Raw genomic sequence first — 288358 nt, forward strand, 5'->3', positions numbered from 1 at the left:
AATTTAAATGCATTTAGTTTTATTATATTTCAGCTTATGTTAGAAATGTATTCATTATATTTACTATTGAGATATTTTCATTAAACTTTAATGTTGTAATTTTAGTCAAAATGTTATGTACTGATATATTGAAAAGGTTTGAATGTTTTAAAGTTGCATCATGAAGGCTTCTGTTGCTGGAATTTAACAGAGACTCAGCTGTTTAAAGTTTATATAGTTAATATATTCTCACCTTTAAGAAAGAAAAATCAGTGTGTATTCTACTACTTTGCAAATGGACTAAGCTATTGTTGTTATACTCCATTTAAGGTGCAGTGTTTCATACAGGTTTTTACAAAAGAATGTTTTAAGTCTGTAAACAATATGATTGTTAATATTTTTGTCACTTATTAAACTTAAAAAAATTAAAACCATGTTATTAGCAAATTGTTAAAGTTCTTTCCAGAGCTGTAATTTGTTTATGGATTGCTCCCTGGCCCCCACTGTAAATATATTAATTACATATTCAGGACTTTAGTAAGTAATATAACTATTTGACACCCAGTGTAGAAAAGTATATTCTTGAAAAGTTGATGATTTGCATATATTCAAAGAGAATCATGTGCATATATGAAAATAAACATTATATCATAGTGTACATTAATATAGTAAGGGTTAAATCCAAAAAAGGCTTGTGCCTGTATATATATATTTTTTTTCTTAGCAAGCTGAAAACCACCAATATTTCATGAGTCATGGTAAGGTATATAGAGATTGACAGGCAAACACTAACCCAAAGACCCCCACCCCTCAAAATAATCTCTCTCTCTCCAGGTGATGAATGTGAACTGAGAACTAGAGACCTTGGTGGCAAAAACTGGGTGGGTCCAAGGTGGGGAAAGGGCCTGTCAGGTGGCCATGATAGATAAAATACAATGCTATGCTCATTAGGCTGGGCAATATTGGTCAAACTATTTGGAGGCAAGACCTAAGGCAATGGGAAATTGGAGTCAGATAGTGAGTGAGGTAAGCTTTTGATAAGAACTATAATAAATGAAAGAAAACTGAGTTGCTAATTGTTCAGTTCATCTTAACTGAGACTGTGTGTACATCACACAAAACTTGATTCAGCCTGCACATCCTAAGGTCTCCGAGTGCCTTTTTTGAGCAGCATTTACCTGCCACAACACCAGTACCAATGAAAAGAACAAAAATGTTTGCATTTTTTCTTCACTAAAACAGGTTTTTGTGAAAGGAAATGATATACACGAAGTGCACAGGTTATTTAAAAATTAATTAAATTAACAATGTTTATTTAAAACAATATCTTGATATTTTCACATTGGTATTTACATATGCATTATACACATACAAAGGTTTTAATATTTGAAATAAGCCTACTAAAACCAGTGCTTCTTGCTGAATGCAGGCACACTTGTTTTATAAGTTTTATAAGAAGGTAATAGAACTTGCATCAGAATTGCTTGCTATCTGAAATAAAGCAAGTAAAACTCTTTATGCAATGGCAAAAGTCCAATAAAGATTTTAATTATTTGTACTAAAAATGGTTTTACACATGTATCCACTAATCAGGTAGAGATCACAGCTACCTTTCCCTAGATTTAAGGCCTTGGATTTACAATTCAGACTTAGAGTGAACTACGTATTTGTTTTCTTAATGAAATGTAAAGATATGTGTCTTCTTCTGCTTTTTCAGGAGGATCTAATTGAAGTTCATTCATTAGTAGGCAGCACAGTTCAAATACTGTCTGATCACATGGGTATTGTCTTGTCTGGCATTCCTCTTCACAAGCCTCAATATCCTGTATACTGCAAGGGCAGAAATTGTCTTCAGCACCATAGAGATGTGAAACAGTATATATGATAAAAGGTTTACCATGTTCCATAAGTGAGACACACAATTTAGTTCCTCCTAAAATAAATTATAAAAATAATTGTTAAACTTATACCTGATCAGTAGTCACTACTTACACATGCCATCTTAAATTATTTTCATGTCGATATTTTCTGGCAAGTGCATCATTCACATCTATGAGCAGTTTAGTTTTGTCATTCAACCAAGCAGTTATATTCATGGATGGAAATAATGGTCCTTACAATAAGAACACAGCTTAATAGAGGAGTATAGGCTCTATAAACAATGACAAACATTTGCAAGTAGCTCAGTATTTCTCAATATAAAACAGTAAATTTTTATGAGTTGCACACTGACTCCCTTCAAGTTATATAAAATGACTATGATATAAAGTACAATTTTTAATATTGACAAGTGGTTTAAATAAACAAACCTGTAGCAGTTTCATGAAGCAAAACTGAAGAAGTGACTTGTCTAGAAAATCATCTGTGTATTGGTCTTCTTCTTTCAGTTTCTGGAAAAGATTCATCCAGAATTAGATACTCTCCTTTCTTACAAAAGCCCAAAAGCTTTCTATTCTTTGGTTATGGTTACTTGAACCATACAGGAAACTTTGATTGTCTGCAAATTGATCAGTACTATTTCTTCTGAGAAACTCTTGCATTTGCTTCAATAAATGTTTTCTGTAACTCGATCTGCTCGTACTCTTTTTGGACATCCAAGTCGTATTTTTACAGCTTCAACAAAATATCCAGCAATGAAACTTGGCTTACTGTTGGTGGAGTTTACCTGAAGCCAGATAACATAACGAGAAAAGCCATCCGCACACTCATTAATGCATAGGCCGTAAGGCTTAAGTTTATCATAAGAGTCAAGGTACCACATAAAATTAGGCCCTAAACTATAGTACCTTCGCTGCCTGAGTCGTCTGATTGTTTGATACTTTACACCAACTGAGTCAAATATTTCTAACAGTAATCTAACTGTTTCACGTTTAACTACAAACCCTTGCTGAATACATTTTAAATGCATAAGCCTGTACCCAAGAAGCTGTCCAGAAGACTCAATTTCCTCTAGGATGTAACATGCTACATTGATGTAATCTGAATAATGCTTCCTTCTGTACAAATTATTAGTCTGCAAATATTTTTGGAGTGTTCAGAGACTTAAAATTATACCATGATGACCTCCAAGGACTGCCAAAATTTCCTTTTGTTGCAAGCCTAAATGGAAATATAGTTGTACTAAGCTTCCAAGGTGTGCCATTTTCCATTCATCCATCCATTTTTCAACCCATTGAATCCGAACACAGGGTCACGGGGGTCAGCTGGAGCCAATCGTAGCCAACACAGGGCTCAAGGCAGGAACCAATCCCAAGCAGGGCGCCAACCCACCGCAGGACACACACACCCACACACCAAGCACACACTATGGACAATTTAGAATCGACAATCCACCTAAACTGCATGTCTTTGGACTGTGGGAGGAAATTGGAGTACCCGAAGGAAACCAACACAGACACGGGGAGAACATGCAAACTCCACGCAGGGAGGACCTGGGAAGCGAACCCGGGTTTCCTAACTGCAAGGCAGCAGGTGCCATTTTCTTTTACTGTCAAACAGCAAATCCTATAATGAAATAAACAACTATGTCAAGAAACTGTATGCATAATAATATATACATAATTATGTTATACGTCACACAAATCATCTATCAAAATGTGTGATATGAATCCAAATACTTTCATGTAATATGGTAATGTTGGATTGTTCTAAAGGAATTTAAGAAAAAATACATTGTCCCAATTTTAAATTAGAGTTGGATAATTTTGATAAGACATTTGATTTTGTACAAGATAATGAACCTGCAGAAATGTGCAAAATAAAATGCAGTAGATGCAATCATTTTCATAACACACCAGTTTTTCTTGAACCACACATCTTCTAAACACAGTTATCCAGAGCAAAGTCATGGGGAAGCTGGAGTCTATACCGGTAAGCAGTAGGTGCAAGACTGGAACAATCCCCAGAAAGGGTGTAAGTCCAGACCAATAATAAGTATTTTTTTAAACTCCACCACAAATGGACCCTCTTTCTTTAAGGTATTGTTTTCAGCAAGTTGGAATTAAGGAAGATCAAAAGAATAATTGTTGACACTTGAAATTTGCCAATAATCAATAGTTTAAAGGAAAAGAAATTATCATCAATGACTACTGACAGTTAAAAACTGCATATCCACCAATTATATTTTTGGATAAAGAGGGAGAAACTATTTGAAACTTTAGAGAGCCAGTAACAATGATCCACGTGATTCGTGCTCCTACTACAGTTGAAAATGCTATCACTATTATGAAGCTACTTAATAATATATAATATTAAACAAATGCCATATGTGTATATATTATATACTAGCAAAATACCAGCGCTTCGCAGCGGAGAAGTAGTGTGTTAAAGAAGTAATGAAAAAAAAAGGAAACATTTTAAAAATAACGTAACATGATTGACAATGTAATTGTTTTGTCACTGTTATGAGTGTTGCTGTCATATATATATATATATATATATATATAAAGTATATATATATATATAAAGTATATATATATATATATATATATATATATATATATATATATATATATATATATATATACATAGTCATACACGTGTGAGTAGGAGGCAGCTAAAGGGCCTGAGTAAGTGAAATGAAACATCTGACCGGGGGGTGGCGGAGTGCGCTGACTGTCTTTCTCAGTTCCCTACAGACCTTTCCTGGGAAATCCTGCAAGGTTCCGGCGCCTCAGAAAACGTCACCTCCGAAGCCGCCACCTTTGCTGACGTCACTTCCAGGTCCGGCCATTTTGATGACATCAGTTCCTCTCCAGGCCTTTAAAGCCTCCATCTTGGGCTACTATAGTCAGTTCTAGTTTGGACTCTGTGAGATACACTTGAAGATTTATGATACAACAAACCCTTTTGCAGCTGGGAAAAACAATATATGGGTGGCTGCCCCAAACCTTTATGATGTCTTTGGTGTATTATTATTACAGTGGCGTAGCTGGCAGGATGAAGTCCCAGAAGAAAACGGGACACGAACATGAAATCAACCAGGTAGGAAAGTACCGGGGCCAAGTTTCTGCGGGGGGAGTGCGTTTCGGGGTCAGGAGGGACTCAGTGCAGGCTCCACTCCTCAAATACAGCACCGGGCATATAACTTACCAAAGGGAGAGTGTGAAGGGGACATACAGGCTATGGCTGGTTTCTGGGGATGCAACGAAAAGGGCTTATTATGCTCTCTCGGAGGAGAGAGCTGAGTAGCCAATTGGGGATGAGGTCCCAGATAAATATGGGCTATCCCCAGTCCAGCAGGCAAAAATAATACAAAACTGGGAATTTGATACAGAGAGATCAATCCAGACACAGGCTATGACCCTCTGGGAGCAGGTGGCCTTATGGCTAAGGCCATTTGAACTAACCACCTGCCAGATAGTACAGCAGGTAGCTTGCTTTATTTTTTTAAAGAGCCTCCCAAAAAACTTTGCCCAGCCAGACTGGGGTGATTTCCATTCTATGGAAGAGCTTATCAAGCTTGTAAAATCACCCATGCCAGTCTCGAAATCTGGGAGAGCAAAACCATCCTCTAGTGGATTTCCTAGAAATTACGTCCTACAAAATAAGTCTCTTCCACATAAATCGGAGCCTGTTTCTGAGTTCCCAAGGTGGGATGTAGGTGGAAGGGGGGAGACGGTTTGTGTGCTCTTGCCAACCGAACATTCGACGGTATCGAATATGGGACCCGTAGTCATTAATGGTTAAAAAGTCAGTGCCTTGTTTGATTCCGGCAGCAACATTTCCATTGTTGATTGCCGTTATGTCTTACCGCGACAAAGAATTAAAGAAAAGACCAGTATTAAATGTATTCATGGAGACACCCGGATGTACAATACTGCCCTATGTTTTGTAAGTCAGGGAGGATCGCTAAAAAGAATTCCCATGGTAGTTCACCCCAATCCTCCCTTTCCAGCGATTCTAGGGTGGGACTGGTCGGAAAATAAAATCGGTAAACTATTGACTACTCCCGATAAAAACTTAGGCCTTGTTATAGAGGAGGATAGCTCGTCTCAAGCTGTCTCCACGCCGTGTACACAGCTGGCGGAGAGAGATACGGAAGCCCACGAGGGGAACGGGGAGATTCCTTGACCGTCGCAGGCAAATATGTTATCAACCCACACCTTGACGAGTCGGGAGGAATCCCCTCCCCTTGAGGTCAGACCGGATCCTCTCTCCGACATTCACTTTCAGTTTAGACAAACACGGCTTCTTTTAAAGGGAGCAGTGGAATGATGACTCCCTAAAATTTGCAAAAAATGCAGTAGTCCTTGTCAACGGCCAACGCACACACCAGCCCATGCCACAAGGATCTCACTTTGTAATAGAAAATGATCTATTATATAGGGTCGCGGAACATGGGGCGGAGGTTCGGAAACTGTTGTTAATCCCACGAACCTACCGGTGGCAGGTTTGTGAATTAACTCACGCCCACCTCCTTGGAGGCCATTTATGCTCCGAAAAAAATTTAGAGTGGATCAAGCCGGGAATTAACGAGGAGGTTCGCCGTTTTTGTATTTCTTGTCCAGAATGTCAATTACGGCAAATTCCTAGGAGGGCCCGGGCTCCTCTCATTCCCCTTCCCTTGGTTGATGTCCCCTTTGAACGAATTGGGGTCGATATTGTAGGACCCTTAGAGCCCTCAGCCCGAGGACATAAATATATATTAGTCCTCGTGGATTATGTGACCCAATATCTGGAAGCTGTTCCCTTGCGCTCAGCTACATCTAAAGCAAACGCACAGGAACTAGTGGGAGTATTTGCGCGTGTCGGTATTCCTAAAGAAGTCCTAACAGACCAAGGAAAACCTTTTACCTTGGAGACGTTCAGGGAAACGGCCAAGTTACTGAAAATAAAGCACTTAAAGACCACGGTGTATCATCCTCAAACCGACGGTCTAGTGGAGAGGTTTAATCAGACTATCAAGCAGATGCTTCGCAAGGTGGTCAGCGGGGATGGGAGGAATTGGGATCAGCTTCTCCCCCTCGTTCTCTTTGCCTATCGGGAAGTCCCACAAGCCTCTACGGGGTTCTCTCCTTTTGAATTGTTATACAGACAACAACCCCGGGGTATATTGGATATTTCGAAAGAAGGTTGGGAAGGAGAGGCTTTTCCCTCTACAAATATTTTGGAATATATCGCTCAGTTACATGATAGATTTGGGAAAATTCGACCTATTTTAAAAAGTCATATGGAAGAGGCACAAGCAGCAGAGGCCCATTATTATGACTGTGGCATGACACTCCGAGAATTCCATCCGGGGGATCGTGTCATGGTATTAGTTCCCACCTCCCATTCTAAATTGCTCGCCCATTGGCAAGGCCCTTATTAAATTAAGGAGAGAAAAGGATTGGTCGACTATTTGGTGAAACAACCCAATCGTAGACCAAGTGAGCGGGTTTATCATGTGAACTTGCTGAAGCCGTGGAAGGAGAGGGAACCAGATCCCTCCTCCACTCAGCCCTGCTCATTCTTTGCTCAGATAGACACCCTTAATTTCGGTGAGGAATTAACTTACAGACAAAGACAGGAGCTGAAATCAGCTATCCTGTCCGTCTCAGAGGAGGTGAGTGAAAAACCCAGAAGGACCTCTCTGATTGCGCACAACATAGTGACTGAACCAGGTGTTATAGTCTGGGAGCACCCCTATAGACTTCCTGAGGCAAAGAAGGCAGAAGTGAAGCTGGAAATCAAGAGGATGCTGGAACTAGGAATTATTGGGGAAAGATATAGTCCCTGGTCCAGCCCAATTGTCTTGGTTAGTAAGCCTTATGGCACTTGGAGGTTTTGCAATGACTTCCGTCGGCTTAACCAGGTCTCCCTGTTCGATGCTTATCCCATGCCTCGCGTGGATGACTTCCTCGAGAGGCTTGGACAAGCTGAATTTTTGACCACGCTTGACATGACAAAGGGGTACTGGCAGATTCCTTTAAAGGACTCCACGAAGGTCAAGACCGCGTTTAGCACTCCTAGCGGACACTGGCAGTGTTGTCTTTCATTCGGGTTACATGGGGCTCCTGCGACTTTCCAGCATCTGGTGGATAAAGTGCTCCAACCCCATAATGGGTATAGTGCTGCCTATCTGGATGAAGTCGTCATCTATTCCAGCACATGGAAGGAACACGTACAGCAGGTCACTGTGGTATTGCGGACACTAAGAGAAGCTGGGCTTCGTATTAATCCCAAGAAATGTTTCTTTGGATTAAAAGAGGCTAAATATTTGGGCTAGGGTCTTGTATAAAAACTACATGTCCCATGACTCCCTGCTGGTCTTCGGGGCACCTCCATACTGCAGGGAGGGCTCCATCTGGCCTGGGGGTATTGGCCGGGATGACAAGCCGGCCACATCTCACAATACATATACATACATATCTACATATATACATATACAAATATATATATATATATATATATATATATATATATATATATATATATATATATATATATATACATACAGTACATATATACATATAAATTGTGGCATTTGGCCAGCTTGTCATCCCGGCCAATACCCCCAGGCCGCCAGATGGAGCCCTCCCTGCAGTATGGAGGTGCCCCGAAGACCAGCAGGAAGTCATGGACTATGTAGTTTTTATGCACGACCCTGCTGGATACCACAGGGGCTGCAAGAGGGAGCTGCAGGGAGGACCAAAGACTTAATTGTGCCCTATAACCCGGAAGTTCATCAAAGGAAGAGCGAAGGGTTTCCGAGGTGAAGAAAAGAACGTTTTACCTGACCCGGAAGTGATACAGGATCACATGGACTGGGGATTTGGAACACTTCCGGGTCAGGTAATATAAAAGGTCTGTGGGAGCTCCCAGACGGCGAGCTGAGCTGGGTGGAAGGGTGGCAATGTGTCTGGGTGTTGGAGGATTATTATTGTATTATTATTTTTGATTTATGAGTATAGTGGAGGAGAGGGTGTTTTGTGCACTGTGGCAATTTAATAAAGTCATTGTTTGGACTTTTACCTGGTGTCTGGAGTCGTGGACAGGGGTTCAAGGGGACGATACAGCCCTAATTTGTCACAATATATATACACACATACATCCACATATATATATATACATATACACACATATATATATACATATCTACATATTACACACATACATATACACACATACATACACACACATACATATATATATATATATATATATATATATACACACATATACAGTATACATATATATACATATACATATCTACATATATATACACATATATATATATCTACATATATATATATATATATATATATATATATATATATATATACCAATGTAATAGTTTTGTCACTGTTATGAGTGTTGCAGTCATCAAGGATTTGATTATCATTATTTCTTTCAATCAGGTTCGTATTTGGAGGATGTGTTGTGTTCAAGTTATATTCCGTGTTTGTCAACCGTGGTAAAGATAACAGGTTTCATTCATCAAAGTGTTCACTACGCATATCGGTACTCGTGAATCTAAAATGTTTAACAGGCATTCCCGGTATTAAGTTGTGGATTTGCCTGCGAATATTTAGCAGTAGCGTGTCTATGAACTTAATTTAACCTTTCCCAGTCCTGCAAAGTCAGTTCACATGAGCCGCTCGGAGTACATACATCGAAGCTTCTCAGCTGTGCTTGTGCTAAGAAAAGGAAACATTTTAAAAATAACGTAACATGACTGTCAATGTAATAGTTTTGTCACTGTTATGAGTGTTGCTGTCAGCAAGGATTTGATTATCATTATTTCTTTCAACCAGGTTTGTATTTGGAGGATGTGTCGTGTTCAAGTTATATTCCGTGTTTGTCAACCGTTGTAAAGATAACTGGTTTCATTCATCGAAGTGTTCACTACCCAAATCAGTACTCATGAATCTAAGATGTTTAACATGCATTCCCGGTATTAAGTTGTGGATTTGCCTGCAAATATTTAGAGGTAGCGTGTCTATGAACTTAATTTAACCTTTCCCTGTCCTGCAATTACAGCTCACATGAACCGCTTGGGTACATGCATGGAACCTTCTCAGCTGTGCTTGTGCTATCTCGTGCGATCTCGCGATGTCCATGGCTTTATTTAATGTTAGCTCAGACCTGGCATACCAGCAATTTAAACTCCAGTACAGCAATTTTAACTCTCAAAAGTCTCATTTAAACCCTGCATCTTCTCATTAAACTTGTATCTCGCGAATATCGTATTCGTCGTGAGCATGACAAATGCCAGCGGCAGCCTGTCTATGAACTTAATTTAAAATTTAGGTTTTCACCGTGCTTTGTTTCCAAAGTAGCTGCACTCATGAATATGCTTGTATGCCTCACTTCATATTCTTTTGCTGCCTTCTCAATTGCGTAATGCGTTTTTTGAACAAGTTTCATTCATCAAAGTGACCACTCGTACTGTGTTCACAGTCAGTTCACGTGAGCCGCTCTCTTGTGTGATCTTGCGATGTCCACAGCTTTATTTAATGTTAGCTAAGACCAGCTAAGCACTTAAAGGTTTCTTGCTACAGCAATTTTAACTCCGTTACAAAGTGATCCAAAGTCTTGTTTATACCTCGTGTCTTCTCATTAAACTTGTATCTCGTGAATATCGTATTTGTCGTAGGCATGACAAACGGCAATGGAAGCGTGTCTATAAACTTAATTTAAACTTACGGTTTACACCATGCTTTGTTTTCACAATAGCTGCACTTATGAATATGCCTGTATACGTCACTCGCTTCATATTCTTTTGCTGCCTTCTCAATTGTGTGATGCGTTTTGTGTTCAGCGCTCTTTGGAGCTGTTGCTTTTTGTCTGCGTACTGCATTCACAGTCAGTTCACGTGAGCCCCTCAGCTGCAAAGAGTTTCTATTGGATTGCCGCTGACGGACGGCCTTATATGGGGAGGAACTCAAATGAGGCGTGACGATGAGGGATGCAACTCCGCCTCACACGTCGACCGAGCTGCAGGCTATGGCCGGTATATATGTACATAAGTAGGTTCCAGTTATGACCGCTACGCGTAGAATTTCGAAATGAAACCTACCTAACTTTTGTAAGTAAGCTGTAAGGAATGGGCCTTCCAAATTTCAGCTTTCTACCTACACGGGAAGTTGGAGAATTAGTGATGAGTCAGTGAGTGAGTAAGTGAATGAGTCAGTCAGTGAGGGCTTTGCCTTTTATTAGTATAGATATATAACTATACATATACTGTATATATATATATACACTGTATATATATGCTATATATATACTATATATATACTATATATATATATATACTATACATATATATACACTATACACATATATATACAGTATATATACTAGACATTAAGCCCGTTACAATAACAGGCGCTAGAACAGTAGTGCATAAACATTAGTAGGAACAGTCTATATTAAATGGCAAGGGACCTTGACCTCATTCTGTTTCTTGTGTTCATTTTTTTTTGTCAAAAATATTTTTGCAAGAAGCCTAAAGTAAAATAATAAAAATGAAATAGAAACGTATATGACAATACAGTAAGTATAATTAATATTGCCTTAGTGTAAAAATGTTATATTTTTTACCTCATGAAATTTTTCTATAAAATTTCATTATAGACAACATTTCTTGTAAATATTCTGTCTGAGTTTGGCAAGAGTTTGCCTTGTTCAGGACCATCTACAACTTTGACAACAACATCTGGAAAACTTCTAACTCTTGATAATCCAACATATAACTGACCATGGCTGAATACTGGTTCTTGCAAGTAAATGTCAACTTTTTGTAAAGTTTGCTCTTCTGAGTCTTTCTCTTTTAGCGTTTTTCTGACGCTCATTTTCTTTTCTTCAATCGATCTATTTGCTCGTATTTTTCTTTGTCTTTCAGCCTTTCTTTTGTTGATGTTTACTTGTTGAGCTGACCGTTCTTCCAGGAGATGTTGCTTATATAGGATTTGATTGTCTGTGTCTTTTGTTCTACTTGACGTGTCCTTTTTTTTTTTGGGTGGCATGTTGTTAGTAGATATGTCCATAATATATTTTTTTTCTGTTTTATTACTTTATTTTACTCTGTAGCACTTTGAGATTGTTCATATAAAGTGCAATATAAAATAAATAAAATGTATTATTATTATTATTATTATTTTCTCTTATAGTAATACTGGCTTGTATGTGGCTGTAATATGCATCAGTGTATTGTGTGCCTTTAATTTTCTCTCGCAGTAATACTGGTTTGTATTTCCATAAAATGCCTGTAATTTTCTCTGACAGTAATACTGGCTTTGATGTCCTTAATATGACTTTAATTTTCTGTCACAACAGTGGTCAATCAGCAGAGTGTCCCCAGCAACTGACGTAATGTGTGATGTGCAGTTAATAATCGTGACTGTGTCGTCTCCTCAGCAAGTACTGTGCAGTTCTCCAGCAAGTATTTTAATCTGTGCTGGTGTGTAGCTGATTATTGTATGTGTGACACCTCCCCAGATATGGATTTTATGTGCGCGGCTGCGACTACCTAATCAGCACTCTCCCCAGCAATGATGTCTTTTATTTGCTTATCATGTGCTTCCGCGGCTAGGCTATTTACTGTGTGCCCAGCTTCCAGTGTATGTGCTTTATTTGCTTATCATGCGCTGCCGCGGCTAGGCCATTCACTGTGTGCTCAGCTTCCAGTGTGTGTGCATCCACAGTGCCATGCGCATGGGCGGGGCATGGTGCGATGTACGTCGTGTCCCCATGCATGCGCACTTCACCAGAAGACACACACACACGGACACCTGGATGCACACAGGGCTTTTATTAAAGAGGATATATATATATATATATATATATATATATATATATATATATATATATATATATAACTTTTTGGAATTAAGATATTGGCTTAGGACCATGCAATATCTCAAAATTCACAGTATTTATAAAAACGCAAGTGTTTAGATCAGTGTAAGTAACAAGTAACACTTCCCGCAAAGAGTGAACTTTTAATCCTCACAAGCTTTGTGTTCTAAAGCATTTACTCATTTTCTGAGTCAGCCAACCGAGACACAAGGGCGTACAAGTAAAATATGAAGGCCAACCTAGACCGAATGGCACCCCAAACCCTAACTGCCTGAATTGGGCAGAAACTATAGAGCTATATAGACAGAGCTATATACACAGCTACACAAACTGTCTCAAGTGTTATTGCTGTTATTGCTGCTTCATTGGGAATGTATTGTGCCAGATATTTAATCATGCCCAGTAGGTGCTGCAAAGCCTTCTTTTCTTCTGGGTTTGGCATATTGACAATTGCTTTCACTTTGTCATTATCTGGCAGTACTCCCTTGCTTGTCATTATGTGTCCAATAACTTTTACAACCTTATATTGTATCTTCTCTTCATTGAATTTAATACTTTTCTGCATCGCCTCGTGAAGGATCTCTGTATGCTTCTTTTCACCTATAGCTGCAATAATCATGTCATCTGCTATAATGTGCACACCAGGTATGTCTCCAAATGTTCCGCTGTTCTTCTGTTGGAAGACCTCACTTGCAGATTTAATTCCAAATGGGAGACATTTGAATCTGTACCGTCCCCATGGAGTGTTAATAGTGCAGAGCATTGATTACTCTCTATCCAACTTGATCTGCTTATATCCATCCTTTTCATCCAGAATGGTGAATATTTTTTTCCTGCCAGTTTGCTGTGGACTTTATTGAAAGTTGGTATGGAATAATGTTGCCTTTTGATTGCCTTGTTCACCTCACGTGGATCTAGACATATTCACAGTTTGCCATTTTTCTTTTCCGTAATCACCAGACCGCTAACCCATTTTGTCGGTTCTGTTACTGGTGTGATAACATTTTGCTGTTCTAGATGACATAGAGTTTCTTTCAGTTTATCCATAATAGCGAATGGAATTCTCCGACAGTCGTGTACAATTGGTGTCACCTCTGGATCAATACGAATGTGATGTTCACCGGGGAATTCACCCAGACCTTGAAATACATCAGGATATGTGCTCACTAACTCTTGTATGGTTGCTGGTGAGTGCACTTGTACCTTGTCAACTCGTTTGACTAGGTTTAATTGTTCACATGCTTCTTCACCTGTTGCATGATTTTGTATCACCTTTATCTCTTTTGTAAGAAACAAGTTTATCATTTTTGTCTCTATACTAATTCCTTACCACATTCTGAACAGTTTTCTGTTTGCTATGTGTCTGTGCTTTTTGTGCCCAAGTAAGCATGTGCACTTCATTTTCTAATTTCACTTTTGTCATTGTCATTTGTCTGCAAATGTCAACGGCTTTTCCTAAAGTCAGACCAGGCTCTCTGAGAAGTTTTCTTTCACATGCTTAGCTTTAACACTGAAGACAATTTTATCCCTTATCATATAATTCTCTGTAGGGCCAAATTCACAGATTTTGATCCGTTGCTGGAGTTTGTTAGCAAACCGGTCTATTTCCAGGGGCTCTTGCATATCGTAAGTCCAAAACTGATGTCTTTCAAATACCACATTTTTCTTTGGTGTGCAATAGTTTTTTAACGATTCCAAAATTGCCTCTACTGTAATCATTTCTGAATCTGCCTTGGCTATTTCAAGTGTATTGTAAACTTCCAACACTTCCTCTCCTAATGTATGCAACAACATGGCGATTTGCACTTCTTTAGTCTTCTTGTTTATTTCCACCGTGGTCATGTACAGCCTATATTTCTGTTCCCAACTATGCCAATTTTCAGTAACATTGCTGGTAAGGACTAGTGGCGGCGGAGGCTTAAACTGGTCCATTTCACTGGTGTGGACTTAAAAGCAAATGAAACAACTTACTGCTGGTGCTGCCTGTCGTAAGTTCTCCGGGTCTCTTTATCTTGCAACTGACAGCTCTCGCTCTGGTTCAGCTTGAAAAGTTTGCAAAGTTTTCTAGAGGACGAACTCTCTCCACTTCTGACACCATGTAATATTCTTTATTCGCTCTGGAAGCTTCCGTAAATGATTCAGTGCAAGGCAGATGGTTAACTCAGAAAGGCGTTTAATTTATTAACGCACACTAAACTGAAACCTTACAAAAGACACCCGTCTCCATTACTCTCCGTTACTAACCACTCCCCCTTATTTATTCATTGGTTATCTGGTTTATAAAACTTTATTCAAAACCTTAATTCACAATATACCACAATGATGATATCAATGGTCATCAGTCAGTCATTATCCAACCTGTTACATCCTAACACAGGGTCACGAGGGTCTGCTGGAGCCAGTCCCAGCCAGCACAGGCCACAAGGCAGGAACAAAACCCGGGCAGGGTGCCAGCCCTCCGCAGGGCACATACACGCTCACCCACACACCAAGCACACACTAAGGACAATTTAGGATCACCATTGCACCTAACCTTTATGCCTTTGGACCGTGGGAGGAAACTGGAGTATGGTTAATTCAAAATCTGGCAGTCCTGGCACCTGTTAAAATAAATATATTGCATTGGCCTTTTTCAAACTTGCTGTGTATATAAACATAGATGATTAAATTGAAAGTTTCAATCAGAATCTTACTTAAGAAATTAAAAAACCAAGCAATCACTTTAGAAAGACTGTGCCCCAAACTCATAGCCTGGATCAACTTGAAGTTATTTGACAGAGAAAGCACTGATGAAAATAAAATGAAAAATCAATGTACCGTGTATTTGCTTTAAGCTTTGTTGTTAAATCAGCTAGAAAGTTTTATGAAGCTAGTATTTATTTCTTAAATTTCTTAAAAAAGAATGGGAAATGAAATGCAATGATAATTCCTTTTTTTTAATTATTTCAGAATGTAGTTTTCTGAGCCAGATTCTATACAACTGTTACTCATAGTGACCTTCCCAATGTACCATATTTATTTGCTATACTGTACAACAGTGATTTAACTAGTAACTACATCATTCATTTGTTAACCCCAGTTGAGTAAGGTAATGAAAGAGAAACCATCACACCTTTTCCTACTTTTATCACTATGTGTTAAAATCAGACTGGTGTCCTATGAAAATCAGTACTAAATTAATTTGAAAAATCTGTGAGTTACACCCATTATTCCTAGGACTAATGACTGGTTTTCTTCAGTTGATGATGTCTTTTGCCTGAACAGCTTGTTTTATCAAGATGGTAAATCAGCTGAGAGCAATTTTTCTGCAACACTCATGAGTTTGACACGGTCTGCTGAGTGTGTTGCACAGTTAACTGCAAAGGGCTTACACAGTTAGTTTTGGGTGCCAAATGAAATAATCATCTTTAGGGAAATTTTGTACTTTTTTTAGATATGCATTTTAACACCTTATCTTTAGCAAATTAATTTGAATAATGATGTAGTAAACATTAGTCAGTCATTTTCCAACTCACTATATCCTAACACAGGGTCACGGGGGTCTGCTGGAGCCAAACCCAGCCAACACAGGGTGCAAGGCAGGAACTAGTCCCGGGCAGGGCACCAGCCCACCGTAGGACACACACACAGGACAATTTAGGATCGCCAATGCACCTAACCTGCATGTCTTTGGACTGTGGGGGGAAACTAAGGCACCCAGAGGAAACCCACGCAGACACAGGGAGAACATGCAAACTCCATGCAGGGAGGACCCAGGAAGCAAACCTAGGTCTCCTTACTGCGAGGCAGCAGCGCTACCACTGTGCCACCATGCACATAAACATTATCTTTTGCATTTTCATCACTTTACTTAGAACATTTTAGGTACCCAATAGAGGTATTATGTAGAAATCCTAGAGAAGTATGACTTGAAAAGCTCTTTTTTAGAACAGTAAGTAAAAAAAAAAAACTAAAAAAAAACTAATTCCTGTAAATAAAAACTCTGTAAGATTACTCTACCTTATGTTTGGTGGTTACACCCTCTTTGGTACTCATCATTATTACCCTGCAGGGAAAATTGCAGGAAAGCTGCACGCATCATTAAAATGACGGCTTTAATACACAAGGGAAACAGCTAATAGATACTGAAGGATCACTGCAAGGCAAAAACCAGTGTACACATTTTGGACCAGCAAAACAAGTGGGACAGGCAAAGCCAAAGTTAGAATAAGGTGAGTGTGAAAGCCCAAAAATAGAATAAATTAAATTTCGAAAAGAGAATAGCAAATACAGACATCTAGAACAAAACAGAAAGTCTAAATAATGGTGGCTACAGCATTAAAAAGAGATAGAGAATTTAAGTAAGCAACAAAATAAAACCTCAGTTGACTGTGATATCTTTTCAGTTATTTAGAAAGAGCAGGTGTATATAATGACATTTAATGGCATGTAAGAGATTTTTCATAAAATGTGTCATCTTGTAAAATTTAGCTCCCACCGTGTCTCGATTGTTCAGAAAGTCTTCTAGGACATATCTGGTAGTAGATTTTTTTTTTGTTAGTTTAGGTCATTGCCTGACCACAGTATGCTCCAAACAGAAAGAGGTCACAATTCACTTAGAGAATGGATGTCAATTTGTCAAAATTTAAAAAATGTTCTAACTTCGATCTCTTTTAAAGTTCTAGCTTGTTTAAACCTAACTAAATATTAATAGCCAGTAAATATTAAGTAGGAAGGGCCTATGTATCCTAAAAATGAATAATTAAAATCCACTTATAATCATTTAGAAAACAGAAATTCAAACGTCATGATTAGTTACAGGACCCAGGGCTGATATAAGTTTTGTGTGTTATGCAGGCAAATGATGTTTTAGCTCTGGACTTAGAATTAAAGCAACAGAGCAATTTTTTCAGCTTTGCAAGCTTAGGCTTCTCAGATTAGCTTTTTCTCTTTGTTCAATATTATCTCTTCCCTCTTTTGAGTTTTTGTTTACAAGAGTGATATTTTATATTTCAAAAGCAATTATGAAAAGTACACATTTATCAAAAACATACAGTGTGATACAGTCATACATAAAAATACAGAAGAACTGTAAGAGATGCAGAAAATTGCTGCAAGAGAGACAAAGACTTGATGAATGCAACAATATTTGAATAATGTGAACATAGTAAACACATTTTTGAGTTTTACATCTGCTACGTATCCACAATGACAAATAACCCACCTATTAATACTCTAAATTAATGTATGATGAAGGAAAGGTTAGCTTGAACAAAGCTGCATCTCACAAATAGCAAAATTATGTAGTGTTGACATGTTTAGTGGAGAAATAGCAGTTTAATTTTGCCTAAGGATGTTTTTCTTGTTTAGGACTCTGTTACTTTCAAATTGTATAATAAAAGTCATGTATGGCTCTTCTAAAAGTGAACATTTAAATGTTTATAGAGCTTGAAATTCATATGTAGAAATTTAAGTAGATCAAACTGATCTACTGATCTAATCTGGAATGTTATTTTTGGCAAATGTTATGAGGATAGTTTTACCCAGTATGTTTAATAGAATTAAAGTTCTATAGCAGTATATTGAAATGTATGCTGTACTGCAGAAAAAGCAATGCAGATAAATATATTGCTAGTAGAAAGAATAAAAAAATAATTTTACCATTATATAAATTTTCTAGTTACATTTTAAAGGATAAAAGGCAAAAACATTACACATTATCACTCATTATTGCTGTATTCAATAGTTCAATTAGTATACCAAATGCAATTTAATACTGCAACCGTACTTACCAAAGAAAATAAAATCATATTGGAATAAAGAGGTATTTTCTGCCTCTTTTAAACATCAAATATTTGGGTCATTCTTAGTTTTCTATTTCATCCAGCCATGAATCTGGGATAAAATGGGAGCCGACATCAAGAAGGTTGCATGCTATAGTGCTGGTTATTTCTAGCTTTGGGTACGCTGGTGCCAGTGGAAACAAAAGAAGAACACTCTTTGGATAGGTTACTAGGGCATGCTAAAACACATTAACATGGGGAAATTGAGAGATGTCAAATAATCTGAGAGCATATTTTTTGACTTTAACAGGAAACTACATTAACTGGAAGTGCTTCAAGCGAACCTAGGTACATAAGCACTCTAGGAGAAGTGTTGTACAATAATAGGGAACTACTGTCTCTACATGCTGCCTGGAAAGGATATTTTTAGACTATTATTTATTAATTTGGCTTTTAATGAAGGCTACATCAATATATCAAATCTCCTTTGTCCATATTCTTTTAAAATACTCTCACTTTTGTGTTGCAAGGATATAGCACAGCCATTTTTTGAAGCCCAACTAAAACCATCTATTAGAGCTATCAGCTGATTCCAGCAGTTCCATTAAAGTACTTGCTCAGTATCTATTTTCACAGTGCAGTGACACTCTTTCTCATTTCCTATATTTGCACAGTATCATACTGTACATCCACAATTCAAAAGACCGGACAATAATGGAACATTATCAAACATATTATTTTGACAAGCAGATAACCAAACACCAGAACGTAAATAATTATATATATTTTAATCAAGGCAGATGATGTGTTTTAGGGGGCATTCTGAAACTTATAATATACTTTTGAGTTCCTGAAGCATGCAAATAACCATCCAGTGGTTTAATTAGTAGTATGTGGAAAAAAGAGGGGGGCATTGATTTTATTCCATCCTTTCACTCATTTTCAATAAAAATGATGAAATCACAGCAACATTACTAAAGAAGACTCTGAATCCCCTTCCTGACATAGGAGGGATAAATCTAGACTGGGGTGGGCAATGCCATCCCAGGAGAGCCGCAGTGGCTACAGGTTTTCATTCCAACCCAATTTCTTAATTAGAAACTAATATTTGCCAATCTCAGACTTTTATTTAATTTTATGGCTTGGTAGTCTGCAATGTAAGGATCTTATATCATAGATTTTTTTCCTTGACAAGGATGTCATCCAAATGATTTGAAGCCTAAAACGTTTAATCACATTTTACTATTAAGTGTTTTATTAAATCAAACAGTGCATGATGAACACACAGAGATGTAAATGGAAACAACTTATATGGAGAACTGCTGGCTGCTTTGTCATTTACATCTTATTGCTAATAAGGAGCCATTAAACAGTGAATGCAGCTCTTTAAGATTGATAAAAGCAATTAAGGGTGGCGAACCTTGACAAGCAAGACTACTAAAATGAATCGTCAAAATGTCACTTAAGCAATAAGTGCTTCGTCAGCAATAATTGACTTCTCATTAAGACACTGAGATGGAACAAAAACCGGCAGCCACTGTGGCTCTTCAGGACCTACATTGCCCACCCCGATCTAGATTATTGCAGATGGAAAAGTTGAAACATAATTGCATTTTTCATAATATTGATTCAGTTCCTTGGACAGAAAAATAATTTAAATTAAGTTTTACACTTATTTTTGTTAAGTAAGGGATAAGTTTGAATTCACTTAAAATCATGTAAAATTTATAATGCCTACAAAAATACCATATAAATATGATATTAATATCATATAAATACCCAACACTGAACTCTATGTGGAAGAAACTGGACAAACACTGTGTCCAAGAATGAATTTACACAGGTTTCACATAAACATGGCAATGCAGAGGTTCCTGAAGAGACTCTCTTTAGAAGCGATGTAATTGCAAGAATGATTTTAAAGTGACAATGTGTATGGCAAACAACAAGACAATAGGAGAGAAAGGAATGGGAAGTTAAACCTATGCTAAAATTGAACACATTATAATGAGGCTTGAATGGATAAAAGAGTCTTATGACCAGATATGAGGACTGTTTACATCACTCTAATTGACCCAGGAGATCCGATTAGAGATCCACAGTGTTAGGAAACTCATCAGAAATTTGGACTGGACAAAAATTTGTTGGACAGTTATCCTATCAGAACAATCTGATCATGCATTATTGGCCACTCTTGCTAAATGAATCTTAGGATGGAGATGTGTGTTAATATTTAACACTAAAAATGTCTCACATAAGGGTTTTAAAATCATGTTTCTTTAATAGTGTGTATATAAAGACAAGTAATTCAGTTTCTGTATTACACCTTGCCTGTAGGAGGCAAAACTGCCCCAAAAGCTTGCATATTGTAATCTACTCAATCTATAATAATAAAAGGCAAAGCCCTCACTCACTCACTCACTCACTCACTCATCACTAATTCTCCAACTTCCCATGTAGGTAGAAGGCTGAAATTTGGCAGGCTCATTCCTTACAGCTTACTTACAAAAGTTGGGCAGGTTTCAATTCAAAATTTGTCATAACTGGAACGTATTTTCGTCCATATACTGTACTATAAAAGACTGCAGCTCGAAAGCTGTGGGAGGAGGAGTTTCGTATTAAAGCATTTAACCAATCACATTTCAGCCATCATTTGTTGCCAGGCAAAGAGGCTTTCACAATCTGTTGTGTAGGCACTCTAACACAGAATAAATGTCGATTAACCTGTTGCTCCAACCAATCAGATTTTGAGTTGGTGTCAGTCAGGCCCTCTAGCAGGCGTGTGACATTGGATAGAAGCCGATATGAGGAACTCTATGAGGCCACTGAACGCACCGCAAACGCTCCGAGCGAAGATCGTCGTGCTCACTACGGCCAACTCCATGGCAGGATTCTAGACAATATTATTTGCCAGACACAGACCAGATTTCAAGACCACGAAAACCTGATGTTTGTCACGCTCCTCGAGCCCCAGAAATTTCGGGAATACAAGAAAAATTTCACGCATGCAGCCTTCTCCAGTTTAACACAAGAACCACGGAGCGCTTTTTGATCTGTCTCGGCTAAAAACAGAACTGACTGTAATGTATGCCATGGATGATTTTTTAGGAAAATCTCCCACTGATCTCCTTGAATTCCTTCATCAGAAAAATCTGAATGAGAGCATGGAGCAGCTGTTCACATTGGTATATTTGGCGGTGAGCATTCCCGTGTACACTGCTTCTGTCAAGCGGACATTTTCAGCCCTAAAGCGAATTCAAACTTATGCCAGAAATACCATAGGGCGGGTTCGCCTTTCAGCATTAGCTTTGAATGCGATAGAAAGGGATGTTTTGATGGAACTGAAGCGCACGGATAATCCGTACGACAGAGTAATTAAACTGTTTTTGAAGAAAGAGAGGAGGATGGATTTTGTTTACAAATAATCCGAATTTTTGGTGAGTAAAATGTTGCGATTTTCCTAAATAATATTGCAAGTTTATGAGTTATTATTGATGTTTTTTATGTGATGTCGCGGCTGTGGCTGCAGTAGAAAGGAACTTGTTCACCCCGGTTTGTCTATTCAATAAAGTCATTTATTGTTGCTACAGGAGTTGTCTTACATATATATATATATATATATATATATATATATATATATATATATATATATATATATATATATATACTGTATATTTATATATATATATATATATATATATAGTGTATATATATATAATATAATATATATATACTGTATATATATATATAATATAATATATATATACTGTATATATATATATATATGTAATATATATATATCTCCCGATCTACATACTGTCAAATAAATGAACCGCACGCGTGGCACAACACGAGAGGCTCCGTCTCTAGCACTGACGCCCGAGGTTCGATTCCCGACAGGGGGTGCAGTTAGTGTGTACGCCTGATGAGCCCAGAATTAGGGCAAAACACGTGCCGTGTATTGTTTGCATTATTTGACAGTAAAACTATTTCAATATATTCAATATATATAAATCAGCAGTTCCCAATTCATTTTACCCTCGCACCCCCTTAGTTTGAGAAGAACTATGAAAAAATATCAGGTTAACGCAGAAAAACAGATCACCAATTGAAGCCTTATGAATAATGGATACTTTATTCGTCATCAATAATTATTTTGGTAAAGCCTTACTCAGTGTTATCCTCCTTCCATTTTAAAATTTTTTCGTGACTACCCATGATTAAATGAACGGTAAAAAAGTAAGAGTGAAGCGAGGGTAACTTATTGAGGCAGGCAGGCGACAGCTCAATAGCTCGCAGGCTCGATGTGGTGCGCATCAATTCGCTCTACAATGCGCGATCAGATTCGAAAAAATATATCTTTTCAAGTTCTATTTGGATATAAGTACGTTCTATTTAGTCACCAGAAATATCTTTGGTAGGGATGTAAGTTGAATTTAGTCTTTAAATTTCTATGGTGAAGAAAAATGTATGCATTGATGACTAAATTTAACTTACATTCCCACCAAACATATTTCTGTCGACTAAATAAAAATTACTTATATTTAAAATTTAAATAGAACTTGAACAGATACAATAGTTCATATTACCCACTTAGCACTAACTGCACATAAGAACAGGAGTCATCCGTTTTAACAAGCAGTGTATTGCACTGATACGAAATAGCCTGCCCATTTAATTATTTAGGAATGGATAGATAAATTAAAATTTTGTACAAATAATGTTTTCATTTTTCTTCCTCGATGGGTTCTGGCACCCCCAGCAACAGCTGCTCGCAACCCAAAGGGTATATATATATATATGTGTATGTATATGTATGTGTGTGTGTATATATAGATATAGATATATATATATATATACACTAGCAAAATACCACTAGAAATAGTGTTTTAAAGAAGTAATGAAAAAGAAAAGGAAACATTTTAAAAATAACATAACGTGATTGACAATGTAATTGTTATTGTTTTGTCACTGTTATGAGTGTTGCTGTTATATATATATATATATACACACACACATAGACACACACACACATACATCCATATATATATATATATACATATCTACATATATACACACATACATATACACACATATATAGATATATATACACACAGATACATATATATATACATACACACACACACACACACACACACATACATACATATATATATAGCAAAATCCCCCTACAGGAGGAGAAGTACTAATGTTAAAGAAGTTATGAAAAAGAAAAGGAAACATTTTAAAAATAACATAACCTTATAGTCAAAGATCTATCATCAAAGATTTGATTATCATTGTTTCTTTCAATCAGTGAAAATATACCAATAATTATTTGTTATTGTTGATCTCTTTGTATACCACGTTGTCAGTTCGGCTCTCCGGTTGTAATATGACCAAGCTGTGCGCTGAGCTTACTCTTGACCATGCAATGTACAGTTGGTCATGTGAAAAGCAATTTTGTCTCAAATCTCACAGCTTGGATTGCTGCTGTCATAATCGGTTTGAGTTTCATAGTTTGTTTCAATTACGACAGTATTTGCAGGACTTGTTGTGTTGAAGTGAAATTTGGCATCTGTCAAGCATTGTAAGCATACAATCGGTTTCATCGATAACTTCACATCCAGCTTTTGAGAGTTGAAACATTCATAAACATCAAAGTGTCCACTACTGAAATCATCACCTGTGAATCTAAGATGTTTAAGAGGCATTGGTGGTTGTCCAAAGGTTTAAAATATTTGGCCATTTCGGTACACTTGAAAGCGACAACCGAACAATTCAGCGGCAGCCATCAACTCACATGCAGAACCATAGGTGAAGGGCTTAAGCATTTCACTCTTATAGTGCTCCTGTGTAGTATAATTATCTCCTGTACCATCATCAGTCCACACCTTGAACCTGTCCCAGTCATTCAATACATAAGACACAATGTTCCTCCGGATATCAAGAGTGAGCCTGATATGGCCGTGCAATATGTAACAAAGAGAATGGAAAAGGCAGGTGCCATCTCTGGGCATGGAAACCACTCGGTAATTGACAGTTATTTGATCAATGGTGATCACCTCGATACAGGGCCATTTGAAGGAATTTGGGGGCCCCAAGCAAAATGGACATGGAGGCCCCCCGCACGCACGCGCATAGCAAAGGAACCACAGCATAGCCATACAGTTTAAATTCACTCACACTTTATATAAATAAAAAAGGTTTACAGTGCAAATACTGCTGTTGCATATACTGTGCATAAATAAAAAAATGTTTAGAGTGCAAATACTGCTGTTGCATATAAAGTGCATAAAATTTGAACATTTTTAACAATTCAAAAACACCACTGTACCATAAAATCAAATATACATTAAAAAAGTGCACAATAACTAAATCCAACATACTTAAAAACACACACACACATACATACTCACATTAACATTTTTCAGTTCTCTCAAACATGTGCAAATTATCTAAAACTGCTGTTTGCGAGCCTTGTTTTCTGCAAAGGCAATCACAATGTCCTCCATGTCCAAAGACTGGCGAACATCCCGCTCAATTGACATAAGTGTCAGTCCTGTGAGCCTTTCTTGGCCCACCGTGGACCTCATGTAATTTTCTCTTCTTTCTTTTTTGGCTTCCTGAAGCATAATTCCGCTTCATGACTGCCGAGGAAGTTTTGTATTTTGCCGGGAGCAGAGATCGCGTGGTTGGCTGGCTGCTGTCAGCGAGGGGGCCCCCTTGAGGGGGATCCCGATAATAGTGTCATTGCACTTTACTGCATTCACTATCAATGGGGCGCTCACACAGTTTGTCGCTGCATTTTATTCTTAACCAGTTGTTGTCTTGGGGCCCCAGGTCAGCTTGGGGCCCCAAGCAATTGCTTGGTTTGCCTGCCATGTCGCGACGGGCCTGCCTCGATAGATATGTTAATGGGGGTATAGTTGGAACGATAAAGGAAATGGGTACCTGAACAATGTAAAGTAAGTCTAAAACACCTACATAATAGCTATAATCGTAATAAACGAACAATAAAACAGAGGAGAAGCCGTGGATTAAAAAAAAAAGGCTGCAGTTATCAGCAGGGAGATGTGAATCCCGTGGCGAAGCAACGAAGGGAATACAGAGACCGGAGCGACGGACGGCCTTATATAGGCAGGCAGCCAACAATGTGGGAGGCGTTGACCCGGTGACACGGTGACCGAGCTGCAGGCTATGGACGTATATATGTATGTAAGTAGGATTCAGTTAGCGTTGGGAACCCGAGTACCAAATTTCTTGAAGATGGGCCCATAAGTAAGAAAGACCGCTGGAAAGTTCAATATGGCGGCTGACAGTGGCATCATATCACCGAAATAAGTATGTACATCGGTTTCGGTTAGCGCAGGGAAGCCGCCTTCCAAATTTCGTGAAGATGGGGCCATAAATAAGAAAGTTCAAAATGGCGGATGTTGTTGACCGTTATGACAATTACGTGTAAAATTTCAAAATGAAACCTGCTTAACTTTTGTAAGTAAGCTGTAAGGAATAAGCCTGCCAAATTTCAGCCTTCTACCTACATGGGAAGTTGGGGAATTAGTGATGAGTGATTGAGTGAGTGAGGGCTTTGCCTTTTATTAGTATAGATATATATATATATACAATATATATATATATATATATATATATATATATATATATATATATATATATATATATATATATATACACAGTGGTGTGAAAACTATTTGCCCCCTTCCTGATTTCTTATTCTTTTGCATGTTTGTCACACAAAATGTTTCTGATCATCAAACACATTTAACCATTAGTCAAATATAACACAAGTAAACACAAAATGCAGTTTTTAAATGGTGGTTTTATTATTTAGGGAGAAAAAAAAACAAACCTACATGGCCCTGTGTGAAAAAGTAATTGCCCCCTGAAGCTAATAACTGGTTGGGCCACCCTTAGCAGCAATAACTGCAATCAAGCGTTTGCGATAACTTGCAGTGGAGTCTTTACAGCTCTGGAGGAATTTTGGCCCACTCATCTTTGCAGAATTGTTGTAATTCAGCTTTATTTGAGGGTTTTCTAGCATGAAGCACCTTTTTAAGGTCGTGCCATAGCATCTCAATTGGATTCAGGTCAGGACTTTGACTAGGCCACTCCAAAGTCTTCATTTTGTTTTTCTTCAGCCATTCAGAGGTGGATTTGCTGGTGTGTTTTGGGTCATTGTCCTGTTGCAGCACCCAAGATCGCTTCAGCTTGAGTTGACGAACAGATGGCTGGACATTCTCTTTCAGGATTTATTGGTAGACAGTAGAATTCATGGTTCCATCAATCACAGCAAGCCTTCCAGGTCCTGAAGCAGCAAAACAAACCCAGACCATCACACTACCACCACCATATTTTACTGTTGGTATGATGTTCTTTTTCTGAAATGCTGTGTTCCTTTTACGCCAGATGTAACGGGACATTTGCCTTCCAAAAAGTTCAACTTTTGTCTCATCAGTCCACAAGGTATTTTCCCAAAAGTTTTGGCAATCATTGAGATGTTTTTAGCAAAATTGAGACGAGCCCTAATGTTCTTTTTGCTTAACAGTGGTTTGCGTCTTGGAAATCTGCCATGCAGGCCGTTTTGCCCAGTCTCTTTCTTATGGTGGAGTCGTGAACACTGACCTTAATTGAGGCAAGTGAGGCCTGCAGCTCTTTAGACGTTGTCCTGGGGTCTTTTGTGACCTCTCGGATGAGTCGTCTCTGCGCTCTTGGGGTCATTTTGGTCAGCTGGCCACTCCTGGGAAGGTTCACCACTGTTCCATGTTTTTGCCATTTGTGGATAATGGCTCTCACTGTGGTTCTCTGGAGTCCCAAAGCTTTAGAAATGGCTTTATAACCTTTACCAGACTGATAGATCTCAATTACTTCTGTTCTCATTTGTTCCTGAATTTCTTTGGATCTTGGCATGATGTCTAGCTTTTGAGGTGCTTTTGGTCTACTTCTCTGTGTCAGGCAGCTCCTATTGAAGTGATTTCTTGATTGAAACAGGTGTGGCAGTAATCAGGCCTGGGGTGGCTACGGAAATTGAACTCAGGTGTGATACACCACAGTTAGGTGATTTTTGAACAAGGGGGCAATTACTTTTTCACACAGGGCCATGTAGGTTTGGATTTTTTTTCTCCCTAAATAATAAAAACCATCATTTAAAAACTGCATTTTGTGTTTACTTGTGTTATATTTGACTAATGGTTAAATGTGTTTGATGATCAGAAACATTTTGTGTGACAAACATGCAAAAGAATAAGAAATCAGGAAGGGGGCAAATAGTTTTTCACACCACTGTATATATATATATATACACATATATAGATAGATATAGATATATATACAAAGATAGATATATAGATAGATATACAGTAATCCCTCGCTATATCGCGCTTTGACTTTTGCGGTTTCGCTCTATCGCGGATTTTATATGAAAGCATAACTAAATATATAAGCAGATTTTTCTGCTTGCGGGTTCTCACGGACAATGTGTCTTTTTACTTCCTGTACATGCTTCCTCAGTTGGTTTGCCCAGTTGATTTCATACAAGGGACGCTATTGGCGGATGACTGAGAAGCTAACCAATCAGAGCACGCAGTTAAGTTCACACACATTTACGGTATACTATTTTTGTTGCATTGTACGTATTTATTGCTGGTGGCATGTCTATCGTAATGGCTGTAACATGTGATAGCAGAGACACTCAATATCTTTAAAATAATATTTAGGTTTTACTGTATATAAACAGTGTGTTTATATACATAATTTCAATGAATCTTACCTAATATCTAAGAGAATACAAAGGGGTTATGCTGTATAACTCTGCGGGGAATATTTATAAACAGTGTGGGAGAGTTTATAAGGGCTTAAAATATATAAAAATAACCATAGAAACATATGATTTCTACTTCGATTTTCACCTATCGCTGGGGGTCTGGAGCATAACCCGCGATTGAGGAGGATTACTGTATAGATATTAGATATATATATATATATATATATATATATATATATATATATATATATATATATATATATATATATAATGTGTGTGTGTATGTGTATATATATATATATAGATATAGATATAGGTATAGATATAGATATATCCCCTCCTTGAGCCGTCACCTTATCGTGGTGGAGGGGTTTGCGTGTCCCAATGATCCCAGGAGCTATGTTGTCCGGGGCTTTATGCCTGGTAGGGCCACCAAGGCAAACTGGTCCTAGGTGAGGGATGAGACAAAGAACGGTTCTAAACCTCCAATGAAGAATAAAAACTGTGGACGACGTTTTCCCTTGCCTGGATGCGGGTCACCGGGGCCCCCCTCTGGAGCCAGGCCTGGGGGTGGGGCTCAATGGCGAGCGCCTAGTGGCGGGCCTGCACCCATGGGGCTCCGCCAAGCACAGCCGAAGAGGTACGTGGGTCCTCCTTCCCATGGGCTCACCACCTATGGGAGGGGCCAAGGAGGTTGGGTGCAGTGTGAGTTGGGTGGTGGCCGGAGGTGGAAACTCAGGCGGTCTGATCCTCGGTTACAGAAACAGGCTTTTGGGACGTGGAATGTCACCTCTCTGAAGGGAAGGAGCCTGAGCTAGTGCGAGGTTGAGAGGTTCGGCTAGATATAGTGGACTCACCTCGACACACAGCTTGGACTCTGGAACCAATCTCCTTGAGAGGGGCTGGACTCTCTACCACTCTGGAGTTGCCCCCGGTGAGAGGCGCCGAGCAGGTGTGGGCATACTTATTGCCCCCCGACTTGGAGCCTGTGCATTGGGGTTTACCCGGTGGACGAGAGGGTGGCCTCCCTCCGTGCCGGGTGGGGAAGGGTCCTGACTGTTGTTTGTGCGTATCGCCCGAACAGCAGTTTGGAGTATCCACCCTTTTTGGAGTCTCTGGAGGGGGTGCTAGAGGGCATACCTTCTGGGGATTCCCTCGTTTTGCTGGGAGACTTCAATGCTCCGTGGGCAATGACAGTGAGACCTGGAAGGCGTGATTGGGAGGAATGGCCCCGATCTGAACCCGGCGGTGTTTTGTTATTGGACTTCTGTGCTCGCCACGGATTGTCCATAACGAACACCATGTTCAAGCATAAGGGTGTTCATATGTGCACTTGGCACCAGGACACCCTAGGCCTCAGGTCGATGATCGACTTTGTGGTTGTGTCGTCGGACTTGCGGCCATATGTCTTGGACACTCTCGGGTGAAGAGAGGCGAGCTATCAACTGATCACCACCTGGTGGTGAGTTGGCTTCGATGGTGGGGAAGAAGACCTGGTAGGCCCAAGCGTGTTGTGAGGGTCTGCTGGGAGCGGCTGGCAGAGTCCCCTGTCAGAAGTAGCTTCAACTCCCACCTTTGGCAGAACTTGACCCGTCCGAGGGAGGTGGGGACATTGAGTCGAATGGGCCATGTTCCGTGCCTCTATTGTTGAGGCGGCTGACGGAGCTGTGGCCGTAAGGTGGTGGTGCCTGTCGTGGCGGCAATCCCAAACCCGTTGGTGGACACGGCGGTGAGGGATGCCGTCAAGCTGAAGAAGAGTCCTATAGGACCTTTTTGTCCTGTGGGTCTCTGGAGGCAGCTGATAGGTACCGGCAGGCCAAGCGGAATGCAGCGGTTGTTGCTGAGGCAAAACTTCGGGCATGGGAGGAGTTTGGAGGCCATGGAGAGCGACTTTGGACGGCCGAGGAGATTCTGGTCCACCGTCCAGTGTCTCAGGAGGGAAGCAGTGCAGTGTCAACACTGTATATGGTGGGGATGGTGTGCTGCTGACCTGACTCGGGCGTTGTGGGTGGTGGGGGAGTACTTGAAGACCTCCTCAATCCCACTAACATGCCTTCCAATGAGGAAGCAGAGCCTGGGGACTCTGAGGTGGGCTCTCCCATCTCTGGGACTGAAGTCACCGAGGTGGTCAAAAAGCTCCTTGGTGGCAGGGCCCCGGGGGTGGATGAGATACGCCCGGAGTTCATTAAGGCTCTGGATGTTGTAGGACTGTCTTGGTTGACACGTCTCTGCAACATCGCATGGACATCGGGACAGTGCCTCTGGATTGGCAGACCGGGGTGGTGGTCCCCTCTTTAAAAAGGGGGACTGGAGGGTGTGTTCCAACTATAGAGGGATCACACTCCTCAGCCTCCCTGGAAAAGTCTATTAGGGGGTTCTGGAGAGGAGGGTCCATCGGATAGTGAACCTCGGATTCAGGAGGAACAGTGTGGTTTTCGTCCCTGGCGGAACAGTGGACCAGCTCTACACCCTTAGCAGGATCCTGGAGGGTGCATGGGAGTTTGCCCAACCAGTCTACATGTGCTTTGTGGACTTGGAAAAGGCGTTCGACCGTGTCCCTCGGGGAATCCTGTGGGGGGCTCGGGAGTATGGGGTACGGACCCCTGATAAGAGCTGTTGGTCCCTGTACAACCGGTGTCAGAGCTTGGTCCGCATTGCGGCAGTAAGTCGAGCCCGTTTCCAGTGAGAGTTGGACTCCGCCAGGGCTGCCCTTTGTCACCGATTCTGTTCATAACTTTTATGGACAGAATTTCTAAGCGCAACCAGGGTGTTGAAGGGGTCGGTTTGGTGGACTCAGGATTGGGTCACTGCTTTTGCAGATGATGTTGATCTGTTTGCTTCATCAGGCCGTGATCTTCAGCTCTCTCTGGAGCAGTTCGCAGCTGAGTGTGAAGCGGCTGGGATGAGAATCAGCACCTCCAAATCCGAGAACATGGTCCTCAGCTGGAAAAGGGTGGAGTGCCCTCTCAGGGTTGGGGGGGAGATCCTGCCCCAAGTGGAGGAGTTTATGTATCTCGGGGTCTTGTTCAAGAGTGAGGGAAGAATGGATCGTGAGATTGACAGGCGGATCGGTAGCGGCATCCACAGTGATGCTGGCTCTGCATCGGTCTGTCGTGGTGAAAAAGAGCTGAGCCGTAAGGCAAAGCTCTCAATTTACCAGTCGATCTACGTTCCTACCCTCACCTATGGTCATGAGCTATGGGTAGTGACGAAAGAACGAGATTGCAAATACAAGCGGCTGAAATGAGTTTCCTTCGCGGGGTGTCTGGGCTTTCCCTTAAAGATAGGGTGAGGAGCTCAGTCATCCGGGAGGGGCTCAGAGTAGAGCCGCTGCTCCTCCCATCGAGAGGAGTCAGATGAGGTGGCTCGGGCATCTGATCAGGATGCCTCCTGGGCGCCTCCCTGGTGAGGTGTTCGGGCACGTCCAACGGGAGGAGGCCCCGGGGAAGACCCAGGACACGCTGGAGGGACTATGTCTCCCGGCTGGCCTGGGAACGCCTTTGGGATTCTCCTGAAAGAGCTGGAAGAAGTGGCCGGGGAGAGGGAAGTCTGGGCTTCTCTGCTTAAGCTGCTACCCCCGCGACCCGATCTTGGATAAGTGGAAGAGGATGGATGGATGGATATATATATATATATATATATATATATATATATATATATATATATAATGTGTGTGTGTGTGTGTATAGATAGATAGATAGATAGATAGATAGATAGATAGATAGATAGATAGATAGATAGATAGATAGATAGATAGATATAATGTGTATGTGTGTATGTATTTATATAGATATAGATATTAGATATATAGGTATATAGTGTCAGGGATAACAGGGGCAACGCCCCGGCCAGGACTCCTTGAGGGAATGGAAGAGGGTCAATTTCCACTCTGGATAACATGGGGGCTGCCTTCCTGGTTCCTTTAGGGGCCACGGGTAGAGGGCTTGGAAGCCCAACCCTGTAGGGACCCATGGTCACCGCCAGGGGGCGTCCCAATGCCTTGGGGACCCTGGACCTCAGCACTTCTGCCACACCAGGAAGTGCTGGGGGGAAGAAGAGAAGGGACACCCGGAGAGCTTCCGGGAGAACAGTCGGCATTTCCGCCACACTGGGGCGTGTCCAGGGAAAAATGCCAGGACACACCTGGAGCTCATCCGGGATGATATAAAAGGGGCCATCTCCCTTCATTCGAGGCTGGAGTCGGGTGGAGGCAGGACAAGGCAAGAGAAGAGAGAGTGGGGGCGGCCCGAAGAAAGGCATTGTGTGGCCAGGACTGTGTTTGGGGTTTGTGTGTGCTTTTGTAAATATTGTATAGTACTGTAAATAAACGTGTGGTGGTGATTTACAACATGTCCACCTGTCTGTGTCTGGGCCGCGTCCACAATAGATATATATATATATATATATATATATATATATATATATATATATATATATATATATATATATATATATATATATATATATATCTAGATATAGATATATATATATAATGTGTGTGTGTGTGTGTGTGTATGTATGTATGTATGTGTGTATATACTGTATATATATATATATATGTATATGTATATATGTATGTATATGTATATACAGTGGTGTGAAAAACTATTTGCCCCCTTCCTGATTTCTTATTCTTTTGCATGTTTGTCACACAAAATGTTTCTGATCATCAAACACATTTAACCATTAGTCAAATATAACACAAGTAAACACAAAATGCAGTTTTAAATGATGGTTTTATTATTTAGGGAGAAAAAAATCCAAACCTACATGGCCCTGTGTGAAAAGTAATTGCCCCCTTGTTAAAAAATAACCTAACTGTGGTGTATCACACCTGAGTTCAATTTCTGTAGCCACCCCCATGCCTGATTACTGCCACACCTGTTTCAATCAAGAAATCACTTAAATAGGAGCTGCCTGACACAGAGAAGTAGACCAAAAGCACCTCAAAAGCTAGACATCATGCCAAGATCCAAAGAAATTCAGGAACAAATGAGAACAGAAGTAATTAAGATCTATCAGTCTGGTAAAGGTTACAAAGCCATTTCAAAAGCTTTGGGACTCCAGCGAACCACAGTGAGAGCCATTATCCACAAATGGCAAAACATGGAACAGTAGTGAACCTTCCCAGGAATGGCGGCCGACCAAAATTACCCCAAGAGCGCAGAGGCGACTCATCCGAGAGGTCACAAAAGACCCCAGGACAACGTCTAAAGAACTGCAGGCCTCACTTGCCTCAATTAAGGTCAGTGTTCACGACTCCACCATAAGAAAGAGACTGGGCAAAACGACCTGCATGGCAGATTTCCAAGACGCAAACCACTGTTAAGCAAAAGAACATTAGGGTTCGTCTCAATTTTGCTAAGAAACATGTCAATGATTGCCAAGACTTTTGGGAAAATACCTTGTGGACTGATGAGACAAAAGTTGAACTTTTTGGAAGGCAAATGTCCGTTACATCTGGCGTAAAAGGAACACAGCATTTCAGAAAAAGAACATCATACCAACAGTAAAATATGGTGGTGGTAGTGTGATGGTCTGGGGTTGTTTTGCTGCTTCAGGACCTGGAAGGCTTGCTGCGATAGATGGAACCATGAATTCTACTGTCTACCAAAAAATCCTGAAGGAGAATGTCCGGCCATCTGTTCGTCAACTCAAGCTGAAGCGATCTTGGGTGCTGCAACAGGACAATGACCCAAAACACACCAGCAAATCCACCTCTGAATGGCTGAAGAAAAACAAAATGAAGACTTTGGAGTGGCCTAGTCAAAGTCCTGACCTGAATCCAATTGAGATGCTATGGCTTGACCTTAAAAAGGCGGGTTCATGCTAGAAAACCCTCAAATAAAGCTGAATTACAGCAATTCTGCAAAGATGAGTGGGCCAAAATTCCTCCAGAGCGCTGTAAAAGACTCATTGCAAGTTATCATAAACGCTTGATTGCAGTTATTGCTGCTAAAGGTGGCCCAACCAGTTATTAGGTTCAGGGGGAAATTACTTTTTCACACAGGGCCATGTAAGTTTGGATTTTTTTTTCCCTAAATAATAAAAACCATCATTTAAAAACTGCATTTTGTATTTACTTGTGTTATATTTGACTAATGGTTAAATGTGTTTGATGATCAGAAACATTTTGTGTGACAAACATGCAAAAGAATAAGAAATCAGGAAGGGGGCAAATAGTTTTTCACACCACTGTATGTATGACAGCAACACTCATAACAGTGACAAAACAATTACATTGACAATCATGTTACGTTATTTTCAAAATGTTTCCTTCTCTTTTTCATTACTTCTTTAACACACTATTTCTCCGCTGCAAAGCGCGGGTATTTTGCTAGTTAGCCAATAAAAGGTGTCATTTTGCTTCACTTCTGATTGCATCCAGAAGTGGCTAACACGGTATAACACTGCAATGGTGCGAGTCCTGTTCCATTCGCCCACTTCCCTTTTGGGAGCCTCTCCAACCCAACACTGTCAGTAACATAACCAGATGAACTGGCAAATGGGGACAAATCAGACTGAGCAAGGGGATGATGCAAAAGGTGCAAGTGTTTTTATTAAAAACAAATTCAAAACAATGTCCAATTGTGCTGTTTTCATAGTTCAATAAATAATCCATAAAAAGGTAAAGCAAATCCAAAAGTTTGTAACAAGGCTAAAAACATGAGGATAACCTGCAGCAGTCATTGGGGCCACACCAGCCAAGTACAGCTCCTCCTGTTTCTCCAACTTACCCAAAGCTTGCTCAGCTGAAGAGACTTCAGCTGCTGCAGTCCTCACACTACCGACCCCTGTCTTGGGTGCCTCTGCCAGTATCTGCCGGACCGCTTGAGGTCGGTTGGCCTCCCGTCTTTCTTCTCACACACACATGACTCCACCTCAATCCCACTCCTCTCATTCAGTGGACGCAATTTGTCCCTCATGCACCACTCCATGCGGGACTCCTGACCATGCTGAGCACTCTTATCAGCTATCTGGCTCGTCCTCTCACTTTCACTACCCCCAGTGCCACACTCTCACTTCCTGAGCCTTTCCTCCCTTTTTTCTTTTTTGTCCTCCTTTCCTCCCTTTTTCTCTTTTTTGTCCTCCTTTCCGCCCTCTGTGCCGGCCCGTACTTATAGGGCTCCGTGGTGCAGCAGCTCAATCACATACCACAGGAAGCCATTGAAGCAATTGAGAAAGATCGTACTCTCACGTGTAGGTGTGACTCACCCCAATTACCTCATCAACTACTCGTGGCTACACAATCATGCCCACGGAGACTGACATGGCTGAATGGATTTAAAAAGCCGTCATTCTTTCATAGCTGCAGACCCACTACACTACAATCACACTACAATTAGAATACCAAATTTATTATGCAAGAATCTGAACCATATCCCCTTCCCTGAAATGCATTAAATAAAAGTCTTCACAACAATGTTTGGTCTCCTTTCATTTGCTTTATCTTTTTCTGTGTGTCCTTGCCACTAATTTTCAAGCAACTGTAATCCGTTGTTACCATTACTTTGCTTACCACCATCTTATTTTGTCTATCTGCACCTTTTACATTTATATTCATAGTTATTTGGCTTTTATTTATTTTTAGACTATTTCCACCTTACCTTTACATGCTTAATTATGTAATTTACTTCATTGTGTTTACTTCTTTCATTCAGCTGAGTATACTTCCCATTGTTAACCCATTAGGTAAGGGCTCCTTTATTGACCAATTTTGTCAAGATAAATATTCTTTTGTCTTTTTCCTCATTACCTATCATTGCGTCTTTAAACTGCTGAAAATATCTCCCACTGTTTTTGTCTTCTTATATGTCACTGTTTTGTTTTCTTCTCCAACACACTCATGTTTTCAGTACTATCCATTGTTTGTCAATTACTGGAATAATTTATATTGAAATCTTTATCCTTTACATCATCAGTTACTTAGTTACTTTCTGGTAATCAAATAAACATATACATTTCTTTATTAATATTCTCCTAATAACAACAACAACAGCAATAATAATAATATTTTATTTATATAGTACCATTCCCATGCTCAAGGCACTTCACAGAGTCTCACAGAGTAAAATACTAAATTCAGAAAGTCTAGCAAATAACATGCTCAAAATTCTTTACATTGTAGGGGTTCTTTCAGTAAAATTTCAGTTCCTTTTTCATATTCCTTTTTAACCAAGCAACACTTACACTATACATTTTGACAACATTTTTTTACCAGTTCTTTTGTATTCTAACTGGTTCCAAATTTCCTGTTATTTTCTCTATAAACTTTATGAGCTCTTTCTACCTCCCTACTTGCCTATGCTCTGGTGATTCAATTTGTACATTTTCAATACTGTCAGATCTGTAATACTGTGATTCATTATGAACTGCTCTCCTTACTCAAGACATCTGTATTTTCATTGATCTCAGTACTGTTCCAAATACATATTTTGCTGTATCTGTTGTTCTCCCTGCTCTGCTTAAAGCTGCCTGAACTAGGTTGGCTGCATATTTTAAGTTAATGATTTATGAAGAATGTGGACCCCTTTCTGCCCTTTCTCTTTTTCTCTTTTTACCCTCTTACACTTTCAGGAAAGGAAGAATAGCATTGTTAATGTTCTACTACTTCTTTGGTCTGCTGGCTAACTGATAGCTTTAATATATACAGTATTATCATTGATATATTATCAATGTGCATCTACACAGGAAAAAGAGTTAAATGCTATTTCCACACTTAAAAGGAAAGAAAGTTAAAGACACAACATTTCAGCTGCATAGCCTTCATCAGGAGTGAAACTGAAAAGGAAAGAGCAGGGTGAATGAAGGAGGGAACAAGGCCAGGAGAATGGATAGTAGAAAAGGTGATAGTAGATGAGCCAAGGATGCCTTTAGAGAAGAAGAAGGGAGATAAAAAAGTGGGTCATTAAGAACCTGGAAAAGCATTTTATACCATGTTTCTTCTGTTTTTCTTTCAAAAGTGCATTTGAAGCTCTTTGAAAGAATACAAAAAGTGTGGCTGTGATCAAGGGGAATGAAGTGTGCCACAATGGACTTTGTAAGGTTGTTGTTTTTAACGGCTCAAACATGCATTCAAAGAATTAATTTACACAGGTTCCACATTAAGCATGGTAACAGAGATGTTCCTGTAGGAGATCACTTCAACAGCTATGGACACTGTGAGAAGGACTTTACAGTCACAGTGCTTATGGGAAACTTCAAAACACAGAGTGAAAAAAATGGGAAGTTAAAGTCATCCTAAAATGTAAAACATTACATGATTTAAGTAGAGACAAGAGTTTTATAACTAGATATGAGGAATGTTTACATCTCTCTGATTGACCCATACAACCTGACTACAGATTCGCATTGTATGGAAAAATTCATCAAAAACTTTTGACTATACATTGTTCTACTCTCTTGATAAATGAATCTTAGCCTGGAGAGGTCTGTTAATTTTTTACATCTAAGATATCTCACTTAATGTTTTCCATTGCCGTATCTGTCCCAGTGTCTATATAAGCACCAGGGAATTCCAGTCTCTGTATTAAATGTTGCTTGAAGAAGGGGCCTGAGTTGCCTCCAAAGCTTGCAAATTGTAATCTTTTTAGTTAGCCAATAAAAACTGTAATTTTGCTTGACTTCTCATTACATTCATAATGGCTAACACGGTACTACATCCTAGTACTACAAACATGCTACTTAAAACATTCTGCTAACTGACTCTGTGTTTTACTTTATTAGGTGACTGGATACTCTCTATATGAAATGCAATAAATAAGATTTTTAGACTGGAAAGAGGCACTTTCTTTATTATTGAATTTACCAGGGGGACCAGATACGCTGGGATTGTTGGAGACATATTTGTAAGTGACACAGCAGCGTGATAGCACGTGGCAGTTCAAAAGTGTGGACCAGCACCCAGAATAAAGGCTCACATCCACACACTTGTGCAGCTTAAACAGAATACAGTTATAGAGTTTTTAGTATACCAAGGAAGAAGCTCTAGAGAATGTAAGTGACGCAGGTAGCTTGAAATAGACAACTGTCTTGAAAAAGTCACTGAAAGCTAATAGAAAGAATGATACTGTATCTAGAAACGGTACAGTTGTGGTGGAAACATTAATTGTAAACCAGAGAGATGGATGAAAACCAGTAAAATCATTAATATATTCTTGTAGCTGGCTTTTGGTGTAAGAGGCAGAAGTAACAAGATCATCAAGATATCATTTGGACAGGTATGGTACAAAGCCTAGATAGAAAGAAAAGAAATGCTCTTCCACTCAGCTGATAAAGATGTTGGCATAGCTATGTCCTGTTTTAGTACCTATTGCAACCCTACTGAGCTAGAGAAAAACATTAATATCAAAAGAGAAGGCATTCAGGGTAATAATCAGTTCTGCCAATCTGATGAGGGTGTTCGTGGGAAGGTCCTGGACAGGATGTCTATTGAATGCTCGTCTGAGTGCAGTGAAACCTTTCATCTTGAGGAATGACTATGTACAGAGGGGTAATGCCCATGGTAAGGTATACTGTAGGAATCAGGATTGTGAAACCTAAGGCTGTCAAACAATTGGAAAGCATGGTTAGTATGTTTTTAAGTATGAAGGGAGACCTTCACCCAGTGGTTTCATAACACTGTTGAGAAAAGCTGAGATATGAGTAATGGGAGTGTTGCTAGCAGAAACAATACCATGTTCAGGATGACCTGGTTGGTGCATTTTGAGGAGAAGGTAAAACTGTGATCTTGGTAATACCTTATTAACTTATATATACTGGTACTGTAATTATCTAATTGCTTATGAATGAAAAGGACTGCAGCTTGGCTTATTAAAATACAAATGCTGCAACAGAATTTGGGCATTATGCATTATTCTGGAAACTAGTAAATAAAAGTAGAGAAGATGGATTTCATCAGAGACTTGCGAGTGTTAGGTTCTTGCCATTTACAAGTTGAGAGGACTGGAATTGGGAGTCCTAGAGAGGCCAGATAAACTACAGTAAGATGTGAGCTAGTTATGAATCCTCTGGAAATATGATCTATTTTGTGTCAGATGTTTTATGATGCAGCTAAAGAAATCATAAATAGAGAAAAGAAACGTTTTGTCTTTGCTTCCTCAAAGATTGCAAAAAATAAAGCAAAAATATTTCAGCTCATCTAGTAAAATAACTAATTAAACAATTTCCACATGAAAAAGAAATTCCTAATAACTCACTAACTCATTAATAATTCACTAATAAATGGAGCCTGATATTATGTGTCAGAGGCAATGGGGCTTGCTGATGAAGACTGGAAAAATCTCTTTCTAATCTAATAAGTCTTATAGTTTACAGTCATTGATATTGTATGCTCAGCAGGATGAGTTTAAGAAAAGTGTTTGCAAACTTTATGGTAACAGTGTAACTTCTTACTGTTATATATTCACACCAGTAACATACCAGTGCAAAGAAAGCCAGCATGATTTTCAAATAGTAAAACTGAATGAAACATTATTATCTTTTTTTGCCTGTCATTTAGCCATGAAGAAGCTAATTCATTTTTGCTTGTTATTTCTGGTTATTGTGTTGGAGACTACAATGTCAGTGAAGACATACTGTATGTTTATTTGGGTTCAGAGGTGACATAAGCTGTTCTGTTTTGTTACAGGATTTTTTTTATTAAATATTTGCTTACTGAGCATTAGCCTCACCATAGTGCATTAAAAATACAGGAAGTTAAGTTAGGTCAAGGCTAACAGCTGCTCAACTGTGTAAGCCATGAACAAACAAAATAAAAATTGCTCTTATACTTTAATATTGAGTAAGTCATTATTTTATTTTTTGTAAACTGCACACAGGGGATTCTCGTAATCCCTCACTTTTAAATCAAGTGGTGTCCAATACACTAATAACTGACCACAGTAGAACAGGAAACTATCAGGAGATACAAACAATGACCTGACCAAGCCTAAAATTGCCAATAAATTAAATAAAATAATGAAGGCAATACGTAAAATCATGTTTCAAAGAAACCAAAATATTATGGAAAGGAATAACAAATAAACTTAACCTGCAGATAATCCCTTATGTGATAAATTGCTGTTTGTTAAAGACACTTTGCATGGTTGCATGCCAATATCAACAGCAACTGAGTAATTTTCACTACAAGGAAAGATTAGTACCAAAATAAGAAAATAAATCATTTATATTAATTAAGAATATTTTTTGGTGTCAGTGTTCTTTTAACATTTACAGTAGGTGTCTTCTTAGAAGATAATTTACTGTATGTCCAGCTGAAATGTTTTAGACCAAAAACTACTTGCATGACTGTGTAAATAAATTCTAAATAAACAGTGAAGCCAATTCTAATGAAACTGCTAGGTGCTGATCTGTAGCTGGATTGGTGCCAATTTTGAGTCTTTCATATCCTTCCGGATAAAAGAATGGCATCAATTGTTAGGTGACAGCTGTAAATATTTGTTTAAATAAGCAAGCAGGTGATATATATTTGGCTGTACCTTTATCCTTTGTTCTAAAAAGACTAAAGACAATTGATGACTGACATGCACACAGCCTAGTTAATATACATTTTGTAGTAAGATGAGGACAAATTGAACAGCATAATGAAAATAAAACAAAAAATCACAAGTGAAAAATATGGGTTGTAGAAAACAAGTGTATACTGTATATATATATATATATATATATATATGTATATATATATATATATATATATTGCATAAGCCAAGGTAAACATCTGTTCTAAAAATATACATTTGTAGATAAAACATGCTTTGTTGACTTTTCATTCATATAGAATAATGGCTTAGAAGCGCACTTACCACTCATCTGTGCTAATAGTCTTTTCATGTGTAAGCATGCTGATATGTCCTAAGATTCTTATCCAGATATCTCCTTTACATTTTTCTTCTATTCATTATCTAAAGGGAGCACAGCATGCTAAAGTTTTTCTCATTCATTGCAATATATGAGGTCCTTCAGAACCATGAGTATAATGTTTACTTTATGGATAAAACTGTAAAATAAAGGAAATGACTTTAATAGGACTCCAAAATATTTTATCTGCACTGTCAAATATTGAAAGCGTTGATTGTATGAAATATACTTACAATGCATAAGTCAATGAATATGCTGAACCATAAGGCAGGAAAATACTGCTAAATTGCATATGTTGTAAAAATTACCATCAATGTAAATTAATATAAAATAACAAGTTCCTTCCATTTATGCCCAATCCTGCAGTAATATAGACCAGATTCCCACAACCCTTAATTTAAAGCAAAACAACGTGTGTCAATTAGCTGGGCATATGAAATTAAAAAATAGAACATTTTATACAAATAATTAAAAATACACAATGATACTTGCATATTTCTGTGGATATGCAAACATTTGTAAGCAACAAGTGGCATGTAGACTTATTATAAGCCCTTTTTAGTATGGGCATTCTAATATTATTGGCGAGTTTTTCTAGTATTTGGTTAGCATGATCTCATCTGTGAAAAGCAGGCAACCCCTGTTGTCACCTGCCATCCAGGAGTTTATTGACCTTGAGAGTGATAGACTGTTTGTATAGAAGGTTACCAAGTGAAGGTTAATTCCTGGCAAGGATTACAGTACCTGTATTTTGGACAAATTTTATACATATCTCAGTGTGTTCTCTTTCAATCTCTGTATCAGGATCTGGAATTTTTAATTTGTGTTATCTTTTGTTTTGTCTGTTTTTTTCTATAATTTGCATTTAATATTTTAGACCTAGTTAGTTTTTTATTTCCATTTCACATGAGTGGTGATAATATCGGTAAAAAGCATTGTTGAAAAACATAATTTCCTAGTCTAGTATGTTGCTGCAAGTATATATACCAATGCTGGAATGTAATATCACATGCTATTTTATTTAAAAAGAAGAATTTCAGTTTGCCCTTTATTTTCCTGGATGCCTTTGTTGTTATTGTCTGTTTAGCAGTTTTGAACAATTTTTTTTTTTGGTTATCATTGTCTAATTGTTTTGCTATTTTTTTTTTTGTTCTGAATTTGCACAACTGTTCATTTGGGTCTACAAATACTTCATGGCATGTGCTGCCTGCTGAGAGAAACAGGGCAATACTTTGCTCACAGTGTCTCAGTGTCAAATGGGCTTCAGTTAGCAGTGTATGGCCCCAAGGAGTAGTCACCTTATCCATGTAGTCTCCCGATAGCTACAACAAAGGTCTTCAATGAAGGAAAAAATAGTATAAACATAGAAAAAAAGTACTATGTTAAAATATAAAAACACAGCAGAAAAGCTAAAAAGGAACTTTCACAAAAGCTCAATGATAAAACAAAAAAGCAAGAACATTTGCCCCTACTGTGTCCCTTTAATCACATAACTACCATCCTTTTAATATTGCTAAGCAACAAATTAAGAAGGTTGAAGTCTGAGAGAAAATATATTTGTGGGGAAGGACCAAAAGCAGAGCCCAGTCCTTATCACAGCAATATACTAATTTATTTCTTACAAAAAATTCAACATCACACTGCCAGCATTAAGCAGTGTACCTCGATTCAGTGAATGCACAAATGTGGTATCAAGATAGTTTGGGCAAAAGCTTTTGAATTGGATATATCAAATCTGTTAGTCTTATTAAAATCACAGTTCATTACATTGCTACTAAACAATGCAATTTAAGTGCTTTGCCACCCAGTGGTGACTAATGCAATGACATGTTTTCTTTGCTGTAGTACGTTTCTTCTCCTGTAATTTCTGTCTCATCAACTCAGCTAGCCAAGCTGTCTCACCATAAATCGCAGGCACTTCAGCTATTGTTAGCTCCACTAATTTGTCCCACGCTAAGTTAAGATTATTCATGCATCTCTCATCTTGAGCCAATATGTCTTTTGTTGTAGTAGTGGGACACATTGCTTCCCCATCCAAAAGTCCTGGCTTCATTCCCAGAATAAAAACTGACAGCTGGATTGTTTCAGAATTGTCTCTGATTTTATATGCTGTGAGAGGAAAGGCAAAAAATCTTTTGCTTACTGAAAGAGCTGTATTGCTATATTTTTACAAGTCTGATTGTAGTCTCTGAAACAATGTTGTAGACCAGGAGAAATCTGCAAATGTTTCATTCTCTTCTTGGGACATATTTGCTCATAAATGTATAATGTTTTACCCTTAAGATTTTAGTCATCTCCTCCTGTTCTTCATTACTATTATCAGAGGTGACATTTCCAATAGATCTGCAGTGATGTTTTAAACTAGATAGCTAATCTAATCTAATAGCTTTTTCAGTTAGCAGAGCAGTTTGGCCTTTTCCTGTCTGCCATCTACTTAACACATTGTAATGTTCATCTAACACAATAAATTGAGTTATAATTTCAAAGATTGAAACTGATTTTAGTTGGAATGTGTGCACTTATAGACTAAGATGAATTCTAACATTTTAAAGAAATTGTACATATACAATATACAGAATGTGTATATAAGATTTGCATAGCACAATGTAGGAAGAAGTTTTGCAGATTATTTTAGAGGTGGGCTTTGCAGTCTTAGGGAGTGAGAGGTACTGTAAGCAGTTTCATTATTGTGGAGTGTTAACATACCTGAACTGCTTGGTTGCTCTGTCCAAATTATGAAACCCTTGTGATCCTTTCATCTGTCCCAAAGAAAATGTCATGAGTTTCATTATCACTTCGGTATTAAGGAGAGAATTTTCACAGAATAACAGGAAGGAGTATGATCTTGGCCTTAAGGAAGATGCCAGATGTATTTGTTCTTGCCTCAGTTTCAAACTCAGAGAAGAAACCTGGCTGCCATCCTGTTCCCACCAATCAGTTCATTTATAAATGGAATCCTTCAATGAGATGTCTGCCAACCAGAGGGGAAGCTGGAACAGACTCTGTGTCTGAGAGAAAAGAAAGCCACAGCTCAGCAATAATTTGACAGGAATGTTTCCATTGTTGTGTATATAATTAACCTGTCTCTTTCCTTCCCTTGTGATATTAATGTTGATATCAGGCAGGGCACAACAGGCCATTTTAATGTCCTGTACTCTTCAAAGCAAGGTGGTGATCAGTTACTTTTGGAATTCCCAAAATCACTATAGGTCCCTTTAATTGAGTGTGAACTCTTTGGAAGTCAGTGCACAAAAGTGTAGGAACACCTTAATTGCCAGATCTCTAAGGATACAGCCCAAAGTGCTCCTACATGATTTCCATGAACTCAGAGGTTATCCACATATTACAGTGGTTCTCAACCTGTGGGGCGGGCCCCCCTAGGGGGGTGTGAAGTAACAAAAAGGGGGGCGCGAAGATGTGAAAAAAAGAAAACAAGAATTGAAAATATGAAAAATACATCTATTGAAACCAAAACAAATGAACTTAAACTACATTCTGATATTAGAAAAATAAATATAGAGTTAAATAAATGTCGATAAAAGTTAAGTAGGTATAATAAAGTATGCATCTATGATATATCATTAATTAAAAAAGAACAAATTGGTATTAGTGGGTTCCTTTCAAAAAAACGTTAGGGAGGTGCGATTAAAACTGTTATGAAAACTCGGGTCACAAATACTTAAAGGTTGAGAAACACTGCCATAGTACAACCATAATTAATTATGTCCTTGGCCTTAAATTCAGTTTATGGTAGTTGAGAATGGGAAGTGAACGATGAGAAAAAACAAGAGAGGTCAGGTTGATAGGATTGGTGAACTTGCTGGGTTGAATGGCTTGTTCTTGTCGCAATTGTTCTAATATAAACCTCAGGATGTTGGGACTTGTTATCTTTTCTTTTGTTTTGTACTTTTCACATTTCATTAATTCTTTAATATCATCCTTCCTGTATAATTAAATCTTTTTTTATGCATTTTGAACCCCTCTGTCTTATTTGGGCTCAGGGATGGCTGCAAATAGGAAATAATCTGGGCAACTTGTGTGGTGCTCCACCTTCTTCTATCTAGTATTAAACTGCTACAATTCCCAGACATTTGTCTCTTCTCTATTAACAAGACAATGACATGACATTTTATCACTCTGATTGTACTCGACTCCACAAATTTAAAGTTAAGTTGGCCGTTTAAAAACTGATCAGTTTTCAAGAATGGAAAAGCAGTCCCTATTACATAGACCTTAGATACAAACAAAGTTTAAATAAAATACACATACTGCACTGAAAAACCTTGTACTTAATAGAAAACTAGTTAATAGTAGCAAGAGAGACACCATCTCTCTGTAACTTCAGACATAATTAATTTAGTTTTGTATTTTGTTGATTTTATCATGGCCTGCTTCACTTATTTGCCCTAGGAAGCATTACCTAGTGGATAGGATATGATAAAATAAACGGTATGCAAAATGTAACATGGTTTGATTTGAATGTGTATGTCTGAAAATGAAGTATTAATAATACTGAGAGTATGTTAAAAAGCACTTTTTACCACATAACAGATAATGGCTTTTTTAAATCAGTCAGTCAACTAAGCTTTATTTTATGTCATATTTTTCATAGAATACATATCATATGGCAATTTAAAAATCTATCTATCTATCTATCTATCTATCTATCTATCTATCTATCTATCTATCTATCTATCTATCTATCTATCTAATTCCTAATAAAATTGCAATTAAGAAAAGTAAGAGTCCGTAAGAAAAGATGAACTGAACCGTAACAGTAAACTGCAGTAGAAGAAATTACAATAAAGCTGAAAGAGGATCAATGTAGTTGTTTTTAAAAAACAAACAATACAGTTCCAAATAAAACAGATTTAAAATATGGGAGAGAAGAAGTATAAACAAATTGATTATCACAAACAGACCCAGGAGGAGACAGGTCAAGAGAATTCTACATGAATGTTTACTGAGAGGTGTAGAAGAAATGTTCAGAATTTTAAAGTCAGTATCTGATTTTTCGACATAATGTGCTTTAACTTCCTTAATGTTATGTTTAACCTTGAAAAAAAAAGGAAAAAGTGTTATTATGTATAACAGAAACATGTACATACCAAAAATTGAACATAAATAAAGTAGGAAAGGTATCTCTGTTGTTTACTGTCATCCTGATACAGATTTAGCATATGCCCTTTGTGTAATTTTGAACAGTTGCCAATGCACAGCCTGACATCACATTTGGTAAAGTGCACTAAAAAACACACTTCTACTTTTCCAAAGTACAATGTGCATTAGCAACTGTTCAGAATACTATTACTGTTTTTCTGTTGCTTCACATGAAGAATAATGTTAGTGCGTGATTTGCATGATTGACCTGCCCCTTGTCTTATTGTAGGCTACAAGAACGCAACATGACAGGATTTCCACATTCTCCCTGACATAAGCAATGACAGCTGTTGCATGTTGAACAGTGCTTAGAGGGCTAATGTCTTTCTTGCCCTTCCACTTGATCACAATCATTTTGTCTTTTACCACTTAGTTGCTGCACCCAGATACAGCTTTATGTGACTGACATCACCAGGCATATCACAGTGGTTCAGTTGTACAGTGTAATATGCATTAGTTTCACTATCTGTGTCTGATAACCAATTCATATTGTCACCACTTTTATTTGATTTAACTCAAAGCTCAATTTAAGTTTGTCCAAAAACTATTTTTATAGTTTTTCATTTCCATGTAACTATTTGCTTTAGTTGATGGTTTTGCCCCACTCATGAATTTTGATAAGTCACCATAGAAAGACAAAATACATAGAAATATTCATGATTTTTTTTAGCATGGTGTTATTTTATCCACTAAACGGCAACATAATACTGTCCCATGCATTATTCTGGCTTAACACTTTACATGAGATCATAACAGCTTAACTTTGAGCTTAAGCTTAATTTTGAGACACACTCAGCATTAATTCCATGCCCAAGACAGGCTTGGGGTTAATACAAAGGAGGTTAAGCCAAGTTATAGCTAATATATTAATTATATAGGTAATTGAAAGAACTGTGACAGCAGCATCTTTAAATTAGAATCATTTGATCAGTTAATGAAAAATAAAAAATTAATCAACATTTTGAACATACTGCCAGATAAAAATGGCTGTCTGGAATTTAGTAAGGTCAGAAATGCAATATTCTTTCCATATCTATATGGGTTTTTCTCTGTGTTCCCGTTTTACCACTTCATTCCAAAGAGGAGTGTGTGTTTGTGTGTTAGACCATCTGGTAACTGTAGATCTGTCTATTCTTGATGTGTGCATGAGAGTGCCCTGTAACACAATGCCCTATTTAGGTTTGGTGACCAATGCTGTTGGGATGGACACTGGTTTCCTTTTGATTCTCAATGTAATAAGTAAGTTAAACAATAGATTGTTTGTTTCCTTATTTGTACATATGTTTTGCAATTGTGTTTTTAATGTTTTTATGTTCTCCTTTTATGTTTTGTTTTTCATTTATGGCTACCCATAGAACATTGAATGTTCATTTCGTGAGAAGTACTGTTAAACAAATCAAACTCTTCAGCTTTAACAGTTGCTATTTAAAGCCATGTAAACACAGTAACACCTCACTTAAAATGATTTATATATTATATATATACCCTATTATAAAGTACAGTTAATCTGTAATCCTACTACACTTAAAATACAAACTCTAAAACACAATTAGAATCAAGAAGGAAACACCTCCAAATCTATATAATGTATTTCATGCTTAGCTAACACTCCAATTTATCTCCTCTTAACGGTAAAGCCATTCATGTCACACTGTAAACTTTTGTAAATAAATGCAATTGAAGCATACTGCTTCTTGTTTTGGTTTTGGATTGCTATTAGAGCATAACATCATCTGATTCACTTCTTCATGGAGTCAGTTGAATTGCTATACACAGTATATACTGTGCCAGAGCAGCCAAAGAGTAATCCATCAAACAATGTCATATTTCATTTCTATGTTTCTTATATGATGCTTTCAGGAAAAAAAAAATTCTTGAGTAAGAAAGCCCCCTTTTGGCAGCACACAGGTATATTACTATTTTCATATGACACTATGCACTTGATATCTGTCAACTTTTAAAGCAGCAGTGTGAATATAGTTTGAAGAGTATAAAGCACTTACACAAAACATGTATAAAGTAAAATGGGACCTCAATCTTTAACTCTTAGAGTGTATTTTTTCAGAAACTGAATAAATTAAAAAATACACTGATAAACCATAAAAAGTACGGCAGTGTTACTGCTTATACCCCTCACAGAGCACAGCAAATGAAATGGAAGGGGTAGAAATTCAAGATACTTGAATGAAACAACCATTGAGAAAAATAATATTGATTTTTTTAACACATATATGCACAGATGCTTATTCATAAATGTTTTAGGGTTTATTTTTGGTTCTTTAAATGTCAAAGTCAGTAAAGTTGTACTGTTTCCCTTTAGTTGATTCACACTGGCTCACCTTTACTGTGACGCTGACTGCTTTAGACACACTATTCTGCTGAAAAACCACCATCACAATGTGAGTGGCACAATGTGAGTGCAATGCACAGAGAAAGCTGACTAAGGCATCTTTTCGTCATTTGATCCCCAAATGAAAATGGTGTGAAAGATAGGGGGCGTCACCAGGCCTCCAGACTGCTAGCGAAATGGTTGCAAATGTGACTCAAACAGGCTTCTAGTTAGTGAATTAAATCATTGAAAGTTTAATCTAATTATATTGTAACAGATGCAGAAATTCTGATTTGGTGCAAGCACATTAACTTCTGATTGCCACAGATTTCCTTGTGTTCGCACTTTGGCTGCCTTTTCTCTTTTGCTTTAACACATGATCAGCACAAAATGCTGGGCGTCTGTCAAGAAGCATGCACAAACAGCTGCCTGCCTGCTATTTCTTTATGTACGGTCTGCGTTTTAATGTTCGGTCAGTTCAGGATGGGGAGCATGCACTGGTACAGCATGTTGCAACACCCAGCACACAACAAATCACCTCAGGATCCAGGTTGGCAACCCCCCAGGCAGACATGCAAACTAGTCCCACCGTCCACATATGACCATCTGTCTGCAGAAGCCAGGTGTTACATGGGCATCCCCTCTGCATAGTCCAGCTGCTCGGGACCTCAACAATGAGGATCCTGCGAGCCAGATCACCCTTGGGAAACACATCACATGACCGTTGTGCTGTAACTGACACTCCCTCACAAGGCAGGTAATGTGCCTCATTCAGGACTTTATGAGCAATTGATTGTTCGACACAAAGTCAAACCAGCTGTACCCAAGGATTCTTTGAACAGACACAGTACTGAAGGAATTCAGTCTTCGTCTCAGGACACTGGGTACCATCTATGTCTCTCAACCATATAGCAAAACAGGAAGCACTAGGACTATAAAGAATCTGACCAATGTCCTTTAGCAGAGATACTGGGAACACCACACACCCCTCTCCAGTGACCTTACAACCCCCATGCTCTCCTAATCTGTCTACTGACTTCATAGGAAGAGTCACCAGAGACATGAATGTTGCTGGCGAGGTAAGTGAAACTCTCGGCAATGTCAATATTCTCTCCGCAGACATACACACTATTGATAGATGTGCCCAAGAGCTCATTAAAGGGCTGGATCTTGGTTTTTATCCAGGACACTCATAAGCCCAGGCACTCAGACTCCTCACTCACTCTCTCAAGAGCACCAATCAGAGCTACCATTGACTCTGTGAAGATCACTGCATCGTCTGCAAAGTCAAGATCAGTGAATCTTTTTTCACCAACAAATTCCCCACAGCTGCTGAACTCCATGACCCTGCCCCCAGTCCTTCCAAGCATTGAACAGAGTAGGAGCAAAAACACACTGCTGACAAATCGCAGAATCAACTGGGAAAAATGCAGACATTCTGAATCCTCTCTGTACAGCACTCGTGGTACCAGAATACAGGCCAGCCATGATATCCAGCAACTTCGAGGGGATCCCACAAAGTCAGAGGATGTCCCAGAGGGCAGCTCAATCAGCTGAATCAAATGCTTTATGAAAAGCGACAAAGGCTGTAAAGAAACTCTGCCATTATTCGCATTTGATCTCAATGAGAACCCTTAGTGCCAGGATACGGTCGATGATAGACTACTTAGGCATAACACTAGACTGCTCTGGTCACTGATAGGTGACTAAGAGATCACCGATCCAATTGAGGATGACCCTAGTAACCCTAGGACCTTACCTGGAAGCGAGAGCAGTTTTGACCTCATGTAGTTGCCACAATCCAGGCGATCACCCTTCTCTTTCCTAATACGGATGACAAGTCTACTTTTTCCAATCAGTTGGGATGATGCCCTTCTTCCAAATGGAAGCAAAGATTGTTTGCAATGCTAAGAGGACTGCCTTACCACCAGCCTAGAGAAGTTCCTACTGTACACCATAGATCCCTAATCCAGCTGGTTCACCACTTGTGCAATCTCAGTGAGATTGGGTGGTTCACGGCGAAATGGAGGATCAGCCTAAAGAACTGTGAACTCAGAGGTGTCCAGCATTCTAGCCAGAGGCCAGCTTTAAACAGCTGCTGAAAGTAGCCAGCCCACCTGGTCAAAATTGCATTGTCATCCCTAAGGACTGTTCTATCACCCGCAGTGACTGCGACTCTCTAAGGAACCAATTCGGATGTGAGTAATGCTTCGATTCCCCTGTAAATAGGGCATGTATCACTAGAATATAGATGGCGTGTCATTTGTCGTAGATTTCTCTAATAAACTTATCTGTCCTCAGAGCCCTTGCAGCCGTCCTTAGTTCCAGGTACAGACCAGAGTTTCCATCAAGCCATGCACTGTGACTCCTCTGAAGAGTATCCAGGGTACCCTATAAGAAACATCCCTCTGGGAACACTGGTAACACCAACATAACCCTCAGCAACCTTTGGGGTCTTGTCACAGAAGGTCTTCCACATTACATTAGGATCAGCATTCAAACCCAAGTCTGTAAGTTCCTCACACAAACTGCATGCAAATTCATTGAAATCAGCCTGATATTGGAATCTGGCCAAGTCCTGCCTCATTCTTCTGGAAGGTGGTGGCCTACTGCACCTAAGCTGGACCTTCATAGTAGCAACAACAAGTTTGTGGTAAGAATTCACAAATTGGGAACTTCTGTAGATCCTGCAGTTCTGTAGGAGCTTCCAGCATCTGCCTGAGAGGATGAGATCAATCTTTTTCACCTCACTATCACGTTTTAAGGTTGCAGGTATGTTGTCATTTTACTGGACAGCTCTGTGATTGATGGTAGACATTAAACTTTGTTAAAATGGTATTGAAAAATACCACTTGTTTCATTTTGGCATGCGCACTGTATGTTCTGTTACCAATAGTTCATCTATTACTTGACACCCAAGAACTATGTACAAAGTCAAAAGACAAATACTTAGAATAAATTTATACTAATCCACTTTCATGCTATAGGTGGTGACTTTCTCTTAAACATTTCCTCTGGAATCTTTTTTCTGGAGAAAAAAGAGGAAAAAAACATTTCCACATGAAAGGATTTTTTGAGGAACTCAAATTTCACCTCTGTCATGAGAGATTAAAACTAATGGAGTGACATATTTAAAGTCCTATAAAAACTCACTTGCCTGTCATGATCACATCTTTAAACTGGGTGAGTAAGTCATTTTCACAGCAGGCATTATTACCTTATAAAACTAATTTTCCTGTGTATTACATGCATAGTTGATCATAGCAGATTTAAACATGATCAAATGTTTTTAAAAAACTTGTAGAAAGCATTCTGTGGTAATCTTTATCTACTGTGCCCCCTTGCAAAATAAGCACTGGGTAATTAAAATTGTGCACAGTGTCTTTAATAAGCCAATCAGGCAGCCTTCGATAGCATATACATATCTACTGTGCCCCTCCTTCCCTTTCACCAGAGGGGACACTCATTTTATTGTTGAGCCTTTGCTGTTGACATACGTGGCCTCTGTAAGCTGCTTGCAAAATGAACACTGGACAGCTAAAATTAAGTCTTCTTTATCAACTTCATATTTAATTTCTTCTCCATCCTTATTCATTGCAGGGTCGCTCATTTCCACAGCTGAGCCTTTGTTGTTGAAATACTATTCTGTTTACAATATTAACTCTGGTCAGCTAAAAATTAGCTAAACCTATTTAAAAAGACTCTAGAAAGTCTTTTGACCATTTTTCCTGCAATGTGTCCTTTTGTACTATCCTCTGGAAGGGTCACATTTCACCAGCTGGAGCAGAGCCCTCAGTCTACTACTTACAAATGACAGGACAGTTAAAATTCTTCAAAATGTATTTTAAAAGGATGTAGAAAGTCTTTTAAATCACTTTCACGTCTACTGTGGCCTTTTGTCCTATCCACTGGTGGGGCACTTTTCCACGGCTGGAGCAGAGCTATAAAAATGCATGCCCTCTGCATGATGCTTGCATGAAGAATACTGTAATTATAAAATAATCTAAAATTATTTTCTGTATCACTTTCATGTGTACAGTGCCCCTCTGTTCCATCCTTTCGAGGGGACACATTACTTTTGCTGTATAAATGTATGTCCAGTGTCTTCTGTTTTCAAAATGAACACTACACAGCTAAAGTCTATAACTTACTTATTTATGGAAAACATGCCACCTCAGCCCCAAAAGAAAGCATGAGCTGAAAGTGATTGGTGAGGATTTAGGTTGTTGGTTGGTCCACATTTACTGGGCATTTTTTGTTTATCTGCACTTGGATCACACATGACAGTGTGAAAAAAAATGTGTGGAAAGTCTTACTAACAAAAGAGCCTTACTGCACATATTTCCACAATATGTTAGAAAGGTAAGAGACTGAAAGATTAATAGTTTACACTATTATTTAGCATCTAAATCAAAGCTATTAGCTCTTCATTTTTTTCATTTAGGAACCACTGGCGCCTTGTCTGGAGCCCTTGACGTCACTGAATCCCAAAACATTGATGCAACTATCACAGACACAGTCACAGTTTCTAATAGAGTGATTTGTATTCTCCCTGTTCCTCACAGGCCACTGTAGAATTTTCTGTATAACACAGCACAGCACAGCACACACAAAAGTGTTTTCATCCTTCTCTTTCCTACTCTTTCATCCAAGCAAGTGCTGTTCTCTGTCTCCCGACTCCAACTTGCTTGGATGAGGTTACAATACAATACAATACAATACAATACAGTTTATTTTTGTATAGCCCAAAATCACACAGGAAGTGCCGCAATGGGCTTTAACAGGCCCTGCCTTTTGACAGCCCCCCAGCCTTGACTCTCTGAGAAGACAAGGAAAAACTCCCAATAAAACCTTGTAGGGAAAATGGAAGAAACCTCAGGAAAGGCAGTTCAAAGAGAGACCCCTTTCCAGGTAGGTTGGGCGTGCAGTGGGTGTCAAAAGTAGGGGGTCAATACAATACAATATACAGAACAGAACAATTCCTTAAGACAGCATAATAATAAAAATTTTAGAATTACGGTTTAACAGTAGATGATATGACATAATTAGGTTTGGATATTTTTAGAGTCCTGGAGACCTCATCCATCTAGCTGCCTCCCCATTTGGCCATGCCACGGCTGAAACGTTGCTCCGATGAAAGGACCCCTCTTTCCCATGATTCCTGTGATCCTCCATCAGGGATGACTTTACCATAGGCAGGCAAACAACTTGGCAGGTGGGCCGTGGCACCAATGGCCACATTTGGGTACCGAGAAAAGAAACAGAATAGGTGAGGGTTAGTATTCAAATATAATTATCATGTTACTTATGTTATAGTGCTAATGACTAACAACAGAGATGCAGTATGTACAGTTAATCAGCAGCTCTAGTCAGGATATGCTAAACTGAAGTAGTGAGTCTTCAGCCGGGATTTAAAGGCTGAGACTGAAGGGGCATCTCTTATGGAAGCAGGAAGACCATTCCACAGTTTAGGGGCCCTGTAACTAAAAGCTCGACCTCCCACTGTTATTTTATTAATCCTTGGAATCCTAAGCAGACCGGCATCTTGAGATCTTAATGTGCTCAGGTTTGTAAGTCATGATAAGTTCAGACAAGTAAGCGGACCTTGGCCATTTAATGCTTTATATGTTAAAAGGAGGATTTTGAAATCTGCCCTAAACTTAACTGGGAGCCAGTGTAAAGATTTAAGAACTGGGGTTATGTGTTCATATTTTCTTGTTCTTGTAATAAGTCTTGCAGCGCATTTTGGATTAACTGGAGGCTGTATAGAGAACAGTTTGAACAGCCAGTGAACACCGCATTGCAGTAGTCAATCCTACTAGAGATAAATGCATGAATTAATTTCTCACAATCCTGTTTATTTAGAAAGCGCTTAATTTCCTAATATTTTTAAGATGGAAAAACATGTTTTGGACGACTTTGTAATATGCTTTAAATGACATGCTAGAGTCAAAGATAACTCCTAGATTGCGGGCTGATTCAGTAAAATTAATTGGGATTCCAACTGAGTTAAATGACGACAAAATATTGCTGTGATCAGCGTCATTCCCTCCAACAATTAACATCTCTGTTTTATCTGTATTTAAAGACAAGTAGTTCTCATTCATCCATTCCTTTAATTCACTAACACAACTAATTAAAGACAACATCGGAGAAACTTCATTTGATTTAAATGAAAGGTATAACTGGGTGTCATCTGCATACAGTGAAAATTAACATTATGTTTCCTAATGAGAGATCCCAGTGGAAGCATGTAAAGTGAAAACAGTAAAGGTCCCAGTACTGAGCCCTGCGGACACCATATTGAACTTCTGTGTATAATGATGGAGTACTGTCTGCACATTTCTGTACATACTGGAATCGATTTGATAAATAAGAACTGAACCAAGCGAGCACGGGCCTGTAAGCCCAACATCGTTTTCTAGCCTGTGCAGTAAAATAGAATGGTCAATGGTGTCAAATGCTGCACTTAAGTCCAACAACATAATTACAGTGGAATTTCCTTCATCAGAGGATATCAGAATGTCATTTACAACCCGTGTTAGTGCCGTTTCTGTACTATGACCAGTGCGAAAGCCAGACTGGAATTTCTCAAATAAATTGTAATGCATAAGGTGTGACTGAAGCTGACTGGCACTACTTTCTCTAGTATTTTAGAGAGAAATGGTAAATTTGAAATAGGCCTATAGTTATTTAGTATGTGTGGGTCTAGGTCTGACTTTTTAAGTAAAGGTTTAATGACTGACACTTTTAGTGCATCAGGTACTGTGCCATGCAGTAATGAACTATTGATAATGTTAGAATAGGTGCTGCAAGAACATCCATTGCACTTTTACTAGTTTTGTTGGCACTGGATCTAGGGAACAAGTAGTGGGCTTCATTTTAGTAATTAAAGTTAAGACTTCCTGGTGAGTTACAGGATTAAAATTATTAAAGTGCTGAATGCAATGTGACAGGGTCTGCTAAGCTAGTATTTGGTTTGTACTGTGATGCTGAGATCTGGGATCTTATATTTTTAATTTTCTCATTGAAGAAGTTCATAAAGTCTGTACTGCTAATATCTGTTGGTATTTTGCACTGTTGATCTGAATTCCCATTTGTTAATTTAGCCACTGCTCTAAAAAGTACCCTAGGATTTTTATTATTGCTATCTATTAATGTAGAATAGTATTCTGAGCGAGCTTTAAAGAGGGCTTTTTATATTTATTACACTCTCTGTCCATGCAATTTGAAAGACATGTAGCTTTGTTGTTCTCCATCTGCTCCAGTTTTCGACACTCTAATTTAAGAGCTCGAGTATTTTCATTAAACCAGGGAGAGTTTCTATGTGCTTTGATCACTTTTGTTTTAGGGAGCCACTGTGTCCAGAGCATCTCTCAAGGTCACATTATAATGTGATATTAGCTGATCTAAATTGTTTTCCACGTTTACATTTGATGTTAACTGATCTAAATGGTTTTCCACAATTACACTCGACTTACTCAAGGTATCTATAAATTTTGAAGCAGAATTACAATCTAGATGTCGCACTGTCTTTGTTTTAATCTGAGTGCTGGCATGGGCAGAACTAAATCAAACGTAATTAAGAAGTGATCGGAAATAACTACATTTAATGGAGTAATATTTAAATTTTGAATTTCAACTTTGTAAGTTATAATTAAATCTAATGTATGGTTATGATTATGAGTTGGACCTTTGACAATCTGACAAAATCCTACTGAATTTAACAAATAAGTAAAACATTTGCTAAAAGTGTCAGTTTCCACATCAATGTGTACATTAAAATCCCCATCAGAACTACGTGATCATAATTTATAGCCAAATCAGACAGAAGGTTGCTAAATTCAGTCATGAACAATGAATATGGCCCTGGTGGTCTGTAGACTAGCACTATAATTGTGTTGGAATCTGTTTTAATATTTAAAATGAATGCCTCAAAGGATGTAAAGTTGCCTAAATTTTTAGGAGTGATTTGCATTTTGTTACAATGAATTATTCCAAGGCCTCCTCCTCGACCAGAATCTCTAGACTTATGAAGGAACGAGTATCCATCTGGTGACGCCTCAGCTAGGGAACAGTGTCACATTTACTAAGCCAGGTTTCAGTAAGAAGACACAGATCAGATTTTGTACTTAATATTATATCATTTACCAAAACAGCTTTAGTGCCAAGAGAGCGAATGTTCAATAAACAGCATTTAAAACTGCATGGTTCTTTCTGAACTGCTGATATATTTTTGTTTTAATTTGAATTAAATTTCTATTACAGATGCCCCTGGTGGAGTGTCTGGTTTTATCCCTTGGTCTAATTATACACCTTATTTTTGGTTATCAATTAATTTATGGTTTGTTTCAAGACTAAATTTACTGGATGCCCCACAACAGGGATTATGGGTAACAGCTTCAGGAAAATAACAGGTGGGATAAACAACAGCCTGTGATTTAAGATCACATGACTGCGGCCTGGATGGTGCTCTAATCAGTCAACCAGGCAGTTTTGCTGCCATATTTTGGGATAATACATAAGATCCCTCCAGTTAGGATGAAGACCATCTCTTCTGAAAAATCCAGGCCTTTCCCAAAAATCATCCCAATTGTTCACAAATGCTATGCTTTTATTTGCACACCAGGTTTCTAGCCAGCAGTGAAAGGAATGCAATCTGCTATAAATCACATCCCTCTATACAATCTTGGTAAGGGACCAGATACAATTAAATTCCGACATTTTGTTTTAGCTTTGGTGCATAGAGATGAAGTTCGCTTTAATACCTCAGATTGCTGTAAATAAATATCATTAGTGCCGACATGCAGCAATAAGGTAGATACTTCATCGTCGGCAACACGGTCCAATGCGCCTTTATGCCAGAAATCTTGGCCCCTGCAAGGCACTTAACATTAACTGCTGGTTTAACATAGTTTGGAATTCTAACATTCCGCACTATGGAATCGCCAATTATGAGCACTTTATTATTCTCAGTTTCCACAGGCTGGAGAGCTGAGAACCTGTTCTGGGTCCGAATTGGTGACCTGGGTGCTGGGGGACTAAATTTTGGATTCTTAGACCCCAGTCTTACTGTTACCCACTCGCCCTGTGGCTGAATTGGTGCTGCTGATTTCGGTCTCGCACTGACTACAGTGGGACCTGGAGAGACTGAAGCCGAATCAGATGTAGCCGAATTGTCTAAACAAACCGAGTCGATCCAATTTTCGGTTTGCCTAATCGCTATCAGATTCCTAACGCGGTCCTCCAATTCGCGTATTTTCCCGACCAACTCTAAATTAACTAAACATTTTTGGCAGGTGAAGCTATCTGCACTGTCGGCCGGAAAACCTGAGCTGTACATACTGCAGGACACACAACATATAAACGTGCCCTCGATGGGCAGAGAGCAGATAGAACTTACATTAAATGTTGAAGTCATCTTTGCCGTTTTTATAGGTGCTTCTGCGCTTTCCGTGTTGAGCTGAATCACCGTTGCTTTAAGTTTCCACCACCCGCTGAGCGATCGACTTTAATTTCTCACTGCCGGTTATTTCTACTGGTCAGCTGCGGCTTTACCTCAGGTGAACTTGCTCGGGTGCTTTCAAGGGCTACGTGCCTGTGGGAGACGCCGCCGCTCTCTGCTTCCGCTCGCTGATCCGCTCTCTGCTTCCGCTCGCTGATCCGCTCTCTGCTTCCGCTCACAGGTTGAGCAGATTCTTTTATTTGTGACCCAGGAGCACTTTCAGTGCTAGGGTGTAGCCAACTGGAAGCACTTCCGAGCCAAATGGAAGTTCCTGGAAGAAGGGATGACTAATCCCAGCAGCTCACAAGGCTGGCCTATGTAACCACAGACCCCAGCATGCTACGTAGGTGTTCATGTGGGAATCCTAAACCAGGGATGCTTCGATCTAGCATATCTGGATGCAAACCTTGTTGTCTCACTCTGGTTCTTCCATTGTATTGGACTCCTGGCTGGTTAAGGATTCCTGCTTCCACTCGGCTAGAAAGCTGTCTGCCCATTTTTCTTTATTATAACATCCTGGACGGACAAGGAATCATCATCCAACTCCTTTGTGATGCCTGTCCAACTACGATGGTACTCACAATGGAAAATTGGGGCGCCCAGAGATGCAGTCAATGCATAGAATGAGTTGAAATTGCAAAACAGGCAATGAACCAAACTAAGAAATCAAAAAGAAGCAAGAATTTCAAAAACTAGGAAGTTTGAAAATATGTAAACCAGCGCTCACAATGGAGCATGTGTAACAAGACACAAAAATGATTTAACAATCAAAGATGGCACTTAATAAAAATATCCTTTTCACACAGCACACTAAGTTACAGAAAATAATGATGCATAATACTCTCTGGTGTACTATACAGGTCTCAACATTTAAATCAAGGCTGAAGACTCCTAAGGCCGGAGTTAAACTTCACGCAACCCGACACATGCTGCAGCGGATGCTCCTGCTACACAAGCGTTGTAGTGTTTATACTTGCGCGCGTACTTTACATACATCTGGAGGAATCCACCAGGTGGCAGTGCGAGATATTATCACGGTGATAACATAATCGGCTTCTTTGTGTTGTGAATTGCCTAGAACACCTATTAAATACTGATGACACCTTACCGCAATATCTCTGAAAAGGATGTTTATTGATTAAATCCATCAATCCGGGGATGTGTCCATTCCAGCAAGAATTGGGCACGAGTGAGAAACAATCCCTGGACGAGGCCTCAGCTCATCGCAAGGTGAATACAAGCACACACATACACTAGCGTCATTTTAGCGGCACCAAATCCCCAAATCTGCATATCTTTTGAAGGAAACTGCAGCACAGTGTGGAATACAAGCAGGAAATACCAACAACATAACTCCCTGCGAGACAGCAGTGATACCGCTCCTCCACTGTGTCACCCCCATGTGTGTAATTATTAACAGTATTCATTATTTAAACAAAATTATATGTAAAATGTAACATACACACTTTAATGCATTTCATCATGAAAGTGATATCAAGTATAAATCTAAAGATTCTAAATATGTAGAGAGTTGGAATATCATACATTTAATTTGTTCTGTGTGGGATCTATAGCTGCTTGCCACTGTTGTCAGGTCCATGAAGCTCATAGCGATTAAAAACTGGGATGACGTTTACGATGGTCTACTTTAATGATAAAGTAAACTACGAGGTTAAAGTGGACATTTCAAGATTATGTTGCTGTTGTGAAGCTGCAAAAAAAAAAAGATGGCACAAAAGATGGTATGTGAGACTTTTAAAATGTATCGTGTCATTACGATTGGGAATATGTGATGTTTGGATATAAAAGCACCACGAATGCATCTGTATGTCGCCATTTAGCTTCACCACATCGAACAATTCATTAAAAACAGCGAAGCAAGCACATCAAACCCCCTAGGATCTGCATAGAGGCTTTCTGTCACATGTAGATAGAAAACAGAGACTCTGATGTCACATTCCAACTTTTAGCACACTGCGCCCCTGGGTTTTTGCTGGTACTGCAACTCGTACACGCGCCACGTTAATTTTTGAGGGCCTGCTCAAAGGACGTGTGAAATGAACGTTGGGAACGCGTGGCAGCCATGATGCGGCCGTGTACGCGTTCTGAGCGTCAAGTATAAACCAGCCCTTATTCTACCCTATGACACTCTTATTAGGAAGTTATTTAATCCATTCATACTATTTTAATAAATGTGGCTATTACTGAGGTTGGTTCTTAGTAATTATATACACTTCTTTTCCTTTTCCCTGTGTCATTAAGTAATATGTGGCTTCACTATTCACATTGTTCCATTAAAATGGGACTTTCAAAGGAATGCATTGTGATCAACAGACAACAGTATTAGAATTTCATCACTGACTACATACTGACTAGACATAAAATATTGTGGAACTCAAAATAACACCAAGGAGGTCATAAATGAATAAAAATGAAGGAATGAACACAGGCAGGAAAACACAAAGTACAAAATAAACAGAAAATAATAAAACACTCTGGACTTCTCTCACAGGCCTCATTTACTGGGGTGGCTCATCCATTTGTTCACTATAAAGTACCATACATACATCCATGTCACCTCTTAACTTAGAATTCTTTCAGTTTGCTCCTGGGACACCAATCTAGGACTCTCTATACCAACTCCTGGTGTCGCTGTACTACTGAATCTTCAGTTGGCCTTAAAGGGGCAGTCCTCCAAGGCAGGTCTTCAATTGCTTACCTTAACAAAGAAACCACACAGTCTCTTTGATTTGGTTTGCACTTACTCATTTTTGTTATACTTAAGATGGTCAGGCATCACTGCCAATTTCTTAGTTACCTGCTCCCTTGCATCTTGGATGAGAATTGCATGCTTCTACTCAAGCCATCTTTATTCAGACTTGCATTAGTGCCACTGCCTAATGCAGCTCCTTTGATGTTATGTCAATGACACTGCTCTCCCATCATAGGATACCACTTACTACCTCTGCCATCCTGCCAGTCAGTCCAGCATATGTATGGTTTTTAGAAGCTCACCACCCAGAGTCAACAGGAATTCAACACAAACTGCCTTTGCTAAATTGATTCTTGCTTTAATGATATTCTACTTTCTGTGTTTTCTACTTTCTGTGTTTTCTTCTTTCCGTGTTTTCTACAGCCGTCTGCATGTGGGAACATTGTCCAGAAGTGAAACTGTGCCTAATTTTCTTCTGTAGTATAATCTTCTTGTATAATAAAAGAATAATTTCTGTGTGTGTGTGCACTTCCAGCATAATACATATTTGTAAGCTGTTGAAAATAGTGTGTATGTATGTGTTGGTGCAATTCAGAGGAAGAATTATCAAATTAAACTTTGACTTCACAGGGAACAAGAATGGCTTACATAAGAAGCATCATAGGTGTATTGAAAATGTATACCGCCTAAAAACCTCCAACCAACAGTTATCCTGTGCCTAGAAACAGTATGTTGTTTCCTAAGAGCTGATTGGGACAACTTGACTTGAATAAAAATGCTGCCAAAACGCTTATTAGAATGAATAACTCATTGTAGTTTGTTCTGGATAAAGTTGTCACGTGGCATATTCCAAGTATTCCAAGTAGAGTTGCACCACTGATTTCTGATTTTGCAGCAATTAAAGGCCACATTATTACCCTTCTACCTCTTTGATGTTTGCATGCCATAATGAATTTGAACTACTTTAATAGCAAATGGGGAACCAAGAGACTATGTGAGAAATGTACACAACTGTTTTGTATAGAATTTGATAGTTTCATTACATTTTTAAGCACTGATTACAGTGGTTTTTTTAAAACTAAATAGGTGTTTGCCATACTACTAGCTCTGAATCAATAAACAGAGTTAATCAAGATTTTGTTTCCATATCTATGTCTATGACTATACTTTCCAAATACAAATACATTTTTGTAAAAATATAACTTGTGATCCTTAAAATACCTGAATTGAGGTTTACTAGAATGCCATAAGAAGGACCAGGGATTTACTTTCTACAACTAAAGTTTTTATTCTCTCTTCTGTTACTTGGCGTTACAAATTTAACTGAAATTTATTTCTTTAAATTGTCTGCTGTACAGGTTTTTACTGCACTTGTGAAGTTTTATGTGCAATTATTGGGTCTAAGCACTATCATGTAAATGTTTTGAATAATACTATTCCAAATGAAATGTGAATTTGTTGGATATTAAGGTGTACTTTCTAGATCATATCTCCCCAGTGTAATTAAATGTACTGCTTTCCTTCCTATATGTAAACCTTACATCTGTTTACATTAAATTTAAATTTACAACACATCTGACATATTCTGGACTCTGTCCAGGGCCATCTGCTGTGGGAAAAGAAATAATGGATTTTTTATGAATGATTCATTTAAGTTATGTTTTTGTTAGAAAGGGCAAGGGGATATAATTTGAAAAACAAAGATTATTATAATCTTTTTCCCATCCTACACTCTCATCCAATAAGATTCTGCCACACATTCTCAAAGATTCACATCCACCTCAGCGTATCCCCTTCACAGCACTAGTATATAATGGAGAAAAGCCTATATTAAAAGATTGCTTGGAACACCTTCAACATCCAATAAGAGGAAAACTGTATACTTTCTGAGAAAGATTAGACTTGCATTCTGTCTAAACATGAAAAGATGAGATTTTATTTGGGAGTTGCTCCAAACAAATTTCCTTGTAATTTGATAGACACATTGTTATGTGTTTTTCATTTAATAATAATATTTTATTTATGTGAGCTTCTCATATTTTGTGATATATTGACTGCAGGTGCATTAATTTATTGAAAAGTTTTTCAGTCAACTTGTGTCTGAATGACTAAACTGGCTGTTTGCCTTCTACATATTATTCACATTATGACAAATATCTTTAAATGTAAATCTATATGATTTTTTTTTCTTAACTCTCACTCAGCCATATTTTTATTTTTTCATTTTGAATTCCTTATAACTTCCTGCACCTTAATTTACACTGACAAGAAATTTGACCAGGGCAATAATGATGACAGAAATAACAATACAAGTTGTATTAAATTATATTACACAAATAAATGCCAATATATTTTAAGTGATGTTTCATGGCCTGTCTAGGCTGTTGACCTGATATGAGGATGTTTGGTCTGCTTATACCAGTGGACCATGAACTATTTAAAGGAGATACAATATGTCAAACTGGAGGTGCACAGTGGTTGCAGATGTTCATTACAGCCACATTCCTACTTAGAAAACAGTTATGGAACTGACTTTTTCATTTTTTCCTAATTTGTAGTTAATTCAATTGTTATTGTTTAAAACCTTAATTATGACTAATACTGTTAAATAACAGTCAAGTTGCTTTTTTATCAGCTTTGATGTTTTTTTTTGTTTGTTTCTCTTAAATAGTATTGTTAAACAAAGCTTTTGCTTATTTCTTACCAACTGTCATAATTTTAATTAGCCTGACTGATTTCTTTTAGTAGATTCCTTTTTGTTATTTGTTATTTAGAGGACAATTAATGATAAGATTTGTTATTTATGCCAGTGTTTTGTGACTTTCCCCTACTCTTTAATATTTTTAAACCTGCAGAACAAGCTCGAAGAAGGCAAGCACTAAAGGAGGATCAAGTCTGCTAGCAATTTAAGTACATAACAAATGATTAATTTCAAAATAAATGTACCAGTTGTTATACTGTAAACCAACCAATCATGTAACATATTACATAGACAACTAGACAGATAGTATTTTATGAATTAACAAGGGGAACTTCATTATGCTCCAGCAGTAACATAATACATAAAGCCATAGTGCAAACAATGGCAAACTATTAAATTATTAAATACATGCAAAACCTAAATACCTGAAATAAGGCATGATGGGATGCTATCTGCTTAATTATCACAATAACCATTTTTGAAATAGACATTTTCAAAAATATCTCCTTTATTTTGCCTGTTCCCTGTACATAACAACCTTAATTTCTTACTAATTATGTTTTGTTAGGTTTTATATTTTTCTTTCAATTATTTTTTTCTTGTTCTCCTGAAACCAAGATGCAATTTGTTGTAAAATTACTGCTTTGAAGAACATCCTCCTGTTCTCTGGAAAGTGTGTTGTGATAGTCCACACTGATTAATTCAGTTCAATTTCAAATTCATTCAATTTATTCTTATAAAGCTCACCTTCACTTATAAGCTTGGAACTCAACGTACTGTACTTTTAAAGATACAGTATTGCTAAAATTAAGCACAAATGTACAAGCAAACAAATACATACAAAACAAAATGCTGCATACAAAAGACACCATGAAATATACATACAGAAACGAAACATAACATTCTCAAGATTATAGAATGAAATTCAGGGTCATGGGCAGCAATACCTGTTCACGCATTTTTGGGAAAAAGGCAGGAGTCAGCCACTGATGGAGAGTCAGTTCATTGAAGAGGCCACTACCACACAATTACACAAAGAAATATGTAGGGTTAAATTATAATTTTTGTCATTATTGTTGTTTTTGTCAGAATTCCCTTAACGTTTTGTGCATTAGCTTATTTTTAACTCAGACGTTTTCACTATGTGCTTTTGGAATAATGTTATTCTGTTTTATGATCAATAATAGAAGAAAATAGTGAAACAGGGAAGTTTTCCTCATTATTAATCTGGCAAAAAAAGAGAATAGTTGTAAAAGATGCCATTGTTGCTCTAGGCCATCCTACCTTAGCATTTCATTTTAACCTGCATTTAAAAAGGCAGACCATGAAAATTAAAAAAACAAAAAAAGAAAGAAAAAAAGCCTTGAACTTTAGAGAACTTTGGAGACTTAGATTTAAGTCTGAATGAGTTTAAGGATACTTAAGTAAAGTGTAGCATGTTAGCTAAAATGGATTGTAATGTGTATCAATTTGAGTTTAGGAATTTTATTGTTATTGTATTATTTTGAACAGTTATTATTCTTATTATTTTCTGTTATTTATGTAATTATGTACAGTCCTTTTAAATGTGCCTCAATTCCATGTGTTTTGTAGGTGGAGCACCAGGAGGTAGTGCCATCACCATTGCTGGGTCCTCGTTCTGCCTTTATCTGGTGGCAAAAGCAAGAGATCCAGAGATATCCAGAAGTCAAAAAAGATCTGGGCCAGTGGGGTGTCAGTGCAGAGCTGTGACTGGAGTGGAGGTGGAAGGAAGTAATGAAGATGGAGGAAGAGAGTAAGAAATAGTATTGGGTGAAAGGTATTGTTTGAAGAAAGGTTAATGGCAAAAGAAAATATAAAGAAGAACTGAGAAGTGTATTAATTTATTTTCTAGTGATCAGGATGGTGGACAGGACTTAAGTAAAAGAAGAAATAATACTTTAAGATACTGTTGATTTTTGAATCTGGTCCAGTTTTGATATTAATCCAACTAAATTAACTAAGGATTTGATTACGGCATTGCAGGATAGTGAGGAAGCTAGACATCTAAGTAATGGAGTACTTTGAATTTTTTGTAAAGATAATAAACAGTGTGAGAAAGCTGTTGAGTTAAAAGCAGTTGGTGGAAGAAACATTATACCTAAGAAATGTAAAGGAGACAGTGGCTTATGGGAGTGATAATTGAAGTACCTATAGATGTAAATATTAACTAAATTAAAAATAATTTAGTGGGAGAAAAGATTTGAAATCTAAATGATTAAAAGCCTTTCATGATGGAGTTAAAATAGATACATTGTAAGTAATAAATAAGTTGGATTGAAAGAATCTGCTCGGTAGAGTTCATTTAGTAGGAGGTATGCTAATGGTAATTCTGACTTTACAATGGAATATAAGAAGTGTGATATCTAATGGATTTGAGTTTAAGAAATAGATTGATGAGTTACTTAAAAAATAGATGTAATATGCATACAGAAAACATGGTGAAAGTCTTCTTAATGTTTTAATATACAACAGGTAGAAAACAGGAGGAGTAGATATCTTGGGACAGTAAATAGAGTTTTGGAAGATGGGATGGAATAGAAGTAAATTAAAGTTGAATTTTGGGAACATAGTGCAATCAAGATAATAAATTATACCTTTGTGGAAACATAAAAATTTAATTTTAGAAGATGTAGGTGAAAATAGAAAAAAATAAGGTTACATTGTGTGTGGGGACTTTAAAGGTTATGGTACAATGTAGTAGCACAGATAAGAATGGAACCATATTGGAAGAATTCCTGAAAGGGAAATGTCTTGAATGTTTAAATGATGATAGAAATAGAAGAGTGTATAATAACTCTGTATAATGGTACTGTTTCAGCTATGGACTTTACTGTGGTGTCTGAAGTTCTAGCAATAATTTGCAAATGTGAAGTGCATAATACTACAACAATAGGGAGAGTAATGATTTACTTTATTATAAGTAAAATGGCAAATGCAGCAGAGGAATACTATGCATATTTCTAGATGGAATTTTAAAAAGACAAAAAAGAATTTATTTAAAGACATGTGTGAAAGTAGATTTACAGAGCATTTTGGTGTTGGAAGATATTTAATTCAGCTATATAATATGTGCAATGCAATGCAAAATATCTACAAAAGCAATTGCCAAATCAAAATATGGCAGCAGAAGAAAGTAGCCCCTTGGTGGATGTAAGAGTGTAAATACAGCCAAGAAGAAGAAAAATGGGGCATTTAGGAACGAAAGGCTATGATATTCATATTCCACTTTTTATTAAATAAAAAGGGCAAGCAGTTTAAGGAAAAAAGTGAGAGCACCAAAAATTGAATTTGAGAACATAATGTGATCATTGGGAAAAAAATGTAGGGAAAAAATGTAGGTTGGGGAACTATGAGGTATAATACAGAAAATGGGAAGATAGAAAGACTAATATATTACCAGTTGTGTTTGTTGAAATATATCTACCAGTAAATGACATTGAAAAAGCAGAATTATTACTACAAATGTAGTAATAAAGGTTAGATAGCTTAAAAATTAAAAAAAAAGAAACATGTTTAGTCCAAAGACATGCAGGTTAGGTGCATCGGTGATTCTCAATTGTCCCTAGTGTGTGCTTGGTGTGAGTGTGTGGGTGTGCGTGTGTGTGTGTGAACCCTGTGGTGGGCTGGCGCCGTACCCAGGGTTTGTTTCCTGCCTTGCTCCCTGTGTTGGCTGGGATTGGCTTCAGCAGACCCCCATGACCCTGTCATTAGGATATAGCAGGTTGGATAATGGATGGATGGATGGAAGAAACAAGTTGTAGATAAGCAATTCTGGCAAGCAGTTCTCAGACCGATGAGAATAATAAAGTTCATGGTAAAGTTATGGCTGTTGAATTTATATTGTCAGAACTTAAATCCACAATTAATAGTGCAGGACAGACTTTTCCTAGGGACAATGATATTCATTATAATATGTTTTCTCATTTATTAGAATCTAATCTTGTATTAATTTTGGAATTATTTAATATAATTTGAGTGGAAAGGAGACTTGCTTCATCATGGAAGGTAGTAGTTGTCATCCCTATTTAAAACCTAACAATAATCATTCAAAGCCTTCCAGTTATAGAACTACTTCATTGACTTACTTATGAATTAGTTACTTACAATATCTTACATATGTGTAAAATAATGGAACAAATAATAGATAGATAGATAGATAGATAGATAGATAGATAGATAGATAGATAGATAGATAGATAGATAGATAGATAGTTGAAAAAATATATTATTTCTTGAAGACTAGTAATAGAAATTGTCAAGCTGGAATCCAGTATTAAGTCTGGAATCTGATGTTTGTAAGGCTCAAGTTACTAAACAGTTAATTGTAGCAGTTGTCTTTGTTATACAAAAAGAATATGACCTGTTATGGACTAAAGGGTTTTTAATTAAACTTAAAAAGATGAGAATAGGTTTAAGAATGTTTCAATGAATCAGAGATTTGCTAGATGAAAGGAAGATAAAGATAAGAGTAGGATCAGGATTTTCCAAAGAGTATGTTATAAAGAATGGGATTCTACAGGAAAATGTATGCAGTCCTCCCTTGTTTTATATCATGATTGATGACACCTTTGTTAATATTAGCTTATATATTTCAAAATCTTTGTATGAAGATAATGGTGTTTTCTGGAAAAAACATATTTAAAATATATAAGTAGGAAAATACAGGATACTATAACTCAAGCATAAGTATCGAATCAGAAGTGGGGGGTCAGAAGTAGTGTAGAAGAAACTCAGGCTATGTATTTATTTTGGTGATATGTTATATGGTGAATGACTCAGAATTAGTAGCATATTTTCAGGGAATGTGAATGGACAAAAAACTAACATCGTAGAAATGTGAATATATTACTAGAAAAATGTAAGAGGCCTTTTAATGTTCTCAGGTGTTTAATTGCATGTTATTGGGGTGCATATAGGTTGTGTCTTAAACAGCTGTAAACTGTAAAAATTAGATCTGCAATTGATTCTGGATGTTTTGCATATGGGTCAGAATCACAGGCATTCTCAAAATTGAAATTCTTGGATAAAGTTCAAGCTCAAGCTCAAGGCTTTGAGAATTTGTAGTTGTGTTGAGAAATCATATCCAGTATAAGCAGTATTGAAATAGAAAAGTCTAGAAATTGGGAAGTTACCTTTGTATCTACTGTCACACACCTGTGCTTCGGAGGCTGGCATAGCTGGGACAGGGGCTAAATGAGTGGACTAACACTTCTTCTATCCCCCTTTATCAGTTCCTCTGAAGAGAATAGCCAGACCTACTCCTCCTGTTCCTGTTCCTCACCATGCCCCATGAAGACTTCATTTTCGGCAATTATCTCGTTATCCCACCTCTTCCTTCTTTTTGGCTATTTAAACCACCTGCATGACCCTTGTTTTTCAGTCTTTTGTTGGAGACTCAACTTGTGTTGACCACTTTATGGAATTACCACTATTTTTTTGTTGTGCTGCATCAATATATGGGGTGGATTCCCCCAAATTACTGGGTTCATGTAAAGGGGTATAACAATAGTCATCCCATCATAGCAACTTTAGAAGATTGTTGTAAGCATTACAGTAATAAAGTTGTTAGTTTTGGACGGGTGAGAAATGAATGCGCAAAAAGCTTGGGATTTTTAATTATGAGTTTGGTCCCAATGTACCTATTTGTGCTTTTTGTCTGTGGTAAGAAGACAGAATGTATATGTGTGGTATTGATGGCTAATCATTATGTACAACGCCAATATACTTTAGTATACATTCTCATATTAAGGATTTACATTAATAAAAGATTGTCAGACAACTTGTCAGTGTTCACCTCTGAATTTTTTGCAATTATTTTACCCATGGAATGGGTAGATATATTCCCAGCTTATATATTTTTATGCTCGGATTCATTATCTAACGTAAAAAGTCCATCCATTATCCAATCCTCTGTATCCTAACACAGGGTCACGGGAGTCTGCTGGAGCCAATCCCGGCCAACACAGGGTGCAAGGCAGGAACAAACCCAGCCCATTGCAGGGCACACACACCAAGCACACACTAGGGACAATTTAGGATCGCCAATGCACCTAACCTGCATGTTTTTGGAATGTGGGAGGAAACTGGAGCACCCGGAGGAAACCCACGCAGACACAGGGAGAACATGCAGTCTCCAGGCAGGGAGGACCTGGGAAGCGAACCCAGGTCTCCTAACTGAAGGCAGCAGTCCTACCCACTGCACCACCATGCTGCCCTTAGCGTAAAAAGTTTTAAATAAATTCCATATGTAGGCCAGATATTTTATTTGAGATTGAATAATATCTATGGGGCCTTGGCATAGGTGGTTATTTCTTATGGGACTGTACATATTCTCAGAAATGAAATAGCTGACAATTTAGCAAAGCAGTCAATTTAAAGTAAGAATATAAATGTATGGATACAATTGCATAAAGGAGAAGAAAAAGAGTTGAAAAAATAACTTTAATAACCTTGTCAACAAAGCTGGGACAAAAACAATGGAAGACATTTATATGAACTTCAGAAATATGGTGGGAAAGAATACATAGGAGGAAGTAATACAAGGTAAAAATGATTATCACATGAACACATCTTGGAGACACTGGTCTAAATAATATATTGTTCAGAATGAATAAGTATAATACAGGTATTTATAGAAAGTTTTTATAGATTTGTTTATAGAAAGTATTTATTAGTGGAAAGCACTGGATTCCATCAACAAAAAAAAGAAAAAAAAAACTTTTTGAAAAATTTAACTCCTATATAGGAGTCAATTTCCACAGAACTTATATTAGGGCAGTATTGTCAATTTAATATGACTATCTCTTTATTTGGGTTTTTGAAAAGCTTTAGATTTTTTTTTATATTATTTCAGTTTTTTTCTCTCCTTCTTTAGGGTTAGTGTACACCTTCTGAGTCTCTGCTCCACACTTCTTCTCAAGAGACAGTGGTAATGCACCTTACATGGGCCAGCCTACCACCAAAAAAAAGAGGAATATAACCCAGTCAGTGGTTCATTTAGATTGGTTGGAGTGTTTATGTGAGTATTGTTTCATTTCTTATTTTTGGCTAATGGACGTTTTTGCTTGTGTTATTGGGTTTTGCTAATGGATGGTGTAACAGTAACAGGCAGTAACACCTTTTTGTCCTTCTGTATGTTTTGGTTGTATTTTTCTATTTTGTTAGTAAGTATTCTTCATTTATATGTTTTGCTGCCCCTTTGTCTTCAAGACAGGGGTTTGCAATGATACCCTCCCTATATTTTGAGCTGTTGCACAAGTTTCACCCCTCGTTTGTCACAGCCATGCTGAAGTCTGGGACAAGCTGTTCGGGGTGAGTCTCTTCAAAGCTGGCTATTTAAAATCTTGGACCTCTTTATGGTTATTTTTGAAGACCTTGAATCCTTCTTATCATGTTTCTGAATCCATTATAAAAAATAATGAATCACTCACAAACAAAAAAAAATTAATAATGAGTTACATTTTTTACATTTATATTTTTTGCTTTGGCTTATTATAACAAATAGGTGATTGCTGAGAACTGCAAATCTGCTGCATCTTTATTGAATGTATTCCAGACCTTAAGGAGAATGAGATTTTTTTTAAATATTCAAGATCTGATTTTTTCTTGCCAAAAAACTATTTGTTTCTTTAAGAGTTTTTGAAAGATGAGAAAGGATAGAAAGATTGGAAGCACAGAAAGTCAAAATCCTGTTGCTAAGATGTGGTGTGCTATATTTTTTAGCTCTGACCCTGCTATAAAGTTACTTTTTACTTGATTTTTCACATTGGCACACATATTTCATCGGAGGGTCCTTTGTTGATGGGCTTTTGATAGAAACATTTTTAAAAAAAATTGTGAACACATCCTCTACAGGAAGGGGGAAAGCAGGCTCTTTTTCTTCAGAAGACTCAGATCATTCAACATACGTAACAAAATTATGTGTTTGTTCTAGCAGACAGTTGTTCTCTTTTTTGCTGCTGCTGGTTGGAGAGACAGTATGACACTAAGAGACTGAACAAGTTGGTGAAGAAGTCTAACTTGTTGCTGGACAGGACTGTGAACTCAGTGAGAATTTTGGTGGAAAAGTGTATGGGGAAGAAGGTACAGGCCATCTATGACATCTATCTATCTAAAAATAAACTTCATATTAGATTGTTTTAACAGTTCTTTGCTAAGTATTCAATCATTACAAGACACATTATTTGTTTTTGAGAGAAAAGGTTAAACTCAGATTTAAATGATTTTAGATATTTTATTTTAATATATTATTTTTATTGCAATCAAGTTTTTACAAAAAGAAAAATGGAGTTAAGAACAGATGGATCCCCACCCCTCAGAGAGAGAGCAAGCCAAACGGCGTAAAATTTAAGGCTTGTAAACATACTGTATCTAAATTAATAAATTCTCTGTGCTTCACAAACTTATTTTAAAATATTACTGATTAGATCCTGCCATGTTCTGAAAAAGTCTGTACGGATCCTCTAACTGAGTATTTGATTTTTTCCAATTTTAAATAATATAACACATCAGTTTCCCACTGACTTAAAAGAGGAGAGTTTGGGTTCTTCCAGTTTATCAGAATAAGTCTGCATGCCAAAAGTGTAGTGAATGCAATCACAATTTCTTTGTCTTTCTCCACTTTAAGCCCCTCTGGAAGAACCCCAAACACAGCTGTTAATGGGTTAGGAGGGATTGTGAGTCCAAGGCTGTCTGAGAGGTAATTAAAAATTTTTGTCCAGAATAATGTTAATTTGGTGCAGGCCCAGAACATGAGACCCAGTGAGGCCGTGACTTGGTTGCAGCGTTTGCAGGTTGGAAACATTTTGGAGAGTTTTAGACGAGACAAATGTGCTTGATATATAATTTTGAGTTGTATAATTGTATGATTTGCGCATATGGAGCTCGAGTGAATTCTCTGCATTGCTGCTTTCCACTCCTTTTCTGATATATTAATTGAGAGATCTTTTTCCCAGTGTCCTCTTGGAACTTTGAAAGGGAGGGATTGTAAAATGATTTTATATATTGTAGAGATGGAGTCTAAGTCCTTGAGATTAAGCAATATTTTTTCCAGCATGGATGAGGGTGCATGATGAGGAAAATCTGGAAGGTTCTGTTTAACAAAGTTCCTGATTTGAAGATAGTGAAAGAAATGTGTAGCTGGAATGTTAAATTTGGAATGTAATTGTTCATAGGATGCAAAGACGTTGTCTATATAAAGATCTCTAAGCAAGTTAATTCCAAATTTTTCCAGATATTAAAACTGCATATGTTTGTGAAGGTTGAAAGAGGTGGTTCTCTTGCAGGTGCCACAGATAGAAGCTTCTCCGTCTTAAAATGCTTTCTACATTGGTTCCAGATTCTAAGTGAGTGGAGCACAATTGGGTTATTAGTGTATATTGCCAATAACGTGTGTTTATTGGAGCACAGAGCAAGGAATACAAAGAAGTACTGCAGGATTTTACTTCTATTGCGGTCTGTGTATGTTCTTCTATTTGTGTCCAGGTTCTTATCGCCTGTATATTTGCTGCCCAGTAATAAAACTGGAAGTTAGGTAGAGCCATGCCGCCTTCTGCCTTTTGTCTTTGTAGGGTCGCTCTTTTGATGTGGATGTTTTGAATTCCAAATAAATGAGGTTATTGTTGAATCTAATTGCTTAAAGAATGATTTATTAATGTATATTGGATGTTTTGAAATAAAAAGGAGCTTAGGAAGAATATTCATCTTAACAGTGTTAATTCTTCCAGCTAGTGTGAGATGAAGGGTTGACCATCTATGCAAGTCTTGTTTAATTTTTTCCATGCAGAGTGAAATTTTGTTGATAAAGAGCTTTATGTTTACTTGTGATGTTTACCCTAGGTATTTAAACTGTTCTGCAATGATAAAAGGTAGGGTGTCTAATCTAATATTATATGCTTGAGAATTCACTGGAAAGAGTACACTTTTATTCAGATTAATTCTGAGACCAGAGATCTTTTGAAATTCTGTGAGTGCTGCTAAGACTGCAGGCACAGAATTTTCTGGGTCCGATATATACAGTACCATATCATCTGCATATAATGAGATTTTCTGTTCCAGTCCTTCTCTGCTAATCCCCTTTATCTGATCAGTATTTCGACAATGTATTGCCAGTGGTTCAATGGCAATTGCAAACAGCAGCGGTGACAAGGGGCATCCTTGTCTAGTGCCACGTTCTAGTTTAAAGTAGTCTGAGCAAATGTTATTGATGCAAACTGAAGCTTCTGGGTTAGTATACAGTAATTTAATCCATGCACAAATGTTGGGCCAAACCCAAACTTCTCCAATGTAGTAAAAGGTATTTCCATTCAATCATGTCGAATGCTTTTCTGCATCCAATGATAATAATATTTCTGGGGTGTTTGATTTAGTTGGTGAGTATATTACATTAAACAGGCGTCGAAGATTTGAAGATAAGTGTCGGCCCCTAATAAATCCAGTTTGGTCTTGTGATATTACCAAGGGGAGCACTTTCTCCATCCTTCTAGCTATGATTTTAGAGAGTATTTTAACGTCGTTATTCAGAAGTGAAATTGGTCTGTATGATGCACATTGTAATAAGTCCTTATTTTGTTTTGGAAAACAGTGATTAGTGCTTGGCGAAAGGTTTGTGGAAGAGATTGGTTATCTCTGGCTTCTGTAAATGTTGCTAATAGGAGGGTAGCTAGCTGAGCGGAGAATTTCTTGTAAAACTCTGCAGGGTAGCCATCAGGGCCTGCTGCTTTTCCACCTTGGAGTGACTTTATAGCATTTAGTAACTCTGATAATGCCAGAGGTTTAGCAAGTTCCTTCACACTAAAAGCGTCTATTTGTGGTATCTGTAATGCATTAGATTGTGTATTGTCTTCTTTAAACTCAGTAGTATATAGGGATTTATAGTAGTCTCTGAAAGTGTGCATTATATTTTTGTGTTCGATGATTTTATCTCCGTTCGTGTTAGTGATTACCGAGATTGCGTTGGCACTTCTTGCTTGTGAATTTGTTGAGCTAAAAGCTTATTAGCTTTCTCTCCATGTTCATATAATGATGTCTGGATTTGTAAATTAGTTGTTCAGTTTCTTTAGTTGTCAAGAGGTTTAATTCTGAATGTAGAGCCTGCCTCCTCCTATGTAGAGTCTCGCTTGGTAGTCTGGCATGTTCTTCATCTATTTTAGTAATTTCGCTTTTTATCTCTGCTACTTTCTTGGCTTCGGATTTATTTCTGTGGGAAAGATATGAGATAATCTGTCCTCTTAAGAAGGCCTTAAGAGTTTCCCAGAGTATTCCTGCAGAGATCTCGGGGATGTATTTGTCTCTAGAAAGAATTTGATTTGTTTGGATATAAATTCAGTACAATTCTCGTCAGCTAATAGAAGCGGGTTGAGGCACCATCTGTGGGGTGAGTGTATGGGGCTTAGTAATTTTAGCTCCAAAATCATAGGTGCATGGTCAGAAATAACAATAGCATCGTATTTGCAAGATTTAATCTTAGGCAAGAAGTTATTGTCTATAAAGAAGTAATCAATCCTTGAGTAGCAATGATGTACTGGTGAGTAGAAAGAATATGTTCTTGAATTTGGGTTTAAAAACCTCCAGGGATCTGATAAGTTGTGATCAGTTATAAACTTTGTAATTATCTTTGCGGTGTTAGATGCGTTCCCCTGTGGAGGAAGTCCTATCTAAAAGTGGATTTAGAACACAATTAAAGCCCCCAGCCATTATAACTTTATGAGTGTTCAGATTGGGAATGGATGCAAATAAATTTTGTATAAATTCCTTATCATCAACATTAGGTGCATAAACATTTATCAAAATCATTTTACAGTTAGATAAGTCTCCCATGACCATTACATATCTCCCTTCAGGATCCAATACTACATCTGATGTGGTACTGTAGAATTCCCACACCTCTAGTTTTCTTCGTAAAACTACAATGGAACATTTGGCCAGTCCAGTCTTTTTGCAGCCAGAACTGATCCTTGCTTAGTAAGTGGGTGAGAGAGTACTTTCTTTCTCTTTAATTCGTGATTCAGGCCTTTAACATTCCAGCTTACGAAGTTAACTGTCCCATCATGGAGACACTGATTCTGAGTTTTTGATGTCATTTTATAGTCTTAACTGGAAGTGAGACAGCTTGGTCTTAATTTCCTATTTCCCTAGAGTTGTTGCCATGCAGCTTATTATTACGTTGGTAGTTATAATTATAAAGATTAATAGGATAGATTAGGTATAGATCAAGCCTGCTCTCTTTCTCTCCCCCCCCTTAACCCCCCACCCTACCTTTTTGCCTCCCCAAGTGAGGCTAAAACCCACTTCACACAGTCCCAGTCCTCTGACATACCCAGAGACAGAGCACGTCCAAAGCAAAACAAGCCCCAATGCACCGTTTTAGGGTTAAAAGATAGAGATATCTATTACCAATATAGTCTTTAAAAAAAAAAAGAATTTTGCACTTAATATATATATAGTCTTCAGCAATTTTAGTGCATTAAGATGATACACCCAGATAATAAACCTGGGTGATTGTGTTAAAAATGTGTCCAGAATAAGTATAACAAGTCTTAATGCAGTAATAGCAATAACAATAAACCAAGGGTATGATATTGAACAGTCTCAGAAAAAAAAAAAAAAAAAAAAAAAAAGAAAAATAATTAAGCACAATAAAACATAAACAGATAGCGCCCTAGTAATACTAAGTAATAATGAGAATATATGAGAATATATGCTGATAAAAACCCGTATTTTAAAACAAATAGATCAGACAGTAGATTATTAAGCCTTGCTTTATCATTAACCGCCATGACTCACTATTATGTATCAGAATAGTCCCGGGATCAGCTTTCTTAATTCCTTTTCTGCTTCTTCCTTGCTAGCGAAGACATAGAATTGACCCTGCCATTCCACTTTTAGTTTTGCCGGATACAAGAGGCTGTATTTGACGCTGGCTTGCCGTAACCGCTGTTTAATGTTGTAGAAGGCTACGTGTTTAGTAGTTGTTGCTGGAGAGAAGTCAGGGAAGATACAAATGTGGTTATTTTCATATATGATATCTTCCTTGTTTTTGGGGAGTGAAATCACCTCTAGCTTAAATGATAATCGTTCAAAACAAAAACAGTGTTTGATCCGCATATGCGGTAAGCCGCTGCTATCTCAGATTCTGCTTTAAAGTCATCCCCGATTATTTTAGAAAAAAGTTCAGCTGCGAATTTCACAGGGTTTGAACTTTCTCGATTCTCAGGCAGACCTTCAAATCTGACATTATACGTTCTACTTCCATCTTCCAAAGCAGCCAGTCTGTCTCCAAGTTTTTTGCATTCGGAGCTGACATTTTCTGCTTTTTCTTCAGCACTGGTAGCTAAATATTCGGCTATTTCAATCCTAGTCGTGAATGTCTCCTTAAGATCCTCTAATTGATCAGTAAGCGTTTCAATTTTACCCAGCACCTGTCTCCACTTGCATTTCTTGTCGCAGCCTTTCATTTGCCTGTTGCAGCATCAGCCGCTGCGTTTCGTTTGCTTGTTGCAACTCCTGCCGCTGCGTTTAGTTTGCTTGTTGCAACTCCTGTTTCAATTCCAGCCCACCACAGGGCACGCACACACACACACTAGGGACAATTTTGAATTGCCAATGCACCTAACCTGCATGTCTTTGGACTGTGGGAGGGAACTGGAGCACCCGGAAGAAACCCACACAGACACAGGGAGAACATGCAAACATGCAGGGAGGACCCAGGAAGCGAACACAGGTCTCCTAACTGCGAGGCAGCAGCACTACTCACTGCGACACCATGCCATGATGAAGAATGTTTGTCCTTTAATTAAAACAATCAAGTTTAGTTGAAGTATGACCATAACAATACTTATTATATCCAGAAGCAAAGTAATATTTATCCTATAAAAACAGGCAAGAAATTAATCAATACTGGGATTATCCTAGGAAAAGAGTGTTGCGAGTCAAAACAGTTAAACAATTAGTAAACAATATAGAATATTTGAAGGATTCAGCGGGTTAGAAAATGGATGGATAATAGGTTTGAAGAATAAACAGAAATGGCGCATGCTCTGTGTCTATTTTTGCACTTACATTTACCAATTTTTGTAGGGTGTATCTATTGTTGCTTGGTAATAGCTCTTGCAGTGCACTCACAGAGTCTCTAGATTTGAACACATAAGTATAGTAATATAAACTGCTCAAAAAATTAAAGGAACACTTTGAAAACAGATCAGATCTCAATGGGAATAAAAATCATGCTGGATATCTATACTGACATGGACTGGGTAATGTGTTAGGAATTAAAGGATTCCACATTGTTTGATTGAAATAAAAATTATCAACCTATAAAGGGCTGAATTCAAAGACACCCTGAAAATAAAAGTGAAAAAATGATGCGGCAAACTAGTCCATTTTGCCGAAATTTCATTGCAGCATCTCAAAATCGTATTGTTATTTGTATGGCTTCCCCGTGCTTGTATGCATGCTTGACAACTTCAGTCATGCTGCTAATGAGACGAAGGATGGTGTCCTTGGGGATTTCCTCCCAGAACTAGACCAGGGCATTACTGAGCTCCTGGACAGTCTGAGGAGCAAGGTCCCGTTGTCAAGCCTGTAGAGGCCTGTGCATCCCTCTACGGATATGCCTCCCCAGACCATCACTGACGCACCACCAAACCAGTCATACTGAATAATGTTACAGGCAGATTAATGTTCTCCTCGGCTTCTCCAGACCCTTTCACGTCTGTCACATGTGCTCAGGGTGAAAAGCAAGTGGTGGACCTGCCAATTCTGGCATTCTATGGCAAATGTCAATCGAGCACCACAGTACTGGGCAGTGAGTACAGGGCCCATTAGTGGATGTCGGGCACTCAGGCCACCCTCATGAAGTCTGTTTCTGATTGTTTGGTCAGACACATTCATGCTAGTGGCCTGCTGGAGGTCATTTTGCAGGGCTTTGGCAGTGCTCATCCTGTTCCTCCTTGCCTAAAGGAGCAGATACTGGTCCTACTGATGAGTTAAGGACCTTCTTTGGCCGAGTCCAGTTCTCCTAGGGTAACTGCCTGTCTCCTGGAATCTCCTCCATGCCCTTGAGACTGTGTTGGGAGACACAGCAAACAGTATTGATGTGCAAGCCTGGAGAAGTTGGACTACTTGTGCAACCTCTGTAGGGTTCAAGTATCACCTCATGCTACCAGTAGTGACACTGACTGTAGCCAAGTGCAAAAGTAATGATAAAACAGTCAGAAAAGATGAGGAGGGAAAATGTCTGTGGCCTTCACCTGTAAAACCATTCTTGTTTTGGGGTTTGTCACACTGTTGCCCCTCTAGTACACCTCTATTAATTTCATTAACACCAAAGCAGCTGAAACTGATTAACAACACCCTCTGCTACTTAACTGACCAGATCAATATCCCAGAAGTTTCATTGACTTGATGCTATGCTCTGAATTACAAGTGTTCTTTTAATTTTTTTGAGCACTATATTTAAACAGAGAATTTAAGAAAGCATGCACGTAGCATTTTCTTTTCTGTAGTTATTGTACCTCTGTCTATTTGCTTGTTTTCCAGTCACTTACTGTATTTAACCTGCCTTTGTATATATTTTGGTGCTCTGTATCTAGTATGACAAGGTCCATGTTTTCCCATTGTATGCTGTATCAGACTCATACTAAACACTTTTTAGATCAATATCATTGTCCACAAGTTCAGAAATATTATTGATTATCGGACTGTAAGTAAGATGCTTCTTACGTTTTTCTCAGTTAGTTTGGAATAATAAAAAAGACCTTTAAGCTGTATAACTTGTTATAAACAATGGACCATGGTTGGAAGTGAAATCGAAAAGGAACAATGAAATTAGCTCAAATACAGAAAGTGATATTTGATTGTAAAATTATTTAGTTTCATTCAGTGACTAACTCTGTTAAGGTTGGTTGCTTTATTGTTGTGCATTAATATCACAACAGAATTTTAACTTTAATACGCCTATGTGGCAGTTATAAAAATACAAAAATAATTATACTATAATGAACACTAGAAGTTATTTAAAGGATATTCATTACAGAAAGCCAGCACTGGAATTAAAGTTTGTTTTCACTGGTCATTAACTGTATAAACTTTCATAGTTATTAATTTTAGTCTGTCTAAAATGTATTTTAAGCATTTGAATCTTTTTTTTTTTTCTCTCCTTAAGCATAGCAAAGGAATGCAGACAGAATTGTAAATAAGAAGGTTAAAAGACCTTCTTTATGAAATGTCAATATATAATCTACACAACACAGGATTTCCTACTAAGGCAAGCTGTGAGTTAGCAAGAATGCCAACCAAGAGATGCTGGAAGACAAAAATAGTCTTATTAATTCTGGCTTGTCTAAGCAAATATAATTAACTTGAAAAAAATATTCTGAGTTTTACTTTGATCAAAGCACATATATAGCTTCTTCTCAGATCATCATACAAAAAAGGCTAAAATTATTGTGCTTCTGTGGGTCCTTGTGATATTTGCTAACCTTTCTAACACATAGCTAACCTTTCTCTTAAATATACTTGAAACTTATTGTTCTTTTCTTAGGAAGTCTGCATTCTATCTGCTGTATCATTTTGTAATATTTGCAGATGTATGGTTTCAAACGGTTACTGACTTTTGCTATGAATGTTTGTTCATGGAGGGTATAATTATGTCTTTATTAACAAAATAAATCAGACAGAGAAGATTAATACAAAAAACAAGAAGCAAACCTTACAGACTCTACCTATCTTAACAGGTCTCAAATCCTTTTCGTTTATGTTGGTAACTTTCACATTTGCCCAGGCATAATTACCACAAATAAGCTTTTATCTCTTTCTCTAATATTCTGCAAATGCTTTTCTATACACTTTCCCCTTTCCTTACTAACTGGCAATCAATTTCTTTTCCTCTTACAGGTTCACTAGCATTCTAACTGTTAGAACTAAGGACCATGGCCCTGAATCTACAGTATACTAATAAAAGGCAAAGCCCTCACTCACTCACTCACTCACTCACTCACTCACTCACTCATCACTAATTCTCCAACTTCCAACTTCCTGGCTGAAGGCTGAAACTTGTCAGGCTTATTCCATACAGCTTACTTACAAAAGTTAAGCAGGTTTCATTTCGAAATTCGGTCATAACGGTCGACAACGTCTGCCATGTTGAACTTTCTTATTTATGGCCCCATCTTCACGAAGCACGGAGTGCTGAACTGACAACATGCTATATAAAGAGAACTATAACAATCGTAATAAATGAACAATAAAACAGTGGAGAACCCGTGGATTAAATAAAAAGGCAGCTTCCTTGGCGAAGCAAGGGAAAAGGATGGCCTTATATGTCGTTCGTTTATAAAACAGCGGAGAAGCTGTGTAAAGGCTGCTTCACAAAAAACCAGCGGAGCGCCTTATATGAGCAGGCAGTCAGCTAAAGAAGGGAATCAATAAATATCTATAATCGTAATAAACAAACAAAAAATGGCGTACAAGCCATGGATTAAATAAAGGAAATGGGTACCTGAGCAGTAAAGTAAGTCTCGAATAGCTACACAATAACTATAACAATTGTAATAAATGAAGAATAAAACAGTACAGAACCGCGAAGCAAGGAGAAACGACGGCCTTATATGCCGTTCGTTTATAAAGCAGCGGAGAAGCTGTGTGAAGTCAGCTACACAAAAAAACAGCAGAGCGCCACACTCTGAATGTATTCCTCGCAACACCGTTATACCCTCTGATCTCCCATTTCAATTCAAATACCTGAAGTTTCCAGTAAGGCTCTGCTTCGCGATGACAATTAGTAAGTCTCAGGGACAGACCCTACAAAAGGTTGCCATTGATTTGAGGCAACATTGCTTTTCTCCTGGACAACTATACGTTGCATTCTCAAAAGTAAGCTCAGTGTGCAGCTTGGTCATATTACAACCGGAGTGCTGAATTGACAACGTGGTATACAAAGAGATCCTTAACAGATAGTTATTGGTATATTTTCCCTCAGTTTAAAAAGGTTTTCTATTCTTTTTAATAAAAATTTAAAAGCAGTACTTCGTTGTTGTGAAGTGCGGGGATTTTGCTATATACAGTATATATATATATATATATATATATATATGTAGATAAGTGTATATATATATATTTTGATAAGAATGAGTCGGAGACATCATAAAGATTTGGGGCACCCTCCCGTATAATTGAATTGGCTGCGAAAGTAGTTTTAAATAGCACAATGTGCTTAGTTCAGAGTCCAGAACAGAACTGCCTGTACTGAGGCAAGATGGCAATTTTAAAGGGCTGGAAGGGAAATGACGTCATCTATGCCGGAACTGAGAGTGGTGTCCTTGTGCCCGGAAGTGACATCATCCTTGGGACCGGCAACAGGCGGGATTTCCCGGAAAGGTCTGCAAGGGACTGAGAGAGAAAGTCAGTACACTCCGCCACCCCCTGGCCTGGCGTAGAATTACTAGTGTTTAGGCCCTTCAGCTGGTTCCCATGCGCACGTGTGTGACAATATATATATATATGTATGTGTATGTATGTATGTAAGTGTATATATATATGTAGATATGTATATATATATATATGTGGATATGTATATATATATATATATGTGCCTATGTGTGTATATATATATATATATATATATATATATATATATATATATATATATATGTGTGTATATGTATGTGTATATATATATATGTATATACACTGTGTGCACAATTATTAGGCAAGTGAGTATTTTGACCATATCATCATTTTTAATGTGCATATTTCAACTCCAAGCTGTATTAACTTGAATGCTTATTGGATTTAAGCACGTCAGGTGATGTGTATATAAGGAGATCAACACCCTATATCAAGGTGTGCAGAATTATTAGGCAGCTAGTTTTCCTCAGGCAAAATGGGCCAAAAAAGAGATTTAACTGACTCTGAAAAGTCAAAAATTGTAAAAAGTCTTTCAGAGGGATGCAGCACTTTTGGAATTGCTAAGATAATGGTGTGTGATCACAGAACCATCAAACATTTTGTTGCAAATAGTCAACAGGGTCGCAAGAAACGTGTTGAGAACAAAAGACGCAAATTAGCTGCCAAAGCTTTGAGAAGAATCAAACGTGAAGCTACCAGGAACCCATTATCCTCCAGTACTTTCATATTCCAGAGCTGCAACCTACCTGGAGTGCCCAGAAGTACAAGGTGTTCAGTGCTCAAAGACATGGCCAAGGTAAGGAGGGCTGAAACCCAACCACCACTGAACAAGAAACATAAGTTGAAACGTCAAAACTGGGCCAAGAAATATCTGAAGACAGATTTTTTTCAAAGGTTTTATGGACCGATGAGATGAGAGTGACTCTTGATGGACCAGATGGATGGACCTGTGGATCAGTAATGGGCACAGAGCTCCACTCCAACGTGGAGGTGGGGTACTGGTATGAGCTGGTATTTTTAAAGATGAGCTAGTTGGACCTTTTTGCATTGAAGATGAACTCAAAATCAACTCCCAAACCTACTGCCAGTTTTTCGAAGACACTTTCTTCAAACCAGTGATACAGGAAAAAGACCATGATTTCTATGCAGGCCAATGCTCCATCACTTGCATCGAAGTTCTCCACTGCGTGGCCAGCCAGTAAAGGCCTTAAAGATGAAGGAATAATGACATGGCCCCCCTTCCTCATCTGACCTAAACCCTATCGAGAACTTGTGGGCACTTCTTAAACGCTAGATTTACGGGGGAGAAAAACAATACACCTCTCTGAAGTGTGTCTGGGAGGCTGTAGTCACTGCTCCACAAAAAGCTGATCGTCAACAGATCAAGAAACTGACAGACTCCATGAATGGAAAGGCGTATGACTGTTATTGGAAAGAAGGGTGGCTATATTGGTCATTGATTGATTGATTTATTTTTTTTGAAATGTCAGAGATGTTTATTTGTAAATTTTGAGGTGTTTGTTTATTATTCTCACTATAACAGATGAAAATAAACAAGTGAGATGGGAAAATTTTCATTTTTCCTTTAGTTGCATAATAAATCTGCACACTAATAGTTGCCTAATAATTGTGCACATATGTATTCCTCTGATGATGTTCACACTCACATTTCCGTTGTGAAACATTCAGGTTTCAGGTTTATTAACATTTTGGATTGACTGATAGCACTGTGTTTGTTCCATATTAAAATTAATCCTCAAAAATACAACTTGCCTAATAATTCTGCACTCCCTGTATGTATATGTGTGTGTATGTATGTGTGTATATGTATGCGTATTTAAAGTGTTGACTTTAAAATACTGCTTATGGTTTATAAAGCCTTAAATAATCTCGCTCCATCTTATATATCGGAATGCCTGACGTGTTATATTCCAAATCGTAACCTTAGATCTTCAAATGAGTGTCTCCTTATAATTTCAAAAGCTAAACTTAAAAGAAGTGGTGAGGCGGCCTTCTGCTGTTATGCACCCAAAATCTGGAATAGCCTGCCAATAGGAATTCGCCAGGCAAATACAGTAGAGCACTTTAAAACACTGCTGAAAACACATTACTTTAACATGGCCTTTTTATAACTTTACTTTAACTTAATACTGATACTCTGTATGTTCAATTCTTCATAATAACTATTCACAGTGGCTCCAAAATCCATACTGACCCCTACTCTCTCTTCTGTTTCTTTTTCCGGTTTCTTATTCTATTATTATTATTTATTTATTTATTTTATTATTTATTATTCTATTATTATTATTCTATTATTCTATTATTCTACTCAAAGCATCATGATGCACCAACATTGATGGACTGAAAGCCAGAAGTCTACGTGACCATCATCATCAGGTCCTTCCATGAAAACCCTAAATGACTTATGTTAGGTAGATTGCCCAGAGGGGACTGAGCGGTCTCTTGGTCTGGAACCCCTACAGATTTTATTTTTTTCTCCAGCCTTTGGAGTTTTTTGTTTTTCTGTCCACCCTGGCCATCGGACCTTACTCTTATTCTATGTTAATTAATGTTGACTTATGTTTATCTTTTATTGTGTCTTCTATTTCTCTATTCATTTTGTAAAGCACTTTGAGCTACATTTTTGTATGAATATGTGCTATATAAATAAATGTTGATTGATTGATTGATGTGTATATGTATATATATATAGATATGCATATATGTAGATATGTATATATGTATATGTATATATGTTTATATGTGTGTGTCTGTGTGTGTGTGTGTGTGTATATCTATACTAATAAAAGGCAAAGCCCTCACTGACTCACTGACTGACTCACTCACTCACTCACTGACTCACTTATCACTAATTCTCCAAGTTCCCGTGTAGGTAGAAGGCTGAAAGTTGGCAGGCTCATTCCTTACAGCTTACTTACAAAAGTTAAGCAGGTTTCATTTCGAAATTCTACACGTAACGGTCTTAACGGTCGATAACGGTCGACAACGTCCGCCATGTTGAACTCTCTTATTTATGGCCCCATCTTCACGAAATTTGGTAGACGGCTTCCCTGCGCTAACCAAAACCGATGTACGTACTTATTTCGGTTGTATGATGCCATTGTCGGCCGCCATATTGAATTTTCCACACGTCACTAATTCTGCAACTTCCCGTGTAGGTAGAAGGCTGAAATTTGTCAGGCCCATTCCTTACAGCTTACTTAAAAAAGTTAAGCAGGTTTCATTTCGAAATTCTACGCGTAACGGTCATAACGGTCGACAACGTCCGCCATATTGAACTTTCTTATTCATGGCCCTATCTTCACGAAATTTGGTAGGCGGCTTCCCTGCGCTAACCGAAACCAATGTACATACTTATTTCGGTGGTATGATGCCACTGTCAGCCGCCATATTGAACTTTCCAACGTCACTAATTCTCCAACTTCCCGTGTAGGTAGAAGGATGAAATTTGGCAGGCTCATTCCTTACAGCTTACTTACAACAATTAAGCAGGTTTCATTTCGAAATTGTCCGCGTAACGGTCATAACGGTCAACAACGTCCACCATGTTGAACTTTATTTACGGCCCCATCTTCTCGAAATTTGGTAGGTGGCTTCCCTTAGCTAACCGAAAACAATGTACGTGCTTATTTCGGTGGTATGACGCCACTGTCAGCCACCATATTGAATTTTCCAACATCACTAATTCTCCAAATTCCCGTATAGGTAGAAGGCTGAAATTTGCAAGGCTCATTCCTTACAGCTTACTTACAAAAGTTAGGCAGGTTTCATTTCGAAATTCTACGCGTAATGTTCATAACGGTCAACAACGTCCGCCATGTTGAACTTTCTTATTTATGGCCCCATCTTCTCGAAATTTGGTAGGCGGCTTCCCTCCACTAACTGAAACCAATGTACGTACTTATTTCGGTAGTATGATGCCACTGTCGGCCGCCATATTGAACTTTTCAACAGTCTTTGTTACTTATGGGCCCATCTTCAAGAAATTCTATCGATCAAAGAACTGTCACTTACCGAGTGGTTTCCATGCCCGGAGATACCACCTACCTTTTCCATTCTCTTTGTTACATATTGCACGGCCATATCAGGCTCACTCTTGATATCCGGAGGAACATTGTGTCTTATGTATTGAATGACTGGGACAGGTTCAAGGTGTGGACTGATGACGGTACAGGAGATAATTATACTACATAGGAGCACTAGAAGAGTGAAATGCTTAAGCCCTTCACCTATGGTTCTGCATGTGAGTTGATGGCTGCCGCTGAATTGTTCGGTTATCGCTTTCAAGTGTACCGAAATGGCCAAATATTTTACACCTTTCGACAACCGCCAATGCCTCTTAAACATCTTAGATTCACAGGTGACGATTTCAGTAGTGGACACAGTGTTTATGAATGTTTAAACTCTCAAAAGCTGGATGTGATTTTATCGATGAAACCGGTTGTGTGCTTACAACGCTTGACAGATGCCAAATGTCACTTCAACACAACCAATCCTGAAAATACTGTCGTAATTGAAACAAACCATGAAACTCAAACCGATTATGACAGCAGCAATCCAAGCTGTGAGATTTGAGACAAGATTACTGTTCTCATGGCCAACTGTAAGTTACATGCTCAAGAGTAAGCTCAGCACACAGCTTGGTCATGTTACAACCGGAGGGCCGAACTGACAACATGGTATACAAAGAGATCCTTAACAAATAATTATTGGCATATTGTCCCTCAGTTTAAAAAGGTTTAATTTTCTTCTTAATAAAAATTTTAATGCAGTACTTCGCCGCTGCGAAACACGGGTATTTTGCTAGTATATATATATATATAAAACAGCAACACTCATAACAGTGACAAAACAATTACATTGACAATCATGTTACATTATTTTTAAAATGTTTCCTTTTCTTTTTCATAACTTCTTTAACACGCTACTTCTCTGCTGCGAAGCGCAGGTATTTTGCTAGTATTATTATAAATTTAAAGAGTTAGACACCCAACACCCAAGTACCCTGAGTGTCATAATGCATTCTGTGGCAGGGGGCAATACTACCCCATCATACCATTTTATATTCAGAATGAATGGCATAATATACAAAGTATATTTAAATGACAAAACAAACAAACAAAAGAAACTAAATGAACATGAAATAAATTTAAGCCAGTGAAATAACCGTGACTTTACCAAGAAACTTTGAAACAAAAATAATCCCATTAGAATGTTTTTTAAATTAAATCATCAATCTTTGCAATCACGCAGCACCAGCATGTAAATTGTTGCAGTTATAAAAAACATAATGAAGAAAACCACGGAAACTTAAATGGTGTCCTGGAAAAAAAGTAAAAGTTGATGTTAAATAAAATGAAAAACCTTTCAATAAAATGTAACATGCAAACAATAATTCCATGAGATTCTCTTACATTAAAATCAGTTGAAAAGGGTAAACAGAAGTCTGAAAAAATATACTTAGCTCAGAATAAAAAGAATAATGATTAACAAATTGTAACACTGCAAGCAATTCTTCAGTGATCCCATCATTCAAAATTATGCTGAATTCTCACTACATTAATATAACATAATTACATCGCAAATGCTGATTTGGCCAATCGACCAAATTTAATTTAAATGTAACCTGTAATTTATTAAAAGTTAAAAATTTGTCTTTCATCTTTTCTGTTGCTAAATCTTTGCTATTCTCTTTTTCTTCTTGATGTCCTGTGCATCAGTTAACGCTAGTCCTACCTTGACCAAGCAGATATTCCTGGTCATGGACTGAAACATCTGAGTGGTTTGGCAACAACAGTGATTAATAAAGCAACAGATGTTATAATAACTGTCAGATGTCTGTTAGAGTGAGGTCCTAAAACAGCCACACTTTAACTTCACTTGCTCGGAAAGACTGTGGACACCGAAGTCTAGATGGGTTTTGCTAGTTTTTGGTTTTCTTTCAGACATTGTCCACTTGCTAGATATTTGGTGAAAATAAAGGCTGTCTGATAGGCATTTAAAAATTTTGGTCCAGAATAATGTTAATTTGGTGCAGGACCAAAACATGTGGCCTAGTGAGGCTGGATCTTGATTTTAGTGTTCACAGGTTTCCCTTGGAAATAATTTGGACAATTTTAAAGAAGATAGATGTGCTCGATATATAATTTTGAGTTGAATAATTGTATGCTTTGTGCATATGGAGCTTGAGTGAATTCTCTGTATTGCTACCTTCCACTCATTTTCTGAGATATTGAGTGAGAGATCCTTTTCCCACTGTCCTCTTGGATCTTTGAAAGTTAAATTTGGAATGTAATTGTCCGTAGGATACAAAGACGTTGTCTATGTACAGATCTCTAAGTGATTTAATCCCAAATGCTTTCCAGACATTAAAAACTGCATATGTTTGAGAGGGTGGAAAAAGGTGGTTCTTGTGCAGAAGTGCCACAGATAAAAGCTTCTTTATCTTAAAATTTTTCCTACATTGGTTCCATATTCTGAGTGAGTGCAAGAAAATTCTGTTGATAGAGAGCTTTATGCTTACTTGTGATGTTTACCCCTAGGTATTTAAACTGATCTGCAATGATAAAAGGGAAGGTATCCACTCTAATATTGTATACTTGAGACTTCACTGGAAAGAGCATACTTTTAGTTTTATTATAGTTTCCATAATTTTACATGGTGCAAAAGTAAGACTAATTTGTCTACAATTACTAGGATCCATTGTGTCTCCCTTCTTAAAAACTTACATTTGCAACTTCCCAGTCCCAGTCCCATACTCCTTTCTGCAGTGACTGGTAAAATACTGTATGCGTAATAAGGGTTCATAGATGACATCTTTCATTTCTTTCAGTACAAATGGTAAGATCCAATCAGGTCCAGGGGTTTTATTAGTCTTCAACATATTGAGGGTTTGAAGCACATCTGACCCTTCTATTTTAAAATCCATAAACTCAATTTGTTCTTTTTACCTCTGTATGAGGCATTCCACTTGTTTCTTCCTTTATAAACACTTGGGTGAAATATTTGTTTAGTTCATTTGCTATTTCTTTCCCGTTTTTAATGATTTCTTCATTCATTTTACGAAGGTCTCTTAAATTCTCTTTTATTGTCTTTTTACTGGAGTAGTACTGAAAAAATGCTTGCTGTTTGTTTTCGATTCTATAGAAATTTTATTTCAGTTTCTCTTTTGACATTTCAAATACTTTTTATACTTTAGTTTCCTATATCCCTCTGTGTCAGAATTATGTTTTTTTTTTGTGTTAATTATCTTGTACAGTGATCTTTTCAGCTTTACTTTTTAAATAATGTTCCTATGTATCCATTTGGTTGATTGTTTAATCTGTTTTATTGCTTTTAGGAATAAACTTATTTTAAGCCTAGATCAGAAGATTTCTAAAGGGATGCCAATTAGAGAAGCTCAACAGAATCTTTCACATCTTTGAGTGGTGGAAGGAGAACTGAACTATTGGAAAAAAACAAAATCAACCACTGGGAGACCATGCAATCTCTATGTAGTTGAAATCTTTAAATATTTTACCATTTAACAGTTTAATTAATTATGGAAACATATATTTGTTTTATTTATCTTACTGTTTCATTTTAATTGTTCTGTTATCGTTCTGTAATCTGTTATCGAAATAGGGACTTTAGAGAGATACAAACCCAGTATTCTGGGTGGTGCTCAAATAACACAGTTAGGAAAGCTGCAGTGCAATATGATTCTTTCAGTTTATTCATTTTATTCAGAATCTTGCATTCTACAGAATTGGTTTGAAATGATGATAAACATCTCCTGTTTTTAAAAGCCAGACAACCTACTGTGCATTCAAAATTGTTATCTTCTTTTTAGCTTATAAATTATATTTGTTCTGTGCTATATATTCACAATAATTTAAATCTCACTACCCGTCCTGGGTATGACATTTATCTGCATTCAGCCCTGCATGCAGGCCCTCCAACCTACAGGGAAAAACCTTGGGGTTGGTGGCAGAATTGGCACTCCAGCCACTATAAAAAACCTCACAATGTTCCATTCCATCTGAACTAGTGTGGTGCTGAGGTGTCACCCATTGCATGGCTGCACTTGGGTCCTAATCTGGGGATCCTGAGTTGATTTGTCATGTGGTGGGTGCGGCAATGCGCTGTATCAGTGCGTGCTCCTAACCTCTCTCTCTCTCTCTCTGTAAATCTTTGTAGTAAAAACAAAAACTTTGAAGTCTTCATGTAATTGAATTTCCACATCTAAATAAGGCCACCTGCAAATGTAAAAAAATGCTTTTATCAGTACACTATTATACCACCCACCCAGCATTTTCAGGTTATTGAAAGACTGCAAAATGTCATTTGTTTTAGCAATTAATAAATACAAGTACATTGCATAAGTTAGTCAATTTTACTGCAATCTATATAGCATTGACTTGTTCACCACACTGTTCTTTATGGAACTTATGTTACAATTAAAGTTACATACAGTATAGCAATAGTTAGTCTATTGTTAGTAGATGGGAGACATTTACTTTACATTTTCTTTCCCTGTCTCACTCTTTCTTTCTCTTACTCTCTACTCAGGTCTGGTTAATATTTCTTCCAGGACACAATAATGCCAGTCATTCTTTTATCTCTATAATTTTATTGATTTAACACCTACTAATATTATACAATCACAATATATAATATAATCATTTAATTATATTAGGTATTACATATCAGCTAATCTTAACATTTGTCAAAGCTATTAAAAAGACAACATAAACAGTTTTGATTCTAATGTGATTTCAGAGTATGCCCTAAAGTATGAATACTATTATATTCTGTAAAATAAAGGCAGCTTAGCCATTTATGACTTTATTGATCAATCTTGGACAGTTTTATGCTTATTTATTTTTTGCTGTTTGTTATAATCCTTTTTGCCATGGTTTGAACTAAGAACTTAGTGATAATCAAACACTTTGAATAGTCTAGCAAAAAAGCAGTCAATACTTCTTGATATAAATTAATTAACTTTCCTAAAAGCTGCTTATATTATGAAACCACCTTAAGTTTGCAATATTCTTAGCTGACAAAAACAGGTCATAGATAGTGGAAAATATAGAAAGTAAATTTCATAATATTTTCAAAGAAAGCACCACAACTATGGAGTAAGTTCAGCCATACTAAAGTTAGAGCTCTATAAGTTAAATGCTGTTCTTTGTGCCTATAATTAAAATTATAAGACTGATCTTCCAGGAAAAATATTTTTATTACTCCACAGCCACAGATTCAAACCACTAAAACAGTAAATAAGCAACATAATTGAAGAAATGGGATGCATGGTGTTTTGGTTGATGCTACTAATTTATATTACGTTAGACCTGAGTAATATTTTTATTTGACCTTAGACCGGAGTAATATTTTTAGGTTTTAGTTATTGACTGTGTGGAGTTTGCATGTACTTGCATGCTTGCTATGTATCTGTGAGGGATTTCTCCAGAAATGTTGAACAAACATGCAAGAACAGGATTTTCCATCCACATTCCAAACTCTTGTGTGCTAGGTCATTTGGTGCTTTTAAAATGTCTGTGCCCTGTGACTAACTTTCATCTTCGTCAGGGTTTGTTTCAGCCTTGTAGAACCCTAACCCACCATGAGGCTGTTATTCTCTACTGTAAGCCTAACCCTAAAATACATTAATTTCTATGTAGTCACAAATTATTTTAATTCTATATGCATTAAATGCGAACATTAATTTTATTTTAATTCTTTTCATTTTTATTACTATTTAATTTAATTTAATATTGTTTCTTTGTATCAGTATACTGCTGCTGGATTATGTGAATTCCCCTTGGGATTAATAAAGTATCTATCTATCTATCTATCTATCTATCTATCTAATGAGGTTATGTTCAAACTGTACATTGTAAGTTGGCATGCAATATTCAGAATAAAATTATAAAATTATTCCTTTTAATTATATTTGCCAACTGTTGAAGACAAAAGTGTGATAATGTAATGCTAAGAAAAATTGGGAGGAATGCTACTTTGCTATTTTATAAGTTACCACAATGTTTTTTTTAATAATGGATTACCAGAAATATTTTAAAAAAGCAAACATTTTTTGGAAATTGTTGGAAGAAATAAAAACATTGATGATTCAACTCTTAACAGTAGTTGCACTTTGAATTCTGAGGTGTATAGAAACATGTTATCTGGCTCAAGTTCCAGCAAATGTCTCTAAACCCATTGGACACCACTTCATCTTACAAGATAATGATCCCAAGCATACTACTAAAACAACACAGGATTTTTTCAAAGCTAAAAAATTTTAAATTCTTGAATGGCCAACACTTCCATATGCTGAAGAGAAAACCTAAGGGGGCAAGCCCCAAAACAAACAGGAGCTGAAAATGATTGCATTAGAGGCTTCATAGAGCCTCACCAGAGGATATCCTCAGCACATGGTGAAATCTATGAATCGCAGTCACTGCATTTATGGGATATGTGACAAAGTGCTAAATATGACTCCTTTAATATACCTACCATTACTGTGTCCCAAACATTATTGTGCCCTGAAATGCAGTGACCATGTTGAAAAGGTGTTGTCATTTGTACATGGTGTGACCAAAATGTATGCATATACCCTTAAATAACAGTCTACAATGTGCACTTTAATCATGTTTAAATTGTTTGATTTGTAATTTTAAACTGTGGAACAGCGGGGTAAACCGAGACAAAATGTAACTTTTCTCAAACATTGAAAAGGGCACTGTATGTATAATGTATTATAACATGGTTTCGAATATTTCATTCTAATTCTTCTAAGTTTAAGTTACAATGGTACAAAATAAATGATGACAAGATATTACACAAGTAATAGAGATAGGTAATCTGGGGAGTTGGAATGAAAAAAATCACAAGAAGGCAACTACTGTAGTTGAACCAGTTAAAGAGGAATGTGGTCATTGCATTTGATCTGCTACAGAACATCTGCAGCATCAGGGGACATTACCAAAATGTGAATCTGGAAGCAGGTTCCTGACAACATTTCTTAATCCAGATACATTTTGGATAGTCTGAATCAAAAGAAATGTGTGTAATATGCAGTTTTGATTTGAGTTGCACAAAGTTTTAAAAATGCTGTGAAAGAGTGTTTTTTATCTTAAAGATGACCTCCATATCTCTCAATTAAAGGCTTAGTTTTAACTGTGAAGTTTATTACTGAAATTAGCACTTGTCAATTATTTTATAAGTCGTTAAATAATCTTTTAGTGGAAGAAACTGTTTGGTGATCCACTACCAACCAATTTGTACCAACATCTTGAGACATGGAGGGTAATTTTTGCCCAGCATTCTCATGCTTATTTATTGACACTTTGACGACTTCATGACCTGAATAATTCACAGGCATATGTAAAAAAAAATTCTTCTGATTATTCTGAGTGATTTTTATATATTTTTGAGCATCTGACTTTTTATCTTTTTATCCATCTTGTAACACTTTTCATAAAACACATTTTTTCAATCAATTATATTTTAAGTGTTTTTGCACTATAATTGTTAAATATAAATATGTTATTTTAAACATAATTTCTTTGAAAGTAATATTTTCTAATATTAAAATGTATGTTTAAAAATAAATATTTTATTTGATAATAAGGTCACAGCAATGCCATAGCAGCATAGAGACATATCTGAACCTGTCGCACCCCCCAAATGCTACACTTCACTGGAGATAGGGAGTCACTGTGACTCAGTTAGTTGAAGGGTAGCAAGTCACTGTGACTCAGTCATTTGATCAGTCCACTTTTAAAATGATCAATGGAGAGCTTCTGTTCTTGTTATATTATTAATACATATTATGGCCACTGGAGGTTATGTGAACAGTCCTGATGTTTTTGCTATACTTGTGGAAAGCTTGTAGTAAAAAAACAGACACAGGATATAATAGATTTTGTGAATAAAGCTTGTTATGCCTACTTTGGAACAGAGTGTGTCTGTTCTATTTTGTTGAGAAAATAAGACAATTGAGAAAAGGAGTCATTTTGATTTTTTTAGGTAACAATTAAGATTTAAGTTATAAAGATACTGTGAAAAATTATTAGTCAAGTTTAAAGAAGTGGGTTGCAACTAGAGTCTCAAAGTTCACTTTTTTATTCGATTTTGAAATGTTTCCATGAAAATCTTGCATCTCTGAGCACTGAAAAGGAGGTTAAAATGTTCCATCAGGATATCAAAGATATAGAAAGAATATACCTGGAACACTGGGATGTCAGTATGATGGCAGACTACTGCTGGATGACCCATAGGGACAAACACCACAAAAAGTGAACAAACAACAGGCTACCAAACAAAGTTTTGGATCAAAAACTAAGAAGTGACATACACTAGAGAAATGTTAAGTCAATGTATATATACTGATGTTTTCCTTACATTTTTGTTAAAAAATATCAGATTAACTAAATATTTTCATATTAAATTGATTTAGAATGATACCGTATACATGAATAAATTGTGCAATTTGTAAAAATTTTTTTTTCAATTTTGTTCTTTATTGTGACAGGAGAGAAATATTTTATTATATTTTTATCATGTTCATGAATGCAGATAAAAATAACATTTCACAATTAAAAGAATTTTTTTATGAATTTAATTTTGCAGACCTGTATTTTGGTTGTTCAACAACACAACGTCAAATCAGTTTGTTCTTTTACCAGGATTTATTGAACTGAAAAAAAGAAGAGAATCTCCACACACTTAACCACACCATTTTGAGATGCAATGACTAGGCATATTCAAATACAGCTAATACAAAGCACATACAGTAAAACATTTTTTCAGGTCTCGAGACTCCTTACACTCACTGCAACTCCAAAATATTCCAGATAGTCTAAGCTCATCCTATTAATTTTAATATGTTCACGCAAAGGAAATGAAGATGAGTGGTATGGATTCTAGGTGGCTCAGCAACATAATGTATACCTGTGTTCTCTGATGCTTATGTGCGTAGAATAATGATGTTTATAAACAGGATGGATTGGACTAGAATGATATACAACAAGAAAGAATACAATACATTTTTTTTTGTATAGCCCAAAATCACACAAGAGGTGGCGCAATGGGCTTTAACAGGCCCCCAGCCTTGACTCAAGAAGACAAGGAAAACTCCCAAAAAAACCCTTGTAGGGAAAAAATGGAAGAAACCTTGGGAAAGGCAGTTCAAAGAGTGACCAGGTAGGTTGGGCGTGCAGTGGGTGTCAAAAAGAAGGGGGTCAATACAATAAAATACAATACAATACAATACACAGAACAATTACTTAATAAAGTATAAAAATAAAAATTCTACAAGTATAGAGCAGAATTTAACAGTAGATGATATCACATAATATGATTTGGATTTTTTTAGAGGTCTGGAGACCTCATCCATCAAGCTGCCTCCAGCATTTGGCCATTCCACAGCTGAAACAGCGCTGGGCCAGCCAATCTGAATACTGCTTATGAGTTCATTTTCATATAAAGGGTCTATATGCCAGTCATGTAATATGAAAAAAATTAAATGTCATAAGCAGATCATCAGAATTCTTTTATCTGTGGCAGGATTGCACATCATAAAAGCAATTGTCAAAACTACATTATTTTAATGAATGCTATTTTTTGAAGCACAATTGTCATTTATGATGTTAAAACCATAAAAGTAGCAACATTTCTGAAATGAACAATATAATTACACTTTAAATTAGCTTTTGGAATTGACAACACACATCACTTACGATTGAATTTTTATACAGTGTAATAACAGACTACATACAGGACAATGGTTTTCATTTTTTATCTATTATATATTACTACTAATAGTTGTTAAAGATGAACTGCTAGGGTGAGGTTGGTTTAATAATATACATAAGACAACTTACACTAGTTCCTTTCAAAACATAATCGTATAATCATCAATAAAGGAAGCACTGCCTGTTTTATGATTTTTTACAATTTCATAAGCACTAATAAGCATTGAGTTTTCAACCTGTTCATGTTTTAGGATTTATCATTTTTTTGAGATTCGCTTGCATCCTTAGTGTTTCACTTAGGTAATTCTTAGCTGCCCTTAGGGATAGGGTGAGAAGCACAGGCATCCACGATAGGCTAGGAGAAGTACTGACCCTCCTCATCAAGAGGAGCCAATTGAGGACATTGGAAATAGATGCCTGCTTGGACACCTCCCTGTGAAGATTTTACTGGCACAACCAGCTAGAAAGACAACCCAGGGAAGACCCAGAGCTTGTTGGGAAGATTATATTTACCAGATGGCCTGGGAACAACTTGGGATCCCATAGTATGAGTAGGCAAGTATGACTGGGAAAAGGAACGTATGGGCCTCACTGCTAAGACTGTTTTCCACATGACTCAGTACTTAATAAGTGATGAAAAATTAATATATGAGAGAATTTCTTAGTTGGAAATAATGAATATGAAAATCAAAATGAAACTTAAAATGTGAAATATGGTAAGCTGATGGAAGTGAAAACACTGCCATAAAGATAAAAGGGGTCAAGTTAAAAAGAACCAGTTCAAATACTATTTGAAAGAAACCAGTGATTGAATTTATACTATAGTTACATAAACCTAAAAACAAATGAAATGAATAATGCAATGTCTATTTTTTATTGTCATAACATCCATCCATTTTCAAACTCGCTGAATCCGAACACAGGGGTCTGCTGGAGCCAATCCCAGCCAACACAGGGCACAAGGCAGGAACCAATCCTGGGCAGGGTGCCAACCCACCACAGGACATACACAAAGCACACAACTAGGACCAATTTGAAATCGCCAATCCACCTAACCTGCATGTCTTTGGACTGTGGGAGGAAACCGGAGTGCCTGGAGGAAACCCACGCAGACACGGTGAGAACATGCAAACTCCACACAGGGAGGACCCGGGAAGTGAATAATGAGAAAATAATTTCTGTCATTGAATGGAAGCCTTACTAAAACATAATAATGCTGCTTTTATTACTGCTTTCCATATAATTTTATAATAATAAACAAAATCCCAAAGACCTAAGCCCAGTCCCTAATATAACAATATACATTAACTCTCAAGTCTCTACAAAAATATAGCTTATTAAATATATTCTGTATTGCTTTCATCAGAAAATATCAGTCCATCCTTAATCATAATCGTGAAAGGCATTTCTGTAGTGTCATCATGGCAAACAAAAGAGAAAACATTTTATCTAAATGGATTGACAATGTTTAAATAAGTCTGCAGCAGTTAGGCTGCATTTTTTCTATAATTTTACATTTTTGTCTACAATTCACAAGAAATGAACATTTAACAGTTTGAATCTGCAATATGGTGTATACAATGTGATATTTTAATTACAATTTTTTATAATGAATATATGTTATCCCTTTTGACAGTTTTTCTTCTACTACCTATTTAAAAGATGGAGATGTGTATTATTCAAACATGCTTATGTGTGATACATGCAGTAGGTTTGGTGTGTTGGTCAAATAGTATTCCTAGCACGTAAGCATTTATTCAATGCTAGTAAATATTTTGTGTCTTGTTGTCCCAAGAAAACCTTTCCTAATTACTGCCTGAAGTCATGTTATGAAAACAGCTTCACATCAGCAATCACATGTGACTATAGCAGTCTAATGAATTTTACATGTTACACTTCATGGGCCACATGTATAAATGGTGTGTACGCCAAAAATGTTGCGTACGCCAATTTCCACACTCACTTTGAGATGTATAAAAACTAAACTTGTCATAAAGCCAAGCACATTTTAATGGCAGCCTCACACTATGCGTAGGCAACTTTGTGCTCGGTTTTGTAAATGGGCAACAAATAGCATCAAAGCAGTGCTACTGTTTCTGTTCATGTGCCATTCTTTTTAAGATCCACATCATTGATAGAGGATAGTATATCTAATACACCAAAATTAATTGCATATCATTTACAAATTTAATTCACTTTTTTGTAATAATTCTATAGCAATATAATGGTGCACAGATTGGCCATACTATTCCAATTACCATAGCTGCTTTAGCATATTTAGTTGATATCGCAAATGGAAGAAGATGATAATGACTATCTTGTAAGTCGATGTTGATTTCCAAGAGCTATCCTGTTGAAGCTGTGTGCTGGCTTTACAAAGGCAGACTTTGAGAAATTATGCTCTACCTGTTCTTTTGCAAGTTCTGTCCACTCTTGGGTTTTTAGCCATATGACCTGTTCATTGTGAGCTTTCTGATGATCGGGTATTTCACAAACATCAGTGAGTTGCACCATGCCAGCTGTATAGAACAGTATTATCCACTTGTCATCAAGATATATAGGATTTCCTTACACTGTGGTTGAAATGGGACATATCAAAGCACAATTCACAGCAATGTCCTGTTTTCCAACTGAAATAGGAGCGGTAAACTGCATGCACATTCGAAATTATTTCAATAACTTAATTTTCAAATTATTCCCTTTTTATAATTCAAAGCAATTAAGATTGGGCCTTTCCTTTATGCTAAATTGGAATAAATGAAGAGAATATGACAAATCAGTGTTTAAACACTTTAAACCTGCCAAACAATTACTACTGTTTTTAAACTTCCCTTTTACAATACTGATACTTCTATATTATTAAACACAAAGTCAATGGCTTAAAACGTATACCCCAATTTTCTTCTGTTTTTTTTCCAGTTTTTTGTGGGCGGTCGCCACTGCAATTCTAATCATAATGTCAAGATGCATTCAAATACAAAGGCTTAAAACAACCCACTGGTGTTTTTTAGTGTGAACAATTTTAAGGAAGCACCTAAAGTGTAAGAGAGAATTCGGGGCTCGAAGCTTTTAAAAACCTCGAAAGTCTCTAATAAAGAAATACCATTAAATGTTTTTTTTTTCCATAAGGTGCAATTAAGCATTTAACTGTCTAAGGCATTACATTACTTTAACATGGCCTTTTTATAACTTCACTTTAACTTAATACTGATACTCTGTATGTTCAATTCATCACAATAACTATTCATAGTGGCTCTAAAATCCGTACTGACCCCAGCTCTCTCTTCTGTTTCTTTTTCCAGTTTCTTTGTGGTGGCGGCCTGCGCCACCACCACTCTGTAATCATATAATGATGCACAGAATGGCCAAACTATTCCAAATACCAAAGCTGCTTTAGCATTGTTACTCTCAGTGCACCACTCAGGGTATTTTAACCCACTGTATCTGAGTGTGGAATCACAGCTATACAGCAGCTGATCGGAAAGCTCTACCGCAAATTGTGTCAAAAGAGGGAGAAATATCGGGAAAGAGCTTCTGGCACACGCTGCCTCTGCCATGTGCTCGGTCTATTTGAACTTCTCCCATTCAGCAAATGCTTCAATGCTTTTCCAGTACGGACCTCGCAATTCAGAAACAGTTTCATCCTAAGAGTTATAAATGCACTCAATCAGTCCATCAAGTGCTCCCGGTAGAACTGTTTGTACTTATTAGTACAATTACCTCACTGTAAACTTGCACTACAGTTGTAATATTGCAGAACCTGAGCCACTTATGCTTTCATATTATATATTTTTCATTGTTTTTTAGCGTATTATTATTGTTTTACCATTTTATAGGAAAATAAGTTTATGGAGTGCCTCACAGTTAGGAGACCCGGGTTCACTTCCCGGTTCCTCCCTGCGTGGAGTTTGCATGTTCTCCCCATGTCTGCGTGGGTTTCCTCCGGGTTTCCTCCGGGTCCCACAGTCCAAAGACATGCCGGTTAAGTGGATTGGCGATTCTAAATTGTCCTTAGTGTGTGCTTGGCATGTGGGTGTGTGTGTGTGTGTGCGTGTGTGTGTGTGTGCCCTGCGGTCGGCTGGCGCCCTGCCCAGGGTTTGTTTCCTGCCTTGCGCCCTGTGTTGGCTGGGATTGGCTCCTGCTGACCCCCGTCACCCTGTATATAGCGGGTTAGATGATGGATGGATGACGTTTATGGAGGATCTGCATATTGAATCTCATTGTATCATACAATAATAATAAAGGAATTATTACTTTACTTACTTTACTTTCTTTTCTACTCTGTGTTTTATTTCTGACCTTGTTTTATCCTGCTTTTTTTTTAATGACACCTGGTCCGTAGTGATTATTTTCCCTTTTTCGAGTAATAATTTCCATTTATTTGTGCTCCTGCGATCTTTACTTTCTTTTTTTATAATTTCTAGTTTTCCTACTTTCATATTCTTTAACTTTCTCCATATGTGTATCTCGACAACTATTTATTTTTTTGAGCCTTTCAAATTCTACTTCTTTAATAATCTCTAACCTGATCTACGTTTGGATTGGAAGTGCTTTTTTTTCAATTCCACTTGTTCCAGGCTGATAATTACTTATCATTACTTTCATAATCTCTAACCTGCTCTGCATGTATATAGTGCAAACGTTCCGATTGGACGTGCTTTTTTTTTCAATTCCACTTGTTCCGGGCTGATAATTACTTTCCTTATTTTCTGAATTTGCACCTAGATTATTCTTTTTTGTCTCTCTAACGCTTTTGAGTCTCTTTTCTTTGCACTGTTTTCTTCTTTGCTTTGTTGTCTATGTTTCATTTATAACGTATTGTCCTTATAAGCTTTATATGCGCTGAGACCCCTGGATCTGTGTGAGCTCAAAGCCAAAATATGACTGTGTGTGTGGCTGGTTGTCCTTGCTGTTATTTATTTGTAAGTAGGGCGTGTCTTGCAAGAATCTCATGTTCTACATCATTGGGAGACGGTCCTGGGTCAATCTCTTGGCACAAAGTCTCATGTTTAAGAACCCCACGAGACACTCCGTGGCAAATCTCTCTAGTCTCATGGGTCTTTTAAATGTCTTCCATGATCTTAACGTGAAGATCACATATTGTCGCCCTACTGTTTCTCTCCAGGATTTTTTTTTATAATAGAGAGATGTATACCGAACTGGTGCCCCATTAAAGGATTGTTTCTGCCTCGCATTGTATGCTTGCTGGGACTGGTGCAACCTTGGATGGAATAATTATACATGTACTATGAAGATATTTCAATGTTCCTTTAAAGTTTTGAAGAATCGGCATTCTAAGCTTATAGATGGCTTGACATTTATTAAAGAGCTGATTGACTGGTGATTGGTTACTTGGAGAAAGAAAGGGAAGGAGAAGAACTGGAGTATATTTGAAAGAGACCATACTGCTGCAATAAATTTTATCAAGGGTCGCGTACAGCACAGGAAGCATCTTGCGGGAAACAAGATCAGTCTCTGGATGGGATGCCAGCTTGTGGTTACCACTGTGCCACCATACCCCTATATTTTATAAATGCTTTAATTCCTATCATCATGAAAATTATATCAAGTATACATCCTAATATTTAAATTGTTTACAGAGCTGTAATATCATGAATGTAATGTATTTTGTGTCCTTTCGACATAAGAGAAAGCCTGTTTAAGAAACACTGATTCACACACACATAGAAGACGAAGCATTTAATGCTCTACTTTACTTATGATGGGATTTGAGAAACTAGTAAATTAAATGATTTTAAGATGAAGTTTATGATGTTCTACTTTAATGACAAAATAAACTACTTCATTATACTGGGAATTTTGGCATTTTTTTCTACTGTGTCCCTATTTTTTTTTCTTTTTTCTGTATCCTAATATGTTTCCATATGACACTCAGACAGTGGGCTACAACTTGCGTTTTCACTGCATTTTTGATATCTCACCACTTCTTTTTATTTTGGGCACTGTGAGACTTTCTGAACTTGAATTTTTGAGTTTCTCCCCTACTCTATGTCACTCGATCAACTTTCTTTTGTTGTTTATACCACTGCTTAAACCAAATTCCTTCTTTTTCCTTGCTTCCACTTGGTATTCACTGAAGTTCTTTTTTCCTGTGCTTTTGCCATTGTCTTTTTACAGAACACTGAACCTAAGACGCTATTTATATTGATTTGCATATGCAAAGAAGCATAATTCTGGGAGGAGTTGGGGTTGAGCTGGCAGGCGCGTGCACGTGTGTTACATTTCACGCAGACCGCAATTTATGTAGCAGAAGAACATGGAAGTTGGCATACGCACAGATTTATGCATTTGGATTTGTTTGTGCATACTCACATTTCTGTTTTTGTCCGTACACACATTTCTATTTTTGTCCATATGCCATGCTTTAGTGTGAATTCTATGCATGGTGTTATACATGAGGGCCCAGGTCATTAGCACATTGTGATGGGTAGATCCATCTTGGGCATCCATGAAGAATATGAAAAAGTTTGGTGAAAGTACTCTTCCTGAGGAACTTCTTACTGCAGGAGGACTCTGACCCCATGGCTGCAATAATATCTAAAGGTAGTGTAATGGATCTATATGGCAAAAGTTCTAAAACAAAGGGACTTAAAAGTTCTGTAAAAAATGTATACCCCTGCATTGGACTAAAAATTTTATGGCTAGAATGGTGTTTGAAGCTGAGATGTAGAAAGTAGTGTTCATGTCACCCAAATATAGAAATACTGTAAGTACAAGAGACAATCAAATATTTATTACCTAAAAAAAGCAAAAATTAGTTTAACAATTAAGGGATAGTCTGTAAAGTCAGGCATAGAAATGCATAATCAGACAAGGCGCCAAATGCAGGGATTCCAGAAAAGAAGAAATATGGTCCCAGAAGAATGACCTGGACACAAATTCTTGCCATTGAGTTTTGGGCATGTTGATACGTGATAACTAGTTTTCAAGGCTATACAATCATCTTAAATATTACAGTCATAAAATGTAGAATATATAAATGAATTCATTCATTTTTATAGTGATAGCAAATGTGTCAACGCAGCTTGTATTCTAGGAATGTTTTTGTGAGTATAGAGTCTTGACCATCTAAGAGTACATAGAACTGACCATGCTTAGGGCATGTAGCTTAAATGTTAGGCTTGATTCAAAAAAATAACACTCTGACTACTCATTTTAATTAAATTGAAAGACTGAATGTCATAAACTGAAAAATCATCAGTAGTAATTTAGGATACCAAAACAAGAATCCCCAAAAATATAAATTCTGTCTTATTAAGGTTTTAATAGAAGAAAATGTTAATGGTGTCAACTCAGAATAACATCTGATGTACCAATACAAGCTTTAGAATGACAGGAGATTCAGCATGTATATGATCATTTAAACCACATGTTTTAAAAGTGGTATTTCTAATGATTAACTGTTCAAGTAAAGAACTTTGTAGAACTCTGCATAGGCACCTGTTTCATTGTCTAAAGAGGGTTATACTGAAATGAAATGTGCTGTTTTCTAACTGATAAAGTGCTTTTTCCAAATAGGTGTTCAAGTCCAGTAAGACTATATTGTGATTCACTGTATTAAAAACAGCACTACTTAAAGAAATAATGCATAAGTAAAGTTTGACAGAAGTGTTTCAAAATAAGGACTTATTATATTATGCATGACTGACGTAAAAGAGGTATGTAAACTAAATAGAACAATTCTACTTTACATTTATGATTTATTTTGTATAGTAATGTTAAATGAAATACAATATTTTTCCTTTCCATTCCAAACCTAAATCATAGCTATAGTAAATTACACTAATATCTCAAACCACTTAATCCAATTCAGCAGTAGTAAACAGAAACCAAGCAACAGCCCTGAATAATGTGTCACTCTATTGCTGGGCACATTTGTATATATGTTGTACAGTACATCCACACCCACACTGAGACAATTTGGAATAACTAATTAACATAATGTCAGTAGCAGATCAAGGATTTTAAACGTGGAGGCGCAAGCTCATTAGTGGGCCATGGGTTGTGGGATCCCCCTCTTTTTTGTTATGTTTGTGGGCCCTTTATTTGGGTGGGGCCCAAGGCAAGCACCCCCCACTACCATCACCATCCTGATCTTTCCACCAAAGGATAAGGTGCATATCTTAGGAAGTGTGGGAAAAAAAACTAGGTTACTGAATGGGAATCCAATGCTGACATGGGAGAGAATAGACAAATTTAACATCCAGCCTTGGAATTCAAACACAGGACAGTGTATCCATAAAGCAGCAGTTAATGGGCATGCTCTTCTGGATCATAGTTATTTTATAAAATTGATAAATCTTTAGAAAATCCTGTGTTTTCTTCCAAAGTCAGTGCGAACAAGATAATTTACAATATGTCAAGTATTCTGTCATCTATTGTCACACCCACTTAAGATAATTTCCGGATCACAGTAGACTTAAAGCTGAATTCATAATTATCATACATAAGTTAGATACCAGTCCTTGAAAGACAGACAGTCCATCACAGGATACAGAAGCACACACATTCACACACACACTCATAAAGGGCCAGTTTAAAGATGCCAATAACCCAACATCTTTGCCATGTGGGTGGAAAATTAGAGTATGCAGAGAACAAGATTAGGGTGACAAAAAACTCCTCACAGACTGAGATTATAACTGTGTCTCTTTTAAATGTGAAGCACATGTAACTGCCACTTTAAAGTATTGACCTATCACTGTAGCATACTGCAGTGTTAAATTCTAAGTTATATGTAATCAAAATTAAGATTTATCCATCCATTGTTCTTCATACTCTCTTAGTCCAATTTATGCTTAAATTTAGTTTAAAGCAGAAAGTTTCATGGTAATTCTGTTCTGAAAGGTTAGAAACCAATACTTCAGATTTTTCAGTCAAACATAGCTATAGTAACAAAATGTCATGTTGCATTGTTTTCATTAGTTTAACTTACCTATATACCAGAGGTAATTGAAATTCTTTAAATTTGCAGAGGCCTTACTTTAAAAAAAATGGAATCAATCGTTTCAGCCTATAGCAAGCCAGATACTTTGATTCTTCTTCTTCATATCACAAAGCTCCTGAATGGCTTATGTGTTCTGTGTATTACCTGGACTGCGGTAAGACCTGTCTTTGCTGCAGTGATAAAAGTTCATGAGTACATTCTAATTTGGGCAGCTATTCATTATGGAAGTTATTGTTATATTTAAATTATCTTTGCTGCAATAACACTAAATGCTACTTATTTGGCCACTGAAACGAAATCTAGTGCATTTTTTTTCTCCCAGCCACAAACATTTAAGTTACTGTCATAGTAGAAAATTAAAGAGACTTTGTCGAAGCTCAACTTCCTACAAATGCAATGACCCGATTATCAAAAGGAGATGGTGAAATGCAGTTGTATGATCGCGTTTTATTTTTTAGTACGGTAACTAATCAATTATTCATATATTTCCAGTAGCATAAATATATCAATTATTTATGATATACATAGCAATAATGGAAAAATTGCATGAGTTGAATGCCTGAATTAACGCAGACGAGCTCCAGCACTGATTATCGCTCATTAAAATTTCACGTTCTTACACAGCGCTTTTAAATCAAGATTAGGTCTCGTTGATTTAAGAACCGGTGTAACGACGACCACAGTGTGAGAAAATTTAAACTGTGAGCATCGTCAAGCTCCAGTCCTTATAAGAATATCGTTCTAAAAAATAAGACATTTCGTCGACTTTTGCTTTTATAAAAAGCTGTCAAAGTATATTGGATTTCAGACACCTGCTGCTCATATTACTTTTAAGAAATCGTATTTTGTGTTTTATTTCCACATCAGATTTCCTTTTGAAGTGCAGGGTTATGAAGTAAATCGCTGACTTCTGCGTGTGATTTAAATTCTTGAAAACTGATGGAGAGGATCCATTCAAAATACAAATAAATTATGAAGAAAGCATAAATGCATCTGTCGTTTTCTTTTTTACTCAAATGTACACCAATTTCAGTGAACATCAAGTAGTCCTGTTTTCTGTCTGAAGACTCTTAACTGAACATTTTCGTAGCTACTTTTAAATCAGCAGTATGCCAGACATCGGTGCCGGCATAGCGTGTAAAATAAATAAGTTGAAGTAAAGTTTTATTTTAAGCACTTAATTGTTAATAATCTGCACTAAGACGCATGTCAGATGTGTGCACATGCGATGCAAACCATAATGCTTTGTATGGGATGTTTTCCGGAGTCATTTCCCAGCCACACATATTTCTTCGATTGGCAGGCGATGGAGCCCGTGAAGCTATACAGTTTAACTACCTCGGCTATCTGCTTCCTTCCTACGGTAGCAGCATTAAGTTACCATTCTTGGGAAAAACGTTGCAGAAGAATATGATTTCAGCATGTGCACAATCCTATAGGCGCCTCTGCCAAGATTAACATGTTAGTGCGTATCAAGTTTCAAGGCGCGTTTTGCCAACAACGTTCGATCGGGTCGATGGGTTGGGGGGAGTTGTTACTGAAACGTTCCCTCTAGGTATTTGGGAAGATTGGCCATGCTGTCACATTCACGGATATCAATCCTTAAATGTTCTTTTGGTGTTAAATACAAATGTCAATGTGTACATTCCGATGCTCGTTCCATTGATTACCGCTGTCTATAGTCTATTCAAATTGGATGCTTGTATTGACAGAATCTACTCCGACTCTGTTACACTCAGTGAGAGAGAGAGAGAGCACCCGTCAGTGAGAAGGAAAGCGAGCGACCGCGCGCGCGCGCGATTGAGGGAGGGAGAGAGAGAGGGAGAGAGAGCGACTGAGCGAGCACTACGCTGTTTGAGATCCCAGATAGTCCTACTTTAAGTCTAGCTTCATACACGGTTCTGCAAAACAGCAACTTTAACTGCAGCCTGCTTAATATTATCACCTTAATGTCGACTTTGTTGGAAAACTTAATACTGATGCTATGGTTACGTTTATTACGGTAAGAAACTATTTTTATTGTGGAAAACGGCTTTGTAGGAACTAAGGACAGTTAAGAATTCTCAGAAATGCTGACAAGATAATTTACTGAAACGTGTCACATTTTCGAAGTGAGAATTAATTAGTTTAAATGATGTGTAAAAATGTGGAGTTTGTTTTCTGCTTAAAGAATTGATAGGTGCACTGAAGTGCATATTTGTATGGAATGTACTTAAAACAGGCGGTGAGGGTGGGCTGGACTGAGGGCTTACTTTCTGTACTACTGATCTGGCGCGTTCGGCTCACCTAATTTCAGGTAACGATGGACATCAGATATGTTTGGGATACCACATGGTCAGCAATTGTGAATAAAATTATACGAATACACATGTTTAAGCAACGCAAAAGTGAATAGATTTAATTTCTTTATCAAAACATATTCATTGTACTATCTTAACCAAGGAGTCGAAATCCACTAACGTCAATACGCTAAGCTGAATATTTCATTCTTTTAAAGTTTATTAATATGTACATTTTACATATGTAATTTATTTTTATTACACACACACACACACACACACACACACACATATTGCGTATTGTATTCATTCTGTGTACACGACGATTAAGTTATTGCTAACACAGTTTTGAGCCAGCATGCCCTACGTCCATCACGTCCTACTTTAGCCGATGTGATATCATCAAGCAGAAAATCGCTGCCTTGACCAGATGGGCTGATCAGCCCTAATACATTAAAATACTAATTTTGGTACATTTGTAGCGCCGATTCCAAATGCATTTATCTCTTTGGAGCATCACTAGATTCTTGCCTGTTAAGCAGGAAGCGAGGCATTCGGTGAATCCCTCCCTATACAGATAATCTCTAAATCTTTTAGAGGTGAAAGACAAACCCATTTCGTGTATCAACAGATGCAGCATTGCAACCATTTTCGACAGGAAAATCCGTAAAGCATATAGTTAAACATGTCATTCCTTTCTTTTTAGAATGTTTTTAGTTAGTATACAGATCACCCCGTAACAATTTATTCGGTCTTGTACTGACTTGCAGCACACGAAACTAATAAACCCCACAAGGCTAATACTGGAATAGTGCTAGGGCACTTGATCATTGCTGGATAAAGCAAGAATGCATTCCTCGATGCATGCGTGTAATTGTAATAGTATAATTCATATTTAAGAAAAGTTTAAAATAAATAAATAACACAATGTATCCGTCATTAGTTTCTTCGTGAAGGTTGCTAAACTATGATTTTTTTAAATGAGTAGCTCGTGTCCAATGCAAAGGAACACTATGTTTATATAGTATATTTTAACTTTTAAATTATTTTGAAGAAAAGTAGTTTTGTAACTACTAAAATGTACGTTTTAAATAGATGCAAATCTAACTATATGCAGATACCATGATGATTCACAATTTTACATTTTCTTTCTTTCTATAAAACAAATTATTTGTATTCTTCTTAAACTACCTGTATATTAAAAAAATAGCTTCACTTGAGCTCTGTAAAATTGTATTTCATAGAAAGGAAACTCTAAGTATGCATGCATTTTGGTTTTCAGTTTAAGTCTATAAGGTGTATCTTGTGCACCACACAGGCTAACTTAAACTAAATATATTGATTTAAAAAAATTGATTTCATAAAGATAAATAATATGAAATGAGTTAAATCAAAGTAATAGGTTTGTGTCTAGGAGCATAACCAATATTTTGAGAATGTCTGTGACATAAACCCTTATTTCTTTTACAGTTAACTTAAAGACATAAAATAAAAAAGTAATTATAATGCAAAGTTGTATAAAAGAGTAACAGTTCTTACAGGGACATTTTTTAACTGTACAAATTGTTTTTTAATTAAGATGTTGTTTGAGGTGAAGGCCTGTAGCCAGTTTGAACCTCTAAGATCAGGGTTGGTCAATCTGATGTGAAGAAATCCAGAAATGCCAAGGCCACTCATTATTAATGTTTACATAAAATTAAATTGTATTTTCAGTCTCAAATCTGAGAATTATTTTCAATATTGCATTGAGATATTTAGTTTTAAAGAAGAAGAAATTGATAGTCTGTAAAGGGTTAAAAACACTGATGTGAGAGTAAAACTGTAGTTTACATTTTCTTATTTCTTGCTATTAAGTGAAACTATTTGGTGGCTAATAGTGTAATTTCAAAGCAAACAACACTTCCCCTTTACTGCTAACCCATAATGTAAGCTATATTAATATTCGTAATGTAAAGAATACTACATTTCTTCCCTAACAGTAAGCGTTATAAAAAAGGCTGACTTTTTCAAGCAATTCCATAGGGGTGCTTTGAAACATTTATAGTATTGTTATATTTTAATATTGTTTATTCCTAGCAAGAAATTTCATTGTAAGTATTGTAAATTATATTTTCAGATTCTGAAAGTTTGAACAGACACTGGTTGTTTACATAAAATGTTTCTACAGTCTTTTATTGAGATATAGCTTAAGTGTCAGCTGTGTTTTAGCAACATTAATTATAATTTTCAATTATTATATTTTGCTAGACTAGCTGATAAATTCCTTACTGTGAAACTGCATGTTACATTTATGGGTATGATTTAATATACATGGGTTGTGATTTGCACATGTCTTTCCTATATTTTAAGGCAAATACTTATAATAACAGAATATGAATTTTATTTGTAAATCATTTCAATGTTCTGTGCCAGAAAATGGAACATGTGAAACAATTCAGGTCTGTAGTATTTTCATTATTTTTCTCTGATTTATTTAGTTATTCAGTTTCATTATGACAAGGGGTCAAGATAAAGACTTATCAAAAATCTATTAAAACTGCAGTAGAAGTGGTGGTCAAACTACAATGAATATATCATCCAGTCTGATAATAACTAGAACAGTCAGCTAAGGTTCTAGTTAAACCATTTTTATGGAAGGAAGTATTATTTTGTGTTTATTGAAGAGTTTTTTACTCATTTAAAAATTTAGTTTACATTTGCTGCAACTTTGTTTAATTTAAATAAAATGATTTATATATAATGCAATTAGTAGAAAACAAAGATATATAGTAAGAAAGGTAATTTTGATTTTGCATCTGTAAACCACTAACTTTACTTTGCATTTAGTAGGAGACTGTCTGTCGAGGCAGTCTATGATTACCTTACAACATGTAGCTGGCTGGAAAAGACATCTTTTTAATCTTTTAAAAAATCCCTGTGCTGTACAACAAAGCCTTATTAGGCCTACCCTGGATCATGATCTTTTCAATGTTAGGTAACTAATGTGGACAATGAAGACAAGGCAGCTGTGAGATATAGACATCCTTGTTAAGCTAAATTGCATCTGACTTGCCAGTACTGGGCTCACAGTATGTGAAAGAAGATTTATTATTCTCCCTGAGATTGCTTCACAACTCTTATGGACACATTTTTCTATACAACTCTCAAAATATATACAATGTTAAATTCTTTAAGCATTTTTTTTTAAGAGTGCCATATAAGTGTCTGCCTTAATACATATATCTTTAGAAGTGTGACTATCAACATACAGTATATAAAAGTTATGATTTATTCATAAAAGATAGTTGCTTTCTTGAAACAAATGTGAGAAAGAAAAAAAGTTACAATATATGTATATACAAAAAAGTTGTTAAATATTCTTGTATTGTCTTACATCATTGTTGTAACATACAGTGTAATAGAAACAGGAAACTAGGACGGATGTATACTGGATTCCACCTAGCTGCAGACCATTACTTACAGTTTTTGACTGGAAAGAGGAAATTAATTATCACCCTGCATAAGTTTTTTGTACATGGCTGAAAATTGTGGAAGGAGATGATTTATAACAGGTTGTTATTTGCTTTTTAATTTCTTTTTGCTTGTGTGCAGCTATAGTGTAAAATTCAATTGAATATCAAACTCTTAAGAGTAAGAACTTTGAAATCTAATACTGAGATATGCTTGATATCTGTGCTGTTTATGCCATTACATTTTCAGCTAATATTTATAAAGGTGACTTTATGGTTTTTGCACCTGTACTGGGATGAGTACATACAATTGTTAAAGAACTGAGTGGTTCATATTGAGTAGCTGAACATCTTAAAAAAAGCAAAATGAGTGGTATCCAAAAGCTGTGTATAAAAGGGTAGATAAGCTTCAGGGCCAAAGATCTTACGTGATACATAGGTTTAATTGACATGGCAGATGACTGCCAAAAAAGTACAGTATTTTAAAGCTAGACCCAGTTGCTGTGCATTAAGATTCCAATGAAACCCTGAAAATGATGACAATGACAAGTATGTAATATTGAAATACTATAAAATATTTATAGTCCGATCTAGATTTCGTACAAAATAAATTATATAATGTTATTTGATAATTAATGAATGTTTCAATTGGTTCAAGTATAAGCCATATTCTGTATAGTTTTACTGAGAATGTAAATTTGTGTGCTCATAAAAATAGGTATTAGTTGGTGGCTTCAGAATGGAAAAAGACACTTTAATAATCAGACTATTAAATCAGCACCTTCAAATTAATCTCTGCATATTACCTCAAGCATGCATTTGACATCATTAAAATCACCCCTGTGGTGACAGCAGAGACTTATGCCTTATTTTCAACAAGTTTATGTATGTTGTATGGAGCCAGTCCTAAAGTACATTATGACAGACCACATCTGACTGTGCCTTTACCACAAATATTCAAATAATGATTGATCTAAAATGTGTTTAAGGTGCTACTAAAACAGTAAAAAGCAATTACAGAAAGTACCATTTTGGACACTAGGTAATAAATACAGTACATTTCTTCACAGCACAGTAATTTCTCAATCCCTAGAAGTTTAGAAGTAGAGGATTTTTATTTTTTCTGGGATTTTTATGTATTTTAACTGTACAATTCAAATAACATACTGAAAATAAAAAAAGACTGAATAGATGAAATCATCATTTTATATTTAACAAATAAAATCTTGAATAGACTATATACTTTATATAAACACATGGATAGATAGATAGATAGATAGATAGATAGATAGATAGATAGATAGATAGATAGATAGATAGATAGTTTATACAATACAACTTTGTACACTGAACCTTAAAAGTCTCCTTCTTTATGAGGATTCATCAAACATTTTACCACAGATTATACAAACTGATAAATAAACGACTGAAAAAATGCCTAGGTGAAAAGTAATAGTTTAGGCATAGATCTGTATGGGGATCTTCCTGACAGGTGTGCTGTGTTTGTTCAGACCACTTTAACCAGCTTTTCTAGTACCAAAGAAGGAATAATTATTCAGATGTTAAGGTGTGAGTGGAATATTTTAAGCTTTGTCCCTGCTTTGACATATTGATTGACTGGTTCTCCTTCTTTACCAGTATACTAATGACATCTTTCACATATTCTACAACTCTGTGATGGCCAGTGCGCTTTTCTATGCTGTGATGTGCTGGTCAGAAATATCACTTCAAGAGACCCCTTGTGAATAAACAAACTTAAAATGGTAGGCTCAGTTATGGGACCCACAGGAGGTGATAGTAAAGAAGAGAATTAAAACAAAACTGAGAGCTATTATGAACAATGCTGCACATCTTCTCTCCGACACACTAAAACTGAGCACTTTCAGCCATTTAATTGTTCAGCAGAAGTGTATCAAGAAACACCACTTCAGTCCTTTTATACCAACAGCAATACACCTGTATAATGCTTCACTGTGACAGTGACTCGTGACTGCCAAATCAGAAGTTTTCTTTCTTTTTAAGTTTCTTTCTCTTTAGTTATTGTATATGTGGGCATATATATTTTAATCTATCTATCTACTCCAGCATATTCGGATTCAGCGGGTTAGAAAATGGATGGATGGATGGATATCTACCACAATAGTAAAATGATATTATATCAGTTGATAAAGTGCATTGATTTTTCAGTTAGGTATTCATAAACATTCTCTCTCTTCTCCTCCTTCTCCTCTCACTTTTTTCTTATAAATGACACTTTATCTCCCCATGCATCTAGTATTGAACCTGTTTAAATTATGTGATGGTTAGTGGGCTAAATAGCCTATGTAAGCAAGGAATTGGATGCAAGGAACCATGGAAATACATAAAGCTAGGTTTCAAAAAAGTTAATTAAAAAGTGCAGAAAATCAGAAGCTTAGCGCTACAGATCAAGTATTTTACTCACCTTCTCATACATTAGTGACACACCTAGGACAAGTGCAACTTATAATGCAAGGAAACAGAAAAATGTTGTTAGATAGTCAAATTAGATATAAGTTTTTATGTATTATTATTATCACTACTTTTATAGGAACTTCACAGAAAAGCTTTTCATAATGAATCCAGGAACTGTGCACTGCTTTTAACAAGTGTAATACTTTTAAAACTTGTAATATTTTCTGATGCTTCTGAATGTTGTAAGCTAATACCTACATCTAATAAATCTGATATTATATGTTTGCATCTGTCAGAGGCCCATTGGTTTTCAGTAATTTGTTCTTGTTCAGGAAACCTGCATCTTGTGACAAACTAATATTAAAATTAAAGATGCAGAAGTCTGATTTTAAAAAAAAAAGTGTATTTCTATTAATACAGCATTAGCATTATAGTGCAGCTGCACTACTTAATTCTGTCACTAACAAGGTGGCATAAAATGTTAACACAGTAAATCAGTACATTATTTCTGATAAACATGTGAATCATACATTTTTGATAATGCAAATTTCTCACATAGCTTTTCTAAGTTTGCAAAATTGTCCATACAAGTCTGTAAGATTTATGGTGGGGTGACCAGGTGAGGCAGGACCTTTCTAAACTCACATAAAAAGATAAATGCATGCTTTGGTAGGAACAATGCTCCACTAAGAAATGGTCATTTGCATACTCATGGAAAATGTCCCAAAAATACTTATGCCTTTGGACAGTGGGTAATTACATAACACCACACAACCACTAAATGGAAGAAATAATATCCTTTATTACATGGGAGCACAAAACTGCAAAGGGTAGAGGAAAGGTTATTTGGGGCCAGTCTGGTCCTTTTAATCTAATCTAGGGCTGACAGTTGCAGCACTACTTGGAGTTGGCAAAGGGAGCTTGAAGAGTATGGTCATAGAACTTCCACAAGGCTTTCCTGACTCTGAATATGGTTAACATATTTGGCTCAGAAATACTTTTAGGTAGAGTATTGAAGACATATTCTTGCCAGTTAATGGGTAAGCTTGGAGTCCAGAGCTGAATTAAGGCTGGAGTTGTGCATTACTGGTATCAGGAAGAAAGACCTAATGCTTACAGAGATAGGTATGGGAAATGAGAGCTATACAAGTAATTACCTAGGTAATTGAAATCTTTATATGTAAGATGCTGTAATTAGATTTAACATGTAACAGGATTCTTTTTCTTTTTATCTTAATTTCCTATTATAATAATATTTGTATTCACATGAATTGCCAGATGTAATATTATTTAAAAATTAAAGTAGATTATAAGGTTTGTGGATGATAATTGCTTTTGCTACACAATTCCCAGATATTTGGTTCTAGGCTTGTCCCCATCCAAATTTCAAAAAAGGCTTCAAAGAAAAAATTAAACAAATCAAGTTCATAATTACTATGAAACTTATTTCAGTATTAGGGTTTGACCCCATAATGGAGAGGAAAAAACATTTAACTAGCTTATGAACTAAGAAAGACAAACAGAGATTCTTGAATTATCAATATGGCTAATATTTGAGAAAAATCAAGTGGTAAAAGAGAAAGAAAAAAAAGAACAATTTTTGGAAAAATACAAAACATCAGACCAAACAATGAAGGAAAAGAAACAATAAAATGTGCAGTCAAGTGTTATAAAAGAAAGGACAATTTAGGTGTATAATAGTATGTTAGGAACCAGGGATAAAGCTGGAGAATACTTAAAAAATGCATTTTCTTTGAGCTGAATAGCAGTGTAATGAGTACAGTGACAAAAAAAAAACTTTCAGGAATTTTCCAACATTCTTCATTAATGACAGAGTTTTTCATTTTAGTATTTTTCTAACCATTTAGAGTGTTGTAGCACTAGAAATGTTTTTAGAATGTGTTTAAGTTTAAATGAATTGTTTATTTTAAGTTAAAAAAACATGTCTGCTAAGTCACTTTGGTTGCTGTGTATTAGCAGGTTCATTTTCTGTCTTCCCTGTTGCCATTTTATATACTCCTTTATTTATGCTGGTAATATGTATACTGTATATGTTTACTTTGTTAAGCTATGCATATTGTAATTTAGAGCCAAATTGCATTATTATACATTTAGAGGATAGTTACTTTACTGATTAAATTCTTAGCATATTTAAATATAAGGGTGAATTCTAGTTTTTAAGTAGACAATTAATGTAAAAGTATACATTTTTGTGATGTCACTAAACCATTTAGCTTTAGTTAAAGGTATATTACTCAGTAATTGGTATTCAAAAGTTTTAAAGGTAATTTTATATAAGAGTTCTCTGTTTCAGCTTCATTTATTGTGGCAATTGATCAAGTAAGTGTCAATTCACTCCCAGAAAAGATACTCCATCAGTAGGAAAGTAAAGTAAACTGCATCTGTTTTTCTGACAGTACATTTTGAACAAACTTAGATTAAGTGACATTTCTGCCATAAGATCAATAATTCAACAATAAACCATCTATATGAAAAAAACATGTCAGGCTAATAATTAAATAGTAAAATCCCAAAAAGCAGCTGGCTTTTTAAAGAAAAAGCAATCAATCATAAGACTGTTAGCAAAGATTTTTTATTGGCTCAGATAAGCTCCATGAGCATCTGGAAGTCACTAGTTCAACTCATCATTATTTACTTTTAAAGAACAGAACGCAAATCAATATTATACAAAATCCCACATAAAACTTTTTTTTTTTTTGAAAAAACAAGACCTTTTTTTTAAATTCAGTCAAGTCATATACAGCAACTTGGGCAATGTACACAGTTCTGCCATGTAAATATTAAAAATAATAGTTTAATGGTCAATAGGTTTCAGGATGTTCTCATTCCCTTTCTGAGCACAAACTGAAGAAATATAAACATTACATAAAGGAAGAAGAAAACCCACTTACCACTATCTCACTAAAAGCCAATAATATACTCATGTTCCTGATAAAGGACTCATTTTATAGAAAGCAGGTGAGATTAATAACCCTGTTAAGGCCAGCAGGTGCAATTGTTGTCAATGTTAAGAAGGAATTAGATTCCCCGTATTATTGCTAATGATATTATGATTTCATATTTTTCTTTAAGTATGCCAGTTAACATTAATGGAAAGATATATTTGCGTAAGAACAACACTGCCATATCTATTGTGGAATTTCTGTATGTGAATGAAGAGCACTTATAGAGCTTACTTTAGAAAATGTCTTTGCTTTAGTAATTATTTGTTGATTATTACATTTACCTATAGCATCAATTCCTTAAATAACTAGATTATTTATTATGTAATCTTTTACCTTTATTCAAATCTATGCAGAAAATTGTTCACTTAGCAGAAGCACACCGATAGCACTCCCACCTGACAGGTCCAGGTTAGTGGTTTAGATTCAGATTCTGGTTATTATCTCTATTGAGTTGTATATTTCCTTAATTTTTCATGGATTTTGCTCATTCCCCTTTTTTGCATAAACTTTCTCTACATAGTACTCAGACATGCGCATGTTACTGTGCATTACTTTCCACAGCATCTGATCTGTGTGAGTGATTTAGGGTTTGTTCCTTCTTTGTGTTGCTAGGCTATACTCTAACTCTCTACAACAACAGTAGTAGAATAAACATGCTCAGAAAACAGATGGATGAACAAACGCACGCATGAATTGTACATCCTAAGAAATTAGGCACCCGCAAATAAATATGTATTATATATTCTGCAGCTGCAGTTCTGTATATGCTTTATATTTTATGTCCCAACATAACACCACCCCACTGAGAAAGACAATATCTCAAATATATCTTTTGTATTTAGCTCTTTTAAGGGTGCAATTTTACATAAGAAACGGATAGGTCTACATTATCATATTTGGTACAGTTGTCACTGAAAATAATTATAGCATAATATACAAATCAAAAGCTGATGTTATTCCATAATCTCTATGTATACCAAATCTAACATCTGCCTGTCTGTCTGTCTGTCTCTATGTTTGTCTGCTTTTCACAAGAGAACTACTTAAAGAATTTAGATTGGGTTTTTTTCTATAATTTGCTTGAACATTCTGGTTTATTTTGCAACTTTTCTTATTGTGCTAATTATTATAGTTCTCTTTATTCACAGACAGAGGCAGTGGGCCAAGGGGAGGAGGAAGCATGACGTCTGGAGTAGGGAGCCAAGCGGGGCCCTCCTCACTCACATGCCAGCCTCTGTTCAAATCGCTCTACCTGTCGCCATGTGTTGGAGCATACCTTGCCTCTGCTTAGCTAGCGATACCTGTTTTTTTTTTTATTGATTGTTAAAGTTTGTCCTGTTTCACTACTATGCAGGCAGAGCCGCGGGAGACACCTAGTATTTAATAAAAGCAAAATGATTATGAGCAGTATGGTGGTGGAGCACTTAGCTCTGGTTTTTCACAGTTCCGAGTATCCCTATTTAATAACTCACCCAGCCAAAATGTATGGAGCTTAAATATTTTTTTATATTCTTGTGATGTTTCCCCAGCATATCCAATTTCCTGTCACATCCCAAAGACTTTAATATAATTATTAATGTTAAAATTTCAACACAAGTTTAAGTATGTGTTTGACTTTGCTCTAGAATGGAATGTCACCCCAGTCTACTTTCAGCAAAATTATTCTAGGCTAGTCTTCATCTCCTTTTAAAATTTTAACTGGATTAGACAGATTTAAAAAAAATTAAAATGATCTTACTTTTTCATTGCATAGCTCTTAAAATTCTTGATATAATAAAGAATTATGATGGAAATGACAAAGGCATTGAATGTGACTCTGTGTGTATGTGAGTATGGCCCTTGTGATGGACTTGCACACTGTCTAAGGTTGGTTCCTGGCTGATACTTAGTGGTGCTGCTGAGACAGGCTCTGGCACCCTCTACCCAACACCTAATTAACTGGATTTAATAATATATTGTTATTTGTAAACATTGTGTATATACCCTTTTAGTTATTCATAAATATTTACCATGCAAAGATAAGTATAAATTGATTTGGCTATAATAAATAGCTTATTTATGTTACATTATTATGCTATTATGCATATTAATTATGCTAATTATGTTACATAATTTTGTGATAAATTTCATTTAAAACTCTTTGAAAAAAGACCTGCTGTGTAAAGGATGTTATACACTGTACAGGCAGTGCTTGGCAGTCCACTTACTTCATAAGTGACCTCAAGCTTTTCCCCTTTCTGATTTTAATAGACCACATATAAATGCCAATGAATTTATCTGTAGTCATTTAGAGACACTGTCCTGGATATGCAAGCATTGCAAACATGAAACATAAAATCACAATAATCAATAAACATATAATCACAATAAGTCACTGATGTGAGTCTAGGGGAGTTTATATTATATTTGTAAAAGGAAGACCTGTGGGTCATTCCAGAAGATGTCTGACTCCATGTTCAGAATTGAAACAGTGTCTTCTGTTAATAAGTGCTTAAGAAACATGAAAACAAGGATAAATTTTAAAAATTGTATTCTTTTCAGTGGTTGTTTAATCAGAAATGGCGATGCTCCCTCTTTAGGGAAATGCGTAGTTCCATATTAAACTACTGTATAACATGTATTGAAAGAAAAACAAATATCAGCTGTAACAACTTGTAGTGAACATAACCATTCCTCACACTGGGAGGTCTCACATGACCAGCTCTCTAATCCAACATCTTTTGAAGGAGTGTATTAATTCCAGGTTAATTGAAAGTCGTGAAAACATAATAATTGAAAATTATCTCATTCTGTTTTTTACATTCACATACACAGGAAAGTGTATCATCTCATATATATTGCAAATTCCAGGATAGATCTGAGGTATAGGTGAGGAAGCACAAAATTACATAACTTCTACAACTGTATACAGTTAAGAAACAGGAAGTCATTCCAAAAGTATTATGCCTCTGGCACTGAAACAAGGAATAAATAAACAATACCATGAAAACAATCACTTAAAAAGTCATTATAGCTTCCTTAGATTCTTAGTGGTTCTTTTTATTTTGCAGTGATATAGAGTTTCTCCTGAGAACAAGACTTTATGTAAAACAATCTTTTATAAATTAAGACCATTTCTACAATTGATTATAACCTTACAATAGACTAAAGGATTCTTTGAAGAATAGGTAAAGATGCAAATATTTAAATTCATCTGTTCATTTACAGTATTTTCAAACATTTCCAAATCCTATTTTGGATTAGTCAGAAATTAAAGTCTGTGCAGACATTAATGGGTTTGGTTTAAAAATGATGTTGCACTCATTACACTAATGATACTAACTTAATCCTGAGTGAGTAAGTGAGTGAATGAATATTCCTGAGATAGACTTGAATTTTATTCACTGTAACTTCTTACTGAAATTTGGCAAGTGCTCTTTAATTCACTAAAACCACAATTTAAAATGATGAATTAAGAAATGACACATCAAAGCAAATGAATGTGCCACTCTTTTGATTTTTGAAATAACACTGGCAAACTTCCATCAAGAAAACCGCACAGTGAGTAACACAGCCCTTGGCCACTGTCAAAACAACTGTAAAAAGGCTTTTTCTATCTTGATATATGTCATCCTCTAAATTCTTGTAAAGAAGACATTTTAAGTTTTCATATTAGATAGATAGATAGATAGATAGATAGATAGATAGATAGATAGATAGATAGATAGATAGATACTTTATTAATCCCAAGGGGAAATTCACATAATCCAGCAGCAGTATACTGATACAAAGAAACAATATTAAATTAAATAGTAATAAGAATGAAAATGAAAAAATGAAAAAAATAAATAAAAATAAAATTAATGTTAGCATTTACTCCCCCGGGTGGAATTGAAGAGTCGCATAGTATGGGGGAGGAACGATCTCCTCAGTCTGTCAGTGGAGCAAGACAGTGACAAAAGTCTGTCACTGAAGCTACTCCTCTGCCTGGAGATGACACTGTTCAGTGGATGCAGTGGATTCTTCATGATTGACAGGAGTTTGCTTAATGCCCGTCGCTCTGCCACAGATGTTAAACTGTCCAACTTTACTCCTACAATACAGCCTGCCTTCTTAACAAGTTTGTCCAGGCGTGAGGCGTCTTTCATCTTTATGCTGCCACCCCTGCACACCACTGCGTAGAAGAGGGCACTCGCCACAACCGTCTGGTAGAACATCTGCAGCATCTTACTGCAGATGTTGAAGGATGCCAACCTTCTCAGAAAGTATAGTCTGCTCTGACCTTTCTTACATAGAGCATCAGTATTGGCAGTCCAGTCCAATTTGTCATCCAGCTGCACTCCCAGATATTTATAGGTCTGCACCCTCTGCACACAGTCACCTCTGATGATCACAGGGTCCATGAGGGGCCTAGGCCTCCTAAAATCCACCACCAGCTCCTTGGTCTTGCTGGTGTTAAGGTGTAAGTGGTTTGAGTCGCACCATTTAACAAAGTCTTTGATTAACTTTCTGTACTACTCCTCCTGCCCACACCTGATGCAGCCCACAATAGCAGTGTCATCAGCGAACTTTTGCACGTGGCAGGACCACGAGGCATATTGGAAGTCTGATGTATATAAATTGAACAGGACCGAGAAAGTACAGTCCCCTTGGCGCCTCTGTATTGCTGAATACAATGTCAGACCTGCAGTTCCCAAGACGCACATATTGAGGTCTGTCTGTAACATAGTCCACAATCCATGCCACCAGGTGTGAGTCTACTCCCATCTCAGTCAGCTTGTCTCTAAGGAGCAGAGGTTGGATGGTGTTGAAGGCGCTAGAGAAGTCCAAAAACATAATTCTTACAGCACCACTGCCTCGGTCCAGGTGGGAGAGGGATCGGTGTAGCATATAGATGATGACATCCTCCGCTCCCACCTTCTCCTGGTATGCGAACTGCAGAGGGTCGAGGGCATGGCGGACCTGTGGCCTCAGGTGGTGAAGCAGCAGCCGCTCCATGGTCTTCATCAGATGTGACGTCAGAGCAACAGGCCGGAAGTCATTCAGCTCACTAGGACGTGATACCTTTGGGACAGGGGTGATACAAGATTTTTTCCAAAGCCTTGGGACTCTCCCCTGTTCCAGGCTCGGGTTGAAGATACGCTGTAGAGGACTCCCCAGTTCCAACGCACATGCCTTCAGCAGTCGTGGCGATACACCATCTGGACCCGCTGCTTTGCTGGCACGAAGTCTTTTCAGCTCTCATAGGCTGCTGTAATTGTGGGTGGGGATGTCTCACCTATGCTGGTATCAGCAGAAGGATGGTTGGAGGATGCAGTACTCCGAGGTGAGTGGGTTACTGTGATCAAACCTATTAAAGAAGTTGTTCATTTGGTTTGCTCTCTCCACGTCTGTTTCGATGGCGGCACCCCGCTTCGAGCTGCAGCCAGTCATAATCTTCATCCCATCCCACACTTCCTTCATGCTGTTGTTCTGCAACTTCTGCTCCAGCTTTCTCCTGTACTGCTCTTTCGCCGCCCTGAGCTGGACTCGGAGTTCCTTCTGCACGCGCTTGAGTTCATGCTGATCACCACCTTTAAAAGCCCTTTTCTTCTGGTTCAAAAGGCCCTTGATGTCACTTGTAATCCATGGCTTGTTGTTAGTCTCTCAGAGCCTGCTCTGCCTCAGGGGACCACTTCCTGAATGAGCGTGTAGTTGTAGGTAGCGCCCTCACTCTTGGTTTGTATTGAGGCTGAAGCAGAACCAGGTTATGATCTGCTTTCTGTTTTGTCCAGCGTTACATGGTTAAACTCTCCAGCGATTAGCACAAGTGCCTCAGGGTGCTGCGTTTGTAACTTAGCAACTGCGGAATGGATGATGTCACTCGCCATCTCCGCTCGCTTGAGGGGATGTAAACAATAACAACAATCACGTGTCCAAACTCTCTGGGCAAGTAATAGGGGCGCAGACTTACGGCCAACAGTTCGATGTCCCTGCAGCAAGTGGAGATTTTAATGTTTACATGTCCTGAGTTGCACCACTTTGTATTGACATAGAGAGCGAGTCCTCCTCCTTTCTTCTTTCCGCAGGTACTTGCGTCGCTGTCAGCTCTAACTGTGCTAAACCCAGGTAGCTCCACGTTAGCATCTGGGATGGTAGTCGTTAGCCACGTTTCACTAAAACACAAACCAAGCAAACCATCTCTAAATAAATATCATTTTTGGAATACTGTCAATTATGGCTAATTAAAATATCAATGATTAGATTACTCTGCTTTTCGTAAAATAATTTGCAGTATCTCAATCAATCAATCCTAATGAGATTACATTTTCTGTCCATTTTTCCTTAAACTGTCATCATCCTCTGCATTATCAATTTCTGTTTTATTTGTGTTGTGTTGAAGTACCAACAAGTGAGCTTTACCAGGTGTCACTATCCCTAGCTTGCTCTAAATCCTCCAGGTCACTGAGCGATATAATCCCTCCAGTGTGTCCTGGGGCTGAAAGCCATGCCACACTTTTCCTTGATATATTAGTGTCAAAATCTCTCAATAGTACTGTAGATTACTGTGTTCAATGTCTCTAAAAAGGTCAAATGGCAGAATACTTATTTGGTGTGTAAAGTTAAAGAAAAGTCAAAGGTTTACCCTGTTGTTCACTGTAACAAACATCCACTTGTATGGAACCCATCCCAGGGCTTGTGAGTATCCCCATACCTGCCCAGTTCTTTTCCAATAGGGCAGCTTCACAGCTGGAAAGAGACTACACTTGATTGCTAAGTTTGGCAAATGCTATACATTGAAGTGAGTCTGATAATATCTAGCCAGTATTTTCAGACTACCACAATATTTCCAGCTCCTTCCCCATCAGAGAAGTAATGTGCCCTATTAGTTTCTATTCCAAGATTTACTATATTAATATCTATCCCACTCTTGCCTGTTTCCAAAATTTTATTGCACCTATTATTTTAATGCAGCTTTTTTTGGGCTGAGCCTGATCAAAGTACTTGGGTTACCTGGGCACAATGCAATAGCTAGAAAACACCATTTTCAGGCCTGGTTTGAACATTTGGCGTCCCTGTTCCCAGGGAGTTTCTCTTGGATTTAATTAGAACATTTATGAGGCTCAAATTATGTATTGTTCTTTGTATGCTACCCTTTCATTAGACCAATTTGTTCTGAATAAAACTCTGGGTAAACTCCATAGTTTGAAATATTTTTAAATATAAATAAAATTATCACAGTTCCTGTTTTTTTCCTAATATATGATAATTAGTATTTCTGGTGTAATGTTGTACTTTTTGTATCAGAATACATTTCTGTCAGATATTATTTATTTTAAGCACCTGCTGTTATTTAAAATATTTTTTATTCCACATTTAATTTAATGTACACAAGGCACAACTGTACCACATTACCTCATTGGTCTGTGACATGTTGCTACTGTAAAAAAGATTATGCAAAATGTTCCACCCTTGTTTGATCTAAACAATGGCGAAAACATGCTCAGCAGGAAAAGCTGTAATCTGCAACCACAATTAAGTGACTAGAAGCCCAGAACAAACAGTGGCACTTTTAAACACGACCAAGAGAAGCAGCTTTTTTGCGTTTTTTCTTTTTTTTAATAAAAGCATGGTGTTTTTTTCTTTATTAGTGGCATTTCTGCTTTAAGGGCAGTGGTGCAGAGTCCCATTAGAAGTTGTACAAACATAATAACTTTCCCTGTGTAATCTGACTTGTTATTAAAATAGTTATAGCAATCTTCAGCTTTGTCTTTTAGGCAATCATTTTTTTATCATATGCTTAATGTAATTACTTATCTAGAAAAAAATGTATTCTTATAGTATGAGAAATTGTCTCCATGCTAGGTGAAACAAGCCTGATTCTGGAAGAAACGCTGTTCTCTGTATCTGTGGTGTGTTTTTGCATGGTTGTCCTGAACATTCCTTGTTAGCAATGGGGCAGAAGGTGGTTGCCCATATTAAAATGAGGACTGTGTGTTGTTGTTGTTTTTATTTTTAACTGCATGTCTGTATTTCCAATACTTTCATTTGTCAAGGCCATGCAGCACATGCCAATGAAAAGGTACAAAACATCTAGGATCATTTGTTCTCTTAAAGAAAAAAAAAGAAAGCAGACCAATATCAAGATTTCATCCCTCACAATATATTATTATTACATCTTGATTTTCACCCACTACTAATGAGAAACATCATTAAGAAAGGCAGCATGTATTCCCTACCCTTCATAGGAAATAAGTGCAGAATCCTAGTGCAGAAATAACATGTAATGTATATATGTGCTGTATGTTAAAAATTATTTTTTCAAATGTTTGCCAGCCTTGTGCTGACCAGCAAACATCTTGTTGCATGGTTATTACTGTTGCTACCAGGCATGCATTGTGCAGTTCAAGTTGCTCAGAGTATTTAGTCAGCATATTCTTTTCATGTTATTGTGGCTTGTCATTTTTCACCTCAAAGTCATTTGGTTCCACACTTGAGGTGATCCAATTTCAAATTATGCAGTTTATAACCAATATAGTTTCCTAAACAGTGTGTGCTTGCAAGACTCTCCCTATATTTAGTATTTTATTACTATAATTTGTCAGATGATGACAATGCCAGAGCATATTACATTGGTCTGATGCCAGATGAATCAGAACAGGCATCAGCATCTCTTTTTTGTTTTCTCCTGAACTGAAAGGTCTATGAACTTGCATGTTTAGATGGTCATGAGCAAAACAAGTACATATATTATTTGATAGATTAAGTTTAGTTTATGTTAGAAAAGTCTTCACACGTATAAGAAAAACTCCTGAATTTCATTTCCAAAAATGCCACTGGTTGTTATTTTGAAAAAGGGTAAGGAAAGGCAGTATTACTGAAGGCCTAAAATAAGATACTCATAAGATCACTCATAAATTTGCTAAAATTTTACTTAAATACCTACCAGATTCTTTTTAAGTCATTTTCTTTTGATTGTTTTTTATATTATTACATTAGTGTAATATTATGATGATCTAGTTTTGTATCTCTTACTGTTTTCTAAGCTTCCCATTAAATTTCATGGCTAGAAATAGCACCTTGCCAAAGCAGGTCACCATGAAAGAAAAACAAAACAAGGGTGAATAATAAATATTAGTAATGATTTGCAACAGTTTTATTTAAAACTAATAACTGATATTCTTGAACATAAACAGTGAAGTTTAAAACTATTCTTTATTTCTTTTAAATATTACACATTTTACAGTCATGGGGTTATTTTTAGGTTTAAATTCTGCCATTCCTTTCAGCCTGATCCCTCCAATGTGTTAGGATCCTGTCACTAAAGTTTGTAACTTCTATAGTATTCCTCTCTTAAAAATAAGACTTGTGCTTTTTTTATATTATTGATTTTATTAAAATTACACAACATTCCATACAAATAAACCAATTTTTGCAAACATAAGATCGAAAACAAATCAACCCCCACCCCTGAAAAAGAGAGCTAAGCCAGCAACTTAACACTAGTAAAAATAAATAAGTAGATTAATTAATAAGTGAATGATGATAAATGGAGATGATAAAGGAAAAAGGGAGAGAATCTGCTTTCTCAGTGCTTTAAAAGCTTATTCTAAAATGTTTTTGATTAGATCCTGCTAGGTTTTGAAAAGTTCTGCTCAGATCCACTAAGTAAGAATTTGTTTTTCCAGTTTCAAATAGTATATAACATCAGTTACCCACTGACTTAGAATAGGAGAGATAGGATTCTTCCAGTTGAGCAAGGTAAGTCTACGTGCCAATAGTGTAGTAAAGGCAATTACAGTTCGTTTGTCTTTGTCCACTTTAAGCTCACCTGGGAGTACACCAAACACAGCTGTTAAAGGGTTAGGAGGGATTGTGACACCAAGGTTGTCTGATAGGCTGATATTTAAAGATTTTGGTCCAGAATGATGTTAGTTTGGTGCAGGTCCAGAACATGTGGCCCAGTGAGGCTGGAACTTGATTGCAACGTTCACAGGTTGGATCTTGCCCTGGAAACATTTTGGACAATTGTAAGTGAGAGAGATGTGATCAATATGCAATTGTAAGTTGAATAATTGTATGCTCTGCGCATATGGAGCTCGAGTGGATTCTCTGCATTGTTGCTTTCCATTCCTTTTCTGAAATATTGAGTGAGAGATCCTTTTCCCACTGTCCTTTTGGATCTTTGAAAGGAAGTACTGTAAAATGGTTTTATATATTACAGAAATGCTGTCTGAATCCTCAAGACTGATCGATATTTAAACTGATCTATGATGATAAAAGGGAAGGTGTCCAATCTAATATTGTTTGTTTGAGAATTCATTGTAAAGAGCACACTTTTAGTCAAATTATGGTAATTCTGAGACCAGAAATCTTCTGAAATTCTGTAAGTACTGTTAGGACTGCAGGCACAGTATTTTGTGGATCTGATATATACAGTACCATATCATCTGCATATAGGGATTTTTTTGTTCAAGTCCTTCTCTGATAATCCTCTTCTCATAAGCATTTCTGCAGTGAAGTGCCAGTGGCTCAATGGCGATTGCAAAAATCAGTGCTGACAAGAGGCAAAGTTGTCTGGTTCCACATTCTAGTTTAAAGTAGTCTGAACTAATGTTGTTAATACAAATTGAAGCTTCCGGATTGGTATACAGTACTTTGATCCACACACAAATGTTTGGGCCAAACCCAAATTTCTCCAGTGTAGTGAGGTAGTTTCGTTCAATCACATCAAATGTTTTTTCTAGATCCAACAATAATAATATCTCTGGGGTGTTTGACTTTTGGGGTGAATGTGGTATATTGAACAGGTGTCAAAGATTGGAAGCTATGTGTCGGCCTTGTGCTTTTAATATATGGTTATGAATTTACTCATTGATAAGTTTACAGATTAAAGTATTAGAAAACAAAATTAAACTGCCTAAAATTGACTTAACCAAATGCCAATTTTGAGATTTTTAGGTCTAGTAATAATTCTTCTTGTAACATACTGAAATACTGTAGTTGTTGTTGTCTAGAAGTAGAAACATTTGAATGGCCTATGAATAAATCATATACCATAAATAAACAAATATAATTAAGGTAAATGAATTATTATTTCAAACTTAAAATGGCATACTTTTTTTTTTACATTTTTTACCTGGAATGTCATATCTTACAGTGCAGTAATAAAAGTATTAAAATATACTGTGGTATCAAAATTAACATTTACATTTCTTGAATATTAAAAACCTGCGGTGGGCTGGTGCCCTGCCCGAAGTTTGTTTCCTGCCTTGCACCCTGTCTTAGTAGTGTTTGGCTCCAGCAGACCCCCGTGACCCTGCAGTTAGGATATAGCAGGTTGGATAATGGATGGATGGCTGGAATATTAAAACAGCATCAAATTATTGTCTGAAATAATTTCATCCAACTGTATCAGTAATATTAAAATTGTGTCCTGCAAGTATGGTAATTCATGTTTTCAAAAACATGTCTAACATGTCTAAGAGAAATATGTTTAGTTAAATATTAGAAACTGTTTTTATACTTCACAATTTAAAATTAAGGATAATTAAGCAGTACCGTGCTTATACAGTAATATAAAGTAGTCTGATCTTGTAATTTTAAGTTTCCAAGTATTTTTTCAGTCTGTATTCTTAAGTAATCTAGTCTACTGTTGAACAAAGAAATAACATCTATGCAAGTACTTGCAACGTGCTCATATTCTTCTGTCATTCTGTGTAAACTTATAAACACAAGTGAGGAGTACAAATGGCAAGTTGATTTATGTTTTCTATTATATAAAATAAAGTTTTGTATTTAATAGAATTCTTGTTTATCATGTCGGTGGAACATGCAATTATGAATTCCGCAGTCATCTGTACATGTTATAATCATGTGCAGAATTAATGTGGAGGCTAGCTCACCCTAATGGATGTACTAGGTACTAAAATAAATCTCAAATAAAGGATAATTTTTTTCGTCAAATTTTTTTTATGGCTTAAGCAATTCTCTCTTCTATATGTGTCACCTTTCCTTAAAACACAGAAACATTCTGTGCAACTTTAATTACAAATTAGTTTACTGCTTACCATTTGCTTGTATATTTTGTGTACAATATTTTCCTCATTTAACTAATAGCCATTTTCTCTTGTAAACAGATATGAGCTATTGTATAAGTGAGTATAAGTTATTGAAATGGCAGTTGACTCACACATGTGCCTGAGATTTATGTCTGAATGTTCTGCCTATGCAAACACAACAGTCTGAGCAAATCTCTAACACACTTTGTTTCAAAATATTTTTGTAAACAAAAATGTGATATTCATCTTTTTAATGAAGTAATGTTAAAAAACAGTTAACCCAGTCCCCTAGCAGTACAATGTTTTACACAATGTGCATTTGTTTTCTTAAATAGACATAAATAGACAAATTAAGAAGCATTTTCAGTCATTTTCATTTAAATATTTTTTATGATACTTGTGTACTTTTTCCAAATTTTGAAGTAGTATATGTGTTAATGTAGGTGAGATTTACTTTATATTGTAAGTTTATATTAAAAACAATTTATGATATTGTACTTGGGATATAATGTAAATATATAGCAGTAAAGTTGGCGTGACTCTAAAAACATGCATTTTTTATAACTTGTCTGCCTCCCATACCCTATTGAAATTTCATATTTTGTCCAAAGTGAAATGCTATTACTGCTACTGTATATTTATTTATATTAAATTAGAGTTTTCAGCTTTCATTTATTAATTTCAGGAGACTCAGTAAAGGACTTTGCTATAGTTTTTAATAATCCAATAATTTAGTTGTTATGTATTACTGCTAAAGTATAGTATTTGCCATACTAAATTAAGGGTGATTTTGTTTTAGTTAAAATATGGGGAGCTTAGTCTTTACACCTAGAGAAGCTACAACATGTAAAGCCTGTTTCGGAGAAAAGGACTAACACTATGGTAGATGATCAGTAATATTTTTAAAGTTGAAGTTCTTTCACATTATATATTAATTTTTTATTGTGAGCTACTTATCCCATTGAGTTTGTTTCAGCTTCTACATTTATTAGCAGGAACAGGATTAGCTCATTTGTATTTAAATATTGGCTTGAAACGTAGTAATTAAAAGGAAAGATAATAAGTTTCAAATATTAACCACAATATTTTTTGGTTTACTATTCATCTAAAAAATTATTTTTTACAACTTCTGCTGAAATGTTATGCACTGTTGTGTAACAGGCAACCAAACAAGCATTATACATATAACATTAACTATATTAACTTTGTGAACATTTTTTCGTAATTTGCTAGGAAATTAGTCAGTGAGTCAGTCGTTGTCCAACCCACTGTATCCTAACACAGGATAACAGGGGTCTTCTGGAGCTAATCCCAGCCAACACAGGGCGCAAGGCAGGAACAAATCCCGGGCAGTGTGCCAGACCACCGCAGGAAATTAGTTTTATTTTCTTTTAAGCATGTTTGCAAATAACTTTTTATCTTTCAATATTTAAAGAGATATTACTGTTTATCTATTGGCATCACATAGTCTGCTCCAGTATAAATTTGGGTATACAATGAGAATCCCTGTAATGAACAGGTACTCTGCTCACGACTGATGTCTATCTACCTTGTGCCAATGTAAGCAGGAGAGGATTCAGTTACCTGCAAAACTCTGCATAGAAAACAATGATTCAGAAGATGGAATAGTATGTTTTGTAATACAGTGTACCATTTGTTTATCATTGAAAGGACACAATAATACAAATATTTCAGCAATGTTTGTGTTGTAAACTTTTCCTACATACTGTACACGCAAAGGCATATGTCAGAGATTATATTACAGTTTATCTTTACTATTATTCCGCAGGTGTTGTTACCCTAGGTTCAAATCCCATGCCTGAGTGTTGTCTGTATGGGGTTTCCTCTCATATGTGCGGAGTAATTAGAAGTTTTTTTTTTTTTTTTAAATAGCAGTTCTAAACTAAAGGAGTAAACAGTGAGTGGACATGAACTCTCTCCTTGGCTTCCAGTATAAGCTGCAGCCTCCTGCAACCCAGAATTGGATTAAGCAGGTTTTGAAAAATGTATTATTGTTGCATTAAACCAGAGTTCTGAGTTTTGAATAGCTTAATTTTATGCTTACGGTATAGAGTTTGAATGTTTCATGTTTTACAGTTATAGTACTTCCTACCTTGCTGTTTTGCGGCAATACGCTGTGATCCCCACTGCATCTGTAAATTAAATTAAGGAGATCTAAGAATACATGTTAACACTAGAATTACCAGAGCCTACGATAAAACTCGTAATTCCGTCCCACCTTAAATTGCTTCTTAAATCCCTTCACACCTCTCCAAAAACAATGTATTTGTAGTAAGGTTGAAATTCCAAAAATGACCGGTACCATGAGTGGTGGACTCACCAGAAGTTTATTTTCTTCATGAAAACTCTTAAAAATGTTTGTTTTCCATTTTTTTGTGGTGAACTTCAGTTGAATCTGAGTTAAGTTGGAGAAAGTTTATAGACATCTATTGGTAGTATACTTTGTAAGTGAATTAGCTTGACTGAAATATATAAGTGACTGTTATTGACATATTCATTTGTATTGTAATGATTACAAATTATTTGACCCAGAGGCAATATTCAAATAGAGAGCACAGATAGGACAAGATTCACAAGTACTGAAGGGAAAATGTAATAACCAAGAGTATTTAATTAGACAAATTAAAGGGAAAAAAACATTTGCTGCTGTTCCCTAGGATGCAAAGTGAATGTTAAAATTCTTTCTATTAGAACAGAAACACTAATTGTTTCCAAAGCTGCAGTGATGATTGGTGGTCTTACACAGAAGCATTCAATGCAATCACGTTTTTAATAATAGATCAACTACTGTTTTAGGAAAAGGCTTTCTGCGTTGTAGGAAGAGAGTAAAACATCGCATTGGAATTTTTCCAAAAGTTACTTTTTTTCATTACTGATATGTAGTACATGCAACGGCCATTTTACAAGGAGCACATACTTCTACTCTTAACGTCAGTACCCTGCTCCTCCAAACAGACAACCACGTGACTGCATGTCTGTTTTTATACTATGTAGATATGGTTAGAAAGCTTAGCTGTCTGACCATAAACTGGAATGGACAAGATGTGTGAAACAAGAAGTTTAGACTGTGTTATAACTATTAGTGCCAGGCATGATGGTTACATCATCTCAGAAACAGCTTATCTGATGGGATTGTCCCTACATGCAGTCTGTTGATTTTACAATGTTGCACTAAGCAAAAAATATTCTTTTGGCAACAGTTCTGTCAGGAAAAAAAAGGAGAGAGGCCACAGGAGAATGGTCAGACTTGTTTGTGCTAGTACAACAGCCACAAACACTCAGATAGAAGCTCTTTACAAAAGTGGTTTGTAGAAGGATATTTCTAAATGCACAGCACATTGGATCTACATGCTGGTGTGTTATACAACTGCAGTAGGCTGTACTTGGTTTTACACCTTTCTGAATAAGAATAGGAAGGTAAGACTACAATGGACATATGATTGTTAAAAGCAGAAAATGATTGGAAAAATTATGTCTAGTTTTGAGAATGGTGATTTCTGTTGCAGCTTTAAGAAGGCACAGGATTGGAATTAGGTATAAACAGCATGAATGTATGTACTGTGGAAAGCATACCCCGGACACAGACAGACAGACAGCAGAATGTCCAAAACACATTCCTTTATTTCTTTTGAGCATCACAATGTCTTTTTCCAACAAGTCTCTTTCTTTCTCTTTCTTTTTATCTTTCTCTTCTTCTTCTGACCTCCACTCCCCTCATCACAAGCTCTGTCTCCTTCCTCCCAACTCCAGCTCTTCTACTAGAGGGAGGTGGCCCCTTTTATAATGACCCGGATGAGCTCCAGGTGCTCCACCTGACGACACTTCCTGGTGTGGCGGAAGTGTCAGGAGAGCACCTGGAAGCACTCCGGGTGCCCCTGGGATTTCTTCCGGCAGCACTTCCGCCACACCAGGATTTCATAACCGCCCGGGCACCCCCGATGGTGGCCACGTCTTCCCGCAGGGGTGAGCGTCCCAGCTCCGTTCCAGTGGCCCCCAAGCAGACCCGGGCGGCTGCCCTCTCGTGGCCCAGGGGAGGTATCGTCCATCTCGGAGACCATTCAGGCGCCCCAGCTGGGTAGGGTCCCCAGTCATCTGGGACACTGCCCCCTCACCAGCTGAAGCCCGTCCGGCAAAGTGGCCCATCCCGCGAGGGGTAGGTGTTTCCGATGGCGGGGTGCCAGCATACCATCGTCCACGGTCCGGTCCTGCAAAATAAGACACAACAGGTGCAGAGATGTTGTCCCGATGCAGCCTAATGGCGTCTTCCATCACGGCGTACGGACAACGTCTCCACAGATGACTGGCCCCATGGCACTTGTAACACCAGCGGACCCCCTGCCTTTCCGTTACCCTCTGGACCTGAAAACAGAATGGGAATGCCCATGCCTGTGTCTCCTCAGACAGGTTTGGGGCTGCTTTCCATCGTGGAGAGAGCTCTCTCACCACACGCTAGCTCTCTGGCTTATGTTTCCTTCTGTTGGGAGATCCCCACTTCTTTCTCTGGTACCTCCCGTTACTCTGGGGTGCTGCAACAGCCTGGGTCCCCTTATGAAACAAAGAGGGACCCCGTGCTGTTTGCACTCCTCTCGATCGAGTTACAAGTGCCGCAGCTTTCTGGCGTGGGGTGGTCTGGGTACTGACACATACAAGCCAGTCCCTTCCTCCCATCTCTTCTCCCACTGCTTGCTCAGTACTCGTCCCCAATCTACTGTCGGAGTCGCGGCTACTCAGTCACCGGAACCGCACGATACCGGGACACATTCGCTTGCTTCTCCCTTTCCAGTTACGGCGCAAGTCCCACTCACCAGTACGGCATCAACGCTCAGGCTGGAGAATTCCACGTGGTACTTTCCCCTCCACTGCTTTATGGTCGTCAGGGAAGCCTCCGTTTTCCTCTCCAGCCCGTCGATCACCTCTCACATTAAGTGCAGGACCTGAAAGAGTGACTGTACAGGCCGAAGGGCTTCCTCCAGCTCTCGTACAGCCGACAACAAAATCAAAACATCAGCAGACAGTGAACTTACAGTTCATTCAGTTCTCCCATCCGGTTGTGAGCCATGGAGCTCCTGCGCATGTTTCGTTGGGTCTTCGACCGTCCCAGGATTGACGTTCGTTAGTCCCGCCCTCGACCACTCACCGGCGGGTACACAACACACTCCGTCCAATCCTGTGCTTGTCTCTGGGAGGGACTTCCAGTCCTCCAACGCTGCCTTCACCCTATGAGAGGCCTTGATCGGGGAAGAGCTTTCCGGGTGGTTTCCACCCTGCAGCCCTTTCGCTGTCAGTAGTGACTCCTCCTCATCTCCCATTGTCGTGTCGCCATCACTCCAGGGATCGATGTGCTTTGGCCACAGACGTGGATTCGGACAGTCCCCTGCTAAAAAGCAAGACCAGGGGACAGCAGGGAAAGCCCCGCCAAGTGTATCGCTATCATGCGCAAGACTCACCTCCCGGATCCCGTCTTCTCGAGCATGTTGCGGCAGGGTGGCCTCTTCCGCTGCTTCGCCGACCCGAGCGTAGACGACGCTTGGTACAGGCGTTGCTATCTTCAGGGCGCATTTGCCCTTCTTCTTCTCCATTGAGCTGACCGTCCATTAGGCGTGGAGCTCGATAAGCGTTTTATCATGGTGAGGTGTTGGCCCAGGAATACATGCCACGGTGGAAGTGCACCTTCGTCCGCTGTGTGGGCTGCCTCCACAAAATTATTTTTAAAACGGGGTTCCCCCCTTTTAGCAGGGGGAGGGCCCCACGTTGGGTACCATTGTGGAAGCCGGACTGGACACAGACAGGCGGACACGTTCATGTCACCCACAACACGTTTATTCACCATTATGTACAGTGCCACACAACCCCAAAGTCCTGACCACAACACAGTGCCTCACTTCTTCAAGCCGCCTTCTTGCTTCCTCCTAAGACCTTTTCTCCTCTACTCTCTCGACTCCAGCCAATGTCTGAAGAGAGGCTGCCCCTTTTATATGCACCTGGATGTGCTCCAGGTGTCCTCCAGTGACCTTCCGCTGACACACCCCTGAAGCTTTGATTACCAGTCAATGGCTGATAACGTTGCACCACCGAAGGTGTAATAACAAATGTATGTCAATGTCGCAGGTAAACTTGGGTTGTTTTTCTGCAGTTATATTTTTGAATAACAGTGCATTTGTTCTGTTATATTTGTACCTTTTGTGAAAGTGTTTCTCTGATATTTGGAATTCAGGCTTCACACATTATATACTTCATGTCTACATTTTTTCAATTATTACTAACACATGAAAAAGTTTCTGTTTAAGCTGTGTTTACTGTACATAGATTGCTGTAGACACGAAACACACATGAAATGCAAATGTTCCAAATAACGATATAGTATTTATAAAAGGTGTCATTTTGCTTGACTTCTCACTCTATACAACTCTAAGCAACTAACACGGAGGTAAACAGACTTGAGTTGAGACAGCAGTGCGGGGTGGGGGGATGTGATAGTAGGTTGCGTGCTGTTTGCTGCTTATCAACACAAAGGACAAAAGACGCTGACGGAGAGGTGAGAAGCGTTTAAGGTGGGACGGAGCTACGAGTTTTTTCATAGGCTCTGGTAATTCTAGTGTTAACTGAGCTAATCATATTGACCATGGTCTTCGCCTTTCCTTGCAGTTGTAAATTAAGCTCATTCAACGTGTTGGTCAGATCGGAAAAAAAAGTCTAGCGGCCATTGATCATTATTAAGTTGCTTGTATTCTGCATGTTTAATGACAAAGAGAAACTCCTTTTCCTCCGGCCAGGGGTCTTGAAATCTCAGCAGGAATTTCTCCCTAACCATCTGCCTCAATGAAGACATCTTTTATCATCTCTCCATCTTGGAAGGACTTCTTATGCTTAATGATTGAGTGACTCACCCAGAATAATGCTTTGGTGTGTTTGCCTTTGCTTTTGAATTTGGCCGAATGAAAAATGAAGGCTGTCTAATTAACTGCGATTTTAGCTCACTTAGATCACTTTTTGGAAGAAAGTTAGTTTCATAGTTTTTATGAACAGTTCAAAAGTGCCTTTTCACATTTTCCTTCTTTGGAATAGCAATGATAGATTGACAGATCTTGACAAACGCACTTAGATTGTGACATTGTGAGAGAAAAAAGTCCTCTTCCAATTCCACATTCAGCCTATAACCAACAATTTTTTTTTAAATCCCTTTTTTAGTCGATAAATTGGAAGGCTAACTAGATCACTTAGATGGATTTTTGCAGTAGGTCGTGCGTTTCATCATGTGTGTGGGATGTCCAGTGTGTTAGAAGAAAAGAGATCTCAGACTGGCTGCCCCGTATGTCATTCAAGTGGCAAATGCCATAGGGAGGATATATGATAAACTAACATTTTAAAAAAAATGTTTTGAATGCAATGCGATCTATCTGCACTACCTTTTCGATCTACCAGTCGATTGTGATTGACGTATTGGGCACCCCTGACATAGATGTACCTAATAGGGCAACCACTAGATGCAAGTTTATAGTCAACAATTTATAGATTTTTTAGAAATTTAGTAAATAAAAGCTTTGAAATTGAAATTTAATTCTACAAAATCAAATGTATGCTTGTTTATGTAAGAAAATTAAACATATCATAAAAGAAGAAAGAGTACCTGATGGGGTTCCTCAGTTGTCAAATAATCCAAAAGTGGCAAAATACCCTGAAATTATTTATTCACTAATTCACAAATAACCTGACAAACAAACCATTTCGTTAAAGATATTTATTTGTAGTTATTTGCTAATTTTTCTGTACAGACAGAGAACCCTCACCTAGGTTATTGTGAGAAATAAATACCTGGAAAAAGGAGATTTAAAAAGATTTTGGCAGTATTGAAGTCAAATAATGTGCTGGGATCAGGAAACACAAAGCAAATTAATCTAGTGAACATGTATTTAGCTTTTGCTGACAGGCCATGTGTCCACATGTTAAACATCCTGTTAATACTAGAATTCCTGAAGCCTATGAAAAAAACTTGTAATCCCTGCCCACATTAAATCCATTCACACCTCTCCATCAGCATCTTTTGTTTTATAAATGTGTCAATCAGCAAAAGCAACAAGCAGCCTGCTGTCCAATCCTTCTCATCGCCAGAGCTCACCTCAGGCAAAAATCTTTCCCAGCTCAAGCCAAGGCTCCTTATCTGTGTGTGAGGTTCCTGGAGTTGTATAGGGTAAATAATACAGTATATCATTATTTGGAATACATGCATTTCGTGTGTGTTCCATGTCCACAAAGATCTGGGTAAGTGTAGTATGAAAGGAAATAAATATGAGGCAAGAAATGCTGAACACATACCTAAAGCAGAATTTTTTTTCCATTTTATACTAATAAAAACATGAAGTGTATAATGTGTGAAGACTTTAGTCCAAATATCAAATAAACACATGCACTTTTATTCAAGAATATAACTAACAAAAAAAGTATTCGATTTACATGTGGCTGTCAGTGAGTTAAAAACTCAAGCTCAAATGTCAGTTGACAGGGAGTTTACATGCCTTATAATCCAAAGGTTCCAGGTTTGAGACCGGGCGCTCCATGTTTTGAGTAGTGAGCTGCTGTTATTATTTCTACAATGTAATAAAAACATACATTTGATTTGAGTCTGTAACACCCGGTGTAAACTTTGGCCACTTGTAAAAGTTAGTGCTTGTTTTTTTTATTATTCACTTTTATTCTGTCAGTGACGTTCATGTGGTACAACAAACTTGATTCTCCCTCTCTGAGCTGATGGCATTTATCTCCATTCTTTTCACAAGAATTTGTTGTACCGGCAATCAAAGATATGATATTCCGTGACCACTATCAGACTGGACAAAGGCAGGACCGTAAGATCAGACAGATTCTTCACAACGCTTTTGCCACCTGCAGCTACAGTTACTTCTGTACTACAGTACCTCTTCTGTGGGATTGAACCAGACAGGCTAGCCTTCGCTTCCTACATGTGTCAGTGAGCTTTGGGCACTGATGACCTTGTCACTGGTTCACTGGTTGATCTTTCTTGGATTACTTTTGGTAGGTACTAACCATTACATAAAGGAAACACCCCACAATACCTGCAGTTTTGGAAATGCTCTGATTGGAGTAAATTTGCTTCATAATCCTCTTGTAATGTTATCTTAGAAATGACTTTTTGGAGCAGATTAAAAAACAATTGCAAGATCCAACCTGCGAACGCTGCAATCAAGTTCCAGCTTCACTGGGTCCCATGTTTTGGGCTTGCACCAAATTAACATCATTCTGGACCAAACTTTTTAAATGACTTTCAGACAGCCTTGGTGTCACAATCCCTCCTAACCCATTAACATCTGTGTTTGGTGTACTTCCACATGGGCTTAAAGTGGAGAAGGACAAACAAACTGTAATTGCCTTTACTACACTACTGGCATGCAGACTTATCATGCTCAAATGGAAGAATCCTAATTCTCCCCTTTTAAGTCATTGGGTAATTAATGTTATATACTATTTGAAATTGGAAAAATAAATTCTCACTTAGAGGATCTGTGCAGAAAGTTTTCAAAACCTGGCAGGATCTAATCAATAACATTTTAGAATAAGCTTTTAAAGCACTGAGGAAGCAGATTCTCTCCCTATTCCTTTTTTTTCTTTTTCTTGTCCATTCATCTATATTCACTTATTAATTAATTTATTTATTTTTACTAGGTTAAAGTTTTATTCTACTGCCCATGCTCTCTTTCTCAGGAGTGGGGGTTGATTTGTTTTCAGTCCTATTCTTGTAAAATTGATCTATTTGTATGGAATGTTGTGTGATTTTAATAAAATCAATAAAATTAAGAAAAAAACAATTGCAAATGGAAGTTTATGCAAACCTCTCAAAGCCATAATTTTACATTAGATTAAAGTCAGATTTTCTAATAGTGGTGTCTGTTGTTAAGGGATCTTTTATTAGGAAGAAAAATAAATACAGAGGCATGTACAGTATGTTTTCATATTAAAGTTTAGTGAAAAGCATCCCCCTACCTGGAGTTTTACAAAAGAGTTTTATATTTTTTACATAAATAACAAACTATATAACAAATAGACTGACTTACAATAATTTCAGAAGAAAAACTTAAAATATTTCCAAATGTCTACTATATGTCATGTATCGAGATCCTGATACTAAACAAATTAAGCATAATCACATTCGGTTAATTTTAGTAACCTTTTTTTAAGTAACATTCATTTATGATAAATTAACCTCAACAGGATGTTTAACATGCAAAAACAGCCTGTCAGCAAAATCTCTTTCTTTTTGATTAACTCTAAAATTCTAAAATGTGCAGGGTCTTACATATTTTATGGTCTTTTTAAAATTTCTAAGGGAAATAAAACCACTATGGGAGAATTTAGTTGTTATATTCTCATACTGTAATTGTCTACTTGCTATTGTTAAAAATGTATCTTAAAAACTTATTTTATGGCATCAGTCTCTTGTTTGTGAGTAGGCTAACTGTTAGTAAGTTTATTCTGTTCTCTGTTCTCTTCTCATTGTCCTCCATTAAAATACAATACAATACAATTTATTTTTGTATATCCCAAAATCACACAAGGAGTGCCGGAATGGGCTTTAATAGGCCATGCCTTTTGACAGCCCCCCAGCCTTGACTCTCTTAGAAGGCAATGAGAAGCTCCCAAAAAACCCTAGCAAGGAGAAAAATGGAAGAAACCTTGGGAAAGGCAGTTCAAAGAGAGATCCCTTTCCAGGTAGGTTGGGCATGCAGTAGGTGTCAAAAAAACAGGGGGTAAATACAATACAATACACAGAACAGAACACAAGTAATCCCCAATCTATATATATAATTCACTAAGGCAAGACACCCATGGAAAGCACGCCGGAAGGGGCGTGGATTCACTAAGCCGGCGACAAGTAAGACACCTATGTCGCACGCAGGAAGGAGCCACGCCCACCAACTCCAAGACCATTGGATACGACGACAACTCGCAGAGCCATGCCCACCAACTCAGATGCGACGACACAGAAAAAATGGCGTCATTTATATTTGTCTGTCGTAGAAGCCACATGCACCTCCGAAAAACGTTGACTGTTCATAGAGGCATGTTTCTCGCGGAGGTGAATAGCCATATGCAGCATGTAAAACGGTTTGCGAGGGTATCCCATGGGATCCTTAAAACAATCCTTTACAACTGAGGTTAAAACACAATGAAGTAAGCAGTCGCGAGTGGGCACATGACCAGGCAGTGTGTGTGCTTCGAGAGCATGGGTGGACACGACAGCACCATCTAAGAAGAATCATATTTGTCGCGGATGTGAATCGCTGTATGCAGCGTGTAAAACGCTGTATTGTATGTTGCCCTCTTCAGAGTTACATCTTTTCATTCACCTACAGTCGTATACACAATGAAGTAAGCAGTCTTTAAAAACCGCGTTTTTGGTTACGACGCACGACCGCGTGCACCATAGCAAACTGTTTTACACGCTACATACAGCAATTCGCATCCGCGACAAACATGCGTCTTCTTAGATGCTCCTGCACTTTATACACACCCCCCTCCCTCCTCGCTACTACCGTGGTCGGGTGTCTTGGTTGATTACATATAGAAAAGCAGCCAAAACCGCACAGAGCAATCAAAAGTCTACGTGAGTCACAGGTGCATCTGGACTGTGCAAAGACGACAACTACTCAAGTGGCGAGTTGGAGGTGGGCACATGAGCAGGCAGTGCATACTGAACGAGAAATCAGCAGACTAGCATGACGGATGGATCTGAATGGACGTCCTTCTCCTCTCCTCCCGTTCCACCCTCCGCTCCTGAGCGCCGTGCACCCCCATCCCTCCGTCTGGCTGGAGAAGGAGCGATGGCGGTCCGCCAGTTTTCAGTCACGGACGATTGTGTGTTGGTTCGTTCTGTACATTTTTACAATGTTGCTTTTCTTGCTGATTTATTACATTACCGATTTTTCAAATGTTAATTTTCTCCCTGTGCTTAAAAATCATTAAAAAACTGGCCTGATTATGTAGCGTATGGTACGCCGCGGGTTGGCTAATACAATATAATAGTGGAATTGAAATATTACAAGTACAGAGCAAAATTCAACAGTAGATGTTATTACATAATACTCTGCATCCTTTCCTTCTTGATCAAGTTATATATTTTGAAAATGAAACAGGTCCTTAGAATTGACATTAAAACTAACAACACATTAAAGGTTGGTCCATCTTTTTATTACACCACAGTTATTCACATTTGCTTTCACTATGAACCACTTTGCAGTGCTCATCAAATTATGAATGACCACTACATCAAAGGCAGATGGCATTTGTACTTAACAGAATATTTTATGGCTAGATATGTTTTTCAAAATTTATTTTCAAGAACCTAACTTGAAGAAACTAATACATAATTAGTTTATAATCCCTGACCCGGAAATGTTCCAATCCCCAGTCCATGTGTTCTCCTATCACTTCCAGGTCAGATCAAAAGTCCTTTTCTTCACCCCGGAAGCACATCATTCCCCTTCTCCATGTGACTCGGACGTACTTCTGGGGCGTAAGGCAAATAAACGTCGTTCCTCCCTGCAGCGTCTCCTACCGGCCCCCATGGTATCCAGCAGGGCTGTGCATAAAGACTCCAATGTCCATGATGCCCTGCTGGTCTTCGGGGCACCTCCATACTGCAGGGAGGACTCCACCTGGCGGCATGGGGGTATTGGCCGGGATGAACGGCCGGCCATATATCACAATAGATATATCTATCTATCTATCTATCTATCTATCTATCTATCTATCTATCTATCTATCTATCTATCTATCTATCTATCTATCTCATGTTAGTCTTAATGTATGACTTGCTCTTTGCTACTCTTGTTTCTTTTCACCTCTAATGTTGCTCTGTTTCCTTTATTGAATTTTGTTATCTAATATTTGTTAATCTAGTGGTTAAATGACTTGTCCTACATTTTCTTAGATGTTTCCTGGATTTCAGATTTGACCTGGTTACTTGCCTTCTCTGATTATTAATTTATCGCCTTAATTTTTTTCCCTCAATTTCTAAAACCTTAAATGTTTTGTGATTATCATTTTGCAAAATATCACTTTTAGACTCATACTTATACTTATGTCTGTTTATGGATTCATCAGGTGATTTTTAATGTACATAGACAATGATTGTTTTTTATTAATACAGTATATATTGCTTGCTTTTCCCTCATGGTGTACAAAATGAAAGTCGAGTTCTCTATTGTTCCTTTTTTACTTTACTGTTTTATTTTTAGTATTTACTAAATTTTGGATTTTAGTCAAATCTTTAATTTGAGTCATAAACAAAATTGACCCAGTATACCTCCCAACTGGTTATTAATTTGACTTGGTGGTATGTTATAGATTCCTAACTGGAGTGGGGTGCTTTACTACTTCCAACTTCTGTTTTTGTCTCTTTAAAGTAGTTATTCTGATTTCGGAGCTATGTGAAGTTTTTTTTTTTTTTATATAATTTTATTGTAATCATTCCATACAAATAAATCAATTTTTACAAAAAAAAAAGGATGAAAACAACTTAAGCAATGTGAAGTTAAATGGCATTTAAATGAATAATATATGAAGACAATATCATATGTAGCACACAAATTATGAGTTGTCCCTACTGAAGAGCTGAAACAGAAGAATGTATATTTTAAAAAATGCACTTAAATGAAAGAAAATCATTGTCCTGAACAGAATATGAGTTAAAGTGTATACAATAAATTGCATCAATTACCATTTTGTACAGGATTAGTAATGAATTTATATTCTGGGGAATGAGTCTCAGCTGGATAAATTGCCTTAGCAAATGTATGGGCCTCTCTGGCAGCATCTTAAATTGGTTTCAGTCTTACTTAACAGGCAGAAAATTCTTTGTTATTTGTGGTGATTGTACTTCAGAGATTTATGATATTGTATATGGTGCACCACAAATAATAATTCTGGGTCCACTGCTCTGTTCAATCCACATGCTTCCATTAGGTCAGATTATCCCAAAGCACATGGTGAGCTACCACAGATATTCAGATAACACTCAGCTTCATTTATCGATAGCACCCGATGACCCTGATGCTCTTGGCTCTCTGATTCAATGTCTTATCAGTATTTCTGATTGGACAAGTAGAAACATTCAAAAACTAAATAAGAAAAAAAAACAGAAATATTAGTGATTGGTAAACATGGAAATAGTGAGGATATTAAAAATAAACTTGATCCCTTATGTTTGAAAATTAATGAGGAGGTAAAGAGTTTTAACTTTGACCTTAACTTTAAATTACATATTAACAAGATTACTAGGACTGCATTTTTTACTTAAGAAATATAGCAAACTAGCCAACCGTACCATATGCCGCATAATCAGGCCGGTTTTTTAATGATTTTTAAGCACAGGGAGAAAATTAACATTTGAAAAATCGGTAATGTAATAAATCAGCAAGAAAAGCAACATTATAACAATGCACGGAACGAACCAACACACAATCGTCCGTGCGGCGCTCAGGCGCGGAGGGTAGAACAGGAGGAGAGGAGAAGGACGTCCACTCCGCTCCCTCCATCATGCTAGTCTACTGATTTCTCGTCCAGTATGCGCTGCCTGCTTATGTGCCCACCTCCAACTCGCCACTTGAGTCATTGTCGTCTTTGCACAGTCTAGATGCACCTGTGACTCACGTAGACTTTTCATTGCTCTGTGCGGTTTTGGCTGCCTTTCTATATATAATCAACCAAGACACCCGACCACGGTAGTAGCGAGGAGGGAGGGAGGTGTGTACAAAGTGCAGGAGCATCTAAGAAGACGCATGTTTGTCGCGGATGCGAATTGCTGTATGTAGCGTTTAAAACAGTTTGCTATGGTGCATGCGGTCGTGCGTCGTAACCGAAAACGCGGTTTTTAAAGACTGCTTACTTCATTGTGTATACGACTGTAGGTGAATGAAAAGATGTAACTCTGGAGAGGGCAACATACAATACAGCGTTTTACACGCTGCATACAACGATTCACATCCGCGAAAAATATGATTCTTCTTAGATGGTGCTGTCGCGTCCACCCATGCTCTCGAAGCACACACACTGCCTGGTCATGTGCCCGCTCGCAAGAGCAACTAACAGAGACCTGCCCACCAACTGTAAGACCATGGGATACCCCTCGCAAACTGCTCTATACGCCGCATACAGTGATTCACATCTGCGACAAACAAACTGTTTTATACACTGCATACAGCAATTCACATCCGCGACATGATTTTTCTTAGATGGTCCTGTCGCGTCCACCCTCGCACTCGAAGCATACACACTGCCTGGTCATGTGCCCAGTCGCCAGAGCAACTGACAGAGACCCGGCCACCAAGTCTAAGACCATGGGAAACCCCTCGGAAACTGTTTTACACGCTGCATACAACGATTCACATCTGCGACAAACAAACTGTTTTACACTCCGCATACAGCTATTTACATCCGTGACAGAAGTGGTGAGGAGGCATTTGCTCTTAATGCACCTTAAATCTGGAATACTATACCAATTTTAAAACTGGAGTTTTTTTTTTGTTTGTTTTTTCTGTACTCCAGCCATCTGAACTTACCTTTTTTGTTACTTATTCTTTAATATTATTGCCTAATCTTAATTTTTTTTCTTGTAACTTTCACTTTGGTGTCTTGTAAGACTCTTTGAGTTACATTGTTTGTATGAAGGTGTGCTATAAATGCTCAGCACTGGAAGTAATTTTGGGATTGTCTCTGAAGGAATTCCACAATGGGATATACAGTAAATGGCCACACTCAGTTAGCGACTCACTAAGACTGGAGTTTGAGCAAAGGGAGTGATAGAGAAGTAATGTTTACAGTATTGCCTGAGGCAATGAGGGTTTTTTTAAATTGAGTTAGAGGACTAGGCATACTCAGTTTGACCCAGTGGGTAAGATAGTTTCTTTTGTGTTTAATTTGTTTTTATTTGTCATCTCCCTTTGAAAATGCTTTTTAAATATAGACTTGGGTTTTGATCTCTTTACTTTGAATTGTGGTATCACACAGAGTTTTTCACATATCCATACAATCATGCAGATTGTTTATTTACATTGCATCTGCAGAAATAGCTGCCCTGTAATTTCGTTATACATGGTATAACGACTATAAAGGCTTCAAATCTAATCTAAAGTTTTTCTCATAACTACTCACCACTGAAACATGTTAATAAGTTATAGTTAAGTAGCATTTATTGAAAATGAACTGATGACATTTATTTTATAAATGGTACATTTGTATCTGAATTATTTACTTTTCCATCTAAATTATTTCCAGATATTATTTTGCAAAAAAAACTCCCCTTACCCCAAGGTACAAATCTGCTAATTTGTACTCATTGTTTCAACTCCGTTTTCAAAAAAGTTGTGCAAAATGTAAATAAAAGCAGAATCTGCTGATTTGTAAAACATGTAAACCCTACATTTAATACTATAAAGACGACATGACAAATGTTTGAAAGTGAGACATTTTTTGTTGTTTTGAAAAATATTTGCTCATTTTAAACTTGATGCCAGTAACACATTTCAAAAAAGATGGGACAGGGTATGGTATAGCATGTTTGGGGTGAGCAGAGAGGTGAGGAGGGAGGAGAGCTTACCTCAACGGCCAGACAGTGACGTCTGGAATGGGGCCATGAAGATTAGCTGTAGGAGCTCGTGTTTGTTGGTCTCCGCCGGCTGCGAGTAATGGTGAGCCGGGAAGAGAGTGATGGAGGTAGGTTGGAGAATACTGCTTTTTAAGTTCTGCACATTGTGACCTCGAATTTTAATGGATTTATTTTTTTTTGGATTGTCATTCTTTGGGTTCTCTGATATGATTCCAATACAGTTGAACGTAACACAAAGATTTATTTAAAGAAAACTTTACTAATGAAATTATCAAGTGTTTCACTTACAGGTCAGCCATTTATCAAATCTGTTTCCTTAATTTTAATTAGGAAGTATCCCAAATTTTACAAGTTAAACTGTAATATAAGGGAGTGTTTTGACATCCTTTTTTTTTTAATACAATATTCTACTTCTGTTAACACCTAGGTATGGCTTTCATTTGTTACAAACATCAATGCAACTTTCAGTAACAACTGACAACTATGTACATTAAATTCTTGTGTGCTGGTCTAAGTGTCCCAAAAGCTTAACATTTAGCATGTCTCTAGCCTTGGTGGTGGTGGTGGTTTCACTCTTGATAATCTTAGAGTCTCACTTGATTCTCTGCCTGATTCTGGCATTATGCTGGTTGATGTGGTCATTTCTTCTGTTTCAGTGCTTTTGAATGTTCTTGTGATGTTTTTATCTATGACTATCTTGTTGTTTTCTTCTTAGCACCGTACCATTGCTTGTTTCAATAATATTTGATCTAGAGTCTATTTGTTCCTTGCTGATATGTTTTTGCTGAACTCTCCTTTATTCTAGCCTCCATCTAGTTCTGGGAGTTCTGGTTCCTCTGTCATAGTATATTTTGTTTTCCTTCACTTTTTGCACTTCATCTTCCATTCCAGATTTTACCAGGTTCTGCTTCATTGAAAGGTTTGATTGTAGTTGGTGTCCCATGAGCAGCTGTGCTGGGGAAGCTCTGTGTTCAAAGGGTGTACTCTGATATATTAGAAGCGTTTTGTAACGAATCACAGCCACTCTTTAGATTTCTTCATTAGATGTTTGATAGTTTGAGTTGATCTTTCTACAAGTCCATTAGATTTGGGAAAGTTTCAACTTGATTTATGTACTAAGTCCCATTCCTTTGCAAAGTTCTTGAATTGAAGACTTGTAAATTGTGGTCCATTGTCGCTAAAGACTTCATTTGGCACTCCATGTCTGGAAAAAATAACTTTCAGACATTACTGCTTCACTGTTTGTAATATTCAATGCACACACTTTAGGATTTGCAGAAAAGTAAACTGTGACCATCAAACTTTCCCATGACAAATCATCAGCAACTTTTTATATGGCCTTTCTGGTACAGGATGAGGTGTTAATGGCTGACGGATTACTAGGTCTATTAAACATACTGAACATCTTCCCCTTCATTACTTGCATCTTGATTAATCTTGGGCCAATATATTACCTCTCGTGCCCTTTCTTGCATTTTTCAATGCCTAGATGTCATGAATTTTTTGTACCTCCTGCTTTCTTAATGATAATGGTATCACAATTTTCCAACCTTTATAGATAATCCCATCAACTATGTTCTTCCTGATAGTTCCAGTAATCACTTACTTGTGGGATGCAGTTATGCTTGTTTTCAGACCTCCTTGAATTACTACTTTCAGCGTCTGCATTACTTCATCTTTTTCTGTCTCTGTTCTAATAAGCTGTGTTTTGCTGTCTGACACTGGCATTTAGCACCATATCCACATATGCCTCCGATCTTTTCTTCATGTCAATACTTTACTGCTCTTGGCAGGGTGTCGGCTGTAAACATCCATCTGCCAGGAGTGAATGTTGCCTGCAGAGTATATCTCTGTAGCTTAATCATGCATTGTATCTGAAGTGGGCAGTCTAAGAGGTGGCTTTGCTTTATCTAAAAAAAAAAAAATGAGTGGTTTGTGGTCTGTTTCAACCATTACAGCTTGTCCAGACACAAACTGATGAAAGCGTTCACATGCAAAAGTGATACTTGATAGTTCCTTTATTTGTGTATATCTAGTCTCGGCTCCAGTAAGATCTAGATGCATATGCGACTGGCTGCCATGCTTCATGCTTTTGTAGTAGTACAGCTCCTAATCCAGATTGCAAGGCATCAGATGAAATTTTGATTGTTTTATGTGGATCATAGAACTTTGAAACCGGCTCTTTTATTAGTAGCTTCTTGACTTCATTCTAGGCCGTCTCTTGTTCTTAGTTCCAAGTCCATTCCACATTTTCTGTCAGTTGTGTAAGAGGTGCCAATATTTGACAGATTTGGAATAAATTTGGCAAGATAATTTGCCATTTCCCATAAATCTGTCTTGCTTGCACTGAGATCTTGGCATATTTTCAATAGCAGATACTTTTGATTTTATCTGGTTTTACTCCTTCAATGCTAAGAATCTCCTATAAATGTTAACTCCTACCATTTCCCTTTAACATTAAATTTGCTGTTCTTGTAGCATCCAACACTTCAGAGTTTCATGGTCTTCCTTTGAAGAACCCCATACAATTATCCATAGAGGTGTCAACTCCCATATGTTCAAAAACAATATGAATTGTTTTGTGATAGACCTCTGCAGATGCTATGCCGAAAGGCAATCTCAGAAATTGATATCTGCCAAACGGAGTGTTAAATGTGTAATTTAGAACTAGACTTGTCCAATTTTAGTTGCCAAAATCCTGAAGAAGCATCTAGTTTACTGAAATATTTTACATTTGCAAACTGTGCCATAATTTTCTTGTTGGAAGTTTGAAATGTTCCCTCTTGATAGCTCGCTTCAGGTCTCTGGGATCTGAACATTCATTGTTTCCATCTTTTCTACAATAACCAGAGAGCTCACCCATTCAGTAGGTTCATTTTCCTGATTACTTGCAAGCTCTCAATTGTCTAGTTTCTCCTTCAGGGCAAATGGAACCTTTCTGCAGGGGTGTATGGCAGGAGATATGCTTTTGTCTGATTATCTTGTGTTCCACATGAAGACAACCTAGTCCTATAAATCACTATTTTTGGAGCAGTGCTTCATATTAGTATTGCCCTCCATGTTAATAGTAAGCACTCTTCCAATCAAGTTAATTTTCTCACAAGCAGACAATCCTAAAATTGCCTGAATGTCTTTTGGCACAACCACAAATGACAGAGTATTTTTTCTTTGTCTTTGTACATAACACAAGCTACACATTGTCCTTTTAACAGGTATTTGCACTCCTTTATATCCAGTAATTTATTTGTTTCTTGCAGACATGGTCTGGGCTGCAGTTTTCTATACATTTTTGGGCATGAGGATCACTTTGTGCTCCAGTATCTAATTTAAATGAAATAATGGCATTGTTCATTTGAACTGGCAGAATCCATTCTTTCCTTCTCCCATTTACTTCAGTCAATGCCACTATATAATGCCACTATATAATTCCTCAACTTCAGTTTCTTCTACAGTGTGCACTGGGCTTGGTTTCACTTGTGATTTACAGCAGTGGGCAAAGTTGTGGTTCTTCCCACATTTTTTTACAAACATTATTGTATGCTGGACACTTTCTGGGAGCATGTGATCCTCGACATCCACATGCCTGTTTTGTGCTGTATATTTCCACTCACTTTCTTCTGTATTTAAATGCATTTTGTTCTTTCCTTCAGTACATGTGCTGCATTTTCCTCATTACACATTTCTTTTACTTGTACTTTGTTTTGACTGCCCTACAAATTCTTACTGCTTTTTCCAAATCCAGCTCTTGGTACCCTTTCTGAGTGTTATCTGGTATTCCACAGATCCTGTCTTTTATTAAAGATTCTGTTAACTGTCCAAATTCACACATTTTACTGTGTGCAACTCGGTAATGTACTGATCAATCGTTTCACCTTGCTTCTGTATACAAGGAAAGAACTTGTCTTTCGTGACATTCCATTTTGGAATGCAGTATCTTTCAGATTTATCCAGTATAACGTTTAACTTCATATGTTTTCCCTGATCAAACTGAAAGTTGTTAAATCTCTAGGGCTTCCTCCCCAATTATGTAACAAAATGGATGCTTTGATTTTGTCGCTTTTTTTCATCTGCACCGATTGCCGCTAAATATACTTTGAAGCATTTAAATCATTTCCAGTTCTCGGCAAGATTACCTGAAAGCTGAAGGCTAGGAGGTGGCTGTAGCTTCACCATTTTAATGACGTAGTCCTTTTTTTTTTTTCAAAAAATTCTTTGCACAACACGTATCTACTTCAACTGCACCGCTTCTGACACCATGTCATATTTGGGTTCTGATATACTGTATGATTCCAACACAGTTGAACGTAACAGATTTATTTATAGAAGATTTTACTAATGAAATTATCAAGTGTTTCACTTACAGGTCAGCCATTTATCAAATCTATTTCCTTAATTTTAATTAGGGAGTATCCCAAATTTACAAGTTAACAAACTCCTAAGGGAGTATTTAAAAATTACTTGACAAATTGTTTTAAATAAAAGCACTATCACTTTTTGGAATATTCCCTGGCTTTGAGATTTGTCCCCATTTGTCAGCTCATCTCGGTGACATTATCGACGGTGTTGGGTTCAGGACCCCCATCAGGATGTTAAAAGCCTAAAGAGAACCCACATCGTCGCACAGGGTATGTTTACCACTGTGTTCCGTCACCCCTTTTAACACTCTGTAAATATTTGGGACTAGAAGAGACCATCTGCTGTAGTTTTAAAAGTGTTTTTTTTTCATTATGCACATGTCAATGTATGACAGATCTGGACTGCAAGCAAGCCATTTTGGCACCTGGAAACTTTCACTAAGGAACCATGTTGTAATACATGCAAAATGTGGTTTAGCATTGTATGAGTTTTCCACTTAGTCAGTCTTTAAATGAGCTTGGGCCCAGAGAAGGAAGCAATGTTTCTGGAGCATATTTACATATGGTTTCTTAACATGGTTGGGCTTTAATTTGTGTTCAGAGAATGGTTTTCAGAAGTGTTCCTGAGCACATTATTTCCACTACAGAACTATTTTTAATGCAGAGCTGCCTGAGGGCCCAAAGATCATGTCCATGCAATATTGGTTGTCAGCCTTGTCCCTTACTTAGATTGAGGAATAGCATTCTTAAATTGTTGCATTATTTGTCTTTCGCAGAGTGGTGAATCCCTGCCCATCTTTACTTCGGAGAGTCGGCTTCTCTGGGAAGCTTCTATATCTATTCATGTTACTGACCTGTTGCCAGTTAACCTACTTAGTTGTGCAATGTTCTAGCAGGAGTTTATTTTGCATTGCACAACTTTTCCAGTCTTATTCCCCCAGTCCTAACTTTTTTGAAAAGTGGTGTCGCATCAAATTCAAAATGACCTCTTTTTATAAAACAGTTTCTCAGTATCAACATGTTTGTTCCATTTTCAATTAAATATGGGTTTAAATGATGGATTATTTTTAAAATTTAATCTTGCTTGACAAAATTGCACAATGACAAAATTCATAGTAGAATTCTTTTGGTTTTTTACCTTTTTTCCTGTCCTACTTAATCCAGGTTGCTGTAACATATCACATCTTAAATTGGACAAGTCCTGGGTGATTGTGGATAAGACACACGTAATCACTAATCAAACATTTCTGCATGTTAGAATTTAAAATCACATGAACAAGTACAGACATAGCAAAAAATATTTGTACCCCTCCACTTTCATGTCGACTTTATTAACATGCCGACTTTATTCTCAACATAGGTTGGGTGTTTTTTTTTTTGTTTTTTTTCCCCCTTCGTCAGGTTTTTTCCCTTCACTGTGGCCCATATGATTCCATAGGGCAATACCTCAAATAGCATTATAAATGCAAGTTGCAGAGAAGTATGGCAAGGTCCATATTAATGCAGTTTGCCTAAATGATTCAGTTGGTAAAGATGTCAAGTTGCACTTGTGGTGTTTTAATTTGGTCTTGAAGTAATAGTGCAACTATCAGTAATTTTTTTTTTTTTAAATCTTATGCAGTTTAATAAAGTTATTTAAAAAGTTCAACGTGTCGGACAGATTGTTAACATTAACAATGTGTAGTTGGTTTACAAAAAATATTTACTATTTTCTAAGACCTGTTCAGTGCAATATAACTTTTGATGAGCACCTCTGGATATTTTACTAAGTCTAAATGCCTCTTTGGGTGGTTGAAAATTTGTCAATTATACTGTAGTTTAAGTTTTTGCAAAATTTGTTCAATAAAGTACTCTATTGATTGCATCTGTCAAGCAATGCAATTTTCATTAGTGCCATCCCCTTAAACTTAACACTTTATGGGGCCATACAAATCTGTATTAATACTTGTGTGCGCATTAATGGTTTTTTTTTTTTTTTGTACAATGCTCATGACCGTGGAATAGGTTGTTAGCCAATCTATTGCAGTGGAAAATGTGATTAACCTCCACTCATGCATGGGGTAGAAATACTGTGATATAGAATTTTGGTCGTACCGCCCACTCCTAAAGAGTACCGTGCATTCTTCACAAATGTACTCAAGTAAAAAGTATGGTGCAGTAAAACTACTCTTAGAAGTACTTTTTTTTAAAAAAAGTTACTCAAGTGTAACTCATAACTACCCACCTCTGATACTCGGTATGTGTGTATAGATATAGAGACATGCCTGGACACCATATTTTTATACAAAGCACACTTAATTTCTTCAATATCACACAATACATAGTCCTGCACAACGCAGTGCTTCCCAGCACTAACCACTATCACTACAGGCCTTTCTCTCAACATCCGTGGGCCTCCTCTCTCCACGGGAGCCTCGCTCTGCTCGCACTCCTGACTCTAGCTCCCAGACTGTAGGAAGGCGGGCCCTTTTTATTCTCACCCAGATGTGCTCCAGGTGTTTCCTCCCTGGTGTGGCAGTGTCAGGAAAGCACTCCGGGTGTGCCTGGAGGGATCCTCCATCTTTCCAGGTGTGGAGGAAGTAGATAATTCCTGGGTCCTCTGAGATTTGGGGTGCCCCCTGGCGTTGGCCACAGGCCCCAATGGGCTTCAGCCTCCTTGCTCTTCTCCTGTGGTCCTCCTCTGATCCATCGCAGTTGCCCCCTTGTGGCCCGTAGGACATGCATGCCACCTCCTGGGTGTCCTGGCTGGGTAGCAGCCCCAGCCACTCGCATTCTAGCTCTAGCAGTGTGGGCACCCCTGATCTACAACAAAGTAATGCTAAATACAAAATATCATATGTACATTATATAGAAATATTAAGTATATCCAGAGATTTTAAAATCTAAGTGTGTAAGTATTAATAAACCAATTTTGAGGTTGTCTGCACTTGTGGTGGTTTTTTTAATGCCACTTTGCATTCCTTATAGTTGTCTCAAAACTGTTTTGATTTTCATTTGTGTACTTTTTTTCTGCTATGTCTTATTACACAGCAGCAATATGAGTTACCAAGATGGATAAACCTTAACATTCTTGTTTGTATAACCCTACAGGGACTATTTTCACCATCCTCTAAATTGGGGGGGTTAGGGGGTTGGGGTCCTCAATCAGTCTTGGAGGGCCACAGTGGCTGCAGGTTTTTGTTCTAACCCAGTTACTTAATAAGAAAGCAATTCTTGCCAATTTCATTGCTTTAACTGTCAGGTAATTCTCATTTCCTAGATTTTCTTCCCCTTTCTAAGGTTATCATCCAAATGATTTGAAGTCTAAAACAGATGAGTTATTCTCAGTCCTTCACTTTTTTTCTCCACTTTCCTTCCAAGCACTTAATTAAACCCAATAGTGCATGATAAATACACACTGGTGTAAATGGTAACAAGCTAATTGGCAAACTGCCACTCTGTCATTTACCTGTTATTGCTAATTAGGAGCAATTAAACCAAGAATACACCTGTTTAAGACTAAAATAAGCAATAAGTGTTAACTTAATGAGCGAGACAACTAAAGTGAAGCAGAACTGTTACTTGATAATGTTACTGCTTATTAAGCAATTCGGCTGAAGCAAAAACCTGCAGCCACTGTGGCCCTCCAGACCATGATCGAGGACCCCTGCTTTAAATCCATTCTGTGAAACAAATGCTAGATGAAAAGAATACAGGAGGTGAAACATTGTTGCAGACATTTGTCTGTAATTTTAGAAGCCATTTGGGACATTAAACTCTATATTTCTGTTTTAAGTTTCTAACTGCTTCCAAAATCAGGATTCAGTCAAATGCAACTTATGTGATTTGCTGTTATGGTTTAGCAATGGCTGATTGTGTAACTGTTCCTTTCTACTATAGAGGCAGAAGGTCTGCCAGAGGTTCTCATCTTGAAAGAAGGTTCTAGGAGTCGAAGGATAAGCAAACAGAATTAGCATTATTGCAATAAAACAATACCACAGACTCGACCCAATTAGGCCAAACCAAGTTGATCCCTGAACAGGACAAAAAAAATAGTTTATATAATTTCTTATTTTGAACTTGTTTGAAAAATTGCCTTTGCTTTCTATTCTGACTCATTACTCCAGCTGGCTTCTTGCGGGCCTTTCATAGCCACCAAGATTTTCTGCATTTTGTCATTAGTGTCATTCCTTGCTTCCTGGCCTTCAAACAGGTGTTCTCCTTGTTCCCTCTTTGTCCTTGGGTAGTTTCTGTACATTTCCTTCCTGCTCTATCTTAACCAATATTGGTGATTTTGCTTTGAGCTTAACTAAAAATGAAATGACTAATGCCTTTAACTGTTTGCTTGATATATCTAATTTTCCTAAGCTTAACGCTTATAGAAGCTGTTAATTTTATGTCGATTTATGGAAAATAAAAATTATCATAAATATCTAACACCCCCCCTCCCCCCCCATGCCCTTGAGGCTTATTCAAGCCTCATCACCTAACCTGAAATTACAAAAGAGAGGTTCAGAAGATGTGAACCAACATCCCCTAACGCAGACCCCTTACAGTTCATCTTCAACACCTGTACCTCTTTAATGGTGGAACAGAAGCCAAACATCTCCCCCATCAGAGGACTAAGACTCCTGGCCCTATTAAGTCAAAAATATGCATAATCAATCATGAGTACATATAGAATTGAATAACATATAAAGCTTATAGGGTAAAAGTATATACATGAAGCTTAGAAAAGAATACTAATAGTCCATAATGTGTCTTCCTCTTGGAGAAAATTATTTTGGCAACAATTTCTTCAACCCAGGTACTTTCCCCATGGGAGCGGTTACCAGCACATAACCCAGGGAAACAATTGTTGTAGGCTTAATTTTTTACAAAATTTCATCCAAAATAAAGGTGACATCTGGAGGTGTGGGCTGAGGTTCATAAATCTGTACATTCAGTTGCTTGACAACAATCCTGGTGATGAAAGATCTGATCACAGGCAAAGCAATACTAGGACGGCCAATAAAAGGACTCCTGCCTTAAGCAAGGACTTCCAGAATCCCAACCCATAGTTAGGTATGTCCCAGAAATTTTTATTTCTTGCAGTATTTTTGTAAACTTGTCTAAAGGATCCCTCAGAGGCCGTGTTTGGAAATGAATGTGCAGCATTCATCTCGGAGCATCTGACATACTCCTCCTTCTGCTAACAGCCAATCTAAGGCTTGCCTGTTTTGCAAGGTCATTCGGCAAGTGGTGTCTACTTGCTCACCTAAGGTGGTTAATGCCCTGTCGATTTATAGTTAATGAACCTTTGCTAGTTATAATACAAATAGTAAATCCATTCTAGATTTTTATTATCCAAATATTGATTCAAACCCTGCTTTGATCTCATTCTGTTCCTTATATTCTTGAGGGATCCCTGTTGGTTGTCCTGTTGCATCTAAATATACACTCTTGGATCAGGAGTATATGCTCTCTTTACCCTTCTATCTTCTTGCAGATACCCTATAGTAACTTCTTGTACTGCCATCACAATGGTGCATTTTCCTAACCAATTTGCTGGTAAAGTATCAAGGAGTCCAAATCTTGTGCAACATGGCCACCATCTATCTGCTAAAGGCCTATCCTGAACATTTACTGTCCTCATTACAACTGAGGGTTTCTCAAATTGCCATGTCTTCATATAGTTACCTTCAAACCTGACACTGTTCCTTTTCTTGCATGGTATTCATACTGTGAAGATTATCTTATATCGAGGTGGTTTGTTTTATGGTAGACCAAATCCCTGAATGCTTATTTAACCACTTGAGTCCCTCCTTTGTAAACTGAGCCCTGCAGCAAAATGCACTAATAAGGACAATTTATCACTAATATGCTGCCTACATGTTTGAGGAGTATGGAAATGAACTACAATTATTGCTGGCTTTGCTTTTGCACAAAATTAATATATATATTTTTTTTTTTGCTAGTTCTTTAGCTGTGTACACTCCCTATTGGTACCAGTCATTGTTCTGGGCTTCCTCCCATAACTCCAGATTTTTACTATCTTTAGTGTCCCATTCAATCACAATGGTCCTTTTTTTAGTTCTTTGAGGTTAATTACCTGTCCAATACTGGTGCCCTCTTCAGATACAAGTTTAGTGTCTAAGGGGTCCAGGCAATATCTGAATATTCTATTGTGGGCATGAGGTCAGACGGACCTTATCCTGGGCTTGTTTGGTCTTCGATATGCCTAATAGCATCAGTATCCCCAGGCCCAGCAGCACCAGAAGTGTCAACCACATGCAGTTGGTGTCATCAGCCGGTTTTCCAACATTCTGTGTCTCCTGTGGAATTGGACCAATTGACACTACTTTGGTTGGATGTACCCTGAAGACGGACTGCCCTCCACTTTGGGTGTCACCTGGGGTGGCCTCCAGTGATACATCAGGTGTCTCCTGATGCGGCTTCTCCTCCATCAGAAGCAGAGTTGTCATCTTTGTGGTCCATGAGATGCACTTGGGACTCGAGTGCAGTGATTTTTAGGTGATACCAAGTTGTGCTTTCTCTCTTGGGCTGCTGTGGCTGTAGCTCTAGCTCATGTTACCTTAAACAGGCCGTCTTGTCTGGCTTGGTCCCACCTTCTCGTGGTTTGAACCTGGCCCCAGGCCTGAAGGGGTGTTCAGGTTCTTCTGGAACAGGCTCTTTTCTTTTCCTGTGAATAGTTGGCTGCTTTACATAGTGCTGCATTTCAAGCTCAAGCTGCTCTAAAGGGGGACTGTTTTTGGGGTTCTCTCCAAATAGGTGTTGGCATTGGCCGGACAGTAAGCATTTCATGCGGTGTTAGATGCCTCACTCTGTTAATCTGTGATCGACACAACATTAAAGCAATTGGCAAAGCCAATTAAGACCAGTGCCTGCGCAGATCTTATCTATTTTCTAGGGTCCCATTTGCTCTTTCCACCATTCCCTATGATTGGGGGTGGTACACACCATAGACAATTACTAGACACCACATAACCAGCAGCATCGTACGTCAGCATTGCTGCCATATTGCAAGTGGCACTGCTGTGTAGTGAAGCAATGGATAAAGATGCCTCATGTGCTGCTAGGGCTTGTACAAACTGCTGTACACTCTAAACCAGATCCCAGTGGATTACATTTCATAGGTAAGGCTGGACACTTGTTTTGGTTTTACTTGGCCATTAGAAAATCCTATTTCTTAATCTTTAGCTAAGATGGCCTAGCTATGGATTATGTGCTCAAAATGAGCCTCAACAATGTTTAGGCTAAACTTATTTGGTCATTAACTATGTAGATTGTTAGTTGTTAACATTTCTATAACTTTGAAGGTTTCCCAAAGAAATCCACCTCAGAAAGCAGTGGGAGGTAGCCCTTAGACAAGATTTTGAGAAAGCTGTCCTGTGATGTGTGCTGTGCTAGTTTGGTTACAGATGCTGTACTGGCATCATGATCAAAGCTACCACTCCTCACATTAAAAACAAAGGAGGTTTGATACCTTTATGTAAAAATCCTCTTTCCAATAATGTGTATGCACACCATGAGTTATTTGTAGGATCCTCTCTGCGATGTGATCTTGTGCCATAAATATTCCTGCTTAACTTTCCCACAGTAATAAATCTGCAGTATATTTCCTGAATCTCAACCTTCCTGTATGCTGATCTGTAGCTCCTGCTACCTTTTCTCCCATTTTTCCTCAACAATCTGCAATTTTCTTATTTCTGTTCCACTCTCGTGCAAATATCTATTTACTTCCAGCACTGTGGGTTTTTTCCTTCTCTTGCTCTTCCTGACATGCAAGCTCCAAATTGTCCCATTCAATGTGTATACAGGCAGTCCAGTCCCCAGGTTACATGAGAGAGGGACTGTAGGTTTGTACTTAAGTTGAATTTGTATGCAAGTTGGAGCCAGTACATAAATTTAATAAATGCTATTGTTGACCGACTGTAACCAAGTGCTCTGCCAATGAATGGAGTTTCACCTCTATGACCTTTTTATTTCTACTTTGTTTTCAATGGTGATGGTTTTTCTCTTTACTGTATCACCATCACTTGCATCAGATTTGTGTTTCAGAGACATTGTTGAAGGGTGAAGACAAGACTAAGATGAGCTCTTCTGCACAGCACTGTACATGCTATCACAGCAAGAAGGCACCCCTCGTCCACATGCCTGATGTACTGACAAGAGACAACTTCCTGCTATGTAAGTAACAGTACAAGCAGGCTTGCTATTGAGAGTGAATGGGGGCATTGAGGGGCAGTTCATCACCAGCCCACCTCAGTCACCTCCATTACAGTATGCTGACTGTAGTGTCTGCCCACTGAGAATGAACACGGTGCAGTCAAAGGTGGGTAGTCAATTGCCCCATTCAATAGGCAGCCATCCGATGCACACTGCAATGCTCCCCCCACCCCATTCACCCTCGGTGGTCACAACAGGGTCACTGCTTGCAGCATTACCTGCATTACACTGAGAATGAACAGGGCAGCCATGTATGGTGGGCAGGCAGTGAAACCACTTGCCACCGGGAGCCATACCGAGGGACACTACACTGAATAGGCAGCAAAATCGCCCACTTCCATCCAGCCACTGCTTGCAGCGTCCCCAGGCCAAAGATGATGGAGCGGCAGTTACTGAAGTGCATGCATCGCTGCTGTGGCCCCACTTGTAAGTCGTAGATCGGATGTACTTAACCTGGGGACTAGCTGTATATGGGTGATTAGAACAAAACCTGCTTCCAATTGACCACACTATTTCTCTCCTTCAGATACATGTTGTAAAGACGTTTAAACCTATCCTGTCTTTTCTGCCCCATAGCCAATATCCCCGTAACAATAATTTTTCCACATGCATCTCCAGACTGTGTATAGGACCAAATCTATGGATCTAAACAATTTTTTAGGCTTTTTTTTTGAGCCAACTGAGAACTTTTGCATTTTTTTTTTACTCCCACAGGGTTAAATTCACTTTTACACACGTTTCCCTTGTCACTTTGTACTCTTGGTATCAATACAGCCCTTTATTTTTATATACAAAAGCTACTGTATATACAGTATATTTGTATACACATATATATCTCTCAAAACCCTTAATCCACAATCGTACTCACATTTTGCACCTTTTTGTGCTCACCCTGTTTTTGCCCTATGCTAGTTTTGTGCCACACACGCTTCACTCGCTGCGTTGCTGATTGTGCTCCACACACTCTTTGCACTTATGTGCCTTCCCTAACTTGTAATTCTTGTATTCCCTTATCTGTCCCTAACACTAGCACCCTCGCACCACCTGTCCCTGTGCAGCCCTTCTTGCTCTCCCTATGACAACTCTGGAAGTGGTAACCGGACAAGCTTTCTCCTATACCTCGCAGCCCCTGTCTCTATTCTGGGGCAGTAACTATAGATCTTTACTGGTACCTGAAGTCAGTTATTCCACTGAGGCACAGTTAGAAGGGGCAATTAGTGCTGCAGCGCCTCCCTCTTAATCTGTTTCAAGTGTGGCTTGCAGGCTGCCAGCCATTTGCCTCTTTTATGCTATAAAGCTCACGCTACACTAGAACAATCTTAGCCACAGTAGGAAGCAATACTTCAGGAATTCAACACAAACAATTTTAGTGAAATATTGTTAACCTTTCTAGGTGGCCACCATCTGTCTTTTGTAGAGCACCATCCTGGCTTCAGATCCCACAGCCTCCTTTTCCATCCTTGCGTCAGGGTTGCCAGTATTTGTCGAGGCAGAAGGTCTGCCAGAGGTTCTCACTTGTAAGGAAGTCTCTAGGAGTCGAAGGATAGGCAAACAGAACAATTTGCTTTATTGCAATAAAATGCAGACTCAAACCAAGTTGAGCCCTAAACGGGCCAGAAAATCAGTTTTTATAATCGTTTAGCATCTTGACTTCATTTGAAACAATGCCTTTTGCTTTCTTTTCTGACTCGCTACTCAGTAAGATTTTTCTTTGTTAAAGTAGGACATCTAGGCAGCATAAATTTTATGATCCTGTGCCTCAAATTAGATTTTCTGTATGATTTATATACTCCATTTTAGGGACAGTTCAGTATTTACCATGATCATAGAAATCCAGTGTGTTTCTGAATTGGAGTATACTACTTCCTTGAGATGGAAGTCCACTCTTGCATCTCAGACCATCCCATTTTAAATATAGTGTAGATGCTGGCAGTATCAGACTTCAGGAAGTGAATGTATATGAAAAAAATGTATTTAATCCTATTTTTGTAATTTCAACTTATTATATAGTGAACTTATTTGCAAGGTTATAGTAATAGGGTGTTATACCATGTTAGCCATTATGAAAGTAGAGAAAAGCCAAGCAAAATGACACCTTTTATTAGATAACTAAAGATTACAATATGCAAGCTTTTGAGGCAACTCGGGGCCCCTTCAGGCAAGGTGTAATTTGCAAGGTTGTAAACACTATAAAACTACTTGCCTTCTACTATCCATATATCCATTTTCTGAAATTACTATTTCCATTACAGGATAATGGAGTGCCAGATGCTAACCCAGCTGCATCAGTTGCAAGGCAGCATCCAGTCTTGTGTGGGATGTTATTCATTTGCAATGCACTCCCACACTCTTGCCCACAATTCGTCAGATTAGGACAATTAAGAGTCCCTTCACCTCTAACTTATAGGAATGCCAAATATCTGGAAACCCATAAGAATATATACACAGAATAAATATCTGAATAGCCTAAGAATTCAGCAAAATTTAGCCTTACCCGGAGACTGGACACAGTTGATGGACATGAAAAGACAGTTTTTTTCAGCACATCATTTAAACACGAATATGAGATTGTATCCTACTTGGTTCAGATACCACAAGCCAACTCCTCTTGCAACAGTTTACCTTACCTTGACACCTTCAAATGTTTTATCTTCCAGAAAAAAGGTATAGCTAAAGACAGATGCAGTGACTGAAAAGCAAGATGGTCACAACAGACCTATGGTAGCAGAGAGAACCTCAATGTCTCCTTAAGGGAGGAGAACCTTGGAGTTAATGTTGCCTAGATACTGGCCTTAGCTGTGCCACCAGGTGGAGAAAGTATGAAGATAAATCTGGGAACATATACATATATGTTCATTCAGGTGAGAATGGGCCGATACCTTGCAGTCATGCATTCAGAAAAACAATTTAAAGTAAGTTAAGGCTCTTTTGACCTGTGCAGAATCACAGATGGCAGTCAATCTGCAGCAGATTGTAAAACTAAGTAGGAGTATGGCACATACTGGACACTGAAGAGGGAGGGGGGGACCATCACCTGGTCTCAAATCTTGGTTCCTGCTGATTCATGTTAATGGGAGGACAAAGATCCACAGCAAATTAAATTAATCCATAGGGTTTGAACCATACAGGCATATGGTGCCAGTGTTACAGCCTGGAATGTGTTTATTGGCACCCTTTTGAGACTCTAAGAGATGGACAATGTGTTAATGACACTTTATTTGTATCTGTTGCAAAAAATATGCCTTGCTTCATGGTAGCAAGCTAGTCCAGTATGTCAAAGTAAAGGTTCCAGAAACATTAGATTCAGCTTCATACAACAAACTCCACATTTACTAGATCTCAGTCCAGTTGACCATCTGTTGAAATGACATTGATTAGTTTATACATGGTTGAGAGACACAGTAGTTAAGTTATACGTATGAGATGGAACGAAATGGATTTAAAATTGGCTAACACTCCCAGGATCACTGTTCACTAAGCTTGTTTAATAAATATCCTTAAATGTTTGGGCTGTACTGGGAGCTTGCATTTTACATATTCTTCATAACTATACTCTAGTATAGGCCATATCTTTTCCAGTCTGTAAAGGCAATACATGCTGTACTTTGTGCTCGTGTTTCATGAGCCAGTTCATTCTTCCGGTGTTCAGGAAACCTTTTAAAAGTGAAATTTGGTCTGTTTTCTTTCAAAATCATGTACCCTAGCAAAGTATTAGTGAAACTTGCAATGAACAATTTTATAACGAATTCAAAGTTGCTAAATGTAAAGACAAACATCTATTCATGTATAGTCTTAAAAGTAAATGTTCATATTCAATCTCCCTAAACCGTATTGTGCCAGAGTTACAGTTGATACATTGATGAAAAATGTATCCAGTAAAAATCAATTTATGCAGAGCATTTCTGATTACTATTTAGTGATTGTGCAGGAGAGTGGCAGATGCTAGAAAGTTCATTCAGCTTGCAGCCTTTGAGGTGGAAGGGGAAATAAATAAATAAGTGGTTGATTCATCAAACAATGTCACCACATCAAAAATTAATTGGCCCAATGACTACATATGTGATAGAACATTCTGTGCTCCAAGGCAGTATTGGGGCTGTCATCTGTTTGCATCTATGTATTCAAATATTCCTTTTTTTTATCAGAAGCACCTTGCCTTGAGTGTTTCATAAACAGTTTGGTTTTATTATTTATGCAGGTGATAATCATAGTAGAAAGGAAAGTTATAGTAACTAGATCTTGTTTCCAGTTAACTGGTGATTTTCCTAACTTTTTTGCAGATTTGCTTAAGTACCTCATTTCCAGATGCTTTAGTAAGCATAACATTTTAAAGGATTACATTTTATTTTATTTTTTTGCCTATGAACTAAACTTTACACTCTGTCAGAGTAGCAGGCAAATGTCACAGCCGTGGTGGGATTGTTCAGTTTGAAATCCACTTTAGCTCAATGCTCACAGAGGAATCTACCAGAAATTCTAATTTTCTAAAAGGCACAAAGTACAAGTCTGCAGATTGATGGCCATCACATCTAAGTGTTAAAAGCGTGGACATGTTTCTGTAATCCCTGTAATGACTGACATCATAGGAACTGGATTCTTGTCTATACTTACTGACATGTGATAGCCTGCAGAGCACTTTAATGCATCTAGTGCAAAGTCTGGACTGGGCTCCCATGCTGGTACTCCATATTAAACCATTGGCCTGCTGCCAACACATTGAATTACGGAGGTAGGTGAACATTGGGTACGCCTATTTATGACCAAAACTGCATTACAGCAGCTATGTAGGCCTATTAATTCATAACTAGGTAGTTGAAAACAAAAGTGCTTGCATAAAATCCATAACCAGTGTTTATAAATTTAAAAAATAAAGCTGATAGTGACAATGCAATGTTGACTGGACAAGCTACTTTTGCTTCATTTTAATGGACCATATGAATAATCTGGCTTGTTTGATGAGCTCACTGTAGATGTCTACATGATGGCCAATGTAAACTCTTTAAAAAGACACAGCATTTTACAAGTACTTTACAATTTTTTTGTGACTCACTGATTTTGAAAACTTCATTACAACAAATGATTTGATACCATCTGTAAAGCTATAATACACCTCCACAGATGTCTACTTGTTTCATGTACTATACCAATAAATAACATGTTCAAGCCAGAATGAAAAAATTAAGAACTTGGTGGTAGAGCTGTTAAGTCCTAGTATTGGTCAGTAGTGCAGAGAGCTAAGTGAAAGTTTTGGTGAAGGGCTGCTTGTGCTGTTCACGCACTGATCTAAAGTAAATTTCATGCCATTTATCATTGAATTTTTACCAATTCCTTTTCAGGAAGAGGTGCTTTGTTTGTTCCCCATTAGCACATGCCTGACCAATTTTTCAAACAACTGACAAGGATCTTCAAAAATTGGCTTGGGCATGCTCACAATCATGTCAGTTATCATTGGAGACCTGTCAGGGGGCAATGCCAAGTGTATGGTATGCAGTCGTGGTGGAGTTAACCCAGTGTTAATGATGCAGTCATATTTCTAAGTCAGTTACATGCTGGATTTTGTGGGGAAAATGAAAAATGCCATGAATACAGTGAAGAAGCATGTAAACTTCATTTGTGAGTTTCAGTCTGCAACTTTGCCTCTGCAGAACCCTGCTGTAGGAAATGTCCGCTACATCTCGCAAACTGTTGCTACTTTTTGATGTGTTCTGGCTTAGTAGCGTTTAAGTACTGAAGAGTGTGCAATCAACACAATTTTTGTTCTGTTTTATGCTCGCATCTTTGTGAATTTTGAGAATGACACCAAAGAAACGCCATGTTAAGATACATAGGCTTTCTGATTAAATTATCTGTTTAATGAAATCCATAGAGAAGAAAGTGGCACTTTCCACGGCTGCAGCAACAGTTCAAGATAATTGTGAGGATTTCCTGATACATGTGTTCATGGCAGGGCTGATAGAGAATTCTAGAGTGGTTTCAGAGATTTAGTTGCTGAAATCAATTCCTTTCTGCGAGAGCATTTTTCAGTTTCTGAAGATGGATAATCAGCTACTGAGTCCAAAATATAACTTCCCTGGATGAAACATCTTTTTAACTTGATCTGAGGAATATCAATCAGAGCAACACAGGGATGACTTTTGGATAAACAGTTTCCCCAATTCAAATGGATAAGACAGACTACAGTGGTGCTCATCACTATTTCCTTTCACCTATATGTGTGAATCATTGTTTTCTTCAAGGGACATTAATAAGGACTGGATCTGCAGAATACCTCCCACCCTTAAGGCGAGTTCTCTTAATGAACTGTGAGCAAAGTCAAATTGCTACAGTAAATCCTAACTAATGAAGTACAATTAATGGTAAGAATGATGTGTAAATAAGATGGATAAAATAAAACTGTTGTACAAAAGTTATATAATTTAAGGATAGCACCCAGTACAGGTCAAACCATGGATAGATAATTATTTTTTTATGCATCTTGATATTGTGGTATTATACTTGGCCTGGGTATGACGTTAAACTGCATTCAGCCCTGCAAGCAGTCCTCCAACTTGCAGGGAAATCATGAGGGTTGGTGGCAGGATTGGCACTCCAGCCACCGTGTTAAGAAAAACTTCACAAAGCTCAGATGACACAGGACTCATTTTTGCTCTCCACAGGAGTAGCTCTGCTGCAGCCACCCATAGGAATTCTGCTTGCATCATGAAGGGAATGGGGGAGCCCTATTCCCGGAAGAATTGAAACTGTTTGAGAGCCAATGGGGTCAGACCTGTTGGGAATGGTGTGGAAGCATTGCCCGCTACACGACAGCACTCGGCCAATTTTGAGGTGGCCCATACGGGTGGGCTCATGGAACATCTCTTCAGTAAGATATTCATCTTCCTCTGCTGTCAGAAGAGTTGCGTAAACTCCGTATTTCAGTGGTGGCACTCTCTGAGGTGCACAGACTGGGGACTGGCCAGATCTCTCTAGGTGGATAAACCTTTTATTGGTCTGGTCAGTCTGGTGTCTGATATCACTCGTTTCAACAAGCGTATTAGACTCGGATTACAGCACTCCCTGCGTGCCTTCTGTCTCAGTGTATGCTCCAACTGCAATGAATGATGTCTTGGTGAGGGAGAAACTTTATTTGCAGCTTCGCTTGGTGGTTGATGGGTGCCCATGAGGTGACACTCCTTGTCATGGGTGACTTCGATGCAGCCACGGGCACTGACAGGGCTGGCTATGAGGATTGTCTCAGTTCCCATAGGTCTGGTGACCATGGTGAAAGTGGCTCCATGTTCCTTGACTGCAGGGTCTACAGAATTGCCCAGGTCATGAATTCTGACCACAGACTTGTTGTTGCTACTCTTACGTTTCAACTTGTATCCAGTAGGTTACCACCTACTAGGAAAATGAGTGTGGACTTGGCCAGACTCCAAGACCAGGCTGTTTCTAATGAGTTTACACGCAGTTTGTGAGGAATTTGCTGATCTGGGTACAACTGCCGATCCTAATGTGATGTGGGGCATCTTCCATGACAAGACCCTGAAGTTGGCTGAGGGTTGTGTTGGTGTTACTGGTGTTCCCAGAAGGAGGTGTTTCATCTTGCAGAGCACCCTGGGTATCGTCGGAGTTACCGCGCATGGCTCAATGGCAACTCTGGTCTGTACCAGGAGCTGAGAGGGACAGCTTTGAGGGCTCTGAGGGTAGATAGGTGTTTTGTTAGAGGAACCTTTGAGCAAGTGACACACCATCTGTGGTCTAGTGACGTCCTGCTTGCGGAGGAATTGAAGCATTATGCACATCTAAATCTGTTCCTCGGAGTCTCAGTCAGGGCAGCTGATGGAACGGTCCTTATGGATGACACAGTGAGCAGTTGTTCAAAGCTGATAGTCTGGCTAGGATGTTGGATAGCTCTGGGTTCATGGTTGTTGAGGCTGATCCTCCAATTATTTGTGAACCATGCAATCTCACTGAGATTGCACAGGTGGTGAAGCAGCTGGGGGGAAGGCTGCAGGGATCTGGGGTGAACTTTTCCAGCCTGGTGGTAAGGCTGTCCTCCTGGCATTGCAAGCAATCTTTGCTTCAATTTGGGAGACTGGCATCATCCCAACTGACTGGAAAATGGGACTTGTCCCTATCTGGGAAGGGTGATCGCCTGGACTGCAGCAACTACAGGGGGATAACACTGTTCCCTGTGCTGCCAGGCAAGGTTCCTCCTAGGTTCATCAATAGGATCTGTGATCTCTTGCTCACTTGCCAGCAACCAGAACTGTCTGGCATCTTGGCACTGAGGGTTCTTATGGAGCACAAATATGAATATCGGCAGAGTTTTTTGCAGCTTTTTTTTTTTTCTTTCTGCAAATTGTTCAACTCGGTTGATTAGGCTGCCCTGTGAGACATCCTGAGGGTTCAAGGATCCCCTCATGGTTACTGAATATCTTGGCTGGCCTGTATCCTGGTACTGATTGCCTGCAGAGTAGAAGCAGAACCTCTGGTTTTCCCCCATTTGATTTTGGGGTTCGTCAGGGGTGTTTTCTTGCTCCTACTGTGTTCAATGCTTGTATGGACTGGGTGTTGGGCAAGGTCATGGGCTCCAGCCTCTGGGGCATCTGTTGGTGAAAGGATTCATGGATCTTGACTTTGCTGACGATGCTGGCCCTGGACACTGAGCGAGGAGTCAGAGTGTCTGGGCTTGTGTGTCCTGGATAAAAACCAAGATCCAGGCTTTTAATGACCTCTTGGGCACAGCCATCAGAAATGTGTTTTTGCAGAGAGAGAGAGAGAGAGAGTGTCAACCTTGTCAAAAGTTTAACTTCCCTTGGCAGTGCCATTCATGTCTCTGACTCTTCCTATGAAGTGAGTAGACGGGTTGGGAGAGTATGGGGGGTTGTGAGGTCACTGTAAAGGGGTGTGTGGCGCTCCCGATATTTATGCAAAAGGGCGAAGGTCCAACTCTAGAGTCCTGGTGCTTTCTGTCTTGGTATATGGTTGAGAGACATGGATGCTATCCAGTGACCTGAGATGAAGATGGGACTCCTTTGGTATGGAGTCTCTCTCTATGGGAAAGATCCTTGGGTACTGTTGGTTTGACTTTGTGTTGAATGAGCAGTTGCTCATGGAGTCCTGAATGCGGCACATTACCTGCATTGGGAGGGAGCGTCAGTTACGGCACTATGATTGTAAGATCCTCATTGTTGGGGACCCGCGTAGCTGGACCAGGCCAAGGGGTCGCCTACAACACCTGGCTGTGGCAGATAGAGGGTCATTTCTGGAGGGTAGAACTGGACTGTGTGTCTGCACATGGCTACAAACCAGAAGCCAAAGTTGTTTTGTTGTGTAGTGGGTGTGGTGATGCACTGTACCAGTACATGCTTTCTGACTTGACTTGCAGTATTTTTGTATAAATACCACATTTGCCGCCTCAATGAATAACTTAATCTTGATCTCCATGCATAATTTGAGGATAGACTGGAGTAGCAGTGGAACAGGTTTGAAAATGTTTCATGTGTAATGCAGGACCAGTACATAACTTTTTTGCAATTTTAATAGGGCATTAAACTCCATAGTGGGTTAATAGTTTTTAAAAAGAATCAAATGGAAAAAACAGCTGTACAAGGCATAAAAGGGTAGTAATTCCAAAGTGAAGCGTAGGGAGTATGCGAACATGAGGACAACTAAGAGAATATTAGGGAGGCTAAAAGATAGTTGGAGAGGAATATAGCAGGTGCAAGGAGACCCAATGCAATTCTTTCAGTATTTTAGTAGTAAAAGAGCAGTCAAGGAGTAGGTGAAGTTCATCAGGAATAGTAAAGGGGGAATTAAGATACAGATGCTCTAAACTTGCATTTTTCTGAGGTCTTCACAAGTGAGGAAGTTAACCTCCCAGTGGTTAAAGGGACTAAGGAGGTTCTGAGTGATTTAGAAATTGTAGAGGGAGAAGTACTACTCAGATTAAATATGATCAAATCAAACAAATTACCAGGACCAGATTATATTTACCTTTTGAGTTCTTAAGGAGGCTATCGAGTACATAAACGTGTGACACATTTTTAGGGAGTCACTGCGCACTGGGATATTTCAAAGGACTTGTAAATGGCAAATATTATTCTGTTATATAAAAAGAGTGACTGTGCAGATCGAATCGGCTATAGACCAGTAAGCTTAATATGCATCACAGGAAAAGTTTTAATAGAAGGATTTTAATAAGGGTAAGACTGAGCAGCACAAGGCAAGTATAGGGTTTTTTCTGAGCAGTCAGCAAAGGCTCAGAAGAGGGAGGTCATGTTCTGCTAACATATTGGAATTCTATGAGGAAGCAACAAAAGGATTTGATCAAAGTGAAGCATGTGTGTTATGTTGTGGGTCAGCTGCTTGCTCCCTCTTCCAGAATAGGAGTTTCTTGAACCGACACCATCAATAACATAACCGGATAAACTGATGAAGACAAAACCATACCCAGCAAGGTGATGGTGGTGAAAGTGCTTTTATTTATTAAAAAAAAAATTCAAAAAGTCCAATGCCCAGAAAATGGATAATAAATAAATAATCCATAAAAACAGCAAAGTGCTGGTGGAGATTAAAATCTGCATAAATAAATCTATTAAAACAAGGTTAAAAATTCAGATTTTTTTTTATTAAATTCTCATCCCTGGTGTTTCCTTTTTAAAACCAGTGCCTCTCCAGCTTACTCTAGTCGCACCTTGCAGCAAGGAGAGGTGTCCAACAGTCGCAGACATCCTTCAGAACTCGCCCATGTCCCCGCCGGCCAATCCACAGTGTTCCATGGACGGCCACCGGACCCTGTTTCTGAATCAAAATGCTGCCAATCCAGGCTCCACCTGGGGAAAAACATACTGTCCTCCCACTGTTGCCCATCACAGGCTCATCCCAGCAAAAGGATCCTCCCAAGCCGAACGATCACTCCTGCTTCTGGCGGTACAGCAGCAGTGATCCTCATGTCCTCTCCTGAGCGCTGGCCACTCACTACCTTCCCAGGCCATCATTGCCATCCGCCTGCTTCTCGCTAAGCACCGGCTTACTACTGCTCCTGCCTTTCTCTGTCCTTTTTAACCTCTGCTCTTTTTTTCTTTTCTCTTTCCTATGTTCCCTTTTATAGGCTGGGGAGCTGGTGCAAGTGTGATTGCCACCCTGGGCTGATAATAAGGCAGTCATAGGCATGAACAGCTGACCACCTTGCACCAACCTGGAGATGGGGTGTCTTCAGCGGACAACTCGCACCTACTCCCACTCCCCAGCTCGAGTGTTCATTATTTATGCATGAATTAAAAAAGGCCACCCTTTTTGAGCCGTGGACATGCTATACCATGATGTGATATTTATCTTGACCTCCAGAAAGCTTTTAATAGGGTACCACATGAGATGTTTGTTTGTTTATACAGCACTTTAAAACATCAAGGCTGATCAAAGTGTTGTCCAATAAAAACCCAACATGCAGGTGCTGGTCATAAAATTAGAATATCATGACAAAGTTGATTTATTTCAATAATTCCATTCAAAAAGTGAAACTTGTATATTAGATTCATTCATTATACACAGACTGATGTATTTCAAATGTTTATTTCTTTTAATTTTGATTATAACTGACAACTAATGAAAGTCCTAAATTCAGTATCTCAGAAAATTAGAATATCAATTAAGACTAATGCAAAAAAAAGGATTTTTAGAAATGTTGGCCAACTGAAAGGTATGAACATGAAAATTATGAGCATGTACAGCACTCAATATTTAGTTGGGGCTCCTTTGGCATGGATTACTGCAGCAATGCGGCGTGGCATGGAGTCGATCAGTCTGTGATTTTTAGCTCTTCTGAATTGTTGGGTCTGGCGTATTGCATCTTCCTCTTCACAATACCCCATAGATTTTCTATGGGGTTAAGGTCAGGCGAGTTTGCTGGCCAATCAAAAATGGTGATACCATGGTCCTTAAACCAGGTACTGGTAGTTTGGGCAGGTGCCAGGTCCTGTTGGAAAATGAAATCTGCATCTCCATAAAGTTCGTCCGCAGCAGGAACCATGAAGTGCTCTAAAACTTCCTGGTAGACGGCCGCGTTGACCTTGGACCTCAGAAAACACAATGGACCAACACCAGCAGATGACATGGCACCCCAAACCATTACTGACTGTGGAAACTTTACCTCAAGCAATGTGGATTCTGTGCCTCTCCTCTCTTCCTCCAGACTCTGGGACCTTGATTTCCAAAGGAAATGCAAAATTTACTTTCATCAGAGAAAATAACTTTGGACCACTCGGCAGCAGTCCAGTCCTTTTTGTCTTTAGGCCAGGCGCGATGCTTCTGACGCTGTCTCTTGTTCAAGGGTGGCTTGACACAAGGAATGCGACAGCTGAAACCCATGTCTTGCATACATCTGTGTGTGGTGGTTCTTGAAGCACTGCCTCCAGCTGCAGTCCATTCTTTGTGAATCTCCCCACAGTTTTGAATGGGGTTTGTTTCACAATCCTCTCCAGCGTGCGGTTATCCCTATTGCTTGTACACTTTTATTTTTTTTTTCTTCTTCTACCCCATCTTGTCCTTTCCTTTACATCTCTATTAATGTACTTGGACACAGAGCTCTGTGAACAGCCAGCCTCTTTAGCAATGACCTTTTGTGTCTTGCCCTCCTTGTGCAAGGTGTCAATGGTCGTCTTTTGGACAACTGTCAAGTCGGTAGTCTTCCCCATGATTGTGTAGCCTACAGAACTAGACTGAGAGACCGTTTAAAGGCTTTTGCAGGTGTTTTGAGTTAATTAGCTGATTAGAGTGTGGCACCAGCTGTCTTCAATATTGAACCTTTTCACAATATTCTAATTTTCTGAGATACTGAATTTGGGACTTTCATTAGTTGTCAGTTATAATCATCAAAATTAAAAGAAATAAACATTTGAAATACATCAGGCTGTGTGTAATGAATGAATCTAATATACATGTTTCACTTTTTGAATGGAATTACTGAAATAAATCAACTTTGTCATGATATTCTAATTTTATGACCAGCACCTGTATCAGACAAACAATAACCAAAGGGAAAAGAGACAAACGCACAAACACAAGGGCTGAAGCGATTCATAATAATAATAAAAACAAAAAAAAAATACACAGACAGTCAACATATCATACTGGGTTAAAGGCCAGGGAATAAAAGTGCATTTTTAAACAAGATTTAAAGGCAGCAAGTGAAGGAGCCTGCCTAACGTGCAACGGCAAATCGTTCCAGAGTTTTGGAGCTGCAACTGAAAAAGCCTGATCACCTCGGAGTTTGCATCATGCCTTAGGAACACTTTTTAAAAGCAGCTGGTCTGCTGCCCTGAGAGAGCGAGACGGTACATAAGGGTGCAGCATTTCCAACAAATTAAAATGGGACACAATGATTAAAGGATTTAAAAACAAATACAAGGATCTTAAAATGGATTCAGAAACGAACCGGAAGCCAAAATCAGAGTAACATGCTAATGCTTTCTTGTGCCAGTTAAATTGAGCAGCAGCATTTTGCACCAGCTGTAGCCGAGCAATGGAGGCCTGGCTAATTCCAAAAAGCGCATTACAGTAATCTAGACAAGAGGTTATAAGAGCATGTATCAGTGTTTCAAGGTTGTGTTTAGGCAAAACAGGCTTGATTTTTGACAGCTGCTTCAACTGGAACAAGCAAGATTTTACCACTGCGTTCACATGGCTGTCAAATTTTAAAGTGGAATCTATTTTCACGCCTAAATTTGGGATTATGGATTTCTCAAATTGAGCCACAGTGGAAGGGTTGATGCAGGGGTTTCCACTGGTGCCATTGGGTCTAAATAGCATGACTTCTGTCTTGTTCTCATTAAAATGTAGAAAATTTTAAAATTTAGAAAATGTTGAGCATCAAACTAAAAAGTGGGAGTTCAGGGTGCTGTTTGTAGATAAGTGCAGAATTAGCTCAGACACAGGAAGAAGAGGGTTATGCTGCAATGCACCTTATCAGAATTGGCTGATGCTAAGAGTGGTGTTCCACAGGGGTCAGTGCTAGGGCTGCTACTATTTCTTTATATATATCTATCTCATGCAAGTGAAATCTGCAGATGAAACTGAGATAGGTGGATTGGCCAGTAATTTGGAATCCATTATATCATTACAGAAGGACTTGGGCAGATTTATAGCCGATAAAATTTAATGTCCGTAAATGTAAGGTATTAACACAGGAAGCAAAAATGTTAGGTCTGAATACACAATGGGAGGTCTGAAAAATCAAAAGTACACCTTATGAGAAGGATTTAGGAATTGTAGTGGGCTTGACACTTATCAACTGCCAAATAGTGTTCAGAAGCCATTAAGAAGGCTAACAATGTTAGTGTACAGTATATAGCACAATGTGTGGCGTACAAATCCAAAGAAGGTTAACCTCCACCTTTTATAATGTACTGGTGAGGCCTCTTCTAGAGTATGATGTGCAGTTTTTGTCTCCAGGCTACAAAAAGGAAATGGCAGCGCTAGAAAAGGTCCATAGAAGACCAACTATGGTGATTCCAAGAAAGATTAAAAGAGCTGAGTCTTTTCAGTTAAAGCAAAAGATTAAGAGGTGACATGATTGAAGTGTTTAAAATTATGATCGGGATTAGTACAGTAGCTCAAAACTGTTATTTTGAAATTAGTTCATCAAAAACCAGGAGACACAGTTGAAAACTGTGACACCCAGTTAGTGGGAATTGGGGTCACCAGCCTAGACTCTAGGTGTCTAGTATACGGGACAAAGCGTGATCAGGATGATGGTATAAGACAGGGAGACTCGGACACAAAACGATTGGGTTTTTGCAAAAGTAAAGTGAAATTTTATTTACAGGTGCTGCAGAAAATAATATATAACTAGTCCAATACCACAAAGGAAACACAAACTAATTAAATAGAGCCCAAGAATGATGACTATATACAGTATTTACAGTGCTGACTGAAATTCCAAATGAAAAAGAAAAATGCACACAAATTAATGAAAACCCATATATACACAAAAATCAAAAATAAAGCTGCCTTCCTCCACAGTAATCCAAGTCAGGAAGTAGCTCATCTAAACAGTGTATGTAATACAGGGTTTACAAAGAAAAATACTCAAAATACAGAAAGAGTATATACAAAAATACACAATGCACCATTAACCACAACCCAATACACACCTCCACCAAAGCTAATCCAGATGTATTTACATAAGAAAAAATATTTACAAAAATCAATGCACAAGGATTAGTTCTTGGTAAATTCTTAAGACTGTTTTCTACTACAGTTGTGCTTGAAATTTTAGAATTTTCTGTATTTCTGCATAAATATGATCTAAAACATCAGATTTTCAGTCGAGTCCTAAAAGTAGATAAAGAGAAACCAGTTAAAGAAAATGAGACAAATATTATACTTGGTCATTTTATTTATTGAGGAAAATGATTGAATATTACATATGAGTGGCAAAAGTATGTGAACCTCTAGGATTAGCAGTTTGAAGGTCAGGTGTTTTCAATGAATGGGATGACAATCAGGTGTGAGTGGGCACCCTGTGTTAAAGAACAGGGATCTATCAAAGTCTGCTCTTCACAACACACGTTTGTGGAAGTGTATCATGGCACAAACAAAGGAGATTTCTGAGGACCTCAGAAGAGTTGTTGATGCTCATCAGGCTGGGAAAGGTTACAAAACCATCTCTAAAGTGTTTGGACTCCACCAATCCACAGTCAGACAGATTGTGTACAAATGAAGGAAATTCAAGAAATTGTTGGTCGACCACTCTTGGGGAGGGTAACAAAGATCATTCCAAGAGCAAGGCGTGTAATCGGTAAGGTCACAAAGGACCCCAGGGTAACTTCTAAGCAATTGAAGCCCACTCTCACATTGGCTAATGTTCATGAATCCACCATCAGGAGAACAATGAACAACAATGGTGTGCATGGCAGGGTTGCAAGGAGAAAGCCACTGCTCTCCAAGAAAAACATTGCTGCTCATCTGCAGTTTGTTAAAGATCACGTGGACAAACCAGAAGGCTTTTGGAAGAATGTTTTGTGGATGGATGAAACCAAAATAGAACTTTTTGGTTGAAATGAGAAGCATTGTCTGGAGAAAGGAAAAAACTGCATTCCAGCATAAGAACCTTATCCCATCTGTGAAACATGGTGGTGGTAGTATCATGGTTTGGGCATGTTTTGCTGCATCTGGGCTAGGACGGCTTGCCTTCATTAATGGAACAATTAATTCTGAATATCAGAGAATTCTAAAGGAAAATGTCAGGACATCTGTCCATGAACTGAATCTCAAAAGAAGGTGGGTCATGCAGCAAGACAACGACCCTAAGCACACAATTCGTTCTACCAAAGAATGGTTAAAGAAGAATATAGTTAACGTCTTGGAATGGCCAAGTCAAAGTCCTGACCTTCATTCAATCAAAATGTTGTGGAAGGACCTGAAGCGAGCAGTTAATGTGAGGAAACCCACCAACATCCCAAAGTTGAAGCTGTTCTGTATGGAGGAATGGGCTCAAATTCCTCCAAGCCGGTGTGCAGGAATAATCAAAACTTACCGGAAACATTTAGTTGCAGTTATTGCTGCAAAAGGGGGAGGGTCACACCAGATACTGAAAGCAAAGGTTCACATACTTTTGCCACTCACAAATATGTAATACTAGCAAAATACCTGTGCTTCGCAGTGGAGAAGTAGTGTATTAAAGAAGTTATGAAAAAGAAAAGGAAAAATTTTAAAAATAACGTAACATGATTGTTAATGTAATTGTTTTGTCATTGATATGAGTGTTGTTGTCATATCTATATATACAGGGTGGGCCATTTATATGGATACACCTTAATAAAATGGGAATGGTTGGTGATATTAACTTCCTGTTTGTGGCACATTAATATATGTGAGGGGGGGAAACTCTTCAAGATGGGTGGTGACCATGGTGGACATTTTGAAGTCGGCCATTTTGGATCCAACTTTTGTTTTTTCAATAGGAAGAGGGTCATGTGACACATCAAACTTATTGGGAATTTCACAAGAAAACAATGGTGTGCTTGGTTTTAATGTAACTTTATTCTTTCATTCTTTTCCTTGAGCAGACCCCCGTGACCCTGTGGTCGGATTCAACAGGTTGGGAAATGGATGGATATTCCAGCGCTGACTTTGTATATTCCGACGCTGACTTTATATAATCAAGTTTTGACTTTATATATTCGGGAATGACTTTATATATACAAGTTTTGACTTTATATAGTTAAATTTAGTCATCATTGCATAACTTTTTCTTCACCATAGAAATTTAAAGACTAAATTCAACTTCCATTCCTACCAAAGATATTTCTGGTGACTAAATAGAACCTACTTATATCCAAATTCGAGCTATTGAGCTATCGCCAGCCTGCCTGAATAAGTCACCCTCGCTTCGCTCTTACTTTTTTATCGTCCATTTAATCATGGCTAGTGGTGGAAAAATTATAAAATGGAAGGAGGATTACACTATGGCTTTACCAAAAACATCTGTTTTTCTGTGTTAACCTCATATTTTTTCATACTTCTTCTCAAACCAAGGGGGTGCGAGGGTAAAATGAATCGGGAAGCGCTGATCAATGTAATCGGTGTACCAGGAAATCATGCATTGACAGAAGTTCCCCTTTGCTTATAATGCAAAGTGTGATTAAATGCGTGATTTTTTTTTAACGCGTTATAGAGCACATGCATCAAAGCTTCTCAGCTGTGCTTGTGCTAAGAAAAGGAAACATTTTAAAAATAACGTAACACGATTGTCAATGTAACCTTTTGTAAGTAGTGCCTGGAGGATTCAGTGTGGAGAAACTGTAGCCAGTGTGTGTATTAACTTGTGTATTTTTCTGTGAGTATTTGGTGGCAGCGTCACAAAGTCGCTTCCGTAACACTGCGTTAGCTGCGGAGCTCAGCTCAGAGTGAAATGAGGTGAATGGGAGGGGAGATGATGACGTGACTCCCCCACTCGCCTTAACTGTCAATCCCCTACAAACTCAGTCTCTCGGAATTTGCATAAGCACAGCCTTTCACCTACAATTTTAACTTAGTTACAAAGTGATCAAAACTCTCGTTTATATCCAGCGTCCTCTCATTAAACTTGTATCCCGCATTACCCGTGGGCATGACAAACGCCTGCGGCAGCCTGTCTATGAGCTTAATTTAAACTTTAGGTTTACACCGTGCTTTGTTTCCAAAGTAGCAGCATTCATGAATATGGTTGTATATGTCACTCGCTCGCTTCTTATTGTTTCGCTGCCTTCTCAATTATATAATGCATTTTTTCTTCAGCGCTTTTTGGAGCACTTCCTGGTTTTCTACGTACTGCGTTGACAGTCAGTTCACGTGATTACGTGGGAGGCGTGATGATGTCACACGAAACTCTGCCCCCCACGGCTTTTGAGCTCAACTCCATTACAGTATATGGAGAAAACTAGCTTCCAGTTATGACCATTACGCGTAGAATTTCAAAATGAAACCTGCCCAACTTTTGTAAGGAAGCTGTAAGGAATGAACCTGCCAAATTTCAGCCTTCTACCTACACGGGAAGTTGGGGAATTAGTGATGAGTCAGTGAGTGAGTCAGTCAGCGAGTATGTGAGGGCTTTGCCTTTTATTAGTATGGATTCGATCATTTTTCTTAATAAATAATTTTGTCTCCTTTGTTTAATTGGTTTCTCTTTATCTACTTTTAGGACTTGAGTGAAAATCTGATGTTTTAGATCATATTTATGCAGAAATATAGAAAATTCTAAAGGGTTCTCAAACTTTCAAGCACAAGTGTAAGTACATTTCTCTCAGCAAAATCTAGCCAGAAGGAACCTTCCTCCCCTCTTAGTGGCTGGAAATTCCCTTTTGTATTCGGCGCCCTCACGGCAACCATTTAAGCCGTCGAACAACCTCCTTCCATGCGCAGGCGATGATGAGGACGCATCAATGAAGAATGGTGTCGCTCACTTCACACAATTTACTATAAAAGCAATTGTAGCTGGTGCACCCACACATAGTTGTGGCAGCCTTTGAGATGCGAATTGCGCTTTTCCAAAAAGTGAACACATGCCTTTTTTTTTTTTTTTTTCCTTTCTTTCTCCTTCCCCGTGCTACTGCACAGACAACTGCCAATACGGGATCCCATTTCTAAGCTGCAGCAAGCTGATACTACGACGCTCCACACTTTCCCTCACTCTTCTAGTGTTATGAGGTTGGGGGAGGCACACGCTCAAGTGGAGGACAGACAACTCCATCCTGACCGGTCAATGGCGGAGCCATCCCTCCACTTTACACGAGACTCACCGCAACGCTTCCCAGAAGGCGCTCATATTGTTAGCGAAGATGTCTCTCTGCGCTTTGTAAATGGACAAAAAAGCAAGCTTTTATTCATTATACTTTGTCTTTTTTTCCCAACAAATGCCTCTCTCATAACCCTGCAGAGGACACAAAACCAATTTTTTTTGCTGGTAATGCCAGTGAGGCACATTACCACAGAAACGTGTTAAGGGTAAATTTTGCACAAACATTACGAAGTTTTTCTTTGATCAGAAAACCATAGACAGTTGGAATAGGCTACTAACTAGTGTGATAGACAGTAGGGACTTTCAAAACAAATTTTTTTTTTTAAAGAAGAATTAAGTTGATAGGATTGGCGAGCTTTGTTGAGCTGAATGGCCTGTTCTCTTCTAGGTTGTTCTAATCATGTTGTGTATGTCCCCTTTGATGTGCTTCAGTTAAGTCTTTTGCTGTTTCCTGCGTATGTGCCCAGTGTACGGGTGTTTGTCCCGATTTTCTGCAATCCTGAATTAGGAAATTGGTTAATAAAATAGAAATAGGCTGATGCCTGTGTTTTCAGTCTGTGGACTTCCATGACTGGTGAAATTACTGGATTTTGTTTTGACATTATTTGTTCATACTTGGTATTCTATATATCTATACTAATAAAAGGCAAAGCCCTCACTCACTCACTCACTCACTCACTCACTGACTCATCACTAATTCTCCAACTTCCCGTGTGGGTGGAAGGCTAAAATTTGGCAGGTTCATTCCTTACAGCTTCCTTACAAAAGTTGGGCAGGTTTTATATCGAAATTCTACGCGTAATGGTCATAACTGGAAGCAGTTTTTCTCCATTTACTGTAATGGAGATGAGCTTCAACGCCGTGGGGGCGGAGTTTCGTGTGACATCATCACGCCTCCCGTAATCACGCAGTACATAGAAAACCAGGAAGACCTCAAAAAAGCGCTTAAGAAAACATGCATTATATAATTGAGAAGGCAGCGAAACAATAAGAAGCGAGCGAGTGACATATACAACCATATTCATGAGTTCTGCTACTTCGGAAACAAAGCACGATGTAAACCTACACTTTAAATTAAGTTCATAGACAGGCTGCCGCTGGCGTTTGTAATTTAGTGCCTGCCCATATAAGGCCGTCCGTCAGCGGCAATCCAATAGCAAACTGCCACGGGTAAATATTCACGGGTGAAGGACTGTGCTTATGGAGAGGAAGATGGGATGGTCAGGGTGGTGTTTGACACAAACTCAGCGAAACTGCGAGAGAAAGTTTTAAGTGCCAGGACTAAGGTAACATTAAATACAGCCATGGACATAGCACGAGATGGCACCAGCACAGCTGGGAACCTTCGATGCATGTACACCGAGCGGCTCACGTGAACTGGCGCGAGTGCACAGATAAAAGCAACAGTTCCAAAGCGCTGAACAAAACCGAATTACACAATTGAAAAGGCAGCAAAAATATGAAGCGTCTGATAAGCATATTCATAAATGCAGCTACTGTGGAAACAAAGCACACGGTGGAAAAGTCAATGTCCGCTAAAGGAAGACAGTGTAAAAAACCCGTGCATGCAGTGTGTCAGGTCTCAGATAAAGAAGAAGACGAGCTGTTTATTGATGCAGTAAGAAGCGAATCGATGAATGAAACCTGTCATCTTTACAGCGATTGACAAACACGGAATGTAACTTGAACACAACACATCCTACAAACACGAACCTGATTGAAAGAAATAATGATAATCAAATCCTTGATGACAGCAACACTCAGTAACACTCACAAAACAAATACTGTATATTGACAGTCATGTTACGTTATTTTTAAAATGTTCCCTTTTCTTTTTCTACCTTTTTTAACACACTACTTCTCCGCTGCGATACGCGGGTATATATATATGTATATTCTACATACTCGAATAATGGATACTTTATTCTCCATCAATGATTGTTTTGGTAAAGCCATACTCAGTGTATTCATTAGATGAACGGTAAAAAAGTAAGAGCGAGGGGAGGATGACTCATTGAGGCATGCAGGCTGTAGTCTTGCGTCAACTCTATCTGAATTGCGCGATCACATTTGAAAAAATATATCTTTTCAAGTTCTATTTAGTCCATATGTGTCAAACTCAAGGGCCGGGCCACATCCGGCCGGCGTGTAATTATATCCGCCCGAGATCATTTTATATACTGTATTATTGTTATTAAAGCCGGGTATATGAAGCGCTGGTAACACAATAAACTACAGATCCCATAATGCAGCGCTTCAGCTGCCTTGCCGAACACTTACCGCTTACTAGAGTTATTGCGCACTGAGTTTGCACGGCGCTTTGGTGACTTTGAAGAACAAAAAGTCCGTCTACATGCGGCTCGAACCTTGTGCATGTTTGGTAGCACATATCTGTGTGAGAAGCTCTTCTCAGTGATAAAGACTAACAAAACAGCACACAGGAGTCGCCTCACTGATGAGCACCTGCAATCCATCCTGAGAATCTCCACAACACAGAACCTCACACCAAACAGAAACGAACTTGTTGCCAAAAAAAGATGCCAGGCGTCCAGCTCTAAAATGACATATGAGCAAAGACAACTGAATGATTTGATTTGTTATTGCACGTAAGGCGGAGTCAACCATTTTAACAAACAGCGTATTGCACTGATCTGAAATAGCTGTGTGTGTATATATGTAGATATGTATGTATATGTATATATATGTTTATATATGTGTGTGTATGTATGTATATATATATATATATATATATATATGTGGATATGTATAGATATGTATATATATATATGTTTATGTGTGTGTGTGTAAATATATATATATATATATATATATGACAACAACACTCATCACTCACAACAGTGACAAAACAATTACATTGACAATCAGGTTACGTTATTTTCAAAATGTTTCCTTTTCTTTTCATTGCTTCTTTAACACACTACTTCTCCTCTGGCCTTGGTATTTTACTAGAATATATATATATATATTTTTTTTTTTTGCTTAAAGGTTGTCAGTAGAGTTTCTTCCACAGTCCCACAACTCTTTACATAATGAAGTGCTTTCTAGCTTCAGTTTTAAATTCACTACCCCTCACTTTCAACTTCCTGTATGTCCTCTAGTGTGTGATTCACCCTTCACCAGAAAGACTGTTGCTGGATCTACTTTATCAATGCCTTTAGGGATTTTAAATGCCTGGATTATGTCCCCATGAATTCTGCTCTGTTTGAGACTAAACTGATTTAATTCTCCGATTCTATCAGAGTAGGGCATGTCCTTAACTCCTTGGATGTACTTGGTTGCTATTCTCTGCATAGCTTCAAGTGCTGTTATGTTTTTCTTGTAATGTGGTGACCAGAAAACCCCAGACGCGGTCTTAAAAATGCATTGTATAGTTTGAGCATAATATCCCTTGACTTAAATTCAACAGTTTTTATGATATAACCTAACATTATTTGCCTTTAAATGTGTTTCTGTATGTTGCTTAGTCAATAAAAATGTCAGCATAAAACGCTAAATCCTTTTCAGAGGTTGCATCATGTATGACAGTGTCTCCCATCTTGTATTTTTAATTGATGTTGCTTTTTTGTCCGTGTGTAGCACTTTTCACTTTTCTACATTAAACTGCATTTTACAGGTGTTAACCAGTTCTGAAGGTTCAAGTCTTTTTGAGTTATTTCTTCTGCTTTACTCAGTATCTGCCATGCTGCCTATTGTAGTGTCATCTGCAAAGTTTATTAACAACACCAGAACCAATGTCATGAATATAAATCGGAAAAAGTAATTGTCCAGGGACAGACCTTTTGAGGGAATAAAATTATCCTTTTCTGGTTATACACTGCATAGTAAAATAAACACTTTTTAATTTAAGGTAATATTTCAAGAATTTCCTGTTTTGTAATAGTTATACCTTGGTTATCCAAGGGCAAAATTTGGCTATAGTCATAATCATGTATCAGTATTAGACATATTAGGTTTCTTTAATGGTACACTCCATACCACAGTATGTTTTGAAGCTTAATTGTTATTATATGCTGTTGTATAAATACAGCAAAGAGAGGCCATAACCATAAGTACACCTTCCTCAAAAACTCTGACCAAATAACTTTTTAAGATTAAAAGTACAAATAGGCACCATTTAACACTGAAAAGGACAGAAGGGTAAAGCCAAATTGTATTTTTTTTTTTTAAGAATTCTAAATCCATCGTTGTGTTTGTTTCTATAGTTTGACAAAAAAAATGTAATACTGGCAACATAAGAGATCTGGTGGTACATACTGTACACAATGTCATTTAGAATATGCTGGATAGTTTATTTTGCAAATTGTCAACATTCTTAGTTTGTTGAACAGAGTTAAATAGTTTTCTTGGTGTCTAGTGGCAAGTGTCAAATTCATAACAGATGAATCATTATATAATTGTGGTTTATGTATACATAAGGTAGAGAGGAGGATTCCTGTTGCCCAGTATGTGTTAAAAGGGGTTTTTACACCCTCTACTAGTGAAGCATGACCATGGGATAACTGTGAAAAATGAAGTGCAGGCCATTAACATTTTTCCATTTATATGGATCATTCTTTAAGTGTTCTTTAACTAGCTGATTACCCAGTGGCTTCGCTCATTGCATACAAGGGGAAAAAAATAAAATGTAGTATATAAATTATTAAACAGTAAAAACATTAATATGTAAGAAGTAAAGATACATTGAGCAGTACTGGAGTGCTTTCAGGTGAAGTACATTTTAAAGGTGCTATAACACAACAGGTAAATAGCACTAACAGAAACTTGAATGTATTTGGATCATCTCTCGGTAGCAAATCCCTTGTGAAAGGCGCTACACGACCGCTGTGCTATAGAAATTACATTTTCTATGCGATCCTGCAAATTCCTGCCTGACAACCTTGCACTACATGCCTTTGATTTAAGAGAAAAATTATTCTGAGAAATGTGGACGCTGCCCTTCCATGCTTAATGAGCAGAAGGTCCAAACAATTTCCAAGTCAAAAACTTAACATGGACTTCTTAGATGTAAGCCCTCCATCTTCTTAAAGAATTCATCACAAAAGCAGCCTTGACTGTAAGTACTCGTGAAGCTCAATTTACAAAGTTTTGGTTCGATGACGCCGATCACACTCATTCGCAATGATTTCCACTGTCCCAGGAGCCGATGGGGCACTCGAAGTGTCACAAACAGTGTGAAAAGAGAGTGCTTTGCCTGAAACTGTGAAGCTCTCGACCCAGCAGAGGAGCCCGACATTCCGCGCCTCTGAGCGTCCACTTTGTTCTCACGACCCCTCGCCGCTGAAGGCGGTGTCATCTTCACATTGTTTACAGCTCGGCGCAGTTAAAAAGTAGAAAGTCGCAAAGCTGTTTACCTCATCTCTTCTACTATCAAGTACTGCCAATTTAAAAAAAAAAAAAGTTTATAATGTGGCAGTTTCTGTGACAGTCATGTGGACGAATAAATAAAACTTCTCTGTCAGAGCATTTCTGGCAGTGGATGGCTCAGTGCTAAAGTCCAGAGAGGGGGGCTGGGAGAGGGCAACGCGGGGTGCACTTTTATGGGATAGATCAGCGTGTTTGTGTTTTACTTCTTTTCAATATCGGTAAAGTAACTCTCACTCAAATAACAATTTATAAAGAAGATATAAGAATGGCATCCACAAACAAAGTGATTAGTTCCTGTATTATAATGTTCTGTGGTCATACGTAATTTCCATTTCGCATGGTCATACGTAATTTCCATTTCAAACACGAAAAGAATTTTATATATGTATAGATTTAGCACTTTCATATACAGAATATAGCTCAAAGTGCTTTAAATGATGTCAGTTAGTTACAAGAAAAGAACATGCTAAATTAGACAAGAATAATAATGAGTAATCTTTATATAGATAGAGATGTATGTACATACGTACATACAGGAAAAAAAAATCTGCAGGGACTTCAAGGCCAAAAGACCACCAGCCCCACTGGACATTCTACATTGTTTTCAGGCTTTGTCCCAGGGGATTCAACAATAGTAAGTCTCGCGGGCTTCTGGGGCACCTGCATTCATTCCTGTATCACAGGTGACTGCACAGCGCCATTATCAGGTGGCATTTTAGAAACAAGACGACAAAGTAGAGAGGCAGAGATAAAGATAGTTCTATGCATGTACAACTAAACTATAGTTATGAAAAAGCCAAATTAAAAATGTAGGTTTTGAAGATTTTTGAAAAAAATGTAATGGTATTAGCCTGGAATATTTGTACCAGATTTTTGGTGCATAACAGCAAAAGGTTGCCTCACCCACTTTTTTTATGCCCTCACCCACTTTTTTTATGCTTTGAGAGAGAGTTTGGGAGCATGCACTGATGCAGGGAGTTGCTGCACCTACCACATGACAAACTGCCTCAGGATCCCAAATTAGGACCCAAGCACAGCCATGAAATGGGTGACACCTTAGCAAAACACTAGTTTGAAAGGATTGGAACAGTGTGTGGGTTTTTTTTTTTTAAAACCGTGGCTAGAATGTCAATCCTGCCAACAACAAAGTTCTTCCTGCAAGTTGGAGGATCTGCTGGCAGGGCTGGATGCAGGTTAGCATTGTACCCAGGATGGAGCAATTGCAGGTTAATGGTCTTGTTCAAGGGCCCAACAGCCTAGAATCAATTCTTGCACTTATGGGATTTGAACGGGCAACCTTCCGATTTCCAGCACTGATCTATAGCCTCAGAGCCACCACTCCATCCCTCTTTGGATAATAAGCAGATTACTATTAGATATGACTTGATATTTAGGGGGGCAGGTACTCCAAAATATAGAAAAACACAATTTTTTAAAGCTTTATATACCATTAGTACTATTTTAAAATCAGTTCTAAAGGACACAGGTAACCAATTTAAAAATGTCGAAAAATGGAAAGATGAACTTTTTTTTTGCTGATTAAGATTCTTGATTCAGCATTCTGCACTAACTGCAACTAATTGATGTCTTAAGCAATCCTGTCAGGACTGCATTACAATAATCTACTCAATTACAAAAACGTGAATTAATTTCTTAACATCTTGCTGTATTCTAAGAGTTAACTTTTAAAGTTTCCTTAGGTTAAAAAAAAGGAATCCTAGCAATATACAGTAGATAATGTTTGTTTAAAGTTCATAGGCTATGATTATGCCTAACTTCTTAATTCCAGCCTTGACTTTTAATGCTAAGAAATCAAGGATATTTGTAATGCATACATTATTTCTATTTTGCCAACCACTTAGATTTCAGTTTTTTGCCTTTATTTAGCTTGACAAAGTTACTACTCATCCATTCAGAAATACAAGTAAGACATTGAATCAGTGAGGCCAGAGCATCAGGGTTGGTTATCAGGTACTATACATAAGTAAAGCTGCAATATCATCTGCATAGCTATGATATCTCACCTTGTGCTTCAGTGTAATCTGTGGTGTAAAATACACTACTGTCAATTATGCTCAAACTAGCAGAATACCCGCGCTTCGCAGCGGAGAAGTAGTGTGTTAAAGAAGGTATGAAAAAGAAAAGGAAAAATTTTAAAAATAACGTAACATGATTGTTAATGTAATTGTTTTGTCATTGATATGAGTGTTGTTCTCATATCTATCTATCTATATATATATATATATATATATATATATATATATATATATATATATATATATACACGCGCTTGGCAGGAGAAGTAGTGTGTTAAAGAAGTTATGAAAAAGAAAAGGAAACATTTTAAAAATAATGTAACATGATTGTCAAAGTAATTGTTTTGTGTATTTGGCGGCAGCGTCACAAAGTTGTTTTCGGTAGCTGCATCAGAAAATGTACCACGACGTCTGACACGCCTCCTTTTACTGTTTTCTCACAGCTTGGATTGCTGCTGTCATATATACACACACACACACACACACACACACACACACACATACATACATACATACATACATACATACATACATACATACATATACACATATATATACACATACATATCTTCATATCTACATATCTATATACATATCTACATATACACATATATATATATATATATATACATACCTATCTACATCATATATACACACACACAAATTATATATATGTGTGTATGTATGTATGTATGTATATGTCGTCACGATCGTCATATGTATGTATGTGTGTGTGTATATATATGTATATATATATATATACACATACATACATATATATACACATACATATACTTGTGTGTATAGCTTTTATATATGTGTGTGTATAGCTTTGGTCACTGAGTGCAAGTGAGCTCAGCTCAGAGCGAAATTAGATGAATGGGAGGGGATATGATGACGTGACTCCCCCACCCGCCTTAACTGTCAATCCCCACAAACACAGTCTCTCGAATTTGCATAAGCACACCCCTTCACCTACAATTTTAACTTAGTTACAAAGTGATCAAAACTCTCGTTTATATCCTGCATCCTCTCATTAAACTTGTATCCCACATTACCTGTGGGCATGTGAAACCAGCAGCGTAGCCTGTCTATGAACTTAATTTAAAGTTTAGGTTTACACCTTGCTTTCTTTTCGAGGTAGCATCACTCATGAATATGGTAGTATATGTGACTCGCTCGCTTCTTATTGTTTCGCTGCCTTCTCAATTATATAATGCATGTTTTCTTAAGTGCTTTTGGAGGTCTTCCTGGTTTTCTCACTCGTTGACAGTCAGTTCACGTGATTACGTGGAGGCGTGATGATGTCACACGAAACTCCGCCCCCCACGTCATTCTAGCTCAACTCCATTACAGTTAATGGAGAAAAATACCTTCCAGTTATGACCATTAGGCGTAGAATTTCGAAATGAAACCTGTGCAACTTTTGTAAGTAAGCTGTAAGGAATGAGCCTGCCAAATTTCAGCCTTCTACCTACACGGGAAGTTGGAGAATTAGTGATGAGTGAGTGAGTGAGTGAGTGAGGGCTTTGCCTTTTATTAGTATAGATATACTACTGACTACTATTTTAAAACAAAAAATAGTAGTGAATGATTTCTAGCATGACTGATAACAAAGGAATAGAGAGCAGTAGTGTCATCACAGGGTCATGAAGTTACATATTGACTGTGCACCTCTAACTTGTGCAAATACTCTCCTTTCATACATACTATACACCAGCAATACAATGCAGAAAAATTAAGAGGTGGCATACAATATGAGTGGAGGCAACACTAACTTGGAATGTACAATATTATTATGATGGGCTGTCAAATAATTAATCAAAATCATCAAGGTGGAGCATCCTCAAATTAATCATCCAGTGACACTGCTCACAGCTCCGATTTTAAAAGGTTGCTACTTTATAAGAAATAAAACAAAGACATTCAGAGACTGATTGCGTTGATGTGCAATTTGTTATTCTTAGAAATTAATCACCGGGAGAGAATTGTTCAAAATGCATCCATTTATTTTTTTGAATCTGCTTTGCTCAATACAGTCTTAGTAGAGACATATGGAGCTGGAGCTAAACATGCTTAACCAACCAAACCACTTTGATACAGATGCTACACAATGAATGCTGCAGTTGTTCAGTTTCTTGTTGCTTCATATCAAACATATGTTTTACAGAACTGCTGCAATTCTCAAACTAGTAGCACAAGGGGATAAGATATTAATGAAAACATTTTCTTAGGAATGATTTCCTGTTAAACAGAACTATAGAATACAGACATTTCATTCAGAGTACTGGCTAATATGGCTGGAGAATAGTAAATTTTGATTTGTTTCTTTGATTGCATGACAATAATTGAATTGCATGAAAGCTTAGTGTATATTCAGCACTTTGAATTAAAAAAAAGGTTTTGTTTTAATGAGGTAGGGTAAAAATGCTTTTTAGCTGCTTATATTGGGTATGCTATTATATTTTAGTCTAAAAGTAGCTTTTTTTAATAACCCTTAAGGAGTGGAAAAAAAACTACAAAAAAATATTTTATAATTGTATGTGGAAAGACAGTTAACAGAGGGAGCAAACTTAATGAACATTTAAAAAAAATCACAAAGACTTAGCTGCCCTGTTCAGGCAGTTACTGAAATACTATAGCCCTTATCTGTCTTGGAGAAAGGATAGATAAGGAACCAAGTTGTCATTTATACCCTTAAACTCCATGTTCACTGGAGTAATATGAAGCGTACACTTTATACACATGAATGGGGGCTTCTTGGGGCAATCCAACAGGATGAGGTGCTCTGAAGGATGCCACAGTCTCTTACCTCCATATAATACTTCTCTGTATACCGAATTGTTCTTGCAAATTGCTGGATTACATATGAGCCCTAACAGGATTTCCATTGGCTATTTACAACAAAGGTTATTTAAGAGTGGTGCTCAGTAACATCTAAAGGCTCTACATCTAAACATACTCCTGAGACTGATTATGCAGCAGGACTTGTATAACCCTCTAATAACTGACAGTCCATTATACCTTTACTCTTATACACTTAGGTTAACTTACTGCTGTCTTGTAACACTCTATGGCTCATATTACAGATCAGACAGGCATGGAATTAAAAACAGTAATTGAAAGTAATTATACCAGTTTTACGTCTTTAGAGCTATCCTTTTTACTTGAATACCATTAGGCAGAGTATTGGGAACCTTTCATGGTTTCTATTAAAAAGTGGTATTACCTTCTGAAGTAAAAACCTACTTAAGATTCTTGGAAGTAAGTTATACCACATCTTTCAGTATGCCATGGGACTCTTGAGCAATATTTTTTTTCCCTAATTCTAAAAATTCAAAAATTATATTTATAGTAGCTTGCAATGAAACTTTTAAATTAAAACTAGTGGACAGACTGGAACAAGATGACTTTTATTTAAGCTGGGTTTAAAATGTATGTTGAGATAAATGGCTAGTTTCTGTACAGCTGGTTATTTTCTGAACAGATCTCATTCATAATTATTCAGAAACCAGTCTTAGACTGGAAATACTCCATTACTGGTCACACTCAAACACAACCATTCTTGTTTATACCAAGCCTACCTGAAGGGGCCAGAATCATGACTATCTTTGGGCTGCGAAACTAAAACATCTTAAAGACTGCAGAAACATTTGTGAAACATACAAATTCTATATGTTAGGGCTGGAAATTTTACCTAGGTCAATATATCTGTGATGCTTTTTTTTATGCTAAAGTTTGAAACTGAAACAAAGCATGATTCATGGGCATGTTAAATAAAAAATTTACATCATTTTGAAAAACAGAAGTACAGTACTTCTGTCTAAAATGTTGCTGTTTGCATTGACGCCAATTTAGCATGCCACCCTGACCAAAATAATAAATGTGAAAATGTAAGTTAAAAGCTGAAATAACCTTTTGTCATCTTGAATGAAAGCCAAGGATCTACTCAATTCTGAATGAAAATATTTTAATTGTCCAAACTTACAGTGTTTACATGATAGAAGCACATTTTGAAAGTCAGAATGTCTCATTTAATCTGTTGTGAATGTTTTATTTTAAAGCTTAACATAAATATACATGTTGGAGCTTCTTTATGGATGTGACACTGTAGTGAATATGCTGGTCTGAAGGTTGGCATTCAAAAAATGAATAGAGCTTTAAATAAATTAAGTTATGTTGGTCATCTTTGGGATGTGGAAGGAAAAAGAGGTAAGAAATGACAAAATGTGTAAATTCCAAACAGGCTGTGCTTAGTTTGAGAGGTGTAAGGCAATGACCATATTTACTGCTCAATATATTAGGTTTAATCACTTCAGGCTTCTATTAAAATAATTGGTGTAACCACAAGTGGGCACCACTGTACCTCAAACCACAGACACAGTAATACCCACACCAGGTTCAAATAAAAAATGTTATTTGTCATAAACACCTTGTTTTCCAGAACATTGACAAAATACATCAAACGCACAATTCTCCTTCCCCAAGAACCCACTGCCTCACGACATTGACTCATTTAAGTGAGGTGGCAGGCTCATTTTTAAAGTCGAACCAAGAACTGCTTCCAGTTTCCGTGTCCAAATTATCCAGAGCATTTCTGGGTCATGCAAAAACCAGGGGCCTATGTATAAACCGTGTAAACTGGTGGTACCCAATGTTTAAAGCAGTGCTGCTGTTTTTGTGTGGTTTCACTTTATTCTTTAGATTCACATCCCTGATGTGACTTTATCAAATACACTGAAAATAACCACCTATCATTTATAAATTTAAGGCATCTGATTGTAATCATCCTGTAACAATATAATGGTCCACAGAATGGCAAAACTATTCTAAATACCACAGCTGCTTTAGCATTGTTACTTTCAATGCATTGACGTATGTATATTACGTTATACAGATACATTTTTAACTTCATTTATTAATGTATACTGTTAGTAATTAAATGTGTGGGCACAGCGGTAGCGATGAGTTGGAGCCCCGTCCAGGGATTGCTCCTGTTCTCGCACTGTATGCTTGCTGGGACTGGCGCGACCTTGGATGGACAGATGGATGGAATAATGTACTATGAAGATATTACATTGTTCCTTAAACATTTTGAAGAATCTGCGTTCTAAGCTTACAGATGGCTTGACATTTATTACTGAACTTATGTAGTGATTTGTTACCATAAGAAAGAAAAGGACAGGAATTTGGGGTTAGTACATTTAAAAAAGACAGTACTGCTGCAATAAATTATCTCTTTGTAGGTCATGCATGTCCCAGGAAGCATCTTGCGGGAGCCAGGAACAATCTCTGGACATGGAACTAGCTCATTGCTACCACTGCGCCACCGTATCCCCTTGTTTAATACATGCTTTAATTTTATTCTACATGAGTATAATATCAAGTATACATTTTAGTATTTAAATTGTTGAATATCATGAATGTAATGTATCCTATGCCGTGTTGGAGTAAGATTTAAGAAGCATGTACTGATTCACATACATAGAACACATAGAAGAATACATTCAATATGAAGCATTTAACATATTACTTTAGTTAAGATAGGATCTGAGAAACTTTAGTAACTTAAACATTGATTTTAAGATTAAGTTTATTATGTTCTACCTTAATGACAAAATAAACTATGAGATTGAAGTGGACATTTTGACCTTTTTTCACTGTGACCCTATTTTATTTTTTTTTTTTACCCTAACACTCTTACATATGATACTCAGACAGTGGGCAATAACTCACCCTTTGAGGGCGACTTTGATACCTGACCACTTTTTTTATTTTGGGCACTGTGACTTTCTGAACTTGAACTTTTCAGTTACTCTGCACTCTGTATCACTCAATTGACTTCCTTTTGTTCTTTATACCACTACTTAAGTCAACAAATAGTATGTTTTTCCTTGCCTCAACTTTGCATTCACTGAAATTCTTTTTTTCACATGCTTTTTACATTGTCTTTTAACTGAACAGAAAGGGCTATTTATATTGATCTGCATATTAAAATATGCAAAATTCTGGAAGGGTTCGGGGTGGGGCGGCAGGCACATGCACAAGCGTTATTTTTCATGATGACTGCAGTTCATGTAGCAGAAGTGTGTAGAAGTTGGCTTATGCATAGTTTTGTGCATCTGAATTTTGTGCATACACACATTTTTAGTGTGGACTTTAGTATGCACACAGTTATGCATGAGGCCCCAGAGCAGTCCTCCCCTGGCAGCACCGTCTAGCAGTCTCCAAAGGCCCTGACAGGGCTGTGTTACCAGACTGCATCTCCTATCCCACACTATAGGTGTCCTATTTGGGTTTAGCCCTGAAGAACACTGCCACCGATTTGTCTGGTCCTTCCATTATGGTCTCTTGGTTAAGTATCAATGCTTCCTTTATCCTGGCCAGGATGCCTGTCCTTCCTTCTTGACACCTACACTGGTTAGGCATAAATCCTTACACCAGGATTGAATTTGGACAGAAAGACCCATTTTATGTATTTAAGGATTCCTAATGTATGCACAAGTTCTTCAAAAATTCTAGTCCAAATTTACAGTATGCTATTAGAGCTTTTGCTGTTATAAACACTGTAATGGTCTTTGGTGTTCATTAAATTTATTTATCTTGAGATTAAGATTAAAACAGGAGATGAAGTAGCCTAGACAGTGAGATTAGCCAACTAGTGAAGGTAAGGACCGACAAGATCATTTTAATTGTGTACCTAAACCAAAATGCTTTCCAAAAGGTGAAATAAAAAAAACACTGCAAAAGTATTATTCTAATTTGTTTTATTTACTGCAGTTAGCTCTAGAAAGTGTTACTGTTATTTGTTTGAGGAGATTTAACACACGCTAAAGCATGTGCAAGTAGAACATTGATGCATATGTCACATGACAGGCAAAGGAGCTTAACAGCTCTTTTATTAATAATAATTTGTTAATAAGCAACACGGACAATACAAAAGATAGAAATGTAAAATATTCTCAGCAGAATCTATAGCTCCAGGGGCCCCATTTATAAAAATGTACATAGAATAATCATAAATTTAAATTTATGATCATTTCTTAAAAATTTCTAAAAATGATTTATAAAGAACCCTTATGCTCAAATGAATGTTTCTAATGTTATTAATTCAAAAAATCATCTTAAATTTCTGTACAAGTATGTTTTCACATATGCAGCACCCTCAAATATGCTTATGGTAGCTTATAATGCCATATAGCCAACAATTCATAATAACAACAATTCTTTATAGTTTCATGGTGAGTGGGAAGCCCATTGCACATTAGCTATTAGGCGGTGAAGGGGTGAGATAGTTAGCCAGTTCTCTTTATGAAGAAAATCAAGAAATCACTTGCAATTAACTCTGTAATAATAGCGAGTTAGCAGAAGATAATCTGAAAGTTGGTTTAATACTGATATTTCCAGTTTAGATTAAGTGTGTTGATTCACTGAAGGTGCTCCTATTGCAACAGGGGGCTATCTGTTGCACTGGCCTCATTTGGATATATCATCTTTTGTACAAGACACCTCTTAATCAGTTCTTGTGCAATTTTATAATGGTTGTGCTGATGAACTGTGGGGACATCTGAATAGCAGCCTTCACAACAGCAAGCAAGTCTGAGCTGAGAGCAGGCCTAGATACTCCCAGCCTGTATGCAAGTTATCTTTGAAAGATTCCTGTTGTAAGGAACCCAAGCACCGAGCCAAGTTGGAACCTACACTGGAATAGTGTGATTGTGCTATATAGAGCTCTCAATGGTAGGACTTATCTAAAGGATGCCATAGGATTGAATTAAGTAGCTAATACTGGCTTATAGGTCAATCACCATCATGAGCAAAAACATCTATCTCTGATGACATGCTGATGGTGTAGTTCTCTGCTAGAGCCAAAGAAGCCATAGCTTAAAACTCTTAACATTTCTGCGGGCATATAGTAAACACACTTCTCTAATTTGTGACTAATGACTCTAGACTCAAATCTCATTATTGCAGAGCAGAGGCCTAACAGTGCCCATGCACAAAGAAATGTTTGTATGTTGCTTTTCAAGTTGAGCTTCTACAAGAATGTTTTAACCTCAGGTTCAGAGTTTATAAATCCTAGCTTGTATGTTGTATTGCATGTACCCATGATTGTTTTGCCCCAGTTTCTAAAAACTCTAAACTGAACAAGCAGCTCAAAAATTATAGATAACCATATTCACTGTGCCTTTACTTCAAGTAGTAATCTAGTTTCAATTTCTGATCCATATACTCTTTCTCTCTCTCTCTCTCTCTCTCTAGATCCTTAGGAAATCATGGAGCTTGAATCACTATACACTACACACTCCTCTTGTAGCTGGCATCTTAACCCCCTGTCATAAGCTGATGAGAACTGTACAGAGTTCATATGCAAGAAAATTTTCTTGAGTCAAATGCATCCTCGGTTATCCCAGCAGGAATACTCTGGGAAACTTTGAAGGCATTTTTAAGAGGACAGATTATCTCCTATCTTTCTCACAAAAATAAATTGGAAACCAAGTAGGCAGCTGAGTTAATCAGTGCAATTACTAGAATACGGCAGGTCTCCAAATGAAGCACTTTATAGAAATACAGGTTTTGCTATCATAATTTCACCTCTTGACGACTAAAATGGAACAGCATATCTTTAAATTTCAACATCACTATTATCGTAAAAATATACCCCACACATTTAGATAGTACTAGAAGTCCTTGTACTCTACTCTGTTTAAGACAATAAGACACAATCTAATGAGTTTTTTGATTCATTACAGATACAGCTAGATACTATTAGTGATGTGGAACTGGACAAACCTCTGACACTCTCAGAGTTACTAGATGTTGTAAACTCATTTCAAAGTGGAAAAGTAGCCAGCCCTAATGGCTACCCAGTGGAATTGTATTAAAAAATTCAAATACCCTGTAAGTTAGCTCTGCTGTTATTAGAAATGTTTTATAGAAGCTAAAGACAGCAAAATTTAACCTCATACTTTCACCAAGCATTAACTTTCCTAAGAAAAACAAGGACTTACTACATATTACAGACTAATCTTACTCCTGAATAATGAAGTTAATATACTCTCAAGTTGTAGCCAGAAGAATTGAGTAAGTGCTTCCTTCTGAAATATCAGAAGACCAAACCCGATTTATTAAAGGCAGACACTAAACTTGTAATCTTTAACGTTTGTTTAATATGATATACCAGCTGTGTAAGCCCGCATTATAAAAAGTACGGCTCCTAGAAACCATGGATTCTGGCACTTCAATCAATCAATAGCATTGGTTGTGCATTAGCAGCTAAGTGAGGTTCTCTTTCCTTGGCGGTTTCGTTTTGCCATTGTGCTTACCTCCATTGTCTGTTAGCGGCTAAGCAAGTTTCTCTCTCCTCTGAGGTTTTGTTTTGCTAAAGTGCTCACGTCGCTTGTGTATTAGCGGCTGGTTTCTCTTTTCTCTGCAGTTTCATTTTGGTGACAGTTGATTTTCTTTAACCTTCATGCTTGTATCCTCACACTTCCAAGCTGGACAGACACACATACATGGATGGATGGATTGAATTACTTTATACTAGTCCAGAAGCCTTAGCCTGTATTAACAAAATTATTTCGGACTACTTCAGATTAGGAGGTGGTACTCAACAAGGATGTCTCCTATCACCATTACTCTTTGCAATTGTCTTTGAGACATTTGCTGTTTTCTTTTGAAATGCATCACAGATAAAGGAGATTTTCAGAGAGGGACCTGAACAGAAAATGACTACATGCAGATGATACGGTACAGTATATATCTGATGTACAAAATTTTGTACCAGCAGTCCTAAAAGCCTTAGCAGATTTTCAAAAAAATATCTGAATTCAAAATCAATTTGAATGAAATTGTGCTTTTTCTAGTGAATTCTCTAGTACATAATATTAAGACTTGACACCTTCCCATTTATCTTAGTAGATCAGTTTAAATATCTAGGGGTAAATATCACAACTAAATATAAAGCTCTTTTTCAAGAAAATTTTGCTGTCTGCATTGAAAAAATTAAGCAAGATGTAGAATTAACGCTGTCAAGATGAATATCTTTCCCAAGCTTTTTTTATTTCAAAGTACAGTATGTTTTGGAGATGGAAGAAGGCAGTCCGAGAAATGTTACATATATGGGAGGAATTATTTTATTATTATTATTAATTGCCATTATTAGTGTATAAATTGATATAAATAATTGCATGTAAACGATTCACCAAAATCTGTATGTAAATGATACTGTTTTAAACATTATTGTTATCAGAAAACCCAGTTTCCATGTCTACCTCTATTAGTTTAAATGGCACTTTTGCCACTCGCAATAGGGAGGACGCGCTGAGGTATCGTGTTGACTGGGCAACACAGTAAATGCGGCATCTATCTATATGTCTACACTCTCGACCATTGGCATTGGTTTCGCTCCTTGCTATTTTAGTAGCTTCTCTGTCGACGGGTTTTTGTACAACGTCCTCTCTATTCCGGGATACGGCAACTGCCTGTTCCTATCAGTGGGTTATTTCTTGACACAAATTGTCTCCAGCAAAACACCTATTCAGACTGCGTCTTTTGAAAATGTATTTCTTCTTGATTTCTGAATTCCACACTGGAACAGCAGTACTGCTTTGACGCTGGGTGCCGCCAGTTTGCAAAACCAAGCGGAGAACTTGCGTATGTCAGGGTTCGAGCTACCGTGAAAATGTGTGTGGCTTTACGGCACCATGATTTGAACTTGGAAACTTTCATGCGCAACATTTTTGTGCGTATGCACCGTTTATACATGAGGCCCCTGGACACAGACACAAATCTGAACAGCGTCAGATCAGCTGTAAATGTATGGCATTTCTAAAAGTTAGCGTGAGCTTATTCAATGCGGCAGGAGCACACAGGTGGCTGGTTACTTGTGCTAAAACAAGCTTGACTTGGCGTACATGTACTGTGCATGGCATGCAGGGGGACTGAGAAAAGAAGAGTGTTCATGGCTCACCTTGCAGAGGAGCTTCGTCATCACTTCTTACAAAAAAGCGATGAATAAAGCAAAAGAGGATGCAACATCGACAAGCTTCTGTTCCAAGACGGCTGCTCCTCCCAGCCCCTTCAGTGTAATAGTAACCACAGCACAGAGAGAAGTGTGTACATTGCAACAGGTACATATGTTGTAAATGTAGAAAGGACGGTCCTTAGGTATGTGGGAACTTAAAATTTGAATCTGATGATTGCATATAGCGCAGAACTGACCTCTCTGTACTTTCCTCTGCATGTCCTGGAGTACAAAAGAAACAGTACTGTGCACCCAAAAGTGGATACTGACCAGATCGAAAAAAAAAATAAAGAATGCGGTCACTGATTACAAGCGCAAGAAGGTGTTTGAATGAATATGAATATTATTAATAATGTTGCATCAGTGCCACAATGTTTTCCGAAATGTACTATACAGGTCAAAAAATAGGTTATTCCAAATATCATATATACATATGTCTCTGTCAGTGCGGCTCTGACATCATGGACCATAAGGTGCATACTAATTCAGCGTGAGCAGGAACACTCAATAAAACTGAATTAAAAAAAAATTAAATAAAATAATAAAGTGACAGTGAGATATGAAGGCAGATTCACCAGCATTTGTATGTCCGCTTTTATCCTTCCAGATCAGAGAATTTCCAGGTCGATTGTCTCAAAACACCACTCACATCTACAATTTATTTCTAGTTTTAGATGAAAAGTAATCTCATCTGAAATCGAGAGTGTGGGGTAAGTGTTGTATTGTGATCGTGACTGAGAAATAAAAGTGGGGGAAAAAAAAAACGCTAACTTTTACAAGTACTATAAATTTGCACCGGCTTTTACAGACACATCAAATGTATGTTTTTATTGTATAATATTAACAATAAGAGTAGTTCACTACTCAAAACAGTAAATTTGCTGGGGAGCCGGTTTTGAACTCGCTACCTCCAGATTATAAGTCAGCAGATCTTACCACTACACCACAGAAACTGTCGTATTGTTATTTCACCTTTTGTGAAAGTGTTTATTTGATATTTAGCCATCAGCCTTTACACATTATACAGTTCATGTCTACATTTTGTTATTTATTACTAAAAATGTTTATTTTTTAACGATGTGTTTACATAGATTTTTGTAGACACAAAACACACATCAAATTATTTCCCCTTACAATTCTGGGTAGCTCACTCCCAGATAATCAATTAAGGCAGGAACTGGGAGAACGTCTTGCCTGTTCTGAGGCGGTGGGGGGGGATGGTATAACAGGCTGCGTGGGCTTATCAACACATTTAGAAGACAAAAGAGGCAGATGGAGAGGTGCGAAGGGATTTAAGGTGGGCCGGATTTACGTGTTTTTTCATTTGGCTCTGGTAATTCTAGTGTTAATTCAGTGGGTAACTGTTCTATATTATTTGAAATTGGAAAAAATCAAGTTCTCACTTAAAGGATCTGTTCAGAACTTTTTAAAAATATAGCAAGATCTAATTAATAACACTTTAGAAAAATCTATTTCAGGGGAAAGGATATTCATTTCCTGCTGCTTTTAAAGATTAGCTCTGGTTATTGGCTCTCCTCTCTTTCTCTTGGATGGTGTTTGAAAATAACAGTTTAGTTTTATTTGATTGCTTGGGATGTTATTTCCTTCTAATTAAAATAAATCAATAAATAAAAATTAGGAAATAATTTCTTGAAAGATCAGGCATATCTCAATTCTCAGTGATTTTAGACAATTCTGGTAATTGCTGATCAAATTAAAATATTTATCACATCTCTCTATTGTATTAAAAAAAAAAATCCTGGAAAGGAAAAGTAGGGCAACGAGACATGATCTTCTCTGAAGTTCTTATAAGATGTTTAAAAGACCCGCAAGACAAGAGACTGACCACGGAGCATCTCGCGGGGACTGAAAACATGAGACTTGGTGCCAAGAGATTGTTCCAGGGCCGTCTCGCGGGGACGTGGAACATGAGATTCTTGCAAGACACGCCCTGGTCAAATAAGAACACGGACTGCCAGCAAAACACTTGTAAAAGCACGTAGCACACACAGATCCATTGCTCTCAGCAAAGAAGAAAGAGCAGCATGGAGAAGAGACCCAAAAGCGTTGGAGAGAAAAAAGTCAGATAAGAGCTTATGAAAGCAGTGGAATTTGAAAGGCTCAAACAATGGCGTGATACACATGCAGAGAAAGGTACAGAATATGAAAGCAGTAAAATTCGAAAGTATTGTAGCGTCCCAGCCAAGTTGAAGCTTTTTTTTGTTGTAAAGTGACTCTTAGGTCCTATTTGAGGGAGGACCCGGGGGATGAGGGGTTGAAGAGATTGCTAGAAAGTTGTTTGGGGTTACGAAGACAGCGATTGTTCAAGCGATTGTGACACTTTATTACGTCAGTTGCTACAGTATCAACAAAAAAAAAGATAGTAAAGATCACAAACGCAAACAAAAGGTAATTAATCATCAGAACCAGGTGTAATGGAAAAGATAGCAGGACAAATTGAAGTTAGAAATAAAAGGCAAAGAGTGGAAAACAAAGTCTTTTCGCCTTTGCATCATTCAGTTCATAAAACGTGGATTTGCACAATAATGGACTATACGCTATAAGAATCTGTGGTCCCCCACCAGTTAAAGCAACAATTCCAAAGAAAACAAAAAGCTTTTAAAATTGTATGTTTGATTAACCAAACAAAGGGGAGCAGTGCAGAGAAAAGAGATCCAAAAGCGTTTGAAAGAAAAAAAGGCAGATAAGAGATTATGAAAGCAGTGGAATTCGAAAGGCTCAAACTAACGATGGCGCACATACAGAGAAAGGTACAGAATATGAAAACAAAGAAAAAAAAAAAGCTTTTAAAATTGTATATCCGATTAACCAAATAAAGGGGTTGGCGAGCGAAGCGAGCAAGGGGCTGAGCCCCCTAGTTTTAAATAAAAAAGAAAATTACATTGGTTAAAAAATGCTTTAAAAGTTACTACTGGATGGTCTTGTAAAAATTTCTTTATAAGGCCCCCTTTTAAACTACTTGTACAATATTGGAGGATCGGTTACACATTCTGACCAAGGTGTCTTAACCCATGTAGCATGCGGCTGGGGCCCTTGCTCGACTGGAACACCTCCACGCTGAGAGGACAAGGGGACCAAGCGTGGCCAGTATGTTACCACCCCCAGGACGTTAGATGGCAACCCCCCTGGGTTGTAGCAGTGCCTTGGACTGCCGCAGGGCTTCATGGGAGTTGGAATTTGGTGCAGCCCTGTTAGGATCCATAGGAACCACCAAGGGGTGCTGCAACTGAAGTTGCTGAACCCTTATGGGCAGTCCTTCCGCCTGCTGTGTCTATCTGTGTTGGGTCGGTTATCATATAGTGCCTTTGTGCCAGAAAGTTGAACATACTTTAGAGTACTCCTAAATGAAATGAGTTCCATTTAATACAAGGTATTCTACTTGGAAACGCACATATTATTACTATACAATTTTATTAGGAATCGTGATTTTTTTTTTCTTTTTTTTTTTTTTTTCTCCCACCTTTTCAACTTTTTGCTGGAATGCATTGTAAGAACATATTTAACCAAAGACTATACTTAATATTTATTCCAGTAAAATGCTCATTTTATGTACATCTAGGTTAATAATTTTGCAATAGACGTTCCTTAACTACTGGATCACAACAGATCTATAATCAAATTTGTGAAAACCATCATCTCTTTTTTCAGTTTCATATGCTTTGATACCTTTTGTTTTTCCCTAGTACGTGTTTGGTTGAATTCACTCACATATTGGCTTTAGAATAGGGGTTGTTGAAGTCCATTCTTGGAGGGCTTTAGGGGCCGCAGGAATTTGTTCCAATCCATTTTCTTAAAGATCAGTCATTGCAGTTTATTGTTCAAGCACCATTTTAAAGCTTTGTTAGTTGTTTCGAATGTTGAGTGACCACCCTTAATTCCTTGTTGTTGTTTTAAACATCTGCATTCATTGTTTTAAAATTAGTCCTTTTTAACAATACAACACAAAAATAAATAAATCAGCAGTTATCCATCTCACTTGTAGTTTTTTTCACACCTTTACACCATTCATCATGAGCTATCTGGTCTAATAAAATATTTGGAAGAACACAAAATGCTTCATTATATATAACGTAACTTAACCTAACATCATCAAACTTGTTTAACCCAATTAAAGGTCATGGGAGAGAGAAACCAGTCCTGGCAATAGGGCTGCAGCTAACTGTTTTGCTAACTGAGTAGCAGTTTTGTTATATTTCAAATTATCAGTTAATTGGGCTTTCAAAAATGCAATGTTTGTTTTTAAAAAAGCTGTAGTTTTTTTTTTGTTTTTTTTTTTTTAACCATGAAGCAATGCTTACTTTCTTAACAGTAGTAGAAGTATATTCTAAAATTACATAATGTGCACAGCAACAAGTATTTTTACTAACTGTAAGGACTAGTTTAACACTAAGGGTTATAATCAAAAACAAACTACAGTATTAAATGTCAACAAAAGTTGCCTAGAGTATTTTTTTTTAATTTATCCTATAAATGGCAGCAAAGACTGCAAGGTGATTTTCTTTACCGTATAACTTCAAATCGCAGATGTCTTATCAAAATAAATGAAATCAAAGTGTTGTATGGGGGGTGGGGGAGAGGGTTACATGGATTCTGCAATGTCAGATAAGGATTTTGAGGTGGCAGAAGAAAGTAACATTGAAAGCTGCTGATTATTACCAAGTATGAGTGAGAGAGGGTTCACAATTACTTTGGTGTGCCTTCATTTCTGGTGTCCATTGAGTTTATTTTTACGTACCTTGCAAGACACAAAATTATTACAAAGTGTGAAGCTAAAATGGCTACGCTATTTTGAATTTGAACTTTGGTCTTCGACCTCCACCATGTTTACATCCTCAATTTCAAAATGTTACTTACTTTATTAATCAAGATTAATGTATGTTATATGTAACAAGAAAACAATAACAATTCTCATCATTAAATATTACCAATAATATTGATTAGTTGCGGCCACCCGACCTGGAAGCACTGGACACAAGATGGGAAACATCCCTTGAGAGAGGACCACTGCTTTGCAGAAATCACTTACACACACACACACACACACATCTGTAAGGCCACCTTGTAATCACTAGTATAACTTAATGCGTCTTTGGCAGTAATGTAGAAGGAAAACCTATGCACACAATGTGCAAACCCCTTATAGACAACCAGGCACAGGTTTAGAACTGTTTAGGAACTGAACTGTACCATTATACCTGAATAGATGGCAATGCAGTTCATTGATTAGTGCTCCTCAGCATGTTATGCCACATCTGAGTACCTGAAGCAGCTCTGATGGACGGCAGCACTGATGCTCTGTCTGCCGTTTAATTTAATTTTAATTTAAAGATAGACCACTACCTGCCTCAACTGAGATATTAAATGCAAAATGGTCATAACAAGAAATGGAATTCATACTGGTTCATTTGTCACTTGCCATAAAATAGACCACATTCGTAAGTTAGACTGTAGCTCACTTTTTGATATGGGCCTCTACCTATCTTGACTACAGGTGGTGAAAGCAGCCAACAGCCACTCCATGGGGTGGTGGGGCCGACTACCCGACCCAAACCACTAAGGCTATTTCGGGGACACCAAAACTGGTACGATCTGCTAGTGCTTGAAATGAATAAAAGATATTTAAGAGTTCATTATGCATGTGTATTATACAATTACAGAATATGAGACACAACACGTTACAGAAACAAAATTGCACATAGCCTTTACACATAAATACCCAAACGTACAAATGGCAGAACAAAGAGTCACAGATTAGCAACACACTCTTCTTGCACATCCCATAAACAAGACTTGAACAAATAAAACAGGAAGCTGCTGATAAATTACAGAAACAAATGGAAAGTACCAAAAGACATGGTCTCATGTGAAACACAGAACTATAACACATTCAGCAATGCACACCCTAGAACAGTGGACACTATAACAACTGGTACTGTTACCAACAAACCCACCAGGATACTATGCATCAAGGATTATATATTACTACACAAACTGACAGAGGATATTAAGGGGAAACTCCTACATAAAAATAGATACCATTCAGTGTCCCTTTATACAAAAACAATTGAACACAAAGAAACTGTCACTAACAACAAAACTCGTTAACATAAAATATTTTATAATGGGTGGCCACGGCCACCAACTGGCCAGGACACCAACAGAGTGGACCAGGAGAGAGGACATTGAGGCAATAACTCCCAGGGACACTAGAGGGCAGACCTCCTGGGTGGCTGTGGCACCACTGATTTCTGCAGGGCATGTCCGGTGCTGGAATTTGGTGCAGTCCAGTTGTGTTCCGTGGGGATCGCCAGGGGGAACTGCAGAGCCCTATAGAGGACCTCCAGCACACATGGGAGTGATTCCAGGTAATACTGATGAGCCTTCTGAAACACTCCCGGAACCTGAATAAGAGGAGCCACCTCGCGCCATTCGGTGGCCAGCGTGGGGAGGAAAAAGACAAAGCCTGAGGAGGAAGTGGAGGCAGATGGTCTGGCAGCAGAGAAGGGACTGTGTTGTGTTGGTGTACTGTGCACAAAACTGTAAATAAACCGGGTGTCGTGTGTTGAATCTGTGTTGGGGGTCAGGGTGGCTGTACTTGCCCGGGCTTCACAACTTCTTCAATACATACAGTAGATACGCAGATCTGGTAGTGTATTAAGAGTATCTCATATATAAATGTCTATGTGGAAGTCTGTCCTTCTGTCTGTCTGTCCGACCTGGAAGTGAGAGGTGGAGATGGGGTAAGGGCTCCACCTCCGAGAATACAGAAGCGAGTCCAGCACATTGGCAAAACAAAACCTCCAAAAAAAGAGTCGCTCGCTTAGCCGCTAATACAGAAGTGAGGCAAGCACATCGGCAAAATGGTGTCTCTTTTACTTTTGCTCCCGCCGCTAATACACAAGTGAGATGAGCACATTGGCAAAATGAAACCTCCTAGAAGAGAGATGCCCATAGTAGTTCCTTTCAATTGACAGTTAACAGAGTACAAGAAGAACAACACATCAGGAAAACTGCAAAGAAATCTTTGTCAGATATTTAAGAAAATGGGGAAAAAAAATGTATGACACATGAAAAACACAAGGAACATAGACACATACATAATGTAGGTACATTTAAAAAACAATCTTATGGTTTCAACAAAGAAGCGAAAATGTTATGCATAGTACAAAAACAACACAGCTCACAATTTCAAAACAATAAGAAACTATTGCACAGATGGATAATGATTAGCACATCAATAGAGACCTATGACATACCAACACAGGAGAACCTCACACAGAGTTGGTGTTCCCTCTGGTCGGATGTGGTTCACTGTAATAGAACAGAAGCTTGGATCAAACTGGAGCAACAAAACACAGACAATATAATACATTTTTTATACAGCATACAGCAGTTGATAGTAAATGACATTTCATTATACTATATACCTATACCACATGCAGCTTCATAATTCTATGCAATAAAATAAAATCATGTTCTGCAATCACCATGTGTAATAACAACACAACTTTTAACTTTTCTTATCACTACAATGACCATGACACTGGGGAAAAAAAGTAAGTAAACAAATGCATATATACATTCAGAAAATACAAACATACAAGTCTGGCCCTGACATCATTATCAGCAAACTAGGTATACTATAGGAAGAAATTTTTCTTTGGTATTTGAGGTAGAATTAAAATTACAAATTTACAGCCAACTAAGCGCAACCTTAGAGAATTTTTTAGGCTGCTGAATACATTGCATGTTTGTGATGTGCCATTTATTGGAATGACAGAGACAAAGCACCACACACATGTTAGAACTACCTATAGGCCATCACAAACATGTTGTATTGCATCAGCTTCTATCTGTTGTGATTTACTGTGTAGTTTTCAAGTGCTGTTTAATTGTTGCTTTACCCTTGTATTAAGGTTGATAGTGTCATTATTGTCATGTTTAAAGAGTACAATGAAATTCGTACTTGCATTTGCTAATCAACATGCAACACTTTACCACCATCCTTATTAAGTACAGTATGACTACCTTACCTGAAAAAAATCTCTAACTACAAATTATATACCAGATGTGGTAATGCATTCTATTATATCTACTATTATATCAAAAGGCAGGGCCTGTTAAAAGCCCATTGCGGCACTTCCTGTGTGATTTTGGGCTATACAAAAATAAAGTGTATTGTATTGTATTGTACCCCTACAGTAATGGCATTAACAGGAAAAGACTGGTTTCATAGCCCCACTATAGTTCACAGAAGTAATTAGTACTAAGTTTGAAATATTTTCCTGCCAAGCCTGCCACTTTAACAGCCTCCCAATAGAACACTGTAATATGAAACATCTTACCATGTATTGTGGTGACTGTTTAAAAAGCCAACAGTTTTTTCAATTCCTTATTATGTCCAGTATATGTTTTAAATTCTGGTATTCACATATTGCACATTTGTTTTGTTTTTCTTTAGTGCAACTGTAAAATTTCAAAATAGCTGACATATAATATTTTTTTTTAAAATATTTGTCATTAAATATTTAAGTAGCATTTACAAAACCCTATATAAATGAAATGAGCCTCAGTTAATATAATATGTTGATTTTTGGTGTTTTAAAAATTTGTATAATGGCAAGAAGAAGCACTAAGACTCGGCTGTTGCCAATCTTAATTTGTATTGCATTATTCTAATTTTATTTTAGTTAAAGTGGCGACATGCATGGTGTAAGAGTTAGCTCTGCTGTATCACAAGTGCAAAGACATTAATTCTATTAAAAACCAGATCATTTTTGCACCAATTTTTATATAAGGTTTCCTGTCATGTCTCCAAGAAATGCTCGTTTATCTAGTTTTTCTTAATATAGGTGGGTGTAGGTGTATGTGAGTGTATGCCCTTGTCAGGTGTGTTACACTTACAGAGATGGGTTTGTAGCGGATTTCACATGTGCTATTATTCTGTGGGCAGTTTTATGCCTCTTTGGGTGCATTGCAGGGAAGAAGGATACTGTAAATACACCTTTAAAGAGGAGGTCATAACTCGGTCCAGTAGGGTTTTTCTTTGCCCTGAACAATACGGACAGTAAACCCATTTGGACAAACAGGTTTCTCTTATTTATGAAAATCGTGCGTTTAAACCAGAAAAGGGGGTTTCGATGGCTATGTATTTGTTTGTTTGTTTGTTTTTCTTTATATATGTAAAATATGTGTTATTCTTTTGCTTCTTTATTTGGTGATATGGCTTGTTGGTAATGCTAAGCTGGGACTGGTGGTGGGGGTCAATAAAAGGACGAGCATTGGTCACGTTGCCCGATAGATTTTAGATATTGAACTGCTTTATACTAACAGTTTTCTAATCGTGCTGTAACTCGGGGTTTAGTGTTCGCCCGGGGTTAGCGGTACAGATTAGTGGTGGCCCGTACGGGGAACTGACTAGTATACATCCGCTATCTCCTTTCACGCATTTTACACCACCATAGTTCAGATGTCCATTAAAAAACATTCAACTCAAGACTCATTCCACTCAATTATATAAATACAAATTAGGTGCAATATACGGCATGATAACTATTTCCTTTAATGTGGACACAATAAAAAAAACAACTTTAAATGCAATTTAAGGCATCATTGCTTCTTACTTTGAACATGAAGAGAGAAATAAAAACTAGCTTATGTCTACATCATCAAAAAAGAAGAAAGAAAGAAAGCAAAGCAGACCAGAGCTTATAATTTCATTTTTTTTTTTCAAAAACATGAGGATGTCTACATTTTCTGGGGAAAGTGTAGATCTCTTTGCTGTAACTATGTACCCTGCTGTTGATAACACCCTCTCGATAGGCACTGAAGTGCTAGTATAGGGCTTCGTACATTATCTCGCACTCCGCTGTAATGTAATGAGCGGTCACGGTCACAGCTTTCTGTTGCCCTGGATGTCCACCCGTCTGTTGTTAGGACCACAGAAGATGCCTGGGACAGTTCAGCCATAACTTTTGACTTTTCCTGCTCATACATACTTGGGACGATATTGTCACTGAAGTGAGTGCGCGACGGAATATCCTAGCGTGGCTCAAGCCCGTGTATCATATGTTTAAACCCCATGTTTTGCACAACGGAATATGACCTCATGTCTGCAGCAACAAACGCCCCAATAGCTTTTGTAATATCTTTAGCCCGGTCTGATTGGGCAGCAAAGGGCTGCTTAAATGCCGCGGATATCTTTGGTTGTTGCGTAGCCATCGTCTTGGGTCCTGTCACATCAGGGTGTTGTCGTTTTAAATGAGTGGCCATGCCCGACGTGTTGCCAGTCTCACAGGGCTTTTATTCACCACCCTTTTCCCATCAACATATTTAACAGGGAAGCCAAAATGCTCCCACACATGAGACTTAAATGATGCCGGAGTTTTGCCGAGCTCCTCTGCTACCGCTGGCCATGACCACGCGTATAAAGCAGCAAACCGGACAAAAGTCGACCGAAAATGCGCCAGAGACGTTAAGTTAGTGCGAGAGAGCTACCGAGTTAGTGCGCGTGAGAGAAGTTTAATTGCAGTTCAGTGCGCGAAAGCTACCGAGTTAGCGCAAGAGAAGTTGAGAGAGTGCGCGAAAGACACGCGCACAATACAGTGGAACTTTTTTTCTCGGATCTTCGGATCACGTGCGTACCGAACTGTGGACAGGAATCGGTTCGGATCACGGATCAACAGTGATCCGTTGCACCACTAGTGTTTTACTGTTTAACACAGCTACCACATTGAAACAACATGCATGGTGGTTATCTCTGCTGAGATTAATGGTATTCCTTTGTCTGTTTTGCCTGTTTTGTTCCCACATCTCAAAGATGTGTATTTAGTCACAACAAAACATTGATATCAATAATACAATTATAATGGTTATTCTTTTATTCATCTTAGTTTACATTTTTTATTTTTTTACAAAAGGAATTAGTAATTTTCTTCTTGAGGGCCAGCAGGTTTATCTAAACTGTTTTGGAGCAAAGTTTTAAGTTCAGCTTGTTGATGAAAAACATGCATGAAAATATTCTTTTTTTCTGAATAAAATTCACTTATTTCTGTTTTATAAGATGAAAATATGGGGGGGAAGCTGATAATGATTTGGTGTTAAGATTAATTCTTAACTTTTGTGTCAGCAAGCATATTTGTGTTTTTATTTCTCTATAAACCAGACTTGATTACCTCACTCTGCATATTTAATTTATAAATCTATCTAATGTTATATACACTCATATAGCTTTAAAACTACTTGTATTTATCCAATGCATTTCAAAATGTGACTACCATGCAGACTTAACAAATGTGTCTTCAGGTGGAGCTGATGTGGATGAAATTGTGAAATGCAGGCATGATTACTACAAAATGGTGTGATGAAAACATTTTTGCTGTCACTCTACATGCTTTAAATGTAGCTTCACAGTGAATTACTTTGCTGCATATTGTTCATTGCCTATTAAATCAAACAGTACTTGTTTATCTGTAGTAGAGCTGATAGTGGTGCAATCATTTTGACAATCCTTTATATATCAAAAAAGGAGTGATTCTGTTGAGATTAAAATAATTACCTGTGATGCATATGATCTTGCAATAAAGACAGCATTCATGCCTTTAGGAAATATACAGAGGTACTGCAGCAGATCAGAATAAGATTAATAGAGGTCTATAACAAATCAGCAACAATATAGTTTGCATAGTCAAAAGATGATAGTACATTTCTCAAGCATGGAAAAATTAGGATATCCTTACATAAGCAGAACAAGTCGGTCAACCAGTCAGTCATTTTCCAACCCGCTATATCCAAACACAGGGTCACGGGGGGTCTGCTGGAGCCTATCCCAGCCAACACAGGGCGCAAGGCAGGAGCAAATCCTGGCCAGGGTGCCAGCCCACTGCAGGGCACCCACACACCAAGCACACATTAGGGGCAATTTAGGATCACCAATGCACCTAACCTGCATGTCTTTGGATGATGGGAGGAAACCCATGCAGACATGGTGAGAACATGCAAACTCCACGCAGAGAAGACCCTGGAAATGAACACTGGTCTACTTACTGCGAGGCAGCAGCGTTACCACTGTGCCACCCTCAGAACAAGTTATGCAACATTTTGTGCATTTTTCTAAAATGTCTTCATGTTTTTTTAAAAGCCATAATAGCCATGCATGCAATAAAACTAGATAGTGATTTACTATGTACAGCCTCACCTTCAACCACTGCTTAAACAGCAGAAACTTGAACACACAATGTTTTACATCTTTCATGAGGTATATATTGAACTTGAAAATGCATTAAGTAAGTTGTGTGTCTGTAAGGAATAGAATTGACATGGCTATTAAACTTGTTTGCAAAAATGAATACAAAATGTTAATAGAAATTTGTTATATGATTACTGTATATGAATGCTGCAATAATTTATGTTTTCCTTGTAATGGTGTGGTAAACTGCTTCTCTCTGTGTTTATCTATCTGATTTTTGTTCTATGTTGCAAATAACCCTGTATGCACTAGCGTGCTTCTTTCAGTTTTAAGAGCAGAAGCCCAGGAGTATTTATTTGACAAATGCATGTTTATCAGCAGTGGAGGAGATTCTCAGATAACTTAACAGGAGCAGAAAACTAAACCAAGCAAAGTGAAAATTCCCTTTTGGCAAAATGCCAGCAACTGGCTAGGCAAGAAACCAGAAAAGCACAGTCAGTCATCCAGCTGGTGGTGAAAGCCTGAATGCAAGTGTATCCAGTTAACCAATGAATCTCCCCAGCACAATTGACATTTTGAACTTCACCAGGAAAGAAAACAGGCACAAGACGTAAGTTCCATTTATTGTCTACCTGTTAAGAGCATGTTGTACAATATATTATACAAGTGCAGTATGTGCAGTTCAGGTTTTCACATTGGCAGCACAGATACCTTTATTTTCTAATGAGTTAATGTTTTGCAAACAGTGCCTTAAGCTGCAAAAATGAAGTTGTTTTGATTAATAACATACTGAGCACAAACTCCAATCTCTGCCTTTTTCCTAAAACCTGATTCGGTATACCTGACACTTCCTTTAGCTGAGGCAGCAGCAAATGGCTTTACTTCCTTCATAAATCAAAATATACTGATTGAGGTGGCCTAGAGAATTCTGTATGATGAACTGCATATGATTTCTAAAAAATTATGTGAATTTACATTTTTGAGGTGCTTTTGCTTTAACTAGTTATTTAAAAACCACCTGGGCCATATTCAAAATTGAATTTTTTCTTCAGTAAACACAAATTTAATCAAGGAAAGTCAACACCCATCCTTATTTCTACCCAAATTACACAGAGCAGGGGCGTAGAGAAGAGTCACGTCAAGATTGCAATACAACAACATTTCTGATTTTTATGATAATATTTTAGAACAATATAGATCAGATGACATCATTATAATGTGCCAATAAAAGAGACCTTAGAGACATGATTACATACTTGCACTCTTAAATTATAATTTAAAAAACTCGAGCATAAATGGAACAAGAAAGGTACAGGTCTTCTGAACTGCATGGACATATGGTGTTAAAACATATGAAAAAAAGCTCTCTTTATGAACCACTCTGACTATAATCCCAGATTAACAGATCAAAGCAAAAATAATCCTTGTGTACTGTGCTTTTGTAATAAGTGTGAATTTTGACCTGCAATGCAGATCTCCTACAAACATTAGCAGTAGATTTTATGAACATCTTTATTGATAAAATTGATAGTACGAGATCACCAATTTTAACATCATCTCACAAAATAAATAATGCAGTTTCAAACCTTGTCTCCCCTTGAACACACAACTTTAGTAGTTTTAACTTGATAGTAGGAAATCAAAACTTTACTTTATGTCCTTTAGACCCAGTCCCAAAAATATTAGAGAAATGCTCAATCACTTCTCTTTTAGCACACATTCTTAATATTATCATCAATAGATTGTTTCATGTCTTAAAGAATTAATTGTAACAGTCATCAGACCACTGGTAAAAAAAAAAGTAAGGACTAGACCAAAAGCACTTGAAAAACTAGTCGCCATGCAGCTTTAGTCTCACTTTTCAAATTACATCTTAATTAAAATTCCTGTCTAACTTTTTTCATGGGTCACAGTACAATAATAGCATTGACTCATGTTGTGAGTGGCATTGGCAACTAAATATCTTCTCATGAAGGAAATGCTACTTTAGTTATATTGTTAGATTTCCCTACTGTGACACCACTAGCCACTCTATTTTGTTACCTAGGCTTGAAAACTATGTTGTGTTCTCAGTCAGTGTCAATGTATTTATATAGTACATTTAAATCAACATAGGAATGCTGCGGCAAAAGTGCCTTACAATAAAAGAAGAGAAAAAACATACAATTAACATCAGTATTGGTTCACGGAAAGGTCACGGAAAGCAAGTGAATAGAAATGAGTCTTTAATCTGGTTTTGAACAGTTGAATTGTAAACGACTCTTTTATGTAATGAGGTAGAGTTCCACAGGCGACGAGCAGCAGTTGCAAAAGCCCTGTTCCCTTAGTTTTACAGTTGGTACGAGGGACAACAATAGACAACTGACCAGAAGATCTAAGCACTCTAGATGGCTGGTGTAAAGCACACAATTCAGATAAACTGGAAGGAGCAAGCCCATGTAAATACTTAAAAACCAGCAATAAGATTTTAAAATCAATTCAAAAAGTGACAGGCAGCCAGTGTAAAAAAGCTAATATTGGCAGGGGTGGGGAAATCCAACCCCAACTCGTCCGACACGGGTAAATTGACCGTCGGACAAGTGTGTTTTTGTGGTTTCAGTTCTCCGTGTGCTGTGTAGGGCACATCTTTACCACTACTTTCAAATTTTAAACCTTTGGGTACGTACTTTGTGAGGAAACAGTCTACTTAGGCATGTTCTTCATGTCTCAAATTGGTCTTCAATATTGTTTATAAAATGACGGCTGATTTTTCAAAGGCGAAGCACTCTTATGGTCTTACATAAGTATTTTACCCTACTATTTACATGCTTGGAGATGCGGTCATTTTTTTAATGCCGACATTACGATGTAATCTAATTTTTCATTATAATAACTTTTATATATTATTGATAAAATTCATTGTTTCTACATAAAAATCCGGTCATTTTACTTACAATGCAAATGTTTTCACCACATAACAGAGCTTGTTAGGCAGTTAATCTTTCCTGAAATTTGCAACTTCGCGTAGGTTGTGATATATTGAGGAGTTAAGAAATTTATTGCATGACAACATCAATTTTGATGATCTCTCTATAGATCATTTTTGATTAGAGAATTTTTCATATAAAACAAGTTGGTTTTGCGCTGTCAGTTTATTAAAAATAAAGAAGAAAACATTCTAACGGTTTCCGAATGTTGTGAAATATCTATAAAAATCTTCACTTAGACACGATTATTTTTTCCCGAGAACATTGGTAATATTTGATCCTTTGGTAAATCAGTCCAGGACCCATGCAGTTCAGCTCAAGCAGAAATGAACAGGATTCAGCCCATGCTGTCTGAGATGGTAAATATTCTTGGGGAGATGATGTTTCAAGACAAAAGCTGATGAACATGTCAGAAAATGAATCAGGACAGTGTTCTGTTATGTAACTGTAATATGTGAAACAGAACTAGTTGTAGCTATAATGAAGGCATTGTTTATTGGTGAGTTAAAATGATAAGGGAATTTTTTTATATAATATTCTAGAGCAAGGTGGCAAAATGCAACTCCCTGAAAAAACTTTTTTCAGTTCTTTAAGGGATGGAAGGCAGTTTTGGTATCAATAAAAGAGATGAGAAAAAATAAACTATTTTTCACTTTTATTTGTTTATGGGCAAGTGAAATTATCTGGCGGACAAGTGGATTTTCAAAGTTTACTTGTCCGTGGACAAGTAGAAAAATAATTTGATTTCCACACCTCTGATTGGAGAATATTAGTCATCCTCACAGTTTAGTTCATGCTTATAAAATATGTTGATTTCAGTATGCACAGAACTGAATTGACAGGGTTTCATCATTCATCAGAAGTTAAATAGTGTCCCGGAGTGCTCAGTACTCAGACTTTTACTGTTTAGCCTGTGAGGCTATTTTCAATCAAAAATAAATGATATTAGAAATAGTATAGTATATCTTCCCAACACTGCGGATCCTCCTAAGCCCTAGTATTCAGTTATAAACAAATTAAATTCTTTCACCAGGATAGATTCACCTGATTTATATAAAATAATTTCTCAACTTAGACCCTCCACCTGCGTCCTTGACCCAATGCCAAGTTTTTTCAAAAAAGTATTGTGCTAATTCATGATATTTTTGACAAACTCAACATTAGATACATGGGTCTTCCCAGACTGTCTTAAGACTGCTGTAGTTAAACCCCTACTCAAGAAAAATAATCTTGACCCCTATGCTTTTGAAAATTTTAGACCCATTTCTAACCTGCCTTTTCTAAAGTAAAATCCTAGGGAAGGCAGTCGTTATGCAGTTAAATGACCACCTCAAACATGCTATTGATAAATATTAGTCAGGTTTTAGAACAAATCACAGCACAGAAACTGCACTCTTTAAAGTAGTAAATAACTTGCGGGGAAATGCAGAGAGAGGCCATTTATTTTTTCTCATCCTCTTAGATTTGAGTGCCGCATTTGACACCATTGATCACAACATTATTAGAAATCGCCTTAGTCAATGGGCGGGCCTCTCTGGTAGTGTCTTAAATTGGTTTGAATCCTACCTGGCAGAGGGAAAATTCTTTGTTAGTGGTGGAAATTACAACTCAAAGACACATGATGTCCTATATGGTGTCCCACAAGGCTCTATCCTGGGTCCGCTGCTCTTCTCAATTTACGTGCTTCCGTTAGATCAGATTATCTCCGGGCACAACGCGAGTTACCATAGTTATGCTGATGACACACAGCTGTATTTATCAATAGCACCTGATGTCCCCAATGCTGTTGTTTCATTAACACAATGTCTTACTTGTGTTTCTAATTGGATGAATAGTAATTTTCTCAAGCTAAATAAAGAGAAAACAGAAATTTTAGTGAGTGGCAATAATGGATATAATGAGGTTATTAGATATAAACTTGATGCATTAGGATTAAAAGTCAAGATGGAGGTGAAGAACTTAGGGGTAACTGTATACTGTAACCTGAATTTTAAATCGCATATTAATCAGACCACTGGACAGCATTTTTTCACTTAAGAAACATAGCAAAAGTTAGACCTCTTATATCATTGAAAGATGCTGAGAAATTAGTTCACGCTTTTGTTTTCAGTCGACTAGATTACTGTAATGCACTTGTCTCAGGACTACCCAAAAAAGACACAAATCATTTGCAACTAGTGCAGAATGCAGCTACTAGAATCCTAATTAGGAAAAGAAAATCCAACCACATTTCTCCCATTTTGATGTCACTACACTGGTTACCTGTGTCATTCAGAATTGACTTTAAAATACTGCTTATGGTTGACAAATCCTTACATAATCTCGCTACATTTATTATATCGGAATGTCTGACACCCTATGTTCCAAATCGTAACCTTAGATTCTCAAATGAGTGTCTGATTAGAATTCCAAGAGCAAAACTTAAAAGAAGTGGTGAAGCGGCCTTCTGCTGTTATGCACCTAAAATCTGGAATAGCTTGCCAATAGTAATTTGCCAGGCTAATACAATGGAACACTATAATAAACTGCTGAAAACCTATTACTTTAACATGGTCTTCTCATAACTTCACTTTAATTTAATCCTGATACTCTGTATATTCAATTTATTATCATAACTATTCATGGTGGCTCTAAAATCCATACTAACCCCTACTTTCTCTTCTGTTTCTTTTCCCGGTTTCCTGTGGTGGAGACCTGCGCCACCACCACCTAATCAACACCTGTGATCACCATGATGTTCCTACATTGATGGATTAAAAGCCAGAAGTCTACATGACCATCATCAAGTCCTTCGATGGGAACCCTAAATACAAAGAGGACTGTTTTATTTATGTTAGGTGGAATGCCCAGAGGGGGCTCCAGCCGTCTGGAGGTTTTTTATTTTTTCTGTCCTCCCTGGCCATCGGACCTTACTATTATTCTATGTTAATGAGTGTTTTCTTATTTTAATTATTTCTTTGTCTTTTATTTCTCTTTACTTCATCATGTAAAGCATTTTGAGCTACATTATTTTTCTGAAAATGTGCTATATGAATAAATGTTGTTGTTTATATTACATGCTTCCACTTTAGGTTATGTTTGAAAACATTTATTTTCATTTTTATGTAGATGATATTAAATTATACCATTGTAGTTTCAAACAAACAATATTTCTTCTATAGTGTCAGTGAATTGGGAGTGAATGGATGAAGTAAGAATGTTATTTACTGGGGGAATTATACAGAATGTTTAGTAGGTCTAAACCAGGGGTCTCCAACCTTTTTTCCCCCCTTTTTACAAAATGAAAATGGCCGAGAGCTACTCATGTTTTCTAATGCTTATTCTCATAGCTTATTTCAACCCAAACAAACTGAATAAGCTTGTTTTGCCTGAACATTTACAAAATGTTGGTGTCCACAACTCACATTTTGCATTAAAACATCGCAAAAAATATTTAGTTCACCTGCAAGTGCATTTTGTATGTCTGTATGCATTTTCTAGTGTATCTCACACTATTGAATTAAAACATGAATGCTGCCAAAACAAAACAATTACAAATAAACAGATATTACTTATTCATTTGTCATTTTGTTACATGTCACTGTTTCACTTCACAAGAGTATTCACATGGCCATGTGTGATGTGTTTTTTAGTTAGTCAGATGACTGGCACTGCATGGAATCAACAAGAGAGGTGTATAGTGGAGTGTAGCCACTTAGGTTCACTCTTATGGAGTCATTTAAATGTTCATCTGTCGGTCTTGTTCTGAACTTTGATTTCATGACATTCATGTCAGAAAAGGCAGACTCACAGAGGTATGTAGACCCAAGCAAAGCAGACATTTTCAGAGCTGCTTGGTGAAGATTGTTATAAGTATCTGGCTCTACTAAGCTCCAGAAATGCTGAGAATGCTGTCGAGACTTTAACTGCACATTATTTTGATGGTTTACTAATATATAATATTTAAAATCCAATGTCTGTCTGTTTGCATGTCTGTCCCTTTTTCACAAGAGAACTTCTTAACGGATTTAGATTGGGTTTTTTTCTATAATTTGCTTGAACATTCCGGTTAATTTTGCAACTCTCATTTCACTATGTATCATATTTCACTTGCGGTACCAATTTGTTTGCACAAATCTTTGAAAAAGGCAGTGGGCTGAGGGGAGGAGCCTTCCTCATTTACTCGCCAGCTTCGGGAATGTTCCTTAACTCCAATTAGCTAGTGAATGAGAGAACAATTGAATTCAACTTTGTTTGATAAAGTGTTTACTTAGGTCTTGATGAGTTTGAGTCCGGATATTCTCTTAAGAGTATGCCACATTGAAAAGAGAGATTGCAATTCAGATTGTGGATCGTGATATGATTTTTTGGAAAGCTCGCCCACCCCTAATTTGACTAATCAAGTTTTCAAATTTATGTAGGATTCATTAAACCTTTGGCGAGCTACCGGTAGATCGCGAGCGATGTGTTGGAGACCCCTGGTCTAAACATTCATTTTACTGAATCTGCATGCATTTAGGCCTTATCTTTTTTCCATTTTCTAAATATGGAGGACACTAAAAAATAAATTCATGCCTTTACTGTGAGCAAAACTGACTACTGCAATATGTAATTGACAGGCTGTTTTTATTGTTCTATATACAGCTTTCAGTTAATTGGAAATGCTGATGTAGGATTCACTGCAAGAACTATAAAGTATGACTACATAAAATGAAAGCAAGATTTAAGCATAGGTGTTAAGTTTAGGGCTGATTTCAAAATGATCCTTCTTGCATATAACACTTTAAGTAGAAAAGGCCCTGCTAACCTATTTGAACTTACCGTTATATACAATATTTCTAGATGCCAGACTACTGAAGGATTAAGTATTAAGGATTATAGTATTAAGATACTATAATTGTATGCTTGTATGAGAGATTCCTCTTCTGTCCCAGCTTTTAATTTCAGGCCGAAGACTCCCTGCCTTACTTTAAAGCACCCCAATTAGAACTTATTCTTTAATGATCTTATTAAATCTCTTTTTATTAATCATTTGTACAAAAATATAAGTATTGCAATAATTTTGAACTGTTAGTAACCCCATCTATATTGTTTCTCCTTTCAGTTTGCTACCTGTACCACATTTGCATTAACTGTTTTGCTTCTATGCCGTCTTATTAGCACAAACTTATTCAGAATTGTAATTATGTTGATACTTAAAATAGCTATAACTATGTTGATAACTTTGTATTTTACCTGACTGTGATCCCCCAGAGGTTCATTTTCTTATTTTCTTTTCTTTACTGCTGACTGGAATTTTTGTTTTCTTCACCTCTGTTTTCAATTGGCTATATCTCTATTAAAATACAGTAAAAAATATATATATATATATATAGAGTACAGGCCAAAAGTTTGGACACAGCTCCTCATTCAATGTGTTTTCTTTATTTTCATGACCATTTACATTGGTAGATTCTCACTGAAGGCATCAAAACTATGAATGAACACATGTGTGTCCAAACTTTTGGCCTGTACTGTGTATATATATATATATATATATATATATATATATATATATATATATATATATGTGTGTGTGTGTGTGTATATGTATGCTTTATTGTATTCAAGCAATTCTGTATTGTTATATGTGCGGATAATGTGTCCTTTATAAAGTTTGAAATTGTATTTTTGTTGTTACAACACTCTGTGCCTGCACTTAGTGAAGAATGCTATATCAAAATAAATTGAACAGAAATTGAGTCATTTCAGACTGCACATTTGTCTTTCTTTCACTTTTGCTTTTTTGCTTTGATATCTGTGACAAATGCTGTGTATGTGTTTTAATTTGTCTTAAGTGTTATTTTCAGCTAGATATAGTTATTCATTTTGAATTTGTTTTTTAGGACATTTTGGCAACAAGAGTCAGGAAATAAAGTGCTTTGTCCCCTTATAAAATTATATATTTTTTAATTGATACATTGTCAATATTTTTTCAAATAGCAGGCAATGCTAAGATATTGGCTTTTATACCAGAACTAACCATTTCTTGACTGTTGTTCTTCATTGAATTATTATTTTTAAACAAAACTGAAATATTTCTTTCAAAATAAAAGCTAATGTGTTTGCATATTCTGACTGTGTGTGTCTGTCTGGGCTCTTCATGCATTCCAGTTGTTTCCCTTATCTTCCTCAAAAATGTACATGTTTGCAAATGACTAATGTCCCATCCATGGCTGGATGCTTTCTTGCAACTCTAAGTTACTGTGACAGTTCCCAGTATGTTATAGTCATTTATGCAGAATCATAGGAGTAGTTTTATAACTAATGCCACAACTCAACTCTGATTGTGTTTGTTCTACTCATCTGGGTCAGTTCTGTATTTCTCTCTGCATAATTTGGCAATGACATTCTACATTGTCCAAAATGAGAACATGCGTTTTTGACATCTTGTAAATACATGCATTAATAGTAAAGGAGCAATGAATAATGTAAAGTTGGTTTTGGACATAATCTTTAACACATACATTTTTCTTGAACTTTGAATTTTATTGCCAGTCACAAATTATATATATATATATATATATATATATATATATATATATATATATATATAAAATATTATAGTGTGATGATAGTCAAGGAACCAGAAGTGACATTAGTCGAGCCACCAGAACCAGCAGCGATGTCTTCATGTTTTGAGTCAGATAGGTTTTCCCATGGCTGGTCTGTAGAGATAACAGGAGAAGGTGTAGTGCACCCTGCTACCCCTGGCCTGGCGTGGAATTAGCTTCACTTGGTCCATATAACATTCTCCTACTCGCATGTGAGTGACATGGAAGAAGTTGAGGGCACGGATTCTGCGTCCGTGACTAGACCTATGGATCTTGTGGGAGTAGCAAATGTGACACTGCATTTAATGTCAGCCCAGGCTCTACCTAGTATTACAGGGAAAGGAGGATTATTCATCACCACCATCACCAACTTTTTCAGTACGCTGTCCTGACAGATGTAACACTTTGCAGATCTATAATATCGGACGTCCCCATGAATACAGGTTAGACAGGTCTTAATCTTTAGCCACTGTTGCGATAATAGTAGATGGTGAACAACATACAAATAAAGTTGCAACTTTAAGACCATTAACTAGCATTTCTCCTGTGTGTGAAATGGCCAGAGGATTAGCAAGTGCACACTGTACCTACCCCTGCATCACTCCACAGACCACTTTGTTGATTCTCTGAGCCCTCCGATGAGTATCAGCTTCCACCCTAGTATGCTTTGCGTTGCAGTCACGAGACACAGACAGAAGAACGCTTGGGTTCACAAGAGTCTCGTTCTGACAATCCCAAGCCGCTTTCTACCCTGTGGTTTTCTATGTCAGTATAACCCCAGGCTGGCTGGGCGATTCTTTTGGGCAATGGTCAGAGCAGTAAAACACAGGTAACCTGTTGCACTATTTGGTGGCTCGTTCTTTTGTGTGGTCGTAACTAGCTGACCACCTTAGCCGACAAAGCCACTGCCTGGATTTTTGTTGCCTTTACAGGGTTGAATGACCAGGCCATTATGTTTTCACTTGCCAGCTAGGGTTTCTCCTACCTTTCACAAAAGGCTTACGGCACACATCACAGGACAGCTTTCTCAAAATCCCATCTAAGGACTACCTGCCACTGCTTCTGGAGGTGGATTTCTTCGGGGAACCTTCAAAGTTTGAGAAATGTCAACAGCTAACAACAATCTACATAGTTAGTGACTAAATACTTTTAGCCAAAACGTTGTTTGGAGGCTCATTTGAGCACATAAATGCATAGCTTTGCTATCTTAGCCTGGTGTAGCTAAAGTTAAGATTATAAAATGGGATTTTCTAATGGCCAAATATAAAAAAAACATTTGTTCAACATTACCTATGAAATGTAATCCCCCGCAATCTGGTTTGGAGCATACAGAGGTTTGTACAAGCCCAAGCAGCAGCAGCACATGCATGATGCATTTTTATCCACTACTTCACTCCACAGCAGTGCCACTTGCAATATGGCGGCAACGTTGATGTACAATGCTGCTGGTTATGCAGTGTCAAGTAATTCTATGTCAATGGTTTTAAATAGACTGGAAGTGACATAGGGGAACTGGAAGTGACTGCCTTCTGACATCATTTGAGGCGCAGGAACCGGAAGTGATGTCAGTCAAGGCACCACAAACAGAAGTGATGTCAGTTGAGGCACCAAAACCGGAACTGACATCTTCAAGGTTGAGTCAGATAGGTTTTTCCGCGGTTGGTCTATAGAGATAACAGGTGAAAGTTTAGTGCACCCCGCCATCCCCTGGCCTGGCATGAAATTACTTTCACTTGGTCCATACAACTTGCACGTGTGTGAATATATATATATATAAAAAAAATGAATAAAAAAACAGCATATAATAAAAATCAAGATTAAAGAGAATAATCCAATAAATGAAAAAGAGAAAAACATTCCAAACAATATGTGAACAGATAAGCAAAAAAGCAACATTTAGAGAATGTAAGTTAGAAGATGAAGTAATCTATACTAATAAAATGCAAAGCACTCACTCACTGACTCACTCACTTATCCATCACTAATTCTCCAACTTCCCGTGTAGATAGAAGGCTGAAATTTGGCAGGCTTATTCCTTACAGCTTACTTACAAAGGCTAAGCAGGTTTCATTTCTAAATTCTACACGTAACGGTCATAACGGTCGATAACATCTGCCGCGTCTTTTTTCCTGCAAAGAAGCATACCCCACCATTCCCTGCCGGCGAATGTCTTCCCAGGTGTGTCAAGATCCTTCCGCGGTCTCCGACTCGTACGTGTGTGACAATACTTATTTCTGTGATATGATGCCACTGTCAGCCACCATATTGAACTTTCCAACTTCCCGTGTAGGTAGAAGGCTGAAATTTGGCAGGCTCATTCCTTACAGCTTACTTACAACAGTTAAGCAGGTTTCATTTCGAAATTCTACGCGTAACGGTCATAATGGTCGACAACGTCCATACATATATACATCTATAGCCTGCAGCTCGGTCACCATATGAGGCGGCGTTGGGTCCCCCATCCCAACGCCTCCCACGTTGTTGGCTGCCTGCCTATATAAGGCTGTCAGTTGCTCCGGTCTCTACATTCCCTTCCTTGCTTCACCACGGGATTCACGTCTCCCTGCTGATAACTACAGCCTTTTTATTTAATCCACGGCTTCTCCACTGTTTTATTGTTCGTTTATTACGATTATAGTTATTGTTTAGGTATTTTAGACTTACTTTACATTGTTTAGGTACCCATTTCCTTTCTCATTCCAACCGTACCCCCATTAACATGTCTATCGAGGTGATCACCATCGATCAAAGAACTGTCACTTACCGAGTGGTTTCCATGCCCGGAGATAGCACCTACCTTTTCCATTCTCTGTGTTAAATATTGCACGGCAATATCAGGCTCACTCTTGATATCCGGAGGAACATTGTGTCTTATGTATTGAATGACTGGGACAGGCTCAAGGTGTGGACTGATGATGGTACAGGAGATAATTATACTACACAGGAGCACTATAAGAGTGAAATGCTTAAGCCCTTCACCTATGGTTCTGCATGTGAGTTGATGGCTGCCGCTGAATTGTTCGGTTGTCACTTTCAAGTGTACCGAAATGGCCAAATATTTTACACCTTTCGACAACTGCCAGTGCCTCTTAAACATCTTAGACTCACAGGTGACGATTTCAGTAGTGGACACTTTGATGTTTATGAATGTTTAAACTCTCAAAAGCTGGATGTGAAGTTATCGATGAAACCGGTTGTATGCTTACAACGCTTGACAGATGCCGAATGTCACTTCAACACAAGTCCTGCAAATACTGTTGTAATTGAAACAAACCATGAAACTCAAACCAATTTATGACAGCACCAATCCAAGCTGTGAGATTTGAAACAAGATTACTGTTAACATGGCCAACTGTACGTTGCATGCTCAAGAGTAAGCTCAGCGCACAGCTTAGTCATATTACAACCGGAGGGCCGAACTCAAAATGTGGTATACAAAGAGATCCTTAACAAATAATTATTGGTATATTTTCCCTCAGTTTAAAAAGGTTTAATTTTGTTCATAATAAAAATTTTAAGGCAGTACTTCACCGCTGTGAAGCGCGGGTATTTTGTTAGTCTATACTAATAAAAGGCAAAGCCCTCACTGACTCACTCATCAGTAATTCTCCAACTTCCCGTGTAGGTAGAAGGCTGAAATTTGGCAGGCTCATTCCTTACAGGTTACTTACGAAAGTTAAGCAGGTTTCATTTTGAAATTCAACACGTTACGGTCATAACTGAATCCTACTTACGTACATATACAGTAATCCCTCCTCGATCGCGGGGGTTGCGTTCCAGACCCCCCCGCGATTGGTGAAAATCCACTGTTTATATACAGTAAAACCTAAATATTCTTTTAAAGATATTGAGTGTCTCCGATATCACATATGTTACAGCCATTACGATAGACAGGCCACCAGCAATAAATACATACAATGCAAGAAAAATAGTATACAGTAAATGTGTGTACAGTGACACTAAACGTACGTACATGTACTAAGTACTGTAAGTAGAAAATTAATTATGGTTACTCACCAACAATGACACGATGACTTGTCCGATAACAATGAGTTTTATTTTACTGCACAACAAAGGAGAGCGTTACAGCCCTTAAAGGAGCCACTTCAGGCGATTGTGTGGCACTGCCGTTGTTCTTCTTCTGGCAGTCTTCAATCCAAATCCCTAAAGCATATTCCATTCAGACTACTGCCTTATTACATCCACTTACAACTTGTTTTGCACCCTGGTTAAAAGGAAACTGCGGCCGTAGATCTTATATTCCTTTCCTACTTTTTAAATAAAAAGAATCGTAGCCTTCAACAAATCCAAAACGTTTACCTTTTCGGCAATCGTTAACATCTTCCGCTTAGCTTGGAGCGCCCCTGAAGCAGTAGCAGATCGCTTTGGAGCCATAATGAAGGGCTTGACTATGCACAAAGATAAACACAAAAGAGCACAACTCTTTACACAGCGAAACACGTTGATGCTGAATGAGCGAGACGAGACTTCCTGGTTAACACTGCATTCAGCAAGCAGGAACTTAACTGCGTGCTCTGATTGGTTAGCTTCTCAGTCAGGAGAACTTAACTGCGTGCTGTGATTGGTTAGCTTCTCAGTCATCCGCCAATAGCGTCCCTTGTATGAAATCAACTGGGCAAACCAACTTAGGAAGCATGTACAGGAAGTAAAAAGACACATTGTCCGCAGAACCCGCGAAGCAGCGAAAAATCCGCATTATATATTTAGTTATGCTTTCATATAAAATCCACGATAGAGTGAAACCGCGAAAGTCAAAGCGCGATATAGCGAGGGATTACTGTATACGTCCATAGCCTTCAACTCGGAGTTGCATTCCCCCATCCCCACGCCTCCCCCTTATAATGCAGTCCGACACTCCGGTCTCTTCATTCCCTTCCTTGCTTCGCCACGGTATTCATGTCTCCTTTCTGATAACTGCAGCCTTTTTGTTTAATCAATGGCTTCTCCGCTGTTTTATTGTGCTGATAACTGCAGCCTTTTTATTTAATCCATGGCTTCTCCACTGTTTTATTGTTTGTTTATTACGCTTGTAGTTATTGTGTACGTATTTTAGACTTGGTTTACTGTTCAGGTACCCATCTCCTTTATTGTTCCAACCATACCCCCATTAACATGTCTATCGAGGTGATCACCATCGATCAAAGAACTGTCACTTACCGAGTGGTTTCCATGCCCGGAGATGCTGTCTGCCTTTTACATTCTCTGTGTTACATATTGCACGGCCATATCAGGCTCAATCTTGATATCTGGAGGAACATTGTGTCTTATGGATTAAATGATTGGTACAGGTTCAAGGAGATAGTTATACTACACAGGAGCACTATAAGAGTGAAATGCTTAAGCCCTTCACCTATGCTTCTGCATGTGAGTTGATGGCTGCCGCTGAATTATTCGGTTGTCGCTTTCAAGTGTACCGAAATGGCCATATATTTTACACCTTTGGAGAACCGCCAATGCCTCCTAAACATCTTAGATTCACAGGTGACGATTTGAGTAGCAGACACTTTGATGTTTATGAATGTTTCAACTCTCAAAAGCTGGATGCAAAGTTATCGATGAAGCCGGTTGTATGCTTAAAACACCTGACAGATGCCGAATGTCACTTGAACACAAGCCCTGCAAATACTAACGTATTTAAACAAACCATGAAACTCAAACCGATTATGACAGCAGCAATCCAAGCTGTGAGAAAACAGTAAAAAGGAGGCGTGTCAGATGTCGTGGTACATTTTCTGATGCAGCTAGACGGAAACAACTTCGTCACACTGCCGCCAAATACTTGCAGAAAAATCCACCAGTTAATAGACACGCCGTCGCTAAATACTCGCAGGTAAATCCACAAGTTCATAGAGATGCTGTCGCTAAATACTCGCAGGCAAATTCACAAGTTAATAGAGACGCTGCCACTAAATATTCGCAGGCAAATCCACAAGTTAACACCAGGAATGCCCATTAAACATCTTAGATTTACGAGTAGCGATTTAGATAGTGAACACTTCGATGAATGAACCCTGTTATCTTTACAACGGTTGACAAACACGGAATGTAACTTGAACACAACACATCCTCCAAATACAAACCTGATTGAAAGAAGTAATGATAATCAAATCTTTGCTGACAGCAACACTCATAACAGTGACAAAACAATTACATTGACAGTCATGTTACGTTATTTTTAAAATGTTTCCTTTTCTTTTTCATAGCTTCTTTAACACCCTACTTCTCCGCTGCGAAGCGCGGATATTTTGCTAGTTCATAGTATAGGGTGGTCCGGATCTAATAATGCAATTTTCATTACGCTATACCTTAAGTTTATTACATCGAAAATCACCCGAAAAATCTCGGACCATCAAGAAGTGTGCGAACTGACGACATGAAGAATCATCTTCGCACCAAACTGGAATCATCCCCACATAAATCAAAGTCATCCAGACGATCTGGATCTACATAATTAGATCTGGACCACCCTGTATTGATTTTGATGAGGCGTTAATGTAATTTAATTTTCTATTTACTTTTTATTACATTTTTCTTCTACTTTTACTTTTTACCACATTTTATTATTCATTGGTATTTAAAATAGATAGTTGTAGTGATAAACTCTAGTAACTGATTTTCTATCTATAATTTTATCTTATAATTATCTTATAATTTTATGTTATTTTAGACTTGTATTTTAAAATGAGCTCATCAAGAACACGGGGACACAGTTGGAAACTTGTTAAGGGTAAATTTCGCACAAACATTAGGAAGTTTTTCTTTACACAAAGAACGATAGACACTTGGAATAAGCTGTGGCAGACAGTAAGACATTAGGGACTTTCAAAACTCGACTTGATGTTTTCTTGGAGGAAACAAGTGGATAGGACTGGCGAGCTTTGTTGGGCTGAATGGCCTGTTCTCGTCTAGATTGTTCTAATGTTCTAATAAGTAAGGACCAAACCGTCTTCTTCCCACGTCCTGCATACTCTTCTATGTACCATCTCTTTAAATATAGGGGCGCCCCAACTCCTTTCGAGCAGCTCACCCACGAGATAGCGGGCGCCCAGCACCTGCCACCAGGTGTTGGCGAGCGAAGCAAGCAAGGGATGGTGCTGCCTAGCATATAATATAAACTGAAAATGAAAAACATAATTTAGATTAGATGGAGGAGTTTAGAAATCATCACAAAACAAAGACAAATCAGAGACCAAGTTTAACTTTAATGACTACAGTAGGAAATAAACTATATCTCTAGTTGTTCTTGTCTTTTACGATCAGTAATGTTTCCACGATATTGCAAACTTCACTAAAGCTTTTTTCACAGAGAATGTTTCATGTCTGCTTATGACCTTGTTTACCGAACTTTGTCCTGGAAATTCACAGCTCAGATGGCTTAGTCCAACATTTTTTTCAAGTGTGCCATGATTCTTTGCAAAGCTTATGTGACATCACAGGGCTGTTGCAGCCATGTGCAGAACTTTAAAGCATGTTTACTGCAAGATTGTTGCCTGATTTGCTTTGTGGATGTGTGATGTCACAACCCTATACTGCCAGATTTGCACCCACAGTATTTTCAATTAAGGATAGCTGATCCTGATGAGATTTTCTTGAGTACTGCTAACACCAATTAGCCATGTGCTGAGATTACTGGTTAAAAGCGTAGAAGGGGCTTTCTCATGCCCTGGAACCCCTGCAGATTTTCTTTTTTCTCCAGCCGTCTGGAGTTTTTTTTTTTTCTGTTCATCCTTCACCACTGGACCTTTCTTTTATTCTATGTTAATTAGTGTTCCCTAATTTTAATTATTTATTTTGTCTTTTTTCTCTTTCACATCACATAAAGCACTTTGAGCTACATTGTTTGTGTGAAAATGTGCTATATAAATAAATGTTGTTGTTGTGAACGTGAAAAACAAGCCTTAAAGGAGTTCTCCACCTCAAAATATGAATGAAATAATGTTAATAATAAAAGTTTTATTTCTAATACAAGGTGCTTTCAGCTTCTTGATGAAAAAAAAACTTAGCATATCTGCATAGATGGTTTGGAAACCAAAAAGATATTACAGCTGCGCCTGGGGTTCCAGCTTCAGACAATGGAATTAGCCAGTCACAGGACACACAGGTAGCTTTGCCAGTGTGTGCCTCAAGACTGGAACTCAGTGAGCAGAATCATACATTTTTAATTATTGAAAATATATGGCCATTTGTTTGTGATTATCCATTTGTCTGCATCTTTTTTTGTTTGAGGCACAGTTTGCATAAGATTTTTGGCCACAATAATTAGTCCAGCACTGTTGGCAGACACTATTTTAGCCCTCTGGAACACTTAAAAGATCACTGAACCATTAGAATTGACTTAAAACTAGTTCAGTTCCTACTTCTCTTTTGACTTTAATGTATTTCACATTTCCAGGATTTCACCAAACATGTGGTGAAGCAAATTCTGCATAGTATTAACTGAAACAAATGGTCGCTCAGGTGAGCATACTACTTGATTATATTTCCTACTCATTTTCTGAGTGAGATGTATAAAGGACCACAATAGAGTCCAGTTTCAGGCATACAGTCTTTTCTGCTGTCTGGATATCAAGCTGCAATGTATGTTTCAGGGATTTGATACAATGTTATACCAGACTGCTATGGAGAAACTGAGGATGCTTTTAATAACTGATATATAAAACTATAACAGCACTGACTGGGACATGTTAAACTTTTTAAGATGATGGCGAAAAAACATACACTGCTGACAAATGTCTGCCTCCATTACCCTAATGCATCATTGTTAAACCATTTTATTGTACAAAGCACATAGCATTCAGTAAACAAAAACTGTTTCTCTATTTTAAATATTGAATTAAAACAGGGTTACACACAGTGTGTTTGAACCAGGTACTGTCTTGATGGAATGTTTTACATATGTTATAAGCCTATATATGTATGTGTTTTCTCTAACTACTGGATTATTTCCAGCTAGGTTCTTTGGCATATTTAAACTGGCCCTTTTTAAGTGAATGTGGGTACATGATTGGTTCATGATTGTGAGATGATGTCTTGTAGCTCTCCAGCAAAATAAATGAGTCCAGCATTAATTAAATTCAGATTAATTGTGATCACGGGTGAAAATATGTATATGTAAAATATTATGTAACAAACTATACAGTAGAACATGCTTTTTCTACAACAGCTACCTTTGATAAGCTTAGAACTACCTCTTCTGTTTTGGCTTTACAATGATAACTAAATATTTTGAGGAGGGGGACTGTGTGTTTATGTGCAGGTATATTTACTTACAAAATTTAGTTAATAAGCAAAACAGCTACAAGTGTCACAGAATTCCTGTATTACATCACTGAGTAGGTCATATTTTTAACTAATCTAAAGCCATCCATTTTTTAACCTATTTACCTGATACTTTGTTGAAGGAAGCTAGAAAGTAACCCAAGAAAGAACATCAGTCTCTCCCATAACCAATTCAAGCATGCATTAACAGCCCCCTAAGGATCAATATAATGGGGCTTAATATTCATGATATTCTTTTCTGTAGTCTTTTTACATATATAAAATTATTATTATGTATTGTTATAAAAAATACAGACTGTTTTTATTTATGTTTTGTTTTTTTTTATTCTAGGTCTTACAGGTGAATCTAGTGATGTCCATCTTGCTTTATGTCATGTTCCTTGCTTACTTGTGTGGCATTCAGGCTACATCAATGGACAAAAAAAAAATAGCACAAGATCCTGTAAATTCAATTATAATTAAGCTCCTACAGGCTGATATAATGAAAAACAAGCAGCAGCCAGATGAGGATATAAATAAGAAGCTAAAAGGCACTAGTGAAGTGAAAGACATTCAACAAGATACCAACATTTTGGATAGTAAAACATCTGCTTTTCAACCAGTCTACAGCATTGATCTCGAGTTACTACAACAGCACAAACGATACAACTCTCCCAGGGTGCTTTTAAGTGACCGACGGCCTTTGCAACCTCCTCCGTTGTACTTAATCGATGATTACATTGGTAATTCAGATAAGGCAAATAAAACCAGAAAGAAACGATTTGTGGAACACAAGAGTTACCGTGCGGAATACTCTGTCTGCGAGAGTGAGAGTCTATGGGTTACTGATAAATCTACAGCTGTGGATATTAGAGGACACCAGGTGAATGTGCTTGGAGTTATCAAAACCGATTCCACAAACGTCAAGCAATACTTTTATGAGACCAGGTGTAAAGAAGCACAGCCTTCCAAAACTGGCTGTAGAGGAATAGATGACAGACGCTGGAATTCACAATGTAAAAGCACACAGACTTACGTCAGGGCACTGACATCAGAAAGAAATATGGTGGGATGGAGATGGATCCGAATAGACACATCTTGTGTGTGTGCACTATCCCGTAAACTAAGAAGAACATAACTGTGCAGCCACTTTACTTTTTGCGGGTATAAATATAAATTATTACTTTAAGTTATATGAAATACATATATAGTAGCATATTATTGTTTATATATTTGTGCTATTTATTAAATAATTTTCAGCATTTATTCAAAAACATACATTCCACCCAAAAATTGAAAAGACATTGTGCCTTCTTTTACTTTCCTAGTTGAGGCTTAGAAATCCCTCACAACTGATATGAATGCATTGATCGGATCTTCTAATCATTTTTACATTCACTATTGACTTTACAGAAAGCATATTTTCTCTGTTTGTTTAAAGATATTTAAAAAAAATGTCAAGATCAGAATATGGTTAACTCCAGAAGTCCTTAAACATTTGATGTTATTCGATCACATTGTGTTTTAATATACAGTATTTTGTGACCTTGAATATACCATACAGTGCACCTCATAATCAAACTGAGAATGCAATCAAATAAGGAATTTTCTTCTCCTGTTATAAAACCGTACCACAGTTTATAACCTATAATTCCATATTTTACAGTAAGACCTTCCTCTTGAAATGATCCTGTCTAGTCTTTAGCATTAAGGGGCTAAAATTTATTAGTAAGTAGCTGGATAATATAATCACCAAAAATTCAGCCCCCTACTCATCCCTCAAAAAATTGAAGTTCTTTAAATACATTCCCACAGCAGTAGTGGTAAAATAAGTTTTCAAACTGAAATGCATTAAAAATAATGATGTAATTATTTGATTATTGTGTACTTTTATTGCAAATTTGTTACACAGTATTTAGATTTCAGTTACAACTCAAGAAAGGTGGAGACATAAACTAGCACCTTAGTGTAAAGTTTGATCAGTGAAAGTATTGTTGTTTTTTTTCATCTTACCCATGGTCACAGTGGTTTTTAAAGTAAAATAAATCAAACTTATAAATGTTATTGCCTTTAATAGTGTAATTAAACTACAGTTGTGTGCAGTAAAATATATATATAAATATATAAAAAATTCATTTTAACTGCAAATGTATATGAATAAACTTAGTTATACATGTTTTGGTTGTTTGTTAATTTATTTATTTATTTTTTCCTGATTACATAAATCTTTTGTTTTATTTTGTAATCTTCATGTGTTTAATATTTCAGCATTAACAAATGATTTTCAATCAGTATTTCACCGGTAACTTTTACAAAAAATTACATAAACTCGGGAGAATCTCAGGCAATGCTTAAACTACACATTGTAGCCATTGATTATTGTTTTGTTACTATTTTTATAAAATAAGCTTTGAAATGGGGTTCTATATCATTTTGGCATGTACTTCTCCTAGAAGCTTTATAATAATAATAATAATTATTATTATTATTTATAATAATAATAATGTTTCCCACTTTAACTGAAAACATTTGAGCGCTGGGTATTTACATATATAATACACTTCTTGAAAAGGGTATTTTACAAAAATTGCTGTGTCTGTGTTTCTGGTTCTAAATAATGTATCTGTTTTTCATATACTGTAATGAAGTACTTATATATTATTTAAAGCTTAAGAAGTTGATAGAAAACTTCTATTTTAGTACCGTTATGCTGGTTGGAAATATATTGTACAGTCTTTCACTGCCTAAAGTAATTCCCATTTTGTTGGATATTGTATGATTCATGTAATTATGTGTTTTAAGAAAGAAGTAAGTTTTGCAACTTCACGATTAAGTTTCAAAACATTATGATTCATTCTGTTATGGAGTGTGTAACTGCTAAAGTTCTAAATAAACAATGTCTTATGTTTTCTATACTGTCATTAGTTCAGCGTTTCCTTTGTTTTAAATATTATTATATCTTTATGGTATCTTTAGCCAGTCCACTTTCAAGTAAGTGAAAAATAACAAATACACACAGGGTGCTCAAATAAAATTTCAGCAAAAATTATAAAATCATCAAGTGTGTTTTATTTTACGCTGATAAATTTGCACAAATAAAAAAAAGAGAACAACCTTCCATTTACTGAACTTGCTTAATCCAATTAAGGGTTTTAAAGAGCTGGGGCCTCATGCATAACACCGTGCGTAGAACTCACACTATAACATGACGTAAGCCGAAATGTGCTTACGCACAGAAAAATTCAGATGCATAAATCTGTGCGTTCACCAACTTCCGTGTTCTTCTGCTACATAAATCCTAGTCAGCGTGAAAAGTAACGCTCGTGCACGTGCCTGCTGTCCCACCCCAACTCCCAGAATTACGCCTCTTTGAATATGCAAATCAATATAAATAGCCCTTAAGCTCAGTGTTCTGTAAAAACACAATGGGAAAAGCAAGAGGGAAAATGGAAGAATTTCAGCGAATACCAAGTGGAAGCAAGGAAAAACTTACTATTTCTTGGTTTAAACAGTGGCATAAACAAGAAAAGGAAGCTGATCGACTGACATAACGTGTCGGAGAAACTCGAAAGCTCAAGTTCACAAAGTTGCACAATGCCCGAAATAAAAAAGAAGTTGTCAGATATCAAAGTTGCCATGAAAAGGCAAGTCGTAGCCCACTGTCTGAGTGTCATAATAAAGCTTATTATGGTACAGATAAAAAAAAAAAAAGGCACACTGTGAGGAAAAAGCACGAAATGTCAACTTCAGTCTCGAAATTTCCACTTTAATCATGTATTTTATTTTGTCATTAAAGTAGAACATCATAAGCTTCATCTTAAAATCGTTTAATTAACCAGTTTCTCGAATCAAATCGTAATTAAAGTAGCACGTTAAATGCTTAGTTTTATATGTGTTCTTCTATGTGCTCAATGTGTGTGAATCACTACGTGCTTCTTAAACTAGCTTTCTCTTCCTCTGACAGGACACAGAATCCATTACATTTGTGATATTACAGCTCTCTGAATAATTTAAATACTGAGATGTATATGTGATATCATTTTCATGATGATAGAAGTTAAAGCACGTTATTAAACATGGGAATACGGTGGCGTGACCTTCGATGAAATAATTTATTGCAGCAGTACTCAGGGGTGGCTCATGGCGGCCTTGAGCAGAGAAAGAATTGGTGGCCCCTTCGCCCGCCGATGTCAATATGGTATCTTATGCATGGCAGATGGCCACGTCCATTATGGACACTGCATGTGCTTGTGCACATGACAGAAGCATTTAAATTTTGCAGAATTTTGCCGCTGTGTTTTTAGCTGTGTCGTTATTTTCTCTTTCTGTTTTATATTCAATATATATTGGTGTGGCAGCCCCTGGGATTTGGCAGCACTGTGCAGATGCACAGTTTGCACATGCCTAAGGCCGCCCCTGCAGTACTGTCTCTTTCAAACGTACTAACCTCCAATTCCTGTCCTTCCTTTTCTTTCTTCCAAGTAACCGATTACCACACAATCAGCTCTGTAATAGAGGTTAAGCCATCTGTAAGCTTATAATGCCGATTCTTCAAAACTTTTAAGGAACATTGAAATATCTTCATAGTACATGTTTAATTATTCTATCCTTCACGCCAGTCCCAGTGAAGCATACAGTGCGAGGCAGGAATAATCCATGAAAGGAGCGCTAGATCCTTGCTAGCGTAGCAACACCATGTCCTTTAATTATTAACAATATAGATTATTTAAATGAAGTTAAAGTTTTATCTGTATAATATAATAAACATATTTTGCTGCATTTCATCTTAAAAATGATATCATCATATGTACATACACGCTTTATAAAGTGGCTCAGGTTGTGCAGTATTATAACTGTAGTGCAAGTTTACAGTGAGGTAATTGTACTAATAAGTACAAACAGTTCTACAAGGAACAATTGATGGACTGATTGAGTGCGATTAGAGCTCTTGGGATGAAACTCTTTCTGAATCGCGAGGTCTGTACAGGAAAGGTTTGAAGCGTTTCAAACAGTTCAAATAGGAAGCATAGCTGTGGCAACATGTGCTTGATGCTGTATACCGATAATTCTCTTTCCGATCAGCTACTCCGAGTGGTGCAGTGAGAAAAATATGGAAAAAGATGATCCGCAGTGGCAACCCCTAATAGGAGCATTTGAAAGAAGAAGAAGTAGGTGCAGTGAGAGTAACAACGCTAAAGCAGTTATGGTATTACAATCAGATGCATTAAACTAATAAACAGTATGCAGTTAATTTCAGTGTATTTATAAAGCCGTGTCAGGGCCGTTTATCTGAAAAAGAAAGATAAACCACTCAGGAACAGTAGCATTGCTTTGACGCTGGGTGCGGCCAGTCTGCAAAACCGAGCGGAGAACTTGTGTACGACAGGGTATGAGCTACTGTGGAAATGTGTGTGACTTTATGCCATGTTTAAGTTTTATACATTACGATTTGAATGTGGAATCATTCTTATGCAACATTTCTGTGCGTATGCACCGTTTATACATGAGGCCCCTGGTGCTTTACCTGGCACCTTAGGGAACAAGGCAGTAAGCAACCACAGAAGTGACCCTGTTTATTCCTTATTCACAGGCCAGTTTAAAACCTAACCTACCAATCTTTGGCATGTGGGAGGAAACTGAAGGAAAATCTATATGGAGATGGGGTGAATGTGCAAACCCCAAATGGGCATTACTCAGACTGGAATCCGAATAGAATTGGTGAAGCAAAGACATTAACCACTGTGCCATAATATTACACTGCCAAAACAGTCTTCGTTAATTGATTTGTATTCAAATGCATTTTTCAGTTAAATGTTGATATTGACATGGCACAATCGTGCAAGCAGGTAGCGCTGCCAATTCATAGTTACAATGTAGGCATCATTAAAAATTTATTGGTTTTGGACATGCTCCAACTCTAGGTATGTCAAAGGACTGGGACTTTGTAAAGTGGGATCTAGCCTCACGTGGGGAGGCAAAATGGGGGGGGGCTAGGGGGGGAGAGAAAAGAGCAGCTATATCTGATCTATCCTTAATCCTTAATTAATTTAACTGTAAAGTGATTTTGATAAATGTTTATGCACCAAATGTGTATGATAGGGAATTCATGCAAAATGTATTTACATCCATTCCCAATGGGAACACTCATAAAATTATAATGGCTGTGGACTTTAATTGTGTTTTAAATCCAGACTTAGATAGGTCTCTTGTAACAGGGGTGATGACATCTAACACTGCAAAGACAATTACACAGTTTGTAACTGACCACAACTTATCAGACCCCTGGAAAATTCTAAACCCAAACTCAAGAACACATTGTATTGTATTGTATTGACCCCTTCTTTTTGACACACACTGCACACCCAACCTACCTGGAAAGGGGTCTCTCTTTGAACTGCCTTTCCCGAGGAATCTTCCATTTTTTCCTTACTGGGGGTTTTTTGGGAGTTGTTCCTTGTCTTCTTAGAGAGTCAAGGCTGGGGGGCTGTCAAGAGGCTGGGACTGTTTAATCTCATTGCGGCACTCCTTGTGTGATTTTGGGCTATACAAAAATAAATTGTATTGTATTCCTTCTACTCACCAGTGTATCATTGCTACTCAAAAATGGATTATTTCTTTATAGATAACAATTTCTTCTCTGTGATTAAATCTTGAAAGTACAACACTATTGTTATTTCCGACCATGCCCCTCTGATCCTGGAGCTAAAATCATTATGCCCCACATAATCATCTTGCAGATGGCGTCTTAAACCACTTTTATTAGCAGACAAGAACTGTTCAGAATTTATATCAAAACAAATCATTTCTTTTCTAGAGACAAATACATCCTCAGAGGTCTCCGCAGGAATATTCTGGGAAACCCTAAAGGCCTTCTTAAGAGGACAGATAATCTCATATCATTCCCACAGAAATAAATTAGAAACCAAGAAGGTATCAGAGGTAACCAGCGAAATTACTAGAATAGATCAAGAACATGCCAGGTGTCCAAGTGAGGCTCTTCTTAGGAAAAGGTAGGCTCTGCATTCAGAGCTCAACCTCTTAATAACTAAAGAAACTGAACAACTCATTTTTAAATCAAGACATCATTACTATGAACATGGAGAAAAAGCTAATAAGCTCTTAGCTCAACAAATTCACAAGCAAGAAGTTTGCAATGTAATCCTAGCAACCACCAACACAAACGGAGACAAAATCATTGACCATAAAAATATAATGCACACATTTAGAGACTACTATAAATCCTTATATTGTACTGAGTTTAAAGAAGATAACACACAATCTAATGTATTTCTGGATGCATTACAGATACCATAAATAGATACTCTTAGTGCAGAGGAACTGGATAAACCTTTGGCACTATCAGAATTACTAGATGCTGTAAAGTCACTTAAGAGTGGGAAAGCAGCAGGCCCTGATGGCTACCCTGTTGAACTGAATAAGAAATTCTCCACTCAGTTAGCTCCCCTTTTATTAGCAACATTCACAGAAGCTAGAGACAATAAAATTCTACCTCAAACTTTTCGCCAAGCATTAATCACCATCTTTCCCAAATAAAATAAGGACTTACTACAATGTGCATCACAAGATCAGACTGAATTTATTAAAGGCTGACACTTGTCTTCCAATCTTCAATGCCAGTTTAATGTAATATATTAATCCACAAAATCAAACACCCAAGAGGTCTTATTATCATTGGATGCAGAAAGCATCTGATATGATTTAATGGAACTACCTTTTCACGACATTGAAGAAATTTGGGTTTGACCCAAAAATTTGTGCATGGATCAAACTACTGTATACCAATCTGAAGCTTCAGTTTGTATTAACAACATTAATTCAGACTACTTAAAACTAGAACGTGGTACCAGACAAGGATGCCCCTTTTTCAATTCGCCATTGAGCCACTGGCAGTTCACTGTCGAAATGCTTACCAGATAAAGGGGATTATCAGAGAAGGACTTGAACAGAAAATTTCTCAATATGCAGATGATATGGTACTGTATGTATCAGATCTACAAAATACTGTGGCTGCAGTCCTAAGAGCACTTACAGAATTTCAAAAGATTTCTGGTCTCAGAATTAATTTGAATAAAAGTGAGCTGTTCCCAGTGAATTCTCAAGCATACAATATTAGATTGGACATCTTCCCTTTATCATTGCAGATCAGTTTAAATACCAAGGGGTAAACATCACAAGTAAACTTAAAGCTATCAACAAAATTTAGCTGTCTGTATGGAAAAAATTAAGCAAGACTTGCATAGATGGTCAACCCTTCATCTCACTCTAGCTGGAAAACTTAACATTGTTAAGATGAATATCCTTCCTAAGCTTCTCTTTTTATTTCAGTAACATTCCAATATACATCAATAAATCATTTTTTAAACAATTAGATTCAAACATAACCTAATTTATTTTGAATTTAAAACATCTATCTATCCAAAAAGCGACCCTACAAAGACCTAAGGCAGAAGGTGTACCTAACTTTCAATTTTATTACTGGGCAGCAAACATACAAGCTATTAAAACCTGGACATGGACACAAATAGACGAACATACACAGGCTTGGTCCACAATAGAAATAAATTCCTGCAGTACTTATTTATATTCCCTGCTTTGTGCCCCTATAAATGCAAGTTATCGCCAATATACTAACAACCCAATTGTGTTTCACTCACTCAGAATATGGAACGAATGTAGGAAGCATTTTAAGATAGAGAAGCTCTTATCTGTGGCACCTCTGCATGAGAACCTCCTTTTTCAACTCTCGCAAATGTACCCAGTTTTTAATATCTGGAAAACATTTGGGATTAAATCACTTAGACATCTGTACATAGAGAATGTCATTGCATCCTATGAACAATTACATTCCAAGTTTAACTTTCCAGCAACACATTTCTTTCACTATCTTCAAATTAGAAATTTGTTAAACAGAACCTGCCCGATATTCCTCATCTCCTACCTCCCTCTATGCTGGAAAAAATATTGTTCAGTTTTGAGAACTCGGGCAGCATTTCTGCAATATCTTACTCAATATCTGAGAAAAAGAGTGGAAGGTAGCAATGCGGAGAATTCACTCGAGCTCCATATGTGCAAAGCATACAATTAATTAACTCAAAATTATATATCGAGCACATCTGTCTTGTTTAAAATTGTCCAAAATGTTTCCAGGGCAAGATCCAACCTGCGAACGCTACAATCAAGCCTCATTGGGCCACATATTTTGGGCATGAACCAAACTAACATCATTCTGGACCAAAATCTTTAAATGCCTTTCAATCAGCCTTGGTGTCACAATCCCTCCTAACCCATTAACAGCTGTGTTTGGTGTACTTCCAGATGGGCTTAAAGTGGAGAAGGACAAACAAACTGTAATTGCCTTTACTACACTATTGGCACGTAGACATATCTTGCTCAACTAGAAGAATCCTAACTCTCCTTTTTTAAGTCAGTTGGTAACTGATGTTTTATACTATTTGAAACTGGAAAAATCAAATTCTCACTTACAGGACCTGTGCAGAATGTTTTCAAAACCTGGCAGGATCCAATCAATAACATTTTAGATTAAGTAAAGCACTGAAGAAGCAGATTCTCTCCACATTTCTTTTTCTTCTCCATTTATCTTTATCCACTTATTAAACTCACCGATTTACTTATTTTTACTAGCTTTAAGATTTACTATGTTGGCCATGCTCTCTTTGGGGGTTGATTTGTTTGCAATCCTATTTTTGTAAAAATGTAATCTATTTGTATGGAATGATTACAATAAAATCAATAAAATTAAAAAAAAAATTTTTAAGGGTTTGTGAATTTTTTTCTGCTCTTTCCTTTTGCATTTTAGGTATTTTGAACATTAATAAACATTCTAGTAGTATTATTTTATTCAAATATAATCATTAGATGTAATTATTATTTTTGCTTTGTGCCATCCATCATTATAACTTATTGTCAATGAGGAGGAGTGAAAGCTTTAGATTCGTCAAAGATTTCGATCTCTGGTTTTCAACAGATCTCAATGTTTTAGGGGTTTGTTTCCTGCCTGGCGCCATGTGTTGGCTGGGATTGGCTCCAGCAGACCCCCGTGAGCCTGTAGTTAGGATATAGCATGATGGATAATGGATGGAGAGATCATCATATTTGAGAGAAATGTTAGTAACAATTATACAAACAGTATAATTAGGTTTATGGATGTGAGAACCTTCTCTAGTTTGGGATTTCACTCTCCTAACAATTTTTTGGTGACTAGGCACAACTAAAGGTGACATTTTTAACCCACACCTTAATATTGAATTTGGCAGTTTTAACAAGCGATATTTGATAGTTTTTGTGTGGATCTGTGCTTTTTAATATTCTATTAATATTCCAAAACATTTTTAAATTACTTTTAATGTAAAAATAATAGTGTGACTTGATATGAAATAAAAAAGCAATTCAATAATTTACATTTGCAAAAAGATTACAGTTGCAGATTATAGATCAAAAGAGTGAGAAAATAAGTCATATGTTACTTACAAAAAATAGTTAGAGTGACAAATTGCAATGTAAAGGCTGAGCCTGCTATATAGCTGCCTAGTTGTTTCTCCCTATTCTTGTACTGTGTTTATTTTATAAGGAAGGAAGCTTACCAAATATTGGCGACTCTGTTCTGAAACAAAAGCTTTCTGTTGTTGATTAAGTATCCATAATACTAAAGTGAAATGTCAGATACATATTGAATTTGAAATCAACCACTATATTTGAAATATGTGTATATATATGTTTTAATAATTTCCATCCATCCATTATTCAACCCGCTATATCCTAACTACAGGGTCAAGGGGGGCTGCTGGAGCCAATCCCAGCCAACACAGGGCGCAAGGCAGGAAACAAACCACGAGCAGGGCGCCAGCCCACCACAGGGTGCACACACACACACCAAGTACAATTTAGAATCGCCAATGCACCTAACCTGTATGTCTTTGGACTGTAGGAGGAAACCCACACAGACACTTGGAGAACATGCAAACTCCATGCAGGGAGGACCCAGGAAGCGAACCTGGTTCTCCTAACTGCAAGGCAGCAGCGCTACCCACTGCGCCACTGTGCCGCCTGTTTTAATAATTTACCTTTAATATTTTATAATGATCATTTTGAATTCCCAATTAAAACCATAGCTAATAATAACTTTTTTACCATAAACAAGATCCTATAAAGTCCCATATATCATTCACACATCATGATTGCATAGTTGGCTTTTGATGTGATTTAACGTGACTGAATAAAGTAAATTCGACACATGTAAAGAATCAAATATGAATGAAGCCTCTGCATTTTGTTTGTTACGCTTACTTATTCTTAAATATATCAATGGAATGAGTGGAAAGGCCAGGGTGTCTGAAAAAACAGCATGGACCGAGAAAACTCATAAAAACCACACAGACAGGGCTTAGACCATAACATGAAATGTGAACTCTAGGGTTGAATCAGCAGTACATCTCCAAGTACCAGCATATCACTTGTAGCTAAGTTAACAATTTTCTAATTCTTTTCCGGTTAGTGTATTTATTAAATTAGGAGAAAAAAACTGCAATGCTCTAGCAACTACTTTTTGTTAATGCAGAAGATCTTGTTCTTTGCTTCCCATTAACACAGCTTTAAAAGGGCCCCAGGTCTTTGCTCAGAAAGATTACATATGGACAGAGATTATTAATGAATTATAAGTCATGAATTATTAGTTGCAATACTGAAATGAAATATAATAACGATATTCATTTTGAAATAAAAGAGTCAGTGTAAATAATTGATGATGTTGTCACAAAATGTTTAGTATCTTATATGTAATGCACATCTAATAATTTTGATGTTTTCGTCTTTGTTATAATGTACTGTCTACTTCAATTGAAATTCAGCTCTAAACATATAAAGAAAGAAAAGAGATTAAGGTTGACAATGCACTACTAATTACTTAATGGATAAGTCTCTTAAGAAAGCTTAGCCTAAAGCCAATTATAGCTGTGTTCATTATCATTGCTAGAGACCCAGATGACCTGTGTAAATGTGATGCTAGAATTTCTAAACATTAAGATTTTGCAAAACTAATTTTCTTTCATTCAATTATTGTGATTTGTGATGCACTTTTATTTTGTGTAAAAAGAACCTAAATGTGCCCTTTTTTCCTCACACTGTTAAAAAAGAGGCCCTATTTAAGGCTAACAGAAGGATCTTCAGTTGGTTCTTCTCACTAGTAAAAGAAATAGGGTTGTACAAATTTGAATGCTGTTATGGATAAAGGTGTTAGGAAGCAGAATACACTGGTTACATTTCATCTAGAGACACATGATTATAGTCAAACATACAAAAGATCAATCCAAGTCACTGATAATAACTTTGTGGTTAAGAAAATTATTTAAAGTGTTGGGAAAATGAGTGGCTTAAGATGAAACACAGAGCAAAGAGATAGGTTAAAGTGCAAGATAGAGTACTAGGAAGAGTAGAGTCCTACATCGCGGGTATCAACAAAAAATGCAGGTAAGTTATCTGGAAATGTTAGAATTTGTTGTTTTTTGTGGGTTTAAATATGAGCAAAAATTTTGAAAATACAGGTTTGCAATCATGTGTATTCCTTTTAACAATACAGTAGAACATTTTATTACTGTTTTTTGTAATGTGTTGCTTTCCTCCCTTCTTTCTAACAGAACAATGGACAAGCTTTGTTAACACTGGGAGGAGTCAAGCACAGCTTCTGCACATATGAGGCTGAGACGGGACAAACCTCCCTTCAGCCTGTTCTCTAATAGGAAAGCAAATCACCTGACAATGGCCAATATGGTACATGGAGACACTACAGAAATAAATAAAGAAATCCACACATCCATCTTCCAGTTTTTTTAAATTGCAAATATGCAGTAAAAACTCAAATAGGGCTAAAATAAATTGTTTAAAAGGGAATCCACAAAGAGTAAATCCCAAAATACAATTTGTAATCAGAAGCCACAATCCAATCAGAAAACTGGAAAATCCACAAGAAAAAAGTATACTCATTCTAACTCTAAATGAATTCAGTACACCACAACTGTGCTTTCTCAGCTCTGACCTAAATAGTCAGAGGGAGGCTCAGTGGTGTTGACATCAGTGTGGCCCTGGCTCTTCGAGTGCAACCCACAAAATACAAGGAACATAAGATGGAGGACACGTTTTTACACATGGAAACATAAAATTAATAAATGAAATAATTAAAGAAAGCAATACCTTACATGAAAGGAAACAAAGAACAGAAACAAATATAGAAACTCAATAAATTGCAATAAAACATGAAATACATAATAAATACATATTAGCCAGGGAGATAAACTTGTCTGAACCATAACACTGCCTAGGAAACTTTCATTACTTTGCAAAAGTCATAATCTGGAGAAATAGGATTTCAGAAAGCACAGAAATTTGACAAATGAAAGTTTATTCATTGTTAACGACAATATTTAAACCTTGAAAAATGTGGCTATATTCAAATTTCAGTCCTTTTGTGTAAAACATTTTCAGTACTGCCTTACCTTTTATTAGGTTAATACCCACTATAAAATATGCTTTTTTAATGTAACAATAAGCATTTACCATTCATCTATACAACAATGAAGCAGTTAATTAATGATGTATCACAAAATATATCATTTGCTTTAAATGGTAAATACAACTGGGTGTCATCATAGGAGAAAGAATTTATATAGCATAACAGAACATTCTCAAGAGAGTGTAATCAAAATCAGAGGTGCAGAGGATCAATGCCTAATTGTGCACTACTGCAAAAATGAACTCAGACCAGGATGGCAGTTTATTGAAGAGCCCACTAACAAGAACCAGGTTTAGTAAGCAAATAACCTGAAATGGGCTTATTGATGTGTGGCAGGAAAACACATGCAGATAAGGGGAGAACCCACCAGCTCCATACTTACAGTATATTGTGATTTAATTTCAAATCTCTGGGATGAAGTATAGTGCCTTGAAAAATTATTCGGTCTCCAAAACTATTTTTACATTTTATTGATTCGAGTTTCTAAACTTGCAGTATGTTAAAGTAAGAATATTTCCAGCTGATCTACAAAACAGTACATCATGCCAAATGAAAAGAAAACACATTGAAAACATTTCAACAACGTGATCTTCTTCTTCTTTCAGTTGCTCCCATTAGGGGTTACCATAACGGATCATCTTCTTCCATATCTTTCTGTCCTCTGCATCTTGTTCTGTTACATTCATCACCTGCATGTCCTCTCTAACCACATCCATAAACTTCCTCTTAGGCCTTCCTCTTTTCCTCTTCCCTGGCAGCTCTATCCTTAACATCTCTCCTCTGCACATGTCCAAACCAACACAATCTCGCCTCTCTGACTTCGTCTCCCAACTGTCCAACTTGAGCTGACCCTCTAATATTCCAATTTCTAATCCTATCCATCTTCGTCACACCCACTGCAAATCTTAGCATCTTTAACTCTGCTACCTCTAGCTTTGTCTCCTGCTTTCTGGTCAGTGCCACAGTCTCCAACCCATATAACATAGCTGGTCTCCACCTTCTCTAACTCTACTCCTTGCATCCTCATCATTCCACTGACCTCCCTCTCATTTACATGCATGTATTCTGTCTTGTTCCTACTGACCTTCATTCTTCTCTTCTCCAGAGAATATCTCCACCTCTCCAGGGTCTCCTCAACCTCCTCCCTACTATCGTTACAGATCAGAATGTCATCAGCAAACATCACAGTCCACAGGGACTCCTGTCTAATCTTGTCTGTCAAGCTGTCCATCACTATTGCAAATAAGAAAGGGCTCAGAGTCGATCCCAGATGTAATCCCACCTCCACTTTGAATGCATCTATCACTCCTACCACAATCCTTACCACTGTCACACTTCCTTTGTACATATCCTGTACAACTTTTACATACTTCTCTGCCTTTCCCGACTTCCTCATACAATACCACAGCTTAAGGCACCCTGTCATATGCTTTCTCCAGGTCCACAAAGACGCAATGCAACTCCTTCTGGCCTACTCTATACTTCTCCATCAACATCCTCAGAGCAAACAATGCATCTGTGGTGCTCATTCTTGGCATGAAATCATACTGCTGCTCACTAATCATCACCTCAGTTTTTCACCTAGCTTCCACTACTCTTTCCCATAACTGCATGCTTTTGCTCAACAATTTTATCCTCCTGTAGTTATTACAGTCCTGCACATCCCCCTTATTCTTAAATATCGGCACCAGTACACTTCTTCTCCACTCCTCAAGCATCCTCTCACTTTCCAACATTCCATTAAACAATCTGGTTAAAAACTCCACTGCCATCTCTTCTAAATACTTCCATGCTTCCACAGGTATGCCATCTGGACCAACGGCCCTTCCATTTTTCATCCTCTTCATAGCTGTCCGTACTTCCTCCTTGCTAATCCGTTGCACTTCCTGATTCACTATCTCCACATCATCCAACCTCTTCTCTCTCTCGTTCTTTTCATTCATCAGTCTCTCAAAGTACTCTTTCCATCTGCTCAACACGCTTTCCTCGCTTGTGAGTATGTTTTCATCTTTATCCTTTATCACCCTAACCTGCTGCATATCTTTTCCAGCTTGGTCCCTCTGCATAGTCAATTGGTACTGGTCCTTTTCTCCATTCTTAGTGTCCAACCTTTCATACAACTCATCATAAGCCTTTTCTTTAGCCTTCACCACCTCTCTCTTCACCTTGTGCCTTATCTGCTTGTACTCTTGTCTACTTTCTGCATCTCTCTGACTATCCCTCTTCCTCTGTATACTCTCCTGTACTTCCCCATTCCACCACCAGGTTTCCTTTTCCTCCTTCCTCTTTCCAGATGTCACGCCAAGCACCCTTCTTGCTGTAACCCTTACTGCTTCTGCTGTAGTTTCCCAACTGTCTGGTAACTCTTCACTACCACCCAGTGCCTGTCTCACCTTCTCCCTAAACTCAATCTTGCTGTCTTCCTTTTTCAAATTCCACCATTTGATCCTTGGCTCTGCCCTCTCTTCCTCTTCTTGATCTCCAACATCATCCTACAGACCACCATCCTATGCTGCTTAACTACAATTTCCCCTGCCACCAATATGCAGTCTTCAATCTCCTTCAGATTGACTCTTCTGCATGGGATGCAATCTACCTATCTTCCTCCACTCTTGTACGTATAACTCTATGTTCCTCCCTCTTCTTAAAATTTGTATTCACCACAGCCATGCCCATCCTTTTGGAAAAATCCACTATCATCTGACCTTCTTCATTCCTCTCCTTAACAACATACCTACCCATCACCTCCTTGTCTCCTCTGTTGCCTTCACCAACATGTCCATTGAAATTCACTCCAATCACCACTTTCGGTCCCTTGGGTACACTGTTTATTACTTCATCCAACTCACTTCAAAAATGAGCCGATCTCCTCTTCTCCTCCATCGCACACCCAACTTGCAGGGCATATGCCCTAACAACATTCATCATCACACCTTCAATTTCCAGCTTCATAATCATTACTTTGTCTGACTCTCTTTTCACCTCCAAAAGACTCTTGACATACTGTTCCTTCAGAATAACCCCTATCCCATTTCTCCTCCCATCCACACCATGATAGAACAATTTGAATCCTCCTCCGATCAACATGGCCATACTCCCCTTCCATTTAGCCTCTTGCACGCACAATATATCAACCTTCCTTCTCTCCATCATATCTGCTATCTCTCTCCCCTTACCAGTCATACTGCCAACATTCAAAGTTCCTACCCTCTGTTCCACTCTCTTTACTTACCTCCTCTCCTCCTGCCTCTGGAAATGTCTCCCCCCTCTTCTTCTTCAGCCAACAGTAGCCCAATTTCCGCCAGTACCCTGTTGGCTAATAGTACTGGTGGTATGGAAATTTGTATGTATAAATTTGTATCAACAATGTGATAAAAGGATCAATTCAATTTGTGGGATTTAAAAAGTATTTATACTCTTTATAAATATAAGGCAAACTGTGCAAAGGCGCAGTTATTCACCTTACCAACTGACCCAATTTGTAGATCACCTGTGTAAGAAATGGGTGGATTACTTGTTCTTAGGTAATTTATGAGGATCCCCTGTCTTTCTGAGATCCACAATATAGTAAAGATTTTTCATAAAGCAAAACAAAATAAGACAAGAGAGCACTCAAAACAAGACAGGAATAAAATTATAAAGAAGCACAGATCTGGGGAGGGGTACAAGACCATATCAAAGATACTAAGTATACCTCAGATCTCAGTAGAGTGGATTGTCTGAAAATTGAGAAAATGTGAAACTACAACTATTCTGACAAGGTCAGGCCACCACTCTATATGATGATCTGCCTAATGAGTTTAATTTCCAGTTGCTTCTTAGCTTGTAAAATTTATGTGCATAGAAAATATATTCACCTTTTGCTTTATTATATTAATAACTTTGTTAATAATATTTCATCATCTCCCACAAAGCCTTTATAGGTGCCCTACTGTACACTGTCATGGTGGAAACTGGACATGAGGCACTAGCATCACGTTTACATAATTATCCAAGATTTGCAATTGTGAAAGAACAAGAACAACACTTTTCAGATAGACTACTGTGATGTCAATTGACACTGTGACTGCAATTGGAGTGGGTGTTCACTCCTAAATAATCTCCAAGGCATTGCAGGAAAAGGGCCTTTATGCTAGAGTGGTAAGGAGGAAACACTTGCTGAAAAACAAAAAAAACAAACATGAGGAATCAGCTTTTCTTTTGTCTTTCAACGGGACAATGACCATTAACCAACTGCCAGAGAAACAATGAAATAGCTTAAAATGAAGAAAATGGATGACCTTTAGTGGCTCAGTTACGAAAGAATCCAGATCTTAACCTCATAAATGTCAATGCTGATCCCCAACCAAAGTGGTACAATTTGTGCACTTTTGCATGAAATGATGCCTTAATCTTACTCTATTGCGGTGTGCATGGTGAGACATATCCAAAAATTCTATATGCTGTAATAGCTGTGAGAGGTGGTTCAGCCAAGTACTGAACAGGGAAAAAAAATACTTAAAACTTGCTGACATTTCAGTTTTTGTAATTAAAGTTTTGTGAATAATTTGTTAGGTTTCATGTTAGGTTTCACATTAGAAACATATTTCATTTCAATTTACTCTTTTCCCCTAAGCTTCTTCTCAATTAATCCAAAGATTGAGGTGTGCATCACATGATATAAGAGCAGTAATGTGATGTGGGTAATTATGAAATATAGATACTGTCACAAAATCAAAGAAGCCACAGAAAGCTTTGGGGCAGCCACCTATATATTATTCCCTGGCTGCAAAATGGTTTAAAGGTTTGTACTGATGTGTGCAGATTAGAGTCCAGAACAGAACTGAGGGGATGGAGAAAAGGTGGCGATATTAAAGGTCAGTATAGGAAGTAACAGCAAAGAGGCAGGAACCAGGAATGACGTCATCAGGGCAAGGTGGAAAAGCAAGAGAAAGTGTCAGTGCACTCTGCCACCTCCCGGTCTGGCTCGGAATTACTCTCATTCAAGATCTTAAGCTGCCTCCCATGCGCACGTGTGTGAATATTAATGTTTATTTAAATGTTGCATTATTATTATTTAGCTAAGAATCAAGCTCAGAAAATGTATAAATATATAGCAAAGGGTGAAGGGATTCACATTCTTTGGAAAGATAATGTCACATGCTAGAGGACTGTCGTAAAATATGATTGTTTATTACTAAGTGTCCCTTCCAGAAACATAATCCTACTGCAAGTTGCCTTGTTTCCATATTAGGTTTTGTAAGAGCCATTTTCCTAGTTCTATAAAATGTATGAATATTTACTAGATGATAATGCATAAAATATGGGAGGTTCCTAAAACCCCCGTGAATAGAATTGAGTTGGTATTTTCCTGTCAGTTCTTAACAGTTTTTGAGTAAACAATGTTCTTTAGTAAGTGTTTAGCCTTGCCTTGTGTAAGGTAAAGAGGCATACGGTTTTTTAACCGTGTCGTAGAAAGAATTCTTTTTCGTGCTTGCGTTCGTGCTTATGCACGTCACTGAGCCTGGCGCATATCTAAGTGCCAACGGCCTAAGGGTCTTTTGAGTGTGAAGTAACTCGTAAATTAAAAGATCTAAGTTTTGAACCGTATGTTTAAAGCATACAGAAGAAGAAATAAATAACCTTTAAGTATAGAAGTAACCAAAGCTTCATAAGAAAAACTAAGTTTCGAAGATACATTTTTCCCTTTTTTTGCCTTTATTCTTTGTGTGTAACTATTTTTCTTTTTATTCTTGTATGGATTATTTGCCTTTAACTTTTACTAAATATTTTTAAAAACGAACTTTTGGACTGAGAGATTTCTTTGACACGCGTCTTACCCGTGCCTGACCACCTTATGCAAAGGCGGCTACACTAAAGTTAAAAAACCTGCCTGAAGTTTTGAAACCTGCTTAGATCTTAACCTGCCTAGGACTGAAAGTTTAAAATTGCCTTGGATCATAAAAGAAAGGAAGCCTGCATTTTCAACGCCATGGCACCTGAGTCCGGGAGCCAGAGAACATTGCAAACCCCCATTGAAAGTAACAGTGGTGTGAGTGGAAGTCACAACGATCAGGATGTTTCAATGGAAGATCATGTTGATGATGACATAAAGCCGTCCAATTCATTAATATCTAAACTTCAATCTGAAATAGACTGCAAATACAAACAATTATCTAGTGTGATGAAGGCTGTGAAGGAATTTTAAAAAAATGAATTTAACTGTGAAACTATACAATCGATCATCAAGAACTTGTTCTTTAACCAGAGAATTGAATATAAAAGGTTAATTGACAAGCTCTTATCCATCCAAAGCAATGAAGATATACAGAAAATGCTACAAAAAGACTTTAATGCTAAAATGGAAACTTTTCGCACATTTTCGGATACAAATACGATGGAATGGGCATTTGAAGTACGTCAAAATATAAGCCTCAACCAGCAGCCTGACTTTTCGGCTAGCCAATTCAAGGATTACAGAACGACGAATGATTTTCCTGACGTCTCGCCAGAAGATAGTATCTCACAGGTTTCCATTCAAAGTAAAAGTAATATAAGTTTGGCGGCGAATTCAGCCAAAGCCTCCCAAATCTCCACAAAATCTAAACGTAGTACAAGTTCAGCCGGGACTTCTATGAGCGCCATCAGATCTCAAGAGGCAGCACACGCTGTGCTGTTGGCTAAAGCGGAAAACGAAAGAAAGCAACAAGCTCTAGATTTGGAAGAAATGCAGTTAAAAGCTAAGAGAAAAGCTGAGGAAATGCAGAGAAAAGCCGAAGAAGCTCAACTGAAAGCTAAAAGAGATCAATTGGCCTTGGAGGCAGCTATTGCAGAATCAGAAGCAAAATTATAAGCACTTAAAGGGCGCAATCGCAGTCCAAATAGACTGAGTCAGAAACCAGATGTGAGAAGCGCAAAACCACAAGAAGCAAGTATTCGTGACTTTCCACGTAACAACGAAAGTAAAAAAAATCCCCAGCAATCGCTTTATGATCAGCGCTATGATCAACTGAAAGAACAACAGTATAAGACACAAGCGCCTTATATGCCACACAAAAAGATCCCAATATTTGATGGCGATCCCTTGAAATATGTGGACTTTATAAGAGCATTTGACCGAGCTATCGTTGTGGCGATAGAGAAACCGCAAGATAAATTGGACCTATTGGCACAGTTTACTAAAGGTTCACCTCACGAGATTGTTAAAAACTTTACACTTGTCACCGTTAGGTGGTTATCAAAAGGCCAAAAAGAAACTCGAAAGTCTCTATGGAAACCAGCTACAGAAAGCCGATGCCTATATGAGAAAAGAGAAGGGGCGATCGCAAATAAAGCCAAACGATGGAGAAGAACAGAACGATAATGCAAACTTTCTTGGCGAATGAATAATTATTATGCCCAACTTACAAAGCGAACAACAATTTGAAAGTAAGGATAACCTTCCTACTAAAGTCTCCAAACTTCCTTAAGACCTACTAGCACCGTGGCAATGCAAAGTACAGAGTATTGAAAGTACGGAGAGCAGGCGAACACCTCTCGCCGATCCAGTGAACTTTCTTAACGAACAGCCAACATCAGCTTTAGATCCCATGTACAGCTCAGCTCCACAAAGCCATACCTTCAAAAAGGAAAAGGACAAAACTGACCAAGAGAAGTATCTTTTGAAAGGCGTCCCGAGAGAAAGCAGCTTTGTTACAAACTTTTCTGCAGCGGACTAAAAAATGGATACAGACACCTCGGTCAAAACGGCGGAGACGGCTGGACGTACAAGCGGTAAGCACTGTCTTTTTTGCAATGAAAGTCACGATCTTAACGAATGCAGTGCAATTCAGACATTAACTTATGAAAGTAAAATTGACTTTTTGAAATCTAAAGACTCATGCTTTAAGTGCCTTAAACAAGGACATTTTAGTAAAGAATGTGAAGAAAAGATTAAATGCAAAATATGCTCTCAGTTACATCCAGTAATTCTGCATATGAATAAGGAAAAAGGCGCCGATGATAAAGTCACACTTCCCAAAGAGGAAAATGTTTCTTTTGCCCATATTTCTGTTGAGCCATTAGAGACTTGTTCTGATACAGGGGCCGGTAAAGAGTGTGTGTCTTAGCTGTGACTCCAGTTCAAGTTAAGTCTGAAACGAATGAAAAATGTGAAGTAACTCGTAAATTAAAAGATCTAAGTTTTGAACCGTATGTTTAAAGCATACAGAAGAAGAAATAAATAACCTTTAAGTACAGAAGTAATCAAAGCTTCATAAGAAAAACTAAGTTTATAGAAGATACATTTTTCCCTTTTTTTGCCTTTATTCTTTGTGTGTAACTATTTTTCTTTTTATTCTTGTATGGATTATTTGCCTTTAACTTTCACTAAATATTTTTAAAAACGAACTTTTGGACTGAGAGATTTCTATGACACGCGTCTTACCCGTGCCTGACTTCACCTTATACAAAGGCGGCTACAGGTTTATTAAAGATACTCAGTAGATGTGTTTTATATTACAGGATAGCTGAGATGAAAATAATGATTGGCATATTTTATATTTTATAGGGATTTATGTATTAGTGTCTATTTACTGTAAATATTTTAAGCAAATTATTAAACTTTCATTTTTTGGGGTTAAGTCAAGTAATATTTTTTGGCATCAAAGATACTTTGTATTCACATGTCCCTAGGTTTTAGAGATTAGTGTATCACTAGCAGAATACCTGCGCTTCGCAGCGGAGAAGTAGTGTGTTAAAGAAGTTATGAAAAAGAAAAGGAAAAATTTTAAAAATAACGTAACATGATTGTTAATGTAATTGTTTTGGATTTGATATGAGTGTTGTTGTCATATCTACAGTATATATCAATCTCTCTCTCTCTCTATATATATATATTTATATATATATATATATATATATATATATATATATATATATATATATACTAATAAAAGGCAAAGCCCTCACTCACTCACTCACTCACTCACTGACTCATCACTAATTCTCCAACTTCCGTGTGGGTGGAAGGCTGAAATTTGGCAGGTTCATTCCTTACAGCTTCCTTACAAAAGTTGGGCAGGTTTTATATCGAAATTCTACGCGTAATGGTCATAACTGGAAGCAGTTTTCTCCATTTACTGTAATGGAGATGAGCTTCAACGCCGTGGGGCGGAGTTTCGTGTGACATCATCACGCCTCTCACGTAATCACGCAGTACATAGAAAACCAGGAAGACCTCAAAAAAGTGCTCAAGAAAACATGCATTATATAATTGAGAAGGCAGCGAAACAATAAGAAGCGAGCGAGTGGCATATACAACCATATTCATGAGTTCTGCTACTTGGAAACAAAGCACGATGTAAACCTACACTTTAAATTAAGTTCATAGACAGGCTGCGCTGGCGTTTGTAATTTAGTGCCTGCCCATATAAGGCCGTCCGTCAGCGGCAATCCAATAGCAAACTGCCACGGGTAAATATTCACGGGTGAAGGACTGTGCTTATGGAGAGGAAGATGAGATGGTCAGGGTGGTGTTTGACACAAACTCAGCGAAACTGCGAGAGAAAGTTTTAAGTGCCAGGACTAAGGTAACATTAAATACAGCCATGGACATAGCAGGAGATGGCACCAGCACAGCTGGGAACCTTCGATGCATGTACACCGAGTGGCTCACGTGAACTGGACGCAGTGCACAGATAAAAGGCAACAGTTCCAAAGAGCTGAACAAAACCGAATTACACAATTGAAAAGGCAGCAAAAATATGAAGCGTCTGATACATACAAGCATATTCATAAATCCAACTACTGCGGAAACAAAGCACACGTTGGAAAAAGTCAATGTCCGCTAAAGAAGACAGTGTAAAAAACCCGTGCATGCAGTGTGTCAGGTCTCAGATAAAGAAGAAGACGAGCTGTTTATTGATGCAGTAAGAAACGAATCGATGAATGAAACCTGTCATCTTTACAACGATTGACAAACACGGAATGTAACTTGAACACAACACATCCTACAAATACGAACCTGATTGAAAGAAATAATGATAATCAAATCCTTGATGAACGCAACACTCAGTAACACTCACAAAACAAATACTGTATATTGACAGTCATGTTACGTTATTTTTAAAATGTTCCCTTTTCTTTTTCTAGCTTTTTTAACACACTACTTCTCGCTGCGATGATACGCGGGTATATATATATGTATATATATATAACCCGATCTACATACTCGAATAATGGATACTTTATTCGCCATCAATGATTGTTTTGGTAAAGCCATACTCAGTGTATTCATTAGATGAGCGGTAAAAAGTAAGGCGAGGGAGGATGACTAATTGAGGCATGCAGGCTGTAGTGCGCGTCAACTCTATCTGAATTGCGTGATCACATTTGAAAAATATATCTTTTCAAGTTCTATTTAGTCCATATGTGTCAAACTCAAGGGCGGGCCACATCCGCCCGGCGTGTAATTATATCCGCCCTTGAGATCATTTTATATACTGTATTATTGTTATTAAAGCCGGGTATATGAAGCGCTGGTAACACAATAAACTACAGATCCCATAATGCAACGCTAGCTCACACGATGCTGAAGAGAAAAGTTGATTCTGAAAATAGAGCCTTTAAAAACCGATGGGAGGCTGAGTATATGTTTACTGAACCCGTGTGTCTCATTTGTGGAGCTATTGTGGCTGTAATTACAGAATTTAATCTAAGACGGCACTATAAAACAAAACATCAGGGTAACCTGAAAGACCTGAATGCAATGCAGAAGATACAGAAAGCAGAAGAATTAAATAAGAATCTGACACTTCAGCGGACGTTTTACCGTGCACAATCACAAAGTGATTTCAATTGAGGCTGCTTTTATGGAGACACAACCACTTGCCCCACTTTCCCTGTTACCAAGTAATGTTAAACCAAGTCGTCACTACGGTGTTCCCAAATCGCACTTTGCTGATAAACTGAGCGCACTGAGTTTGCACGGCGCTTTGGTGACTTTGAAGAACAAAAAGTCCGTCTACATGCGGCTCGAACCTTGTGCATGTTTGGTAGCACATATCTGTGTGAGAAGCTCTTCTCAGTGATAAAGACTAACAAAACAGCACACAGGAGTCGCCTCACTGATGAGCACCTGCAATCCATCCTGAGAATCTCCACAACACAGAACCTCACACCAAACAGAAACGAACTTGTTGCCAAAAAAAGATGCCAGGCGTCCAGCTCTAAAATGACATATGAGCAAAGACAACTGAATGATTTGATTTGTTATTGCTGAAAGGAACACATTTTATTTATATTTCCAGGTTTTGTTATGCAGCATGTTCATATTTGAATTTGTATAATTTTGACAGGATATATTTTTATGGAGAGCAAAATCTTTTGGGATATTTAAAATCTAAGTTTATTTTTTATAAAATATAAAATTACATAAGAGTAAAGAAATTTGAATGTTTGTTCTTTTAATGTTTACTTTATTTCTAACTTGTATAATTTAGACAGGATATATTTTTATGGAGAGCAAAATATTATAAGTTGTTTAAGGTTTGAGTTGATTTATTCAGGAATAATATTCCTGTCTGTTTTACCATTCCTACCAAAGATATTTCTGTCGACTAAATAAAAATTCCTTCTATTTAAAATTTAAATAGAACTTGAACAAATCGATAGTTCATAATATCCACGCAGACTTGCACGTAAGAGCGGGAGTCATCCGTTTTAACAAGCAGCGTATTGCACTGATACGAAATAGCTGTGTGTGTATATATGTAGATATGTATGTATATGTATATATATGTTTATATATGTGTGTGTGTATGTATGTATGTATATATATATGTATTTGTGTGTATATATGTGTGTGTATGTATGTATGTGTATATGTATAGATATGTATATATATATGTTTGTGTGTGTGTGTAAATATATATATATATATTTATATTTATATATATATATATATTTATATTTATATATATATATATATATATGACAGCAACACTCATCACTCACAACAGTGACAAAACAATCACATTGACAATCATGTTACGTTATTTTCAAAATGTTTCCTTTTCTTTTTCATTGCTTCTTCAACACACTACTTCTCTGCGGCTGGTATTTTACTAGTATACTAATAAAAGGCAAAGCCCTCACTGACTCACTCACTCACTCACTCACTCACTCATCACTAATTCTCCAATTTCCCGTGTAGGTAGAAGGCTGAAATTTGGCAGGCTCATTACTAACAGCTTACTTACAAAAGTTGGGCAGGTTTCATTTTGATATTCTACGCGTAATGGTCATAACTGGAAGCTATTTTTCTCCATATACTGTAATGGAGTTGAGCTCGAAAGCCGTGAGGGGTGGAGTTTCGTGTGACATCATCACGCCTCCCACGTAATCATAGAAGTACATAGAAAACCAGGAAGAGCTCAAAAACTGCTGAAGAAAACATACATTATATAATTAAGAAGGCAGCGAAACAATTAGAAGCGAGCGAGTGACATATAAAACCATATTCAGCGGCTCACGTGAACTGACGCAGTGCACAGATAAAAAAACTGTTCCAAAGAGTGCTGAACAAAAACCGAATTACACTGCTACGCTCAAATAGACAAACCACATGCCGTGGCGCAATAGTAGAGGCTTCGCCTCTAGCGCCGGGGTTCGATTCCCAAGCGGGGATGCACTGAGTATGTACACATGCTTTACGATTCATTTTAGCCTCGCATCCCCTTGGTTTGAGACGTATGAAAAAATATGCGGTTAACGCAGAAAGACAGATCACCAATTGAAGCTTTATGAATAATTGGATACTTTATTCGCAATCAATGATTGTTTTGGTAAAGCCATACTCAGTGTATTCATTAGATGAACGGTAAAAAAGTAAGAGCGAGGGGAGGGTAACTTATTGAGGCACACAGGTAAAACCACAATAGCACGCGGGCTCGATGTACTGTAGTGCGCGTCAACTCGATGTGAATTGCGCGATCACATTTGAAAAAATATATCTTTTCAAGTTCTATTTAGTCCATATGTGTCAAACTCAAGGCCCGCAGGCCACATCCGGCCCGGCGTGTAATTATATCTGACTCGCGAGATCATTTTATATATTATTGTTATTAATGGCCCGGGGATATGAAGCGCTGGTAACACAATAAACAACAGATCCCATAATGCAGCGCTTCAGCTGCCTTGCCGAACACTTACCGCGTTAATCAAGTCTAGCTTATGATGCTGCAAGTTATTGCGAAGCTAGCCCCCACGATGCGAGAGAAAAGGTGATTCTGAACATAGAGCCTTTAAAAACCGATGGGAGGCTGAGTATATGTTTACTGACATTGCCGGTAAACCAGTGTGTCTCATTTGTGGAGCTAATGTGGCTGTAATTACAGAATTTCATCTAAGACGGCACTATGAGACAAAACATCAAGATAACCTGAAAGACCTGAATGCAATGCAACCCATTTGCCGTCGATGTGGAAACTGCACCTGTGCAGATTCAGATGGAGATGATTGAGCTGCAGTGTAATGGCACACTGAAGGCTCTGATAAACATATACATACATATATACATGCCAATTCTGGTATTCTATGGCGAATGCCAATCGAGCTGCATGCTGCTGGGCAAAGTGAGCTCAGGGCCCATTAGAGGACATGGGGCCCTTGGGTCACCCTCATGAAGTCTTTCTGGTTGTTTGGTCAGAGACATTCACACCAGTGGTCTGCTGGAGGTCATTTTGTAGGGCTCTGGCAGTACTCATCCTGTTCCTCCTTGCCCAAAGGAGCAGATACTGGTCCTGCTGATGGGTTATGGACCTTCTATGGCCCTCTCCAGCATTCCTAGAGTAACTGCTTGTCTCCTAGAATCTCCTCCATGCCCTTGAGACTGTGCAGGGAGACACAGCAAACCTTCTGGCAATGACACGTATTGATGTGCCATCCTGGAGAAGTTGGACTACCTGTGCAACCTCTGTAGGGTCCAGGTATCGCCTCATGCTACCAGTAGTGACACTGACTGTAGCCAAATGCAAAACTAGTGAAGAAACAGTCAGAAAAGATGAGGAGGGAAAAATGTCAGTGGCCTCCACCTGTTAAACCATTCCTGTTTTGGGGGTCATCTCATTGTTGCCCCTCTAGTGCATCTGTTGTTAATTTCATTAAAACCACAGCAGCTGAAACTGATTAACAACCCCCTCTGCTACTTAACTGACCAGATTAATATCCCATAAGTTTCATTGACTTTATGCTATACTCTGATTAAAAAGTGTTCCTTTAATTCTTTTGAGCAGTATATTATAAGTTATTTAAGGTTTGAGTTCATTTATTCCGGAATAATATTCTGTCGAATAAATAAAAATTCCTTGAACTTGAACAAATGGGATAGTTCATAATATCCAGGCAGACTTGCACGTAAGAGCGGGAGTCATCCGTTTTAACAAAGCGTATTGCCCTGATACGAAATAGCCTGCCCATTTAATTATTTAGGAATGGATAAATAAATTATGATTTTGTACAAATAATGTTTTTCATTTTTCTTCCTTCATGGATTCTGGCACCCCCAGCAACAGTTGCTCGCACCCCAAAGACTGTTTAAATGTATATATATATATATATATATATATATATATATATATACATACAGTATATATATATGTGTGTGTGTGTATATGTATATATGTAGATATGTATGTATATATATGTTTATATATGTGTGTGTGTGTATATGTATATGTGTGGATATGTATATATATGTTTATATGTGTGTGTGTGTATATATATATATATATATATATATATATATATATATATGACAGCACCACTCATCACTCACAACAGTGACAAAACAATTACATTGACAATCATTTTACGTTATTTTCAAAATGTTTCCTTTTCTTTTTCATTGCTTCTTTAACACACTACTTCTCCGCTGTGAAGCGCGGGTATTTTGATATATATACATAGCAAAATACCTGCGCTTGGCACCGGAGAAATAAAAAGAAAAGGAAACATTTTAATAATAACGTAACATGATTGACAATGTAATTGTTTTGTCATTGTCATGAGTGTTGCTGGCACATATATATATATATATATATATATATACATACATACATGTGTACATATATACACACACACATATACTATGGGGTGCCAAACAGGCAAATAGATTGATTTTGTGAATATATAAAGTCGGCGTCAGAATATATAGTCACCAGAAATATCTTTGTTAGGAATGGTAGTTGAATTAATCTTTACATTTCTATGGTAAAGAAAAAGTTATGCAATGATGACTACATATAAAGTCAAAACTTGAATATATAAAGTCATTCCAGAATATATAAAGTCAAAACTTGAATATATAAAGTCACTGTCGGAATATATAAAGTCAAAACTTGAATATATAAAGTCAGTGCTGGAATATATAAAGTCAAAACCTGAATATATAAAGTCAGCGTCAGAATTTATAAAGTCATTCCTGATTATATAAAGCCAACATCGGAGTATATAAACTCACTCCTGAATATATAAAGTGAAAGTCAAAATCTATTGATTGAAACGACTCTGAACTGAACTAAGTTAACAAAAATGTATTCAGAAAAATAAATTAAAAAAACACTGTTCAGTTAATGTTTTGAAAATGATGCATGTGCCCTGCCCAGGATTGGTTCCTGCCTTGCGCCCAGTGTTGGCTGGGATTGTCTTCAGCAGACCCCCCTGGTCGGATTAAACGTGTTGGGAAATGGATTGATATTCCAGCGCTGACTTTATATATTGAAGTTTTGACTTTATATATTGCAGCGCTTACTTTATAGCCTGTATTCCGCCGACTTTATATATTCAAGATTTGACTTTATAGATTCCAGCGCTGACTTTATATATTCCAATGCTGACTTTATATATTTAAGTTTTGACTTTATATATTCCAGCGCTTACTTTATATATTCCGAAATATTTCAATGCCGTCTTTATATACTCAGGTTTTGACTTTATATATTTGGGAACAAGTATTGACTTTATATATACCGACGCTAACTTTATATATTAAAGTTTTGACTTTATTTATTCCGACAGTGACTTTATATAATCAAGTTTTGACTTTATATATTCGCGAATGACTTTATATATACAAGTTTTGACTTTATATGTAGTCATCATTGCATAACTTTTTCTTTACCATAGAAATTTAACGATTAATTCAACTTCCATTCCTAACAAAGATATTTCTGGTGACTAAATAGAAGCTACTTATATCCAAATTCGAGCTATTGAGCTGTCGCCTGCCTGCCTGCCTGAATAAATCACCCTCGCTTCGCTCTTACTTTTTTACCATTCATTTAATCATGGCTAGTGGCGGAAAAATAAAAAAATGAAAGGAGGATTACACTGAGTATGGCTTTATCAAAACAATTAGTGATGGCGAATCGATTATTCATAAAGCTTCAATTGGTGATCTGTTTTTCTGTGTTAACCTCATATTTTTTCATACTTCTTCTCAAACCAACGGAGTGCGAGGCTAAAATGAATCGGGAATCGCTGATCAATGTAATCAGTGTACCAGGATTTAAAGTTTAGGTTTACACCGTGCTTTGTTTCCGAAGTAGCAGCACTCATGAATATGGTTGTATATGTCACTCGCTCGCTTCTTATTGTTTCGCTGCCTTCTGAATTATATAATGCATGTTTTCTTTAGTGCTTTTTGGAGCTCTTTCTGGTTTTCTACGTACTGCGTTGACAGTCAGTTCACGTGATTACGTGGAGGCGTGATGATGTCACACGAACTCCGCCCCTCACGGCTTTCGAGCTCAACTCCATTACAGAATATGTAGAAAAATAGCTTCCAGTTATGACCATTACGCGTAGAATTTCGAAATGAAACCTGCCCAACTTTTGTAAGTAAGCTGTAAGGAATGAGCCTGCCAAATTTCAGCCTTCTACCTACATGGGAAGTTGAAGAATTAGTGATGAGTCAGTGAGTGAGTGAGTGAGTGAGTCAGTCAGTCAGTGAGGGCTTTGCCTTTTATTAGTATAGATTAGTAATAATGATTAGTGTTAAATACACTACAGACACACAGACATCACTGACAGAAGTGCGTAGAGTATAAAGATAAAAGTACAGATCCATGACAAGATTACCTGCACATTGCGGCACAAGGATATGAACCTTGTTATTAATCCAAATAAATCTATTTATAGATATTATCTGAGCCAAGGGAAGATTTAATGAGATAATCTCAATTTGCTTTTAAGATGGTGAGTCAATGTCAGTAAACACTGCACTTACTTGTAACAAGAGTTAAGATTTCTTAGATGATAAAAGAATTTCAGAGCTGTCTCAGCGCTCTGCTGCAATGGGTATAAAGTGGTTTGGGATCGCAGATCAGAAAATAGTGTGAGTTGGGTGGTGGCCGAAGGCGGGGACCTTGGCGGTCTGATCCTCGGCTACAGAAACTGGCTCTTGGGACGTGGAATGTCACCTCTCTGAAGGGGAAGGAGCCTGAGCTAGTGCGCGAGGTTGAGAGGTTCCGGCTAGATATAGTCGGACTCACCTCGACGCACAGCTTGGACTCTGGAACCAATCTCCTTGAGAGGGGCTGGACTCTCTACCACTCTGGAGTTGCCCACGGTGAGAGGTGGCGAGCAGTTGTGGGCATACTTATTGCCCCTGACTTGGAGCCTGTGCATTGGGGTTTACCCCGGTGAATGAGAGGGTGGCCTCCCTCCGCCTTCGGGTGGGGGGGAAGGGTCCTGACTGTTGTTTGTGCGTATGCAGTTTGGAGTATCTACCCTATTTGGAGTCTTTGGAGGGGGTGCTAGAGGGCATACCTTCTGGTATTTGGTCTCATTTTGCTGGGAGACTTCAATGCTCACGTGGGCAATAACAGTGAGACCTGGAAGGGCGTGATTGGGAGGAATGGCCCCCCCAGTCTGAACCCGAGCGATGTTTTGTTATTGAACTTCTGTGCTCGTCACGGATTGTCCATAACGAACACCATGTTCAAGCATAAGGGTGTTCATATTGGCACCCGGCACTTGGCACCAGGACACCCTAGGCCTCAGGTCGATGATCGACTTTGTGGTCATGTCGTCAGACTTGCGGCCATATGTCTTGGACACTTGGGTGAAGAGAGGGGCGGAGCTGTCAGAAGTAGCTTCAACTCCCACCTCTGGCAGAACTTCAACCACGTTCCGAGGAAGGTGGGGGACATTGAGTCCGAATGGGCCATGTTCCGTGCCTCTATTGTTGAGGCGGCTGACCGGAGCTGTGGCCACAAGGTGGTCGGTACCTGTCGTGGCGGCAAGCCCCGAACCCGTTGGTGGACACCAGCGGTGAGGGATGCCGTCAAGCTGAAGAAAGAGTCCTATAGGACTATTTTGTCCTGTGGGTCTCTGGAGGCAGATGATAGGTACCGGAAGGCCAATGCGGCTTCGGTTGTTGCTGAGGCAAAAACTTGGACATGGGAGGAGTTTGGAGAGGCCATGGAGAATGACTTTCGGACGGCTTCGAGGAGATTCTGGTCCACCGTCCGGCATCTCAGGAGGGGGAAGCAGTGCAGTGTCAACACCGTATATGGTGGGGATGGTGCACTGCTGACCTTGACTTGGGACGTTGTGGGTCGGTGGGGGGAGTACTTCGAAGACCTCCTCAATCTCACTAACATGCCTTCCAATGAGTAAGCAGAGCCTGGGGACTCTGAGGTGGGCTCTCCCATCTCTGGGACTGAAGTCACTGAGGTGGTCAAAAAACTCCTTGGTGGCAGGGATGGTGGTGGTGTGGATGAGATATGCCCGGAGTTCCTTAAGGCTCTGGATGTTGTAGGACTGTTTTGGTTGACACGTCTCTGCAACATCGCATGGACATCGGGGACAGTGCCTCTGGATTGGCAGACCGGGGTGGTGGTCCCCCTATTTAAAAAGGGGGACCGGAGGGTGTGTTCCAACTAGAGAGGGATCACACTCCTCAGCCTCCCTGGAAAAGTCTATTTGGGGGTTCTGGAGAGGAGGGTCCGTCGGATAGTCGAACCTCGGATTCAGGAGGAACAGTGTGGTTTTCGTCGTGGTTGCGGAACAGTTGACCAGCTCTAAACCCTTAGCAGAATCCTGGAGGCTGCATGGGAGTTTGCCCAACCAGTCTACATGTGGTTTGTGGACTTGGAAAAGGCGTTCGACCATGTCCCTCGGGGAATCCTGTGGGGGGTGCTCCGGGAGTATGGGGTACCGGACACCCAGATAAGGGCTGTTCGGTCCCTGTACAACCGGTGTCAGAGCTTGGTCCGCATTGCCAGCAGTAAGTCAAGCCTGTTTCCAGTGAGAGTTGGACTCCGCCAGGGCTACCCTTTGTCATCGATTCTGTTCATAACTTTTAAGGACAGAATTTCTAGGCGCAGCCAGGGTGTTGAAGGGGTCTGGTTTAGTGGACTCGGGATTGGGTTACTGCTTTATGCAGATGATATTGTCCTGTTTGCTTCATCAGGCTGTGATCTTCAGCTCTCTCTGGATCGGTTCGCAGCTGAGTGTGAAGCGGCTGGGATGAGAATCAGCACCTCCAAATCTGTGAACATGGTCCATAGCCATGGTGCCCTCTCAGGGTTGGGGGAGAGATCCTGCCCCAAGTGAAGGAGTTTAAGTATCTCGAGGTCTTGTTTACGAGTGAAGGAAGAATTGAGCGTGAGATCGAGAGGCAGATCAGTACGGCATCTGCAGTGATGCGGGCTCTGCATCGGTCTGTCGTGGTGAAAAAGGAGCTGAGCCGTAAGGCAAAGCTCTCAATTTACCAGTCGATCTACGTTCCTACCCTCACCTATGGTGATGAGCTATGGGTAGTGACCAAAAGAACGAGATTGCGAATACAAGCGGCTGAAATGAGTTTCCTTCGCAGGGTGTCTGGGCTTTCCCTTAAAGATAGGGTGAGAAGCTCAGTCATCCGGGAAGGGCTCAGAGTAGAGCCGCTGCTCCTCCGCATCGAGAGGAGTCAGATGAGGTGGCTCGGGAATCTGATCAGGATGCCTCCTGGACACCTCCCTGGTGAGGTGTTCCGGGCACGTCCAGCCGAGAGGAGGCCCCGGGGAAGACCCAGGACACGCTGGAGGGACTATGTCTCCTGGCTGGCCTGCAAATGCCTTGGGATTCTCCCAGGAGAGCTGGAAGCAGTGGCCGAGGAGAGGGAAGTCTGGGCCTCTCTGCTTAAGCTGCTGCCCCCGCGACCCGACCTCGGATAAGCGGAAGAGGATGGATGGATGGATGTGTTCTGTTCTTTTGCAGCTACTTTTCATAGCTTACCGCACCTAAGAAAAAACTCACTGAGAATAAAGAGTTGATACGAGGGCTATTGGTTATTAAAAAAATGACTGGGTACACACTCTTGCTTTTATGTCTGCATGAGTCTCACAAAAACATGCTGGTGGGTGGAATGAAGTGACACTCTATGCATAGAGACGTTGGGAGCATGCACTGACTACAGCATGTTGCCACACCCTCCATATGATGAACCACCCGAATTGGGATACAAGTGCAGCCGTGCAAAAGGTGACACCTCAGCATCACACTGAACAGTTTTTTTACACCAACCCCCAAGTTTTCCTGCAGGGCTGAATGCAGATTAACATCATACCCAGGATGGAGCAATTGCAGATTAAGGGCATTGTTCAAGGGCACAATGGAGTAGAGTCAGTTCTGGCATTTATGCAATTCAAATTGGCAACCTTATGATTGCTGGTGCAGATCCCTAGCCTCAGAGCCACCACTGTGCCAAATCTATGCATAACTAATATGTTATTTGTAAGAAGTATTGCTTTTAAAACTCATTGACATTTCTCTTTCAGTAGAGGCACAAATAAATGTAATCCTAATAATTAGGCAAATTTACTTCAAAGTTCTGGATTAATATTTTTGGAAAGCTACATCCTTAAGTTAAAGCCAAACTGCTATGCATGATCAAGCAGCAAGTAAAATCATCTGAATACCTAAAACAAACTGGCAAACCATTATTGTAGAAAAACTATTATTTTTAATATTTTCAGGACTAAGTAACTGTCTCATTAAGTACATTTTCTAATACTGCACATATACTGTATAACCAAAATGCGGAATACATTTTTTTCTTATTTTAAGCAATAAATTTAATGGATAGCAGCATGGTGACAATGGTTAGTTCAACCACATCTTTTGTATTCAAATCCTAGATCAGTCACTGTCTGGATCAGCTGCGTGGTCTCTCCATGCCTGTCTGTGTTTTTTCCCCAGGTATGCCAATTTTACTTTCTTAGTAAAACTATGCACATCAAGTTGATAACTGACTTTAAGCAGACCATGGGAAGATTTGGTGTCCTCTCCAGGGATGGCTTATTCAGCTGGAGCAATAAGTGAATCAAAGTGCATGATAGTTCTTTTTAGGTTTTCCATCATTCAAAAGTTATTGTGTCATATTTTTGTAAGTCTTTTTTACCCTTGAAGTATTTAACTTAGAAAATAGTACAGCAGAGTTAAGGGTTATGGTGCTATGTCTGCTGGAAAGCATTTTGTCATGCATATTAATTGCATTGAGTTTTTAATTGTAACATTGGAAGAACTGTAAACTTTAAAATAATGATTCTATAGAAAATCCAAATACTGTAGTTTATTAATATTACTGCTAGATTTTGCTATATTAAGCCATATTATTTTTTATTTTTATATAAAGAAGAGTAAAAGAACAACTTCTTGCATATAGCCATACTACATAATATATTTAACCTTGTCTGACATCAAAAGTAGGGTTGTGCAGTGTACCAGTACTGGAAACGTACAGACAAACCCAAGTTTTAAAATAGTATGATACTAGCATTTCTAGATTTTTGTTTGTACTGGAAGGAAATGTAAGATTTACTCTCAATCCCTTGCCCCCACCTCATTCTCATTACTGCAGTTGTGGAAAAACATCCATTTTGTACACTTCACAAAATGAGACAAACGCCAGAGGGATTGGAACTGTTTTGGTTCAAGTACTGAGGTCTGAAATCTGGTATTGATACTGAGGTGAAAATTTTAGTACTGATCCAACATTAAATGGAAGCCAGAAAGGGTGGGTTTGGTGAAGTGACAGTTTGGATATTTAGAGCACACGCAGCCGACACAGCATTTCTCGATTCCTGTTTGTCCTTTTCCAAATCCCTCCCCATGCTGCCAGTGGCTCCTCTTCAAAACCGGTCTCACCCACACGCAGCCGACATGGCATTTCTCACCAAGCTTCTGAAGTACGCTTACAAAATAAAACAAACTCTGCATGCAGCGAAAATTTACTTCTCCAGCTAAATTCCATGCTCAGAACCATCAAACCATGTGGTAAAGTCTAAGGAGGGTAAACTGGAATAATTTTTAAGTGTGGAGATAGTTGAGGTGCAGTGGAACTGGTGTAACATTTTTTACACATAATGCAGGACAGGCACATACCTAAATCTGGAATTAGTAAGAAATTTAAAAATCTGCTGTGGGTTAATAAAGAGCTGAAAAATGACAGCAGAGGAAAAATACACTGGTATAAGGCATGTAAGACTAATAACTCCAATGTGAATTGTATGGTGTATGAAAACATAACGGCAACCATTTAGAATAATAAAACTGTTGGACAGGAATAGAGTAGATGAGGTGAAAAATGGCCCAAAGAACAGTCAAGGAGAAGGTGAAGTGCATCAGGAATAGTAAAGGCGAATTAAAAAATACAGACAGTGAAATAGCAGATGCTCCTATGCTCGCATTTTTCTGAGGTCTTCACATGTGAGGAATTAGATACCCCAGAGGTTAAAGGGACAACTAAGGGGGTTCTGAGTGATTTAGAAATTGTAGAGGCAGAAGTACTGCTCACATTAAATAGGCTGAAATCAAACAAATCACCAGAACCACATAATATTTACCCTTGTGTTCTTAAGGAGGTTAGCAAGTACATCTAAACCCTTGCCACATTTCTTAGGAAGTCACTGCATACTGGGAAAATTTCCTAAAGACTTGAAAATGGTAAATATGATCCTGTTATATAAAAAGGGTGACCAGACAGATCCAAGCAACTATAGGCCCATAAGCTTAAAATGTATCACAGGAAGATTAATGGAAGAAATTATTAAGGAAAAAATTTAGCAAAATTCATGGAAGGAATTATTAAGGAAAAGATTGAGCAACACATAGCAAGAACAGGAGTTTTATTGAACAGTCAGCATGGACTCATGAAGGGGTATCAAAAAGATATGACCACGGTGGAGCATATGATATTATTTATCTGGACTTTCAGAAAGCATTTGATAAGGTGCCACATGAAAGATTGGGCGTCAAACTAAATAAAGTGGGAGTTCACGATGTTGCTTGTAATTGGGAGCAAAATTGGCTTGGACAGAGGCAGCAGAGAGTTATGGTGTGAGGGAAGCTTATCAAAATTGATTGATGTTCAGAGCAGTGGCGTAGCTGGGGGGCAAGGGGGGACATCTGTCCTTGGGTGCAGCTTTCAGGGAGTGCCAAATTGATGTTACAAAATTTTAGAATGAAATGCTTTCCATTCTTAAATGCTCTAAAAAGTAATTAAAAACATTTGCATACTCAGTCCATCACTCCATCAGTATGAGGATATCTTTTTCCTATGTTTTTTTTGTCTCTTTCTGATTTCGAAGCACGTATTAGTTCTATATACCCAATAGACAATAATTTATCCCCTCCACTACTCTAACATGCTTGACTCCCACCCAGAAACATTTTTGACGTTATTAAACAGGTCGCGCGACTGACATGAGGCATTAGTGTATCATTGTCTAAGCTGTTGCAAACACCATTTCTGTGTGCCAAGTGATTTGTGTTTATGTGTTTGATAGAAAATTGATTGGGCTGTGGTGAAGTATTCTAGTAGATGGCTGCAAAAGTCTAGATGTTTCCCCATCATATTTTCGTATGAATAAATTGTAAGTAATGCAGTTTTTATAAATATATAATTATTTTGCTTTATAAGTTGCTATATACTTCCTTTAAAATAATTTTTAAATGCAGAAAACAAATTTTTTCTTACAAAAGCTAATGGCAGATTTAGATTTTAAAGAACACGAGGCAGCGTTCTAATTTTCAGAGACTTTTTATTTATTAAATTATACAAACACATACAAACATTTGACTTTTTAATTACAATAAAATAATCAGGATCTGAGATTAGTAATTGATAAATTTGCAGCAGCAAAGGCTAGGAAAATTTGTCTTTGAAGTTAATAATTACATTTAAAGCATAATACATTGAACTATTTTTTTAATTTATGCTAACTTCATTTTCATTTATATTATTATATCCAATGTACTGTTTAAGTTTTTGCAATGTTATATTTAAATAATATTTTAGAATAATTATATTTTCAAACTACCATTGTTGTCTTAATTATTTTACTTAATTCTATCTTTATAAATTTAGCGAAACCTTGAAAATATACACATAAAACTGCTTAAAAAAATTAAAATATTTAAAAATGTAAAACTATTTAAAATAAAAAATATGACATTTTTTTTAAAAAATACTATTATTTTAAATACATTTTTAAAATTTTCATTCCCTTCCCCATTGCATTTTGGCAAACAGGAGGGGGTGCAAAATCTTCAGTTGTCCCTGGGCGCTGAAAACCCTAGCTATGCCTCTGGTTCAAAGTGGTGTTCCATAGCAGTCAATGCTAGGTCCAGTGCTATATTTAATACAGTATATATACATGATTTGGACAGGTATATAAGTAACAGGCTGGTTAAGTTTGCAGATAATACCAAGCTAGGTGGATTGGTAGATAATCTTAAATCCATTAAATCATTACAAAGGGGCTTGGACAGCATACAGGCTTGGGCAGATTTGTGGCAGATGAAATTTAATGTAAGTAAATGTAAAAGTTTACACATATGAATTAAAACTGTGAGGTTTGATTGCACAATGGGAGGTCTGAAACAACAACAACAACATTTATTTATATAGCACATTTTCATACAAAAAGTGCTTTACATAATGAAGAAAAGAAAAATAAAAGACAAAATAAGAAATGAAAATAAGACAACATGAGTTAACATAGAAAAGGAGTAGGGTCTGATGGCCAGGGTGGACAGAAAAAAAAAAAAAAAATAAAATAAAATCTGCAGGGGTTCCAGGCCACAGGACCGCCCAGTCCCCTCTGGGCATTCTACCTAACATAAATGAAATAGTCCTCTTTGTAGTTAGGGTTCTCACAGAGTCACTTGATGTTGATGGTCAAACAGACTTCTGGCTTTTAATCCATTCATCATTGCTGGAACATCATGGTGCTTTCAGTAGATGATGGTGGCACAAGCCACCACCAAAAGGACACCAGAAAAGGAAACAGAAGAGAAAGTAGGGGTTAGTACAGATTTTAGAGCCACCATGAATAGTTATTAGAATGCGTTGGATACACAGAGTGTCAGGGTTTTACTTACAATCAAGTTATGAAAAGGCCATGTTAAAGTAATATGTTTGCAGCAGTTTTTTAAAGTGCTCCACTGTATTAGCCTGGCGAATTCCTATTGGCAGGCTATTCCAGATTTTAGGTGCATAACAGCAGAAGGCCGCCTTACCACTTCTTTTAAGTTTTGTTCTTGGAATTCTACGGAGGCACTCATTTGAGAATCTGAGGTTACGATTTGGAACATAGGGTGTCAGACATTCCGATATATAAGATGGGGCGAATTATTTAAGTCTTTATAAACCATAAGCAGAATTTTAAAGTTAATCCTGAATGACACAGGTAACCAGTGTAGTGACATCAAAACTGGAGAGATGTGCTCAAATTTTCTTTTTCTAGTTAGGATTCTAGTAGCTGCATTCTGCACTAGTTGCAAACAATTTATGTCTTTTTTGGGTAGTCCTGAGAGGAGTGCGTTACAGTAATCTAGTCGACTGAAAACAAACGCGTAATTTCTCAGCATCTTTCAATGATATAAGAGGTCTAACTTTTGCTATGTTTCTTAAGTGAAAAAATGCTGTCCTAATGATTTGATTAATATGCAATTTAAAATTTAGATTACAGTCAACAGTTACCCCTAAGCTTTTTACCTCCATCTTGACTTTTAATCCTAATGTATCCAGTTTATTTCTAATAGCCTTATTGTATCCATTATTGCCAATCACTAAGATTTCAGTTTTCTCTTTATTTAACTTGAAAAAGTTACTATTCGTCCATTCTGAGATACAAGTCAGACATTGTGTTAGTGAATCAAGAGAATCGGGGTCATCAGGTGCTATTGATAAGTACAGCTGTGTCTCATCAGCATAGCTGTGGTAGCTCACGTTGTGCCCTGAGATAATCTGACCTAATCGAAGCATATAGATTGAGAAGAGCAGCGGACCCAGGATAGAGCCTTGTGGAACACCATATCGGATATCATGTGTCTTTGAGTTGTAATTACCACAACTAGCAAAGAATTTTCTCCCTGCTAGGTAGGATTCAAACCAATTTAAGACACTGCCAGAGAGGCCCACCCATTGACTAAGGCGATTTCTCGCCACTCAGATCTAAGAGGATGAGAACAGATAAATGGCCTCTGTCTGCATTTACCCACAAATTATTTACTACTTTAACGAGTGCAGTTTCTGTGCTGTGATTTGTTCTAAAACCAGACTGAAATTTATCAGGAATAGCGTGTTTATTGAGGCGGTCATTTAACTGCATAATGACTGTCTTCTCCAGAATTTTACTTAAGAAAGGCAGGTTAGAGATGGGCCTAAAATTTTCAAGAGCCGAGGGGTCATTATGTTTCTTAAGTAGGGGTTTAACTACAGCAGTCTTAAGACAGCCTGGGAAGACCCCCATGTCTAATGACGAATTTACTATGTCAAGAACATTATCAATTAGAGCGCCCGATACTTTTTTGAAAAAATTTGTTGGTATCGAAAGTATACCTTATGAAAAAGATTTAGGAGTAGTAGTGGACTGTACCCTATCAATTTCCTGACAATATTATTTCCTGATCCTGAAATTCATCTTTAAAGTGGATGAATGTTATTAGCTTCATGAGCATCAGAATTTCCACTTGCCCTGGTAAGTGTGATGGTCTAACCTAAAGTCCAAGATGTACTGACCCATCCATCTAGCTAGTGAGTAAATATCATTTCCACTGTGAATTGAATTTCCATTTTAGTTTTGATTAAACTTATGCACAATTTTTTTTTTATTTTCTGACACGTTTGGTTGTTCAGCTTATGCTCCTATTGTTAATATTTATTTCACTTACTTAAACAGTCATTTATTATGTTTATTTCAAGGACATGTCATTCAGCATTTTTTGCTAATGTTTTTCACCTATTATTAATTTTATTCAATGAATATCAAGGTAATTTCTTGCACTTTTTCGGTTTTTGAGTTTTATTGCCTGTGAAAGGCTCAGGTACAGTTGCAGTCTGACCATACAATGGTAAATTGGTGGAATTTTCCTGCAAACAGCAATAGCATTTAGTATATATTTGTTTTTCAAATCTTCGGCTATCTAAAATATGCCAGACTTGCTGGAGTTATTGACTTTCACTGCGTGAAACAGCATCAGTATATCATCAGGAATAACTGTTCCTTAATAGTTAGGTTCTATCATTACTTATAACACATAATGCAGTACTGCACAATGTGTGCCAAGTGTCTGGTGAAGCTGTCAATATACAGAGGACACAGCCAGCATCAATTCAACGTGGATGAAGAAGAATGCACAAGGTGGAACATGTCTATTTAACTATTGAGAGCAAGTCATCTTCCAGCACTTAAAGCTCTTCACTTTCAGCTTTCTCCAAACAAATGCGCCATGTCACTTGTTCTTCTTCCTTACATCAAATTGAGGTTGACTGTGTAAGTTGTATTCCACATTGTGACGCCATTTCAAGTGAGCTTATATCATAGTTTTTAATTAGCAGAAATAACTGTAGGGGTGACCATTTTTTCAGTATTGTTTGTTGTTTTTCTTATCGCATATGGTGAAACAACATGAGTGATCACAAGTGACATTTTACAGTGGTTATTGTCCAATTATTTTCTGAATTAGACAGCAATTCAGATTAGGACAACTACCAATATTGTCAATACAGTAATAGCAAAAGGAGGGGATTTCTTGAGGAAGAAAGGATATGCAAATACAGTCAAGTGCAAACAAGAGGAGGTAAACAGTGGTTTAGAAATGTGATCCAGCAGTCAGTTCTGTTGCCCATGTAGGTAATGGGCTGATGAGTCTTTTGTGTAAAACAACAAAATAAAATATTATTAATCATGTGCTCTAAGTTGAATTTTAGAGCAAAAATAACAGATTAGGAAAAGTAAAGGAAAGTCAGCTGCATAACACACACACTCATGAAATCTATATATATATAATGCAATGTCTGTCTTGTTGTATGCTCCGTATACTATCCTACACGCTTTAACTAATCTGGACCAAATTTTGCAGACCTGCTCTCTAGGACTACACAGACAAGACATATTACTTTTGTACCCAAAATGCTGACCCTATGGGCCCCTGTGAGTTTTTTTTTATTTGTGCTATAGTTTGCACACCATAGCCACCTGGTCACTCAGAGGATCTGAACAGGTTTAAGCCAGATAAAGTAACCAGAGCTTAACATTACTTACACAGGGAACACCATATGCTGCTTCTTTCTTTGGTAATATAAAAAGCAATTTGACACATGATTAAAAGTGGAAGTACAGTGCCATACAAAGGAAAATCAAAGAGTTGTGTAACTCCTGCTTTGTCAGGTTTTCTCCATAATTTAAGCACTATGAACTGTCAACCTTGAATTAAACAGACATGACAGCATTCCTTTTTTTTCAACCATTAAGGAGTTGCCATAATTCTGGAATTTTATTGGACCCAACAAACTCTTGATTCTCAAAAGCAGAGACATTGATAAAGAGGCAGCGTGGAATATGGATGAGTCAGCTACTTTAGCATTAACAACAAGGGTCATCATTTAAGAAACACATAAGCCAATGCTATATAAATAAAATCCATCCAGCTATCCATTATCCAACCCGCTATATCCTAACTACAGGGTCAGAGGGTTCTGCTGGAGCCAATCCCAGCCAACACAGGGTGCAGGGCAGAAAACAAACCCCAGGCAGGGCACCGGCCCATTGCAGAGCACGTACACACACACACACACACACACACACACACACACGCCAAGCACACACTAGGGACAATTTAGAATTGCCAATGCACCTAACCTGCATGTCTTTGGACTGTGGGAGGAAACCCATGCAGACAAGGGGAGAACATGCAAACTCCACGCAGGGAGGACCTGGGAAGCGAACCTGGGTCTCCTAACTAACTGCAAGGCAGCAGCGCTACCCACTATAAATAAAATGCATTATTATTATTAGTAGTGAACCCCTGAAAGCCTTGCTCCCTTCTCCCATACCACAGCGTTCAGCAGGAGTCGCTCAAAGGAGTTGGTTTCTCCTGCTCCTTGGGTGTTCGGCAGGAGCGACTCTGCTCCGTGAGTGCCATCTACTCGCTCTGCCTGTGGTCAATACCCAACCCCTTGACTCACCATAGCAATGACTTAGCTAAGTTCCTGACTTGCTTCTTTCTTTCGCTTTAAATTCTGGACTCTTTTATTCCTCTTTATTCATTAATATCCCTGTCTATCCTTCTCAAGCTCTTTTATACAGCTGTGGGTCCATGTAGCGCTAATGTACACCAACAGGGCTGACCTCATCTATACATGAATGGGCGATCAGCCAATTTTCTCATCAGCACCCTAGGGCTGCCAAGTCATGTTAGCACTCCCACCAAGCCACCCAATCCCCAGGGTCTGAATGCACTATTTTTAAACAAAAACATGCACACTTCCACAGACACCTAATGTGTGTCACCACAGCACAGAGCTCCCTCTGTCACATGCTGTGGCTTTGTTGTCTTCTTGAACTTTAATGAACCAAAAATTTTACTTTCCACCTTGATTAATTTCACTTATTTACAGAATTTCTTTGACATATCCATATATTGAGAAACAGTAGATTGAAAAGCAACCGCCTATCAAACACTACTTCATAATAATGTACATTACCCTGTCCAACTCATGGTCTTATTTTATTCAACTGGAACTGGGAAAGGCTATGTAAATAAAATATATTATTATAATTAATATTATTATTATTATACTCTCTATATTATAGAAAAATAAAAAAATGAGATTTTGCATTATTTACATTTTGAAAAAATAAGTTTTATTTACTCTACAAAGACCATTTTGATTACATGGCAGTTCTCATCAGTTCTGTCTTCAAATAGCACTCTTTATTATAATTATTGAAAAGACTGAATCATCAGAGTACATCTTGCCATTTTAGTCTTTTTGACTGACTATTTCCTATTTCTGTTTAATGTGTTTGGCAGAATGGAAAATCTGGATGACTACTGTACAATGTGCAGTACACCATATGTAATAGCGCCCAGCTTTATGCCATATTTTGTGCATTGTATTTACACTTTCAAATACAAAAAAGTAAATATTATTCAGGTGTAAGCCAGTGCATTTATCAAACTATACCAAAAACACCATCTTCTAACTGGAATTCTGGTAATAAGTTCATAAGAAATTAATTCTAATATCTTAGGTTAATGCTGATATTGTATAAGTATATGACAGGTCATTTAGAGTTGACCATTGAAAACTAAAATGTCTTCTACATACAATTAGATTGTGTGAACACTTCAGTAATCACCTTCATATTGTTATATTTCTCTTTTTGGAATTCCTGAAAATTACTACCACAAAATATAAATATATAATGAGGAGGTTAGGAGCACACACTGATACAGTGCATTGCCGCACCCACCACATGACAAATCAACTCAGGATCCAGATTATATGTATTCTTTAAATATTTCTGTATATCCATCTTCTGAGATACATTCTATTTACCTTATACATTCTTTCCCTGTGCTTAAAAAGTTTTAAAAAGTTAAATCAATGCAGAACATTAAAGTCAAACAATTGGTACAGTTCAACCAAGCCATAGGATGAAATTCTTCTCATACTGTTTGACTCCATCTGAACTAGTGTGGTGCTGAGGTGTCACCCGTTGCAAATCTGGGATCCTGAGTTGGTTAGTCATGTGGTGAGTGTGGCAATGCGCTGTATCAGCATGTGCTCCTAACCTCTCTCTCTTTCTCTTCTCACCTGGAAGTCATTCAAGAAGTTACACTTACCGGTATGCAATGATTTACAACTACTGGTTGTCTTAAAACAGTGTGATCTTCATCTTAGAACCATTTCTTAGAAATCAAAAAGCCTTTTAAATCAAAAACAAATGTTCGTTAAACTTAAAAGGCTTAAAAATGACTTTTGCCTTTGATTAACTTAATAAGATCTAAAATGAATCCTTTTATGAAGTATTTCATTTAAAAGATGAAATTAACCTAGAACTCTATCACTGTGCTACAGTGGACAATCAGTTATGCAATTATGTCATATTATTTTATTAGTATAATAGAGGTTTGCCTTATTTATATAAAATTATCACATTCACCCAACTGCCAATTTATAATCTTCCCTCTTTCAAAGAAGCCAAGCACGCTGTCTGCAGATTACCATGACATGGGGGAGACGTAAGCTTCCTATTGAATGCCCATTAAAATTCCTCCCTGATGATTCCTTTTCCCCCAATACCTCTGTTTCTATTTATTGTGGTTAACTATATAAACATGTCCCATGTTTTCTTTCAACAGTCTTGCTGTCCCGTTCATTTTATATAAAAAATCAAGTGACAAAAAAAATGTCTTACAAAACTTGTTCTAACACACTAGAAATATGAACAGAGACCATTCACATTCGAGGCTCTGAACATATTTTACTTTTTTCAGTGAATTTAAATTAAGGGTACATAGGTATGCTAGGGGCAGCATGGTGGTGCAGTAGAAGTGCTGCTGCCTCTGGGGAAGGAAACCAGGGCTATGTGCAGTTTGTATGTTCTCCCTGATTTCTTCAAGTGCTCTAGTTTTCTACCAGGTTAGGTGGCAGTACTAGTGTGTAGTTGGGGTATATGTATGTGTCTTTGTGTATGTTTGCTCTGAAATGGACCGGTGCCCTATGCTACCTGGAATAAGCTGCAGCAACCACCATGACCCTGTTCAGGACTAAGCGGTTTTGAAAATGACTGACAAGATGCAAGATATTATTTATTGTCACTGTACAATACATTAAAATATCATTTGGATCAAGCCTATAGAGATGCCTTAGATAAAAGTATTTAAGACTAGATAAGTAAACATTAAACTATGAGAAGCACAGATACTATTAACAGTTCCAAATATGCACAGAGTAAAAGTAAAGGTAAACATATAAGCATAAATAGATAAATAATAAATCACAAATAAACAAAGTCATAATTAAGATTACAGTCAATGTAATGGTCATGAGTTCCACATGGGTCATGTATATGTGCGTGACTATGTGTGGTTCAGCTCCTCAGAAACTGAAGCCTCTGAAGAGTTTTCATGGCCATTGCCGTTGTGTATGTTTTTCATGACCGGTCCTGGCTGATGTGGACTCCCAAGAATCTGAAACTCTGGACTGTCTCCACCCACTAGCCATTAATGTTTATGGGATGGTGACCACTGTTGTTCAGTCTCCAAAATTCAGTATCAGTTCCCCTCTTTTCTTGGATTTGATTGAAGGTTGTTGTTCTGGCTCCAACTCTCCAGATTCTTGACCTCCTTTCTATAGGGTGTTTTGTCTTTATTGGCGATCAGGCCTATTATTGCAGTATTTTTTGCAAACTTTATTATGATGTTAGTATAGTAGGTAGTTTTGCAGTTGTTTGTGAATAGGGAGTAAAGGAGAGGGCCCAGTAAGCAGCCCTGCCCTGAAGAGAAGTGCTTACCAATGCGTACAGTTTGTGGTCTGTTACTAAGAAAATCTAAAATCTAGTTCCACCCTTATTTGAGTTAAAGTGGCTTATACCCCTCTCACCTCATATGCTTTCAGTGCCAGAATGCATAATGGGGCCTCTTGCTTGGTTAGTTTCGTAATAGGCTGGTAGCTGTCCTTTTCAAACCTTGTGAAGAAGTGATTGAGGTCATCAGAAAGAAACGAGTTTCCAATATTTGTTGAACAGGTCTTACCCTTGTAGTCTGCGATGCACCTAATACCCTGCCACATGCATTGGGAGTCTGAGCTGTTAAAATGCTCCTCAGTTTTTGTTTTGTAGCCACGCTTTGCATCCTTACAGCCTTTCCTCAGATTGGACTAGTTTGTTTTGTAGGCATTTGGGTCTCGCATATGGAAGGCAATGTCACATGCCTTCAATAGGTCTTGGACCTCCCTGTTCATCCATGGTTTCCTATTAGGGAAAGTACGGATACTCTTAGTAATAGTGACATTGTCCATACAGAAGTTAATGTAGGATGCGACAGAGGAGGCATAAGCATTTAAGTCAGAGCGATTGTCCTTTGTAGCTTCCTGTTTGAACAGTCCCCAATTGGTATCATCAAAGCAGTCCTGTAATTCAGTCATGGCTCCTTCAGGCCAGACTCTGACTATTTGCACATTGGACTTTGTCCTGGTGATACAAGGTTTGTATGCAGGAGTCATGAACAAAGAAACTGACTAACTGATAGTTGTGCTAGCTCCACATAGTGGCCCTTTGTTACCAAACACCTTGTATGGAAAGTTTCCTCTGACCAGTTTACCATACATTACATTATATACTGTTCCTTGGTTCAAAGCAGTCATCTTATCTTTTGATGTGTTTTTTCCATTTTGGAATCCCCTGTTTATCAAATGCCTCATTATCAAAATGTTTATACCTTGACTAAATTTGAATAAAAAAAACTAACATGAATAATATTTGTGTGACATGAGTTTAATAATTGTACTTGCCTTCAAGTCTTCCAAGAAAAAACCCTTCTGCTAAACAAATGCATTGTAAATTGTGTCTACTGTATAATTAAAAACAACCAGACATGGAAGGACAGCTCATTAAATGGAGACAAAACCAATTCTTAATTTACAGTAAGTGCATTAACCAGCAAAGATTATTTTTGTGACTTCATTGCTTTTGTTTTTGTCCTTGTCTGTTGCAAAATGTCTTTTTATTTTAATTATATCTACTTTTTTCATTTATTTATTTAATTTAATTTAATTTTTTTGATTAGATTCCCCAGGCACAGACACTTTCTGACATCTTGTCCTTCTGAGAGTCGTGGTTTTAACAGGTAGAGCACATCATAACAGATTTCCCTATTCCAGCATCACCCGTCGACTACTTCTTGGAAAAATCTGCATAGTGATATAATGTCTTAAGTCCAGCATCAGTCCTGGGTTGCAATTTAGTGAACCATATCAAGCAAATACTGGGATGCAACCACTAACCACCTCAATTAAAGTCTTGAAATGGCAGCAGCACAACCTCTTATTTCGGTAATTTTCACAATGTCAGGATTAGCACATACAGCAGATTGACCAGTAGATGAAGATAATCCTTTAACAACTCCTGCTTCACAAATTGCAGTTGACCTTTCACTTCAGTGTTAAAGTGCAGCAGCCTTCACTGCATCTATTGGTTATTCTAAATTTTATCCAAATCAATGAAAAGGACCTAGTTCCACCAAAACTCCCAATGTACTGGAACTGCTCCACTTGGAACACCTTTTTCCCACTCATCTGTATAAAGCAAGACAATTCTTACAGACAGAGCACTACAACATCAGATTTGGAGGTACTGATTCCTAAGGTTTGGCAGTAGATCTCTGCCTTACACAAAACAGATCTTACTCAGAATATTCTAAATGTGTTGTGAATTGGAAATATTAGTGTCCTGAACAACAGCTACATTTATTTCTATAGCATATTTACATAAAAAAACACATAGCTCAAAATCCTTTGCAAGATGCTAAAGAAAAAACTGCAGGTAAAAAGAAAAAGAAGAAATTAGAAATAATATGTATATCAATGAATAAGTAAATGAAATACCAAAAATTGCAAATAAATCAATATGCACTAATATAATACAGACAAATGGCAATCATCTTTTAGCAGTTTAATCCATTTTTGAATGGCAAAAATTATGAAAGACTAGAAAATGAAAATACTAAAGTACAAAACAAGAGTAACAGGGAAAAAAAAGTCAAGATCAAAATCAGAAAGTCAAAAACATTGGGTATTAAATGTAATATGTAAGGCTGAATTGGAGTTGAGAAACAAAGCAAAAATCCCTGGCTGTCTAAGTTCCTTTTTCTGTCTCACTAGTAATATTCATGCTTAAAAAGTATGTTTAGTAACTTGGGTAAAAACTAATTTCCATCACCACTTCTCAACAGTCACCAGTGAATAAGGTCACGTTGTCAGTTCACTGAACACGTGACAGTAGTAAGGCATCTTTGCCATGACAAAAAGCAGCTGTAACTAGTAGAAAGGGGAACAAAATTGCTTTTGTTGAAACATAAAATAAAGCTGAAAATTTGCCAAGCAAAATATTGCAAAATCAAATAAAAAAAAAAGCATAGTAAAAAAATTAAGCTTAAATAAAAAGAATATATGAAAATAAAATGTTAAGAGATGAAGCCCTCTCATCCCCAAGCTAGATAAAAGCATTTGAGGCATACTCATGACCTCTACAGATATTAGAAAAATATGAGTAGAAGAGACACCATTGATTTTCACTACCATGACCTTATCTTGCTGTAAGCTTTATTCAGACCTGGAGATTCCTGTTGTTTATTTGGCCTAAATGCCTCCTCCACCATTGGCAAAAACCATCCAATCCTAGTGCTTGCACCATGCCAGGAACCATCTGCATTAAGCCAGCAAGTTTCTTCTACTTCCACATGCTAAGAGCCAATCTTTATTACATTGTGAAAGAGAACCACAACCATTCCATAAATGAATGGTTTCCTTCACCTTGTTTGTAATAAATGCACACAATAGCTTGACAACCTATTGGTTTCTAATGGACACTACTCCATTAGAAATGAAAATACAATGTCCTGACATTTATTTTCTGTTCACTTGCATTTGTGTTAAGGATCCCTTTGATACTACAACAATTGTGTCTCAGTCCTAGGAAGAAATGGTCATTTACTACAAATCAATTGTTGTTTGAGATTATTCATAATCTAAAATATAAAAACTGTAGTCAGAAAAGCATGTTGTGAAGAAATCACAAGAACAATAATAAAAGGTTTGGGGTAGCCACCCCGTATAACTGAAAACTGTTGATGAAATGAAGCAAAACAGTGTCCTTTGAGACAGAGCTCAATGCAGAACTGAAATGCAGTGGATAAAATGGTGGTTATATATAGTCAGAAGAGAAAGTGATGTCAGTAGAGCTGAGACCAGAAGTGAGGTTGTCAGGTGGGACTTCCTTCCGATGGTCTGCAGAGGGAAGAGAGAAAGCGTCAACTGACAGTGCCAACTTCTGGTCTGGCAGATAATTACACTTATTCAAGCCATGAACTGTCTCCTAATCATGCATATGTGACAGTGTTTTATTATTCATTATATAAGTTTTTCTTTCTTGCTTTGCTATTTTTCCTTTTATTTTCATAGTTAGATTTAAAGCAACTTCACATAACTGTACTGTGAAGAGCAGTGGTGCCACCATTGTAAATTAGAACTCAGAATGAACCCCCAAATTTCTATTTGTTATTATAACTCCCTTAATCATTAGGTATTCAAGGTAAACTCCTTGTTAGTTATTGCTTCATTTCCTTGTTTTTGTGAGTAGCAGACAACTAACTTCTTTAAGAAATATAAAAGCTCAGTTTTTTGCAGTTTCACATTTACTGGGAATGCCTTTGTTGGAAGCTCTGGTATTATTTTATTATAATTCTCTGTTTATTATATGTTTTATCTGAGGCCACTATCTGTAGCTGCAGCAGCCTTACTCTTTGGCTAGATGGAAGCCGTTTTACCCAATTGAATCAGGATGGAACAGCAATAAATCAAGGCCAAGTTATTACCATTAAAGTAGAGGAAAACAAAGTTTAGCAAAGAATCATATGGAAATAAGTTGGAGGGATCAAACCAGACAGATGAGGTTATTTTTTATCTATCAAATTCTAGTACAAAATGATAAAATGGTTTCATTGATCATCCATTATAAGCTACATCAGTAGCGATTGCTGATATTTCAACTGACATGTTTATAAAGCATATAGGACAATAGAAATCCAATTTTCATCAGATACAATAAATGCAATATTTTACAAGCTCTCTACAAGTTTGCAGAAAATTTGGTTCATATGATTTTTACTACAGTAGTGCTAAAGAGATTTACAATGTACTGTGTTGTCATTTAAAAAACAATCTGCTCACCATTTGGATTCCCAAAGTGAAAGGTTTCTGCGCCAAATGAAAATTTATTTCATTATGTGATTTATCTTTCGTGCAATTTGGGCCAAATAAACTATTGAATGTCTCCTTGTAAAACCCAGTTCAAGAAAAGGGCAGCCCACAATCAAGCAATTAAACTCAGCTTTTTAAATCTGACAAAACCCTATTACTTCAAGCCATCTCTCTTTCAGCCCATTCATCTCCACTGCAGAAATAATCTTCTTGAATGTACCAAGTAATCTAATCGGCAGCCAGATTGTTCTCTTTCTTTTTATGAATTATTGGTTTCAGTTCAATACTTTAAATGCATTAAACCAACTTTGATTAGGACTGGACAAATCACTTAAAAAATGTTTTGTGGTCAACAAATTTTTTTACTTTAATTTGGTGAAATTTCTGTAAGCATGTTCAGAACAGATATCTTGCATTTTAATCTGGATGTTATTTTATCTGATCCATAGGCCACGTTTTGGTTTCAGGATGGATGTCAACAAAAAAACAAAAGGCCAATACAAACTGCAGTTCAAAACCACTGGTCAAAAGAAATCTTTTCTCTAACAACTGTTAAATCAGATGCAGTTACTCAAAGTAGCTTGGATGGACCACAATACAATCACTACCTGCCTTTTAATTTCTTCTCACCCTGTATAAATAACATGCTAACAAAATGAGAGAGAGAGAAAGAGAAACAGAGAGTAGCGTGTAGATGTTGTTAGCAACGGGCCTGGGGCTTCACGTATAATGCCGTGCATAGAACTCGCACTATAACATGGCGTAAGCACAAAAGTCGAAATGCACAGAGTACTCCAACTTCCACGTTCTTCCACTACATAAATCCGGATCAGCGTGAAAAGTAACGCTCGTGCACGCGCTTTATGTAACGCCCCAAATCCTCCCAGAATTACGCCTCTTTGAATATGCAAATGAATATAAATCGCCCTTAAGCTCAGCCTTCTGTGAAAAGACAATGGGAAAAGCACGGGGGAAAATATAAGAATTTCAGCGAATACCAAGTGGAGGCAAAGAATAAACATACTATTGGTTTAATTAAACCTTGGTATAATCAACAAAAGGAAGTTGATCGAGTGACATAGCTTGTTGGAGAAACTTGAAAGCTCACTTTCACAAAATCACACAGTGCCGGAAATAAAAAAGAAGTCACATATCAAAGTCGCCATGAAAAGGCGAGTTGTAGCCCTCTGTCTGAGTGTCATATGAAAGTGGGGAAAAAGCATGAAATGTCAACTTCAATCTCAACATTCCCACTTTAATCACGTAGTTTATTTTGTCATTAAAGTAGAACATCATAAACTTCATCTTAAAATCGTTTAATTAACCAGTTTCTCAAATCACATCGTAATTAAAGTAGCATGTTAAATGCTTTGTTTTGCATTTGATCTTCTATGTGCTCTATGTGTGTGAATCACTTCTTGCTTCTTAAACCGGCTCTCTTCCTTCAACTGGACACAGAATCCATTACATTCATGATATTACAGCTCTCTGAATAACTAAAATACTGAGATGTATACGTGATATAATTTTTATGATGATAGGAGTTAAAGCACATTATTAAACATGAGTTTCACGGCACAGTGATTGTGTGCGACCTTCGATGAAATAATTTATTCCAGCAGTACTCATGGGCGGCTCTAGGCTTGTGGTGGCACTGGGCAGAGAAAGAATCGGTGGCTCCTTCACCCGCCAAAGTCAGTAATGTAGCTTATGCACGGTGGATGGCCCTGCCCGTTGCGGACACTGCATAGCCGCCTCATGCTCATGACACAAGCATTTAACTTTTGCCGAAATTTGTCGCTGTGTTTTTAGCTGTGTTGTTATTTTCTCTTTCTGTTTTATATTCAATATATATTGCCGTGGTCGGCCCTGCAGTCCTTGCTTTTCTTTCCCCAAATACCCAATCACCACACAATCACCTCTGTAATAGAAGTTAAGCCATCTGTAAGCTTAGAGCGCCGATTCTTCAGAACATTTAAGGAACATTGAAATATCTTCGTAGTACATGTTTAATTATTCTATCCTTCATGACACTCCGAGTGAAGAATATAGATTATTTAAATGAAGTTAAAGTTTTACCTGTATAATATAATAAACATATTTTGCTGCACTTTATCATAGTTAAACAAGAATTGCTAACAAGATCATAATTATTCAACCATAACCAAAATGCTAAGACTTAGAATTAAATAGAGATAGTTATGAATCGTTACCAGAAAATCAAAACCTAAAGGTATATACCAACATTTGTTTACCATTCATATCCATAATTTCAGACAAAGACTAATGGTGCTGTGATGAAATTTAGTAAACCTTCGTGCCATGATTCCTTGTGCATCCTCAGAGGAGTTCCCCAAAAATGCAATGTTTTCTGGCAACACATTAAAAGCCTGCTGAAATTTTTAAATGGTGGCATGAGGCACTGATGAGTAACTTTAAAAAAAATCAAAATCTTTCTCTTAGATGTTAAATAAAAACACACACATACAAATTAAGCATATCATTTCCACTGTTAAAATATTAGCCCAACAAACAGTAAAATGTATCTAAGGTCAAAAAAATATATTAGTGAGAATATAGAGGTTTCTGAATTCTTAAAACCAAGAAAAAAGGTAAAGGATTAACCAATCAAGTTCCAATCAATACATTTTATATGTAGATTATTAATACTTTTTATTACTAGGGGTACATTTAATACAAAATATAGATCTTATATTACATAGCAACAAGAAGTAAAAATCCCAAATGAAAAGTTTCAAAATGAAGTTAAAATGGCATCGGGTGGACATTTTTACTCACTTAAATCAAGCTGTAAATGACTCAAAATCCAATCATACTTAACTCACAGCCCAAAGGAATTTCTGAATCAAACAGGTACGGTTTAAAATGAACATTACATTAACAAGAAGAATTTTAAACTGGTTAAATGCAATGATAAATTACACAGCAGAAATGCTCTGCTGTATAATTTGCTGTGCAGCTCCTAGAAGTCTGAAAGAGAGGATGTTTTGAATTTATACTTGAGATACTCACCAGATAAGAAAGAAAATTATGGCATTGAACATTCTCCAGGTCTTGTTGCTATATATGTTTATAAAAGAACTTGGAGAAACAGCAACCTCAACATTCACCTTTCTATTTCTAAGCCATTTTTTTAATTTGGAAGTTGTAAGGAGTATCAGGTGCTAAGCCGGAATTAATCCTGAAGAGGACATCACTTCATCACAAGCTAAATTCACCAATGCACTCATGCTGAGAAAACATAGATTTCAATTAACTTTTGACATTGAGAGGGCAGCACAGTGGCGCATTTGTAGCGCTGCTGCCTCACAGTAAGGAGACATGGGTTCTCTTCCCGGTTCCACCCTGCATGGAGTTTGCATGTTCTCCCCGTGTCTGCACTGGTTTCCTCTTATAGTCCAAAGACATGCAGGTTAGATGCATTGGTGATCCTAAATTGTCCCTTGTGTGTGCTGTGTGTGTGTGCTCTGCGGTGGGCTGGCACCGTGCCCGTAGTTTATTCATGCCTTGCGCCCTGTGTTGGCTGGGATTGGCTCCGGTAGACCTCCCCATGTATCCCCGTGTAGGATATAGGTTGGATGATAACTGACTGACATTGAGAAGATTTCTAGAAAACAGAGAGGACATTCAAGAGTACTTCAAGAGAATGTGAAAACTCCACATTGACACTGCTTGGGCATTAATGCAACATTAAATCCCTGAAGCTGCAAAGCAGCATTACCAACCACTGCACCACCCAAAACCTACAAATCTCACAGGAAATATTTACTTTTATAGAAATAAATCATGAGACATCTACTGAATACGTGAAAGAAATTAACTGAAGTGTCCAAGGCCTTGGAAATCACATCCAAAATATCAATGTATAGAAAGTTAAAAGTCTCAAAGTTACATTTATGAAGAGAATAAAATATGGAATGTATGATGAGTGATGAGATAATAAACATAACGTGGTTAACATAAAAACACTGCACTATCCATAGATTTATGAACAATAATGGAGGGCAAAGTAAATTTTTAAAAAATAAAACACATACACCATCATAACTAAGTAAGAAACAACAACATCAGTTCAGTGTCTGGTAGAGCTGAAAGTGTAATTGTCAGTTTAGTAGCAAAGGAGTAATATTGTTTTTATATAAAATAATAACAGAAGAAAAAATTATGCAGTCTGCCATGAGCAACTCACATAAACAAAATAAAAAGTAAACCAACACAGATGTTTAAGTGCCATTCAATCTCGTTGGCATTTGGCACAAGACACACACCTATACAAGATAGGTTAAGAATGGCTGATGTCTTGAGGATGTTGAAGGAAAAACATGGTAGCAGGTAAAAAACCCAGGGGAAGGAAATGCAGAATCTATAGAGGCAATGACCGCATGCTCTGTAACCCTGATATGGATTATGGAAGTTTTAGGATGATATTAAGTTTATACAAAAATTTAACAGAAAAGACAACGATGGGAAACAATAGTTAATAATTGTGGAATTCTTACAATATAAAGGTATACAGTAAAATAATAAAAATGTGTGGTGAAGAAAAATATTCAGCCAACAAATGTGTAGTATAATACAATTAGAACTCCAGTTTCATGAAACTTATTATGTTTTTTTTTATTTTCTGTTGCCTAAGATTTTGGAATCTCAATAAAAGTGCATTATTAATTTTTGAAGAGGACTGGTCCATGTGGATTGAATTATAACATAAGGATACAATTCTGTGGTGTAGTTTATTTTCTCAGTAGACTCTTACTGGAGGTCAACATAATTTGACTTTTCTTTGATAAGAGCTAAATGAGAAAATTAAATAGCTGTATAATAAACTGAAGGTGACCAAACTGGTGAAAAGTTTGGTTTGTAAACGATGCTGGGAAGAGACTTAATAGGAACCCATAATAATATATGGTAGACACAGGCACCCTGTAGGGAGGGGAAAAAAACTGAGGGCGTGAAGGAAATTTATAGCAAGCACATATATAATATTGTGTTAAGAAACAGGAAAACTGAGACTATGGAAAAAGACAAAGTAAGAACATTTGTGTAAAGCAACCTGGGAACACGCACAGATCAGAATTATATACTGTAGAGAATGCACAGTATATCCTCAGGTGAAAATAAGGGATAAGAACATCAGTATACTTTGTACATGTGACAGTAAACTTGAGTTTTAACTGGAGAGGTATTTGAATAAATAGGAAAAGTTATTTAAATTAAATGGGATCATCCATTTCCATTTTTTAGCCAAGTTACTTTTTCACAAGGTCAATTCTGAATAGCACAAAACATAATTGGACCAAGAAATCATTTCTTAGTACCTTAGTGTGAGATGAAAAAAAGAATCTAACAACCATTCATCTAATGAAAATATGGAGTCTAAATTGCACATTTTTTAGAAAGTTTTACTGTGTATGCATTTATTTATTGTTCATTTTTACTTGAGGGTATTTTATGTAATGTGTTTATTAATATTGTAACACTGCACTGTCTTCTTGAGGATCAGTAAAGTATCTATCGTACATAACAAAAAGCGAGTTTTGAAAGCTTTCCTGAGAAAAGAAAGCCACAGCAGACTCTATAGGAACTCATAATTGGTTGGGACAGATTTTCATAGAGACAAAGGGAAGAGGCAGAGAGTCAGAAAGAATGACAGGCAGGAAGCAATACAAAAACATCAGATATAATAGACTAGGAAAAGTAAAACGGAATATGAAACAAAAAGAAAATGGATGAACATTCATATTACAATCTCACTATGAAGGGAAAAAAACCGAAACAAATAGACTTGGGAAGGTTTCAAAACTTCTTTTTTATAAGCAACAGAAGTAAAGAAATAATAAAATGTAGTAGTTCATTTAGCACTTAATAAATATTCAGAACATTAGATATAACACAAAGTTCAAATAATTAGTGCATAGAATCTAATACCAGAAGTACTGTATTAGAAACAGTTTTGCATTAGCACATGGAAACAATACAGGCATAAACAACAGAATGGTATCTGACAGTGGACATCTTAAGAAAAATCTACTTGGGGTAGTAATACTAAAGGAAGGGATAAGAAATTTAGCATAAAGGCTTCAAGTGATTTTACAGCAGGAATGAACTAAAAGCATTGGGGGGTTATCCTAAAGCCTGGAGGTATAGAACTTGAGGGTCAATCAACCATAGTTAGTGGTTAGATGGAGGTACACTAGGATGAAATTATACAACAGATCACTGATGCAGCCTAGTGTGAGGTCAGATGAAGCTTTATAGTCAGAAACACAATTTTGTGCTTAATCTTGAAAGACACTAGGAGACAATGAAGATGAACAAAGCAGGCTTTATATGCTCACTACTGTGAATGCTTAAGAGTTTTTAATAAACAGAATATTAGATAACAGATTCAAAATGGTAACGGATAAGACACAGTTACAGAAAGTATAAGATAAAATCATAAACAAATGAATCAGTGTCATTAGACAGTTAGAAACAAAAAAGACAGCATTCTGTATTTTCTATTTATAAGCTGAATAAGGAAGAGAACAAACAAAAATGATATAATAGTTTTTAATGTCACAGACAAAGGCATGTTCTGTGACTTTTAGAATGTAGCCCTGAATTACCATTGTGTTTAAGTTGAACATTAGTGTCAATAAAGATAAGCTCTGTTTTGCTGCTGTTTTAATTTTCAAGACATTGTGCTCCACCCATCCGGCAAAAAATTCTTCAAGATCATAAATACAATCAACAATGATAATGTCGCAGTGATTTATCCTTTAGATGGTTATGCAAACATATGATTAATTTTTTAGGGTGTGAGGCAAGATTCTTTTCAAATGTAAACATCCAGAGATCAAATATAAAATCAAACAGACCTGATAGTCCAACACAACTACTTATATATAACCAAAAACTTGCTAGAATGCTCTGACCATCAAAAGAAAAATTAATGCAAAGAGCAACTGCGTCATTTATTTCAATTATTTTTTATTGCTCTTAAAAAATTATCAATCCTCTGGTGGTTCTTCTCTTTGCCAAGTCACTGCACAACAGTTTTGAATAAATCCTTGGTTCTGTTGCTTTCTTGATGATAAGATTCTCATCTTTACAAACACTTAAGTAAAATTAGCATTAGAAGTCATACTGAGTGCTATTTTTTCTAATGTTAGAGTGATTTATTCTTCTATTGCCTATTTTGAAATAAGTGTGATCTGCAAAGGCTACGAGGAGAAATAATCTATTTTTCAGGGAGAATGACCTGGGGCCTCATGTATAAACAGTGCGTACGCACAGAAATGTTGCGTAAGAACTTTTCCACGTTCAAATTGCGATGTATAAAAGCTACACTTGGCGTAAAGCCACGCACTTTTCCACGGTACCTCATGCCTTGTCGTACGCAAGTTCTCCGCTCGGTTTTGCAAACTGGCGGCACCCAGCGTCAAAGCAATGGTACTGTTCTTGTGTGATTACTCATTATTTTCATGACGCGGCTTTATAAATACACATAAACTAACCGCATATTGTTTATTAGTGTAATGCATCTGATTGTAATTAACTCGTAACAATATAATGGTCCAGGGAACAGCCATAGTATTCCAAATACCATAACTGCTTTAGCGTTGTTACTCTCACTTCTCCTTCTTCTTCTTCTTCTTCTTCTTTCAGCTCCTCCCGTTACGAGTTGCCACAGCGGATCATCTTTTTCCATATTGCTCTCACTGCACAACTCGGAGTATTTATATCACTGTATCTGAGTTTGAATCACAGCAGCAGCTGATCGGAAAGAGAATTATCGGTATACAGCTTTAAGGACACGCTGTCTCAGCCACTGCAAAATGCTTGAAAGCCTTTCCTGTACGGACCTCACGGTTCAGAAACAGTTTCATCCCAAGAACTTTAAATGCACTCAAGCAATTGCTCCTTGTAGAACGGTTTGTACTTATAAGTACAATCACCCCACTGTAAACTTGCACTACAGTTATAATATCTCACAACCTGGGCCACTTTATAAAGCGCGTATTTACATATGATGACGATATCATTTTTAAGGTGAAATGCAGCAAAATATGTTTGTTAAATTATACACATAAAACTTTAACTTCATTTAAATAATCTATATTCTTCACTGGGAGTGTCATGAAGGATAGAATAATTAAACATGTACTACGAAGATATTTCAATGTTCTTTAAACGTTTTGAAGAATCGGCGCTAAGCTTACAGATGGCTTAACGTCTATTACAGAGCTGATTGTATGGCGATCTGTTACTTGGGGAAAAGCAAGGACTCTTGGGGCGGCCACGCCAATATATATTGAATATAAAACAGAAAGAGAAAATAACAACACAGCTAAAAACAGCGACAAATTTCGACAAAAGATAAATGCTTGTCATGAGCACGAGGCTCATGAAACACATGTTTAATAATGTGCTTTAGCTCCTATCATCATGAAAATGATATCATGTATACATCTCAGTATTTTAGTTATTCAGAGAGCTGTAATATGGACTCTGTGTCCAGTTGGAGGAAGAGAGCCGGTTTAAGAAGCAAGTAGTGATTCACACACATAGATCACATACGAGTAGAAGATCAAATACAAAACAAAGCATTTAACGTGCTACTTTAATTACGATGTAATTTTGAGAAACTGGTTAATTAAATGATTTTAAGATGAAGTTTATAATGTTCTACTAAATGACAAAATAAACTACGTGATTAAAGTGGAAAATTCGAGATTAAAGTTGACATTTCGTGCTTTTTCCCCACCGTGTGCCTTTTTTCTCTGTACCCTAATAAACTTTCATATGACACTCAGACAGTGGGCTTACAACTCTTCTTTTCACTGCAACTTTGATATGTGACTTCTTTTTTATTTCCGGCACTGTGCGATTTTGTGAATGTGAGCTTTCAAGTTTCTCCAACACGCTATGTCACTCGATCAACTTCATTTTGTTGATTATACCACGGTTTATTTGAACAAATAGTATGTTTTTCCTTTGCCTCCACTTGGTATTCGCTGAAATTCTTATATTTTCCCCGTGCTTTTCCCATTGTCTTTTCACAGAAGGCTGCGCTTAAGGGCGATTTATATTGATTTGCATATTCAAATAGGCGTAATTCTGGGAGGATTTGGGGCGTTACATAATGTGTGTGCACGAGCGTTAGTTTTCACGCTGATCGGGATTTATGTAACGGAAGGACGTGGAAGTTGGAGTACGCACAGATTCCTGCATCTGGATTTTCGGCTTTTGTGCTTACGCCATGTTATAGTGCGAGTTCTACGCACGGCATTATACATGAGGCCCCTGGTCTTGACACAGAAGATCTGTAAAAAACCATGTTTTAACACTGAAAAAAATCTGAGTATTATCTGCCCAAACATGATATGCAAGCTTAAAGCTTTTGCCAAAATAATAAACTCCTGCCTACACCCCTGGAGAATAGAGGCAGGATACTATTTGTTTTGGGGGCTGTAAAGGACTGTGATCAACTCAGTTAAAATGCTGAGAACTACTATATCAAATACTGTGCTGGATTCAGATGCCAATTAGCCAAGAGACTTCTGCCAGCAGAGCAGTTTCACAGATTGCAATAATTTTATCATGTTGTCTGAATTTAAACCATTTGCCCGCAACAATTCATTTTGGATCTAGACTTGACAAACTTGATGGGTCAAAGACAGATTTTTTTAATGTCATAGTTACAGGAGAAATTTTCAAATCATCTACTACAGACCCAGAATCCCAGAGGATATTTATTATTATAGTGACTATTACTTAAGGAGGCAATATCTGCTGAAAGTGGTGGGGATGTGATTCTGTGTACACAAATAAACTTTGTTTAATGGATAAGTTATTCCAGGAAGATCATGAAATTAGGGAAGCTTTGTTAAAAGAGTTGGTGGGAGAGACTAAAATGAATATAAGAGAGTGGAAAACTTTGGTTAACAAAGGAAGTTAAGTCATTAAATTTTGTACTAAAAAGTGAAGATATGCTATTTACCACATTTTACATTAGAAGAAATAGTAAGAGAGGAAGTTTCAGGTTAAAGGATCTTATTAAACACATGAAGCAAAATTCTTAAGATTCCCACAGCCATTCTCAACAACTGCCAAACCATGCATTCTTGGCTGTAGTTAACAGGGCCAGTAATTCAGTCAAATCACTTAAGAAAATTCCATGGTACTTTGTTGGGTAATAAAGAACAATAAACTGGATAAGACAGGAGTTTTTAATTAGGTTTAAACACCATACATTCAAAGGACAATGGACAATCAATATGTGTTTGTTTCATTATGGATAATGAGATTGGGATGAGAGTAACAGTGATTTACCATTGAGGGAGCTGGTTTTAAGGTAGGCTACAGGCAGTTAACTGCACATAAACTTGCATTTGGAGATTATCCTAATACGGTGTAGATAAGAGACATTAACTCACTTGTAATCAGATTATGACTTCAAAAGCATACATTAGACCAAAGAGTGCTGATGAATGTCCTAATCACCATCTAACAATATGCCAGTTCCCTAAAAATAAACTTCTTCCTGTGAACCACCCCAGCTTCAGAACTTTGGTAGACGGCCTAATAATTGGTGTATAATTTCTCACAGATCCTTGTGAATAATGTATATTCTGGCAGAAATGGTTGGCTGGCATATGCCTCTGGCAGAGATGTTTTACTGTCACACATGAGCCTGGGCTCTGCATGTGTATCTATCTTACATGACAGTAACATCAAACTCAGTACTGAAAGACTGCTGAATAGCAGATTACAGTCTTGACACATTTGTATTTTTGTGAAATGTTTTCTATTAGAGCTATTATATATATTATAATTTTCTTTGTGATTTGTGGCAATAAAGAAATTAAAATAAACAATATGTTAAAGTTAATAAGTGTGCTCCAGGCTGAATAATTGTCATAAGAAATTTGTTTAAGTCTGCTAAGTTTATTAAGTTTATGTATGTACCTCTAATTAATGTTATTCTCAATATTCAACATTAGGTAAGAAATAGTGACATAAATGAAAAGACAAAATGACCAGCAGTTAAAGGAGACTGAGAAATTTCTAGGGCAAAACATCCAGTGGTGAGCACATTCATTAGTATGTCACTAAAAACACAAGTAGATGTTATTGAAGTTGCACCTCAGATAAGTTTAAAATGGATTAATTTCAGTCAACATGATATGAACACATTTCAAGATGTTCATAAAAAAAGAATCACAAAAGATTTAAAGTTGCAACAAATCGACAACAGTAAGCCAGCAATCAATGAAAAAGGTCATCTCAGTGTCCTGCAATTACATTCTGTAATAAACTGTCAGCAATAATTTGAATTCAAAATTCAAAATATAAAAGTGAATCATTAAAGAACAAGTAAACAGACAGACAGATATTTAAGTAAATAGCAATTGAGTATAAAAATGTATGTAAAGTTTGCAAGTCTGTGTCACTCTCTCTCTCTCTCTCAGGGTGATAGAAGTGTAATGTATTCAACTTCAGACTGCAGTTCATACTGTAAAATAAAGAATGTCTGCACACCCATCCATGGCAATTTCAATGTGAACATTATGTAAAGATCATGTTCTATGGTATTTCAAAAGCCCTCAGAATAACTACTATCATTTCAGAATTTGGAGCCCAAATGAGATAAGGTGATGTTGCCTCCTGTAAGAAAATCTCTCTAGTATAAAAAAAAAATCTTGACATGGAGACGAGAC

At 37.6% G+C, this 288358-nt stretch overlaps 1 protein-coding gene across 1 annotated transcript; it reads left to right on the top strand.

Annotated features, from left to right (window-relative positions):
• The first annotated feature begins 106557 nt into the window (after positions 1-106557).
• On the top strand, positions 106558-228846 carry ntf3 (neurotrophin 3). Its single transcript, XM_039769974.1, has 2 exons — positions 106558-106727; positions 226163-228846. The coding sequence occupies exons 1-2, from the start codon at positions 106710-106712 to the stop codon at positions 226946-226948; spliced, it is 804 nt and encodes a 267-aa protein (XP_039625908.1). The 5' UTR covers positions 106558-106709; the 3' UTR covers positions 226949-228846.
• Positions 228847-288358: the final 59512 nt, after the last annotated feature.

The sequence above is a fragment of the Polypterus senegalus genome, chromosome 11 (assembly GCF_016835505.1).
Source record: "Polypterus senegalus isolate Bchr_013 chromosome 11, ASM1683550v1, whole genome shotgun sequence".
NCBI lineage: Eukaryota > Metazoa > Chordata > Cladistia > Polypteriformes > Polypteridae > Polypterus > Polypterus senegalus.